General features: G+C 41.6%; 2 protein-coding genes across 3 annotated transcripts; one reads left to right on the top strand and one right to left on the bottom strand.

Moving 5' to 3' along the window:
- The first annotated feature begins 8,023 nt into the window (after positions 1–8,023).
- On the top strand, positions 8,024–150,328 carry ADAMTS12 (ADAM metallopeptidase with thrombospondin type 1 motif 12). The gene is made up of 24 exons (XM_064735531.1): positions 8,024–8,153; positions 12,825–13,186; positions 60,975–61,149; positions 82,938–83,134; positions 85,013–85,096; positions 86,713–86,837; positions 88,020–88,169; positions 90,713–90,856; positions 91,536–91,680; positions 96,458–96,550; positions 96,793–96,938; positions 97,783–97,952; positions 107,655–107,788; positions 114,738–114,858; positions 117,561–117,805; positions 119,109–119,250; positions 126,314–126,440; positions 133,034–133,244; positions 135,328–136,476; positions 141,037–141,189; positions 143,662–143,835; positions 145,391–145,537; positions 147,304–147,457; positions 150,123–150,328. Exons 1-24 carry the CDS (start codon positions 8,024–8,026, stop codon positions 150,326–150,328), a joined length of 4,884 nt encoding a protein of 1,627 aa, XP_064591601.1.
- A 31,668-nt stretch (positions 150,329–181,996) lies between these two features.
- TARS1 (threonyl-tRNA synthetase 1) lies at positions 181,997–209,493 on the bottom strand. Of its 2 annotated transcripts, none has more exons than XM_064735127.1 (19): positions 208,924–209,493; positions 196,347–196,427; positions 195,383–195,573; positions 194,222–194,345; positions 193,057–193,178; positions 192,717–192,834; positions 191,933–191,997; positions 191,773–191,851; positions 191,052–191,198; positions 190,072–190,170; positions 189,206–189,372; positions 188,543–188,705; positions 188,317–188,454; positions 187,556–187,633; positions 185,660–185,760; positions 185,445–185,549; positions 184,712–184,784; positions 183,878–183,992; positions 181,997–183,245 (listed from the first exon to the last, which is right to left on the bottom strand). In XM_064735127.1, exons 1-19 carry the CDS (start codon positions 209,377–209,379, stop codon positions 183,097–183,099), a joined length of 2,571 nt encoding a protein of 856 aa, XP_064591197.1. In that variant the 5' UTR covers positions 209,380–209,493; the 3' UTR covers positions 181,997–183,096. The 2 variants fall into 2 exon arrangements, with proteins under 2 accessions (XP_064591197.1, XP_064591196.1); XM_064735126.1 differs by lacking the exon at positions 208,924–209,493 and adding an exon at positions 196,651–196,764.
- Between the last annotated feature and the right edge of the window lie 40,956 nt (positions 209,494–250,449).

The following is a 250,449-nucleotide window of genomic DNA, read 5'->3' as shown; positions in this document are numbered from 1 at the left end:
GAGACGGCGTCTCTCCCTCATTTTAAAGTGAAGGCGCGGACAAGGCAGCTGTAAATGCCGGCTGTCCATGGCTGCAGCGCTCGGGGGAAGGCGAGAGCAGCAGCCGCCGCTCCCCGAGGCAGAGGGAAGGATCCCGCCCGCAGGGGGCCCCCCTGTCCTGCGCGGGGCCCGAACATCGCTTCCCCACCAAGTCTGCTGCAAAAACAGACAGCAAGCGATGGGAACAGGAACCCAGCCTTTCCTTCTTCTGTTCCGCTTCTAAATAAATCAAGATAACGGCGCATTTTTAAAAACAAATAGATTCTGAATATACCTAAGTAAAGCACTGTGAATCAGCCATCCGGGGGAGATTTATGGAACATTTAACAATTATATTATTTTTGCATTGATTTATCTCACAGAACTTCCTGCAAAGACATAGTCGTGTGTGCTATTTGTTATCAGCAGTCCACTCGTCACTTTGATTTGTATCTGCAGGGACCCTGTAAAAGTATCAGCCAGATGATGGTATGGGAGTGTTAAAGGGGAACAAGAGTAATTAAAAGTTTTAGACACCATTCATATTGCTTAGAGTGAGGGTGCAATTTACTGGAACTAGCAATGCAAAGCTCTGGAAAGGTTTAGTCTGCAGATTACTTGGTATAATAAATAGCTTGGTACCAGAATGACCAAAAAAAAAAAAAAAAAAAAAAGGAAGAATTGACTGACCACATCAGGCCTCAAAAAATGGACCCCTGACATGGTTTCCTGGTTTCCTGGTTTAAGGGTTTAAACAATGGTTTCCTGTCATGGTTTAACCCCAGCCAGCAGTCAAGCCCTGTGCAGTCACTCATTCACTCCCCCACCAGCAAAATTGGGCAGAGAACTGGAAGGGTAAAAGCTGGAAAACTCGAGGGTTGGGATGAAGACAGTTTAATAGAGAAAGCAGAAGCCACACAGGCAAGCAGAACAAAACAAGGAGTTAATTCATCACTTCCCATGGGCAGGCAGGAGTTCAGCCATCTCCAGGAGAGCAGTGCCCACCACATCTAGGTGTCACTTGGGAAGACAAATGTCATCATGCCCAGCATGCCCCCCTTCCCTCCTCTTCCTTCCCCTTTCTACCCTGAAGGTGATGTCCCATGGTCTGGAATGTGCCTTTGGTCAGTCGGGGTCACCTTTCCTGGCTGTGTCTGCTCCCACTCTCCCGAGCACCCCCAGCCAGCGTGGCAGGGGAGAAGCAGAAGAGGCTTTGGCTCTGTGTGAGCTCTGCTCAGCAGCAACTGAAACATCTCTGTGTTAGCATCACTGGGCTCAGCACAAAGCCAAAACGCAGCCACGCATCAGCAACTTCAAGGAAAATTAACTTCAACCCAACCAAATCCAGCAAATCTTCTCAATTTTTCCAAATTATGGATTTTCCCCCTGGGTTTTCATACCTCTTAATCACTGATTAGGGTGGCATCTGGGTGGCATTTTCAATACAGAGCATTAAGTTGCATCTCGCAGCCTGCTGAATGGCAGCAGTCTTCCTAATTCTTTCAACCAGAGGAAATCATCCTTGCAGTGAAATTCAACAACCCCATTAGTCCCATCAGCGTTGCAGTCAACTGTACAACAGCACATGCAGAAGACAAAGCCACCGATCCCTTAAAACCAGCAGAAGAACCATCATATAAACAAGCAATGTGAAAATGCTGAGTTTCAGCCAGACCTGCAGAGGTTCTGTAAATAGAGCAGAGGGTGAGGTTCCTCCCAGCCCACAGCAGCAATGACTGCCTTAGCACTAGAGTCAGCACTTATCCAAAACCAAGATTAATAAAACATTTGAAATAAGCAAGTTCTTGTTCAATTTTCCCTCTCCACTTAGCCCTGCTACTATTATAGCCCCCGAGGAAAAAACAATCTGTAATCGAGCCACGCAGAGACTTGATAAATTATTAGTGAGGTTGATAGTGCAGAAGTTGACTTTTTCTAGATTGAATTCTATCATATTCTCATCACATTGCTATCTTCACACCCAATTTTAAATATGTCTCTGGAAAAATCACAGCAAACATGTCTTGCATAGAATAATTTCTTCTACCATTTCTTCTGTTTGGCACATCTTGCTGATATATTGCTGAGACTGAACAGTCATAATGATCCAGAAAGGGCAAGAGGAGGAAAATAATGTCCAGCCTTATATTGCTTTTTCTGTTACTCACCCAGAGAAAGCAATGGAGTGTGAAGTTGGGTACCTCCTGGGAACACTGGTAGTGGATTTTGAACTCAGGTCTGCAAGTGTGAAATGACTGTCCAAGGTTTCTGCTCATGTTTGGACCCTCAGAAAAATTCCTTTTTAGTTTTGGGTGGGTTTTTTTGGTCATTTTTCATTTCAGAGATGTTTTAGAGGCAGGTAAGGGAACTTGCAATACCTACATGAATAATAAAAGAAATATTTGCTGAATTATTTATTTAACACACTGCCAGAACACTGCCATAGCTGAAAAAATGTTAAAGAAAGCCATCAGCTACTTTCAAAAAGTATTGCAAAACTCATCAGATACAATCACAAGCATTATGGTTCTGAAAGACATTGTTGTCTGTTTGCTCCCTCTTCATTGCACCCATGCTGCCAAAGCTGTGCTGCTAACATGCACCTTTCCAGAGCCTTCTTTTTATCCAAGTGTCAGTGTAATTGGTATTACTTACTCAAATTTCTGAAAAGTCTAGGAAGGCAGAGGCTTCCATGATGCACTCTGGCAATAATGGTGTAAAAATGGCTGATTTGTGTATTTTGTCCATCTCAAACAAATCAGGCAGAGGCGCTTTTTTTTCATATATATAGTACTATGCCAATATAATCCACAGGGCTGAGATTGCTAGTTTGCCTGCAGGCAGCATCAATCAGTACAGTAGACTTAAAAAGCTGTCACTTGCTCAGACCACCAACAGAAACTGCCCACTGGTTTTGACTATATTGTGTCAGTGTCCTGCAGGTGTTTCTCAAATAGCATTAAAATATGTTTTAGTTAAATATGCCAAAAAAACATTTGCTGAAATGGTAATTTTCCTACAATTTACCTCAAAGAATTCCTATACAGAATTCCTATTCCTTCATACACAAACAAAAGATTTGTTATAATTACAACAGTGACTGAACCAGCTGTATGATCCTCTGAAATATTTTGGCAAGGGAGATGGTGTTCTGTTTTCAATATGAAAGGCATTTTTGTAGCTAAGAGCAGATTTTTAAAATATTGAATGTATCACTAAATACAGAAACATGGGACTATTTCTCAGGGTATTTTTGTAGCAGGAAGAGATTTTAAATTTATTTTTTTGTATTTGACACACTGAAGCAAAAATTAATAGTAATAGTAATAGTAAAGCTCTAGAACAGATTTATTCAAAAGATTTACTAGTTTGTGTGAGGCTTAAATGAGCTTTACATTATTTAAATGATGCGTTCTTGCAACTGAATTCTGTTTTATGAATAATTCTTTTTATGGCATCCTCTCTCAAACAAAATTCTGGATCAGGAGAAGGAAACTAGAAAACAGGAAAGGGATATTTCATGTTTGGTTAGTTTTTCAGTTCTAATTTCTGGAACTGATATGGCCTCCTCTTGATTTTTTATGAGCTCAGGGCTACAATCTCATCCTTCTCACCAAATCCAGACAGTAAGTGTTAACAGTTTCAGTCCCAGTTTCAACTGGGTTTACAACTTTACCTTCTCCATCCTGAGAGTGAACTTGGTGTGACTTGATGTGTGTCCACCACGGGAATATTTTCATGGCAATTCTTCTCTTAAAAGTCTAGTAGGAAATGGATACAGGCTTTCATTACAAAATCTCAGATAACACAATGATCATACCACAATTCATGAACCACAGAAATATCCTCCAGAAAGTATTATTTGGACACAGAAACAGGTTTTAGCAAAAACAGAACAAAACAAAATACCTCCAAAAATACCCCCGAACCAAACAAATAACCTTCCAAAATCCTTGATTATGTTCATCATCCTCATAATTTACTTTCTAGATAGACTACTGAGAATGTATTTTTTGGGCACCAACTTAAAAAGATAATTCAAAGTGACCTTTGATAATTCAAAAAGTTGCTCCAGAAACATGCTTTTATTTAGTTAATATGCATAGTATGACAAATGAGCTTATAAATTCACATGGTGCAAGCATGAAATTATAATCTTGTGAATTAACTCACTAGTCATAAAAACCAATCCATGTTTGAAGACTGACTAGAAATCTCAGTGTGAGCACACAAAAAAATTTCAAGTTAAAGAATCACTGACTACTTAGAGTTTGCTTCATTCTCTTACGTAAATCTGCCCACAGACATACCAGAAGTGGAATGTCAGCAAATACATTTTTATTTGCAAGAGTAACTTATGAAGTTCCAAAAATCTGTAAGATTATAATGAAATGGAAGCCGAGAGATTCAATAGTGTCTCTGGCTCAGTTACCAATAGTTAGCTGTTTTAAGAGGCTGCACCTCTAATGAGAAACAGGGAATAAGACTAAAGATAAAAAAAAAAAAAAGTACTCACAAACTTCTTTATAAATCTGGCAGAAAAAGAATACATCAACAGTGGGAATTATCCAGCAAACTCCACAGGGTCCTTGGTATTCAGAGTCATTCTCTTTCAGTTCATCTTCCTGCCAATAGTCATAGTATCACAGAATCACAGCAAAGTCTAAGCCCACCACATCATGTGTGATCCATGTTTTTACCAATTCGAGTGCAAGCAAGCTGTTAAGCTGCCAGGATAGCTAACAGTCAGGTCTGGACAGTGTTTCACCTTGGATGTGACAGGCAAGGATCTGTTATACTCCAGAGGTATCATCTCCTCTCCCTGTTGACTGCAGGAGCAGAGCAAGTGTGTACTATACAATTTTGTATCTTTAAATTTTGAGTAGGAGACTCTTATTCCCAGTAAAGCAAAATATCCTTCTGTGTCTGTCTTCACATGGACTTCATTTAACAGCAACTCTCCTATTCCAAATCATATAATTTGTGTTTTAGCTCTTCACTGCTCAGAACCTCTGCTTTTCTGGCTCTCTGGAAACATCTCTACATACATGCAAATTGCAATGCATAAATTTATTTTATGGCTGTCCTGGAAGTCTACTTAAATTTAAAAGAGTCCAGTATTGTTTCTGGTTTCTCAGTCCAGGATTGACTGTGTCTCTTGATTATGACCTTTCAATAAATGTACAGGCTCTTCTGAGTGGAGCTGCACCTACTGAACTGCAACAGCTTTGTTGCCACAAGAACACAGCTGATGTGGTCATTTATTCTTTTTATAACTGTGGTTGAGTCAGCAAAAACAACCTGCTTTCTTTCAAAAAAACTTCCAAAACCTCAGGTTATGCCTCTTTGGAACAGGAAAACCACTGGGAAGACACAGTGCCATAAATTCTGTTCCCTTAAAATGGCCTCAGTATGTACTCACATCAGGAGAGTGCTTTCTACTTGTGCCATTGCTTCACATCCTGACTGTTTTTAGCTGGGATACATGTAGTTTTCTCCTTAATAGCTGGTAGAATGCTGTGTTTTGGACGCTGTGTCAGCTACAGCCACAGCATCCCTGAAGCAGGAACCCTACTGTCCCCCAGGGTATTCTCTGACACTACACCCAGTGAATCATTTTTTCTGTGTATGTGCATGCTGGCATAAAGCCCAGGGAGTTATGGATGTCTCAGACCAGATTCCCACAGCTCTTTCTCCACTCTCTACGACTTTTCGATCTACAAATTTTTGTCATTAAAAAAAAAATCAAATCAAAACTCATTCCCACAAACTCTCTTGAGTTCCTAAAGCTTTTAGTTCTCCACCACTTCCAGGGCTGGGGAGAATTACAGGCAACAGGAATTAAGTTTTCCTGCTGAGGAAGAAACCAGGATTGAATCCTGCAGGTAATTCCCATCAGATTCACCTAGCAGGGAACACCTAGCTAAGAGATGACTGAAATGGAAGCAAATAGTTAAATGTCTCTCACAGAAGGGTTATTTTTCTGATGGCCTTCAAGAAGTATGTTAAACCAGTACTTTGCAAACATACGCCCATCCCTTGAACTGTCATATCTTCTTTCCACTGCTCCTATCCTGTTCTCCTCATTTTGCAGTATTTTTCCTTTTTTATTTTATTTGGCGGAGATACTTCCTTATTTGCCAACTGAATTATTTTAAAATATTAATGTCAAACTGGGTGGCTATTTCTATGCAACAACTGTCAAGTGTTTTTAGATGTTAGATATTATATATATAATATCAATTTCAGGTCACACTTAGCTTTAAATTAATTTCAGGGAAGTACTGCTAAAGACCTAAGCAGACTATACCAGTCTCACAAAATAGCCTCATGCCCACTGTGTGACTAGACTAAGACTCTTAATGGCAAGAACACCAGAAAACTTGTCACTGTAACAGATAAGATAATATCATTTGTGTGCAGAATATATGGACAAAAATATTGAAAAAAATACCTCACAATTAACAAATCTTCTCTTGGCAAGTACTGTTGGATAAAATAATCCACGTTGAATATCAAATATTCCTTTTGCATGAATATCAAATAATCCACGTTGAATATCAAATATTCCTTTTGCATGGTCGGTGTCCTTCCACTATCTAGAAGAGAGCACATGATGAGCTAAATCAATTATCACTCTTATAAATATGTCTGTTTCCAGAGTTACCTGTCTGAGTCCTGAGGGAAGCCACATTTTTTTGCTGATTTAGAAAACCTTGGAGCTTTAACTCTTTTTTTGCTTTTCTGTGCTCTGGAGTTCACAGTTCTTACAGCTAAAGCAGTTGAACTGTGGCAGCCATTCATCTTGGGAAAATTGAGCAGAGAAACAAGGATAATTAAGCACAGATTGCAATGAAAGTATACAAGAAGTCCGTGGTGGAGCCAGCTTTAAGCAGGAGGCTGCCAAAGCAGATGAGGACTCCAGCCCAGGTCTCAAGCACGGGACAGCACTGAAGTGTGCACTCACCTGTAGATCCTTGGCCTGGCAGTGACCATAGCAGATGCTCGATGAGGAGACTTGCCAGAGAGTACATGGCATGCACTTGAAAATGTAGATGCCAAGGTTATTTAGGAACTTTCTGTTCGTAGGGAGGACATTCAGAAGTAACCCCTATGTCCCAGCACCCTGCTAAACACAGAATGGTCTCGGCACCCTGAGGAGTCTTAACCTGCATCAGGGGCGGTTTAGGCTGGACATTAGGAAGAATTTTTTCACAAGGAAGGATGATTAGACTTTGGCATGAACCGCCCAGGGAGGCGGTGAAGTCGGCATCCGTGGAGGTGTTTAAGAAGGCACTGGATGTGGGTCTTGCTACCATGCTCTGGTTGGCATTTTGACATTCAGGCACAGGCTGGACTCAATGATCGCAGACGTCTTTTCCAACCTGGCACACTCTGTGATTCTGTCAGGCAGCCTGAACACCGGGCTCTGGCTGCTGGGCCCTGAGGGGCCACGGGCTATGGGATGCTTCAGCCGGGGAAACCCCCTATCCCCTCCCGCCGCATCAGGGAGCGGTGGACAACGGGACAAACTCCCGCCTGCCTCCAACACCTTCTCCTGTGGCGAGGGAACCTCTGCCAGGGCCTGTGCGGGGCTGCGAGGCGCCCTGCCCCGGCCCCTCGGCGGAGACACCGGCGTGACCCAGCGAGGGGATGCTGCGTTGTGCGGGCGGCCCTCCCCGAGGGCTGCCGGGCGAAACGTCCCACTCCGGCCGCGGTGAGGGCGGAGTGGGGCGGCGGTCCCTGTTGGCGGCCTCGCCTCTCCTCCCTCCCCGCCGGCCCGGCCCGGTTCGTCCCGCCGCGTTAACCCCGGCGGCTCCGAGGCGGGGGCTCCCGGGAGCTGCTCCCTCCCCACAGCCCTCCTTCCTCCGCCGGCAGAAACCAGACACCGGGAGGGCCCGCGCAGCCCTTGTGCGGAGCGGCGCTTGTGTCCGGCGGCGCCGGGAGCGGCCCGGCCATGCCGCGGCCCCGATAGGCGCCCCGCTCGCAGCTGCCCGCCCGCACCATGCCATGTGTGCCGCGGAGCCGGGCCGCACGCGTGCTCTCCCTCTGGCTCCTCGTCCTCCACGCCCAAGCGCCCTGCCTGGGCAGGGCCCCGCCGGCCGGCAGCTCCCCGTTCCCCGACGGCGGGCAAGGTCAGTGGCGGCGGGCGGGACGGGACGGGACGGGACGCGCCGGGGAGCGGGTGCCGCCGAGGGTGCGGTGCCGGCCGGAGCAGCGCAGCGGCTCCGGGGCGCTGCTCGGGCGGGAGGGGCGGCAGCCGGGCCGTGTCGGCCCCCGGAGCTGCCCGGGCAGCGCTGCCGGGAGCGGCTCCGCACGGGGGCACAGCGCTCTGGCTGCGCCTTCTGCGGCTCCCGGGCAGAGTTTGGCTGTAGAGAGATGAAGATATTGCTAAACTCTGCCTGTTGCAGATCTTCCCCGTTCACAGGCGGCTCTGTAAATGCCGCGATCGTTCTGTGCTACTAAACCGAAGAAGTTTACTGTCCGGATTGTTTATTTATTTTAAGCAAGCGATCGCTTCTGTACCAAAGCAGCAGGCGTTGTAGAAGGATTGGTCTTATCAGGGTTCAGCACCCGCTGTGAGTTTCTCACATTTAGTGAGGATGGTAAATTACAAATCAGACTTCACCCGCGGGAGGAGTTTCTTTGAGGCTGCCCTCACAGTTGGGTTATTTGTCCTCTTTTGGAGTGGGGAGTGCAAGGAAATTTAATTTTTATTTTAGTTTTTGCTTGCTTAAGGAAAATCATGGCTCCCAAGGGAGAAAAATTTTGAGTAGTTGGAAGACTCTGCCTGGCAGTAGAAGATCCAAAAGTATATGAAGAAATTTTGCTTCCTGCAATCAACAGCTGTGGTGCTTTCAAAAGAGCTCGATCACAAAAGAGAAAATCTTCTGTATCTGTCAGAGAGTGTGGAAAGGTGTTTAAATAAAGTGCCTGAAAAGTATTTCAAAAAGGTGCCTGAAAAGTGAATTTTCAAGTATCCTGAAGTTGGTTCCTGTTGGATTCATTGAAAGTGGATGCTATGATTACATCCCTGTGACTGTACATGGGACAGAATAGGGATGGTTGTGTTAGCATGTAGCGGCTGTTTAAGTGTTGGGCATATGGAAATTAATGTAGAAGTAATTTAAATTTCTAGGTATGGAAAACAGTGTTTTCCAAGAATTTGCAAATATCATTGAGTAAAGGGGCAGTTAAAAATGTGGCTAATTTTTTACACAGGAAGGTTTCTTGCAGTGTGAAGTGTGGACTGAAATTTGTATGTGGTAGAGCAGAAGTGTTCTCCCCTCTCTACATCCATAAGTGTGGTGGATGGGACATTGGGATGACCTTGCGGAGTGCTGAAGGCCTGCTCTCTGCTGTAGGGCTTTGGATGGAGCTTGCTGTGTTTCCTGGGTGTGATACTTCCTCACAAGATGAGCCCACACTATTTCCTGTCCCAGGGAATGGTTTGAAAACAAGCCAGAGGGTCTGAGGGGCACATGTACACAAACTACAAAGATGGAGATGAAACAATGGCAAATGATGGTGTGTCACATTTTAAAGGAATTTTGTCAGGGAACATGTTATGTATTTAAAGTAAATTGTGGTTTTCCTGTCATGTGTGACAGATCATGTATGTTTTTATCCTAGTTTAATCACTTTGTGTACAGCCATTCTTAATAAGGCAATTCTCTGCCATGTGTGGTGAATTTGAATCCACAGAGGAGCAGAACACACAGGAGTGGTTTTGAATATTATCAGATGTTTTCACTGATGTGGAATTTGAAAGGTCTGCAGAGAAGACTTCTCTGACAACTTAAAGAGTGCTTGGGCTCCTCAAAATGAGTGTGAAGGGCCTGAACACTGCCTGTCCTGTGTGCCCAAAGGCCTGAGCAGACACTGGTTGCAGAGCAAAGTTGTGACTCAAGTGTGTGCTGCTCATTGCCAGGTTTCGGTCTCATTCACAGCACCAACACAAGCCAGCATGCCCAGGCTGTAGTTCTGGAAAGACAAAACATCCTCTGGAGCTACACAGCCACCTTTCCTGGCCTGTAAGTCCTGAGCAGTCTCCACACGACAGGTGGGAAAGGACTCCCCTGGAGTGGAGAGAATGCTGGATGTCCAAGGGGGATGCTGTGACATGCCAGTGCCACGGCTTGTCAGTGGCATTTGTTCTCTCCATTTATGTTAGCTGCTGCAAAATTTTATGGAAACTTGTGGTGTTTTAATAGGAATTCCCGTTACTATGTGAAACTAGAGGTATTCGGTGTTGAGGGATGCAGCCCTTAATTCCGAGCAGTCTGTGTTGCATGAATTTTGTTCTTTCCTAGAAGGGCAGAAAGGGATCACCAAAATTATACTTCTTGTCTGTTTTACACTCTTCTCCAGGCAGAAACTCTGCTGTCTTAGGCTTAGTGTGGAGCTCAGTAAATTTTTCTGTTGTAGTTAGGACTGAATTTTACCCAGTCTAGGCAAAACTGTACTGATAGTGATTACTTGCAGAAATATCATTACCCTCATCGTGTTAGACTTTTGTGTTGTAATCTTATTCCCTCTGGTCTTTTGAAGGCTTTTTAATAATTCATTTCTGCAGTTGTATTACAGTACATTATTATTGCAGCATAATTCTCCTCTCCTCTTGTAATTAAACAAGTATTTCTCTCCTCTTGTAATTAAACAAGTATTTAATGTGTGTATGGAAGAAGTTCGGTATCTCTGCTTTGATAATCCAATGCTTCTGCCTTATTTTGCATCTTACTGGTGCTGATGGCCTACTTTTTTTTAACCTCTGTACACTAAGTGATACTGTAGTGATGAAATAAAAAACTTCCTTGCATAGTTTTAGATCCAGAACCAGAAGTCTTTGGTGTTGCATAGAGTTCAGCAGTTAAGCCACAACAAATTAGGTTCAAGACATCAGGCAGAGGCAAATGGTACAGTGACAGCAAATGAGTGAGTTTTCCTTCAGGCAATGGATTTGATTATTTAATGAGTTGTGCTGAAAACCATAGAAATGGGGGCCTGGTCTTGCAGCATTCTCTGTTAGTCTGACTTTGCTCTCCATATGGAAGTCCCATGTCTAGGAAGTCCCATATCCCAATATGTTATGTGAGACATCTGGGAAGTCTCACACTTTAGCCTCTGCAGATCTTATCTCTTCTACCTGCCTTTTTTTTTCTTTTTTGCTTCCCTGTAGAGTGTGAGGAGGCTTGGGTTAGCTTCAGCTGCTGAATTATCAGGCATCCAGCACTTTTTGTGCTGTCCACAGGCTGTGCAAACTGCAGGCGTGAAGGTGTGCACTGAGTTTCCGGTGTCTCAGTCCCCTCAGTGGACAAGGGCAGATGTCTCTGAGAATCTGTGGTAGGCATTATTGTCCACGTTGTCAGGACCTGGCTCTGTGAAGGCCCAAAACCCCACTGCTGTGGCTTGTCCTGCAAAGGCTCCAAGTCACTGCAGGCTTGTATACAAAGAAATCTGTTGTGTAAGAGAATAAGTTTGCTTCTGAAGTAGAGGTGCTGCTGAAACTAGGCCAGATTTCTGATGTAGTTCTATATGTGCTGGGAGGCCAGGGACTTTGTGTGTTTTGTTTTGCTTTCCTTTCAATTGGAAGTCTTTCAGTGCATTTGTCTCAGGGGTCCTTGGCCTGAGGAAGCTCAGGCAGCCACGTCTTAAACTGCAGCTAATGAGGGCAGCTGAGATGTGCTCCTTCCAGAAGGGGATGAATCCAGACAGCTGCCTGCTTAGGCAGGATTTTTCCTCTGTGACTTTGAAGGTATAGGCAATGGAGGGAGAAGTGCTTCTAAAAGGATTGTCTAACTAGACCTAGCCTGGAAGCAGCTGGAACAGGCTAATTGCTTTGTTAAGCAGCTTAGTTAATGAATGGGGTGTAGTCACTTTATGTGTGAGTGGCTGGGACTTTGGGAATGAAGAGCGACTCTGGGTAAAGAGGAACTGGATTAATGCGTGTCATCATAACTTCTTTTTAATTAAATGTGTTCAGACTGTGATTTCTTGGGTAGAATTCAAGTATCCCAGCAGATCTGGCCCTTAGGGTATGAATTCTTATGGATTGTGTTTTACGTGGATTTGTGTTATTTGCATGGGGCTTTTGCGTTTCACATTAATTTAAAAAAATAAAATTGGGTACAGCTGGTGTTTCTTCTGTATCTTCTTGTGTATACATCCCTTGTTGTACAGGGGACAACAATGTCAATAATGCTCTCTTTCCCTGCTAGATTCTGAAAAATGATAAGATTTCCAATCTTACCCTGCTTGGAACACCTTATACAACAGAGCACGATTACTTCATTCTCTTCAAACCCTTCTTTGAAATTCTGAAGCTGCAGCTGCAGCAGCTGCTAAAGCTGATGCTACTGAGATGCTGTTACTACAGATAATGAATTTGTGTTCTCTCCACCTTTATGTCTTTGCAAGGCTCTCTGTCCAATTTCAGATGGTCGGTTTTTTGGATGTGTGAAGATCACACTCCTTGATCAGAGTATCATGTCCTGGAGACCTAGGTCATGAAGGGTTCCCAGCCCTAGTGGGACTGGGAGAGGGGGGTGTGCATGACAGTCAGTCTTTTATATGAATGGCGACTAATGTTTGAAAAGAAGAATGTTTAACTTCTAAACTGAGGGTTACAATGGGAGAATAGAAAGCCCAAACGAGGAATGTATTCCATAGTAGTCTGTGCACTGCCTGTCTGTAGGGTGTTGTGGTGAATTGCTCTCACTTCTGATTTTTCCTTTAAATTATGTGAGATCTGAACAAGCTAGTACTCACTCTAGTTTTGTTTCTTTTTTTCCCCCCCTTTCTCTCAGAGCAATTTGTGAAGACAGTGCCAGAATACCACGTGGTCCATCCAGCAAGAGTAGATGCAAGTGGGCATTTTCTTTCTTTTAATCTACAACCTCCCATCTCAAGTCTGAGGAAGAAGAGACATCTTAGAAAAAGTGAAAATGTGGTATATTACAAAATTAATCACAAGGAGAAAGATCTGTTTTTTAACTTGACTATCCACACGGGATTTCTTTCCCATAACTATGTAGTAGAAAGGAGACGTGGCAACCACACCAGGGCGAAGATTTCAGCTCCCTCAGGAGTTCCTTGCCACTTCCTTGGCACAGCGTGGCAGCCTGGCTCTGGCAGTGGGACAGCAGCCATCAGCACTTGCAGTGGCCTGGTAAGTGGTGTGATCTTTACTGGGGTTTTGGGCTATTTCTGGTGTCATTAGAGCTGAGCTGGTATGAATATGTCTGCTGAAAAACTGGGTGAGCCAGTCTGATACCTTGCTCACTCAGAAAGGATGTTTAATTCTATGGATGTTGTTTGGGTTTTTGAAGAATCAGAAAGTCAGAAGGTGATGCTGAGGCCCCTTGGCATTTACTTTTAGCTAGATTTCTTTTTTAATTGGTGATCTGGACTGAAGGTTTCTGTCAGGCATACAGCTTGAAGCCATCCAAATATCGAGTCATTGCTTTGATTCCATTAGTAGTTGGATTGCCTTACCAATGCATCCAAATATGAGCTGCTGTTCTGTAATCTTTTAAAACGAATGTAGCTCAAGTACACTGAAACTGCTCTGTGAATCACACCCTTGCATGGTAGGTTGGGAAAACACAGTTGTTTCCTAATGAACTGCACTGCAGCTTCAGATGTAAATGATAGGTTAGATGCAACCTTAGCCAGAGCTCTGAATTCAAGTGTTAACCATTGCCAGGCACCTCATGTCAAAGAACACCCCTAAGGCTGGAGCTTGAAGTCGAACATTTCTCAGTATCCTGTGGTTCACACTGAGACAAGGAGATGGAAACCTTTTCTTTTCCATGCTTTGTGTTTTTTAATCACAGCCATAGCTTCGGTTTCTGTTTGTGCTAGAGCATGAGGCTGAGAATGCCTTTCTGGAGGGGAAGAAGGAACAAGCTGCCTGAGTGTGAAGGGGATGTAGCGAGGTGTGTGAAGTGGCACGTGTGATGTGTGAGAGGCAGAACCCAAAGGGTTTGTGGAGTGTGCAGGCAGAGGCGATGGTGAAAGGTGTGCAGCGTGCACGTGCTCTCCTGCCTTGACTCCACATGCCTGGAGTGGCAAATGACAATGTCTGAGAGCCCCCGAAGCAGGGGACTGATCCCTTCTGGCCAGCACACCTCAAATCTGCAGCAGGCTGGGGATTGATGCTTCATTTCTGAGCCTGAATGCCAGGGTGGGTGAAGTGTGAAGTGTAACCTTTCCCTGCTGACCTTCCAGTACCAAAGTGTGTTCCTTGCTGTTGAGCTGTGTGAACCATTCAGAAACTATGGAAAGTCTTCTGGCAGTGTGTAAGAAGCAACATGAAGACAGTGCTGGTATATATGAAACAGGAAATTCTGGAGTTTTTGGAGGTGCTGATAACACATTTGGCATGTTTCCTGGAGAATCAAACATGTGCTTGAGGGAAGAAGTTTCAGTCCCACAGGTATGAAGATTCATGGATTTTATTTTCTAAGTTACATTTCCAGTGGGGACCAACTTATCAAAATTTCTCCAAAACATATTTTGGTCATACAGGGTCAGTAAATAAAAGGAGGTATGATGATACAAGTAGTTCTTTTGGTTGTTTTGTTTTGTGCTTTAACAGAATGTCTTTGTTATTTTTCAGTAGGATTAGAGCTTGAAAATGAGGTGCTAGATCTTCATTGTATCTTTGGAAGTATTTAGTCTGCAACAAGAACTAAGAAAAATGCAATTGGCATTTTAAATTTGGCTTGGTAAAATCTTTTAAAGTTATCCTTTCATTTGTGTTATAAACTTTTTGACTTTTATTTTCACTTGGAGCTTTTGAAAAAACATTTGTATTAGAAAAATCACTGTTGAGGTTTTCTGTTCCCATCCTGCCCCAGAATGAAACTTTGAAAATACATAATCACAAATTAATTCAGGTTGAATAAATTAATTTTGCCTCTGGAAAAAAACATGGTGGTTTTGATGTGATGATTTTTGTAGTCCAGAAGTTGCTGCTCTGAAGAGGTTGCAGTAAGAGTTGGGTCTGTATCTTGATTCTCCTGTGTGCCACAAACTGGGGAAAGGGGATTGAGCTTGCCTTTCCCCTGAAAGCTTTCCAAAAGATCAAGTGTCATATGAAAACATCTATTGATGAATAATTTTGTCAGCTATAAGAAATGAAATCTCATTTTCATAATAAAAGCCAAACATTTCTGAAACTTTTTTTTGTTTGTGGTTTGTCTCCACATTTCAGAGTTCTAGTGTTGATCTGTTTTCATCCTGGTGATCCTCAATGTTTTGCTCTTCAGCATCAGGTCTATTTGTGTCTTTTTTTCTTTCTGGGATGAGTTGTGTTTGTCTATTGAAAATAATTTTTTCCATTTACTCTTATGAAGGAGGGGAGTAGAATGAAGTAGAACTGAGGATAAATGAACACATGAAATTAGAGAAATTTGCTTCAGATACTAAAGTATCTGAGGAGATTAACAGATGATGGCATGAGGAGAAATGAATAGCTTGTTTGCTGTTGTAAAACTGTGCTGATGTGCTCAAGCCTCATAACCCCAGAGCTGGTGAAAACCAGTATCTTAGCTTTCAAATACTGGGAGCAGGAATGTTAGTGATGCTCCTTCCCTGGCGCTGTTTGGTCTTGACACTTCAGGTTCATCATCAAATTAAAGCCTACCGTGCTTTTGTTGCTGAGGCATTTTTTAATAAGCTCAGCGAAGCACCAATTTACTGTGGTAATGAATGACAGAAAACTCTGTGATCCCTAAACGTCAATTTTTTTGCTTTAGTCGTTGGAGCTGGTAAAAAAAATACAACTGGAATTTACTGATTTGATTAAATAAATATGTTTTATGGAATATCCTCTTGGTTGTCATTTTTAATGTCAAATGTTGCATTATTATTTTGTATTCTGCCCTAGTGAATTTCTTAGAATATGTCCACCCCAATTTTACAAACAGTGGCCTGAACTAGAGCAAAATAAAATCCTAAAGATGCCTCTGGGAGAGTGTTCTAGAGTGTTCCTAGTTCTAGTCCTCTTTGTGGAATAGCTTCGTCTCATTTTGAGTCTGTTTGGTTTGTATTGGACAGTTTCTTGATTTCCAGGACAATAGTGGTGTATAAGAACCAAAAAGATGTGTGCTGTAGGTTTGTGTTGGTCATAAAAATCACTCACAAAGTGCACTGAAAATAGAAAATCTGGAAATGTATTTTCATCTCCCTTTCATTTTCACTTTGAAATGTATTCCTACTTCCCTTGGCATTACACAGGCATTGCTGATGTATTTTTTAATGTTCACAGAATGGTTTGCAAAGGAAATAACAGAGTGATAGATATAAGAGATGAGAACGGGTGGCACAGTCATTGTGTGACATTGTTCTTTTTTTTAAAAAAATAACTGTGTCTCTGTTTTCAGAAGTATATATGGGAAAAAAAGATTCATAAAGGAATTTGATCCGGTTTGGGCAAGGAAATACAGAGGATAATTATCAAGAGATCTGGACGGAATAAGATGTAATTTCCAAATACATTTTTTTCTTACACCTTGTGAAATCTTAGTTTCCCTTCCATGCTAAATAGATCATGACCTTCTTAGCAGGTTGAAGAACATGATGCTGTAATCTCTCTCTCTTCCTCTATAGGTCAGTTGCTTAGTGAAGTCTTTTGCACTTCTGAGCCATTTTGAATAATGCATGTGTTAACATGGGCAGAGTGAGACAGACCTCGCTGTTTATTTTGGGTCACACTTGGATGAGGGAATCCCTGTGGGGGAGTCACTACTCGAACACAAGAAACATCAAACTGTGGCACTTGGCAGGGGAGCAGACATGAAATCACTTAGATACAGGAAAATTTCCAAGATGAAGTAAAGGGAGGAATTTATTTATTTTTATATCTTTGAGTGAAAATGATGTTTGGATTGGCTGTCTTGGCAGTCTATTTAGGGCACTCTTCTAATAATGCTATGAATTTTCCCAGTGCCTTTCCACAGAAGGCTACAATGAACTTTCCCAATACTAATTTCTTAATTGCCAGTTGTGTGCTAGTGCTGAGAACCCCTTGTGTCGGAGCTTGTCCTCTCAGTAGGGCTGGGGGCGAGCAGAGCCCAGTGAGGTTGAATGAATACCCTGGGTTTGTATGCACCGAGTCCTACAGAGCTGGGAAGTGGGTTTTCCTCTGGTAATCCATCCTCTTCATTAGGAACAAGGCCCTCTTTTATCCATCAGTAACACAGACATTGTTTATAGTATTTTTAGATGACAGAGCATCATTAAGGCTTTGTTTCCTTGACACTTGTTTACAGAGCAGAGCTGTCAATCTGCAGTTGCTTCGAGGGATGCATTTGTCTTCGAAGGCATAAGCATGGAAAAGGGAGGAGAGTGGAACGACATTAGCATGGAAATCTGTGCACCTGTATCTGGCAAGGTCCTGGCCATACAGGGCCTGTGGGCAGATCCTGCTTTGTCTGTCTCCAGCTAGTCTGAGGGCTGCCTCTGTCCTGGTGGACATCACTGTTTTTAAAAAGTGCTGGGTGCCTTTGAAAAGATTTTGAAATGTTTCCCCCACCTCCATTCTCTCTGTGCTGGGCCACAGTCAGGGCAGACTTTTGTGGACCTTAAATTGGTGGCTGTATGACTGTTCGTGTAGCAGCTGGTAGGAGATGCTCCAAGTGGGACCTCTCTGGGCACATCTTTGTCTATCCTGACACCAGTGACAAGCTTGTCACTGAAGTGGAATGGTGGCTGAATTCTGCTGGAATGTAACCATTCTCTGTTGCAGGAAATCACCGTTGAGTGAAGCCCAGAATGAGCTCTGGTACCCATCCAGTTCCACCTGTCTTCTCTGTGTAGCTTTATCTTTTGCAGACTTGCATCAGTTTTGGGGAATTCAGCGTGATCTCTGTTCTGCATGCCCATAAGCTTTTCTAGGTAATGTGAGATGCTGTTTTTCTGTTGACCCACATGTTGCTGTCTTATGATCTGTCTCAAGTTGAACAGTTCTGTGCAGGTATCGTAAAAGTGTTTTAGTGATAATGGGCTCTGTGACAGATAGTGGTCTAATACTGCTGTTTAGTCTGTCCTCTCCTGTAGATACAGAAAACAGCCTTTAACATGTTGGACTTGGTGATTTCCTTAGATGAGGTTTGAGAGTAAAATCATCTTTAAAACAGTTTTATAATATTTGTTCTAAAGTAATGGAAGAATAAAATGTCTTACTAAGCTTATAATACATACTTTTATCTGCTTCTGTATCTCCCAGCATTTGAGCTTGTTTGATTACTGACCATTTGTTTGCTAATCTGTTGTTAAAGGTAGTTACCAGGGTTTAGCAAAGCTAAAGTACTACACAATTCACTCCTATAGCCCAGAAAAATATCCGTGTCTTTTTATTCACTTGTCATACACATGCAGCTAGTAGAGTTGTTCCTCTTCCAATGGAAGTGTATTTTGATTATTAAAAGTGGCAAGATATGTGGCAGTGAGAAGACTGTTACGGAAAGGGGGCATGTAACGTTTTCCTCACTTAAACTTTTGACCACCTGAAATTGGATTCAGTGCTCGTCCCTGACCTGTGACTGGGCAGCCCCAGAACACATTTGGGCATGTGTGCTGTTTAGGTGGCTGTTTTAATTTTATGAGTTGAATTGGAATGTATTCCTGTAGTGGTTCCTGAGATATATTAATTTCATTCTGTGAACGTGGCTTCTGGGATACAAAACCAGAAGTTCTTCAGGGTCTCCTGCTCTTCTCTCATCTCTCCTTCCTTCCTCTGAGACAGTCTCTTGTCTTTCCCCTGAGGGATGGTACTGGGTGGGTCCTGCTTGTGTTTGGAATTATGGCCACGTCTGCCTCTCTGACGGTGGTATCTCCTTACTCTGGTGTCAGTGGCATCTCCACTGCATCCTCCTTTGGTTTGTCTGGCAAAGGATGATCTGGTGGAACCAAAATGTAGGAATATGGTGTTTGGAGAGAGGCAAGAATGAAGTCAAGCTGCCTGCATTTTCCTTGGGGATGGGAATTGCTCCATGGAGCTTCCACAGTCTGATTACTGCAATCTGACTTGTTCTGATAATCCTAAAGAAGGAAAGAGCTGCCAACTAACCCAGTTGTGTAGTTGCTGTACATCTCTTCTCACATGCAGTAGTATGGAAAATACTGTAAGTAGAAAAATATGCACTGAAAGTAAATTGCAGTTTTTGCTGTGCATCTGTTCTTTGTCGTGCTTGGTTTGCCTTGTTTCTCCATTATAGTAATAAATATCTGGGTATTGTCCTTGACTGACTAGTGTTATGGTTGTGTTGCACAGTTTTGTTTTCCTTTTTGAAGATGATCCAAAGGCAGGGTGTGTGGTGGTCAGTGGGGGTCTACCCCCATCCCCCAATGGATTAATCCTGCAAACTTTCATTAGTATTTGCTGCAGTACTTTAACATCCATCCCTTTCTTTGTGTTTAAGCTTCAACTACCCATCTGCCAGCTCCCTTCCCCCAGTCTTTTGTCTGCAAAAATACTCTTAATTGACAGGTCAAATGAATCTCATCAGTGATCTCAATACATGAGAATCTGGCTGTGTCTGTGGCTCCTGCTTTTGGCCTTGTCACCTCTAACCAATATGAAGTTGTTAGACCAGAAGCTGGGTCTGACCGGAGTTTTTATAACATTGTGTTTCATTTCAGTGGAAGAGTCATTGATGGGGTAAGTTAAAAAAAAGGATTAGTCTTTGTGAGCTGGTTTTGATGGAGTACTCAGATTTAGAATGCTCCTTCAAGATAATGGTTTTTTGAGAATATGAAAGGATGACTCTTATAAGGTAGTTTTAATGAATCCTAATCTCTTGTTTAAATATATATCTATATATTTGCTAATTATATAGGAATAATGTTCATGTGCAGAGCTGTCAATCATCTTTCCAGTTTCCATGAGTCTTTGTAACCAATCTACTATGTTATGATTTCATTACTTTGGTGTCTTTTTATAAAATGTTTATGTTTACTGAGTGAAATGTGTGAGATTCTGACTTCAGGTTCAGGATGCAGAAGTGAAAAATATGCGTAACATCTATTTTGCTTTGATTCTTAATAATGTAAGGTTTGTAAAATGGGCTGCTGTTTATTTCTTTTAGTAGCTTCTATTCTCTTTGGATTTTTTTGTCCCATTCTCTGAAGTAAAAGAGGAGGCATCAAAGCCATTAAGTTCTTAAGAATTTTGCAGGTAAAGGTGGGAACTTTTGATCAGTGAAATGGTGCGTGTGCACACTCAGCTTGGCCATTGGCTCAGCACGGCTCTATGTTGTTACTGAGTGAGGTGCAGTGCTGCCCATGTCCCTGCTGATGGTGAGGAGCACTGAGGGCTCAGGAGAGATTGGAGGAAATTGCTTGGACTGGGAGAAGGGAGCACATGTGAGAAGCAAACCTGTGGGGGACCAAGGCTTTGATAGTTCTGCTGTTCATATAACTTTTTCTTCTTTATTTCGTTTTCACAATGGCCTCTTCAATTCTCTTTGTCTGTCAGAGAGGAACAGCTGCAGTCTCTGCACAGGGTCAGCATCAGAACTTGGTTATATTTGCACAAACATCAGACACACACACACATGCAAATACATATAGCCCTGTCACTGCAGAGCAGCTGCACTGCAGCTAAAGCTATTGGGTTCAGATCTCTTTGGTGTGCTGAGAAGGCTTCTGTCCTGCTGTATGTATTTCTTGTTACCAAACTGTGGCCAAAAAATTTGTTGTGTTTGTTTTTTTTTCCCAAAAATCTAGTGCTTAACAATGGACTTGCCCAACTAATTTCTTAATTGCAACAAAATTCTAGTATTTAGTGATTTAGTCTAGGGTATTTAGTTGCTTTATATCCACACTGGCTCCAGGTGTGCTCTGGAGAAGGACAAGCATTAAAAATTAGTAAGTAGTCGTGAAAAAGCTTATGGTCTTGCTTAAACAGTGTCTGTGTTTTAACTCATTCATGGTGTGTTCCAGTTCTCATGGCAAACAGTAGATCCCTAATAAACTGCTTGTGGATGCATGGAAAGCCCAAGAGTAGATCTAAGATAATTCTGGTTAGGGCTCACAGTAAAGGAAAATGCAGACACAGCCTTGGGTTTTGAGACTCCTTTTTGCAAATTTCATTCCTCCCTCCTACCCCCTTTTGAAATGTATATATTTGAAACAAAGGCAGTTTTAAATGATCAGTCCAAACTTGAATATCTGCTAACTTTTATGCAGTGTTAATTCTGTCTGTTTCCTTATCTAGAACAGTCATTGACCAAATCTGGTCAAAACCATAAAAATGGAGACTGTGGATAGGGTCAGTGTCTGTTTTATCCAGCATCCTCTGTCCAGCAATGACTAAGTAAATATCCGGATATGAGTAAGAGCATGGCAGTTGGCCATCTCTCATTTGGTCATCCTTGCTTCTGTTTTCAACTCAGATCAAATTTTTGGAGGAAAACCTATTGATGTATTAGTATTGCACATATTATCTGGGCACTGCTTTACTCATTGTTAGAAATATAAATCTTTACATATGAATTCTAATACTTAAAAAATTATTTAGATGCATCTTCCTTTGTTTTCCACTATCTTTTTCAATCAGTTTCATTTGATGCTTCCTGGAGTTGTTGTCATGGAGGACACAGTGAACAGTGAAACACTGAGCTTAGTGTTTGAGATTATTTACTCAGTGACATAGTGTATTCCTAATTAATTTTTTGTTTCTTGGTAATTCCAGACACTTGACAGCTTTGTTGGACAGTTGTTAAGATTAGTTTGTTTTATAGTTCTAGTTTTTTTCCTGATGAAAACAGTAGCTCAGGTTCTTTCTGCGCAGTAGCAGGTAGCTCAGAGTCCATATGCTGCTTTTTCCCCTTCACTGTACAGTGCTGTATCAGTTTTCATTCATCTATTAAACATTTTTTTTCTTTCTAGTCCAGCTGCTCACTCTCAGGAGTTTTCTGACATTCATTGGTTGTCCTTTGTGCTTACTTTAATAACTTCTAGAGCTTTCTAATATACTTTATAACAGATTGTAAACTAATTTTTAATCCAGATGTCAAGACAAGGAAATTGGTTGAAGGAGAAAAGCCATAGCTGAGAAGCTTCATTATTAATAAAAAACCCACTAAAACCATTAAGTTGCTTTTCCAAATGAACTAATATAAAATTGCTGAATTGCTAACTGTGAGATCTAATATATCATTTCAGTTGGCTTTGTAGAAGGTAGACAGTGAAGTATCTTGAATGGCAGGGGAGTAAATGGGTAAAATGAGCAAGTGGTGGAGAAGAACTCCAGCAAAATGATGAGAAAGTAGCCTTTAACCCAAGACATCCCAAACTGGAAGTTTTCCAGAACATCTGGAGCTCAGTGATTGTGTTCTTGCAGCCTTTCCATAAAAATCTGCTTGTGCCTACTGATAAAGGCTCCTGAGTTGGAAGGATCTTTGTTTTAATCCATTCTGGCCATTGCTGTGTTCTTATGGCGCAGGGTTTACAGCAGGGGTTCACCAAGCCAGAGTATTTTTGCCATATCTGTATTTTATTACAGGTGCCTTCTCTTGAAAGTTGTGTGTGGAGGGGAAAGCAAGAATTGGTTGTTGTTGCTGCCATGAGGCATCAGAAATTATTTAAAATGCAGGTTCTTTCTGGCTTTACTTTCTCTATGGAGTCTGGATGTCCTTTTTTTTAATCTTCCTCAGTAGATTTTAATGTTTATTAGACTGTTTTTGCCATGGCTATATACAACACCAAAATGTTTGAACTGCATTGCCTGCATATTTTACAACAGCTGTTGTCTTTTTCTGAATAACTTGTAATCAAAAAAGAGAAACTGTATTTCTTATTACATCACGTCAGTTCAGAGTGGCTGAGTACTTGCTGAGATTTTTAATGTATCTTTATGTAATGTTGTTAAGTCACAGCTGGTGGCAGATGCTTGTCAAAAAACAACAGGTGTGTTATAATCCTTTTTTCATCAAAATGCTCAGCACAAGCTACTGCTGCTTCTTGGAAGCAGGACCCCAGTCTCAGCTATCAGAAAAAAGGGGATAAATTAGAAAAGTACCGGTTTTCTCCTTACACAGAGAACTGCATGTTTCTTATTTTATTGCTAGCTAAGCTACAGAGACAGCATGCCACTTGTTTATCTAATTAAGTGTTCTCTTTCAAATCAGGAAATGGATTTCACTTGGCTTTGGAAAAGAGATCAAAAGTCTGAGAGTAGCAGCAGTTCAGGAGAGAAATGCCAAGGAGTTTTATGAAGCTGAATGACCATTACTGCACCTGTGAAAGCAATCCAGCTCTAAGGAGGGAATGAAACAGGAGAGTGTAAATCAGCTACAACTAATCACAAAGCCCCTGCCTGCAGTAGCAATCACTGTCTTCCAGGAAATTGGTAGCTGTCTATTCAACGAATATAGATTTTAATATTAGTATTTTTTAAGATAAAATAGAAATAGCATTAAATTCATTAAATGTCATGCTAGATCATCAGCTACAGTTATTTACCCAGGTGAGGTTTTAGGATATTAAATTTAGTTTGCACCAGTATTCTGAATTGCTTTAGAAAGGAGTGTTATCTCCAGCCCAGTTGTGTTATCTTTCTGGCCATTTTCTCATCATTAGGACACATCATCTTCTGGCAAGGCAGCAGAGCAGCTTTTTGGCATAGTCTCTTCATGTTATGGCTGTTAATGTTGCTTTATATGGTACTATTTCTAGTTAAGTTGATTATCATAACACTTCTCAAGAAATGTGTTCTGTAAAGGACTGAATGACAACGAGATATTTTAAAATATAAACAAACCAAGTTTGTTTATGTCAAACTTCTTTATGGAGACTGAGCTAGCTGAACTGAGTTGCATTTTTTCATCTTTTACAAATGTTTTGTGTTTCCCCATTACCAAGAACTTATTTTCTTTGAACTATAAAGTCCTATGTAAAAATGAATTGAAAGCCATTATTCATCCAGAGAGTCCAGTGTGAAGACTCAAGATGCAGAACGTAGAGATGAAGTGATATACAAAGTCTGTAAGTGGATAAATGCTGTGCGAATTAGAAGCTCAGATGAGAAGAAAACATTAGGCATAATAGCTCAGCTTCTCACAGTGGATGGATTTCTGTGAAATGTAGGAATTCGTGAACTGTCCATCTACCACTGGCATACGTAGCCCTCACACAGGCTATTTTTGTGTACAAGTCAGGAGATCAGAATTATCTAAATCAAAAATAAAGCAAAACCAAAAACTCAAAGCAGAAAACCTCCACTAACTCAACCCCTCTCCCTAAACCCTTATGCTTCAACCAGGTTTCTTAGGACCTTTCTTTATCATTTTTTAACCTGATTACAGGATAAGGTCTCTTCAGGAGTTTGCCCTGAACATGGCAGTGGATGGACCTGTTTATCTGTATAGAATCTGCAGCAATGCCGCAGAGAATGGACCAGTATTCTTCACTGTAGAATTAAATCAGGTCACTAATTTATACTTGCATGGTACATCTACCACTGGCGAAGTGCCACTGTGGCATTGCTGACTGGAGTCCTGTGGGGCATTTGGGAGCTGCCCATCATCCTCCCCACCCACCTGGCTGCATCCCAGTAACTGGGCTAATGACATCTGGCACGGTGGGTGTGTGTTTATTTGTGTGTAGCATCTACTCTTGCGTATTTGGGACAAGTCGAGGGTGCTGATAGCTCTGCGTTTTGGAGCACTGTGTCACTTGGGGTGACACATTGCAGTTTCATGGTATTATTAGTATTATTTCGTGAAAAAAGACTGTTCATGTAGTCCTTTAAGTCTCTGTTCTGGGGCTGCTTTTATTTAAAATTCTAGTCATGAGACTAGAATCAGCTTTGCTCAGGATGCAGATCTAGAAAGTATCATCAGCATAGAGAATCACCAGGATATTGTGTCATTTACCAGAAGATGGTAGATGTGAAGTTGAAGAAGGGAAAATTCAAGTGTCATAGTGTGGAGTCTAGAGTCACAGACTTAGCAATTAATAGACATTTCTAGCTTGAAAGCTCATCTGGTATAAGTGTGAGGCAAAGAATTGAATGTATTTGCTTTATACTTTGTGAATTTTTTGGAGGGTAAGTTGTTAGTAGAAGCATGTTACCTTGGAGGGAAAAAAAAGGAAAAAAGATCCTGGGTTTGAGCAGAGATTAAAAAAATGCAGGAAAATGTGACTAAAGGTTCACTCAGGATACACCAGGCATTTCTCATCTCCCTTTGAAAAAGGGTAAGAATCTGTGAGATGTACCACACCTTATTTTACTTTTCCCCAGATGTTTGCTTTCAGCAGTTTTGAGAAATAGGATGGGGGTAAGAGATGTTGGTCTGAGACCATCATTTTCCTCTTATGTGAGATTTAGCTTTTGTGAGGTAGAACTGGCAGCTGGATTTGTGGATTTATGGTTTCCCTTCTTGTCTTGTTTCTAGCTGCCCAAGTTCTGTTTTGAACACCGGGACAACAGTAATTTGTCAGGATTCACAGTCTCTTCTTGAAACAAGCAGACTGATATCCATGGGAAGACCTGGAAAACCAAAAAAACATAAATAAAGTTTTAAATTGTAGCATAAGAGATGAGGTAACAGTGGGAGATGATTTAGGCATACTGGCACTATATGAAGGTGAGATTTCAGGAAGTCAAGACATCCTCTTTCAGCACTTCTCTGAAATCTGGTTGATGAACATCTTGTGTCCTTCATGAGTAGTCTCTGTTCACTTCCACCTTATCTTTCTTTTAAGGATAAAAAGACTAAAATGAAGATAATACTCCAGGGCGCAATGTATCTGTATTTGTATAAGTCTACATAATGTGATTGATGTAAATAATAAAACCAACACTTTTCCCAAATATAGCCCTCCGATTACCCAAAGGTTTCCGAACCAAGTGAGACACCTAAATATGAGCTAAATTAACACACTTAAACACAGGAAGGCAGGGGAGACAGGAAGTAAAGGAGAGACAGAACTTTAAGACAAGGGAAAAAAAAAAAGAAAAAGGGTGTTGTTCATGCAATTGATTGCTGAGTAAAGATCTTGGCAACCATAAAGTTCTGTTGTCTGGGAACTGTTATGCATGGAAGCTGAGGCAGCGCGGAGTGAGTGCATGCAGAGGAGAGTGAGCATGGCAATATTCCTGCAGGGCTTGCAACAAGGCGTGTTTTGCTGTGGTGTAACTCAGCCTTGCAGCCAGGGGATCTGGCACATGCTGTTGGTGGCACAAAAAGTTGTTCTGGGCAAAAAGCACATTTGTAATGAGTTTGTTTCAGGGTGTTCCATCTGCTTTCCTATCTGAGGCATTTCTGCCCCTTAGTATTAATTGTTTCTCTACTAATCACCACAGATATACAGCAAGAGAAAAATGAACTGGATCCTGAAAACAGGGTTTGCATGAGGACTGTACTCTGTATGTGATCCACTATCATCCTTTTATCCTCAGAGTTTTGCCCAGCCTCTTTCCTTTGGGACAGCCAAGGAAAGGTTACTAGATGGTTTAGCTCAGAAAGGCAGGGGAGTGCATCTCAGTACATTGGTATGAGAAATGTGTGGTGCCCACAACAGCAAGTACTTTGGCACTTGGTCCAGTGAAAGGAAGGAGACAAGTATGAGGTGCAAGCAGGGCTTAGGATGTTTTTAGAACATCTTTCTTTGTCCCATTCTGAGACTAACCTACAGATGCAAATACATTTCACACCTGTCCACTGTAAACAGGGAGCCCTGGGGAGCCGTGATTGTATCACATCTCTTGGCTTTCATTTAAGTCTTCATTTAAGAAGAATCTGTAAGCAGACCAGTGAGGGTTGCTGCATCATTCAGGCAGGATGCACTAAAGAACATGAGTCCATGATAATTCTTTTTACCAATATGTAACAAGAAAATAATATCTCTTAAATCTTTCCTTTTGCTTTGGTCCTGCTATAGTTGCTGTGGTATTTTGTATCCATTAGAGGGTATGCTGTCTGAAGCAAGTTAACATTTCTGTCTTCGCATAACCTTCTCTTAAGACCCCTTCATATAACCTTGTCTTAAGACCCCTTTTGTCCCTTCATGGCTGACACACTGATGCTGTGTTGCTCTGTGAGTACAGCTTCCAAGTTCTCAGGTTCTCAGGTTCACTTCTCACTCTGCCCTGTGTGGTATGGCTCAGCCCTCTCTCTTCTGTTCTTCCCTTGCTCTGGCTTTTGTTGTTCCCTCTGACCCGGCTTGCAGGTGTGGCCACTACTTGCATGACCTCTCTAGTCCAAAAACAAGGACAGCGTTGGATTTGGAGGTAGTCTGGGCACTCCTTTCCCCTTCCAGTGTCATCCTTTTATTCTCTTCAGCAAGGTGCTGTGGCGCCTTTGGGCAGTACCAGAAATATTTGACGGCAGGAGAAGGCTGCTAGACAGCAGAGGTCCCATACACTGAGGGAGTGTGGGGATGATGGGGTACAAGCCAGTCTAAATACAGCCTCTGACTCCTGCAATTAGATAGGCTCCAATTACTGCTTTCTGTCTTTTGTTGGTGTCTCCTGGGGTCGTATCCTCGCTTGTCAGCAGGAGTTGGGGAAAGCTGGGAGCGGCTGGAGGTGCTGCCCAGAGTGCCCTGGAGCTCACTAACTCTTTGTCCAAAAGGCTTAATAGTACTACAGTTTCTAAGACTATCATGTATCTTTTTGGTGTGGGTTTCATTACGGATTCAAATTCATTGCTTTCTCTTGCTGAAGGAAGATAATGTATCCTACATTGGTTTGTTACATGATCACAGTGCACGGAATTGCAGAGAGAGAAGCCTGGGCATTCTGTACTTGTATCATGAATTCTCCAATGTAAGAGCCAGATTAACTCTTTAGAGAATTATTTTCTGAGCAGTTTGCCAGAGCTGGAAAGGCTTTAGGAGGTCATCTTTCACTTTAAGAAGTTCGTGAGCAAGTATGTGAGGCAGCAGACTATTTACTTTCTGGCTTGGATTCTTTTCTGCATAGACTTGCACTGGTTTTAGTCAGACAGCAGACATGGTGCTTACTCTGTAGTCTCTGCTCTTTTTTAAATTTCTGAAAGGCTAATGTGTGCTCCAGCAACAATATTAAAAACAGAGAGGTGAACTTGATGCGAACAATAAGAAATTATAATTGTTGGAAGTTCTATTGTCTGCATAGGCATTGGATAACATCACAGAAAATACACCTTAGTACTTCCAAATCTGTCTAGTATGGAGGCTGAGGCAGTGACCAGCTCTTCTGTTTTACCCTAATGCTGAAGAATGAAATGTGCTGCCTGTCTTCTGCAGCAGTGTAAACTCAATGCCTGACTTGTGACACAGTTCTGTGTGTTGTGTTATGTGTTGCCAGAGCAAAGGTTACCCAGAGGGACATTTTCATTCTGTGCAGTTGGAAAAAAGAAAGTAGTTCCAGGTTGTAATGTGTGCTGGTTTTTACTCATCAGTTGTGCCAGATTTTTGGCTAGAACTGCTCCCACTGGAGATGAGGTGTGAGGACAGGGCTAGGGTGGGAGGAGTGATGGTTAGCGCTGGGCAGCAGGGTGAGTCGGTGTGCTGGGTGCCCATGAGGGACCCGTGGGTGCTGCTGGACACCCTGCTGTGTTTTCTTGGCTGCCTCTGTGGGCAGTCTGACGGGTTCCTTCCATGAACCGGCCAGCTGGCTCCTCTGCCCAGCCAGCTGAGTGGCTTCTTGCCCAACCCACTTGTGAAATACAAATTAAAGGCAGTAGTGAAATGCAGAGGATTTGGTTTTGAACATGAATTTATTGTAAAAGGTCTAATAATATAGCAGCAGTTTGGCATAGTATCTCATGGGGCTTTTGGAGTATGAGAAAGAGGGGATTTTGTTATAAGCAAAACATTTTTTGAGCCATAAAAATGATAAGCTGATTTGCAAAAGTTGGTCACAGCTAAGGGCCAAGTTCTGCTCTTGTTGCATAGCCAAGAAAAGGGCAAATACCAGTGTGATGTTGAATGTTTTTGTATACTCTGAGAATTTTAGATCTTTGAGTATGTTGATGCAGATTTCCTTGCATATAATGAAGCAAGAATGTAGTGCTTTTATATAATGTTGCCATTTTTGCAGGATTATTAGGCAACACGACGGTAACACAAGAGTGGCATGTATAATCTGTTTTACTGAAGAATATAATGTCAGCCATCTTCAGTGCAGCTCAAGTTACTTGTATGGTTTTGTCAAGAACTGTGTGTAGAACTACTGTTGATATCTAGAGGGCTTTATTAAATATAGTTCAGTATCATTTGAAAAAGGAGCTGTTGCATAGTAGAAGATTTGAAGTGAACTGCTTGTCTCTAACTACTAGTGGTAGAAGTAAGGATACAGGAAAGGTTTCAGATCTGTGAGGCAAATGCTGGAATTGTGTCTGATAAACTTTGTAAGGAACTAGAAGAGACAGGCATGAGAGGCAAAGGATGGAAAGGAGCAGACAGTTTGGGAACAGCATCTTTGTCTGTGGGCAGTAGTGAGGGATGCAGGTTACCAGTGAAGGGGATGCTTGTGAGAGCTGGAAGTCTGCTTGCTGCAGTTCAGACTGTCTTGTGTTCCTGTGTCTCATGAGGTGTAAACAGCTGTGGAAAATGGAAGTCTGACATGAGAATGCAAGACCAGCACATTCCCATTTCTGTACTTTTGTTATCGGAACAGTTTGCACACATTGACACTGGTTGGGGCTTTTTTTGTTTGTTTGTTTGTTTACTTGGGGGTTTTGTGTTTTTTGGTGGGCTTTTTTTGGTTTGTTTTTTTTTCTTTGTTTTGTTTTGGTTTTTGTTTGTTTTGGTTTGGTTTTTTATTAATCTAATATTTTAATTTTAAAGTAGAAAACAATCTCATTGTATACAGAAAACTACAGCAGGCTGCAGATAATACTTACTGAAATAACAAGCTCTAAGAAAGAGAGGAGGCAGTGGGGAAGAATCTCCTGGGAATATAATCACAGTTGATTTTCAAGCAGTTGTATTTTTTATGTTGTTCCTGCTCGCATGGTAATGCTTTCAAACTCACTGGGAAAAATAGAAAGTTCATGTCCTTAGGACAAGACGGACTTGAGCCTGGTTTAAAATTCATAGGATATTCTTTGCTGCCACACATCTCTTCCTTCTCCTTTTACTCTGTCCTAAAAAAACCTTGTGTGTGTCACTGTGGAAACACACATCAGAGAGTGTGTGTTGAATTGAAGAGCTGATAATGGGGACAGGTTTAGATAGTTCAGATAATTGATTTTCAGGAGCTGTGTGTGCCTTTCGAAGAAAGTTAACTGCTGCATTGGATTTGCCGGAGAAGCAAGCAGTGGCAGTAATTGTGCCAGAGGGAAAAGTGTTTTTCTGAGAAAACATGAGTCTGGTCATGTGAGCAAATCAACGCTGACAGATGAAGGAATAACAGGGTGGCAATAAGTATATTTTGAGTAAATTAAGCTCTAACTGTACAGACAAGAAGACCATGGAGAAAAATACAAAATACTGTGTGGTAGGTAGATAACAATGTGCAGTTTTGAAGTGAACACCTCTTCTTGTAATTTGTTGTGGCATCTCTGTTGAAAGAGAGCAATTCTAGTCTGGTACCTGCTTTCTAGCAAAGCTCTTCTCACCTCTTTTCTGTGCTGGGAAAAGCCTGGATGTTGGTGAAAACAGAGTAAATGTATTGCTTAGGCAAAGCAGTGGTGGCTTTGCCATCAGAAGAGATGTAAAGTAGCACTTGCAACAGGAGATGGTGGTGCCAGGAGAGATTCCCAGATGCGCTGTGCATCTCCCGGGGTTCTGTTAACCCTTTTGGCTGCAGGTGTACATTAAGGACAGTTTTCAGCTATCCTAAGGTCAAACGAAGACTCTCAGAGTTTCTGCTTTGCAGACAAGAGCCTTGTTTCCGGAAGCACAATTTCTCTTTTGTGTGAATTTTTGTAGAAATTGGACTGTTTCCTGGAGGTCAGGTTACAAATGGCAGTGGTGGTTGTGTGTCTTATCACCTGTCTTCCTGAGAAAGATGTGCTGCTGCAGTGTTTGTACTGTCTACAGATGGGACCAGGAGCATTTTTACGTTGTCTTTCAGACCTTTTTCCGAATGCTCAGTGCTAGAAGGGACAAAATTGATAGCACCAGAGAGTTTTGGTGGAAATGTACCTGCTTGGTAATGGCTCCTCTTTTCTAATTGTAACTTCAGCTCTCTCAGTTATCAGGTTTTGAGTCAGAGGAATGAGCATAGCATTGATTTTTTTTTTTTTTAACATTCTTCATAAATATGTGTGAAGACAAATGCCTTAGAAAACCTAAATGTGTCATAAACATATGCTTTCTGGTCAAACTTGCAATCTAATTAGGAAATGTGATTAGAAAATATAAAAAATGTAATCTCATTAGATAGAATCTGTTGGCTTTGGCCATACTTCCTGCTGTTAATTCTTTACCAGTCTGGTTAGTATCAGCTGTCCGTCCTTCTTTCCCTTCCTGCCCACCCTGAATCATGTCAAGCTGACATGACTGTGATGTTCTGTGATGTGCTGTGTGCCTGCAGTACATACTGTACAGGCACTGACTCTTCTGAGTTCTTGGAAAAAATTTCTCTCATTTCAAAATTTGTTGAACACCTTAAGCTCCCAGGCGTTCTTGACCTTTCCCTTTACAGCTCTTGGATACAAGTTATAAAAATTTGCTGGCCCTAGAAGTGTAAAGGGACTAAGCTTTGCTCTTTAACACTTTCTTTAGATATTTTAAAAGTAGGTGTAGTATGACTACATTGCAGGACTGTCTTCCCATATACAAAACAATAGCACTTAGGTTAACAATTCTGGTTTGTTTTGTTTTGTTTTCTTCTCTGTGTCAACAGTTCAGTGATTTCAATTTAAAACCAGAGGTAGTATTTGTCATTTGTTATTCCCAACAGGTGTTTTATATTTGTATTTCACTTCCTGTGTAATCAGTGTCTGAGGGGTAGAAAGGGTGTAGACAAGGTAGATGGCTACAACAGTTGAGCTTTTTTAATTCTTCTTCTCTGCTGACCTAGGTATCTGTTCATTTAACCTGGGGACACTTCTGGGAAAATTTGTAAATACCAGTCCTTTGTTTCTGAGCCAGGTAGCATGGCTTGTTCATGGTGTCAGTGGATGTAGGTGGGTTCTGTTTGTTAAGGTGAGATTGCAGTTAAAATAACAGAGCAGCATATGGGCAGCTTTTCAGCTAATTTTGTTTAAACTTTGACTGGACTTGAAAAAAGCTTTAGTGGACAAATGGAAAACTACAGCTTAGATTTACCAAGTTTTGATTGCAATTTGAGCAGCACTGAAAGAGTTAGACTCTTTTTAAAATAGTGCTTTTGCAAGTGTTGTTCAGAGCAAATGAAGTTTTTCACATTGTGCCATCTGTAGACGCTTGATCCTTTAAAATATCTAATAAAAAAGCTGAAGAAATGGAGACCTGCACATCTGTCTTCCTGAAGGTTTTATTGCATCAGTTTCTTCTTTTCAAGGATATTTTATTTTGTTGCTGTGTGACTGTATCATGTTTTAGGATGACTTTGTTTTTGGCTTTTCACTTTTAGTTTCAAAAACCAGTGTGAGATTGAAGTACAAAATAGATAAACCATATGAATACCAAACATTACCAAAATTTTTGTTTTTCAGGAAAGGCAGAAACACTCTAGTAATGGCATTATGGCTTATGTGTCAAATTCTCCCCTGTTGATGTTGTTCACTCTCTTGGGTCTTTTATAAGTTTTGCTTCATTGTGCAGGCTTGTAAATCTCAATTATACTAATGGGTGTCATGCTTTCACATTATAGGAAAGAAGTGCCAAATACAGCCCCCAGCGGGATGCCCTCATCCAGCAACTAACTCTTACACTATGGAGCCTTTCTCTTAGCTATCAAAAACATTTAACACTGGGGAAAAGAACATTAATACAGCTCGTATTTGAGTCCAGGGACAATGATCTGGAAAGCTGTTTGCCTTTGTGTCTGGCAGGCTGCTGCGTATTGAAACGAGAGGTAAAACAGTTGTCATAGGAAGGGAAGTAAGTGGCATTTGCAGGGTTGATGGTCAGTTAATTATTGCTGAAAAATACATAGCAACTTGCTCCTGCTCTTTTTAGAGATGGTATTTGATATGCTACTCATTTACTGAAATGTCTTGTAAAATAATTCTTTGCTGTGAATTAGAAGGCCAAACATTTGTGCTCCCCTGTTTCTGAGAAACCGGTTCTCAGAAGGGCATGAAGCATAGGTTGACACCATGATGTGGCATTTTAATGAGTCCTGATGTCCTGTCTCTATTTTGAAAGAAATCGAGTCACAGATGTTAACTGTGCTTTCCTGAGGAGGATGGGTAACTCTGGTTGTTTCCCTGCTGCTGGTTTGCTTGCAGCATTTGGGATAGAGGCTGAACCGAACCATATACATTCAGAGAGATGTATGGGCCAGTTTTAGGGAGTCTTGGTGCTTTAAACCAGTGCTCTTAGAAGAGGATTCATAAGGGTTTATTTCAGGCACATTTGTGGGTTTGTTTTAGATGCTTTACCCAGAGGATGGTGAGGTGGGAGCCTGTTTGCATGGGATGGAGGTCCAGCCTGCTGAGGGCCAGAGTCATCCTTTTGAAGGCCTCTAAAAGTGTCCTTCAGCAGCTGAGCTCTGAAATGAGGTTATTAGTGCTTCACAGCCTTGAAAAGGCCTTTTCTAGCACAGGTCATATTTATTTTTCATTAATAATTTCCATAGGTATTTCAAGCACATCAAATTATGTTGAGGGAATCTATGATCTTACCTCTGACTTAAGCAGGGGTTAAGTCTGCACATTCAGAAAAGAATGAAGTTACTACAGCCAGGATTTTTGCATTGGCCAGTCTGGTTTTACTGCAGGTTTATGCCACACCTAGAGGCTCCTAAAAGTATACTCTGAAATCTAAACCTTTGACTAATTTAATGAGATATTTGTCTAGTCAAGGCTCCATAATTTAACATTGTCTCTCGAAAAAATGGTGTAATTTTGCCCTTTTCTGTCTGTTTCCCTTTACTTTCTCCATTCCAGCCAAAACAAATTATCTTGACAAATATTTGACCTCACTGAGTATGCTTGAGACCATAGCAGAGCTGATGGGGTTTTTGACTCTGGGGTGCAATAAACAGATTGACACCAGAGAGATTAATGTTCTGGCTCTTAGCATTCCTTGAAAGTCTCTGCTGCAGGTAATGCAGCAGTTAGGATTTCTTAGAATTTAAAAACATGTGCAAGCAAGACAGTAGAATATTTAATATGGTGGAGTAATGATTTCATATTACAAACTTGTAACTCAGAGGGAGAACCATCTGGTTAAAAATAAGTGCATTTTTCTCATTTCAAGTATAGCCTCGGGGTTGTTTTTCTCTCATTTTATTTCATACAGCTTTTGATTTGGTTGAGAAACTAGTTAATGATGTGTGGCAATCGAAGTCATCAATAGCTAACAACAAAAATGAGAGTTAATTTTAGAATACTCTTTTCTCTCACTCCTCTCTGTTATCCAGTAAAATGCGAAATGAACATGTTATTCCTTATCTTAAGTTAAATTATTAGAAACAGACAATGTGGTTTTTAGTTGGAATTTTGGGGGGGGTTGATCTTTCCATCAATGTCTCCTACAGATGTTTAGTATGTATGGTGTGGAGATATCCACAGATGCAAGAATAGAAGGATGTCAAATAAATAGAAGTGTGACTTCCTGCTCTGTTTATAAATGCTTTTATATTTTAGAAACTGCTTTTATGGTGTGATTTTTTTAAATAGAGAGTGAACTGTCTCTAAATGTGTAGTAGAAAACACTGGGTTTCATAACTGAGGGCCAGTTGTTACTCTTGATGTAACAGATGTAAGTCAGCTGTGTTCAGGAATTATTTCTTCTGCGGTAGCTGTAGTGAAGGGAGCAGACTCTAGTGATATTCCAAGAGTGAATGGAGCACTGGATAGAGGTGAGAGGCAGTAGGGCTGTTCAGCTGCTGCTCAGAGGGACAAGAGGGCTTGGTGGCTTTGTGTGAAGTGTGGGGTGGTTGAAGGACAATATCACAGAGCTTGTGTGGCAGCTCACCTCGTGTGCACTTTGTGAAAGTCAAGGTGCATGAGCAGGGGTTGGGTGAGCTCCGGTACCAGGAGGGCCAGCTCCAGCAAACTGCACCTCCTGACAGCAGCCCAGACTTGGACAAGGTGAATTCAACACCAGCTGTTGTGCTTTACCCCATGGCTGCCCTGTGCTGTGCTGTAGATAAATACAGGCCTTGCTATGAGTCTTAAATGAGAGGGAGCTTATTGAAATCTAAAAATATATTAAATAGCCAAGTATCCAGGTTTATTCTTATCGACAGCTGCTAAGTTACCATCTGATGACACTGGTTGCTTGAGTCCTATCACTTAACTGAACTTTAGAGATGGTGTGGAACTTTAGTTCTGACTTGAATAAGCATTTCTGTTCAAAAACTTAATAAAGTCCAGAGTTTTCTCTCTGTGTTTTTGCCTGCTTTGCAGCTCTGGTGTGTGAAAGTAATAAATGAAATTGAAATGGCTTTTTTTCCGCTCTGGGCGATAAGATTTTTCAGACCTGGTGGTACATAGGAATGTCTTTGAAATAATAACTCATATTTTTAGAGAAAGTGGAGGGATATGCGTGACTGACACAGATGGCTTTCTTTCGTATCATCTTCAAAGAAGCTCTTCTTTATTATTTTTGTTGTGGTCAAATAAGAGGTAAAACTTAATCTAGAGAAATCCTAGTCTCCCAAGCATTTTTATGGACTCATAGTTGTTGGTTTTGGTTTTTCCCCCTGGTCACAATCCCCTTATTGTATGTGCTGAACTTTGGAAAACTGGTGAAGCCTCTTTAGCTGGCATGGGGAGGGTATGTATAAGAAGAGTGGATTTTCCAGCTGAAGCATGCTTGAAATTCATTACAGCCTTCTTTTTTTCCCTTTTTTTAAAAGCCTGTCAGATCTAAGTTTCCAAATATATTCTCCTTGCAGAGTTGCAGGAGCATGGAGTGTCCCTGGAGTTGTCAGTGATTGCATTTCCCTTCCATTGGTGTGGCAGCTCCAATCTCAGTCACTCCTCCTTTCTTCTGTGAAAGCAGTATCTGAAAAATGCATATGGTGGTTGGTACCTGGTCACCCTGTGTTTGATGCACTCTTATTCTGTATAATACCTCTGTAATTCTGTTGTATGATGAACTTGTGACAAGTGACTAATAAAGAATTTTCGACAGGAGTCACTTCTGTGCATTGATAGCGCTGCATTAGTGACAGAGGTAAGGAATTTTATTTCAAAGGTGTCTGTAATGCTCAGTGAAATGGATATTAGTAGTTTGGTAGGTTCAAGACATTACCTACTTTTCAAAGTGGTTTTGCAAACAGGTTTTGCCAGAACCTGTTGCATTCTAGCAAAAGTTACTACAATATGTGTTTTCTCTCAGTCCTGCTGAAGGGAAAAGAGGGAGACCAGATGGATGAAGATAAGATCCTGAATCCTATTCAGTTACTAAGGCAGCTATGTAAAATTCTGCCACAGTCCCATAAAAGGACTCAGGTTTTATGGATGTGTCTTACCCTGACAGCTCCTGCACACCAACATCTCACCTGCAGCTTGGTTGCAGACATTGATTCTAGTGAGGGCAAGGCAGGGTTAATTGCAGTCATGGTGATGGTTTTGGGAAATAACATTTATCTTTTGTGTTGCAACCTACATGGGAGAATACGGTGTTCAGTAAATAGGTGAGCCACATTAAGGCTGTTCTTAGGAGGTTTTCCTTTTTCCCTGGCACATCCAGAAAACACAGGACTTACTTTAGCCTTCGATCTCTACTATCTGTAATTGAATGCTTAAATCTGTGGTGTGTCTGCCTAAACAGGTGACTAAATTGATTCCATGTGAAGTATTCAAACCCACTGAGCTGAGAGGAGGACTTCTTTATGTAGCTCTTTTCTGACACAGACCACATGGATCTTAATGTTTTCTTTATTCATTTGCTTTTCAAAGGAAGATCTCCAAGCTTTCAGAATGTAAACATCCCAGAGACAGAGAACTGAGCCTTCAACTCCAGCTTTTATCTGAATGTCCAGCATCAGCAGCTGTACAGATGTGATCAGATTGGGAAATGAGACTATTTTTCTGGTTTTGACTGTAGTTTTCTTTAGACTGTGTGGTGCCCAACCCTTAAATATGCAGTTTTTGGGGAACCAGAGCAGGGAAATGATCAGGAAAGTTTTGCTCTTTATTTTATCTGAACATAGCTCAGTTCCTGTTCTTTTTAGGTAAAGATACCCATTCTCTCTATGGAAATGAAGAGGGATGCATAGCCATTTAAAAAACCCAGCCCCAACCCCTACAAAGAAAATAAAACCAAAATGCACAATAAAAAAATCCCTGACCAAAAGTAGCTGGTGCTGTGCATGCTGAGGAGAAGCAGTGTGAGACAGTACAGTAATAAAACTAAAATGGATGATGTGCAGCTTCTTGTATTTTTTCTTAATGCTTTAATTACCCAGCATGCTAGACCTGAGAAAGATTTGTGATGTTCATAAATGGCAGAGATGGGTCAAAATGCCACTTGGAAAACAAGCACCTTACAATCCTAGCTGGTGTGGCTTTTACTGAAAATATGTCCAGGCTGTACTGGACTGAAATTTATATTTTCCTTTCCTCTGGTTAAGATTGAGAAGAAATCTCCACTGATGCAAAATGTAACCATTTCTTCTTTAGAAGGACCACTAGAAATGAGTAATGGCTCTTATTTCCAGTGGCCTTTGCAACTTCATTGTTGCTGTAGGTGCAAGGTGGCAATTCTGTGCAGAACCGTGTTCCTGCTGCTTCACTGTATTTAAATGAGTGAACTAGATGTGGTTTATCCTTCTAAGCTTGTATGTTTCTTTGCCAAAGGCAAATTTTCATAGAAGGCAGTTTCTCTAGGATTTTTCCACAACCATGTGCAGCTAAAATGTGATTAGGCTGTTTCTGAAGGATATTACCACAATTGTTTTTTCCAATCTTTTAGCTGGAATGCATTTGCATCTGACTCATCCCAAATGTCAGCAGCTAGAGAGAACTGGTTTGAGTTTAGAATTCTGCATCTGAGGCCTGAAGATACTCAGATATTCTCTTTCTGTCACTAAGGTCACCTCATCCATCATTGCTGTGTGTTCTGTAAATATCTTCTTTGGTGAGGTTGAGAAGTGCTGTCCTTCTCACAGGTGGTAAATTTTTGCTAAAGGGTCCCTCACAGGCACTTATTGGAGCTCCTGAGAGAGAAGTTTCCTGGGAGAAAGGTTTCTAGGACCAAGGTTTGTTTCTAGGACCAACCATCTGCTGGGTGTGGTTGGGTGGTAGAGTCTGCGCACTGAAAAAGTGTGCACAAAGAAAAAATGTGGGATATGACATGAGCAATACAACAGTGGGTGAGTCTGTTTCTTTTTGATCAGCTTTTGCTTGCTGAAAACTCTTGCTGGACTCCCCTGGTTCTGATTGTGTCAAAGTAAACTGAGTTAAAGAACTGTAGGTTAATCTGGTGAGAGGGACTGCTGCATTTCCTGCTATAGGAGAAATTTTATCGAAAGCTAGAAAAATTTTCCTCAGGTTCCAGGGATAGGATGCTGATTGTATGCAAAATAAATCAAGAGGAAAACTGATCCAAAATGGCAACAAAAAAGGATTATTGTATCCAGAAGTTTTTTTGAGATGATGAATGCCTAGTTATGTCTGAATGTTCATTCAGAGTAAAAAGCTCAGTCTCTAGGAAGCAGACTCAGTGTCCTTCATCCTTTTGTGCTTTCAGAAAGAAGATTTTGCTGATTTCATGTGTTTATGAGTAGCAGGTACTGGAAAGCTGTATGTATGGGTTTTTTTATAATTCTGTAATTCTGTGACTGAGAATTAGAACAGTTGTGTTAAAGCAGTGTTCTTGGTGAGTTGTTTTTGTTTTGCTTTGTTTTCTTTCTGATTTTGGTTCTTTTTTTTTTTTAATAGATGCCATTCCATGTCACGTGGTAATCCATTCTGCTGTATGCACTTTATTATTGATGGAAGATGCTTTGGAGCAGTAAGCATAGTGTACTTTTCAAATATATCACTTCTGCAAAAGATGGCAATGTGTGGGAAGAGTGCACAGCAAATTAAAAAAAGAAAAAGGTTTTATTGAAGAAATCCACCTAAACAGCTTTAAGGTTGAGAAATGCCTCCTGCAGTGCTTTTGTTACAAGTAGTATTGAATCAAGGGTGCATGTGGTATGAGATCTTTCAAAAACTTGTTCATAAATGCTTTCTGTATTGATTTCTTTCAAGTGTTCACAATGACACTCAATTGTTGCTAATTCAACATTTTCTCATTGCTTACTGTGTTTTGTTTGATGAGAACATGTTTGGGTTTTTAGTTTTGGTTTCTTTTTTTCTTCTTTTGGAAACAAACTTGGGTAGTTCTTTTGAGTTTTTCTGTACTCTGAAGTGTGACAGACAAAAATTCATGAATTTTTCTCAAAGTTAAGTTGGCTAATGTTGTAGTACTATCCCGTTTTATATACCAGCTGAATACAGAGTGATGAAAATCAGATGTGCTCACTGCTTTAAAACATTTTGTTATAAAGTATCAGAGAGTTCATTTATTGTTTCTCTGACAACATAAAATCACAAGTTTGTGGATGTTCAGTTCCTATCAGTTTCCATTGCAGTTTTGATGTAAAAACAAACAACCAAAAAATTGATATGTTATCAGGGCTTGCTTATGAGTTTTATGTTAGTGATGTGCCCATGAATTCTGTATTGATGTTTAAAGAAATGTTAGTTAAATACTTGCACAGGGCTTGAGAAACTGTTGATTGTATTGGGGAAAAATGGAGTTACTGCAAAAACTAAAGTGGAATGTGCCCCTGCTTTTTTTCTGTTCATTTTATTACTATGCTGATGAGGAGAATTTTATTCAGAAATAGCCTATAAGCACAGTGCAGTGGTCCAAAATCTGAAACTCAATGCCATATTAGGTATAGCTGCAATAAGCTGCAACTTTGTTGGAATGATTACACAGGGAGACTGGAATTTGGAACATGAACAGGGTTATTAGCACAAAAACGCCATTCTGGTGTTATTTAGTGTTTAATTGTTTGGACAAACTACACTTCATATTAATGGAGTTTCTAGCACTCCCCTAGTATCTTGCATCACCAGCTTGTGAAGTTGTTGCACTGGCAAAGCAAAACAGACAAAATTTGGACTAAAAAAATAATGCTTTTCTCAGCTGAAAACTTATAACTTTGACTAATGGAATCAGTGGAGTAATGGAGAAGAATTTAAGAAATGCCCTGAGAAGTCTGTTGTATGCAACTGGTAGTGAAGACCTTGTCACTAAGCCTGTGTACAGTTTTACCCATATTGCTGTTTTAAAACCAGTTAGAATTTTTAAATAGCCAGGAAGGATCCCATTTGTCTAATCAGCTTCTTCTCCAGGAGCAGACAAAAATTCCAGGCAGACATGGGTTGTGTGGGACACTGCATAAATTCCAGTTTAGCTGCTGTTTGCAGTTACTGGAAGGCTGGTAGGGAGCCTTAGCAAGGAGAGAGGGAAGAGGGTTTGAAAGGGATAAATAAACATTAGGTTCTGGCTGCGTTTGCAACTGTCTAGGAAAGGATTCTGCAGGACAATAAGGACCTGCAAGGAAGGCTTTGAGGAGATGTGTTTAGCTCAGTAGTATTTCTGTAGCACTGCAGAAGCCAGTGCATGACAGAGGAACGATTTTAATCTATGCTGCACCACATAGTACGTAACAGCTTTATTGACATTATATTTTGGAGGAAGAAGGTGTTTGTGTTTTCCACTGACATAAAACTAAGGATTGCCTCCCCTTTTTAATGCAATTGTCCTGCACCCAGTTGACAAGACCTCTTTCAACCTTGCTCCAAGCACAGGCTATGCTTGCACTGGAAAGCACTGGCAGAGTTCTCTGTGACTGAATTCCCCTTCATCCATGCACATCTTTGAGGAAGGTCAGTTTTCATAAAGGTTTTGTATTCTTCTTGGTATCTGAGATAACACTGTTGGGAAACAAAAGCAGACAACTCTCAGATTCCATGTTTCAGTCCTCCAGCAATCTCAGGCAGATGAAAGATTCGTACAGACTCTGGCTGTGCTTTCACGGACTTGCACATCTCTTTAATTAAGAATCTAGCTTTAAGAAGCTGAGTGGTCTGAAGGGGTAGTGTTTCCCAACTTTATCTGCTTTATGGAGTTCCAAACCTTATGCTTTGAGAATTGACATAGTATATGTAGCACTATGTGCTCTGAACTGTACCAAGAGGACACATTTAAGAAGCACCATCTATATGAATTAGTAAAAATAATACAGATTAAATGACAGCTTTTTGGGGTTAAGATCTTTTAGTGTTTATGCAGTGTAATTTTTACAAACTTCTTTGTAATGTTTTTATTTCATTATAGCTACAATTTGCTGATGAAAATGAGCACTGTTATTCAGCTGTATTGGAATGAGATGAAAGAATGTCTTACAGGACTGCTTTGTGAGGTGTAGGAGTAAACACAGTACAGGGAGGTAGTAGTCTTTGGGTAGTGTTATTCACAGCAGCAAAAATTTACACAGAGGCATAAGAACCACACAGAGGGTGAACTGTCTGATCCAGTATTTTATTCACTAGTATTGCCACTGTTACTTCAATATTATGAAATCGTCATTGTTGTAATCTTCGCTGCAGTGTTGTTCTTGCCTCTCTGCTGGGGCTCTTCTCCATTCTCTGCATCACAGTCCTTCCTGTCTTCTCAGGGGCTCCTCTTGGGCTCTCAACCCACCCCCTGTTTATTTCAGTTACCTTCACGAGCTACAGCTGCTGCCCAACTAAGGACCCTGCAGCTGCAGCTCGTTTGGAGCAACTCAGCCCCACACAGGTCTTACAATACAACATATATTCAGGCCCCCACATTGACACACACAGGTCTTACAATACAACATATATTCAGGCCCCCACATTGACACACACAGGTCTTACAATACAACATATATTCAGGCCCCCACATTTCCCCCACATACCTTCTCTAGTCCCAGCTCTCGGCTGTCCAGGGGATTCCATACCTTCTCTAGTCCCAGCTCTCTGGCTGCCACAGCTCTCGGCTGTCCAGGGGATTCCATACCTTCTCTCAATGTTTGGTTATGTGTTCTTCCTCACACCAGTTGTTGTAATCTTCGCTGCAGTGTTGTTCTTGCCTCTCTGCTGGGGCTCTTCTCCATTCTCTGCAGCACAGTCCTTCCTGTCTTCTCAGGGGCTCCTCTTGAGCTCTCGACCCACCCCCTATTTATCTCAGTTGCCTTCACGAGCTACAGCTGTTGCCCAACTAAGGACCCCGCAGCTGCAGCTCGCTTGGAGTAACTCGGACCCACACAGATCCCACAATACAACATATATTCAGGCCCCCACATTTCCCCCCTTTTCTTTTAACAATTATACAATTACAATACACATACAGTCCCTTTTGCTACTTCTACAAACACTGCTGTGGATGCTATTATAGATGTGCTAAAATATAGCCAAAAAGACATGGATGCAGCTGTTGAACTGGTGAAGAGAGAGGTATGGTGTTGTAATCTTCGCTGCAGTGTTGTTCTTGTCTCTCCGCTGGGGCTCTTCTCCATTCTCTGCATCACAGTCCTTCCTGTCTTCTCAGGGGCTCCTCTTGGGCTCTCGACCCACCCCTGTTTATTTCAGTTACCTTCACGAGCTACAGCTGCTGCCCAACTAAGGACCCTGCAGCTGCAGCTCGTTTGGAGCAACTCAGACCCACACAGGTCTTACAATACAACATATATTCAGGCCCCCACACGTCATCAAAAGGAAATAAGTGAAAATAATAAATTCATAAAACCTACATTAAAAGCAAAAAAGATCAGAAAGCTGCATGGAAAAAAAATCCACAAAGACATTCATTTACATAAATTAATGAGAATATTTAGATATGTGTTTCTCAATGAAATACTTATATTTTGCATCCAGTGCCTTTCATTTGCAGTAACTCCTCATTCATCAAACGAATGTTTCATTAGTTTGATGAATGTGGAGTTAGTGCAAATGATCATAATTTATAAATGGAGTTAGTGCAAATGATCATATTCCAGAATCTCAATCCATTCCTCGTGTGATGATTAGGATATCTCCATACAGTAGAGAATATTCTCAGTATTACTTGTAGGGCTGCAATATTATGTACATGTGCCAAATTTTATGTAAGCTAAATGTTGTGCCCCAGGTGCGTGAATTTCACACCAATACAGGCTTGGCAGCACTCAGGTTTTACAGCTGAGTAGAGGTGGTGTTCAACACTGTGAACTGTGGCAGAAAGAAAGGTGCAGTGGAACACAAATTACTGCAATGGTATCCCAGGTCACTGTAAATGAGATGTATTGGATGGAGTGTGACTCTGTCCCCTTCTCAGCTTGTCCAGACCTACAGGATCAGTGAAGAGGACACTTGGAGAGCACTTCTTTGTGTGCAGACACTGCAGGGACAGGGAGGGAATCCAAAGGGATAAAACTGACAATGAAAAGCCTCTCTAAAAGCAGTCAATATGTGGACTCTTTGCTAATGCAGGACATCGGTTTACATGATTAAAGTAATAGTTTCCTTGGTAGTTCTGTAATAATCTGTCAGGTAGCCACAAAATTTTTAGATGTTCCTTGGTTCTGCTGTAGAGTATCTTCTGAGTTACTTAAGAACTGCTGCTGAGGACTCTGCAGTCACCTTGCTGCATAACGTGGGCTGTGATGGTTGTTGGTAAGGATGAGAGTTTGACAAGACAGTCACACAGATATGGATGCTTAGCAGAAAGATTTTTAAATGTAGAGTCTGATGAAGGAATAGAGATGGAAGCAAGTTTTGATATAGAAGAAAGGAATTGCTGAGCCAGTCTTATTGGATAACCAAGGAGGCAAAGGGTGTGTTAGTTAGAAGGGGTTTTTATGACTTAGAGCAAAGCATAAACCCACATCAAACAAGAAGATGTTTCTACCAACCAGAAAGACAGCACAGGCAAACAAGTCAGCGAAGTTGCAAGTAGAAAAAAGGTCTCAGAATTCTCCACTGCAAGAAAGCTGAAAAACAACTTCTAGCTTAAACTGTAATGTACTAACTTTTAGTGATTGGAGAATAGTAATATGAATATGGTAATTATAGTAGTTATGATAGGCTATAGGTAATAGTTAAGATACAGATTGGTTCTCCTGTATTAAGATGCTAAGCAAAGAAAAGTATATAATGCAATGTAACCAAAACCAAAGGGTCTCCACGCCTGCCTGCACTGCCTGCAGCTGGAGCTGACAGTTGTAGGCACAGGCTCTGTCACCCACAACCCTGGACTGCTGTAACCTCTTGGATGGAATAAACTGCATTTTGGAGAGCCACCTGGAGTCCTGCATCCCTCATTTAGGCTCTTGCAGATGGTGGCATGAGTTCTTTTCCTTTCACAACCAGTAATCTTTCTTCCATTTCAGACTTAGACTTCTGGCTCGTGTCTCAGCTTGGGATCACTGACCCTCAGAGTGTAGCCTTGAGTCCATTCTCCAGAGTCCAGTTCCCACTAATGGGAATTTACTCAACAAGATTTACAGTGAACTCCCTCAATTTACTGTATAGCATAGTTTAGAAAAAAATCAGAGTGTAAACAGGGTCATTATTGCACAATGACTCCTTAATGTGGTCAGGATTTGAACTGATGGCGAGCTGTAGCCGGGGAATATATTTCCTTCTCCTGCTGTAGTGCTACACATAAAGACTCTTCATGGTGTTCTTGAGCTCCTTTTTGTTTTACGTCACTGCTAGAAGCTTGGTAATATGGCATAAGAAAAACTGATATATTTCAACTCTGTCTGTTATTCATTATCACATGTATTGCATCAGAATTGCAAAACAGAAGTCAGACTTGCATAAGTCAGAATAAAAAAGGGACTTCCAGTATTGCATTCTGTGTGTTGCAGATTAAAAGAAATTAGTGTCTTTACCTCAGACAGAGAGCAGGTGCTTCTGATCATGATGGTGACAAAGGTTTTATCAGTGAAGAATAGGGATAGGCAAACATGACTAGTCAGTGCCACAGGATTAGAGCTCTTTAATTGAACTGCCCATAGGCAGTCATTGTCTGGGGAGGAAAGCTGTTTCTTTCTAGCTCAAGAAGAAAACACAGTCCATTCTTCAACCTTCGTGACGTAGTACTCCCCATAGTTTCTTCAAGCAAGTGGGTTTTGGTGCATTGAACTACCAGGAAAGATTTTGAAACTTTTTATCCTCCTGATATTGACTGAATCCATTATTAAAAAGAACAAAAAAAAATTCATCTTGCAGGAACTTTCTCTATCAAGTCAAATTCTGTCTGGAGTAATCACTGGGTCTTGGTCTGTCTCTTAAATCACATTCTCAAACTTTGAAAGTTTGAGAACATTCCACTTGTGAGGCTCAGTAGTCTCTCAAAAGATCAGAAGAAGACCTTTTTTTCAAAATATCTTCCTGACAAAACATTCTGCTGTCCTCCAGTGCCACACAGTTACATGGAAACCATGGGCTTGTCTGTTCCCTGCAGGTTACAATACCCTCACTGGGTTTTCTTTGAGAAACCAGCAGCAGAACTTCACATGAACTCAAGGGCTTTGTGTAGTAGCTCTTTTTGCTCCCCAGCCCTCTCTGTGGGCTTGACCATTCACATCCCTCCCAGGCTCTGAATTTTCAAAGATGCTTTGGTGTCCCAGTGGGGAAAGGGCTGAGTTCTGCTAAGCCTGCCGTATCATTTAGCAACATTCAGTGTTAGAAGGAAAAAGTAAGTGTGGATGAAGGAAGAAAGGAAGACTTTAAGGTTATTTCTTGCACCAACATGACCTAAACATTGCCTTTTCAGAAAGCTGGGAAGTTTCTGGCTTATGTCCATCTTGACTCACCATTTACCACCCCACAGCAATTCAGTCTGGAATCCTGCATAGAGCACTGACCTCAGAAGCATTTGGGAAGTACACCAGAGATACAAGGATGCCCAGAATATCTGCTTGAGCAGAAAAACAGAGCCTCCATCATGAAGTCCCTCCCACCAGAGTCCAGATCCCCACCAGAGTCCAGATCCCCACCATAGTCCAGATCCCCACCATTGACACTTGTCATGAGGTGACATGCCTGAACAGTACCTTTAATCACCCTGATGCATACAACTCCTCTTCTGTGAAGGCTTTCAGAATTTCATCACATCGGGCAATGAGCCCTCAGAATCAGTCCTTGTCCTTCCAAAATATATTATTGAGGTTTAGCTCAGCAGGTGGTTTTAGGTAGTTCTTGGATGGCAGACTCAGAGAGGTAGAATTTTGCTGCAGCAATCTTTCAAGTGAGATGAGCAGAGGCACAAACTTTGTTACTTGGTTCCTTTATGGCCCATGAAAACAAAATATGATGGCAATACCACTGACTTCTCCAACATTTTGACTTGGTTAGTTGTGTCCAAATGGACAACTGAGACATCCAGTACAGGTGAAAGGGCTGTCAGAAGAATAACTACACCATGGGGCAGTCTCAAGAGTACTCACCTGGACACGGAATGAAAATACTGCGGGATATTTTTCAACAGGGTCTTTGAACATAATAAAGTTTTCTGTGTGCTCCTCCAAATATTGTAAAACAATGTTTTTCTTTGGTGGTGAATTACAAAAAGTGCCATTTATTAAATGGGTGTACTTTTGAAATCCCAGATGTTGGTAGAGGGATGCTGTGGTCTAAGTGGATATGTCTGTACTTGGATAGAAATCTATTAGGAATTAATCCAAAAGTACTTCTTATGTGCATTTCACTATTCCCCTTGCAGATTATTTTTCTGTCTGGGCTTTTCTATTTGAAATCAGTCTGTAGGCTTTCCTATTACAAGTCCCCTTGGAAGCCCTCTTGTGATGAAACCCTTACTCTTTTGCTCCTTGCAGAGATGTCTTGTGTTAAATTTCCAAGGAAAGAGTGTGTTTCATTTGCAGCATAGGGATTGTGAAACGTTTCTGGGAATATGATAGTATGTTTGAAAAGTAGTAGATGTTGCAAAATAAGGATGAGAAGGTTTACCCCAGACTTTGTTACAGTTTCGGAGGAAATGAATAGATTGCTGTAGGAGGGCTGGAAGTGGGTGGCCTGGATCAGTGAATCTGTGGAAGTACGGGCACACAAACTTTAATACACAGACAGTTGTCTCATTTATAGACAGGCTTTCTGATGTGCTTCTGATTCCTCTGTATATTGTGTATCTGTATATGTTTAACAGATCCTGGACTCTGGCAAGCATTTGAAAAAAAAAAAGAAAAAAAGAAAAGGCTTAATTGGTGGCCAGTCTTAGAGATCAATAGAATGCATGTTTTTATAATGAACTGTGCCTTGGCTACCACACAGAGAGTTTGATGGGTTCCTCAAGTGGTAAAATGTGGCCCATAACATCTTGTAGCTTTGGCTGTAACATGGATTTTTTTTGTTTCTGAGACTCACAGGGAGGTCTGTAAGCCCACATATGCAACCCATTGTGGCAAATGAATGTACATGTTATTGTTTATTGGATTGTTTTTCAAGACATATCTCTATAGGGAGCCTGAACAATAAAATAAACCTTCCTCATGTGGGGTATTACTCATTTTTACTGTTATTGTTATAAAGAGTAATAATTCACATGGCAGTAGTGCTGTGAATTATTATTAGTGCTGTGTGTCTGAGTCACAGGCCTTGTGGTAGGTTCTGCATAAATATCACCAAAAACTGCTGTGAGACTGTGAGTGTGGAATAAAAGGCAGCAGGATGAGTCCAGGCTGGAAAGGGATGTGTTTTTTTGGAAGATGTTATGTTAGACATACATTTTGATGTTCTAACTTTTCCTCTCAGCAAAAGGAATGAAGTTTTCTGTTTGATTCTGAGAGTTTGTTGAGCCTTTCAGTTCAGAAACTCAGCTTGCAACTGCTGGCAATTCTGTGAGTGGCCCTAAAATGTGCAGATGGTGTGTGTCACCTAGGAAGCAGTGTTTGCTACTGGATATTAATGCCACTAATATTAGTGTTAGAATATATTGTTTGTTGGCTGTTAGTCCTACAGGTAATTTGGAGTTGTGGGTTTCACTCTATTGTCCAAAACTCCATGTGGATTCCTTATGTAGAAGAATCTGTACTAGTGGATCAGTAATACTGGCTGATACTCTCTATCTGTCTCTTTTTCGTATACAGGCACACTTGCAAGCAGGAGTATGGTATTTCTAAAAGATCTGTGGCAGTAGAAGAAAATAATTTCTCTACATTTTGTGAAGGGCTAGTATATATATGTATTTTTTCAACAAATGTTCCATCTGAAGGACTGCAAATTTGGCTCAACTGGCTTATTTGTGTTTATGCATTATCAGTAATATGAGACAAAGGTCAGAAGGTTTGTTGCAAATTGAGGATTGATTGTGCTGAGTTCTTTTCTCAGTTCTAGTGTAGCTGTAGAGCACAGTTTCTCAAATCTTCTGTAATTGTAGGGATCCTACTGAGATGCCTGTTGTACTTCTAGTGCTTTGTGTGTTCATGATTTTAATCTCTGTGTGTATGTGTAATTGTATCTTTTGCTTATTCCTCGTTTGCTTGCTTTCTCTGCTACACATTGCTGTGGCTGAGAGCTGAACATGGTTTCAAATGCTGGAGCTAAGAGCTGATCTTTCACTCCTGCAGCTGTGTTACAGTCTTCCTGAATTAGCAGGATTATTGTTTAAGGACGTCAGACAATCAAATCCCAGCAGCTTCCCTGGAGCCACAGAAGGTAAAGGCTGAGACTTGAACTATGGAAAAAACCACGAGAAAAGACTGAAAACTAAGGAGACTGAAAATAAAAGCATCTTACCTTTATATATAATTTTTCTAATGCTTCTCAGTGAAAGGTAATCTAAGACTGTGCTGAATTAATGGGATCACATTGTGTGAGGAAGCCAAACATGGGGTTTTGGACAGTTAGGGCAGTGAGTGCACAGGGGAGTTGAGAGCCAAAGGAGGAGGGATCTGAGCAGTGTCTGGGCAGGCATAGCAGGAGAGTGGCTGCTGGGCAGCAGCACTGGGCAGAGCTGTTGAAACTGTGAAAAGATTTGTGTGAGTCTTGATGTTTTGAAGAAAAATAGGCAGAATCCAGAGATCTCTGTCCCAACAACTGGTTTTGGCTGTGGAAGGACAAAAGAAAGTGTGACCTGGTCTTGGATTAGGTCATGTAGCTATTGGAAAACAGCCAGCAGCACTAGGGAAAGGAACCTCCCAAAAGGGGATTTTCAACAGCCAGTTGCACTAAACTAGCCCCTTAATTCTTGTTTTCTCTGGCAGAATCTGTCTTGGAAGTCTTCTCATATCTAATTTGAGTTTGGGACCTGTAAGTGCTGCTATGTTCTGAGTACTGATCATAGAGTATGGTCAAGCATACTTTAAAGTGACAGTAGAAGGGACAGGAACAGTGCATGTGTTTTCATCTGAGCCTTCAGGGGATTATTCATTGCCTTTGGAATCCACATGTGGTTTGTTGTGTGATGTAGGCTGTCAGGTCCATTCCTGCTGCAAATAAATCAATGAGGTGGAGAGCCACAGATGTATTTGTTTATTTTCTGGTTTTCATTGTCATAGAGGAGAAATAAAAAAGGCTGACAGAGAAACTTGAGAAAATCTTGCCTGAATTGTTTTGGAGAGGAACACACACACACACACACACACACACACACACACACACACACACACATACACACACATGCATGCAGAGGGGGAAAAAAGGCAAAATAAAAGCAAAAAAAAAAAGCACCTTTCCCTTCCCTTGTGCAAAAACCTTGTTTTTCAATTATAGCATTTCCATTACTGATGATTCACTGGAATTGTCAGGATCTGGCATCATCCTGTAGAAAAAACCTCATTTGAGAATGTGTCTTTCAAAAGGTCACAGTCTCATGTCTCAGTTGAAAAGATTTCTGCAGTAAAATTCTGGTATTTACCTGTGCAACTCCAGCCAATAATGAGAGCAGAATGAATTGCTTATTGTATGTACTGCTTGTCTAAGTTTGAGAGAGGAAGATTGTGAAATATTGATGATTCAGTCCAGAATTCCTTCATAAATTTGTTTGTAAACAGTTCTTTGGTTACACAAAAGCCTGTTAGAGGTTTATGAGTCAATTACACCTCTCTTTTAAAGAACTCTTAAGTCCAGTGAAGTTCTGTCAGGACTGCTTATGTACAATTATTTAGTATCTTCTATTTCTTCCAATTGTTACCAAGTTTTTTAATTTTTAGTATTCCTAGATTAGTAAGAGTCATTCTGAATAGTAGCTGAAGATGCTTAGTATATTTTTTGTTTATTTAAACTTCTTTAGTAAAACATTTGATTTTGCAGAACCATGAGCATGTCTTGAGGAACATGTATCATTTGCAGACAACATCTCCCTTATCTGTACAAAAAGTATTTTCTTATTCTTTTGCATGTTTCCCTGCATATCACTGTATCAGTGTCATGTAAAAAATATTGAAAGTCCTAAGGGAAAAAACAGCTGAATTCTTAGAAAAGCTGAACATCTGTGCCCTTTTTTTAAGTTAAAAGGGTTCATGGTTTCTGAATTCCTGGGAGGTACATTATGAGGATTTCAAAACATGCCAGTTTTAGAGAGAAAACTTTAACACCCTGTGAACAAAAGAAGACAGTGGAACTTTAACAGAAAGAAAATGAGTCCTTTTATTATTATAGCAAAATACTTTTCCTCACCTGCTTGGTTCCAAAGAATGTTTTACTGCAATTTTTTCTCCAGATAAATAGCTCAATTCTTATCTATTTTGGCCTTTTTTTTGGTGCTATGGCATACTGCATTCAAACCTAAAAGGCTGACTGCTGCTTTTAAGACAAAATGAAATGCTTTTATTGCAAGAAGTGTTGTATTTCCAAAACAGGAAAACTAATCGCTTTGCAGATAAAGAATGATTTTTATGTAAGGTCTAATTTTTGTCTGTTTGAAATAAAACTAGTAATTTTTTCAACCGTCAAAACCTGTTTTTTTACAGAAATAGTTTACAAAGAAAAAACCCACACATTTCCACACATATCAAAACAGTGTGAAACGAAAATCTTAAATTAATAAGTTTTTGACTGAAATCGTATCCTTTGAAGTCATGGGTGAGTTGTACAACTAAGACATTTTTTTTTTGCAGGCAGACAAAAGTGTATTTTCCAGGAATGGTTTGTGCAATGGAGACTTCTTTTAGAAGTGGTTGCTGCTTGCCTGAGGATCTGAGCCCTGTGGCAGCACAAGGTCAGCCCCAGAAGCCCAGCCTGCCCCAAAGTTAGTCTGGGACAAGAAGGGTTAGTCTGACGTGACAGAGGTGTGCACAGGTTCTGCACTGACATCCCTGAGGGGTATCTGAGGCTGATGTTACAGCTTCAAGGAAATAGAAACCTGGAGCATGAAAGGTACAATAGGGACAAGCCCTTGGGACTGCAGGAAGAATGAAGAAGCACTCAACCAAGAAAGGCTCTTTTCCTATTGAAAAAGGTCCTGCAAAGACTGCATCTGAGCAGCAGATGGAGATTTCCTTCTTGGTGGAGGATTTTAATTTTCCCGACCCTTGGCTTTGTTGAGTATGAGTGACTGACTTTCAGAAGGAAATCATGATCAATAGCAGATTCCTGGCAAGAGGAGTAAGAGAAGGATGGAAAGTAGGAATATCTCCTTGATGTGCAGTCTGTTTCTGAGCTGCAGTTGGTATTTTTGTGTTCAAAAATGAGGGACTAATCTTCCCTACATAAATTTATGCAGCCATTTCTGGTACCTCTCTAAAACATTTCTGATTTCCAGTTTTTTATGGCATCTAGGAGGACTTGAGCAAAGCATTTGTTACTGTGCCACATGACGTCCTTGTTTCTAAACTGGAGAGACATGTTTGGGCCAGAACCCAACTGTTTCCAAGGCTGCACCCATAGCCCTGTGGGCAGCAGGGCAGGGAGGGGATTCTGCCCCTCTGCTCTGCTCTGCTGAGACCCACCTGGAGCACTGCATCCAGCCCTGGGCTCCCAGCACAGCAGGGATGTGAACCTCCTCCGACTTGGGTGAAAAAATGTTTTGTTTTCTTCCAGCTTGTTTTAAAGCTCCCTACCTTTTTTTACTAGGGCAAAGAGGTAGGAACTGCCCAGACCATCTGTGCCCCATGTTGTCTGTTTTCCAGCCTTTTTAGGTGCTTATTACAACGGCCTTTCTCTGGAAAGTGTTGAACTTGTTGATTTGCTACAAGCTTCAGAAGCACTTTAAAGTATCCATCACCTCAGACACTTCTGAGATTTCATCAGATCACTCTCCCAGCAGAAGAGTCCTGGAAATCACCTGAGCTTTTATGCTAGTCTTTGTCTAAGTAGTTTACTAGTTACTGGGTTTTTTGTGTCAGATTTGACTTGTTTTTTATTATGTTCTGCCAAGGAGTATTTGTTTGTCTTGCGGGCTTTTGCTTTTACTGGAGCGGGCTTTTTGCACAACTTGTATTTCACAGTATAGGTCATCTCTCTGCAGCTCTGAGATAGAAGTTAATTTCCTGCCTGTGAGCTTTAGTGTCTCGTGTGCCCAGGTAAATCTGATGATATATCAGTGTGCACACTGTACCTCTGATATTAGTGGGAATGGATTTCAGTCAGAATTCAGACTTCAAGGAGGGTTTTACATCACATTCGGAGCTAACTCTTTTAAAAGCTTTGTGCTTTTAAATGGACCTGAAGCCGGTGCTGAATCAGAACAGCCTCCACCTTTCTTATGTATGAGAGGGAGCTGGGATTCATAGATTTGTAAAATAATTTGTGGTGGTGTGTGCCAGATGCAGTCATGAAAGCACATCACTCTCCCTTCTCAGGCTGCCAGAAATAGCCAGGAAAGTCAAGTGATTTGTGTGTGCTTTGCCCCAGGCCAGAAGGAGTTCAGCCCATCTGTGGTGATTGCCAGTTACCATCATGCTGCTTCCCAGAGTGACACGTGCTGAGCATGAGCTGTGTGCTAGAGACTGCACTTTGTCCTGCAAGTACTGGCTCTCAGTTTGAATCTTGTTTTTGTTGTTTCATTTGATTTCTTTTCCCCTCTCCTTCCGCATCCCAGTTCCTGCTTTCAGTCCCTTTTTAAACAGAGACTAGTTTGTGGTGCAGAGTAACCTTTTTGGTGTAACATGTCACTCACCACAGCTGCCCTCAGCTGGGACTGAACTTTCCTGTTTTGTAAGGTATTTGGTTTTGATAAGCTCCCTCCCCCTTCCTTCCTCCCCAGGGACAGCACAACAAGCTGCAGCTTGAGCATGGCTCGCAGGCTGTCACAAGGCTGTGCAGAGCAAATGGAGCAGCTGCTTGCACCACACCCTGGATACAAGGGCAGTGTGTTTCAAGCTGCAGTTGTTGAGCAGAATCCATGACTCCTCATGGATTCATTAGAGTATTCTTCCATGACACTGTGCAGCTCCTTTGGTACTGGGAAGTCACCTTCTGGAATGGCACTGGAAACATGGGTGTTAAGTAAAGAAGAGGCTGAGGGCGTCAGTACAGGCTGCCTTTAAGGGCACTGTGAAATGACACTGATGTTAACTGATGGAATCACCCTTCCATGGTATGGTGAAGTTCATTCTTAAGTCCTGTTTGTGCTGTGAAGCTTCATGATTTTGGAAAAAAAAGAGGCAGAATCCTTTTCTTTCAACACACCTATGATGACAAACGCAGACCTAAAATATCCTGTCTCCTTCTGATACCACTTCTTGGTTTTGGGCTGAACAGAGTGAAGAGAGGAGAAGAGCATCAACAGGTGGCTCAGTCTGATGTTTCCTCACAGACTTAATTTTCATTAAGCAAAATAATTTTTGTTGAGAGGAAGAAGTTTGGCTGTGACCTTCCCTTGCTCTGCTCTTGAGAGGAGTAAGGTTCCTGACAGACTTTCATCCCCTGGAAAATGGGATAATTGTGCTTTCTTCCATCGAACTGCACACGTTGTGGCAGCTGTCATCATTTGTATCTCTGCTTTCTGGCTGTTGACTGGGGGTCCTGTAGGTCAGAGTAATACAAACAATACTTGTCAATAGAAACAAAGCCACTTGTCATTTGATCAAATGTTTGCATTTAGTTATTCTCTAATAAAGTTTGAACTCTGCAAAATTAACATCGTCATGCTCACTGGCTTGAAATTAGTTTTAGAGTATAAGTGAGCAGGAAGCCAAAACAACCGTGGTGCTTTCTGTCCCTGTGATTAGAGATCATGTCTGCTTTGCGAATCCTCTTGCCTGTCTTTTCATTCTTAACAGAAACCACTGTTTAGGCATGGAACTGTTTAACAATCTGGTGTAAAATCTTCACTCTTTGACATTAGATAGGTTTTAAGTCATCAGACGTAACCTGTTTTGCAAACTGTGAAAATGTGCTGGATTCCAAATCAAAGCTTTAAAACTTCTCATTCAAAGTGCCAGCGGAGATTTCAAATGCTGAGAAGTACAAACTGTTTTTACATAGTTAATTTACATTTTCATGAACAGCAGTTTTAATATCAACAAGATAAAAATCCCCAGTTAGTACCATGTAAGCCCCCTGGATACAGTGCTTTCTGAACAAATTTGATTAGAAAAATTAGAATGAGATATTCCAAGAGTATTTTCCATGAAGAAAACAGCTGTTGCTCTTTCTTACTCTCCCAGATTTTCTTTGGAGGGATTGGGCAAACTCTTTGTTTTGTCTCAGAACAGTAACACTTGCCTCAGTTGTTTTTTGATCCCAAATGAAGTAAAAACTTGATAATCTCACCCTCTTGGGACTGAAGTCAAAGGAAGCCTCTTGCTCTTGAAAAAGCAGCGGGGGTTTTTATCACTTTCTTCCCCACTAGTTACCATAAAACTTCCAATATAAAAACAGGGGAGGAGGGGAAAGGGCAAAGCATAAATATAGGGAATAGTAAAAAACTCATAAAAGGTATGTTATTGTTCACTAAAGAGCATCCTTCAAGCTGGATAGCAAAGCTGATTGATTTTAAAATTTATATTTAGCTTGCTATTATATTCACCCTGAGATAGAGCTTGAGACTTTATTACTTTTTCATAGTCCTTGCTTGATGCAGTGCTAGTGTGACCTAGCTGACTTTTGCAGGAGGAAACTCATCTGGGCATATTTAATTCTCAAGGTAACATCTTCAGCTGACGTAGCTTGCTGTGTGGCTCAGAGCTCAGGCAAGGCGCCGTGCACCCAGGCTGTGCTGGTGGGATGTCACCTCAGAGCCTTTGGACAGAACAGGCAGCCCAAAGAGCTGTGACCTTGCTCCGAGACCCAGGGCACTCTGCAGCAGCTGGGCAACAAGGAAATACTGACAGAAGGAGCCTGAGATCTTCAGAGTGCTCTGGGCTTCAGGCAGTCCTTGGCAGTCTGTCTCAGCTGCAGTGTGAAAATCACACTGGTAAATAGAAGAGGGGTTGAAACTGTGATTGAGTTAATGAATTTTAATCAACTGTACCATGCCATCTACCTGCTGCATGCTCAGCGTGTGGCAAACACACCTTGTTTCAGCTTACTAGAACCAGCGCTGAGTGCTGTGTAAAGTTTATTAAATACTTTATTTGCTCTATTTCAAGACCATAAAAATGTCCAGTTGCTAGTACTCTAGTGGGCAAAAAAGTTTTACCCTGTTGGAATTTAATGATGTGTCTGAGCTTTAAGTGCAGCAAAGAAGGACAGTTTTGGCTTGTGTGGATCCAATGGGATGTATTTCAAAAAGTATAAAGTGAGAATGTGGAAAGGAGCTGGACAATATGAAGTGACTGCTGCTGGGCACAGTTAGAGATGTAGGAGCTTCATGTTCTTCATGAACTGCTGGATTTCAGAGCTGCAGAGATGCTACCTAACGAGGCTCAAAGAAATTTAATGGCCAGGCAATTATCATCATTTGTGGATCTTCTGTAATGAGAAAAGAAGATGGGATATTTCTACGATGCAAATATAGCTGCAGCAACAGGGTATGCACAAGTAAATAGGAATAAGATACCTGGACTCTTTATTCTTAAGGGAAATCACAAAATAGAAGAAGTAGTATATGTTTAGGATAGACAGTAAAGATGCTGGTGGAGGATGCCATGACCTGAGTGAAGCATGAACAAGACATCTTGTCTTTTAAAATTACATGCTCCAAGTTGTATATTTTCAAGTGAGCACGCTGCAGTCTCTACAGAAGATTAATTTCACAAAGAATTTCCTTCAGTAGAAATAAATGTACCTAGGCTGTTTTAGATTCTGTGTGAGATGCAAAGCTTAGAGTGAGTTCAAGGTCCATAGAAGTGACACCTGATTCAGAATTATTTAATGAACTGTATCTGTGTCATAGCAGAGGGGCAAATGAATGCATATTTTGGATTGTTTGCTTCTCTTACATGTCCTTATAAAAGTGAGGGGCTTTAATGTCTTAGGACTTATTCTAGATAACCTTCATCCAGAAGGAGTGAATAGAAAAAATGAAGTTGAGTGTAGTCACCATTAAGCTGGTGCTATAAGCCAGAGGATTGATTCTCTGCCAGGTCTCTCTGAGTGATTGTGCATCTTAAGTAATTTTATGGTAGCTGATAGACGTGGCCCTAGAGACTTGTCTTCTCTCCTTGGCTGAGGATATCCTCCCAGCCAGAAAGACCCTTCTCTCTGAAGTATCCAGAACTGATGGATCCCTTAGGAACCTGGGAACTGGAGGATGTCAGACAATCCTTCCTCTCCAGATTCCTTATTTCCTTCCACAAAAGCCCATCTTACTGTAAATTTGGCTATTTTTCCCCCTTACCATCTGTGTCTGAACTTTCTGAGCTCACATTGTCCAGGGCGTAACTCTGGACCTCTGACCAGTTTTCTGTCAGTTCCTAAAATATTATAGCAAGTGTGACAAAAGTATGTAAAATCTCATGGAATTATAGTATTCTGTTCTTTCACTTACTTTGTCACAAAAAATAAGCAGTTTTTATTTCAAACCAAAGCTATGTTGAACCACAAGGCTATGTTTCAATACTACACTTTCTTCACTAAATTGTGCTAAAAGCATAGATTTTTTTCTGTAGAAGTGTGTTAGAGTTAGAGTGGGTGGTGTTCATAAAAATCTTTCATCAAATTACTCAGTACCTAAAAACCCCAATCTCTTTCTGTTCTGAGCGACATCATGGCAAGTGGTTTTTTCTAGCTGTGTCTGAGGATTAGTGAAAAATCTCATCTGGATGCTAGGTTTTTCTTTTGGCTGAAATAGGAACAGATGAGAAATTCAAAAAGAAAGATCCCTGGGAAAAAAAAAAGGGACATACAGAAAGGAACTAAGTGATTAGCTAAAATAAATTTAGCGTGTGTAATGTTAACAGATCATTTACTTTACCAGTTCTGTTTAGATTATTTGCAGCTGTAGTTCTATGATAATGCATGTTTCATATGCCACAATTTTTTCTTTAATTCTTGTATTCAAACCTAGTTTCTCTTACCATGTATTACAGTTATAATAAGCACCTGGAGCAAAGTACCTAAAGGTAAAACTCAAATCTTGTCCTCTTCTTTCATGTTGCTTCTAAAACTTGCTGTATTTTCAGGTTCTGTCGCTGTCCTGTTGTCAAAATTCTTGTTTGACTTGTTGTCAGAAATATTGTTTAATTTCATGGAGTTACTCACTGTTCTCACTACAGATGCAATTTTTTTAAGCATTATTGTCAACATATGGTTATTGTAACTTTAGACTACAGATTGTTGTTTTTTCCCTTCCCTTTTTCTCCTAACAAACACCCACTAATTCTAGGCCCTCCTGTCTGGTGTAGTATTGCAATTTCATAACCATAGCCAAGAGTAAAGCTGCTCTTTCCCTTCCCATAGGACTTAACTTCAGATTCCCACATGGAACTGATTGAAAAAAAATGCCAGAAAATGTGTTTTGACAAACTTCTGAGCTTTTGACTGAAAGAAATATGTGAAAATGATGTGCTTTCCACTGGAAAATGCAGATTCTACTGAAAATCAAAACATTTTGAAACATGGTTGAAAACTTTTAAGTCAGAGGTGTTCCAGGATCATCAGTGTCGTTTTGGCAAGTGACATGCAATGTAGGAGACGTGATATGTTCATGGAGCTGTTTGTGTCAAAATAATGAGGCACATGAGTTAAAAATCCCATGAAGTGATGTAGCAGCACTACAATACAGTATGGTAAACATTTGCAGCCACAGCATGTCAGAATCTGAGGGCAAAGAGTGAGATTTGGAAGAGGGGAGAACAACAGTCCATAAAAAAATACTGTGGTAGATCTGTAGATTTTTCACCTGTAGGCTTTGAGGGAAACAAACACCCCCCAAACAAACACACACATGCACACACACACGCACCCCAACCCTATTTTCTGACCATGTCTGTTGCTGTGTTACTTGGTAGCTTTACATAAGAAAGTTCAAATGAGGAAAGCTTCTCTGCAGTAATTTTTTTTCCTGTGGTGATAACTAAACCCTTTCATTAATGTAAATATGAATGGCTGTTTTCTAATGAGGCTTTCATAACTGCCCTCCTTTGTGTGTTCTGAGGCTGTGTGAAGGCACTCAAAAGCAGGTGAAGCTCAAAAAAAGCTTATATTGTATTTACATAGCTTGAAATCTGATGGACTTTAAATGAAAAATTCTTGCTGTTATATTTGTGAGTCAGAAAAGAACAGCTATGAAGAGCAAAACTAAAGATGTATTTAATCAGCAAAGGGAATTTTGCCAGTCCTCAGTGCTTTGAAGTAAGTTTAATGCAAAGATTGGTCTTTTTTGTTCTTTGGTCTCAGTTAGTCTCAGCATTTAATTTATTGGTGGACAGCCTGTGCAGAGTGAAAGTGCAAATGCAGAGCAAAAGTTCAGTAAGTGCTGGAAGTCTCTGGAAGCTTTTGGAAAGCCTCTGTGTGCTGGAAATGGACTTTTACAGTCCTATTCATATAATGAAGTTTTGCTTTTTTCCCTGCGCCATACAACTTGGATAGACAGCTGAATTTTAACATGCAGGCATTGATGGAGGAGCTTGAACTTACCACTGATAGGCTTATTCCACCTTTTATAGGACTGTCTGGCCTTTCTTGTTGCAGATAGACATTGACACAATAATCCGGCAACTATTGCCATTTGCTTTCAAAAATCTGGGTCTGCAAATGAAGGTGGCTAGTTCTTCTTCATCCCAACTGGCTTAAAACCCCACCAAATTAATCAAATAATCCAGACAGATATCCAGAGAAGATTGAACCCTATGGAATGAAAAGGAATGGGCAAGGATTTGTGAAGGTGCACTGATTCCCTGAGCAGCATGGGGAAAGCCACATCACAGATCTCCTGGTATGACCACTGTAGATGCATTCTTGCTGCATGGATTCACTCTTGCCTGAAAGTTTTATCTAGTGTGAATGTGGATGCTTCTGTGTCTGGCTCTGGTCCTGTGCCTTGATTTATGATTTAAAAAGAAACATAAGCATTTTTTGGTACGTTGTTTAATAATCAGAAGTCTCAATCTCTTTTTTCTTAAAAATGAAACAAAACCCATGCAGGCAGTAGCTGAAATCCCAGATGAACAAACACATGTGACTATGAGTCCTGAACCGTTGATGCTTTAGGGGTATAAACGCACCTTCACACCAAGACCAACCTCTGGCTTTAAATCTTTGACTTCCATTGGAAAGAAAGAGTTTCTGCTCTTCAGAGCTACTGGGTAAACTGTGAAATGACAGTCACAGTTATTTATTTGCACAAGTTTGCTGTGGGATGTACTGGCCCTGTGGCAATATGTGTGGAGGCAGAAGGTATTTTACTGAGCTGCCCCTTGTCTCCTTGTATGTAGAGCCCATGGTTATTTTATAGTTTTATAAGAGTGCTTTTCTTCCATTCATATGATTTCTTTCATATCCTTAATCTCATACTGGCTTTCCCAACCATCCAGAGAAACTCTAAGGCTTTGGAATATTTAAAAAGATTTGAAAATTTGTCTGCCATTCTGTGTTTGAATACAGAAGCTACAGGAACAGACTGTTACTGCATTTTTTCCCTCTTCCAGAATAGGCTAAGAGGGGTCCACTGACCACAGCAAGAAAGTGAAGAGGAAACCCAGCCAAGACTGGAATTCCCCAGCCTCCTGTCCCATCCCCAGTGTGGTTTGGGTTGTCAGTAGATCCTTTGCTTTTAGATTCAATATTGCTCCATATATCTTGACATGGAAGGGCAGGACAGTGGTTTTGCAGTGTTTGCAGTCCCTGCCAAAACGTTGAGACACGATGGGCCAAGGCCATGCCTGGTTGGAAGTGAGTCCTGGATCATGGCAGAGTGAGGTGTGAAAGGATCCTGTGTGCTCCAGATGGGTATCAAGGGCGCTGTAGCTTAGGCAAAGCAGGGAGCTGATACAAAAGTTTCAGCCTGTGAAATGTTGCAGCCTTTTTAACTGATCTCCTGGATGTTCTTAATGGCTTGATAATTCATGAAAAACTTCTTATTGCTTCCATTGTAGTGTTGGCCTGGGGGCCTGTGAGGGTTTATGGTGTGAGGCAAAGTTGGGCCACACAGTCCAGCCCATCTGATGGGTTGGGTAATTGATTGTGGGACTGCAGCTGGGAACAGAATTTCAATCTGCACTTATGAAACAGCTTCTATTCCAGTCTTGATCTCTGGGGAATGGATGCAAAACACCAGAAGATGCAGCTCTTCCTTGTGCATCATGTTTGTCAAATCAGCTTTTGACCTTTTACTGGCTTTGTAAAAATATGAGAGTCTTTGACTCAGTTTCAGGTTATTAGGAAGGAGATATTTTTTTCTGTTTCACTTTGGACTGTAATGACTGTGAGGTATTAAACAGCCTAGATGTAGGCAGCAGAATAAATACTAAAAACCTGTTGTGTTCTTATTTCTCCAGTGTAAATGACTGGCTTGTGAGGAAAGCTTGGGGTTGGTGGTATGAACGGTATATTTATTTTTGTCTTCTAGTATTGAACAGAAGAGATTAACTCTTTTGTGCTTATTTTCAGACTGGATATTTCCATCTGCCCCATGGGGATTACTTCATTGAGCCCATTAAAAAGCATCCACAGAAGGAGGGAACATCCCATCCCCATATTATCTATGGTGCAAATAACCTTCCAAACGCTTTAAGGAGAAGACGGGCCATCCCAATGGAAAAGGAACGAACATGTGGACTGAATGGTACTAATTTTTCTGCATTTCAGCCTATTTGCTTTCTGAATCTTTTTAAGCAGCTATTTTCCAGTGGTGTGTGCCTTTCCTTCTGCCAGGCTTTTTAAAATTCTGTTAGAAAAGATTATGCAAAATGAGAGCATCTCAATCAAAACACCACGGGAGCCACCCATCTGTGTTCCATTCTGAAAAGTTAAATCCTCCTTATGACTGCTGGGATATGTTTTTCACACCACTGATCCTTTCTACCCATCAATTTTTCTCCAACCAGAACTGTTCAGTGGGTTTGAAACCTGAATTCTTGAGGAGCTTTGGGATAAAAAGATTTGCAGTCAGCATTTATTTTAATAAAGTGTTCTCACTCCATGCCAAGTTCTGTCTTCAACATAAAGTAACTCCTGTCTGGTCCATGGTTTAAATTTAGGATTTCTAGATTTTCTGTGATTGTTAGCAGATTATTTAAAGAGTATTATTTAGCTATTCTGAAAGTGAAGTACAGGGCATCAAGAGCAGGATTTTTTTAGTGGAAGTAAAAATAGCTTGAATATTGGTGCAGTAATACTCAGGATCATGTCTTTTATGGAGACAAACCAGTACACTATGCTGGAAGGGAAGTCTAGAGAGTTGTTGGCATCTCATAATTACAGAATTAGTTCCCTTATTTAGTTAAATAATTTCCTTTATTATTTCACACCAAGAATATACAGATTTTAGCTTTCCGATGTTTGAGGCCTTGGATCTGAGTCTGCACCAGACTTAAGAAAGGCATAGTATTGGTAGGGATGAATCAGTAATTACTTACATGACCTAAGGCCCAAGGTATGTACAAACAGAGCTGCAGAATACACAGGAATGTGTTTCTGTCTTTCACAGGTCAGTGGTTCAAGAGAAGTTGGTTCCTTTCCAGGAATGGAAAATGAAAGGAGGAATGTAGGAATTTTTAATCCCCAATCATGACTGCTGGTGAAGTTTTACTGCTGAGTAATATGGATTGGTGAATAAAAGAAGCAAAGAACAGCTTGACCCCCCTGTATTTCTGGTCATAGACCTGAAGTGCACTTCTTGCTTGCTGGCCCAAGGTAGTGCAAAATGGTAATGGGGAAAAAGTGAGAAATCTGATGAGGGAGTTACTCAGTCTTCTGTGATAGTGGGAAGGTAAAGGGGAAGCCATAAGAATTAATATGAATGCTGCTCCATTTTATTATTCATCAAGTGAAAATATGTCTACTTAATAGAAAATAACCCTGGATTTGAAAAAACCAGGAGTGTCTAAAGGTAATGTTTATATTGGTATCAATTTCAAATAGCTCCCTGAAATTTAATTCCTTCTGATGACTGCTGGGCTAGACAAGAGAAATTAGTTTAGATTTGCCTGTGAAGAATGAGGAAGTTGTTCTTGCCTACTGTCTTCCAGGTTTCTTTTATGGATGAAATAACATATGGATGAAATAACATCTGCATGCAGTAATTAAAAGTGTGGAGAGGACATAGGAGATCCTTGGGAACATGTTGTTTGCTTGCTTTGTGTGATCTGCTTATTTTCTTTCTACCGCTCACATTTGCCTCTTGTATCTTTCTTTAAAGTCATGCAGAATGAGACAGAAAAAGACTGGCTGTACCTGGACACTGTAAAAAAGAGAATAACTTCTCTAATTACTTAGATTAGCTAAGTCTGCTCTAATAGACTTATCAATTTAAACTCTCTATCTGATGTTACTCTTTCCAAAGTGACAAAATTATTTCTGATGTTAGTATGTTCTTTATATTGCACCCAAACAGAGATGGTGCCTTATGAACTAACAAAGTAGTCAGCTGTAAATTATGTTTCTTTTTTTCAAGTCAGCCCTTGGAGGTAATATCTGCTTTTAACCAAACCAAAATCTTGGCTGTCATAAAAGTTAAAGAATCAATGTGAAGAAATGTATGGGGGTAAAACCATTTCCATCATTACATTTTTCCCCTTTGTTCGACAGCATATAACAATCGTAGAATCCTCAAAATGCCTTACCATTTAAGCTGTGTATTATGTATCCTGGGCTGCACCCAGAGCCCTGTGGGCAGCAGGGCAGGGAGGGGATTCTGCCCCTCTGCTCTGCTCTGCTCTGCTCTGCTGAGACCCACCTGGAGCACTGCATCCAGCCCTGGGCTCCCAGCACAGGAACCACAGGGACCTGCTGCAGCCAGCACAGAGGACAGGCACCAAGATGGTCAGAGGACTGGAGCATTTTTCACCCTGGAGAAAAAAAGGCTTTGGAGTGAACTAATTGTGGCCTTCCAGTACCAGAAGTGAGCCTGCAAGGATGGAGAGAGACTTTTTACAAGGGCTTGGAGTGAAAGGAAAGGGGGAAATGGCTTTAAACTGCGAGTAGATTTAGATAAGATATTAGCAAAAAATTCTCTGTCTTGAGGGTGGTGAAGCTCTGGAACAAGTTGCCCAGAGAAGTTGTGAATGCCCCATCTCTGGTAGTGTTCAGGGCCAGGCTGGATGGATCTCTGGTCTAGTGGAAGATATCCCTGCCCATGGCAGGGAGTTGAAACTAGGTGATCTTTCAGGTTCCTTCCAAACCAAGCCATTCTGTGTTTTGTTATCTCATTTCTGAGTAGCCAGCTTTTCAACAGGGATAGAAGAAAGAAAGAATTCAGTGTCATCTTCTGTTGATACTGTGCATTGCCAGAGCAGTTGCTCTTGTTAGAAGTTAAATACAGAAGAAAAAGGGAAAGTGTTACAATTCTTGCTTTCTGTGCCAAATGTATTCACTACTTAGGCTTTAGTGAATACCTTGTGCATAAATAAATTTTAAAGGTAGTAAGTTTACTCTGCCACCTTTTCAGGATTTCATGTACTTCATCCTTTTGAGCTTGGTACCAGAAATCTTGTACACCTATGTGACATCACAGATAGCTTAGAGTAATGCCTTTTGGGATCCCTTCAAGGCAAAGCATTTTCAATTTGCTGTTCACAGTTAATTATAAAAACTAATTCTGTTTTATAGGTTAATTTCCATTTTGTGTTTTCAACTCTCAGCAACTGCTGAGCTGGGGCTTAGCTGAAGAAGAGTTGCCTATTGTATGTCTTACCAAATATTTTAATCTTGTGGGCTGAGACTCATCATGAAAGTGTCTGCATTTGTTCATTTGAGCTCTGAGTTTGTTAGGCTTTTTAAAATTAAACTAAGATACTTGAGTTATTTCTGTGACTTACACTTGGTGTATGTTCAGGTTAAAGTTAGTGATGATTTTTTCTTGAAGAAGTTGAATCACCTCGATGCTTACGAGTCAGTGCACAGAGTTGAGTGGTGATAATAGAAATCTTTTAGTCAGAAACTAATCTGCCTGTCAGGCAAGGACTATAAGGGCTAGTTGTACAGACAAAATCAAAGTTAAGGAATTACTGCAGGGGGGAATAGGTAGAGGATGCTAATCCTCTGTGCAGTCTTTTTCCAGGTTTGTTTTTTTTTTCTTTAATGCAAGATCTGTGTCTCTTGGAAGAAGCATTGTGCAACAGCAACTTTTATAAGTTTTACTGTGGCAACAACTGCATGAATATCAAGGGTTCAGCTTGTCTTGCCTACACATGCAATAATGTTTTAGAATCACTGACTTTCCTGTAGTCTTGCAATGATTACATTAATTATGTTGTAATTGGTATTGTCTTTAACAGTTTCAGATACTTGGAGAAAAATCAACACAGTAAATTACATAAATTAAAACTTATGTTTGTTTTGCACACTTTCATTGCTGCTCAGGCAAATGCCAGCTGACTCAGTCATTAGCTGCATGCAGAACTGAGTTACTAATACTGAAAGCAGCATAACAATACTGGACTCTGCTAGCACCTGTCTCACTGCACTATTTGAAATACATGTGAGAAGTGGCAGAAAAGATAAATGAGAACTGTCCCTGTGCCTTATAGAAAACCTCTCTAATCCTTTGTGCCCATAGGAGAGAAAACTGAGGATCTGGGAGTTTGTTTTATTCTTCTAAATAGGTATTTTAAAAGCTTGACAGTGCTCTGAGATATAATTTAAGGAAAGAGGAATTTTCCTACCTTCTGTAGAAAAAGAAGTGGCCTCCTATTTCTTCTGCTTGTTTTCATTGCTACCAGAAGGGGACTGGTGCAAACAGAGGGAATTCTTTTCCTTGGGCTGGAGAGAAGGACAGGTTGCTGTTGTTCAGAGGGTGAGGGCAGTTAAGTTTATTCAGATTGCAGCCTGGTGATTGCTGCAGAGGGCTGTGAAATGTAGCTAAGGAGTGAAAGGTTTAAGGTATTGAAAAAGATCTTTGAGAATGTTTAATTGGACTTTTAGGTGTAGAAAAAAATGGTTATATATTTTACCATCATTTTAGCATTGAAGTATTTGATCAGTCTGAAGCTAGGGTTAATTTGGGTTTGACATGGGCCTCCACTCCTTGTCTGCAGAGAAGTTACAAATCTTGAAACTTTTTTTTTTTGCATTTAGAGCAATTTTGCTCCAAAATTGTAATTGTGATGTGATAACGCTGGGGTGAAAGAGAGGACAGAAGAGGCTGGCTGCTGTGTGCAATGATGAGGAGGGGAGAGGGAGTTAAAGGAGCAGAACAACATTGTGCAAAACTGTTTTTTTAACAGTTTTCCCATCATCACTCAAAATTTAAGTATTTTGAGTGCTAATGGCATAATTAATTTAACAGAAATCTAAATGCCATTAAGCTCTTTCAGACAATTACTACCTGTTCTACTTCCTTTGACTGCAGAACTTTATTAAATTATGGTCTTGCTTTTTGACGATTAACTTGATACTGTCAAAGGCTTCTCTTCAGTTTTTATGCTTGCAAAGTGTACAGTATGAACTAGTAATACTGACTTTTGATCCTGAAATCCTTTATTTAATCCTTGAAAGAAGGAGGGGGGGAAAACCCAGGGCAATATTTTATTCTCAAGCAATAATCTATCTTCTGTTGTTTTAGAAGGATATTATGGGCAATGTAAGCAGTTTTGCTTGAACTCCTGGTTGTAAGCTCAGAACTCCTGGTAGAGGTTCTGTACCTTCTGTCTGCTTCTAAAGAAAGTTGCTGATATTTTCCCAGTATTTGATTATCCTGTATTTAATCACATCAGTTATAATTCAGCTTAATTAGCTCGGTTTCTCCAGGACACGAAGGCAATTATTCATAGGATGGTAAGTTGGCACATAGAAATTTAATAACTGAGGTTAATTCAGCCGTAGGGAAGAACACCTTTCTCCCTGCATGGCTCTTCCTACAACTGGCTCTTCTAAGCTGTTTATGAGATGCTTATCATGAAAAAAAGAGCAAATAGGGACATTCAGTCAGAATGACCTCCATTTTAAAGCAGGTACAACCTAGCAAGCAGCTTGCAGAAGAACACAGAGTATCCCCTCATCTCTGAAACAGTTTGCACTGAACTGAAAAAAGTGAGTGCCACCTTGTGTGGACAGCAATATTAAGCATTTCAGAGACGGGGACCTGGGAAATAAAGACATGAAATTGGCTTATCACAGCAATCAGTGTGACAATTGCTGCTAATGGGTATCAGAACACTTCCCCCCTTCCTCCCCAGACAACCTCATGGAATGGAACCAAAAGATTCTAACGTTCTTTTGGTTTTCAGGAATACATGGGAGAAGGTTTTTTTAGTTGCTGTCAGTACAGGTAGAGAAAAAAAGGAATAAAATATTGTATTTTCTGCCATTTTTCCTCTCCAGTTAAATGAATGAGGAGTCAAAACTAGAGGTTTACCCAAGTGGATCGAAGTTTTTGCTGAGCAAGGGCCTGAGATGGCTCAATGCTGGCAGTACTGGCACCTGCTTTCCCTGTCCCTGATTGTTTTCTCATTTTCTTCTCTTTTCTGATGGATTTTTATTTCCAGTATTTCACTTGCTCCTGTTAACTGAAGCAAAGTGAATTCCCTAAGTGCTTGTGTTATGCAGGAGGTGGGGAACAAAAATCTGGCAAGGCAGGATTGTTGTTATAAGGTCATAATTATTACTTGTCACCACTATGCATGCTACCTCTCTCAAAGACTAAATAAATTTTAAAGTTCTATGACAAGCCATTTTTGAAAAATAATATGAATCTAACCTGTGAGGAGGGAGAAGTTTTCTTCGTTGTGATTCACCTGTCTTTCTGTTCAGTCACTGTGCCCCTGGAAAGAAAGCTTGCTTACTGTATTTGCTTTCCTGTAGTTTTAAGGGTAGTCTGTGCTCTCTTCCATGTCTTCATTGAAAGTTTCCTTAACTGCTCATTAGATTGAGGAGTCTCAGTCTGCATCCAGACTAACTTAATTCAGCATGTCTAACAGAGTACTGTCTTAGAGGAATATATTGGGCTCTTGCTCTGTACCTGTAGCTTTCCTTATCAAACTGTGTGTGATGCTATTGCACTTCTTGAGTTTAGCAATTGATTTGGTAAACAAATGCCTTGGGAATATAAATGTTGAATTGCTGCAGTATTGATTCGGAGAGCAATAGTACACTTTAAACTGTTACATATCACATCCATCCCTTTCACTGTAGAATAACAGTGACCCTGAATAGTTGTAAACTGCATTTTCAGAGGTGAAATAGAAAAGTCAGAAAGCCAAGCTGCATTTGGTTTTGTTTCCTGCTGCGTTTCTGATGCAGGAATTTGAAAATTTGGTCAGAACACTTCATCCATTAACAGAGTAGTATTTGCAGAGGTGTTCAGCCTTCAGTCTGGTTAGAGCCAGATTTCTCGGTCATGCTAAGCTCCCAGTGACCCTTCTAATAAAAAACTACAATTACCTTATTATTTCTGAGCAGATTACATATTTCCAGTTCTTAGAAGTGGTGGACTCATTCTGAGGGGCTGATGAACTGATATTGGCTCAGTGTTCAGAATTACTTTCTCTGGAGTCGTATATCCTTGATGAGCCTCCTGTTGCAGATGACCTACTTTAAACAGGTGTCTGAGTTCAGTTTTTCTGCATGAAACACTATGTCCTTGCTTGTGGCTGTGTCCTCTACTTCTTGTGTCCCTGACCTTGGATCCATTTTGTGTGCTTGGGGAGACCTTTGGAGCAATTGTACTTCAAAGGCATTCATAATATTCTTCTAAGCATAGGTTTTAGCTTTATGGTCAGTTGGGAATGAGAGGAACTGCATAACTTGGGAGGTTATTTTTTTTCTATCCACTGCTACTTCAGTTAGCCTGTAAGCTGCCTTCTTTTTAGGGATAAGTGAGTCCCCATTTGCATTTATCACACACCATGCACAATTGCTTGGGCTGCCCCTGTGGTATTTATATACTGTCCTGAAATAAACTGTATGTAAATAACAAGCTGGAGAGATGCTGTTCACTGAAAGGACATGTAGATTGCACACTTTTTTTTTCTAATAAATGGAATTATCCCAAAGAATTCATCTTTATGCAAAAAAAGATGGACAGGAGATTGCTGTGCTAAAAGGTCTAGAAAATGTTTTTAGTTGCTGCCCTTAAATACTGCACTTGTTTGAAGATTTTGTGGAACTATTTTCTTGCATGTCCAGATTTCTCTGTGAAAGACCATAGGAGAAAATAGTGATTTTTTTCCTCTCACAGTCTCATTTAGACTTATCACTTCCCTTGCAAATACTCAACCTAAACTTACTTCAGCAAACGGCATGTAATGTGTCTTAGCTGAAAAAGGATAGGTGTTCCTTTGCTCTTTAAACAGCAGTGATGAGGTGTTTGTACACATAAATTAGACTCCTACAGAAAGTCTCTTCAAAACTGTTCTAATCAGTTTCAAGAAACCAGAAGTAATCTTTTTGCAAAATAAAAAGTCCTAAGTTTTTATGTCCTTTATTATTCTTTTTTGTAAAAAATTCTTGGTCTAATACTTGGCTCCTTTGCAGAGCAGCTTTTGAGTTGAAACTGCAGAGAGAGATATTTTCATATTTTAAATACTTTTAAAACACAATTAAAACACAATGTCAACCTGTCTCCCTAATTTCTGCCAAAGTTGAAATTAGCTGCAAGTTTCTTGCCTGCCCAATCTTTAAAACAAGCTGAATCAAGATCCTTCCTCTCTGATCTGCACTGTTGTTGGTTGAGCCCCCAGTCTGGCTTCCTTTCAGCTCTCTGGAGGTTTTGGATTTGAATCAAATTCTTCTTTCAAATACTGTGGTTTCAACAAGGGATCATCCCTGTCATTTTCTGTATGATTTGCTTGACGTATTTTCCTGATGTTCTCCAGCTAAAACACTCACTGAACCAGTCTCTGCTTCGTGGCATTTTCTTTTCAGCATCCCAGCTGCATCCATTGCCCATGATGAGATGCTTCTGTCAGTCAGGTCTTCCTCAGAGTAACTGGAAAATGATGGGAGAGTTAAAATTTCATCTGTCAGGATGGTCCCAGCAAAGAAGGGCAGTAAAAGAAGGGAGTTTCTTGCAAAGCCTGGACTGGTAACATTGATAGGCAGCTGGAAGTTGTCCAAGCAGAGATAACCTTTATATTGGGGAATTAATTACTAAACAACCTCTTCCTCAGTTTAGGGTTGTAACTTGGTTTTGTTCATAATTATCTATTTTTTGTATATTTTTGTCTCCTTAAGCTATAATTATTCATACTGTTTAATGGTGAATGTGAACTGGATGTTTCTTTCAGCTAACCTGCATTTTTCCCTCTTTCTGGTCCAATGCATTTACATACCTTTATCATTTTAAGGCTTCCTGGTGAGAATAGAAGTCAGGGAATTTTTGCAAATAAAAACTGAAATTGTCATTAAAAAAAAAAAACTCCAGAGGCTCAGTGTGTTGGCAGGGCTTTGTTTAATTCTCTTTCCATAGGAGTAAAAATTTCAAAGTTCAAACCCAGTTCTCAGCAAGCACTTTCAAACTCCTTGGCATTTAAGTGTGGAAGCGCCCAATGCTCCTGTCTGTGAAGGATTCTGGCATAGTTTTCTGTAAGTAATGAACACAGGGAGTTCAGTTAATTAAAGCTGGTGTTACTGGTGAGCCTCCAGTCCATGCATGACAGAAATGCCAATAAATTAATGGGCTTATGACATCCAGCAGGTTATAGTGCCTCTGACAATCAGTCTCTAATAGGAAACTGGAATAAAAAGAAAAAGTCACCCTTAAAACTCTGGCTAAAATTGGAAACATCCTTTAGCCCTGCAGTGGTATTCACAAAGAGCTGAGTGAACACAGCTCACCTGAAGCTGGTGTTACCCCAGCAGGGTAGCTCATGCAAGCAGGTGGCAGGAGTTGTTACCCTCTCACCTCAGAGGTGCTGTTGGCTGCCTCCCCTGAGATGATGAGATTTATGCTGTTCCTCCCCTTGCTCCTTTTAGGAGTTTACAGATGCCACTGTCAGCTCTCCTCAGCTGCGGGATCCAGTCTGTCCCTGCTCAATGTCTGTTGTCTGTGTACAGGTGCCTCTTCAGGGGCTCAGTCAGACAAATGAAATCTTTTGCCAGCTTGGAACAGGAGAACCTCAACAGTCATCTCTCAAAATGTTGTGAATCTGGAAAATGTTGTTATCAGGACTTGCTTCTAAGGATAGAAAATGTTAACAGCAGTGTGTGCCTAAGATTTTCAAGATGTTAGCATAATTCATTTTGGTGACTGACCAACCCCTTCCCTTCTTCAGGGGGGATGTTCTCATCTGCAGGAGCTGTGCTTTAAGTGCTGATGTTTGTAGCAGAGGCACAGCAGGGTTGGGGCTGAGCCTGAGCCTTTGAAGGCTGTATTGCTTAGTAACATCATCTGATAGTTAAGACATTTGGCCTCGGCCAGGGACAAGGAGGCCCCTCAAAATGCTTTTTTCTTTGAGCACACTGGTGTGATTGGTATTTTAAAGGCAGTGGAGAAATGGAATGGAAAAAACAACAGCTGGTCCAGAGAAAGGCCAAATGAACTCTGTTGTGTAAGCCCAGGGATAAGAAGGTTATAGCATAAGCAGTGTTATAAGAGTGATATCATATCAAACCTTGAAAGAGTATAATTTTGTTTCAGGATTAGTTTTAGATTGGCTTTCTCTGATTTTTCTTAGTAATCTAATCCAAAACCAAACTAATTAAAAGCCATTGTATAACTACCACTTCGAAGACTACTCTGTTCATCTTTCTATAACTGTTTTTCTCCACATCACAGACATTAAGCTTTAGTTTAGTTGGGGTACTTTTCACTTCTTGAACTGTGGTTTGAACATTTAAAACTGAGATGTCAAGTTTCAGGAATTATGGGTGAACTATAGTAGCTATTGTTGATGAAAAATAAACTTTGGTGCAGGGAAAGTTTATTTGATGAGGTGCTTTCTTGAGAACGTGGCCTCTGTGTCTGCAGCATACCTCAAGCATGAAGGTCTTCAGATAGGTGCAAAAAGACTGGGAGATGGAGAAAATGGAGCTCAGAATTTCACTAAGTTGATACCTGTTAGTCAGTGCTCTCCCTTTTCCCATCTTCCTTTCAAATTTCATCTCATGTGAGGGTGCCAAGAGGACTGAACGGACTACAGTATTTTATGGAAATGTTTATTTATTTTGGATGTTTCTAAGGATGGCTGATGAGGCAAGGAATAGGATCCAGGCATTCTCTCCAGCCTTCACCCTTGTTTATACATATTGACTCATGCTCATCTTGCTCCTCACAGCCCTTTCATAATGAAAATAAGTCATGGTAGCTTTGAGTGATGTCTGGGAAAAGTGCTGTTTTCTTCATAATTTCAGAAAAGCAAGGGGGAAAGAGCAGTTGAAATTTAAGTCTTGTAAATGTGATATTACAAGTCAAGCCTAAGGGCTTATGCAGTCCATTAGAACAGCTAATTAGTTCTGTTATAAAACAAATGGCATTACCTATTTGCTTGCTCTGTTAGTTCTGGTAAATGATTTCTGAGTGTTACTATCAATTGGCATCTTTAGAGTGATTTGTAGTTTTTAAGGTTTTTAGGTAGTAAAACTCAGTGGTAGCAGATGAAGTGGTTAGAGATACTTCTCTTTCAGGCTTGGCTCTTGCTACAGAAATTGATTTGGTACTGCCCTATTTCTAAGATCCTGAGGTGAGAGCAGGATGGTGACAGAGTGGACGGGGTGAAGCAGACGTAGCTGTCAGATAAAATGTGTTTGCCAGACCCTGTTGGATTACCCTTTGCATTGGAAGCACAGCTCTGCTTTATTTGCTCTCTAATCACACTTTGTGGATCTGCAGAACTTTCTGAGCTTGCAGTTAGCAACCAGCTTGCTGCTTTGCACGAAGAGAACAAAGGGGAGAGCTGAGCATCCTGTGTGTAGAGAGGGTTGCAGTGGGGGTGCAAAAGCTGCTGGGGAACACAGCTGAGATGGCTCTGGCAATATGGGAGTCTCAGAAAAGGCTATTTTTCTTTGATTCTCACATGGAACTGGCACCATGGCCTGAATTCTGTTGTGTTTCAGCCTGTCTGCTGGGCCATGTCCATTGTGCTGCAACAGATTCCATAAACTTAGCCTTAGTGAATTAATGAGCAGGTACAGTTTGTAGAATGGGATCACTGGAGAAATCCTGACAATGTCAATAACACATAAAATGGCTGATGTAAGTACCAAATCTCATCTTCGCTTCACTAAAAGCGGACACCTGTTTTTCCCATGAGTTTCAGAGCATTTGTAGAACACTTATTACTGTCTTGCTTTCTAGCTTTTAGAATCACTCTCAAGTCCTTTTAGTGCACACTACTTATTAACTGTGAAAAAAATATTTTTGAGAAAAAAATGTGAAAAGGAATGTGTTTATACCAATAAGCTAAATAAAATGTTGAAATGCAGCACTAAAATAAAATCTGGCAATTTGTAAAGGGACCATAATGGACCTTCTGCGCTTGGATGACTGAAATAGTTTTGTTTAAAAGTTATGGGTAGTGCTGCAAATGCTTTATATTTGGTTTTAGAGTACATTTCTTCCACCTTCTTGTCCCTCTGTGTGTTTTGCTAACAAATTGTATGATATATTTTCTTTAATGTACTACAGGTGCTTCTACAGCTGACATAGAGAATACCTTCAGGTTAGTTCTGAAAAAAGCAGGCATCTGTCTTCCTACTTAATAGACTTTAGATAAGATGCTGGTAAAATGGGGGAAGTTTAATCTAGATTATTTTTTCAACATTCTCCTGCCCTTTTGTGTTATAAGTCAGAATTTCAGGGCAGATAACTGACAATTTTTAACCTATTGATTGTAAGCCCAGGAAATTCTCATTACAAGTGCTCAGTGAAATAACCACATGTTTATTTTACTGGATGCCTTGTTAATTTATGTAAGAAAATGCATCCTCATACATACATAAATATTTAGTCAGTGAGGTCAGATTATTTCTTAGTCAGTCAAATCTGCAAGTACAAAGACAAACTTCTATCTGGAACCATTTTTTAAAGAAAAAAATAATTTTATCTGCTTTATGCTTAGACTTGAAATGATATATTTCTATCTAGGGCTTCATAACTGGACTACCATGTTACAACTGGAGAACTCTCTCAAATCCGTGTGTTTTATTCTGAATTATTGACTTATTTTTACATCTGAGGAAGTTAGAGTAGATAAATCTGTCTTGAAATCTGGCCTATGTTTTTGTGATGGAGTTCCAAAAAGTAATGGGGTAATAGTGGGGATAATTTCAACTAGGCTCCTCAATTCCTTTGCATGTGCATATTCAGTAACCTCTCTGTTAACATCTTGAAAGAGATTGTTTGTAATATGTCACAGTCAAAGCCGTACTTTTTGAAGGCTGGACTCAAAACTTGTATTTCTTATAAATGTGAGTGTATTTGACTAACTGAATGATAAAATACACAATCCAATACTAATCCAATGCCAGAATATGTAGCAGAAACCTGACACTGTAAACATATAAAATAGCTGCAAAATCAGGCAGTTTATATGGTGAACATAAAGACATGATGTTTAATAACTTTGCCTGAGAAACTGTATTTAAAAGATACCTGTGGTATACTCTACAATGTGTATTCTGGTTCACCATGTAACTTCTTTATATGTAAGGCAAGTGCTGAGCTGGCATTTGTTCTCATTGTGGAACACTGTGGATATTCATGTTCATCACTGTTCCCACACAATGAGATCATGTTTGTGCTAATCACTGAAATACTCCAGTGTTCTTTGGCATGGCAGCCAAGTAGCATACAGCTCTCTTTGTGAGTACATCAAATTTTCTCTGTCTCTCGCTCAGAGCGGCCAGATCCTGACTGCTGAGAGGAGTGGCTGGGCTGTGCCTCTGCCATGGACATTCACTCTATCACAGCAGGTCTGACAGGCACAGCTATCTGCTTGCTGGTTTTGACTCTTAGAGCTGTTTGGAGTTTCCTGGGGGATGAGCTGAACAGCACTTTCCATGCTGTCTTTGGCCCAGAATGAGTCTGAGCACAGTGGAGGTGTCAGGGCAGAGAGTGCTGACATCTGAAAGAGGGTTGGCCTGAGAATGGCGTGAGGGGCTCAGATGCCTGGACTCCTGGGGGTCACAGCTGAGCTGGAACCTGGCTGAGTATTCAGTGAGGGGTATTGTTTGGTGTTTTGGGAAAGGAAGAGGTGCGCTTAAGGAAGGAGGTGCACAAGAATGCTGTAAGATCAGGACAAGGAGCAGCTTAGTCGTGGGATGATGTGAAATAGCTTTAGTTCATCAGCCATTCCTTTCACACATAGTTTCTCACCAAACTGCTGAGATTCAGCTTTTGTGCGGGTGAAGCTGTGAGCTGGAGCAGTATCTCAGAGTGCAGGGAGGCTGCATCCTCTTCTGGGACCACTCAGCAGCCTGGTAATCACAGGAGTGGTAGCATCGCCCAGCTGTGCTGTGCTGCCTCTGTGTGTTTGCCTCTGACTTCCTTCCTATCCCTCCTGGAGAGGAGGCAGGAGCAGCTGGTCCCAGCTGGCTCTGCACTCATCATTTGCAAGCACAGAGTAGCTGATTCTGCTTTATTAACTTGAAGAGAAATGATGAGCCAGTGAGGAGTTCCTGTGGTGCACAGGTTGGGTCTTGGGGGCCTAGAGGAGGCCCTTAAACCCACTTAAATTTGGGATTCTGCATGGGGTAGCATAAGCAGGCAAAACAGTGCTGGGGGTATGTTAAAATCTGATTTGTGAGAGATGTTTCTGCCTGAATTAAGGTGCAAACAAGACCATATGCTAAAGTTAACAGTCTGGATCTTATTTAACAATTAATGTGAGGTAGAGAAATAGAGAGAAGTAGAAGGGTTGAAGGAGGGTGAGATCAAGCAGAAGATAGTCAGCACCTGTGGAGTGAGCGCCATCCCCTTGGTCCTTCTTCACCTGGTGTCCTGGAGTACCACTTTCATACAGCCCAAGTTCCAGGGAGCCACAGGATGGTCACAGATGGTGTTCCCACAACTTGGGGTGATAAGTGGATGAGCAGGTGTTTCCTTTTCCACCATTTGCCACAGGAGGAATTTTTGTCCGGATGTGTTAACCACAGTGTGCTAACCAGATCCTGCCACCAGGCCTGGAATAGCACCTTCCAAATTCCTCTCTTCTGTGCTTAACTCAAGTTCTCACTGTGGTGATTTATCTTATGGCAAGTTCCATCTGTGGCCTTGACAGTGTTTGAAACAGGCACCTGTACTCCTTAAGCCCTTTAAACATACTGGTTTTGGCATGATGAGGGTATTACAGGGAGCATTTTGCAAAGGGTGCCTGTGTGGAGGAAGACCTTCCTCGGTGGTTGCTGAAAGCCAGTATGGGCCCCTTGCTGTATGGAGCAGCATTCTGTCCTCTCCAAGGAGGGGCAGTGACATACTGAGGTCTTTGCAGAGGGCTGTTCTTAGATTCTGTGAGCTAAACAAGAAAGCACATGTGAGCAGAAGCCTCTTGTTTTTCTGCATGGGGAAACCCAAGTGCTCCCCTTCAGTTCTGCATCAGCTTATTTACCAGGGGGTAAAATCTCAGGAAAGCCTGGCTGAGGATGGGCCAGTGGGGAAGAAAGCACATTACAGTTCAGAGCAGAGAATTATGCTGTCATAGCTGTCTCCTTTGCTACTCTTCAGCTTCTGATTCTGTTGGGAACAGAACAAAATGATTCTTCATATTAGGATTTGATAGGTATCAGTGCTGTAGGGACTTTGTTGTCTGATAAAAATGCAGCTGCCAATTTCTGAAGTAAAAGGAAATGCACAAGCTTACTTAGAATCCATGAATCAAATGTGATTATTCTCAGTTACTCTTTCATGAGGAGATGACTGCTAATGCTTATTGGGCTTAGATTCAATTGGTCTGGTGAACTTTCCTATGAATGCTATAAGAGGCTCAAGTTGCTTTTGTACAAGAGAAATTACTCTCCCCAGCCTCTGTGGCACAGCACCCAGCCTGCTGCTATACTCACAAACTTACTAAAGCCATTAGGTGGAGGCCCCTTTGAGCTGCCTCCGGTCCTTTTAGAGGCTGGTTGAAATCTTCACAGCTTGAAAACCACATTCTCTGTTGTGTGAGCCACTTTTAAAGAGCAAACCTTCCATGTAAAGCATTCACAGTGCTCAAATCCTTGGAATTACAATCTTTAGTAGTCTCTTCTTGTTCTTTGCTTCTTCCAGCATAATTGTTGGAGATTTTTTTCTGGCACCTTTCCTTGCCTTGGTGCCCTGTCCTCCATTCCTGTGGCCTTGCCAGCTGTTGGAGTTTGGCATTAGGGCAGCCTGCAATGAGTGCCTTTGTGAAAGGGATTTTCACAAAGTGATCTTACAGAACTATTGGGCACTCCAGAGACCTATGCTGCCAATTTCTGAATCCTGCTGGTTCGTAACACTCTTCCTATCCATGAAACCCCATAAAATATGTACCCTTTGAATGTTTCAGCATTTTCTTTCACTGCTGAGTTCTATAATGCCAGCACAAACTTACCTGGAGCATACAAGCTAAGGGACCAGAGTCACAGAATCTTTTAGGTTGGGAGAGACCTCTAAGATCATTGAGTCCAACTGTTATTCCAAGTCCACCAGTAAACCACGTCCCCTACGTGCCACATCTACATGTTTTTAAATACCTCTGGGAATTCTGACTCCACAGCTGCCCTGGGCTTCTTCCAGTGCTTGGCATGCCTTTTGGAGAACTTGTTCCTAATACAAAACCTGAACTTCTGCTTGCTCAGCTTGAGGCCATTTCTTCTCATCCTGTCCCTAGTTTCTTAGGAACTTCTCCCTATCTTCTCCTGACCACTTCCCACCTGGCCACACACTCCTGTCAGGGAGTTGTAAAGAGTGATGAGCCTTCTTTTCTCCAGAATAAACACCTTCAGCTTCCTCAGCTGCTCCTTATCAGATTTGTGTTCCAGAGCCTTCCCCAGCCCCATTACCCTTCTCTGGAAACTCTCCAGCATGTCCCCGTCTTTGTGGTAATGAATAAGACATTGTAGCCTTTTACCCTTGTTCTTGGTCCTGACTGCAGCTGGTTGGTGACCTCTGATTGCCAGCATGTAACCAGTTTGGGGTTTTTTTCATTATTATATGAATTAAATTTATGGAACACAAATTTTTGGAACAAAGATATGGAACAGAAATTCTTGGAGTCTGGTTCAAGAGCTCCTGGATACTATTTGGAAAACCAAACTGAAAATCAGATAAACACAATGCAGAGACAACTACTTTAAGACATCACTCCAGGATTTTCTGCATAAATTTTCTGTGAATGAATTTTTAGAGAGACTTAAAAAGAGAAAAATTATTTATAAGGCCTGTATGTTTTAATTCTAATTTTCATCATAATGGTACCCCAAAACTACATTTCTCTATTATTTTTAGGTTAGCAGTTCTTAAGTTATTTGGCAAGAGACATTAATACATAGATATAATTCATTGGGAGTTTGTAATCTGCAAATTTGTTTCACAGTGAGTGTATTTTGTTTTAGATGATACTTATTTTTCTTTAAAATTTAATAGAATTGTGCTGCAAGTTAAATTGTATTGAGATGCCATTTTACCAAGAGCTGGATTAATTCATGGAAATGTCACTTCTAATCCATTTCATTAATGTTTTCACTAAAATAAGAGGCACCAGACACTAAAGTTGCCAAATGAATGAACATGGAAAGTTCAAATTACATGGAGTAATGTACTCCTAGGAAAACATCTGACACAGCTGTAATTTTTAATTGTCCCTTATTGTCTTGGGTTTAATTCCTAAGTAAAAAAAATAAGAACATTCAGTCAGAAGGACAATCATTGATGCAGAGCATTGGCAACTTCAGGCATATGTCTCCCACGATATTGCTCTCCGTGTACCTCCTGATGCCCAGTGCATCTATCATTCCATCTGTACAGCCTGAGTGCTAATGAGCAGCAGACACTCAGCAGCAGTATCTGACTGAGTGCATCAGTCAAGACAGGTCCAGTTTAGCTTCCTTCTACTCCAGAGTGGTGTGACTTCACTGTTTGATATGCCATGTTTTTGACAGCAGGAATGTCAAAGTTAAACAAACCTTGCTGAGTTGTAAGCTTGCTTTCTCTGTGCTTGTTTTTGCTGGGACCTGGGGGTTGTCAGCATGGGCTTGTAAGTGATTAAGAAGTTGTAATAGTTTCCTGTGTGAACACTTCTTCACACTCAGAAAGCATTTGTGTCTTAGCTTGGCCTGTTTTAGAAATGCTTGTAAAAACACCTGGTTTGATTATCTCTTCAGTTTTAAATTCACACGCTCGCTTCCATTTTTACACCAATTTTCCCATTATGGCATGTGAGTCCTTACTCTCACATTGTCATCATCCAGACTTAGTTTTGTCTGTTTATAAGCAGATCCTGTGTGTAGAAAACTGTGTTGTTTATTTCAGGAGGGAACAGGGAAGAGGATTGCTCGCTGAATTTGATTTGTAAGCAATCAGTAAGTTCTCGCCAGTAGTAATAAGTAGTAGCTAGTAGTAGTAAGTAGATCAGCTGTGAAAGTTGCTCACTTTCTTATGAGTGAGGGAGAGTATTGCTTGTGCAGTGACTGTGCTTCAACACAGTTTATTGACCTCTTGAAAAACTCACCCCTAAAGGATATCATTTTGTTAATAGTTAAACTAACGGCATGTCTTAGAACAAAGTGAAGGGTTTTGGAAGAGTGTAAGGGTTTGGAAGAGTCATATGTAGCAAGTTATGAACAGTGTGGAATTTATTTGTCTAGCATCATTCACACCTCCTATCTGGGGCTGTAGTATTTTGACTGTGAACAGTATAAGAGTGGCAAAAATGACAGAGCTCTTGTGCAAAGGGAAGGGAGCTGAGAGTAGAAAGTGAAGACACAAATCATTTTGTGTGACAGTCTCCACTTGGAGAGTTCTCCTCTTCAACTCAGTAATCCTCCTCTTCTGGGAACTTCCAGACATTTTCCCCTTGCTTCTGCAAAGCCCTGAGTACCTCCAAAGGCGTTGAAGGCTGGCGATGTGTAGTTAGCACCTGGAGGTCCCCTTGTGCTGCACTGTACGCTGCACTCTTCCTTGAGCAGCACCAGCAGCAAACAAAGTGGGAAAAAGCTTGTTTTATGGAAATCTCACATAATGCCTTTAAGTGAGGTGAGTCATGTTTGCTCTTTTAGGGAGTTTGGAGTGGTAGAAGACAAGCAGACATTAACTGCTTAACAATCAAGCTCATTTTGAATGGGTGAGTTATTCTAAGTCAAGAAGAACTTTGGTGGAGGTTTTTAAAGTGAGATCATCTAATAGTTAACGATTAGAAAGGTCCTTTCTTACAGAGGACTGGCAAAGAATGTTATCACCTGATGAAAAATTAAATTGATTTGTTAGAGGGTAGAGCTTTTTTTCACATACACAAACCATGCAGCTTTAAACTGTCCTGAAAAAGCTTGTGCAATACTGCTTTTTTTCTTATATGGGTGAATCTTACAGATAACTCAAAGTCTTTCCTAGTAGCTGAAAGTTAAGGGCCTTTTATGTTGTCGTTAGTCAAGTAGGATTTGTAGGGTAGTTTCAAGGGATGTTTTTATTTTCACTAAAAATAATTTGGAATTCGATCTTAAAACCCAACTATTTTGCTGAAGTTTATCAGCCATTTCTATCTAGAAGCTGATGAAATGTTGTAATCTGCACCATTGCCTCTAATTATGCAGTCAAATATCTGGATATCACATATCCATGTTAGGACATGGTATGTTACTTGTTGGGCTGAATCAGTTTTTCTAATGAAAGCTTCATATCTGTAAAATTATCTCCCACAACAGCTAGAAACTTCTGAGTGTTGCTGCTTGAATTTCATGTAGTTTGTTACCTGAATCTCTTACCAGCCTTGTTCTTGTTTAGTCTTAGACTGTCCTGGCTACTCTCTCAGCACTACATTCCTTTTCTGTTCCTAAGGACTCCAGCACTATTCCTATCTGTGTTATACCTCTTCTTCAGAAATCCATGGAAACCCTCAGGGTAGGAGTACCCCCTTTCTCCCTTCTGTTTCTTGTGGAATGAGCTGTGCTCAGGTGTTATGATGGAAAAGAGGTTTTCCCCAGTCAGCACTGTTCCTAGTGTCAGGCCATTCCTTGCTTCTTGGATAGTCCTGAACTGGTGGACTCCCAGTCAAGACTTCCATGCCTGGACCACAGGGTACCTGTGATTTCTCAGGAAATCTGAAATCACTTGTAACACTTTTCTCATTGAAGGTAAAGTCATTTAACTTCACAGCTGGATGGTTAAAAGAGACAGTCAAAATTTGGAGAGACATAAAAGCAGAACTAGAACTGTCCTTTGTAGCTGCCTGTATTTTAGTGTGGCTCAAGATGTTGTCCTCTCTGCTTTGTCTAACTAAAAAAGCTGCCAGGAGACATCATACAGTGGGGATCCATCCTTAGATGTCATCTCCCCAGGTGACACTACCTGCACAGGAGGTTGTCCATCACTGAGGAGAGTTCTTTCTGCAGAATCCTCTGGCTATCTGGCATTCATTTTCACCTCTTCTCAGATTTTCATACAATACAGAGCCTCATTCTTAACCAGGACTCCAAACATTTCCCTGAGGGCTGTTCACCACTGCAGTGTCTATGACTTTAAACATTCTTACCTCCATTGCTATCAGCTGCCCAGACAATTAACAATACTTTTTGCTAGCTGTAAACAGAAAACCTGACAGCTGGCCTGAAGTTTTATTTGGCCATAAACAAAGCACTTAACCAGCAGTTTGAACGGAGTTTTTTGTTCGGATAGCTGTGGGGAAGGTTTTTCTCAGCACAAAACCCTTAAAAATGTAGATAATGAGAACTGTGCTCCATAGAAATAAGAATGCTGAAAAATGTGCAAATGTGCAAGGGAGGTTAATGAATACCAGCTCATAAATAGCCCCTCATTGGGAGATGATTGCTGTAACTGAACAGAGATTGAGAGAGACAGCTGGAGTGGTGCTGCAGTGGGGGTTAGCGGGGTTAGGGTGCAGGTTACAGCAGTGATAGCTCACTGCTGTCGTGTACAGGACACTTGAGCACGGTGGCTCAGTTCTAAATGTGGTCGGTGTTATTTTGTTTATTAATGTGGCATATTTCAATTGCGCACATTATGTGTTATCAGGATTGAGGCTTCTTGCAGGCTTACGTCAGAGAACACTTTTCTGAAAACCTGAATATATAAACCATCTTTTACACCAAGAGATACACACATCCGGTGGTGCCACATTTTGTTAGGTACACAAGATGCCATGATTGTTCTGTCTGTGCTTGGATCTGAAGGGCAAACAGCTCGTTCATGACAAAGGTGTAGCTGGTGTGAAGGGACCCAGCTGCCAGGTCATCCGTTCTTCAAGGGCAGAGTGTCTGGATAGCTGCTCCTCAGCACTGGGAACTGGACGTGGAGGTTATGTTGGATAACTGTCCCCTGCCCCACAGTCATGGAGGTGATGCTGGAAAGGCTGTAAGCACTTGGAACTGCCCTTCTGGCCTGTGGATGTGCCCCATCTGGAAACAGGACATCTTCTTTCATGAGTGAGATGACAAGGGACTGCTACAATACATGTAACATAAACAAGTGCTCCTGATCCTTTGTAGGACTCAGGAAATCCCACCACTGTAGTAGCATTTCTCAGGGGCATGGGTTGGAAAAATGCCAGCAGTTGCTGTAAAACTGGCATCTCATTTGGTTTTTAGGCCCTGCATTATTTTAAGTTGCTGGTATTTCCCTGGTAACATGGACAGCTGGCATTTAAAGCTAGAGTGAGTGGAGAGGCATTAGCCCCACTGAACACAGTGCAAGGTTGCTAGCAACCCTACAGAGCAGAGACTTCTTCCTGAAAAGCATTAGATGCACAGATCCCAAAATTACAGTGGAAGCAGTGTCTGTCCTGTCATTGGGCAGGATGGCAGCAGGCAGGGATGCCGTGGCTGCCCTGCTGGTATTTAGATGACACCTGCTGGTCAAATGTCCCCACTTGTCACGGATATTCTCCATGCACAGAACAAGGCATTCTTGGATGTGCCAAGAATGTATTGGACTTAATGTGCCATCCTAATGGAAAAATGAGCTCCTGTGAAGAAAGCATATCCCTTATCTTAAACTATCAGCTGGTGTCTTTGGAGAGGTTAGATCTAAACCACAGGAGAGAAACTCCTTGAAAAGGCAATCCCCAATTCAATTTTTTTTTAGCTTGGCTCTGTCTCACAATGTTAATCCCTTGTGTTTGAGTGGAGTGACTTTTTGGTGCGTGTTTAATCCATCTCAGGAAATTCAAAATGTCACTGGGCAGCGCCCTTGGTAGTCTGGTGTGCCTTTGGAGTTGCCTCTGCAGTAGGTCAGGTGGGTGGCAGCCAGAAAAATCACTTCCAGCTAATATCATGCTGAAAGTTTTACAGCCATACAGTTCAATCTTGAAAATGTTTTCAAGACAGAATTGCTTTTTGCTCTTCCAGATACCCACAGCTTTTTCAAACAGCAGCAGCATCGGAGGGAGAGATGGGAACAAAACCACGCAGCTGCCAGGAGGGTTTCCCGGCGCTCTGTCAGCAAGGAGCGATGGGTGGAGACACTTGTGGTGGCAGACAGCAAAATGGTTGAATATCATGGGAGTGACCATGTGGAGTCATATATCCTCACCATAATGAATATGGTATGTGCAATGTTTTGGGGTTTGTGGGTAGGCGAATGAAGCAAACCTGAATTTGATTATGCTGCTGATCTTCTAACAGGTCTGCAGTGTTGCTCATGGAGAAAAGTGTAGTATCATTAATATATATGAATTGAAACTCTGTATTTTTAAGTATTTTTTTAGTTTGTATTTTGTGTAGGGACAATTTTTCTCTTGATTTATGTGAGATAAGTCTCATAGCTGTAAATGCTAGCACTAGCTTTCTTTTCACTGAAATTCTGTCCCCCTTGGAACCTATTTCTCAGTGATTTCAGATTTTTGACAATGGCAGAGAGAAATTCTACAGGTTTTAAGGAGATAAATTCTTTCACATATTTGTGGATGAGAAAGGTACACAGGGAGCCTGCTGGAAATTGTAGTGACTTTGCAAACCATTTTAGCTTTTTTTAAACCAGCTTGTTACTGTTTTGGTCATAAATCCAAACAGCAACATATGAACTATTATGAAGGAAGTTAACTGTCCCAGTTGAAGCCAATACAGCTTTTTTTCCAGATAAATATCCTTCTTGGAGTACAAAGTTCACATTGGAATAAAGAAAAGTTGAACTTCAGATGCTTTCCTTTGTGGCAGGTTTCCAAGTAAAAGTGGTCCTGGGAAAAGCCATAACATCTGCCCATAGATATGCCCTCTGTTATTAATACCTGTTATCGATATTATGTGTATCATGGTAGATATTGAGCTTGAAAGTACATTGAGGATGTGTTCTGTCTGGTTATCATGGAAATGTGCAATATTTGTGGAGGTAATCAGAGTATAATTCTAGCCATGGTGACTGATCTGTCCTGTGAGTTTATGCAGTATGTTCCCAGCTGTGCCCCAAGTTGCTGCTGAGGCAATGAGCCTGAATAAACAGGTGCAAAGGTTGTTCGAGCACGTGAGGTTTTGTCCACACAGGGAAAAGTGCCTGGAATAAAACCCAGTCATTATCAGGTTCAGGAACAAACAAGACTCGACAGTCTGACCTTAGATATTAGGGTTATTTAGAATGTTTCAATTTTCAGTAGAGTACCTTGAAAAAGATCCATATCCAAATCAGACCTCTGTAAACACAATTTCTACTTCATTTTGGTATTTCTCCTTTAGTGATCTTCTCCATAACGGTTTTGACCCAAAGACATTCCATTTTGTTCATCCGTATTTCCTGTGATAGATGGCATAGGTCACACATAGATATGTATAGATACATTGTGATTATCTTCTGCTCTGATTCCTTTTCCTCCTGCCTAATTCAACATTTTGATGATGTTTATAACAATTGGGTCACATTTTTGCAGAGTTCGGTTCTTGTTGCTTTTTATGTGGAGTCTTTTTTGAATGGAGTTGTTATCTTTGCTTTTGTACTTGTCATCCTTTTCTGTACTCTGAGAACACAAGAGTAGCCATTATTCAAATAATTTCTCTTTGCCTAGTACTGACTAAATATGCTTTTTTGTGAGAGGATCCTGTTTATTTAAAACAGGACAATTTGATATGCTGGTTTATTTGCACCCTTAATGTACCTTTCCGTCAGTGTTGTATGACTGTAGATGTTGTGTTCCTTTCTGCTAGTATTTTTTATGAACTCAGAGATTTTTGAATCTTTTTTTATCTTGTTTGGGCTTTTGCTCTTTAGCTTAGTAGCTTTAGCCAAAGGCTGTATCATCATTCAGTAGGCCAAGTTAGCCTTTGCAGTAGTTGTCATATTTTTGGATTTCAGTAAACTTTCAATGATTTGAGAATTTAAAAAGCAAACCAATCCCCAAATCAACAGTATGCTAGAAGTAAATGTATTTTCTCTCTGAAGTTGTGTTCTACTGTAGAGGAATCAGTTAATCTCATGTCTCCTGGCTCTGGCACAGGTCACAGGGTTGTTCCATGATCCAAGCATTGGCAATGCAATTCACATTGTGCTGGTGCGGCTCATCCTCTTTGAGGAGGTGGAGGTAAGGTTTTTATTTACCTCAAAATATCTCTTGCAAAACTTCTGCATTCAATGCATTGAGCTGTAATTATATTTGCTTAAAATAATGTTTTAAATTTACCCTGTTAAAACCTACAACATGTCCGGTTTTAGGAGAAATGGTGCCCTGGATAGCAAAGTATTTTAACTGATGACTTCGGGTATTTCTGCATAAAATTGCATAGGAAACTGTAATTATAACAATCAGGTTAAGAATGGGGAAATGAAATCTCCCAAGTGTCAGAAGAACATGGGATGCCAAAGAAGACTACATAAGAAACAGAAGCTACACATCAACATTCAGGATTTAATTACCTAGCATTGCCTAAAATGTACTATGAAGTGTAGTGCTATGTTATTTGCAGATCTCTGAAGAGGTAAATGTCTTATTGTGCAGTTCAAACACATATTTTTCTTTTTTAAATCTCTTGAAACGAAGAAAAATGAGAACAAAGTAGACATTTGTTGCTGTAACTAGCTGTATATTGATAGTTTCCAATGTGTCTGTCTCACAAATATGTTACTCTATGCTTGAATACATGCTGATTGTCTTGATTTTATGGTTATTTTTTAAATGCAATGCACAATAGAGCTAACTCTGACCAGAGGTACACCTTAAAGGGATTTTCTCAGTGGCTTAGAATTTATAACACAAGCCAGATGGTCCCAGTGCTATTAAAGGCAATAAACCGAACCTCATGGCTGTGTCCTCAGAAATATTTGTTGGGATAGAGTCTGTCCTTATAGCTCTCAGCATAGATGGGACAAAAACTTGACGTTCCACCTAAACAGGACAATCAGGACCTGAGATCCATGATGACCTTCAATTAACTGCATTTGCTAAACTTCTGTGGCTGTTTGGATAAAAAATGTGGATTCCTGTTGAGGAATGACAATGTTGGGTTTTGGTTCCCCAGAAATTACTGTCTGATAACACTTAATCCCATACTTTGATGCTTGTTAAAAACAAAGCAAACTGAGGCAAGATAAAGTGAATGTCCAAGACCAGAAATCAGAAAATTCAATTTTGGATTAATTAATTTTCCATACTTTTTAATTAAGGTTTTCAGTAATTTGCATGTAAACCGTATAATGAAAAGTTGAGGAAGAAACTTCTATGACTGCATTGTTTCTCTTTGGAATTGAGAAATATTGTGAAATGAATAGTCTGTTTGAAGCATAATTGTTGTCTGAATATGACAGTGTTCACATAACATTGAGTGACAAATTTGATCACAAAGTCCCACAATAAGTAATCTTCACCTCCTCTTCAGAGGAAAATTTGATTTCAAGAGAATATAAAATGTTTGAAAGTTTCAGTTCTATGTTGGATCTTATGAAGCTCATTTATCAAAATGTATGTAGAGTTCTGCATTCTGTAATTTTTCCTTTAGCTGCACCAATTACAGGAATGTCATCATTTTAACTTAATATTCAATGTTAGATAAATAGATGTCATTGCTCCTAATGATGGCTCTAACTTCAGGCAAAAGCATATCAATTACATCTAGATTACCCATCATCACAGCTGACTTCAGTGAAGTGTTAGTGCAGTGCAGTGTGGTCTTTACGGTAATATATTCCTTCATTTCCCATTAGCAAGGCCTGAAGATAGTGCACCATGCTGATAAGACATTAGCCAGCTTCTGCAAGTGGCAGAAGAGTGTCAATCCCAAGAGTGATGTCAACCCCACACACCATGATGTGGCTGTGCTTCTTACCAGGTATGACAGTAGTGACTGGCTGCAGTTCAGTTGCATTTCTTTGGTAATGATATTTCCTTTATAGGCTCCAGCCATCACTTAGTTCATCCTGCACAGAGCTCAGAAACATGATCGAAATGTTGGTGATGCCACATGTGCATACAGGTTAGAAGAGATGCATCTTAGTCACAAAACAGAGATTTGTGGGTCCCAAGAGGTGAACAATTTCCACAGCTCGGGTCATTTTCCCCCCTTGATCCTATTTCATTTTGTGCTCAGTGACTGCTCTATTCTCCTTTGGCACAATATATCATAACAAGATAGCACGCAGATGAACAACTCCTGAAGAAATGTGCAGGTGCAGCTCTGAAAGGACAGGTATTATTCAAAGAGGCTGCCATTCATTTTTAAACTTTAAAACATATGAGTTTTAAATACCTCCATATTTAAGGAGACACAAAATAATTTTTATTGTCTGAGCACAGGAGGAACAGAAAACTTGAAAGTGAGGTTATCTGAGGTTATGCAGGAAGTTTATGTCATAGCATGAAATGAGACCTCTCCAGGTCAGTAAAAATTTATATAGAAAAGATTGAGTCTGTGGTCTAAAAAAACCAGCCCTTGGCTAAACTCTATCAGGCAAAAAAAACCAACCTAAAACACCCCTCAAGTGGCTCAGTAAAAAAGAGTCACAGAATCTTAGGTTGGAAGAGAACTCCAAGATCATCAAGTGATCAAGTGCACCCTTTGACCATTCCCCACCTTCTCAACCTTTTCTCAGTCAAAAATCTTAAAATAAGAATGTGAGATGAAGTCTCTCAATGATGTGAGATTTCACTGTCCAAATGTAAAGCACTCAGACAGCTCACTTGAATGAGGCTGAGCTGTGGTGGCTTTAGTAAACTGTGCTTTAAAATGCTGCCAGACATGGAGGTTCTAAAACTTTGGTTTATGGGAGTTGGTAATGAGTGTATGTGTCTAGGCACTACAGCTACAAAAATACTGGCTGCAAATTATAACAGTATAATATAGTAGTAGAAAAAGTGCATGTTGTTCCATACATGTTTGTAAAAGACTTACCACTGTGATTTACTCAAGATGAAAATTAGCACATTATAAGATGGAAGCTTGCTACCCAGTGTCAGTGACGCTCCACAGGTGGTTTTAAGCTCTTTAAATGGTGCATCTCTTCTGTGATTCTAGAAAGGACATTTGTGCTGGCATGAACCGTCCCTGTGAAACCTTAGGCTTGTCCCACCTGTCAGGCATGTGTCAGCCTCACCGGAGCTGCAACATCAATGAGGACTCTGGCCTCCCCTTGGCTTTCACTATCGCTCATGAGCTTGGACACAGGTACAGTTGACAGGGAAGGGGGAACCTGTCTGAGTCAAATTTGTTATTTGCATGTTAATACTCAAATTGTGAGGCAGAAACGAAACAAAAAGTGAGTTAATGTCTCTATTATTAAAATCAAAATTTATTTCAAAGCAGGAAAAAAATTCATAAGCCTTTGATGTGTGTTTTACATATACAACTATTCATCAGAATGAAATAGCATCACTCAATCGTGCTAACTTTTCCAAACACATGCTAGATTTCTATGCAATTACATTAGATAATCTCCAGATTATCTAAAAAAACATTTACAGAGAGATAAAAAAACATTATCCAAAAAACGTTTACAGAAAACAAACCTGTCTCACTATGTCAAGGTGTTTCGGTAGTGCAGATTAGCTAGAAAACATATTTAACTGCTATAGAAAAACTATTATGTATTAATCTTATCATATATTTAATATTTGTTATATCCTTTTTTTTTTAATGAACCAGTAAAGTCTTTTAGGGTATTTCTTAGTAAGTGGTATTTTCTATATAATAATGCTATTGTGGGTACACTTAGACTAAGATAAATAAAGTTCCTGGATATTTCATTTTAGATATTTTTTTTTTTTAACGATTGGGTATTTCTGTTTGAACTAAATTTCTTAGAATTTTATATTTTTGGAGGTGTTTTGATTGGTTAGATGGTTTATTAATTCACTTGAAAAAACCCTGATTTTTAAAATTGTTTTGACATAGCTGTTTTCCTCAGGGCAGAGCATTATCTCATGGACACTCTGGTTTGACTGTAATGCCTGCACTTTTCAACTGGACTCTGTTGCTTGGCTAAGTCACATGTTCATTGCTTTATCTACAATGACTTTAATTTCACTGTGCACCAGCCACCAATCAGGATGGAGTCTCTGTTTCCTTATAGGATATAATAATGATGATGATGATGATGATGATGATGGTAATGACCATGTTGACCATTAATTGGCCACCATTTATTCAACCTCACCACTGTCAGAAAGGAAATTGAATAAATAAATAATTATGAAATCACTCCAGTTGTGTCTGAGTGCTGTGGGTTTGTCTCTTGGTCCCCATAGCCTGTTGCTGGCAGGAACTGTTTTCACTCACACTAATGATCTGAGGAGACTCATTCCCCACAGCCTGATCCATCTGTGACCTTCTCCTTGTGTATCCTGGCTGGCTGGTGGCTCTGTCCTTTGGGGGCTGTGGGGCTCAGTACTGCTGTGCTTGCCCTTGCAGGAGTGGTGCAGGGCCTTTCCTTAAGGACTGGCTCCATAAGGGATGTTGAATACTGCAGGGTTTGTTGTCACCCTGTTGACCTCAAGCCAGGCTAGAGTGCACACGTTGAGAAGTTCAGGTATGGACAAGTTTGTAAGAACAGATGAGCAACAAATAAGAAGACAGACATGCTCCCATACCTTGGATGAATGCCAAAAGTCAGCTCTTCCCCACACTGTCTGTCTAGATGTTTGCGGCCTTAGGATTCAACAGACCCTGTTTGTGGAAAAGAGCCTGGCAGAAAGGGGAGATCTGTGCATTTGTGCTTCTGAATCATAACTGGAATTGGTTCTGACTGAAATTAGCTCCGCTTTCAGAACTTTTGAGTCATGATATGATTATATTTTTGAGAAACATGGTCTTAAGTATTTTGAACACACTTTATCTGATTCATGACTGAATCATGACCTGAGAAAGTTCTCACTGCTTTCTGGACTTACACACTCCAGATGTTAACAATGTAGGTGTCAACATCTTCATATATCAATATCTATGTATGTTATTATTTATATTGTGCAATAATGCTCACTCTGAGGTGGTGAAGGGGCATGTGTGTTTACTCAGTTGAATACCATCCAAACTTTTGTGTTCATGACTTCTCCAAGCTCTTGAATAAAAGAATTTCTCAGCAAGTCAGAGATGCTGGAGAGAACCTGCTGTGGAGATCCGCTTACATAGATTGGGCAAATTAAATGGGATGGAGGAATTGAGGTTGGAGAAAAATTCACTGAACATTCAATAATTTTGTAGACAGTGTCTCTGGTGCAGTCTGTCAAAAGTTTTAGAAATGAAAAAAGCAGTAGAGATATTATTATGAGAGAGTCTAAGACAGAATGTAACAAAGCCTCATCTTAGTTAAGGTGGTGCAAGTTTGGGTTCAAGAGTTAGGGAGCAGTCTTAGCTCTAACAGCTGTTACCTAACTTTTAGGTTTAAACTTTAATTTCTGCCCTAGCTGTGCACTAGTATTTGGACTCCCTTAAAAGTACAGAAGTATAGTCTGTGACAGCATGTTCTTTATTTTGTGCAGGGCAGTATTGTTGTGCATAGCAGACATGTTTGAAAGCCTGTAGGGGTGCAGATTTTTCATAGATTTTGGGTTGTATGTTCTGTGTGTACATTTTCTTTTAGCAAACAGGTAGCTACATCTCTGCAGGGGAGGAAGCAACGTAAGTGTCTTTTTAAGCACAGAGTGGAACCTCTAGGTAGGTGTTGTGGTACAGCCAGTCAGCTGGAATGACTAGATGTTGTTTTTTACCTCCAGTTTTGGAATCCAGCATGATGGAAAGGAGAATGACTGTGAGCCTGCTGGAAAACGCCCGTACATCATGTCCCGACAGCTGCAGTACGATCCCACTCCCCTCACCTGGTCCCAGTGCAGCAAGGAGTACATCACACGGTTCCTAGAGTGAGTGGTCAGGTTGCAGCATTTGCCTAAATTGAACACAACTGTGCTGGAGTTCAAAGTATATATTGTATTATTGCATTGATTATTTTAGGATGTCTTAGTGTGCTTGAGTTATTTTCCATGGGGGACATACCACTGTCCTGTTGCTCACTTATTTGGGAAAAGCTCAGTGTAGTCTTTTACTCTGGAAGTGAACTCAAGTCCTGTCGTATTGGCTCGGGTTTGGTGCAATCTGCAGCTTTTTGCAGTTACCAGGAGAAGGAAGCCTTTCCATCAAGGGCCCTGACAGAGCACCATGGACTTTGCCTTTGGCCACAGTGCCATGTGTTTGGCTTCACTGACTTGTTCAAATCTGTTCCATTCTTTTTAAGACCAGCTTAATGTGGTGCAGCTTTAACCGCAGAGTACAGGGTTCTCTGAAGCCACTCTGCAAACCATACTGAGCTCATGGTGTTTCCTCTTTGACAAGCTGTATTTTGCCATTTTAAAACCGTCTCTTGCTAGACAGAGTAACTACTTTGTTTGCAGCATTTCAGCCTAACTTGGCTGGAATCTGGAAGTATTATTTACATGGGCCAATCAAAATTACCCCTAAGAAATATATACTAAAAGTCTGTATAGAAACATCAAAAAACTGTGGTGGTAGGGAGTTTTTTAATATGGAATTTTTGTCTTTTAGTCGTGGGTGGGGATTCTGTCTGGATGACATCCCCCAAAAAGAAGTTCTAAAGTCCCCAATCATTGCTCCTGGAGTAATTTATGATGTGCACCACCAATGCCAGCTTCAGTATGGTTCCAATGCTACATTCTGTGAAGATATGGATGTAAGTGCTGAATGTTTTTTCTTCATTTTCCTAGTAAGAATTCAAAATTCTTGAGCTGCATGGAAGTGTATTCAGTGCACCTCATTTACAAATGCAGTGTGTTTAGAGTCTCATAGGCTAGTGCAGTGCAGGCATTGCCTAACACACTTAATTCTGCATATTCTGGAAATGAGTTGTTAAACTGTTTGCATTGTATTTCACAAAATATTTGCTGTATCTCAGCCATATCTATGGTTAAGTGCCTGTCCTCCTTCTGCAGTGGAGTCGTTTTGGTTTTAAACTTGTAATACTAATTCTAAGGTAAATTGTTAATCCAACTTAAGTCCAATTTTAAAATATTCTTCAACCTTGTGGCTTTCAATTGATCTAATAATTCTGGGAACAAATCTTCAGTTCCAGGAAGAGTTTTCTGAAGAAATTAGGGTTCTGTTCTCTTCCCATACATCCTGATTTTCATACTCTTTATGATCTAAAAAACAAAAGAATATTTCAGTCCCTGTGGAAAATACTTACTTTGAAAACCAATATTTTTGCATGGAGCATTAGATATTTATGCAGAAGTGTATAATTCATGGAGTGCCCTGAGGTCTGTCTCACAGCACAGCAAAGCAGTATTGTGAGCAGATGCAAGGGAGAAGTGCAGTCACAGCAACCCTCACAAGATTGTGGAGCCCTGCAGAGTAACAGGTTGTATTAGCTAAAATACAGTGGTATGGTATTTTACTTGAATAATGGTACTAGAATAATGTTCAGAGGTCTTTGGGTCTTCACATTGTCGAGGTTATCGTGGGTGCTGTGAATTCAAAGAGACAGGGCAGTTGCTGGTTGTAGTGAAGCTGATTTTTGCATGAGTACATCAGTCTGGAAGGCAAGGGGCTCAGAGTGCTAAAGTCCATGCTGAAAGCTTTCTGGCCAAAGATGTTTTGAGCAAAAACAGCAGCAGCAACAGCAGCAGCTCCCACACCTTTTTTCTTCTTCCTTCTTCTTTCTCACCCCAATACAAGGGATTTTTTTCATAAATGATCCAATCAGCTAAAAGCATGATTCTAAAACATTTTTCTTACACCAGTCTGAGCTTAATTCTAATGTGTGAAAGTGGTGTGAGTTCTTACCCAAAATCTATGTACATGATTTTATCTATTTACGCAAAACATACTACCTGTTTCCTTACCCAAAAACTACGTATATAATTTCACCTATTTACATGAGTAGTTCTATCTGTTCTATCTAGAAACAAACGCAATGTTCTGCTATGTTTTTGTTATGCCTGGACCTAAGTTAAACTAGGCTTTAGGGTCTTTTACTAGCTAACACAGTCTCTTAAGGCACTTGAAATATATTTTTACTTACTTAAAATTAAAACTTACACTTCTGTTTCATGTCTGTGTGGCTTAATATATTTCAGCTTCTCTAGGGATTCTAATTCAAACCTTGCATTTCTTTTTTCTTTGAGGGACTCAGAGAGGTTTCTATTTCCTGCACTCCAGCACATCATATTTATACATAGAACAGCTCAGCAGCGATGTTCCCAAGTGCCAGCCTAGCTAAATGATCACTAATTTTCCTGTGTTTTGAGCAGCAATGTTGAATAAATGCTGGAGACAGCACCCAGCCTACTGGCCCTGTCAAACACAGATGTGTTCTGGCTGTTGGCAGTGCTGGTATGAACACAGCTCTGGACTGGGCACTGCTGATGTTGACTGTTTATTCCATTCAGATAATTGTGTGTATCTCCATCTACCCTTCTCTTAGAGAAATTATTTCTGATTAATCTTTTCAACCTTAATAGATAACATGATTACCAGTGTTGAACTACAACTGCTGAATCTGAAGAAGGTACTGAAAGATTGCTTTCATTACCTGCTGTTACAGTTTCCTTAGTTACTGTAATTTGTCTGTTGGTACAGATAGAAAATTAGGATGTAATTTTGCAGTACTGGCCCAGTCTGTCTCTCCTTGAATTTGAACCTAATAGGCCTTTACATTCGCATCTCCTGATTAACCAATTTTACAGCTGGACATATGTCAGAAAATTAATTGGTATCCTCTCGTTTTGCATTTTACTGAAAGGTCTCTATTTTGCTGGTAGTTGCACTGGCAGGAGATGGAATTGGGAACAGTAGGGTCAACCTGGGATGTTGAATCATCAGTCTTTTTGTCATTTTGTCTAAGAGGTCTGACTCTTTTTTGCCTTTCCTCTATTTACTTGGCCTTGCTCACAGACAAGCTGCTTTTGTTTTGTACATTTTAATGTCTGACTGAATTTGATCCACAAATCCTTTTTGAGAGAACAATATGCATTTAGCTGAAGACGCCCTAGAGTTCACTTAGAAAAAGCTAGTATTTATAATTCATATAGTGGTTTTCATGAAGCACTTTGGCAGCAAAACTGTCCTGTGAAGTATACAAGTATTGTCCCTCTAATAAGGCAAAGAAAAGCAAAATATGTATTAGATGGAGGAATTTTCCCAGTCATAGCTAGACCCATAGCTTTCTGTAGAACAGCCTGTAAGATATCAGAATACTCATCTTAATCCCTTTTTCTCTAAAAATGCCATTGGCTTCCATGAAACAGAGGGCTTTTTTTGGATTCAACTTTCTTCAAGGCACAGACCCTATTTTCATAGATTGGGTGGAAAGTGTATATCATACTGCTGATGAGGAGAAAACTTATTTGCTTTGCAGTGAGCCCATAGCAGAGTCATGAATTTCTGTGTGTTCCCTCCAAAGGCACGCAGTACATAGTGCATCCTCTCATATTGTTCTTTTTCATATTGTAGTGCATCTCTTCTGCTGTTGTTTCAGTATTCTTAGAGGCAAAAAACAGTTATGGGGTATGGAGATACATATGGAAAAATCCTTGCAAAGCTAAAGAATTCCCTTTGTGAATTCTTGACTTTGAAATCCAATAATAAAAGTAACTGCCAATGAAAAGCTGTGTTTCTCTGTGCCAGTTTCTCTGATATTGTCTGAGGATGGTGCAAGAGTACACTTTATATATTAAAACCACAAAATACACTTTATACACTAAAACCACAAAATATATTCCATGTACAAGAGTTTAAATAAAGGATGGCTCTGATAATGAGAGAAAATTCATCAGCCAGAACACTTGGGTAGCTCTGCCTTAAGAACCTGACAATGATGGCTTCACAAGGCCTTCATAAGGAATGCTACCCTTGAGGTATAAACAGAGAACTGCAAAACAAAGTTTGTTCTGTGTACATCGCCCAGAAACAGTGAACCAAGATGCCCAAGTGATCCAGGCATTGTATTCCAGCTGGAGGGCTGGAGCGCTTTGAGACGTTCCATGCCATCAGCTTTTTTCTGGTGTTCTTGTTGACAAATCAAGGTAAACGCACAATGGAGGAAGTAAATGAAAGTGAACTCTCTCAAAGCTTGTGCCCAAGCTTAGCCATTTTAAACAGAAGCAGGTCAGAAATGGGCAGCCAAACTCTGCATTTCCCACTTGGATGAACATTGCTGCTAGCTCATTGGGGCTGCATTTTTGGAAGCGTGCAGTTTATATGTTAACTTCTACATCTGGAATGTGGCCTCCCCATCCCAGTGGGAGCTGCTAGTGGGATCCTTCTTATCAACTCTTTTCTGTGATGGCATTTGGAGCCATCCCTTCTTCACAGATTGATGCTGCCAGTTGTGTTCCCTTTTCCAGAACTGGACTATGACATCCAAACAGCCTGAGTCAAAACCTGGGCTTTTGCATCTGTTGTTCCTGTTGGCAGCATGCATTCTCTCTGAGAGCCCTGCTTTCTCTGCCTTGGAAGTGGTGTTTAATGCAAAGCCCTGATTAGTCAGGAGTTCCAAGCATGCAGGGTTCCTGCATGTCAAACAAAGGAAAGCTGGTGTGCATGTGAACTGAAGAGGGAGAAATGGCCTCCAGCTCTGTGCTCCCTTTCTGGAGAATAGTTCTGGCTGAGGGAAGTGGGTTTGGTAAAAGGTAGCTGGAATGTTTCTTGCCCTGCTTTCTTTGTTGCCTCTCAGGAGTTTCTGTTTGTTCTGTGGAGCCACTGCACACGGAGCAGCATCTGGAATGCTGTGTTTTATTGGCAACCTACTGCATTAAACTGGCACCAGTTTCTGAGTTACTTAAAATGCAAACATTCACTAACCAGAGCCTTTACTCTTCCCAGCCCACTATGCTTTTTTCTCTGCCAACTAGCTGGCTGCATTTTTTTTCTGATCATTTCCTTGCCATCTGCCAAGCTGATGTTTTAAGAAGCCTGATCACTTTTTCCTCATGTAGTTTTGGGACCTCCATTAATATTGTTGGAGACATGCTGTTGGTTGTATTTGCCTGCCTGGCTCCTCTAACCTTTGATTTCACTGTATGTTTCCAGGCAGACAGCAATGCAGAATTGAAGATGGTATTGGTTAGTACTCGTCAAATGAAAATTTTTCAATTTTCTGTTCACCTTATCTGCAAACAGCAGTGACCAAAGTTTGTTAAGCCATTGTGTTTTTCTAGGAGCTGAGCAGCCAATTAGGAGAATATTTGAAGTCACATAGTGCAGAGAATTCACTTGATAGTATTTACAATATTTTTTAATTTTTCAAATAGTCCCTTTTTGCACAGTAATGAGTAGCTAAATTTGGACCCTTGGTAGTTCCTATCTTGTGAAAAACTCGTACCCCTCTGGAAATACAACCCTTACAAGACTTTTTAAGTGGCTGTAAAAAACTCTGGGAAGCTTTTGAAAATCTTGGCCATAGGAGTTCTGCCCTGCCTCAGACTGCTGCAGTTTTCTTCCTTTTTCAGAACCTTTGCCAGACCCTCTGGTGTTCAGTGAAAGGCTCCTGCCGCTCCAAACTGGATGCAGCTGCGGATGGCACTCGGTGTGGAGAAAACAAGGTGACTGTGAGCCACATTCTTTGCAAGCTGTGCTGCCTGCCAAAGTGCAGAGACGAGCTATAAGTAGCTTTGTTATTGCTGACTGTGAAGGAGGGTCATCCTGTGACATCTCCATTTACATTTCCATTAAGTGTTCAACTCTTATGAGCTGAAATAAAAAATAATTCACAGAAACTAAAAAAATTCTTGTTTTCCCTGTGATAATGATCTGAAGCTCTCTGTGCTTTCTTTTCTCCCCTCAGTGGTGCTTCTCTGGTGAGTGCATTACAGTGGGGAAGACTCCTGAAGCAGTCCATGGCGAGTGGGGCGTTTGGTCATCCTGGTCCCATTGCACAAGGACATGTGGGGCAGGAGTTCAAAGTGCAGAGAGGCTGTGTGATAATCCAGAGTAAGCTGAGTGCACTATCTTTCCCTATTTTTTAAGATTTTTGAGGTTCTTATGACATTGGAAACTTGAAACTCTCTTGTATGAGACTGTTATCAGCATGTGCCACATCAAGACACCACAGATACTGACACCTCTCTTCCCAGCTAGGCATACCTGTGTGAAATTCAGCTGGCTCATCTTTTACAGTCATCTTGTTTTTTATTTCTTACCCTCCACAGAGCTTATTTCAATGCAAAATGAATTTAAAAAAACATACTTAACATTTAGGCTTTGCAGAAATAGTGTAAATATTGCTTTATTAATACTGCAATGAGTAAATAAATGTTGTCAAACACCAGGTGAGAACAGTTTCTAGCAATCTGATCCTGAGGACTCACCTTTCGTGTTTTCTTCTAGTCATCAGCTTTGTTTGAGCTTCATACACATGAGTTGTCAGGTACGGAACATGAAAGGCAGAATTCCCCACTACATATCTGAGTTCATGAAGACTCCACATCTCATTTTCACAAGTCACTAATGCCAGGAATAATTTGTCTTTTCAGAGAGAGCTGTCAAGTGCACTGCAAAGTGTGGGATTCAAAGCAGTCCATTTGATAGGTTAATTTGCTGTGAGCTCAGCCAGGTATTGCCAAGCACTTTTTTGGGATACAGGAGTTGTTTAAATCTCTGTGCTTCATACTGATATGTTTGAGTACTCAAACATGTGATGTGAACAGTATCTCTACCCTGTCAAGGATTCAGACTCACCTTGTTGTGCTAATGGAGCCTGAAAGATGTTTTTGGTTTAAAACTTTTTTTTTTTTTACCCATGGTCTCATGTCCCAGTCTCATGTTCCTTTTCTAGACCCCAGTTTGGAGGAGACTACTGCACTGGAGAGAGGAAGCGCTATCGCATGTGTAACATCAGCCCCTGCCACAAGGACTTGCCAACCTTCCGTCAGATGCAGTGCAGTGAGTTTGATACAGTTCCCTACCAGAATGAATTCTACCACTGGGTTCCCGTTTATAACACAGGTATGAAGCTACACAATTTGGCTACACAATTTTTTAATGTCTTGTATAAAAAGTCAAAGTTACATGCATATGAGAAATGTCTATGAGGGTGAGACGTCACTGAATTATAAGTTTGCTAATGAATTAGAGAGAAAAATCTGGTGTGCTCCCGTATGCTGGTGTGCCTTTTGTGTGAACAAAAATGCAGTGGTTCTTCTCTACACTTGGGTGTTTTTACAGAGCTCTGGTGATAATGGCTGTCATTGTAACTAGTTCTGTTCCTGAAAAGATATTGCACTAAGAAAAGCTGTTGAAGTTATGTCTGTGCTATTTGTTTAGAATAGATCTAATCCATCTTTTCCAGTGTCAACCACAGAACAAGTAGAGTAGTGTGGTGTAGAGCTGCATCCTTGGGCCTGCAGGCATCACTGCACCAGAGGTCTTCCACTGCACATATGATTTTACTCCTTCCAAACTGTGAAAGGTAGCTGTACTTGACATTACAGTGAAGAAGTAATATCTGAACTATATTCAGTATCATACTGCCCTGTGTTGTAGAGGCGGAGTCAATGGCTTTGCTTTATAACTTGCTTTGGAACAGCTAGTTATTAAATACAAGGGAAATCATTGTTTGTATGTAGTTTGATTCTTGGGTTGTGCATAAATGTAAGGTGTAGATTATCCAATAGAATCACAAAATTTTTAGTGTTGAAAATAATATCTGGAGACCATCCAGTCCAACCCCCTGGCCAAGGCAGGGTCACCTGGAGCAGGTGGCACAGGAACACATCCAGGTGGGTTTGAATGTCTCCAGAGAGGGAAAGTCCACCTAATCCTTGGGCAGCTGTTCCAATGCTCTCCCATCCTCTATGTAAAAAAGTTCTTCCATGTGTTGAGGTAGCATTTCCTGTGTTCTAGTTTATGGCCATTGCTCTTTGTCCTGTCACTGGGCACCACTGAAAGGAGTCTGGCACCATCCTCTTCGTACTGCCTTTGAGATATTTATATGCATTGGTGAGACCCATTCTCAGTCTGCTCTTCTCCAGACTAAGCAAGCCCAGCCTGCAGAGTCTGTCCTCACAACAGAGATGCTCCAGTCCTTTAATCATCTTTGTGGCCTCTGCTGGACCCTCTCCAGCAGCTCCTTGCTTTTCGTGTACTGAGGAGCCCAGAACTGCCAGACTCTTTCCAATGGATCCCAGGAGCCCATGGGCCCTCCTGGCTGCCAGGGAGCCCTGCTGGCTCATGGGCAACCTTTCACCCACCAAAACTCCCAGGTCCTTCTCAGCAGAGCTGCTCTCCAGCAGATCAGACCCCAGTCTGTGCTTGGGGTTATTCCTCCCCAGCAGGATCCTGCACTGGCTCTTTTTGAACCCCACTGAGCTTCTCCCTGCCCAACTCTCCCCTCTATCAAGGTTTTGTTGAATGGCAGCACAGCCTTCAGGTGGATCAGCCACTCCCCACAGTTCCACAGCAGTAGCAAACTTGTTAGCAATGTGGTTTTCAATGAAAAAATAAGACAGACAGGATAGGGAAGATCAGGATTAAACCTCCAGTTTCACTTGCCAGTAGTATTTTTCAGCATGTTAATTGTTTTTTCAGTTACTGGAAGTTCTGAATTGATTTCCTAAATTTCAGCTACTGTTTCCATTTCATGTAATAAATACACCATTGAAGATGAACCTAGAGCAGGCAGACTTCCAGTAAAATTTCTGATGAAAGAAAACATGGTTGATGGAGATTTTTTGGAAGAAATCCCAGTAAGTCCATGACAAATGCTAACAGCCTAATGTTGAGACTAAAACCAAGCTCAAAAAACATTTTCTGCAGTCACCTGTCATTGAAATTAAGACCTCTATTACTCAGGGTGTGCTAGTGCAGGGTACAGCGTTCATTCTGTTCGTGTCCTTTCTGTGACACTGCAACAGAGCAGGTAGTTCTGAATGTGCATTTCTTACAGAAGGTCTGTTTCTAAAGGAAATTGAACATCATGAGTCAAATGCCTACTGCACACGGGAAGGCAGGGCTGTGCTCTGTCCGTGCTGTATTTCAAATAGAACAGTTCAGAACTGTACAGACAAACCAGCTCTATTTAAAATGCTGTGCTACTGAGCCTGATATATTTCATCTGGAAAATAATTTGCAAAATCCTTCAGATTTCAAGCCACAGATATTTTTTTCTGTGGCTTGAAAACTTCTTGACTGTTTTCACCCATTTTCTCAGCAGCCAGAATTTCAGCATAGATTTCCATGTCTTTCCCATTACCTTGGAGGCCCTTAATGTTTTCCCATTCCACCAGCAACATTTAAAGTGTTTTCTTGCTGCTAAACTCTTAAAGTAAAACTGGCTTCCTCAGACAAAAAGGCTCTCCTGGTAACACTCAAGTAAGTAGGGAGCTGCCCAAATTTGTGCTGATCTTTCATCTGACATCGTTGTATGGCTGAGGGTAGGTGGCTCTTGTGGGCACACTGCTTCCAGTGTTGTCCAGCCAGAATTACCTGAAATACATCTGAGAGTTTTCCTCCCATCTCACTTTCAAATATTTTTTCACCTTCTATCAGTGGCTAAAGAAGTCCTGGGCAAAATACCTGCAAATAAGGTCATGAAACAGTGCTGTCTCTGAGAGACACAGGAGTTTGGGCCTTCCTTGAATGTGTGTGTCCAAACAAACCAAGACTTTAAACAACAGCAAACCAACAGGCTTTTTAAACCCCAAATGAACTGATGCTTCAGGTCTCTGGAGACTTTACTCACAATGTTCTAATATGTACACCAACCTTTGTCAATTCCCTTACTTACTTCTTAACTTGTGGAATCCGATTTCAAGGATTTTTCACAGCATTGTTACTATGTCGTCCGGCTGCCAAGAAGGCTTTGACTTTTATTGTGGGTTAATCCTGCCTGGACACCAGATGTCCACCAAAGCCACCCTGTTGCTCCTTTCTTCAGCTGGATAGGGGAGAGAGAATGTAACAGAAGGCTTGTGAGTCGAGATAAGGGCTGGGATAGATCACTCACTGATTACCATTGTGCGCAGATAGGACTTGGGGAAATGCGTTTAATTTATTAGAAACTAAATCAGAGTAGAATAGTCATGGGAGACAGCGTTCCTTGAACCTCTCCAACATGAGTCCTCTGCAGTTCTTGAGCTGCTCCAGCGTGGATCCTTTCCACAGGCTGTAGTCCTTCAGGAATGGCTGTTCCAACACGGATCCCTCATCTATGGGTTCTGCCAGGAGCCTGCTCCAGTGAGGGGCTCCCTGCACAGGCCACAGCTCCTGCCAGGAGCCTGCTCCAGTGAGGGGCTCCCTGCACAGGCCACAGCTCCTGCCAGGAACCTGCTCCAGTGAGGGGCTCTCTGCACAGGCCACAGCTCCTGCCAGGAGCCTGCTCCAGTGAGGGGCTCCCTGCACAGGCCACAGCTCCTGCCAGGAGCCTGCTCCAGTGAGGGGCTCCCTGCACAGGCCACAGCTCCTGCCAGGAGCCGGCTCCAGCACGGGCTTCCCATGGGTTCCCAGCCTCCTTCAGGCACACCCAGCTGCTCTGCTGTGGCTCCTCCAGGGGCTGCAGGGGAATCTCTGCTCCCCCCTGGGCCTGCAGGGGCACAGCTGCCTCACCCAGGGCTGCACCAGGGGCAGCAGGGGAATCTCTGCTCTGGGGCCTGGAGCAGCTCCTGCCCCTCCTCCTTCACTGACCTGTGTCTGCAGAGCTGTTCCTCTCTTCCAGCTGCAGTTGTGCAGATTTTTTTCCACCTTTTTAAATACATTATGCCAGAGGTGCTGACACTGTCGCTGGTGGTTTGGTCTTTACTGGCAGCAGGTCCATCTTGGATCTGTCTGATGTGGGCTCTGTCAGTCATGGGGGAAGCTTCTAGCAGCTTCTCACAGAGCTACTGTGACAGCTACAGCTGGTTTGAAGCTGCACAGATAAGATTGGCCATAACAGAAACTAATTTGGCTAGCTTAGTTCATTAAAAAGTAGAAGTGTGGGAAATGGATTTGTCCATTACCAAGTCCCTAGATAAGACAATGATAAGTAGGATTTGGACTCAAACAGGGACCCCTGCCAGTGCCAATCCTGAATGCAGACGTATCTTTGGCCAGTGAGCTGGGCAGTGTTGGAACCTCGACCAGTTGGTTGTTCAATCACGGGAATTTTGAACCCCCTATAAAAGGGAGTGTCCATCAATGAGCTTTGTCTGTTGTTGCATGACCTTCAGTTTGTTCAGTTTTGTGCCTGTCTCCAAAAATGTGACCAAATGTGGTGACCTCTGATGTGACACAACAGCTTCTGCTACCCCTGTAGCCCTCCTGCTACCAAAGCCTGGCCATGCAAACCCAGTACAGCTCCTCTTTTAGTGTCAGGCATTTTGGATGCTCTCATGCTGCACTTGGGAAATAAAGGGGAAAGAAAGCATAATTAAGCTTTCCCAAGCCCTGAGAGTACATACATTTTTTATGTACAAGTGTCTAGCTGAGGAAAAAGATTCCTGAGCCAGACATTCTGTGACATTTTATACATTTTCTGTTCCTTCATCCCACTGGAAAAAAAGCAGTAAATTTTCTGGATGGTCACAATTTCCTCTCCTGGCTTTAATTTCATAGCTTGCATAAGGCAGTTATAGCAAATGTCATGTACCTAAAGAGACTTTTCTTGTGTGTAAATTGTAACTTGTTGTGTAAATTGCAACTTCACAAGATAACAAAGACATTTTTGAATAGCTTGTGATTTAATAAAACAACCAGCTTTAACAAGCAGTCTCACAGAAAAGCAGTAAGTCACATCTTGCTGTTTCCTAGCCGGTGTTTTGAGGTTTCAGTTGAGAATTTTCTGGTTCAAATGACTTTATGCCTGTGGGGGAACTTGCATAGTCCTGTTATGGAATTGCTCTGGACCTCAGAAACCCATGTGCTCAAGCTGGAGCATCAGAGTACCCCTGGGAATCTTAAAATTATGGAGACCTCCAAGCTCAGGGATGATAAACTATCTAGCAGGCTGAGCAGGATATTTTATGAATTTTTCTCATGACCCAGGCCCCTATTTTGACACTTTGGGCAGACTTCTGTACTACTTCTCTTTCCATCTGACTGACCCCATGTTTATTTATTTCATACCATTTGACAAATTCCACTGATATGAGTCTGATAGCATCTAAGGGTTTAGCTTCCATCTATAAGTCCTACATTAAATAATATAATTACCTTTATTTTCTGTATCAGTGCCAGGATTGTTTAGTCAGTCATTAGCTCAGATAAGGGTTGTGTTAAAAATGTTTTCAATTTCGTATTCCTACCAAAATATTTCTGTTTATCAAATAAGATATGTTCTGATACAGTCACAAGGGCTGAGCTAACAGGATGAAATGTCCCTGTTTCAAAATAAAACTTGGTTTGGAGTTCCAGGCTTGGTTAAAGTGATAAGTAGCTTCACCTCAGCTTTTTTCCCCATTTTGTCTGTTTGGCAAAATTCTAATTCTCTTTGTTTGGGATTTCCTCAGTCAATTCTGAGTTCTCACAGAGATGAGGGATTGAGAGAAGAGGCTCACCTCTTTTCTTCCTTGTGAAGTTGGGAAAGATACTGAAGCCTTATCTTCTTCTGACAGGCACGTTAATCACATCCTTCTTAGTCAGGTTAAGCTGGATCCCTCCTGCATGTGAACTCATGGGAATCAGCTGTAAGGTAAACAAATTTAAATTGGGAAGGAAATATGTTCCTTTCTACTTATCTTCATGTTGTTCTGTTTACACTTGATGAATCTGAACTTTTTAATAATATACAGAGGGGAAAAATATCACACACCCAGATTTCAGGACTTTTACTCAACTTTGCTGATTTGCTTCTTCTTATTGATTACAGATAAGTCATAAGGGAGCTCTGTGACTTGGGATTCAATTTCATCTTCTATATATTAGGGAATTGATAATTTCTCTGGTCAAGTCAGCAGCAGGTGCAAGATGTGGACACCACATAAAAAAACAGGTTGTAATTTTTCCGGCCAGCTGGTTGTTGATGGCACTTCTGCTAAGATCTTATGTCCTGCTAGGAGCAAGGCACTGGCAGAGGGATGCAGCCAGACTAAAGAAGGTTGACAGGAGAGCCACATTGAAGTCAGGAGGTCACTGAGAGGGACTTTTTACAAGGATTAGTAGGGATAGGACATAGGGGAATGGCTTTAAACTGACAGAGGGCAGGTTTAGATTAGATATAAGGAAGAAAAATCTTTACAGAGAGGGTGGTGAGGCACAAGTTGCCCAGAGAAGCAATGGCTGCCCCATCCTTGGTAGTTTCCAACACCAGGTTTGGACAGGACTTTGAGCTCTGTGGTGTAATGGAAGATGTCACTGCCCATGGCAGGGCAGTTGGATGATCCTTAAGACTTCTTCCAGTCCAAAAGATTCTATGATTCTGTGATTTGAAGAACACAGATTGAGCAAAGCAAGTTTTGCTCTAGAAAGGAAAACTAGGAGCGAGTTAAATGCCAGCTACTCGGTGGAACATTGAAGGAATGTTTAGCTTGTGTACCCCTGAGTTGGTGGAAGCACGTGGTCATTACTGAGTGCTCACAGATTGGATCTAGTATTTCATGCATATGCTGGGTTGCAGGAATTTATGTATATTTTGGCCTAAAAGTTACAAGGATTACAGACTTTTTGTTAAAATCTTATCATGATTTAATCGAATTTGCTGAAGTAGCTGAACCAGCTGCTTTAATGAGTTCCTTCTGAACAACAAGGGCTCCTATTCATCTGAGTTAAATCTTTTTAGATTTTTGGGTCTGAAATAAGAAAAAAGACTGAACTCAATGCAATTCTACCATTTCAGGAAACATATTTTTTTCCCTGGTGTGTGAGTTTGCTATCTGCTCAGTGTTTAAAATATTAGGTAACTGTTCTATGAAAAAAGTATTAAAATATTGTTTTGGAGGTCATTGGCTGATTCTGATGCAGTTTATTTACAACCCTATAAAAACAGAGCCAAGATCCCTGAGCTCAGCCATAATAAATAATAATGATTGGTATATAAATACATAATTTTAGATAGTGAATACCAAAAACAGTGCCAGTATAATTTCCTCAGTGGTAGCCTAACCAGCCTTTCTGCAGATGAAAAATGAAATAAATAGCAGAGTTTTAGGTGAAGAAGTAAATACCCTATAATTTCCAGAGGGTCTTCATAAAATACATATAGAATGAAAAACAGTAAAAATTTGTGGGTTAGGTCTAATTTTACATCAGTTAGCACAATCAGGAAAAACAGGAAAGCTTTCATACTTAGAAAGCATTTGCAAGTATGAAAATTTGTGTGGTTTTTTTTCTTTTTTTTTTTTCATTTTATTTTGACCTAGTAAGGGAGTTATTTTTCTTTAGAAACTGATTCTGAGTTATAGATTTACAGCATCATAATTATGGCAGGAGTATGTCAGCACTGTCTGCTTCTTGTTTGGTGATTTCTGGAATGAGATTGCTTGTTTTGTCAACACACAGCGATGAAAAGGTACAGATACCAAACTTCTGTTTGACATTTTTCATTAGGAACAATGCAAAAGCTGAAATGGCTTTCTGTAAAATCTATCTGAGCAGGTAACAGAGTACCTGGAATTGTAGGATTCTCCTTGTCATAAACATATTGTGCTTTGTGTAGAAAAGTGCTACACTGAGAAAGTAGGCAAGGTGAAGCAAAATTTAGAGTACTAAAGTAATCACTTTAATCACACTGCCATAAAAGGAATTCTGCAGACAGAATTAAAATCACTTGTATTGTTTACCATGACAGGTCTTATCAAGGCAGCTGGTGGGTGTTATGGCTGGCAGCTTTCAGAGCGGGGCTAAGGGTTGGTGAGGGTTACAACCTTTATGTTCTTGCCTGAAGAACTTTTTTAGCTCCACCTCCACTGATATTCTTGAACACAATTCACATCAGCTGGAATTCCACCAGTTGTGTAACCATGGTCCATGTGTGTGCTCTGGGTCTCACCACTGTGGCACTTGGTGAAGTTTTTGTTTGAGAAGCCAGAAGCTCACATTGGTGACAGACCTGAGATGCCACTTTAGCTCTGCTGACAAGAGGGGGAAAAAAGCCTTCATTAAGGTTTTCAATTTCCTTTACTGTTCTGGTTTTGGGGGTTTTTTAAATTTGTTTTTTGTTCCCAGTTCTGCAGTGTTTCTGTTTACACAAGTGAGATTCACAGTACCAAAGCTCAGGCTTTGTGGGATTCAGTTCTTAATCTGGAAGAACTTTGAGGGGAAGAGTTGCAGTCACCTTTGTGCACTGTGTGGTGTTGTGTATGTTGGTAATGAGAGCAAATTTTCCTCCTTCAAAAGGATTAATCCTTTTGTTGGAAATTAATTAGTTTATTTGCATTATTGGAAGATTGCATTTCTCTCATACCAAACATTTCTTCAAACACAGTCCTTTCCATGGCACAAACAAAGGCAGCAAAGGAGGAAAAGATAAAAATAAATCCATCAACCAGGATGTGGAATGCTTATAGTTACCCTGCACCCCTCTGAGACCAAGGCAGCAGCTTCTGTCAACTCTGTCAGGCACAGGATAAAACTCACTCAGCATTAGCACCTCTGCAGCACAAAGTTTTAAAATTATTAAATAATGGTGCCTTGAAGTCACTGCTGACTGGTGGGTTTAAGGCCCACTGCTTTTCTCAGCAAAGCTTTTCAGGTTGCTGAGCATGAATAAGTTGCTTTAATGCTGGATGAGACTGGGGTCTTTGAATAGACCAAAACCTGAAGACAAGTCTTGTGTTGGTGTCCTTCATTAATAAGGTAGTGGATGATTTTTAATTCAGGCAGATAGTTCTGGTTCTGCTGCAGAGTTTTCAGAGAGCGTTACAAAGCCAGGGATTATGTCAGTCCTTGCTTTGACCCTAATTTCAGCTCTAACTCGTCTTTCATGCACACAATCTATTTATCAGACTTGTGTCCTTTGTCTCTCTGATGTCTCAGCTTTAAGATTTCCCATTCACAAAGGCCAGTGTCTGTGAGGCAGGGAGGTTGGTGTTTGGCTCTTCTTGCTCCGTAGATGTAATAGATTAAGGCCCTGATCAATCACAGAAAATCTTGTTTCAGATGCTACTTGTTGCTCTTGATACAGCTTTTCTCTTCCCTGTTGCTTCTGTGGGACATCTGTCTGAAAACAGCCTGAGTCTGTCAGACTTGCAATATCATCCCTATTTCATAAGTTGTCACGCAGGAAAAAAAAAGTTTGAAATTATTTATTAAGTGCCAACAGGTAGATGAAAATGATGAATGACATGTAAGATCAGAAGCAGCCAGCTGACTGCTCTCTGAGAGAGGCTGACAGCAGTGATGGAAAGTTTAAATTACCTCTGAAATTACTCAGTAACCAGCTGATGGAAAACTTTCCTGTCAGTCTCCTTGCTGATCCCACCCCTTCTCTAGTGGCAGCTAGATTTGCTGGTTTCCCATCCCTTTCTCCATCACAGCTGGTGGCCTCATTGCAGCCTCACTCAGCAGTGACAGAGAGCGCATATAGGTGTGAGGGGACCAGCCTGCAGCTGCTTCCCACAAATCCTCAAGTGCTGTTTATCAGGCCTGTGTCACCCTGATTCTGCTCAATTCTTCCAGTTCTGCCAGTTCTGGCAGATGGCAGGGAAAGTGAGCAAATGTCTCAGCAAAGACCCTGTGCACTGCACTTCAGTGTCCTGCTGGCATGTTGTCTGAGTGAGTGTTCTGTTTTCCTTTCAGCAAACCCCTGTGAGCTCCACTGCCGCCCAGTAGATGGCCATTTTTCAGAGAAGATGCTTGATGCAGTCACTGATGGCACTCCTTGCTTTGAGGGAAGGCACAGCCGAGATATCTGTATTAATGGCATGTGTAAGGTATTGGGTATGTTTGCATGTTTCTTTCTCTTCAATTTAATTTTATGAGAAAATGCTTAACCTTTTTTTTTTTTGTAGGATCAAGGCCAAATACTCAATTCCATCACATTTTTATAAAAAGTTTATAGTAAAAGCTTTCCATGTATACATAAGAGTAATTTCCACCCTTTTTTAAAAGTCTGTTTGACCGACTGCTGATTACTTTTGGTGCCTTTTAAATCCTCAGGTTTTTTCCCACTATTTTAAAACAAAAATTCAAGAAAAGCTGGTTTTGATTAGAAGTTTTCACAAAGTGTAGCTTTAGGGTTGTAACTGGTGTCACCACTGTCCGTGGGGCTTTTTATGAAAATGTGGTTTAACTATACACGTTCAGCTGTTCTGAGCTGACTGTGCAGCTGAGGGCAGTAAAAATTATTTTGGTTTACAATGTTGAATTGAATAATGTTCTACGGTGAGATAATGGGCAGACACAGTGTATATGGCTCAATAATATTGTGCATTGAAGAATAAGTATAATGATGGCTGCCTATTCTTTGTGTTGGTAGCAGATTTCCAGGATGATGTGTGTGTCTGTATGGCATTTGAAGGAGTGTTCTATAAATTCTGTAGCCCCCACAATCTTAGCATTGCTTTTAGTCACTTTCTTATAAATAAAATAATTGCTTTTCTTGTAGAGGATATATTTACATCTGTGGTTTATTTCTTCAGACTGGGGGTTTGTTCTGTACCTCCTTGAAGCCTAATAGCTTTTTTGCTTTTAGCATCTTTGGAAGCAAGAATGTGGCTTGTGGAAACTGCATTTGCTTATCTGGTATGAGAGTTGTATGCCCCAAGCCACTTAATTGTATAAAAATGCAGCTGGAAGGGACTTCAAGAAGTTGTGTATTTCATCCCTTTAAAAATTATATTACTTTTTTGACATTTTTCACATTCTTTTCTTAAAGATTTCTAGTGATGGAAAATTCACATTTTTAATAGATGTTGGTACACCCTCTTTTTAAACTTCTTATTTTGTTAGAATGACAGTGCATCAGAGACCAGTAATAAAAGATGTGTTTTAAGCTTTCCTTGCAATGCTTGCATTTATGAAAGGTTACCAAGACCTTGATCAAGCTCACAGTGAAGAGATGCTGCTTCACTTTGCTGAGGGCCAGAAGGGGCCCTTGAACTATGATGGCTTTGAATGGTTCAAGCCAGAATGAATAAAATCTTTAGCATATTGAAACATATAGTAGATATTGCATACCATAGCAGTGCTTTTGACCTTCACTTGGGAGAGACCAGTTACCAAACTCAGAAAGGCTGTCCTTGTGAAACATTCATTCTCTGATTTCCAGCCCAGTTGGACTGGGGTCACTGTGGTTAATTTTAGTTTCCATATGTTTTCTGTATTGAAACCTTGCCTGTGGCAGTTCAGATTTATACCTGTTTTAGAGATAGCAAGACTCAATTAATCCAAACTGGGAGATCAGAGGTGAAAGAGAAGCTAATCTAACTGCAGTTTGTAGAGCCCAGATACTCTTCAGTATTAACAATTCTGTGGACCCAAAATGTCTCTGAGAAATTCCCTCCAAGGTGCTATATCAGCGTTGCACATGGTGACTGCTGCTTCACATCTTGTGGCAAACAGATTCATTTGGAGTCAGGATCACAGAATGAACAATACAGCCATGCAAAATGAGACCAAATGATGAATAGGTAACACAAATAGCTCACAGTATTGAAGGGTAGGATGCTTTCATCTGAAATAGGTACCCGGCACAAAACCTGAGGAGAAGCTTTTTCCTATATCTTCATCTAATTTGCTGGTGTTTGATTCCAGCTAGCTAAACACAATAGATACATTACAGGTCCTGAAGAATAAATCTGGAAATGGGTTTAGTATAATTAGTCTGGCACATCATTGTTGCAGTTTGATTGCAACATGTTGCTAATTATGTGGAAAAGACATTCACAAGTGTTAAAGCACTATTCTGGTTTTCAGAATTGTATCTCACAAGAGCACTTCACATTTGTCCTGAGTACTAAAATAACACTTCACTTTGGTCTGAAATTGAGAAAAATATTAAATTAATAAGATATTAGATCCACTGTCTAAATTGCTCACATGTGATTGGCATGTGGAGTAGCTATTTTTTATCAAGTGAGTTCAGAGTTTTCCTACTGAGTATGTCAAAACAAGATAGATAGATCCAAAAAATAATTTCATCTTCTAAACTAATCTGATTTTAGTCTGATTTTGCAGTTTGTCATGAATTTGTTCAGAGCTATCAGAGAAACTAGTCTTTCTTTAATGGCTAAATGTGGATTGAGGTGCTTCATTTTAGCCATGAGAGGTGTACTGGGTCCTTTCCTAGCTGGCTTGACAAAGCCACAATGTGCATCTTCAAGGGAGAAGTAAGTACAGACAGACTAATGATTCACTTGGTCCTTTTAATTTATCCTGTATCTCCTAATTTTTTGGGAGTGCTGCCCATGCATCAGTGCTGAAGGAAGGGTTACAGGGGGAGGTGTTGTTTGCATGGTATTCCTTTAGAACTTGTGGAATCAAAGACAAGTTAAAATTGTTAACTCGTTTTCAGGCCTGGCCTATAAAGTAGCTGGGTCCTTTCTCAACGCTGACCTTACACAGAAGAAAAGTTCTGTCAGGAGATCTGATAAGATCTGTCAATAATTTAATCTCAAATCATCAAGCTATTCTATGACTATTTTATCTTTTACTGTATGCCTTAGCACTCATTTTTCAATTGTCGTTTTCCCCCTTTTATTTGAGATCTTTAAAGCACATAGCCTATATTCCTGTGCTTAAATTATACATCACAACTGTATTAATTCTCACAACTCTTATTTCTTATGAGGTGAGTCAGTTGTTCCCCCAGTGTTAATGAGTGAAGATACTGCCACCAGAGTATGGTTGTTTAGCACTGATAATGGGGATTTTTGATTAGGTACAAGCCATCAAATCCTCTAAAAGTGAAGGCTTACATGTTCTTTGCACTGGAGTGTGCAGATGCTGAGGGTGGAGCATCTGGAAACATCTCTGATGTTTCTAACAGTCATTCATCTCCTGCACAGAATTTCAATAGGCCTAAGTGACCTTCAGTCATGCAAATCTGTGGTAATTCACAGTTGTGATTGTGAGAGACTGACATTGTACTGGGGAATTACACAGCTGTGTAGCAGGGAAGGAACCATTATTTTCTCTTTCTGAAAAGCAGATTACACAGCTTGAATTTTTATGCAGCAACTACACCACTTCAAACTACAGTTCACCTTTCTCCTCCCACTGCTGGTCCAACGTGACATTTGATTCAGACCCATATAGGTAAATTACAAGATAAATTACTGACATCAGGACACATTTCTCTCTCTTCAAGGCAATGTCATGGCCAACATGAAGTAAACATGACTTCTTTATTTGAAGACTTAGTAGGGGAGACAAGAGGAGGGAAGACCTTAAAGTTCAGTGTAGCATTCACATGATGGATATTCAAGCAGTGCCCTTCAAGGCCATACCCTTCAGTGACAGCAAGGACTTTTTGTATCTGCCCCCCACTGCCAATCTGACACAAAAGCCTCGCCCTCTGGAAATGGAAAAAGGCCAATATCTCTGGCTGTTTTCCCTTTAGTCACCGAGCAGCAGGAAATAAATTGTTTCTCCTTCCTGTAATTCAGCTGGGCAGTTCAGGTCATTGCATCTGCCTCTGCACTGTGTGCTGTGACCAGAAACAAAGCTGATCTCAGATGCATTAGAAAGGGCTCTTGGTGAGTGGGACAATGGCAAAGGGCTGCAGGGAGGGATGCTAAGCTGTGATGCCCATGCCATGGCACACAGTGGTTCCTGTAACACAGCATGGTTCACAGGCAAAGGGTGCACAAGGACAGATGTGGGTAAAAAAAATCAGAGCCTAATTGCTGCTGATATTCTTTCCTGCTTTATAACCTGCATTGGTCTCCAGAACCCCTCTAGCAACTGCCTGTCAGAAATTCATCATGGAGTCACAGCATGCTTCAGGTTGGAATGGATCTCAAATATCATCTAGTTCTGGACTGCAAGTGCCCATTAATGGGTCATATTGATCTTCTGGAAAGTTTGAGGCGTGTTTAGAAAATGCATCCACAAGAGTAAGAAGAATGAGGAAAGCAAGTAAAAAGAAGAATGACACATCTTGAAATTATTCTAATGGATGGCAAAAATTATGCGGTATTCACTGGAGTAATAAAGGAAAACATGGTCTGGAAATTAAAGTGTCTGGAGCAAATGAATGCTGTTTATTCTGAGACATGAGAACATTGCTTTGTGATGGTTTTTAATGGCTTTGTAAGATGAGACCCTGCTGTTATATGTGAAGGTCATGGCAGCACCAGCAGCACCCCAGGGCTGAGGAATAAAGCAAAGGCTTTATTTATTTATTATAGCAGAATAAATTGTCTGCCCTGCCTCATTCTTGAGTATTCCAAAACCCCAAGAATGCATAGGAATGTTGCATGTATAGGTAAGGCTCATGTCTGATCAGATACAAACTGTTTCATATATCAGAAGAACACTGAAATACAAACTTCTGCTGCTGTTACTGGAAGGGACAAAGGGATTCCCTTCACATCACAGTAATGCCATATTTTCATGCCATAGATCTGTTGGCAAAGGAAATGGTCAAATGGGAAAGGTGTGAGCTGATGGAGTACAGCCCATGCAGAAGCACAGATTTGCCAATCCCAAAGGCAGGGAAGGGATGATGCTGTGTTGCTGCCATCTCAGTTAGAGCCAGGGCTGCAGCTGTTCTAATCAGAACTCATTAGTTAAACCCTTGGGGGTTTTACACCCCACAGTACTTGGAAGGGAAATCTGTTCAGTGATGTTCATTTCAAAGTATCTGATTGACAGTGTGAAATAGATAAATTAATTCTGTGTGCAGGCTCTCAAACAGGAATGCACAGTAAATAAAGGACAGAAACCTTTTCCAAAACATGAATTTTCTACCAGAAAATGATAATTTGGCAAAAATATACAATTTGAAGACAAGTAATTTTTGGAGAAGTTCAAAATGCAAGCTCCCAGCAGTCATTAATCATGTTTTCTAATGGGAAAGCACAAAGCGCCAGAGTTCCATCTTCAGACTTTCCCCACTTTTCTGTTCAAGGATATATGTGCATAGTATAGAAAATAAACTTCAAATTTAATGACTCTCTAGAGTGTCATATTATTTCTTCGGTCTAATAATGAGCCAGATAAGTATGACTTCCCTGTTTGCAGATGATTAACAGATGTACTAATAGTACAGTAGATGTACTGTGGAATGCATCACTGAGAAAACAGCAGCACTTCAGCCTCTCTAAATTATCAGGAAGTGTTAAAGATAAACTGGTGAAGAGACAGATCTGAGCTCCTGGAAAGATAAAGAAACATCCTGTTTGTGTAGCAGTGGCGTCTGTGTATTCTGAATAATAGATTAAATCCACCCCTGGTCAAATAGCTGCATACTTGGAGGCAAAAAGTTAGTCACCTTGCTAACATATCGTTATCTCTGTAACCTTCTGTACTGCTCATAAGTGTGATCCTTGGTGCCAGGATCTGTGTGTGTGCAAGACATTACAAATATTTCATTTTTTGAAAGTGGCCTTTGCTGAAAGGAGGGAGAAGCCAAGGCTGCTGCAGAACCTTTGACATGGTGTGACTTTTTGGAGCTGGTGTGAAAGGTGCTGGATATGAATTGGCAGTAAGTGGTGGATACATCTCTATTTTGGAGCCTTCTTTTAAGTGATACAGTTTGGCACCATCTGTAGTTTGAGGCCTTTCCTTGCTTCCGTTTCTCACAGTTTCTCTAATTGTTCATTAAATTCATTGGCATTTAGACAAATGTTCAGGTATTTCTTAAGCTGAAAATGATAAAAAAGCACTAGGGGATGCAAGAGCCTGTATACCTAGGTTAGTCTAATAGAAGGATTTTCCTGTCAGAATCCTGCAGAAATATACAGGAGCTGATGTGCTGAAGGTGAAATAAGATCAACGTCAAAAGAGGTTCATATATCAGATTTTCATATATCAAGACGGTGTTAGACAGGTTGACAGGTATAGCACCTGAAAGCTTATTTTGAGAAAAATCAGTTGAGAAAAACTATCTTGGAGTGACTTTATGATACTGTATTCCCTATCTCAAACCAAGACAAAACCTTGACACACAACCAGGCTTCTGGCTATTCATCTCTATCACAGGCCTCCAGGTATCTTAGATGCTATTAAACACGAAGTGTTGGACTTAATTCTGTGTTCTGCAATCCTGCCTGTTTTTGAAGAGGGGCAGGAAAAAAAATCCCGAAACCAAGTGCAAATTATGTTGAAATTTAAAGACATCAGAGTACAGAATTTTTGGGTTGGGCAAGGAAGTTTTTTCCTGACTCAGGATGAATACGTTTTAATCTGACTTTCTTCCTATAGCAAGTATAAACTGGAAAATTAGTTTTTACTAGAACTTAACCCACTTGACCCAGTGTATCTGGACCCATGCCCCTGTGCTGGCAAGCTGGAGAGTCACTGATGTAAAGCTTCATGCTTACTGAAGAGTTTTTCTTTGCCAGGGGGGTTGACTGTAGCAGAGGTTCTTTGCTGTGAGATGGCCACAAAAAGCTGGCAGAGATTTCAGTTCTGTTTCTGCATTGCATTCCCAGGAACCTGTGGATGGCTCTATGACATAAGGAAGCAGACACAAATCCTAGATACAGTGGCCAGTCCCAGATAATGAAGCCGTTTGTGTGGCACATTTGTGTCTCAAGTGACTGGTCACTACTCTATGTTTTGTGACATGGTGTTGGTTTGTTTTTCACCTTGGTGTAATACACCATAGAGGATATATATTATACTATATCCCGGCTCAGAAGCACAGTGGTAGATGAGCTCTGAGTAGTTCATTGTGGAGGCTGCATTTATTCTGATGCTGTTTTTTCCTTCTAGGCTGTTGGCTGTGATTATGAGATAAATTCCAACGCAACAGAAGACCAATGTGGAGTTTGCCTGGGAGATGGCTCTGCTTGTCGTACAGTGAAGATGATGTTTAATCAAAGCGAAGGATTTGGTAATTTGGATTCCTCCTTTAAATTCTTCCCTTGCTGAAGTCATTTCTCTACGTAAAAATGATTGAAAGTGCTTCTTGTTGAAAACTGAGGGATCATCTGCAGGGGAAATTGTAACTGGGTGTTACCATGTCAATCAGTGAATCAGTGTTATCATGGTATCAGTGAATCATGCTTCTGCCAGAAAAAAATGCATGCTCTGTGCATAGTCAGATCGGATCATCGTTTGATCTGCAATGCTGTGCTAATGGCCTGAGTAAAACTATTATTTTCTCACTGAAGTTGGAAAGGAAAAACAAGTTCTTCAGTCTTTGTACAGCTCTGCATGCAGCAAAGGTTTCATTAATTTGTTCGTGTCTGTTTTGGGAGCATATGGTTTTAATTTTAATTAAAAAGGGAAGGATTAATAGCATCTGAGGGTTGCCAGTTCACAGGTGTGCAGAAGCACCCACAATAAGGTTGCTCCAGGATTTAATGAGCCCAGTGTAGGTAAGACAGCTGACAATTTGATTGTTATTGAATCTTGGATCTCTAGATCCTTATCTAATGAAACCACATAACCAGGAACAATTCCATAATGTTCATCCACAGAATTTTAAAACAAAAATTTATCATGTTGTGTGACAAGCTCAAAAGCTTGCTGCTGATTAGCTTTCCTTTCAAAATCAGATAATGTTTATTGGGAATCAGCAAGAGGCTCTGGGAAGTCAGGAAGTAATTTAGCTGGTGGGGAGGGTCAGGGAGAAGGCAGAAGATGATATACTGAATGAATGGTAGCTTCCCTTACCAGACAGTTGCAATATTTTGAAATATTTTAAAACCTTTAAAATAAGGTTTATGAGCAGCAGCAGGTGATTCGGACAAAAATAACTATGCAAAATCTTGAAAGGATATGCAAGTTTTTGTGTTTCAATAGAATACAAATTGCCTTACAGTTTTTATGCTTTGCGTTTTGAACAAATGTTATTCTAATTAAATAGAAAAAAAAAACTCAACCAACTCAACCCTACTGTAAAAGGACACCAACATTTCAAAGCCAAGCTGCCAGGATGTGACATAATTAAGACTTTCCATGCTGTGTTTATTTTTCCTGGTTGTAAGTATGCCTTCTGATCAAGCCTTTAGTTACATAATCACACGCTATGTTTGTAACATGTCTTCTCTCCACTGAATGAATAGAACTTTTTGGAGAATCATTAGACTTGGCTACTTACAACAGACCTAGACCACTGATTTCCTGAATAATAGAAGTGAGCTTCCAGATTTTCTTACTTCATTCACTTAAAAAAAACTGATTCATTTAGAAAAAAATGTTTCAGTTTCCACAGTCAGTCAAGAAGACTTGCAGAAGGTTACATTCAGAAAATGTTCCTTCTTTAACATCAATCATTGGAAATCCATATATATGGTTATATAGTATCAATCTAATTAGGAAAGACCTGAAGTAGACAGATTCTGTTTTGCACCACAAGCAGCATAGGATATTTTAACCACTATTTATTACACCACAAAAGAGCTGCAAAGAAAATCTGATGTTAAAGACTCTTGGGCACTTACTTACAGCTCCAGGTTGTTGTACAACACATAAATAGTTCTGGTGGGAGAAGAACATTGATACTGAAGATTGCTTAGCATGCCCAGTGTGCTTTATCTCACTCATGTGAGTGAGTAATCAAAGGTGAAAAGCTCATTTCACAAGAAAGGTGAACAGGATGTGACTCTCAGAATTTAATTCATGACCTCAGAAAGGTGTGATGAGAACTGGGAAATTCGTGTTCCAGTCTTGAAGTAAATCAGCACAAAATGCAGCTCACGCTCCCAGTGCACCAGCTTGTAACAGTGTTATCCATCCAATTTCTAGAGCTCAGCTAGGGGCAATAACAAGAAAGCTACCTGTGTTCATGTTCAAGTATCTATGTGAACTTCCTATTTTTACAATTTAGTAGCAACAACAATAGCAGCTTCCTGCAAGGTGAGAAGCTCAAAATCTGACATCACATATTGCCTGTGATGTGAACAGAATTCTGTAATAGATGCTTTGGGTCATTCTTAACACACAAACCAAAAATCCCTGAACAAATAACTATCCATGAAGAGCCCTTGAACTTTGTTATGAAGATCGGTAGTTTACAAAAAAGTGCTGAATTTATAGTAGTAATTTGAGGCATTTGAATAACATTAGTTTGTTATTCTGGTTGTTGCAGGGCAAACAGTCGCAGAGAATTTAAATGCCTTAAGAGAAGGTACATGGAATTCTGTGCACACCTGTACATTGTGTACAGATGAAAATGTTCTTTGCAAATTGAAAAAACCTTTCCCAACAAAGGCTGTTAACTTGCAGGAACTCCCTGGCATTTCTCCAGATTACAGTATGTCAGAGCCCTCGAGCATAGTTATGGAAATGCTGATGCTCATAGTTATGGAAATGTTGATGCTCAAATAGATTTCCCCTGGCACAGCTCTGAAAGTCATTCACCTCCACATCCCTTCTAAATGCCACTGGCATTGCCTAAACACTATTCCTCAATTGATTCTAGAAACCCTGACTTAGAAAGTCACACTATTAACAAACTGAAATACAAGCTCTGTGACAGCACATTTGTGTATTTTTTCAAGCAAAGCTGTTGTTTTAATCATCTTACAAATAAGTAAAATGCAGTGACATTCCTGTTGTTCACCTCCGTTAATTTTGCTTGTCTCTTAGGATATGTTGATATTGGGCTAATTCCGAAAGGTGCAAGGGGAATCAAAGTCATGGAAGTTACAGAATCAGGAAATTTCCTTGCTATGCGAAGCAAAGACCCAGAAAAATACTACCTGAATGGAGGCTTTATCATCCAGTGGAATGGTGAATACAAAGTGGCAGGCACAATATTCCAGTATGACAGAACAGGGGATCTAGAAAATCTGACTGCTCCAGGACCCACCAATGAATCAATATGGATTCAGGTAAAGAGGAAATCAGGAGCAGAACCTGCTAACTTGCATGGCAGCAGAATGTGCTGGGGCCCTGGAGCTGGGTCTGGGAAAATGTGTATATTGGTATATAAAACACTAGTCATGTGCTGTCTTGAAAAAAAAAAAAACAAACAGTTGAGGTGTTTTGGAGAGAAATAAGCACTTTGCTTTTGGCGGTTGTTCATCCTGCCTAAGAACTCAAATCCTGCATGGCACTCCAATATTTGTTAAAGGCTGATAGAATCCTCTGCTGCCACTAGTTGATCAGTCCTCTGCCCAAACTTTCTTGGACCAGCTCATGGCTGCGATGTGAACCAGATCCAGATGAAAAATAAGTTGTCACAAAAAAGGAGCTGATGTGAGGCTGTGAACAGTGAGAGCTAGGGGCAGCTGACAGCAGTGACAGCTTACACAGAGCAAGAAAACATACAGCATTATATAGATGGGTTAGTAGCTTGTGGTAAGTGAAACTGACCCATTTAACATCCACAGAAGCTGATTTGTTTCTTTCATGTTGCTTTATGGATTCTGACTTATACATAACCAGTTTCTGTCAGTTCTGAGAAAATAGTTTGGAATTGGCCTTTTGATCTTCGGAAGTGTCTCTCATGGCTTGTTTGCATGTGTCCACCATGCAGTCAAAAGAAGTATTAGAGGTGTGATGGGAGACCAGTTTCACACTTTGAATGTCTGGTGAGAAGACAAAACTAGTGAGTGCTCAGACTTCACTTTTAGTAGAATTGGGAAGAAGAATAAAAGTTTGTGGCTGAAGTTTTTTTTCCCCTTAATGATGTTTACTTTCTCCCTCTCAGGTAAATTTCTTGAGTACCCCTTCTCAGCTGGAAATTTTTCTTCTTAATTCAGAAACAATGAAAAATAATGTTAAAGCAGTGTCTGAATAGCATCTGTAATTTTCTGACTCAGAGGTTGTTTTGTAACAGCTATTTCAGCAGGTAGTAAAATTATAACTGATAATGGGGATAGGCAATAGCTCTTAATCAGCAGCATAGGGATGCTTTGGATGGACTTCACATTATCTTTTCTTATAGTCAGAATACCAATTATGGTGATCCGTTTATTCTCACCTGTATTTGCAGAAATGTATGGTAAACAGCTGTGTCTTTGAAAAATTCATGTATGCCATGGTTGACAAAGAAGTGGAAATTTTGCACGTCTGCTTCTCTAAACTGGTAGCAGACTTTATGGGCAGCTTTAATTATTCCAGTTTCACACTTTGAAAGCTCTTGACCAGTAGATTATTAATTAAACCACTAATAAACACCACTCTCTCCAGCTGCTTTTTCAAGAAACTAACCCTGGAATCGAGTATGAATACACTGTACGCAAAGAAGAGAGTAATGAGAATGAGATTGGAGAGCCAGAGTATTTTTGGCAATATGGAGAGTGGACAGCCTGCAGTGTTACCTGTGGAAGAGGTAATTCCTCACTTCCCTTTTCTCTTACTGTTTTCCTTCATTACAGATGTAATCCTCAAAGAGGTAATGTTCTTTAAATCTGCATTTGGTGGGAAATCACATCACATGGTTACAAACATAATATGAGGAATGACTTGTTTACTTTAAATGAGGCAGAGCACTGGAACAGGCTGCCCAGAGAGGCTGTGGAGTCTCCTTTTCTGGAGATATTGAAAATCTGCCGGGTTGTGCTCCTGTGCAGCTTGCTCCAGGAGACCTTGCTGTAGTGGGGGGGTGGGACTATTTGATCTCCAGAGGTCCCTTCCAGCCCCAGCCATTCTGTGATTCTGTGAATAGTGTGTTTTGACTTCTAAATAAAAAAATTTAAACTTGCATAAGTAATTATGTTTCTAAAACACCTGCCCTGAAATTCTCAGCTTCTGTGAACCAAAATAAGAAGGTACAATTTTCTTTCCACCATAATTTTTTGTCAATACTGCTCACCATAGCCTTTTTTTCCAGCAGTACAAATTTATGACCTACTATTGTTTCCCTATTAAGAGTTTTCTATATAATAACTACAAAAAATATTCTTCCTTTCTGTCCTGCCTTGACAAGTAATAACTCTTTTTTGTCCATTGTTCAATAGTTACTTAATTGCAATTAGTCTTGAGAACTTCCATGTCTGCCCAGTTTGGCAATAGCTGGAGTAGCACTGCAGTTATACTGTAGTGCTGTGCAGCACATTAAACCAGACAAACACAACGATGACTGTGAAGTAGGATTTAACAACAGGTCTGAAAGTCGTGGCTTCTGGTAACTCACACAAAATGCCGCCAGAAGAACTTCCTCTGAAGTAGCTAACATCAATGAGATAAAGTTAATATTTATAGTAAACCAACAATAAGGACAAAGAGGCCAAATCTTTACATTAGTAATTTTTTAAATCCATCTATTGTGTGAATAATTTTGAAAATGTTGTATATGAAGAGAAGTCTGAACTTGGGGGTTAGGAATTGTAGCCTTCTGTCTGAATTAACTCTTGATTTTTACAGGACAGTAAAAGAATTCTGGAGATACAACTGTAGCATTGTTCTTTGACCATCCTGTACAGTGTGAAAGGAGTAGATCAGTGTTACAAGCAGACCAATAATATGAGAAATACCTTTTCTAATGCTAGAGTATTGTTAATGGCTTTTGGTAATTACTGCTTTTTCAACTGCTTTGTGGAAGAAAAGAAAAAGGACAAACAAATGTTATAACAAACCCAGCTGTGATTCTAAAAGCAGTGATGATTGCAGGAGTAACATTTTTGAATCTCTTCTGTCAGGGAAGACACTAAAACAATGTGTTTTTAGTGGTTTGGACAAAAGGCATTTTATGACCTAATTTTATAAGATTAAAAGAAGAAGTTTTAGAAGCCTAGTGTAAAATATCCCATCCCAATAACATCCACATGTTATTTTAAAAATATTTATATATATATAATCAACATATTATGGAGATATGTGTTCATTTGTATATATGTATGCTTGATTAGATAGACGCTGTGATTTGTTTTCTGTAGTTTTTTTTTGAGAAGAGTCTCTCAGCACAAAACTTGATGTGCTTTCTGGTGGAGAGACACCCACCATTTTCTTTAAATAGGTGCACAAAACAAGTGGTTTTGCTTAATTGTGTTCTGTAAGTGTTATTTCTGATACCTGCGTAGTTCTGAGTCATATTTAATGTAAAAATTGTTGTGATAAAAAGGGGAGAGGAGGCGAATGTGTTAGTAGACTGTTACACTGTTTTGAGGTTCTTTTTACATTAGCTGCAGTTTTCCCAGAACTGTTTCTAGGTAAATTGTAGCCCCATGTACTCTCTTCTGGCTAGTTAACTGTGATGTGGCTTTTATTTCTGCTACGTGGGTTACTTAGATAGATAACTGTGGTATGTAAAGTTTTTTTCAGTTCTTATCTACTAATTGACTTCCTCTGTTAGCTGCATTTTTGCTCTTAGTAAAAGCTTAGTAAAAGCTCTTTTTTGAGCTTACTGCCTTTGTATAAGTAGAAATCATGTGTTTCAGACAAGATTACGGACTTGGTGACATCAGTTGGAGGGGAACCAGGAGGTGCATCCCAGTTCATGAAGGGCACAGACACTTCACCAGTTCTCTGCATTCCTTCATGGACAGAAGAAAAGAAATGAATAAATGTGTAGTCCTCTTTCCTCTGAGATACAGATGTCTAGAGAAGTAATTGGACAGGTGTACAGAAGGATGTAGTTTGCTGATGCAGTGATGCAGTCAGGGTATTGTCTCTCACTCCCTGCTCATTAAAACAGAGAAATCTTGGCACAGAGCTCCGATGCATCACTTGGAGTGGGGAAATCTGATATGCCAATCTGCCTGCAGCTCTCTGCAGGTGCATGTTTTATTTGGTTGTGCTCTGGGCCATGGGGATGTGGACCAGCATCACGGTTCATAGCACCGCTAAGGCTGGAAAACACGTGCAAGATCAGGGAGTCCCAAGCCTTGACCAAACACCACCTCATCAACCAAACCATGGCCCCAAGTGCCATATCCAGTTGTTTCTGGAACACTCCCAGGGATGGTGACTCCACCACTTCCTGGGCACCCTGTTCTGGTAGGGTTTGACTGCCTTTTCAGTGAAGAAATTCTCCCTGATGTCCAACTGACTTCCATAAAATTGCCTTCTGACTTCCACAAAACCTCCTTCTGGCTGTGAACAATGCGATCGATTTCATGTGGATGTTCACTCTGTTTAGATTCAGAACTTATTGCTGTTGGCACTAACACACTTGTACCAAATCACTGACATTTGAAGTGTTCTGAGGAGTTTATGAGATAAAAGTGCACTGAAGTGCACATCATCTTCTGCTATGGGTGTGCTGCAGGACAAGTCTTATTGAAGATAAGCCTACAGAGAGATAAATAAGAAAAGCTGTATTTATTTAACCTAACGTAAGTAGTAAATAGCTTTTAAGGATTATTGCAATTACCATTTTTGAAAACAATTAACCAATATTTTTAGGGTAAAAAGGAGGACCGAGAAAGATGAACTGCTGAATTAACTTTTACAGCCACAGCCAATGGGAGCAATTGATTCTTACCTAGACTTCTGTTCTCTTGGCAAACCTGGACCTGCCAAAGGTCCAGCACAGGTCCTTTCATCACCACTGGCCAAAAACACAGCAATAAATCCAAGGCTACTTCAGCCTTTGGTGGCCACAGAAATCAGGACAATACAATCAAATGCTTTCTGCAGCCAAGAAAGAAAATTTGCATTAGGAAATAAGAAGTTGGGCTGAAGGCTGCAGGGACTGATGCAGTGGAAAAACAAAATATTCAAATCTTCTCATGGCTTCTTTCATTTCCTTTGTATGCACCCACCTATTGTAGTGTCCAAGGTGGCTCTGGCCAGTCTACGGTAACACCACTGAACAGGAAAAAAAGTACTCAGAAAAATCAAGGTTTTTTGTGGCAAATATACCTAATCTTTCATGCAGGGAAAAGGAGAACACACTGCAATACCTGATACGCATTTCCAGTGTAGAAAATAGATTAGTTACATTGCAATCCAGTTCATGGCAAACAAGCACCAAAGGGGATACTTTGTAGTAAAAGTCATAACCCTTTCTCTGTCCTCAGTGCAGGACAGGTTGAATCTCTTCCTGCCATTTGCTTTATGCTGAAAGGAATTGCTTTGCAGTCAGAATGTGTGCACACTGGTGTCCTGCAATCTGCTACACCCTCTGGACAAGAGCTGTCCCACCAGAGCCTGCTCTCAAGACAGCAGGTAGAGCCTGTAAGCTTTTTTACATGCAGATTAATTTAAATGTGTCACTGAGGTTCTTTTCAGGACCAACTACCTATTATTCCTTGTTTAAATAATCACGGAATGGGTTATATTGGAATTCAAAGTGTAAGTACTTCCTCCTTGTCTAAAGGCTTTGGTCTTGTTTCTTAGAACCAGCTTTGAGTGGCATTAAATGTAACAAAAAGCATAGCACAGCACAGCTGCAACTAAAGGAGAATATTATCCAATATCAAAACTTTGTTTCTCTATACTACAGATAGTATGGGTAATTGGCAGATTTTCAAAGCTCTGCTAAAAGACTTAACCCTAAGATTCTTTTTGGGGTTAACTGTTATGTGCCCTCTAAATCCTTTACAACTTTTATAAAGGCCGCTCTACAATATTATTTCCAAATATTCCTAAGCTTTCAGTGTTGGTTTTAGAATGCAAAGGTCACTGTTTCCATTGACTGTTGTGTGTCTCAGTTTTATAGCACTGCAAATGTAAAGACTGGCACTTGTATTCTGTGCATAACTTGTGCATGCACAGAATATAATTTGCTCATTCAAATACAAAGTGCAGAGTATCTAAGTGCACAGCTCAGATGATTACATGTTCAAATGAGCTCTAAAGTCAAATATGCATGTTTCTCATACACTTTTTATTTACTTGCTTATGATCCTTCATTTCTGTTGTTTACAGCCCAAACTGAGGGCTCTGTGGCAAAAAGATTTCTAATCACTCTTTCAAAAGCCTTTCACACCCAGATGACTTTGAACTGGTACCTTTCTTTGCAAACCAAGTGAGAAATCAAGGTATGCGAGGGTCAGCCTCACATCTAAAGAGTCCTGCATTAGGCATGAAGTGTCACAGGGAAAAAGAAGGAATCTCTGAGCAGATTTAGTGAAATGAAGATTATTGTGTGATCTGATGATCATCTTTCTTAGTTTCTCCTAACTTTCCCAGAAATACTTGCAAGGTTTTTTTCACTGACCTGAGATAATACACATCAGGTGAACTAATCAGCATTGAGTTCAGAAAGAAATAAAAGTGGTGAATGGAGGGAAACAGGTCCCTCTCAAAGCTCTTTAGAAAAAATTTTAGGTTTCAAACTTTACTGAGGTTTCAGTATATTTAGAATTTTTAATCTGTGGCTTAGATAGGACATTACCCTCATAACTTGTACAACTGTAAATACTTGCTGGGGCAGGGTCAGTAGTGACTAGTTGTCTTCTTCTGCAGTGTTTTCTAGTTCAACTTGCTCAAACAGATAAAACCATTTAATTATGTCATAGCATGTAAACCTACATCTATGTGTGTGTGTGTTGCTATATGCATATAGGATTCCTTTCAGCTCTGGAATTGAACTGCCAGAGATTTTGAAACTACAGTGGGAGTTCATGTAACTTTCATAAAGAGGTTGTTTATTAGAATAAACTAGTTCATTGATGTCAGCTGGTCCTTTTATGAGAATGTACAGCTTCAAAGCAAAACTTTTGCAAAGGTTTATAGGGGCTTTAAAATTAATTGCAGCAGCTGAAATGACACTAAAAATTTATCAAACCAAAAGGTTTATTGTTGTTTGTGTTTGGAACAGCAGCATACCATGATTTTGAAAGTAACAGAAACATTTCTGCCAACTGGTTTGCTTACAGCTAGCAGAAAGGTTGCTGAATTTTCTAGTCACATTTATACCAGGGCATAAAAGAGAGCACTGCTCCCTGAGAGTCCTGTGCTGAGACAAAAGGCTTGCTCCTGTTTGAAGTCACCTATGAATAAGAGATCACCAGGTCCGGGCTTACTGCAGTCTTGCAGCTGCACCATGGACCCTTGAATGCCTCAGTCCCTTTATCTTCCCTTGCAGCTGACACTAATCACTGTTCTAGAAGATCAGCCTTCATATCTGACTGGGGCACAATCAGTCATCAAATCTTGTGCTGTAGTCAGTAATTGTTTTATATGTCTCAGTCAGAAGCCTTAAAGTAATCAAAAAACGAAAGCATTTCCTCACATACCTGATGTTCTCAAGTGTTAAAAAATAGGGATGTAGGTTTCCTTTGGTTTCTATGAAGTTATCCAAACAGGCATGCAAAACTCTCTTCTGTGTTCTTGAGCTAGAGCAGGATTAATGATTAGATTTGTTGATCCTACAGGGCTTTTCCAACCTTAACATTTTTATGATGCTATGAATATACAGAGGAATATATTACTATTTCTCAATTACTTTCTATGGATTGCTGTTTTTATCTTCCACGTAGTTTCCCATACTAGTTATTAGGAGGCCTGAGGAATGGAAAAGCTTGTTTCCTAAACATACTGCTAAATAGCCCAACACTTTTCCTTGATGCCATGATAACAGGGCTGTTAGGCCCTGTGCATCCCAGGAGGAAGATAAAAGTTCTAGAGATGCAGAGATCTGCAGTGTGTATTAATTGATATGAAAATGAATAGCACAGTTAATGGGAGTTAAAAAATTATTTTTCAGTCTTTTTAGTCCTTAAGATTTGTGTGGACTATTTCAATGCCTCTATATCAGTCTCACTGCAGTCTTTCAAACTGTAATGTTGCAGTACTTTTGTTTACATTGGGTTGCCTCAAATTATTGCAGAACTATGGGGAAAGCAGGCTCCTAGAAACTGGATTTCTTTAGATTCATATTAGGTTATTGTAGTATCTTGGTTCATGTTTCTTTCTGTTAAATGAATGGAGTTTTGTATAAATGGAAATGTTTGGAAATAACCCAAATGGTTTGTGTGAATTGTTTTTGTGTGTCTCTTCATAATTGTTCTTTGCCTCTTGTGCTGAGTGTTGTGTATTATTTACTTAGAAAATAGAAGATATTTTTCATCATTGATTTCAAAATGTGCACCAAAACTTCTTAAAAGTTGAATTCATGTTAAGAGTCACAGGATTATTCTGTGGCTCTGGTTTGTGTTCTGCTTAAACAGCCTTCCCAATGAACAGAGAAAAGGTCAGCAAACCCAAGCTTGCTGTGAATAGCCTGATGCTGCTGTGGTTCCTCTTGTCTGTGGGTAACTGGAGAACCCTTCAAAGCCATTTAAACCTGCTCGAGGGCCTGCAGGAGCCCTTTCTGAGGCCAGCAAAGCCATCAAGGAAAGTGCTTTCTAATCTGTCACTTGAGCTCTGATCCCATCCAAGAGAGCTCTGCTTGACCTTTCCAGCTTGGCTGAAGGGTGTACGTAGCCGGGGATTCCTGCACTCCATCCCCAGCCCAGGATGACTGCTCCTTTCTCTCTCTCTCTGTGTGTGTGTGTCTCTGGCAGGCCTGCGGCGGCAGATCGCGCGCTGCGTGCGGAGGGCGAGCGGAGCCGTCAAAAACTCCTTCTGTGACCCAGCCATGCAGCCCAAGGGGCGGCACAAGAAGTGCCACGAGCAGGACTGCCCGCCCAGGTAACAGCTTGTGGGGCTCTGGGGGTGGGAACAGCATCCTTGCTCAAAGGGAGCTGCTCCTATGCCAGGCTGGCATGGCATCCGGGCCTTCCATGGTGCCATGGTGAGGGCTGCCACGCCTTACTGAGCAAGGTGCCAGAAACTATATAGTAAACAAATCAGAAGTGAGCCATCCTGAGAGGTTTCTAAGTCAAGTTACTGAGCAGTCAGTGCTGGCAGAGATTGTTCTCTCATGTATTTAGATACTATTTTCGTTCAGTTTGGGTACCGGTGTGCCTGAAGACCATATAGGTTTTTATTTTAAAACTGTGTTCTTGCCTTAGCTCAAGTGAGCTAAGAAGAATTAATACATTAGTAATTAGTGTATTCCAGAAACAACTAGCAGAGCCTTTAGATGTTGTTTCTCAGTATTTGAGAATACACCTTTGTCCTTTTTATGAGAGGTGATGAGTGGAAATGCTTACTTCTAAAACTAATTTTTGTACTTTCTTTGTAACACAGTACTTGGCATTTTTTATTATGTTCCTTCTTATTTATAACTTTGAGTGAAGTGCAGTTCTCTTAATTCCGTGATCCCATGGGAATAATTCTTTCCTTTCTCATAACATTGTCTTAATTTACATTCATCTCTGGTTTTTCTGTGCTACCATTTTAGCATTTAGTAGGGTAAGGAAGACTAAACATTCCAAGTGGCTGCAGAACTGTGGGCTTGTACAACAGGCACAGATTTGCTGAAAGAGATCAATACTGATTTTTGTTTTGTGCTTTTGGTACTTTGGTTTGTCTTCTGTTGTCTTTGGAAGTTGTTTATCATGCTGTTCACAAAGGTACACCAGTCTTTCCCTAGAAATTCTAGTTCAATCAGAATCAAATTGAAGCAATGAATCCTTGGGGTTCATGGTGTTGCATTTGCCGCCAGTGAATTTCATGAAACTTTGATGTTAAAAGTTCTGTGTATTTGTTTGTTTTATTAGTTATTTCCAAGTACCTTCATAGAAGTATGTGATGCTTCTGTGGGATTTACGTCTTAGTGCTTGCAGCATGGTGTACCAGCTGCATTTCATAATTCTTTGTAGATTGGCAGGAAATCAACTGAAACTAGACCAAACTTTTTGTTATTTGACTAGTTAAGAGCTGGGGCTACCCATACACACTGAGGTGTTTTTTCATGGCACACATAAACTGTACTATCAATTAAAAAATTCCCAGTTAACTCAATTTATGCCATTTGTTCTAAGTGACAACATTATTCAGACCTGCTCTTGAAAGTCAGAGAGGGGAATTTGTCCCTTGTTGAGCAGACTACACAATGTCATACATAAACCAAACTCTTCTGCAGACCAGGCAGAAAAGCTCTTGTGTGCTGGCAGCCTGTGATGCTTCCTCAGCTCATTCTGTGCTGCAGGGGAAACCAGAAGTCATCCTTCTGACCAAAATCACAACTAAGTGCAATGCAGGAAAACCACATGTATTTAATTCTAGAGTCATGTTGCATATTTATTTTTCTCTTAGTAACACAAAAGTGACTGTAGGAACTTGACCAAGGGACTGAGTCCCTGTGCTGGCTCTCAGCAGGGCCTACATGCTTAAGGAGGAATAAGTCAAACATAAATCAGATTTCTTTGTAATGGTCTTCCGGCTTCCAACTGGTTTTAATTCAAGGCATTTCCAGAGGATTTCTTAGCTTGTCTAATCAGTAACCTCCAATGAACCTCACTCATCCAGCCTCGGAAAACTTCTCTTATATACAACTTCCTCTATTATATACCATGTCCTCCTGAATGCTGGAGGCAGGTGAGACTGTCCCACATGGCATTATGTGGGATAACTGAGAGTCCAGTGGAGCTGCTGAGGACAAAGTGTTCCCTAGAGAGGTGGCTAATTTCTGTGCCAGAGGTGAGGACAGTTCTGTTAAACACAACCCTGTAGAAGACCTTTGTTTAGTGCTGCAGCCACAGAACTGAAATCGTTGGATGACCTTGAACTTCTCAGCAATGAACCAGGTGCTTTAGAGTAGGTTCTATCAAAAAAATGATGGCTGTTCCCTACTAAATCACACTGATGAAAAACATGCTACTAGACCACTTAATAAGAAATCAATAATTTATCAAACAGAAGCTATGGACAAAGAATAAAATGGTTGTGGCTCTCACAAAACAGATCTTACCTCCTTAATCCATTTCAGGAAGTTGTAAACTGTTTAAATTGCAGATTTAAAATTACATATTTAAATTACTTCTGAGAAGTCTAAGCCTTAACATTCTTGCTTGTCACCTGATTTTCTCTGTATTTATTTTATGCTTATTATTACACTTACTGTTACACTTTCTCCTAAAATAATTCAGAGGAAAATGAAAGAAACATTAAAAATATCACAATACATGTACGCCCTGCTTTGATTCAGAACAAAATAAAGGTGGCTGGACAGCTGAGAGTTAAAATGTCATGCAGCCACTCATGTACTGCTTCAGTGATATTGCTTAGGTGAGTGCATTGAGACTGCAGTACAAATGCTTGCTTTTTTCCAGGTCATGCTATGGAGTATGGTTTCCAGTTGAATGTTTCTTTGGTATGCAGGTGTTTAGTCCCATACCTGTTAATGTTAAAATCAATGGATACTACTTGAAAAAGAGTAGGATTTTAACTACTTAGAGCATTGTGAATAAAATTTTGCTTCCCCCTGTAAAGAAAATTGTCTGGAGCCTTTTTAACTTGACTACCCACTTCAACAGAGTAACCCTAAATAGATTATTTTAAAAGTTCTTGGAATCTGCTACTTGTTATCTGTAGTTATTGCATTGTCCTGCTTCCAGACTGCTTAGTACACTTCCAATAGCATAATAAGAATGAGAAATCTGTTTTCTATTCCAATGCACAGAGTGAGAATCCATGCACCATTGGTATTTACTGTGCCTGATGCTGGACAAATACATAAAGAAGCCAACAGTCTCTCTTTAGGAGTGACATGCCAAGATGGGAATGAGGGAGCTTTAGCCCCATAGCCTCAAAATTCCATGCTATTGCTTTTTCAACAGGAATCACACATCATTCACCACACATCTTCTCTGTATAGCTGAGGACTATGTCATAGGCTTTTGGGCTCTGCCTAATTTTTTACAAGCCTTAGAAACCCAGTTTGTGAGGAGAAGATAAGTCTCATTTAAGGCACCTGAATGCCATCTGAAAGAATGAGATTTTCTTCCTATCTCTGTCCCAGGCTTGGTTGCAGAAGAGCTGAACACTCACACCTGCAGCTCAAAACTACCTGAAGTTATTTTTTCACCAGACAGGCTGCTCTCTGTTCTGACAGTCTGAGGAAGATCAGTGCTCATTTATTGCAAATTAATTACCTAAATTGTGCATTTTGCTTGTTTGTTTGCTACCACAATCTTTCCATGCCATGCCTGCCTATGGAGATAAGACAGTAATTTCACTTTGCAGGGATCTGTTGATGAATTAATACTTAAGAACCACTCAGTTGCTGTAGCAGTAAATGCCAGAGGTAGAATCAGAAACCAGAGGCAGGAACAAGTATTGGGTGCTGACTCCCATGAGGCTTTAGTGTCGACCAGCTTGTCCCAGTCTCTCTCCAGAGTCTTTAGCTTGGCTGGGAGATCCAACATCTTGGCCATTTCCTCTCAGAAGCTGCATATTTAGAGATCGGATTGCTGTGTTAATTCTGGATGTGTGTTTGGTAGTCACGTCCAGTTTTGGTTATGCCTCTGCACTGTGGGGACACAGCAAAAGCTCCAAGATAAGCAGAGCTTGGCAAAGCAGTCACTCAAGTGTTACTCTCTTCTCTGTGGTCCAGAGCCTGCTCTGGGGCATCCTGTACCAGAACAGTAAAAAGGATGTTGACAGTTTTGCCATCCTTGCTTTGCCTTTGTTCCCCTTTGGCTGAGATGCCACAGTTCAGGTCCTCAAGCAGAAACCACAAAGAGACAGGAGCACAGGTGATTCCATGTCAGGTTTCTGACTCTTGGATAATTAGGCATATGCATGAAAAAGGATATGAAAGGATGAAAATAGAAAAATGCAACATCAAAAATTCCAGTTAGTGTTAAGAGCAAATTTCCAGTTAGAGCAAGTTTTTTTGAAGTTACCTGCACTGAGTGAGGAAGAAGACTACAGAAAAAATTACCTGGCTGACTGTAGTTTTATTTTGATCATGAAGATGGAATAGAATAAAACCTTAATTCTGGGATTTTCTAACTGTGGAGCACCTGACTTTTTTGACTACTTCCACTACTTTCAAAAGTGTTTTGTGTGCGACCGTTGATCACACACTGTTACTGCTGCTCAAGGTAGGTTCTGTGGTAAGCTCTGATAATTTATTGCCTAGAGATTGGTATTTCAATGCACCAATTGCTAAACCCTCAGTCAGAGCCATTTAAAAATGCTGAGGGGGAAGAGGTGTCAGTACCTCGAAATATGTAATCTGGTCCCATTAAAATTAATAGAGCAATTCACATATTTATGTTCCATTTGTGCGGAAATGTCAGCAATTTACAAGATTATAGAAGAGATAAAATTGTAAAGAAGATGCAAGAGATGATAGCAACCCTGAAATGGCTTGATTCAGGTGGTGATAATTTACTCCTTTTTTTTATTACTGTGTTCAGCTGAGGTGTACTTGCTTTTTATTTACTTGTTAGAGTTCCTTTGTTGTTTGCAGACCTGGAAGAACAAGAAACAATCTAAAGGAAGGCAAGAGGAGGAGAAAGATATTTTGCGGTATTTTGTAGTTTGATTTGGAAAGATTAGTTTATTTGGAAATATATTTGTGGATTTTTTTTTAATCTGGTCCAGAGACTTCACCACTGGGTTGTGGTGGCAGTGGACTGCATTCTGGAGCAAAGCAGTCAGTGCACTTTGGGGTAACTTAAAAGGAAATGCTGTATGGATATATTACTAAACAGGAAGAAGATGGGTGTAGATACCGCAGAGAGGATCAGATGGCTGCACAAATAAGCTGTGTTGCCACTTCATGGCTCTGAGTCTTGGTTGTTTATTCTTTAGTTACTAGGAAGGTGTACCGGTGCCTTCCACATCAGTGGCAGCTGACATGCAGTGGAAGTGAAAATGAATTAAGGAACTTGGAAACTGCAATAGGGAAGGGAGAGGGATTATCAGCATAGAGAGAGAGAGACAAAGCATAAAAACTGTCATGAATAAATCTGAATGCTGAACTTTGATGTATTTATCAGAACAGGTTTATTTTGTCTCTAAGTTCATGGACATTATAAGGGGAAAAATAAAACCAAAACAAACAAACCAAAACCAGTAGAATACTGTTGGTTGTAAGCCAAAACCAATTTTTTCTGCCTTTTTTAATAGAAAGGTGTTTTCAAAATATATTGCTACTTTGTTTTCACTGTAAGGCTTTGTTGTGACCTCCTTGAAAACTCTGGAGCAAGCAATGTTGTTTAGGAGCTTTTGTGGCTTAGAGTTTAGAGCTGGGCCAGATTTTTCAAGCAGCAGCTTGAAGTTGTATTCTTGCTTAGGGCATGCTTAACTGAAGGAAAAAAGCTTTTCTTGGTTTGATGTTTTTTCCTTCTTTTTTTTCAACTATAAAGATAAATCTTCAGGTAAATGTCACAGTTGATGCCAGGGCTTCTCAAACTGTAGAAACCTGGAAATTTTTGCTCTCCTTTCGTATCACAGAAGGCAGATATGCTGATGCACAATCTGCTCTGGATGAGAAATCTGCATGAGAAAAAATAGTTGGATGGTGCTGGAGAAATGCTGAGGTAAACCAAATGTAAAGGGAGCAGTTCTTGTAGGTAAGGTGTTTTGCACTGGAAAACACATAACATGTTATAGAGGAAAGTTACCCTCGCTTTGGTGGAAAATTACATACCATAGTATGAAAGACTTTAATCATGACAGAGACACATAAGGGACTCCTTTCTACTTTGTTGAGGAGTTAAGTACAGGAAAGTGCAGCCTAATGCAGGCCTGTACACCATGCCCAGAGGGACAGTGCTGCAGGACACTGATCCCATGCAGCACAGCATTGGCTAACCTGGTTTTGGGGCTCTGTGCCTCCCTGCTTCCCCTAATGGGAAGAGGCCTTGTGGAGGGAGGTAACCCTTGGAGAACCATTTTGAGTATTTGTGCAGTACTGGCTGCTTAGACTGGGTAAAGGGACCTTTTCCACCTCTGTGCTGTCATTACAGACTCCCCAGTGATTCTCATTTGTTAACTCTTCTGTACTGACGTAGCAATAAACAGACAAACCATAGGATAGAGTAAATAGATTACTTGCTTACGTAGATTTCCTAGCAGTTCCTAAGATTTGGATTTGAAGGACTACCTACTCAGTAGATTTTTACACTTTATTGAAGCATGAGGCTTATTCCCCACTTCTCTCTGGAAATCCTGCCTAATTCTGTCTTCTCTGTTTCACTGACTGGGTGGTACTAGAGCACAGGGTGGGTGGGAGAGCTTGAGTGATCTGAACCTTATGTGAATAGCTTCTATCTGAGCCCAGATTTTAAATTACTGTTTCTTTTTCTTGCAGTCTCTGACCTTTTCCTTGATGTGCTTGTGGTGGGTTGTTTTCTGATGTTTCTCACCCTGCTGGTTTTCAGGTGGTGGGCAGGGGAGTGGCAGAAGTGTTCGACCACATGTGGCCCAACAGGGCAGAAGAAGAGAACTGTACTTTGCATCCAGACAGTGGGATCTGATGAGCAAGCACTGGATGTCACAGAGTGCCAGCACCTGCTTAAACCAAAGACCCATCTGTCATGCAACAGAGATATCTTGTGCCCATCTGACTGGACAGTGAGCAACTGGACTGAGGTAAATTCATGTTAGCTGAAACACTGAACTTTTTCTCAAAATTACCTATTATATTCAGCAAAAAGGACCAGTGACCTGCTGTTTTGCCTTTTACACTTTTTTTCTAGAATACTTTTCTGTACTTTAATATGTTCACAAATCCTTTGTACATAAAAAAACCTCCAGCCCAGCTTCCTAAAGACTTTGGGCAGTGTTGCATGTTAACTTGCTGAGCTTTTGGGACTGTGGAATGTGGTGTGCTCAGTGCTAGACTCTGTGTGAGAGCAGTGGCTGCTGTGGGCCAGACTAGGGGGATGACTACTGTCATCTCTGTAGGTCAGCACAGCATTTTTAAATTCTTTACATTCATATCTCTTGCATCCAAAACTCTGCCTTTTTTGCCATAGCTCTGGAAACATATGGGAATTGTTCAGAGCTGCACCCGGAGACGTTCGGGTCGGACATTGGGAAGCATTTCTCTTCTGGGAGGGTGGTCAAACCCTGGAACAGGCTGCCCAGGGAGGTGTTCAATGTCCCCAGACTGTCAGTGCTTAAGAGAGCATTGGGACAATGCCCTTAGCAGCATGCTTTGACTTTTGGTCAGACATGAGGTGCTCAGGCAATTGGAGTAGGGGTTGAGGGTTGAGGGTGTCTTCCAGCTGTAAATACTGTCTTCCCTTCTTTTTTGAAAACTCCACTCTCATCTTTCTCCTTCATCTTTTTTTTTTTTTCATTAGACTCACTGCTATGAGAACAGTCACATACTGAACTAAAAAAATCTTGTGACTCTATTGGATTGGGTTTATGCTGCTCACAAACCACCATCACAAAATATTGAGATTTTTTGTTAATTGAGTAACCCCCATGTTTTAAATACCTGTGAAAAAATAGATTGAGCTTGCATGACTAGCAGTGCATTTATATAGGAATGGCACATTGCTTGTGCTCACGTGCAGTTGGATTTTATTTACAACTTACTGATAAAAATGCATTTTTATGTCTGCAGAAACTGGAGAGAGAGTGCAGGTATTTCACCTGCACAAAGGACAGGAGCTGATGAACCTGTTTACTGTGAGGCTACACTGGTTGCTTTCCTGCTCCTGTTGCTGCAGAGCATTGGGATGCAATATTATTTTATAGCTGTGAACAACAGAGTGCTCCAGCAATGCAAAGTCACTGGTGTTTCTACTGCCCTGTGACCCAGACTAGCTCCAAAATGAGTTAAATGTGTCAGGGACAATAAAGTCCGGGACTAAGGAGAGTTTGTCACTTCATGTTGAGCACCTGGTCAGGCTTCCTTGATTCATAGGAAGAATTCTTCCAGTAGGTTTTTTTGTAACATCTTCACTCCTACTCAACCAGTCATCCAGCCTTAGCATCTCCAACCAGAGAAGTGTGATTTTATAAAATCCGTAGTTGAGGCACAGCTGCTGAAGGCATGGCTGTGCCTTTGGGCCTAAGGATGAAAAACATCACAGAAAAGAAGAACATCACTCCTTTTCTGCATCTCCTTAGCTCCCAGCACTCTTTGTACACAGCAGTGCTCTCATTTAAATAGAAGCCAGGTTGGCTAATTACCTTCTGTAGTCTCTAACTGAGGACAGACATGCTAGTAGCTCTGGCAGCAGTTCATGGCTGTACTAAGACTGAATGAAAAATCCATTTCATAAAGTCAGCAAGGGTCTGTGAGCTGCATGGATCACCACAGCAGGTTTGTGGCACTGTGAACAGCACTGAGCCAGTCAGGTGTGGGTTCAGGTCCAGGTTTTTAGTCTGTTTTTTTATAAATCTGGTGGAAAAGGTATTGACTAAATGACTTTGTGAGTTAATGAAGAAATCAAATTCTACAATATTAATTTAATATTTTGTCTTTATCATGTAGTCTTTTGTCACTACTATTTCCCCAAGATGACATTTACTGTTGAAAAATTTGGAAAGAACTCCATGATAGCAGAACATCACTGGAATGAAAGGCTTGTTCTCCAGGAAAAGCTTTGTAATTCATTATTTGTCATGATGCTTCTTCATTATAAACAAATGCCATCTGATACTTCTGTGCAGGGAGATTACATTAACAGGTACATTAATTCTGTTTCATTTGCAGTGCACAGTCACTTGTGGTGGTGGAGTAAGGACTCGTAATGTCACTTGTGCCAAAAATAATGATGAGCCTTGTGACAGTTCCAAGAGACCAAACTCTAAGGCCCTGTGTGGTCTTCAGCAATGCCCTTCTGCTGGAAGATTTCTGATTCCCCCACAGGCACCCAGAAGGGGCAAGATCATAATCAGAAAAACAACTGCTGATCCTGAACGGAGTCTTCCTCGGAGAATACCCAGGCCAAACCCCAAGTTCCATACAACAACAAAAATGCCCAAGCATGAAAGTGTAACTCCCTTTTTGCCTACATCCTCTGGTTTGGTCAATGTCTCAGGAAAAGAGGGAGCACCCAACAGGACATTACAGAGTAATTTTGCTGAATCAGGTGATGTTTACAATTACCCAGTTGTTTCTGCTGAAAATAGCTCATATCAAAATAGTACTTCATGGCCTTTTCATAACAGCTTAAGTACTGAAATTATAAGGCGTGCTGAAAACACCTCTAAAAGTGAGCCAGTTTCTACTGCAGAGGGTGAGATGCAAAAAAGTGAGGACACTCCTGTTTCCTCTTTTGCCAGTAATCCAGAAATAACTTCCAGCTATGATTACTTAACTGAGGAATCTGACAACACTGATGGGCCACTTGGAGTCAGCAAGAAAGCAGTTGTTCTCTTTTACAGCACAGAGCTCAGTCCTGACATCAGGACCAGAAGCACAACCTTGGACACTGCCTCTCCTGTCTCTCAGAATGAGAGTGTGACTTCTCAGAGCCCACCAGCATCTCCTCACCAAGACCTTTCTGTGCTCAGTCCTGTCAGCAGAGCTGCACAAGGGCTGCCATTTCCAACAGCAGCAAACTATGTCAGTCTGCAAGTTGATGTTCCTGTGGTGGAGGTAACAACCCCACAAGCACTGGTTACAGAAATGCCCACAGAGCTTGGGCATGCACCGAGATACCAGGCTGACAGCAGAGAAGAAATAAAGCTGCCTGACACTGTAACCACTAGCACACAATCCTCAGCTCCCAAGCATGCTCTGAACAACCAAAGTGCAGCATCTGAGGGTGTTTTAGTGAATGCCACAGACAACAGCCACATAATAACATCCAACAGTTTGCCTAGTGATGCCTACTGGAGAGTAGGCAACTGGAGTGAGGTAAGTTATTTTTTGCTAGTAAGAAGTGGAGAGTGTGAACAGCTGTGTTTCAGACACAAGGAAATGGAGTTTCTTAGTTTGTCACAATTTTCTGAAATCAGTATCATATATGTAAAATACCACAAAAAAAGGTGGTAACTTGGGATATCTAAGATTAGGTTGCTTACAGAGAATGAATATAGCCATCACAGAGCCTGGCCATAATTTACCAACTTTTATTTAATACCGTTCCCACTGTAAAGTTTTATTTTTATGTCAGCAGAGTTCCTTATATGCTAAAGGATTTTATATTCTTGAAGTCATGATACCTAAAGTGAGAGATGTTGGTGTCTGAACTAATCATCTCATTTTTTGATGGCCTTTTTTACCAAACTAGAGAGGGTCAGATCTGGAAGCCTCCTAGTGGTGATCTGCCTCTGTGTCTCAGTGCTGATGGAGAATGCTGTCCAGGGTCTGTTTCTGTGTACCTGTTTGCTCTTGGATCTGCTGAGAATGATTCACAATCATAGAAATGCAGAAATTCAGGGCCAAAAAGGATAGCATGAGGTTACTAAATGCATCTCATGTCAGTGGAGGCATATCTAGAACCCCTGAGATGCAGATGTTGGATGCAGACAGTGGGTAGGACCCCTTCTCTGTCCTCAGTGCACCAGCTCTTGTTCAGGACATGTACTCCTGATGGCAGCTTGAGCTTTCATCTTGTGCCTTCCTGTGGCCAGGTGAGAATGGCCTTAGCTTCCCTTGTTCTAGTGGGACAGGTGAAGAATTCCCTCCTGCCCATATCCCTATAAGAGAAAACCTGCTTTTAGATCTGCTTGAGTGCAAGACCCTACAAGAGAAGATCAAGGGAATGGTTGTGGCCACAAGCCCCCACAGCCTGAGCAAAGGCCTGTCATGCTGAGATGCTCCTGTCCCACTCATTCATCATCCACCTTGAAATATGTTCCTTATAGATAGCAAACATCTTCCTTACTGAAAATGAGGATTCTCTTATATGCATTCTCTTCTTTTATATGCAGACTATGGAGGAAAATTGTCTTCTTAATAACTCTTTTGGGGTCTGACATCTAAATTCTTTCGAGATTTTCCTTGTGCTTTTTAAATAACTGGGGACTTTGTTTTTCTTGTCTGATCTTGCTTCAGTTTCATGACATATTTTATGTCAGTGATGTTCATTGTGGTCCCAGTGGACACATGGCATACAAAATCAACTAATTATTCACATTTTATGTATTACCCTCTTTGTGAATGCAGAAATGAGATTTGTCTTGTTTTGTAACCATCTTACTTTGATGTATTCAATTTGTGGTCCATTGTAAATGCTTGACCCCTACTACAGTATTTCTAGATCAGCAGAAGTTCTCAATTACATTTGGGAGCTGTGTGTGTGTGTGTATGTGTGTGTGTGTGTGAATATAGATGTGTGTGTATGTGTGTGTGTTTGTGTATGCATGAAGAGTTTTCCCTAAATGTAGTATTTTGTATCTATTTTTTTATTTCAGGCTACTGCTTTCTTACAGTTTTTATTGTGGTGAGGTGTCACTGAATTCAGATTTCAACATTCCTGCCTACTCTCCCAGCTTGTCATCATCTTCAAATGCCTTAAATGAATGTTGTCTTTCCTCATTCAGTAGTTAATGAAAATGCTGAAGAGAGCCTGGCTTTGGAGCCCTGTAGAACCATATTTGAAAAGTCTGTCCATTTTGACATTGAGCCACTAAGAACCAATTTATTACAGTTTTTCAGTTAGTTGTAATTATTTCACCTAAACTGTATTTATATTTGCTAAAAGAACGCCTTGCAGGATCATGTAAAAATGCATTACAGCAGCCAGCTCCTTATTTCATTAAGCCATGTTAGCCTGTCAGAAAAGGTTATTAGACTCACTTGAATTATTTCTTCTAGATGAGTCCATATGGGCTTTTCTTTTGCTTTATCATCTTTGTTCGTATTTACCAGTTTGATCTTGATTGTTTAATAATTTGGTTTTTATCTTCTTGTGAAGTGTGTTTGGATGAAGCATTCCATTAGACCACAGATAGGACTTTTTATTTTCCTAGAGATAAATTGGAAGATATTCTTATCTAGTCCTCTGGGACATTTCTGATCTATTATAAGAATTGATTCTCAACAGTTCAAAGATTATTGAATAAACACTTGAATGAATGTAGAGAAAAGGTTAATACATTTGCTTTCACAGAACTGATAAAATCAATTTGAAGATACTTAATGAATATAACTTTGTTATTCTTTAATAATTTAGTGGTATTTTGCTACTCTCATTCAAGCTGTTGTTTTTTGTTAAAATAAATTTTATGGGAAGTGTGGCACATTGAACTTCCAATTTTTCAGATTTGAAGAAGTGATGAAAAAGAGAATTTATGGAGTCTCCATCTTTGGAGATATTCTGAAGCCATCTGGACATGGTTCTGGGAAATTGCCTCTAGGTGGCCTTACCTTAGCAAAGCTCCTTTCCAATTTCAACCATTCCATGGTTCTGTTAATAAAGTCAGCTATTCTCTTTCACATTAAATAAAAGTTATCTATTTCACATACACACCTTGAGTCTGACATTTACAGAACCTTTTCTTTTTGTTCATTGCTTTTAATTAATTTTCAGTCTAAAGTTTTCTGACTTTATTTTTGCTCTTTCTGTTTGTCCATCCTTAGTAAAACTTTGAATCTGTTTCTAGATGACATCTCTGCAAGGCATTGGTATTTCAAGACTGCACCTACCCTGACAAATACTGTGCTGTGCTCTTTCTCTTTTAGTAGCTGTAAATATTTTGATATTACTAGTGTCCACACTAGTAAATAAATAGTGCCAAGAGCAGTGATAGTCACTGAAGTGGAGAAGTGCGACAAGAGGGCTGGCACTTTTCCCCTCAAGGGAGAGCATAAATTTGAGTAGGGCAGAACGGTGCCCATTCCCAACAGTGCTTGTCTGTAAATTTTACTTCTTTCCTACTACTTTCCTGGGCCATTCTGGGCTGTCACTTTTCCCTTTCTAAGAGCTTTCTGGGTAGCAAAGATATTCCATTACCAGCAGATCATCTCATTCTAGTATTGGTCATCTCATTCTTCTCTTGGTCATGTCAAGTCACCTGCACTTTCTCCCTCTGTGACTGACATCTGCTGTGCCAAGGGGAAATTTTGGTTCCCAAATGACAAAAGGAAAAGCAGTATGTCTTCAGAAACTTATTTAGCATCAAACAACAACTAGGAAACCTCAGGCTTTATTCTGAAACCCTTTGAAGAATCATGCCTTTCACTCTTGACCCTGTGCTGTACACAACGGGGTTTGAAAGAATCCTGCTGTTTCACCTTCCTCACACAAGACCATAAGTCTTCCTCAGTGTGATCTGCCCAACATCATCTGTGGAGCCACCTTTGCTCTTCTCACTGTGTGCTCAGAAAGGGCTTTAGTCAAAGACTTCAGCATCCCTGGTGTTGTCAGGCTGGTGTAGCAAAGCTGGGGAAGGCATCAGGCCATCAGAAAGCAAGGCAGGGGCAGTCTGTCGTCTCAGTCAGAAAAATTGCCTTGGGTAGAGGTGTCACTAGGCAGAACAGAGCAGTGGTGTGCAGTTTCCTTTAACAGGACCTTTGTGGCCACTTGGACACACATCCCAGGAGTCACCATGAGATCACACATCTCCAGTGTTGATTTTTTTTCCTGCCTTAGCTTCAGCTAAACTTTCCCTATTTTTCCAAGGACACTTATTCAGTGTTCTATGTTTAACTTTCCCACTGCCACACAGGGAGTTCAAGCCACATAATAGCTTTTGCTTTCTTCATCATTTTGATGACTTAATCCAGGATTATTTATGCTGTTGCTCATGCCAGCTACAGGCTGCTTAGTGTGTGTTGAATTTGGCTCTACATGTATAGCTCACTGACCCACCCTTTCTAAGGCAGAAAAAAGTAAATGGTTTCAACCCCTCCTGCTTCAGAATAAAATGACAGTGTTTGGGGTTTTTTGTGAGGAGTGTGCTCTCTTGGGATATGGACTGGAATAGTCAATATTCTCTTTCCTGAGACACAGAAATCCTCCCAGATGTTGAAAACACTCAGCCACTTCCTGAAATAATGATTTAGAGAAACATTTTCCTGTACAGTTTTCCTAAGATTCCTAATATTTATTTAAGATTTTCAGCATCATAAATTCAATTAGCTGACTCTCTCATCAGCAGTATTAGGGGTAGAGAGGGAACATGCTGAAGATTGGATGTAATTGCATTTTACTGTGGATCCCCAGAGATAACAGAAGAAAACAGTGGAACAGCTGGTACAGATTTAGAATGTCTCAGTGAGCAGGAGTTTGCCAAAGAAAAGAAGTGCATCGTATAAATCAGGACTGGTATTGTCCTAAGAAACCAAAAAAAGCCCTCCTTCAGAATATTAAGTAAAATTTGGGTGAATTTCAAATCTTTTTTGGATGTCTCTGATAACATTTATCATCTACAACAGCTCTAGATATTTATATTTAGGTTCAAGGATTGTTTCCACAATAATGTTCTAATGTTGAGTTTGCCCCTGGGCTTTCCTCTTGCCCTCGTGCAGTGCTCTACGACCTGTGGAATGGGGGCTTTCTGGAGACATGTGGAGTGCAGCAGCAGGAACACATCTCACTGCCAGGACATGAAAAAGCCTGATCCTGCAAGGAGGTGTTATCTCCGTCCATGTGCTAGCTGGAAAACAGGAAATTGGAGCAAGGTAACTTCACTCAGGGCTGTGTATGAACAGTATGCTTGCAGATTTCAGTTGGTATGAAACTTTAAATATTTCATTTTTAAAACAATTATTTGCTCAGTGAATGCATACATGATTCTCAGTTGACCATTCAGCACTAATTCACTAATTTCCTGACCGAGTTATATCTGGAAACACATCTGCTGTGAATTTTGTTCTTCCTGTGGTGGGTTGTGCTCATTAACTCTGGCATCTAGAGCCAAAGCAGGATTCACTGCTCCTGTTCTTTGGAGCTGACAGGGCAAAGCTGTACACAGTTGCTTGTGACATCGTTTTAATCTCTGCCTCCAGGGACATATCCTAATTTTAAGAAGCAGTGGGAATTTGGGAAAGAGAGTTGTTGTGTTCCTACTCACCCTTGTCAGCATGTAATTTACGTGGTCTGTTCCCCATTCATGTACCTTTTAAGTCTGGTCTGTGCAGGATTCTGTTTGGCCCTAGTTTTGTACCCATGGCTTGTTCAAGGTACAGAAGAGTGTCCAGGGTGCTAAGTGGAACCCAAAGAATTGTGCTTGAGCCCCATTTTGATATTTTAAGCTGTGTGAAGAGCACCTGGAAGGACTTAGGTGACTTCTAGAAGCTTATTACATTTTGTCTTCATGCAGTCTTAAAACTGAGTTTCAAACCACAGGTTATTTTTCAAGACTAAAAAGAGATAAACTACAAAATTTTGTTTTAAATATTGTTGATTTAATAAGGAAAACGATAGGTGTCTCAAACTTAGGCAGTATAGATCATTTCTGTGGACAATGTTGTTGCCATTGGGCTAGAGGGCAGATTGATACAAATAAAAGGTTATAGTTACAAAGCCTGTGTTATTATTGAGCTCTTAGACATAAAATTGATTTGTACAGGAATTACATGCCTCTTTAGAAAGTTCAGGAAAGGCCAAGGCTTTACATAACTACATTTAAACCTCTGAAATTAATTTTAAGAGATACATAGACATCCTGCCCTCTCAGCTACAGTAGGGCAATTTCACCTTCACTTTTTCTTCATAAATGTCATTGCTCTTGCAACTAGTGAATGATGGCCATGTCACAAAAAATAGCTAGCAATCAGGTTTAATGATAAAATATAACAGGAAGCAATTTTTTAAAAATGTCAGACCAGTTATGAAACAAGTTTGTGACCAGGGGCTTCTCCTATCAGATTTTTGTTGCCCTCCATTTTTTCCATCAAGTGAACTATACAAACCTAATTAAAGTTTCATATATTAAAAAAGGTTAAATTTTGTTTGCTTTGCAAGTGGCAATTGTTTTTTGTTACTCATTTCAAATATTTTGAAGATGTGTTGTCACAGCAAGACGTCTGGGTTCCCTGCTAGTGCAGTAGAGCCTTTTCTGTTTTCTACTCTCATTTAATTTTTCCCCTCCCCTGAAAGAAGAGTGCTTCAGACTAAATCTTGGAGTCTGTGTTTAATGCCAGATGTATTTTGCATATATCTTGAGACTATTGTACTCAGTTTCTTACAGAGCCACTTCTGTTTCTATTCAGAGAGACAGAAACCTGTCCTGTGGACAAGAGTAAGGATTCCCTTTCCATCCATTCTCCATCTCCTAGGGGAAGTATTACATTCAGGTTCCTTGCTCAACTAAAGGATGCTTATTTATGCAAAGGAAAACATCATCAGTTTCTATTTCATCATAGTGGTAAAGGTGAAAGGTGATCTAAGAAGCTTTCAGTGGTGCAGTTGGAATTGGCTTTAATTCTGCTTGAAGACAAAACATGTATTTTTCCTTATCCCTGGGGTAGGAAATTCAGTTCTTCATCAAGAGCAGGAAAGGTCCTGAATTTTGGTGCCTGAAGACAGGACCTGGTGATGCTGCATGAAGTTTGGAAAAAGCTCTGGCTAGCAAAGGGAGACTGGAAGGGTTCACATAGCTCCTCAGCAGAGCTATAAGCTGGGCAGTGATTTCACAGGCTGTGGGTGAGGCCCAAAGTGCCTCTCTCCTCCCTCCCACCTTCTCAAACTGAGGCTGCTCTTGGGGTATGAACTGTCCTGGTGCCATGGAGGTGCAAGGATACTGAGGGTGGGAGCTGCTACTCACTCCCTTCTCTCTTTGAAGCAGCTAAGGAACTGCTGCTGACAATATCCCTACATACAGAATCCATTTTTTGTATTTACTGTGCTAGGACTCTTTCACTATGGCATTTTTGGAAACAGCTGGCATGATTTCCCAATTAAATATGTATCCATAATATTAATGGCCATGGCAGTGTAGCAGGGGATTTGCTTACATGGCATGTTGTGGGCTGCTGTGAGGAAAGCCACAGCATTTAAGCCTCAGGACAGGTTGGTGTTACAGTAACCTGGAAATTCCTTCTGTTCAGGATGCTCACAGCTCAGGCTGTCCTGCTCTGTGCCTGGGGAAGGCACAGCCGCTCAGCAGGGCTCACCATGTGGAGATGTGCCCCTCTCTGTTTTGTGTGCAGTGCTCTGTGAACTGCAGCGGAGGCTTCAAGACCCGAGATGTTCACTGCATTGATGTTGGGGAAAAGCGGCTGCTCAGGCCTTTCCACTGCCAGTTACTCGGCTATAAACCACAGCTCAGCACTAGCTGTAACACAGAACCTTGCTTGCAATGGCATGTGGAGCCCTGGAGTGAGGTACTGTTCCTTAAGAGAAGCTTTGTGAGTCAGCAGTCTGCTTTCAGGTAACAGCGGCTGTTGGATCCCGTGCTGTCAGGTAAAACTGTGCTCCAAGACATGCAGCTGGTGAGTTCTTGTGCATGGCTACAGAAAAAATTAGCACAGGTGTTCATTATGCTTCACCAAATCATTCTTACAGCTGGAGCTTTAAATTACCATGTCCTGAAGGGGAGAAGCAGATGGCCTGGAAGAAAATTTGTTGTAGCTATCCTATTGGACCAGTAAATGTGGTTCATTTAGATGAATCCTTTTTGCTGCTGTTTTAATCTTGTGTTCTCATATGGCAAGTTTAGAATGTTCTTTACACTTTTGGACTGAAATTTTATGGAGCAAAGGCTTAGACCAGACATAAGATAAATCTGACTTTTGGTTCCCTTTGTAATGCAGATCTGTGCCAACCAACTCAGAGGCAGCCAGGCAAATATTTATGTCAGCTAAAGCATGTGGCCTGATTATATTTTAGAATTTAACCCCACTGAAAGCAGCTCTGGAGAACATGTGTGATGATATTTGATGATATTGTGGACCTAATGCATTGGAATTTTAAGGGAGGTGATCACATTTTATTTACATTGCACTAACAAATCACACCTGGAGGAGACCAGGGTGTGCTGTCAGAGCAGTCAGCACAGGGAGAAAAATAAAAATATCTGAATGATTGCAATTGCTTGCCACTTAAAATACTTTATAAAAACACTAGTCCAACGCTGGAAGTTGCCCTGATACTAAATACACTGGGTAGAAATGGATTGAAAGGGTTCGTTTATCAGACGTCACATACATTGTTCTGTCCATAGGGGTGCAGTTCCTTGTAGGACAGTAACAATGCATTATTCAAAGTATATTTGATACCTTATTTCATTTCAGAGTATAAAATACTTCGTGTATTTCAAGCAGACTTTTTGAAAAAATAGTAAAAAAATTGGTGAATAACTAATTCTAGAATTACTTATGACACAAGAATGTTTAAAAAATAACCTGAGTCTCTATCTTTGCATGACACTTTTACTGCCAAAGAGTTCAGTTGTTGTATGGATTGAATTTTAATGTTCCAAACCACCTCATAAGAAATGAGATGCTGCATCTTATGAATGTGTTGTGTCTTCCGTCAGTGTTACAGATTAATCCTGCTGACACGACTTCTACTCTAATTCTTGTTAGAGATGCTACCGGTGTTGGTGATGTTGATGGGCAGTTCTGTGTTGCCCGTTCTGTGTAGCCACTTCTACTCTGCCCTTTAGTCCTTCCAGCAGTGTGTGCCAGGAGCAGCTTTTCCCCATGTAGCAGCTTCTTTTCCTTCCAGGCACATGGAATAAGTGCTTCAGTGCAGAGCTTTTCTTCATGTCTGCACTTTAGGACTTGATGTGCTGCAAGCCTCTACATCTTTCTAAACCCATGGGCCTGTGACCATGAGTCCTTGTTTTCTGTGGCCCCACATGTTCTAAATGAACCTTTGTGGTCTGTTTGTGGTTTCTCATGCTGTCCCACCCCTGGTGTGCCCCTCTCTCGGCAGTGTTCGAGGTCGTGTGGTGGTGGCCGGCAGCAGCGGCGCGTGTCCTGCCCTCGGGAGGGGCACTGTGACTGGAACAGGAGACCTGATCCCATGGCACCGTGTAACAGCCAGCCTTGCACTCAGTGGGTGCACCAGGCCTGGAGCCCGGTAGGATTCAGTTTATTTCTGGGCTTTTTTTGTCATGAGCTGGCCATAATTGGTCATGTTATCCACTTGTCTCTGAACCCCAGCACCTGTGGCAAGTACAGTTCCTTATGCACAACTGAAGCTGCAAGAGGAGAACTTCTGAAAACATTACTGAACATTTGATAGCCAGCTTATGTCCATTCCTTCAGGTGACAGATAATGTAGCTTCTGGTTTTTGTTGCTGTATTAGAAGTCATTGGAAGTCTGCCATCTTTTATCACGTCTAAGAACAAAGGAGTTTTACCATTAACATTCTTCCTCTGCACATTTGAAATATTCCACTGTTAGAGGCTATTGGAGGGGATCGAGTGATCCTCAAAACAGCTTTGGGGAATATTGTACTTGCCCACACAAAGAGAAATTCTGAATTTTGACCAACAGCCTCCTACATAGTACCTGGCAATCTTATTGAAAAATATGAGGTGTACCTTTGGGGAACCTTCCACTATCTGCTATACACATTTATCTATTGCTATACATATTTATCTATAAAGAAACTAGTATATCTAATAAACCTTTCCCTGCAGTTTCCTTAATAAACATTGCATGCATTACAAGAACTCCTCACAGCATAATGAAATATTGAAGGAATGCTAAAAGAAGGAGCCACAGATCAGGAAACATTGGAGTCTCATTTAACACAGAAAATTCAGTGAGTTGGTTTTGACGCAAAGCTATTAGATGGGATGTGATTATAATGTACTGTAGAGTCAGTGTAACACTTAAATATAGAAGTGAAGCACATAAAATAAGTAACAGAATACCAAATGTTATAGCAACTATTTTACTTATTTATTAATTCCATATTGATGTATTCATTATTAATTTTACTTCATAAAAATATTTTAAACATCAATATAAAGTAGTTGCGAGAACGCCTAAGATCTTTCAGTCTACCTCATGCCAGTACTATTGTGCTTCATGTACAGAGATACACATTAGAAAGGGGATAATTTGCAGAAAAATTACAGAGGTTCCACTCCTGTCTTCATCTCTTGTGCTTCATTAGCTGACATTCTCTATCTTCTGAATTCTTTATCTCATTTATCTGCTGTCACTATTTATCTGTAGAGAAAAAAACAAACAACTAATTGGCATTCTCAGATGCTCTGGGAAGTCACAAGAATTAAGTACATTTACAGAATTATAAAGGAAGATATTTTAAAAGTGTTTGGGTTTTATGGCCTTCTGTGTGCAGTCAGAACAAGCAGCTGGCTTTTCTTTTGTGGATAAAGAAAGGGTAACCTCTGTTTAAAAGCCAGGAAAGAAACAAAACCTTGTTGGACTTTTTTTTAAAATCTTAGTTTGGTCATTTATAGACCTAACATTGCAGTTGGTTATTCGTGTTTAACTTATATAGTCAGAAAACACAGGAAGCAAAAACTGTCCTAATTTTTGTGAATTTGGTTTAAGTCTCTTCTATTGTAGGACTGGCGTTGCAAGTCATCCCTTTCCTCTGTAGAAAACAGTCCTTTCCCACTGTTTACACATTCCAAGATGCTGTATTTATACCATTTACCCTCTGCTGTATTCTGCCAAATCTGGCCAAAATGCACCACGGAGGTATCTGGATGGAGCATACAGTACACAGATTACTGGAGTGGCATTGCTTCTGGGTCACAAGGCAGTTTTAGCTTTCTGTCACATTACAGAAATGGCTCAAATATTGCCATATTGCAAAATTTCCATGTAAAAAAAATTTATGTATGTTAAAATTACTCTTTCAGTGTGCTGTTTCTTGTGGAGGGGGCATTCAGCAAAGAACTGTGAAATGCATGAATACAGAAACTAATGAAACTGAAGATGATAGTATGTGTCTGGATAAAGCCAAGCCCACAAAATACCAGAAGTGCAATCTGCAAGAGTGCAGGAAAAATACAGGTAGAGTAATACACATGCATGAAAAATTTTTCTCCATTTCTGCTGAGATTCTGCAAAAACTGAGATCTATCAGCTATCAGCTTCTTTTGAGTAGCATGGGCTCAGTAATTACAGGTCACCCTGGCCTGCCACTGCTCAGTTGCTCTGTTGGCAGAACCACACTGTTGTCTCTTCCAGCACTTCTGGCCTTGTGTTGCCATGATGGGGAGCATGCATGCCTCATTTATGACACAACTAAATTAGTAGGTCTGATTGTATTGGCCTGTTTTAGGTAACTCAGGATGCAGGGAGGACTGTGGAAGGACACACATTAAGTCCAAACAGTTTCCATTTCTTAAGATAGATCACTCCACGGAAGCTGTAAATTCTGGATTGGGAGTGCAAGCAAGCAAATTCTTACATACACTGTAAAAAAACACTTGTAAAGAAACCAGTGTCCCATAGGACGAGACTGGCCGAAATCAATTGGTGAAGAGAAGTGCTCTTGTGAGTCAGGGTGTCCTGTACCTCTGTCCTTCAAAGGCCCAGGAGCCCAGCTATGTAAATTGTTAATAGCCCAAAAAAAGAGGCATCAGGGGAAGGAGGAAGCTTGCAGAAGGAATAATATTTTTATGAGCAGTGTGTGTACTGCTGCATCCAGGAGGTACCCTCAGATAAACAGCAACATCCCACAGCTCTTCTAGAAAAACTTTCAAAAACCTTTTGGAGCATGATCTTCCCCGTTAGTCAGTGCTAAGGGTCCAATTTGACAGTGAGACAATGGTTTGAATCTGGAGGGCAGTGTGGATCTGACATGCTCTTGAGAGTGATGCATCACTCCTGCTGCTGTTCAAAGAATTTTAGCACATGTTTTGCCCTGGGGTGGATTGGTCTGCTTATTTCCTGTCCCTCTCATGTTCTGAGAGAAAAACTCAGATAAATACTGCCTACACACATTAGTAAGAGTAACTTCTGTGACTAAAAGTTCAAGTGGCCTGTAAAACATAATAAATGCCCTACTGAGTAAGCACTGGTCCATGCAGCCCACCCTTACGTCTCCAACAATGGCATTAGAAAATGCAGCTTAGCAGGAATGCAGCAGGTTGGAGCTTTCCTGAGATTCATTTCCATGACAGTCCTCCAGCATTTCCAACTGACCTATATTAGGAATATCAAAAGTTCTCCATGTCGTGCCTTTTTATTTAAACTTTCATTAATATGTTGCAACTCTTTTTGGTGCTGTGGTCTGCTTCCACCCTCTCCTGTGGCAAGAAGTTCAAAAAATCATGGAATTGTCAAGGCTGGAAAAGACCCTCAAGACTATCCAGTCCAACCATCCACCCAGCTATGCCGCTGTAACCCCTGAGCCACTCAAACACATCACCCAGATCCAGATGCCTCTTGAACATCTCCAGGAATGGTGACTCCACCACCTCCCTGAGCAGCCTGTTCAATGCCTGACCATCCCAACAGTGAAAAAATGTTTTCTAAAGTTAATCTGAGCCTCCCCTGTCTCAGCTTGAGGCTGTTTCCTCTTGTTCTCTCACTGTGGGTGTGGCAAGATAGGCTGACCCCCACGTCACTGCAGCCTCCTCTCAGGTGGCTGTACAGGCCTGCAGTCCCCTGGGTCATCCTTCTGACCCTCCCAGAGATGGGAATTACATTTGCTGACTTCCAGTCAGGAACTTCTCCAGTTAGCCAGGACTGCTGGTAGGAGATGGAGAGTGGTTTGGCAAGTTCTCTCACCAGTTTCCTCTTCACTCTGGGGTAGGTCCCATCTGGGCCCATAGACTTGTGAGTGTCTTAATTGGCAAAGCATGTCCCTAACCATCTCCTCCTGGGTTATGGAAGCTTCTTTCTGCTTCCCATCCCTAATTTCCAGCTCTGAGGGCTGGATATCCCGAGGACAGCCATTCTAGAGGTTCACAGCCTGGTGTGAAAAAAAAAAAAAAAAAAACTGCTTTGATCTGTTTTAAATTACCTTTATACAAGTTTTCTTTGAGTTTCCCCCATTGCAGTGTTGAGGGATTTGCTGGAGAACAACCTTGCTAATATATCATCTTCCTTGTTTTGCACACTTTGCCTTCTCACAGCTGAGGACCTCCAGTTTCTAATATCTGGCTAAATCTGGCCCAGCTCAGTCCCTCAGAGCTACCACAGACCCATCACCACGGTGGTGCAGGCAGCAGCAGTCCCTGCCATGTTCTGATGCTGCAGGAATCAAGGCATAGCCAAGCTGAACATGCAGCTGCATGTGCATTGTCTGCACTCTCCTGCCTGCCCTGGCTGGCTGTCCAGCACCCTGCCAGCCCATCATGCTCATCTTAGAGGCAGTTAGTTACAAGAATGCAAAAGTACCAAATTCAAATCATTGTTGCCAGGCTTTCTCTGACAGTCCTTATCAGCAGAAAAGTCAAAGTGGAAAACATAGATCAGCTGTGTCTGCCACAAAAGTAAAATCTCAGTGAACAGTCATATTTCCAAAACAGAAGGTCATGTGTTCACTAAAAGATCCTAGAATTTCAGTGGGAGGTCAAGCTGACCCTTAATACAAGGGAAGAGAAAGCCACCATGAATAACACCCTTAACAGACATGACCATCTGGCATAGAGCAGTTCAAAATTCTAGAAATACGGGGAGTGTGTCAGCAAAATGCAGCTAATTCTTGTCATCTTCTTCATTACAGGGCTGCCCTGCAGCAAAGACCAGCTGTCAGTTCACTTCTGCCAGAGGCTGAGAGGCATTGGCAAGTGCCTGCTGCCATCAATACAGACTCAGTGCTGCTTCACCTGTAGTCAGCCCCGAATTCGGAGCAAAGCAAGACATGGAGATCAGCACGGCTTCAAACAACAAAATTACACTAAATCTAGAAGTAAACCACCTCAAAACTAAGAAAACAACAATCAGGCAGCTTGGCACTAGCTGTTTTATTCTTGTTTCCTTGAATAGAGCTTCTGTTTACAAGTTTTACCTTCCTTATTTTTTTCTGAACCATCCACCATAAATGGAAATCTGTGATTAAAACTGGGAAAGCACATCACCTAGGGTTATCAGTCATAATTTACTGCTTCCATTTTTTCTCTGTAATAGTCCAAAGTTTATAATGTAATTTTCAGTGTATCAGCAGCTAGTACTACTTAGGCATGCATAGACACTAGAAACAGGCTTGCAAGAATTTTCTGTTTTTTTTGTAATGAATGTTTAACTTGTTCTTCCATCTCTTTTCCAAAACCCACTTGAGACACCAGCACTGCTTACTCAAGAGTGCTTAGTGAAGGTGGCCCTTGGAGCAGCAGACACATACCTGTGCCATGGGCCAGTTCTCTTTATGCTCTCTTCCCTTTCGTTTTAGGAATCAAGGTGAAGTGGCAATGTTTCTCTAAATTCATTGCTCACTTAATAGACTTAAAAGCAGAGTTTTGTAATATCTGATTATGATAGGCAGGATGAATTCAAACTTGTTTTTTCAGGAGAAAAAAAATCTTTGCTTAGTACTTGACTGAACCTCTAAAGGATACCTCAGCCATAATCTGTTCTTGACAGTTGTCTTCTGCTACAATGTCTTGCTGTAACCTGAGAAGCCCATAAAATGTGGGATGTTAAGTTCTCAGATATTTTTTAAGCAGCATTTCTTGGTACCACAAAAGCTAAGACATCTGCATCCACCACCTTAACAGTCATAGAATAGTTTGTATTGGAAAAGATCTTTAAGATCAACAATTCCAGTGCTGCCAAGTCCATCACTAAACCACACCCCTAAGTGCCATATCTATATGGTTTTTTACACATTTAGGGGAAAATCAAGCAACGTCTTTTAGACAGTTTTATACATTCCATCTGATAGAATAATTTCAGTGTAAAGAAAAATTTGGTTTTGCCGATCTTTTGCTAGATAGGCAGTAACATTCTTATGTATCATCTGTAGTTCCTCTTCATTTAAAATTAACTGTCCAAGGCCATATGAAATTGGATAAGGCAACCAGCTCAATGCTATTGCCAGTCTCTATAGCTGCAGGTATTCAGACACAAATGATACATGTCAGCATCACATGAAAAGCTGTCAGGAAATTGGTGGAGCATAAAGTTTGTACCAGCTTGTTCTGCAGCAAAAATTTAACCTCAGAACTTACCCTTTGGAAGAGGTAGTGTTCTCTCTCTCTTGACTTCTCACTTCCACCAGTTTTATGTGAGTGATCGACTCCATTTAGTTCAAGAGTGTTACAGCTGCTGAACAGAGGAGCCAGGAACTTTCACTGTAATGGTTTCCAGACTTTACAGCATAATGAATAAAGGAGTCACACAGTGAGAAAGCAAAAGACTTCTAAGCTGATATAGGTAAGGACAATTGGAAGTTGAGTCTTTTGCATTTAAAAAGTCAAATCTTTCTCTTCTTTGACACATTAAAGGAAATAGCAGTGAGCTGGCCCAGCTAAACAGTTTTGCTAATTTCATGTTAACTTACGTGATGGAATTCAGCTTTACGGAGTTAAAACTTTCCTGCAGCTTCAAATGGAGCATGCAGGCATTTCAACAGGAAATTGCCGTACTACATTTTGAAATCAATTTTACACCATCAGCATAAAGGCCAGCTAGCAACTGGAAACTGTGTAATTCACACAGATGTTCAGTGGCAGAGCTATCGTGCCATCCAGTATTTCCTGGTAGAGCATAAGCCCACGTTCACAGGAGCACTCTACCACCTCACTCACAGGACTTTTCCCACAGTGTAAATGCATAATCACAGTGGAGCTGAGGGCTCCTGGGGCAGCAGCCTGAGGCACAGAGTAGTGTCTGCAAACCTCAGGCCCCGGGCATGAGGGCACCCCTAGTCAAGTAGCAAATCTGTTTTGCTAGTGAAAAAAATGCCAAAACAAACTTCAGGGAACCAAGACCGAACCTTTTAAACAAAGCTGGGCATTTTGAAAAGAGTTGGACAAGAGTGGATATTTAGATTCCTTTGGAATTCAGTAGGATTTAGACACCTTGGTTCTTTTGGCTTTTTTGAAAATCTTCAGATTTGCACCCTACTTACCTTACAATTTCAGATTTTGTAGTACAGGGAAATGCACATTTTATGCAGTATATGGTGAGACACATAGTCCCAAATCCAAGTGTCACTGTGGTTACAGAACTGTGACTAGCAGTAGCTTTTTTTCTAGACAGACTTTATGAAAGTTAATAGATGTATTTCAGCCTGGCTTTAATGTATTAACCTAGTGATGGCCACAAGTCAGATTTCAAAGGTTTGTGTCCTTTGGCTAAGGACTTACTTCTTCACTTGAAGTCTCTGGGAGTTCAAAATATGCAGCATGGTTAGATTTATTAACCTCTGTGATGGCAATATAACCCCAGTTTTAGGTGCTGATAAAACAAAATCCACTGTTAAAAGTGTGGTGCTAGGGTAACAGACATGGGGATGACTTGCAATGGTGCATGTGTGTGCATGCACACACTCTTACATTAATGTATGTCTGTGGTGTTGCTGGCCAATGCCAGACATGATGCTTTTTAAGTTTCACAGTTTGCTTCTCTCCTCCTGGGGACCCTTTGAGCAACAGAAACCTGGGCAGTTCTTACTCCTCTGGACACAGAAGTGTTGAATCATGCAGGAGCAGAGGTGTTGTCCTGATCCAGGAAGGATTTGGGCAGGCTTGGGCTGTGGATGTACAGCAGTTCTCTGACAGCCTGGCCGGGTGGGCAGTGCAGCTCCTCACATTCCCAAAAACATTCTGTAGGATTTGGGCAGGACAAAGCTCCGGGTCAGATTACTCTGTGCACAGAGGTACCTGCACAACATTTTACCCACAGAGGTCAGCAGAAGGAAGCCACCGGGAATTTGGCTTAATGAGAAAGGAGCTGACTGAGTGCATGTGGTGCAGGTTGGAGGAAAATGCCTACAGGAGTTGTCCTTCTCAGTGCTTCTTAGGGCTACTGTGGAGTTAAACCATTTCTGCCTCCATGGTTTTCTTCAGGGAGCTGTTATTTCCTTTGAAACGAATTAAAAGTGAATAAATTATATTATGGATATTAGTCAGAATAATCATTCTACCCAGGGAAACGCAGTCATTACTGTTTCTCAGCTTAAAACTTTAAGAAAAATACTGTGACAGCATGAAGTGTTTAACAGAGCAGTGCCACTGCTATTATGACACAACTGTTCTTAAGTAAAGGTGGATTTATGATCTGAACCCAGATGGTCATTAGTCTCAAAACTGAATTGAATACTAACTGCAGAGGTGTTTTATCATTATATTATTGTATTAGCCTGAGACACACATCAGCTTCAACAGAGTGCTCAGGAAAAAATGTGTATTTGTCACATTCACAGCTTGTTCTAACATTTCAAGGTTTAAAAAGCAAACTATGATGTCATATTTGTTTCAAGCTTCAATAAATGGCATTGCATATATTTGATGTCTCTGGTATTTTGTGTTTCCAGTGCAAGATTTGTATAATGGAATTTCCAGGAAAAAACTAAAACTTTAAAAATATATTTTATATGTCAGAGGTCCCATCACTGAGTTGTTTTGGTGCTTGATACTCCAGCATAAAAAAGATCATTACAATGGGTGAGAGGAAAAAAGTAGAAGAATACGGTGATAAGTAAAAATATACACTAAAAGGATTCATTACTTCCTATGAAATATAGGAAATCTTACCACTTCTAGTGGTTAAGCAGATATGTCTTAATTTTTTGGCAGCAGGTGAGAGTGTCTGTTGTGTCTATTGAGGAGTTGTATATAATATTACCATGTCCTGTCCCCCCACCCTGAATCTCCTCAACACTCGAGTTTTGCCAGTCCTGCTGCTGCCCATGCCCAGAAGCTTGGTCAGACCAGCCCTGATCCTTGATGTGCTGCCCAGGAGCAGAGTTGGGCTCGGGCAGAGAGCGCCCTCAGCTCTCACTCTGTCCCCAAACCCCACCCCAGGCCTCCCTGCGTGGGCCCAGCCTCACAACAACACCCTGTGGAAGTCGCAGGATTTGCTCCTCCTTGCTTTGGGGCCTGCAGCCCCCAGGGGCAGCGCCCTGCACGGGGTGAGCTGATCTGAGGAGGGATGGAAGCTCCCTCTGCCTTCCCAGGTCCCCTTTTGTGTTCTGGAGGAGCCAGGGCTCAGCACAGCCTGGTGAGCAGATCCCGTGGGAGGCCCACAGCCCGCCTTGGCTCGGCCCAGCAGCACTGTCACACAGGAATGTGGGGCTTTAGGGAAGTACCTGCCTTTTGCCCAGGCCTCTGGCAGCAGGGAGTGGCTTTATTGAGGTGGCCAGCACCCCAAACCCACCCTCATTTGTGAGTTCATTAACAATGGCTGATTTGCTCTATTATAAAATGGATTATTTATTTAATAGACACAAAGCTAACAGACATAAGAATTAAACCAAACTAATACTACACAGGAATAAGGACAAAAAGAGACTACTAGAAGGTAAATACAGAGTGAGGTTAACCTATCGATGTTACAGCTAGTGAAGAAATAATATAACTTAGGATTCAATGTATCTTACCACCCCATTGTTGGTGGAGCAAATATCAAGATCCTTTCCCTCAATCCCCAGGGAAGGAACCATGTGTCCAAACTCTGTGGAGAGGTCTCTCACACTTTCAGAGTGTGTGTGTAGAGGCCTTCTACCTCTGTGATAACTTGTGTGTCATTCATAGTTTATAGAACAGGGTCTCTTAGTCAAGAATATTTCTTTTATCTCTTCCCACATTGGGTCTCCATACTAAGATGTCGATTCTTAGCTGAGGCCTGAGCCCTTTAGATGCCAGATGCCCCTTGCTGAGCCTTTCAGGCCAGGTCATCTCTTTATGCCCCAAATCTCTGGTGAGGGGACATCCTGCCACCAAAGGAACTGCGTGTTGGCTGCCCACATCAGCTCAAAATTAAACCAGCATGGTGACAGGATGAGGTAAGAGAAGGGGATTTCGGGTGGGGTGCTCCAGACAGAGGTACTTGATGCAGCAGAACTGATAGTTTAATTTTGTAGATATAGAAATACAATACATTGCAGACTTAAGAGGGAGAAATTTCAGCCTTGCTGAATGTCCTGTCCTTGTATTCAGAGGATATTCAATTCCTGTCCTTGTATTCATGTATTCTTGTCTTCCCTGGAGAACAGGAGTTGGTGCCAGACATCTCTTGGATTGGCTGATCTGACTGTGTTTCAGAATGGTGATTAACAAGGAACACGGTATATTGCTGCTGCCCAGGACAGCAGCCTCCCTAGCTCACCTGGGATGTGTCAGCCAAGGAGTACAAGTTTCTCCTACAGATGCAGTAAGAATGAAGTAAGAATGAAAACAGCAGTAAAATTGAAAAATAGAGCAGGGAATGAAAAGTAACCACAAGACCCTCAGAGAGGACACCCACAGTCTGTAAGCTCTGTCAGGGTTTTTAAAGGATTCTCTGGAAACCAAGGAGCTGCTAAATAACCTGGGCATCACTTGATGCCAACTTGGTATCACAAACTAATAAAATATCAAGGTTCTTGAAGGCTTCTTTTAATTTACTGTTAGCATTATGAGTCATCAAGTTATCATTTGCTAGATAAAAGTTAAAGATTTGGGACAGAGAAAAATATTTTCCTGGTGGGATTGGATGTTTTGGAAGGCAGTCTTTTGCTATATCTCTGGAGTTACCTCTATCTCTGCCATATTCAAAGCAGGTGACATGGTCTGGATTCAGTGATTCAGTGTCTTTGAGTGGGACCTGAGATATCAGAGAATGAATTGTAGAATCCCAGAATGGTTTGGGTTGGAAGAAACCTTAAAGATGATCTAGTTTCAACACTCAGCTATGGCCAGGGACACCTTCCACTGGACTGGGTTGCTCTAAGCCCCAACCAGTCGGGCCTTGAACACTGCCAGGGATGGGGCAGCCACAGCTTCTCTGGGCAGCCTGTGCCAGGGCCTTACCATCCTCACAGGGGAGAATTTCTTCCTAATATCTAATCTAAACCTACCTTTTATCAGTTTGGATCCATTCCCCATTGTCTCGTCACATACTTTTACAAATCATCTCTTTCCATTGTTCTTGTCAGCTCCCTTCAGGTACTGGAAGGCCGCGATTAGGTCACCCCTAATCCTTTTCTTTTCCAGGCTGAACAATCCTGATTGTCTCAGCTTTTCCTCATAGCAGAGGTGCTCTATCACTCTAATAATCTTGGTGGCTCCTCTGTGCTGGCTGCAGCAGGTCCCTGTGGTTCCTGTGCTGGGAGCCCAGGGCTGGATGCAGTGCTCCAGGTGGGTCTCAGCAGAGCAGAGCAGAGGGGCAGAATCCCCTCCCTGCCCTGCTGCCCACGGGGCTCTGGGTGCAGCCCAGGACACGTTTGGCTCTCTGGGCTGGGAGTGCCATGGCTGGGCCATGTGCAGCCTCTCACCCCCCAGTCTGGGCAGAGGGCACTGCAGTTTGCTCTGGGGCTGGTGATAAGGAAAGCTCCCACTTGCCACACTGGCATGGTTGAGTGATGGCAAATGTGGCTTTAATGGGAAACTGCCATAAGGAAAACTCCAGGGTGAGGGAAGCTGATCAATGAACTATCAGAGAGGGAATGTTTTATTGCAACCCCATCAGGACTCACTGTGAACAGAAATGCAGTGAACCTTCAAGCTCCCCACATGCTTATTTATACAGATGGCAGTCATGGAGATACTGTGTTTCCTGTTTATTCTCCTATATCTGTTATTTGTTTCATACAATAGCTGAACTAAAGAAGCTTGACATTTAATTACCACTGTGTTCACTTGGAAGTATATTTCCTTGTTGCTTGGCTCTGGAAGTAAAAATATTGTCAGGTTATAATAAATGGGAACATGAATCAGACTCATAACAAACAGTGCTGGCCGATAAAATCACTGTCCTGTGCTGCAGAGCCTGTCTGAAGGCTAATGAATGGTGGTCTTTGGCAAGTTCTTTTCTATGTGACGCTGTCACTCGTCCCAGCCCTTGTGGTAGTCATTGCAAGTCACTGGAGTGTCACATGCACTGCAAGACAAGTGAGATTTTTTTTGTCCCCTAGCAGCTGTGGGTGTAGAAGTGACTGATTTCACTCATCTGATGAGATGTTCAGCCTGGCTGGTCTCAGCTTCACAGCCCTGTAAAGTCAGAGTTTTGCTGTACATCTAAGGTGAGGGGAGGCCATGAGCACGCACAGGCTCCAGCATGAGGCAGGAGTTTGCTCTCAGCAGACACCCCTGCTGTCAGCAAGTGCTCCCTGTGTGCCCCCTGGCAGCTCCCTGTTGCTCCTGGGTCATTCATTTCTGTTCATGCCTCTCTTCCAAGTTTGTGTTCAGGCAAGGAAGCAATGGCAATGCTGCAGCTGCCAGATCCTGCTGTAGTTAATGGGAGCAAGAGCATGCTGTGGTAATTATTGTTGTTACATGATCAGCAAACTTCAGATTCTGGCTGAGGCTTCCTGCTGGCCCCCTCTGCCCTCGCACAGGGTGGTCTGGCTGAGCAGGGCACCCCCTTTACGTGGGGGCCCTGCTGGGAGCAGGCAGTGCTGGCTGGTGTCAGGGTGCTGGGGCTCTGGATCTGCTGCTGCTGTGCCTTCCCAACACCCACTCAGGCTCAGCACCAGCCTGCTTGACCTGCAGTCACCCTCCAAAGCGGAAATGTGTGTTTCATGCCTTGTTGGGCTCATGGTATCCCAGAGAGTAGTGAGATGGGGAGCACAAAAACCTTCTCTACCAAGCTCAACAAATTGTTTGAGCAACCCATATCTCAGGGTTCACTGACTGATGTTGTAACAATCCACTGAGAAGGTAAGAAGTGCCACTAATACATTGGAAACTTTGTTCAGGGAGCTTTTATTCTGGTGCTGTGATTGACATGGCCATGACCTTTATTGGGTCTGAAACTGCAGAAAGGTAACCAAAACTGGAGTTGGAATTTTCCATCCAGTACAGTCCCCCTTACCCTGGGTAAAGAATATGTCTGTATAAATGGGAAGTAGCTATGGGAACAAACTGTGCTAGAACGTTTAGTTTCTGAAAAGTAGAGTACTGTAGTGTTTGAAACCTTTCTTGCATTAATTCAGGTTTCATGAGTAACCATGAACAATGTCAAAACTGATAGTTCCAATATTTCTGAAATTAAATGTTCTTTTTGAGAGTGTTGGTCAGTGCTCTTCACAGGACAGAAACATTGGGGTAGTTTGCCCACCAGCTGCCACATCCTTGGAGTTCACATTTGGATGAGTGAGTGCTTTCATTGCAGTTCTGTGCAGATCCTGCCTTTCCTCTTGACAGAATTTTCCAGGATAGAGTGACAATTATGACAGCACAAACAGCTGTCAGGACAAATAATGTCAGGACATAGACCATAGATAATCTTTTTGGGATTTTTGTTTAAATATATAATCAATCCACTGAGGAAGAAACTGTTATTCAGAAAAGCTATTTATTTTCTGGTGGCCAGATATGTTGTGCTGGTTTCATACAGGAAATCTGCTGGGCTCAGAGCTGAAAGCTGTTGGTTTCCCTGGATGCATTTTAGTGGCCAACAGCTGTGAGAAGCCTGTGCTGAATTGGCTTCACAGTTACCAAGAGTCCCCAGACAGATTTAAAGAGTCTGACTGACTCCCACTGTTTGTGCACACACACATGGGGCTCTTAGGTGCTTGAGCCTGAAGAACTTTCATAGCAAAAGCAATAAAATAAATCTCTGAAGGGAGAACATTGTGTGTCCTCTATTACAGCCCATGACACCTGTCCCTCCTGAATGAGAGCTGCCTGCTGAGATGAAAATATGCACTACATGGAGTGCCAAACCCACTGTAGATTAGAGCTGCAAGGGCAACAGGTTTCTTCTCTTTCATTATCTTTATTTATTCAGAGAATGACTGTAAATATTTAGCCCTAGATTAGTGAATTAAGGTTGCTGGTAAGAAGACTGTTGTGTCCTTAACAGTACTTGTTCTGGTTAAAGGAAATTATGTTCTTAGTTTGAGCTGCGTGGAGGTTGTGTCCTGGTGAAAGCAGCACATATTGCATGCTTGTGAGCTGGGCTGCTCAGGTCATGTGTTTAATTTAGGGAGAGAGATGGATTTGGTCTGTTAGATGGATATGCAAGTGGTTGGATAGAAATATGCAGAGGGTGGAGCTCAACACCTTTGAGTCCCAAAGGACATCAGTGACAAGTGGGACACACAGAGGTCTGCACTGGGACCAGTGTTATATATTCATTAATGACATACACAAAGGGATCGGGTGCACCCTCACCAAGTTTGCAGATGACACCAAGCTGAGGTGTTTGACACACCTGAAGGACAGGATGCCATCCAGAGGGACCCAGACAAGCTGGAGGAGTGGCCCATGGGAACACCATGGGGTTTAACAAGGCCAAGTGCTGGTGCTGCCCCTGGGCTGGGACAGCCCCTGGTACCAGCACAGGCTGGGCAGGAGCAGCCCCAGAGCAGCCGTGCCCAGAAGGGCTTGGGGGTGCTGTGGGTGAGAGGCTGCACATGGCCCAGCCATGGCACTCCCAGCCCAGAGAGCCAAACGTGTCCTGGGCTGCACCCAGAGCCCCGTGGGCAGCAGGGCAGGGAGGGGATTCTGCCCCTCTGCTCTGCTCTGCTGAGACCCACCTGGAGCACTGCATCCAGCCCTGGGCTCCCAGCACAGGAACCACAGGGACCGGCTGGAGCCAGCACAGAGGAGGGGACACCAAGGTGATCAGAGGGATGGAGCACCTGTCTAAGCCACACTGGATGGGACTCTGAGTAACCTGGTCTAGTGGAAGTGTCCCTGCCCATGGCAGGGGGTTGAAACAAAATTATTAACTTTCTTCCAACCCAAATCATTCTGTGACTGACTCTGCCCATTCCATGATTGATTTTTCAAGCTTTCTGCTTTTTGCTAGCTGCCATTTTTGTACCTTCTTCTTCCAAACTCAGGACTGTGTTCTTTCTTTTCAGGCCAGGAATAGGTGCAACTTCCATTAGAAATCTATTTCACCGAGGGGTGCTTGCAAACTTTGGTCAAGTCACCTCTCTCTTCTGTTAAATGAGATAAATATACCAGGTTTCTTTAGGCTTATTCCCTGCACTTAATTTCTCTGCTCTCCTTGAATGCTTGAAAATGTAATTTTGAAGTGCAGATGCACAAACTTGCAAATCTGAATTTGTCACTGCACACAACATTGGTATTCTGTTACTTTTTCAGCCTCAAATTTTAGTTATTACACCTTTTCCATTACACTATAAACACAAGGTCAGATGGTAGTTTGTGATTACTATGATGCTATTTTGCAGTGTCATGAACTTCAGCATAGAGCCCCCCCTTATATATGACCTCTCATCTTTCCTTTTCCCTTTCCTTTCTCTATGAAAGCATATTTTTAAGTTCCACTGAATTCAGCAAGTGACCCAGTTCACCCTATCTAACCAATCTTCCTCATTTACTGTCTTGCCAATTTTTGTCTCATCTGGAAATATTCCCAGCATTGATTTTCTGTTTTCTTCCAGATCACTAATAAAGATATTTAATGGCAGAAATAGGTTTCTACAGAAGTAAAAGGTTTTGATTGACATTTCCCCTTTATTTTTATTATGAATTCTGAAGGTGTTTGTGTTTGACATAGTGGTCTTTTTTGCAATCAAAATATCTCATGGGACAAATCAAAAATTTTCACTGATGTCTTTTGCCTTATCTAGCCCAGCTTGTCTGCGGGAGAGGAGCTGTATGAGGACTCTGGTTGTACTAGGTTGGAGAATCAAGCTAGCATAAGCCACAGCCCTAACCTTTGTCTTACTGAAACTTCAGCCTCAAGGCACACTCAGAACATGCTCAACATCAGCTTTGAAATGTCTTTGATGTCAGATTTCTGTTAGCATAACCACCGAGACATCTTTGGGTCAGATGGGTGGCTGCCATCTTAAATATCCAAAATGGGAAGGAAATAAAATAAAAGATTCCTACAGATCTATTGCAGGACATGCTTCTGTGCTGCCTTTTGGCACCTCTAGCTGTGCATTTGAAATCATAGGAATTTTGAAACCTCAAGCAGCTGCTGTTCCATCCAGCTACAGAGTGGGTCAGGACAGCAAGACTCCTGGAATTTGCTACAGCAGAGAAAGTACCTGGCTTCTCTTCACAGTGATGGCTGATGTGCTGACTGTAAAGCTTCAGCCTACAAATGTTCTTGGGACATCCCCTGGACTGACATTCCCTGCCAGGATCTTGCAGGTCCAGTGTTTGCAGCTGGATGAGGCCTGGCTATGAAAACGGGGCCTTGTGATGTGATGGGTCCTGGCTTTGAAGGTTTTCCTGAGCCAACACTTCTGTGTGCCTGGGGGTTGGATCTGCAGAGGAAACTGCAGCAGAAGATGGGGTGCTCCAGGCTCGTGTTGGAAAAGATTCATTCCAACCTCGCCGTGCTGCCTTGGAGCAAATATTAATCCAGGGCCTTCCTGCTCCTCCCCAGGGACTATGCGCTGGCCATGGCTCCTACAGAATAAAACAAATTAAGGTAGGAAGGGAAACTGTCAAGGGAGCTGCCTGTCCTTATTACTGCAGTAATTGAACAAATAATGCCAAATATCTGTGTAGCTGAAGCCAGGAACAGAGCTGCTTTTGATCCAGGGAGATTATTCTAGCTCAGAAACAGCTTAGAAGGGGAAGTATTTTGTTTGATTTGCAGCTACTTTGGTGCAAAAAGAAACCAACATGGAGTTCTGGGAAATAGTGAGGGGTTCCAGGTGAGACAGATCTTGTTGTGAATCCAGGTGCTCTCTGGATCTGCTTGCCTGTGTTGTGCTGGGCAGTGATCCCTCCAGGTGGACCCCAAAAGCCCAGCCACAGGCCTATGGCCAGGCAAAATGGCCATGGAAAGCTCCAAAGCAGTGGTTGCCACTGGTGACTGATGAAATGAAGTCGAAACAAGAGCAGTTTTCATAAGAGAAGGATTTTCACTGTCTCAGTGAAGGACTTGCCACTTTCCCCTTGTGCCACTGCTGTATGAACTTGTGAATAAGGAATGATTTGCCTCTGAAGTGACCACTTTGGGAACACTTACCTTTGATAATCTAGGCTCTGAGCCATTTTATGACTAAAAATGCCTCTTTCTCTACAAAATAATATATTTTTTCAAATGTCAGTGGGACCGAGTAAAATAACAGCTGAACTCAGAATGTCTAGACAGTTCAAAACTAGCTGTTCAGGAGCTTTTCAATGAGTAAAAAGATACTTCACTGAAGATATTTTCAACTATGAGAAGATCAGAATTCACTTTAAAAGCGTGTGTATTATAGAATGAGTGATATCTTATTAGATTAAAAAAATAGTATCATAGATATAATTTTCCTTCCATAGGAAAAAAATGTGGCCAACTTGAAGTTCTCACTGAAATGTTGATAAGCAATTAAAACTTTGACCTGTGTCCATTTTTTTGACCCTGTGTGCAGCCCCAGAAACTGCAGAGAAATAACACTTAGCATGCTTGTGAAATTATATTGTTAACTCCAATATCCTGTCTAATTTCCTTTCTGTGCCTACATTTCCCTGCCATAAATACTGGAGAGGTACTGTGTGGTAAGTGGTGAGCTGTGCTATCATCTACTATTCCTCTTTGCTGTTGAATATCTTCTGTATGCTACATGGAACTGGATGTTATTTATTAACACATGCATTTCAAACCATGATTCATATGAAACTGCTATCTGTGACATCTGAAGATAGCCGTAAAATGAAGTGCTGAACATGATTTCTACCTCAAGTCCTAAGTCATGCTCCTTTGAAGAACAAGCTGAATAAAACTGCTATTCATAAGATTTTCAGCAGTGAGGTTCTTGCCCTTTCCCCATTTTTTAAATGAGAAATGAACTTAAATTTGCTTTACAACACTTTTTTTCTTGAAATTCCATCTATGTTCACACACAAAAAAAAAAAACAGCTTTGCAAACCTTTGGATAATTTTGAATGAAATTTCAGGTGTTGAGCTAAATATACCTTGGATGAAATTTGCATGACTGTGAGTTCCCAAGTTGAAAACTTCTGATAACAGTACAGGGTTTTTTTCTGAACAAGTGTCTGCATGTTTATCCTTCCCAGTCTCCAGCTCAGCTCCTGTGGCCACCTGCTGCTGATTCTATTTCCATCATACCTGAAACAGCATGTGAGATTTCTTCCTCACAGACTTCCTTCATCATCTTTGTGACCCTTGAAGCGCTCCTCTCAGTACACCTGTGTTATTTCTGCTGGGGGTCCCCCACGCTGTGCAGCATCCCAGACGTGTCTCACTGGGCTGAGCAGAGGGGCAGGAGCCCCTCCCTGGCCTGCAGGGTTCCCAACCCTGGAGATGTTCGGTGTCCTGCCCAGTGCAGCCCAGGATGCTGCTGGGCTGTGCTGCACGGGCCCTTTGCTGGCTCATGTCCACCTTGTCCCCAGCTCCTTCTCTGCTTTCCAGTGAACTGGTGTCCAGGTTTAGAGCAAATTTGGGGAAGAATCCCCCCAAAGGAGCTCCGGTGGGAAAAGCAGATCCAATCGGCCCCTCCCCCCAACTGGTCCGGGAGGAAAGAAAAATACCTCCTTGGAGAAAGGTGGAAAAAAACCCCCTGTTTATTAAACAATAAGACCAAAACAGTATCAAAACAATGAGACCCCTTGCCACTCTAAAAGAGATGACAAACTGAGAAAAACCCCGGGTTCAAGCAGCAGCTCACTCAGTCTCTGATCAGTCTCTCAGTGCTGGAATTGTCGCAGGCCAGGCCTGGCCTGGTGGGCCACAGCTGCAGCTGCCGGTGCTCTCCTGGGTGTTCAGTCCAGAGCAGTTCCAAGAGGTCCAAAGAAAAGGGAAAAAACAGTCCAGGGAACTTCTTTGCCTCAGCTAGCTAACACTAACTAAAAAGCAAAAGAAGAGCTCTCTGTCCCGCTGTCTGTCCGCAGACAACACAGTCAGGAGCAGGAATGTGGAGGAGTGCAGTGTCTGAAAAACAAAACTGCGCGCTTCTTCTCTCTCCCCCTTCACTCTCTGTAACACTCTTAAAGGTACAAAACTTATTATTATTCAACATAAACAGAATGAGACGATTGGGGATAAAAGCATCATATAGTCAACCCAGGACATTCCACCCCTTATCCCCATATCGTCTGCTTACTACTAAAACTAATATAAATTCTAACTCTACAAGTACATACATGATACATCCATTATACAACTATACACAGACAATGGTAATAACATTCAGGAAACAGTGATATTTATACAGGTTTTATCCAACAATCAGGTCTCCCTGAGGTACACATTGTGTTCTTCCACCTTTTTGCATTATCCACCATGTGCAACCTGGTCCCTGAGCAAAGACAACCCCACGAATGGGTTTGTCTGTACTCGAGGCAGAATTGATCCACACAGTCTTCCCTAACAAACCTCTGACATGTACCACTGGGACTTTGTCTCCATCTACTCTCTGCAAAGGCTCAGATTGGGCAGGGCCGACTCGGTTAGCAGAGCCTCGGGTGTTAACTAACCAGGTGGCCTTTGCCAGATGCTGATCCCAGTTCTTGAAAGATCCCCCACCTAATGCTTTCAATGTGGTTTTTAACAGTCCATTGTACCTCTCCACTTTGCCTGCAGCTGGTGCATGGTAGGGGATATGGTACACCCACTCAATGCCATGTTCCCTAGCCCAGGTGTTGACAAGGCTGTTCTTGAAATGAGTCCCATTGTCTGACTCAATCCTCTCAGGGGTGCCATGTCTCCACAGAACTTGCTTTTCCAGGCCCAGGATGGTGTTCCGGGCTGTAGCATGAGGCACAGGGTAGGTTTCCAGCCATCCAGTGGTGGCCTCCACCATGGTCAGCACGTAGCGCTTGCCCTGGCGTGTCTGGGGCAGTGTGATGTAGTCAATCTGCCAGGCCTCCCCATACTTGTACTTGGACCACCGCCCACCGTACCAGAGGGGCTTCAGTCGCTTGGCCTGCTTGATGGCGGCACACGTCTCACAGTCATGGATAACCTGAGAGATACTGTCCATGGTTAGATCCACCCCTCGGTCTCGTGCCCACTTATAGGTGGCATCTCTGCCCTGGTGGCCTGAGGCATCATGGGCCCACCGAGCTAAGAATAACTCTCCTTTATGTTCCCAATCTAGGTCTATTTTGGACACCCCTATCTTTGCGGCTTGGTCTACCTGATCATTGTTTTGGTGTCTCCTCATTAGCTCTACTCTTGGGTACATGGGCATCTACATGGCGGACCTTCACAGGCAGCTTCCCTACCCTGGTAGCAATGTCTTTCCACTCTTCAGCAGCCCAAATTGGCTTTCCTCTACGTTGCCAGTTAGCCTTTTTCCACCTCTCCAGCCATCCCCACAGAGCATTGGCTACCATCCATGAATCAGTATAAAGGTAGAGCTTTGGCCACTTCTCTCTCTCAGCAATGTCCAGGGCCAGTTGAACAGCTTTGAGTTCAGCAAGTTGGCTTGATCCACCTTCTCCTTCAGTGGCCTCTGCCACCTGCCGTGTGGGGCTCCATACAGCTGCTTTCCACTTCCGGTTCATTCCCACAATGCGGCACGACCCATCAGTAAAGAGAGCGTATTGTGTATCTTCTGCTGGCAGTTGGTTGTATGGTGGAGCTTCTTCAGCTCGTGTCTCTTCTTGTTCCCCTTCATCAGAGAGACCAAAGTTTTCACCTTCGGGCCAATTTGTAATGACCTCCAAAATCCCAGGGCGATTCAGTTTACCTATATGGGCGCGCTGAGTGATGAGAGCAATCCACTTGCTCCATGTAGCACTGGTGGCATGGTGAGTGGAAGGAACCTTGCCTTTGAACATCCACCCCAGCACGGGTAGTCGGGGTGCCAGGAGGAGTTGTGCTTCAGTGCCTATTACCTCCGAAGCAGCCTGGACTCCTTCATAGGCAGCCAGGATTTCTTTCTCTGTTGGAGTATAGTTGGCTTCAGACCCTCTGTAGCTTCGACTCCAAAATCCCAGTGGTCGACCCCGAGTCTCCTCAGGCACCTTCTGCCAAAGGCTCCAGGACAAGCCATGGTTCCCGGCTGCAGAGTAGAGCACATTCTTCACCTCTGGTCCTGTCCTGACTGGGCCAAGGGCTACTGCATGAGCAATCTCCTGCTTGATCTGTGCAAAGGCTTGTTGCTGCTCTGGGCCCCAGTGGAAGGTGTTCTTCTTACGGGTGACCAGGTAGAGAGGGCTCACGATCTGACTGTATTCGGGAATATGCATCCTCCAAAAACCTATGGCGCCTAGGAAAGCTTGTGTCTCTTTCTTATTGGTGGGTGGAGACATTGCTGTGATCTTGTTGATGACATCGGTGGGAATCTGACGCCGTCCGTCTTGCCACTTCACTCCCAGAAACTGGATCTCTTGAGCAGGTCCCTTGACTTTGTTCTTCTTGATGGCGAAGCCAGCTTTTAGGAGAATCTGGATAATTTTCTCCCCTTTCTCGAACACCTCTGCTGCTGTCTTCCCCCACACAATGATGTCATCAATATATTGCAAATGTTCTGGAGCCTCACCCTTTTCCAGTGCAGCCTGGATCAGTCCATGGCAGATGGTGGGGCTGTGCTTCCACCCCTGGGGCAATCGGTTCCAGGTGTACTGCACGCCTCTCCAGGTGAAAGCAAACTGAGGCCTGCATTCTGCTGCCAGAGGAATGGAGAAAAATGCATTGGCTATGTCTATAGTGGCGTACCACCTTGCTGCCTTGGACTCCAGCTCGTACTGGAGTTCCAGCATGTCCGGCACAGCAGCACTCAGGGGTGGGGTCACTTCATTCAATGCACGATAGTCCACAGTCAATCTCCATTCTCCTTCAGATTTTCGCACAGGCCAGATGGGGCTGTTGAAGGGTGAGTGGGTCTTGCTGACCACCCCTTGGCTCTCCAGCTCTCGGATCATCTTATGGATGGGGATCACAGCATCTCGATTCGTTCGGTACTGTCGGCGGTGCACTGTTGAGGTGGCAATTGGCACTCGTTGCTCTTCCACCTTCAGGAGACCTACTGCAGATGGGCTGTCTGACAGTCCAGGCAAGCTGTTCAACTGCTTGACACCCTCTGTCTCTACAGCAGCTATTCCAAATGCCCATCTGAGTCCCTTTGGGTCTTTGAAATACCCACTTCGAAGGTAGTCTATGCCCAAAATACATGGGGCCTCTGGGCCAGTCACAATAGAGTGTTTCTTCCACTCATTTCCAGTCAGGCTCACCTCAGCTTCTACCAGAGTAAAATCCTGTGATCCCCCTGTCACACCAGCAATAGAAACAGACTCTGTCCCCACATGTCTTGATGGGATTAATGTGCATTGTGCACCAGTGTCAACCAAAGCTTTGTATTCTTGTGGTTCATATGTGCCAGGCCAACGAATCCACACAGTCCAAAAAACACGGTTTTCCCCAGCCTCTACCTGGCTAGAGGCAGGGCCCCTCTAAGCCTGGTTATCCTTCTTTCCCTGGGCATATGTCTTGGAGGTTCCTTCAAGGGGATCAAAAATATTGTCATTATCATCATATGTGACAGTTCGGTTACTGGCCACTGGAGCTGCTTCCCTTTTGGAACTTCCTCTCTGAATCTTCAGTTGTCTCACCCGTTGTGCCAGAGCAGAGGTAGGTTGTCTATGCCATCTCCTCATGTCTTCTCCACAATCACGCAAATAGAACCACAGCTCAGCTCGTGGGATGTACCTTCTCTCGCCGTCTGGGGAACGTCTGCGTTGGGTACCAGAACCTCTGATCTGTACCGCCGAGATTTGGAGAAAGCTCTCTTTAATCTCCTCCCTCAGTTTCTTGTGACCCTCCTCTATCTTGTCCTCTAATTTTTGAAGACGTGTTTCCACCGCTGCGCTTCTGGCATGTGTTGGGCCATGTACAGCATCTGCATATGCTCGGAGCTTCCTTGCCATGTCAAGCACAGTCTCACCCCTCTCATCCCTCTTCATGATGGCTAAGGCAGAGGCATATTCTTGTGGCCCGAGTCGTACGAGTTTTCGCCACATCACAGACGTGCATGGTACTAAGTCTGGGTTCCTAGTTGTTACATCATCTGAGAAGATAATCTCTGCCACGGCCATTTCTCTCAGGCGTTGGATCCCTTGCTCTATTGTCTTCCACTGAGTCTGCTGCATATAGAGATCGTCTGCACACAGGTATCTTTCTGCTACACTTCTTAGGACCCGTTCCCAGAGGCTGTGAGAGTTAGCCCCCCTCATCATTCCTTGGTCTATGACAGTATCCTGTGACAGGGATCCCAAATGCCTGGCTTCAGTGCCATCCAAAATTGTAGCCTCGCCTGCAGCATCCCAGAGACGGACCAGCCAACTAATTATGGATTCATCAGACCTTCGAGTGTAGTCCTTCCTTAGGCCACGAAGGTCCTTCAGGGAATAAGACTCAATATTTGCGTCTGATCTTGCACCTGCTGCTTTGACTCCTGATTTTACGTCAGGAGGCATTGAGGTTCCTTCTCCTGTATCACCACCATCATCATCATCATCATCCACTGGTCGATCAGTTTTTTCCGTGCGTTTCCCACTTCTAGTACTGGTAGCAACAGCCATGGGTTTAGATGCTGGCTTAGGCTCACTGTCTGGTCTAGCTGCTGGCTCTGAGCCTGGGCTGTTGGCTACAGCTTGAGTGACTGGGATAGCTGATTTATCTCCCTGCCCCCCTGCCTCTGTCTGCTGCCCGACAGTATCTAACAAAGTGCGATAAGCATAGGCCAGGGCCCAGCTTATTGCAATTAGCCTTTTCTCCTTAGAATCGTCATGGCACTTCTCCTTTAGGTATTTCCCCACCTCTGCTGCGTTCTGAATTTGTTCCCGTGGGAAATCCCAGTCTACAGGATCAGAAAATTCCTTCAGGGTTTGGCCTATATTTTCCCATTCTCCACCCCACTCAGGATTTTTCACGCCTGCATCTGCTTCTGGATCAGGGGTCTCACCAGCTCCTCTGGATATCTCAGCCCTCATTCTAGAGAAGCTGCAGACCATATAGAGGAAACTTACCAAATTAAATACCAGAAAGATGGTCTCTTTAACATTCAGGGGAAACTGAACATTCTCAAAAAGTGACATAACCGATCCAAAGGAGAAGAGGGAAAGGGAAGGCTGGAAAGTCTCATTCTTAGCTCCTCCTCTAACAGACTGAGTGTAGTTACTAATAAATTCCCAAAACATACCACTGGAATTGGGATGCAGGGTAGGATGAAGAAACCATAAACCATACATGCTGTAAACAGAGGTCAGTATCTTTTTGAACGCTTTATAAATCATTATCACCAAGGCCAGCACAACAGCTATTCCAATCCGTACCCCTCTACCGTAAAAATTACTTGTTAAGGACAATAATCCTAATGACCAGAAAGGTATTGAAACCTCAAAAAGGTCTAGAGCCCAGAGCCATACAGAGGCGTTCTCAACCAGAGACATCAGGGGTTCAAGCAGCATAGCTACTAACTGCTTTAACAACCACAGACACACAATTAATAGGGCTTTTTTCCACATTTTCCAGCCGCGCGTTGGGCGCCAATCGATGTATTTGTCCAGGTTTAGAGCAAATTTGGGGAAGAATCCCCCCAAAGGAGCTCCGGTGGGAAAAGCAGATCCAATCGGCCCCTCCCCCCAACTGGTCCGGGAGGAAAGAAAAATACCTCCTTGGAGAAAGGTGGAAAAAAACCCCCTGTTTATTAAACAATAAGACCAAAACAGTATCAAAACAATGAGACCCCTTGCCACTCTAAAAGAGATGACAAACTGAGAAAAACAGGGTTCAAGCAGCAGCTCACTCAGTCTCTGATCAGTCTCTCAGTGCTGGAATTGTCGCAGGCCAGGCCCGGCCTGGTGGGCCACAGCTGCAGCTGCCGGTGCTCTCCTGGGTGTTCAGTCCAGAGCAGTTCCAAGAGGTCCAAAGAAAAGGGAAAAAACAGTCCAGGGAACTTCTTTGCCTCAGCTAGCTAACACTAACTAAAAAGCAAAAGAAGAGCTCTCTGTCCCGCTGTCTGTCCGCAGACAACACAGTCAGGAGCAGGAATGTGGAGGAGTGCAGTGTCTGAAAAACAAAACTGCGCGCTTCTTCTCTCTCCCCCTTCACTCTCTGTAACACTCTTAAAGGTACAAAACTTATTATTATTCAACATAAACAGAATGAGACGATTGGGGATAAAAGCATCATATAGTCAACCCAGGACAACTGGGCTCCAGCCTGTGCTGGTGCAGAGAGTGCAGGAGTTTGCATTTCCCTGTGCCCAGCTGCCTGGGGCTCCTGTCAGCCCATTTCTTGAGCCCACTGAGACCCTTTGAGTGGTGGCACAACCCCCTGGTGTGGAGCCACTCCTCACAGGGTGAACATGCTGTCCCATCATCCACATCTCTGATGAAGATGCTGAACAGACCTGGCCCCATATGAGCCTCAGGCACATCACCAGCCACTGCCCTTTGCCCTTTCAGCCCTGTTAGTTCAGACACCTCATACCCACTTACCCAGTCCCTGCTACACCCATTTTTCAATAATGTGCTACAGAAGACAGCAGCAAAAGCCCTGCTAAAGCTGAGACAGACAGCAGGTGGGTATTCAGGTGGGTGATTCAAAACATTTATTTACTTAACTGATGGCATCTCCTCAGACAGCCTAGAACAGGTAAAGATGCATTCACAAGAATCTCATTGCTGACAGCCCCCACAGCTGCAGCTCAAAAGCAAAAGATTGTCAAAAGTAAGAATGGACCATGAACATACCCAGCAAGTTCAGCCCTTTTCAGAGCGTGAAACAAATAATGTCATGTCATAATTCAGTCCTCAGTCTTATTCTGCATTTACTGATAATGTCATGTCATAATTCAGTCCTCAGTCTTCTCATTCTGATTTGCTGAAGGGTAACTGAGAGCCAAATGATTTTGGCACCTGGAATGGAGAGAAAAGCAGCCTGTCTTGCACTGAGTCATGTCTGAGGATGAAAATTATTGGACTGCAGTTCTTTAATGAGATTGATATTTATTAAATTCCTGTGTGCTGCTATTGCACCCCATAATCCTTGCTGAGGGTGGTGATGCTGCCTCCCTGCCCAGCACCTCCCCTCCACCAGCTCTTCCCTTCTCCCGAGAAGCAATGATTCCTGCCAAAGATAAATGCTTCTTTTTATAGTGCTGCAGAAATCCAACAATAATAAAGAGCTGTGGAGAGAAAAATCTCTCCACCTCCACCATGAAGACTGAAAACCATTTGAAGGAGGAAGGGAAAAAGTAAATTTCTAAATTTTTTCCTTTTCAAGAGGATTGTATGGATCTTTCTACACACTCCAGAACTGTGTAGAAACATCTTCATTGCTCACCTGACTTCTGAAGGAAAAGAAAAAGAAAAGGAAAAAGAAAAAGAAAAGGAAAAAGAAAAAGAAAAGGAAAAGGAAAAGAAAGAAAAAGAAAAAGAAAAAGAAAAAGAAAAAAAAGAAAAAGAAAAAGAAAAAGAAAAAAAAAAAGAAAAAGAAAAAGAAAAGAAAAGAAAAAAAGGAAAGAAAAAAAGAAAGGAAGGGAAGGAAGGAAGGGAAGGAAGGAAGGGAAGGGAAGGGAAGGGAAGGGAAGGGAAGGGAAGGGAAGGGAAGGGAAGGGAAGGGAAGGGAAGAGGGAAGGGAAGGGAAGGGAAGGAAGGGAAGGGAAGGGAAGGGAAGGGAAGGGAAGGGAAGGGAAGGGAAGGGAAGGGAAGGGAAGGGAAGGGAAGGGAAGGGAAGGGAAGGGAAGGGAAGGGAAGGGAAGGGAAGGGAAGGGAAGGGAAGGGAAGGGAAGGGAAGGGAAGGGAAGGGAAGGGAAGGGAAGGGAAGGGAAGGAAGGGAAGGGAAGGGAAGGGAAGGGAAGGGAAGGGAAGGGAAGGGAAGGGAAGGGAAGGGAAGGGAAGGGAAGGGGAAAAGTGATGCTGCATCCAAAGCACCATGCACAGCAGGCTGAGTGAATTGGGGCTAGGAAAGAAAAGGCTGTGGGGTGACCCAGTTGTGTCCTTAGAGTAGCTAAAGAAAACCTACAAGATCAATGGAGAGAGACTTTTACAAGAGTCTGGAGGAATAGAACAAAGAAGATAGAGGGTAGATTTGGATTAGATATTAGGGATATTAGGAAGAAAATCTTTGCTGGGAGGGTGGTAAGGCACTGGAACTGGCTGCTCAGAGAAGCTGTGGATTCCCCAACCCTGGAGATGTTCAATGCCAGGCTGGATGTTGCTCTGAGCAGCCTCATCTGATGAAATGTGTCGCTGCCCATGACAGTGTGACCTTTAAAGTCCCTTCCAGCCCAAGCCATTCTATAATTCTTTGATAAATCACTGGGAAGAGGGATTGAGCCCTTGTGAATGGCTCAGACAGATCTTCCAACCAACAAAATTGGTGCCTAAACAGCGCAGAATATTATGTGCAGTAATAATGCCAAAAAGGCTGCAAACCCTCAGCTTACCTCATTTCCCTCTAGAACTGTGCTTGGTCAAGAAGTGTGATGGAAAGTGCCTGCTTGGCAGGTGTGCCAGGGGTGAAGGCCCTGCTGATGGACAGTGGGGGGAAAGTAACAAGGGAGTTAGATTTTTTTTCCCCAGACTTTATTATCCATTACGGTTTCTGAAGTTAGCTGTCTCCTGAAGATCTGGACACCTTCTATTGATCAAAACAGTGTAAGGGCACTGTTATTTTGAGCACTAAATCAATAATGAGCCTGACATACCATAAGTGAGGGTAGACCAGAGAAGGACAGACTGATTGATTGATTTTTCCATTTGCAGCTTCTGAAGCTCTCTGGGCTCCCAGGGCTCCTCTCCACAAATGGTGGGCAGCTGTTGGGCCAAACCAGCACCTGTAGTATGGGGGAAAAAGGTGTCAAAAAGTTGAGACGCCAGTGGTGCCATTGAAAAAGGGGAGTCTGTGTCTCAAGACAAAAATAAAACTTTGCAGTGACTTGGAGAAGGGCTGCAATTTAAACAGCAGAGAAGCTCCATCATTTTCAAAATGAAAAGAAGTTTTGAACATGTCTCTCTTCTCTTTCTGTGGCTGGTAGTGGGATCCACTTGCCACTCTGATGTGAAAAACAGAGTCAGGGCGTACTGGCAGCTGGGGAAAGTGTGTGTTGCAAGAAACAGCAATCCCAGTGTCAGACAGACTCTGCACCTCTGCACACACACACAGGCAGGGCTGCTCCTTCTAACAAAAGGCATCTCATAAAAAATGCTGCTTGGCTTGGCTTGGCTTGGCTTGGCTTGGCTTGGCTTGGCTTGGCTTGGCAGAGCAGACAGAAGAGCTGCAGTGTGGTGAGCAGAGCCCTGTTTGCCAAGCCAGAAGCTCTTCCAGGGCTGGGCAGGGTGACAGGGATTAAGTCAGTGCAGGGCTGTGCACTCCTGGTGCCCCCACATAATTAGATCACCATCACTTCAGAGCAGAGCCTGCTTCTGTACAGCTTTGAACAATGAGGTTTTGATCTTGTTGGGGTTCCTTGGCACCACATTAATACTATTTCATTAAACTTATTATAAGATTTACTGCCACATCAGCAGGACATTTCTTAAGAAGGCTTGGCCCTGTGATGAAGGGACAGAGCTGAGGATGGGAAATCGAAACTTTAACCTGGTTTTCTGTTATAATTTTGAGCTGGACATTTATTCCTTCAGCTGGCATAAATCTCTGGCTTGCACAGGTCAGCTGTCAGTGAACGAGGATTTTCAGAAATTCTCCTGAGATTGCTCTGGAACTGTGGTGATGTATTTTGTCTCCGTGATAGAGATAATTGAATTAAGTTCATATAATCATGTTCAAAAGGTGGCTACATAATAAAAGAAATATAAATAACAGCCCATAACCAAATGGTGTTGTCACAAGGGCTTGGAGCTGAGAAGGACCTGGCTGTGCAGCTGTGCTGGGGAAGAAAAAGGAGTTGCAGAGAGGCCCCACCTGGCACCTCGTGACACAAATGAGAGCAGAGGTGTCACTGCCCCTGTTTTGGTTTGGCACATGCAGCTCAGCTTGTACTGCCACCTCCTCTGTTATCTACAAAGCCACCTGTGCTAGGAGAGAGGGGAGAGCATACATGCAGCACCCTGTGGGCCTGGCACAGGGGTCTGTGCTTCCCCAGCAGCCCCCAGTACAGCAAGCCCACCAACCCTGCTCTGAGCAGCTGAGATGGATTAACTGGGGGTGTGTGCTACCTGCACCCAGCTCAGCCTCCTGCTGAGGCTCTGCTCCATAACCAAGCAGTATCTGGAGGCCAGCAGATTCTTCAGCACAGAGGGAGGGGAAAAGAGAGTTTTGGCCTTGGAGATATAATTCCTGACATATCCTTTTTGGTTGCAGAGGTCATGCTGTTGTGGAGGAGGTTCTCCACTAGCCGGGAAATCTGGGTAAAAGCTGAAAAGGAAAACTGATTTTCAGCAGTTGCTCACTCAGCTCTGAGTTGGGGTATTGGAACAGCCTTCCTGGGCTGTCCTCACTTGCATCTTGGTTGTTTCAGGTATAATTCCTGCAGCAGTGTGACAAAGCCCTTTTGTGAAAGGGAAAGTGAAGAGGAAAGCAAACCATGCAAACAGATGAGAGCTTGGCTTTGCCTCTGCCTGGAGTCTTGCCTTGTGCTGGCTGCAAAGTGGCACAGAAATTTAAACAGGCAGGTAACAACTCTGCTTCTCCATTCCAGGTCTGAGTTTAAAAGCTCTCCCTTGTTTGCTGTACCTAGCTGTCTCCTTCTTTTCTTGTCCTTCTCTCACTCAATTCCTTCATCCTTTTCCTTCTCTCACTTCAGCTCAAGCCCAAATTGCCTCCTGTCTGCTGTTCAGGAAAGCTGAATTGTGCTTGTTGCAGTTTCCCAGTAGTGGCAGTGCTTTATCCTGGTTACAGCAAAGCTGGACAAGAATGCTGTCAGTGTTCTGACCTCCAGCAGTTCTTCACTTACTGTGATGAGACATGCTGAAAATGAAATATGAAATGCATACTGATACCTCTCTCCATTCAAAGTTTTATGGGTAGCACTATTCCTTAGCAAAACAATGCTTGCTTTTTTTCAATGACCAGAAACACCAAAAAATGCTATTTTGTTATCTTAACTCATGTGCAGACCGATGTCACAAACTGGAGCTGCTACTTTCTTCCCTTCAATTGGAAACGCTGATAATCAGAGTGACAGCTTGCCATATAGTCCCCCTACGTTATCTCCCATACTTAAAGATGATTGAAATTATTTTATCCGTGATTTATGATACTGGTTCTGATGAGTTTGTTAATTACAAGATAAGAGACTATCCTGTAAGCAGAGCACTGCTTTGCAAAGCATGTTGTTGGGAACAAAAAGCCATACACCAAAGTATTGCACTCTGTGCTTTGCCAGATCTGCACGGAGCATCTTAAAAATGCAGGATTTAGCTGCTGAGAGTTCAAGATTTATTAAAACAGAAATAGAAAACCTCTACCTTATATGCTGGTGGTGAGAAGAGAGCATCTCCTTCCTAAAAAAAGTATAAATGTGTTTGAAATCCCCAGCAGGAGTTCCAGATCTGTTTGGCAGCACAGGCCCTGTTTTGTCTGTTTCCTTACTGTCTTCACTTTTCTCATGTCTTTTTCTATACAGGAGATACCCTGAACTCTCAATATCCTCTTCTTTGGATATTGGGGATTTGGGTTTGAACCCCTTCAGGCAGAGGAGGGAACTGAATGAGGGAATGGCACATCTAGGACAGGGACTCAGATGTGCCATTGGTGTGACAAGCAGCAAGTTTCAAGATTAGTAAAAGGCAGTTCCCCTACAATTTAGGTATTTCAGGGCCAGGCTGGAGCTGGTTGCAGAATTCCCTCCTCTAAATACAGGATGACACAAGTTAATGCATCTTGTGAGGAAATGGAGATTTGTTGTTTGATGGTCATTTCTAGTCAGAGCCTGAAAGTCTTATTCTGTGGAACAAGTCTGACACTGAAAACAACCAAAACTAACTTGTCATTGGAAAGTACAGCCCAAACATTCTGAAATAATTCTGATTTCCACCCTGTGAACAATCTCAGAAAAATCTCTGGAAGGAAAAGATTCAAATAGCTCCACCTGTTGATGCTGAGGAGTTAGTCAGAAAGGAGAAACTTGATAAAATATATGTACAGTCAGTTCAGGGATTATCTGTTCAAAGACATAAAATGATTTAAAAATCCTAAGAAATATTTCTCCTAAATAAACTCTGTATTTAATCTCTTTGTGCTATTATTATGATCTGAAGGTGTTTAGACTCCACTCTTCTGACAACACCTGTCTTGATGTGAGGAGCAGAACTCAGAATACTTATGTGTGATCTCATTTCCCATAGCTAAATGGTGTGTTTATGAAGAAATGTCGTTGTATGATATTAAATCTCAGCTGACAATGGCTTCTTAGAAAGGTATGCTTAGCAATTCAACACAGTTTGACATTTCAGTGAGTGCACCAACAAAAGGTGCCTTTCCAAAAAACCAAATTCATTCAAAGCTGTTCCAGTGTGCAGCCTGACATCCTTGCAGATACTCAGGCAATAGAGATTTCACGTCCTTATGTGCCTGTACCCCAGTAAAGGAAAAACACAGAGAAATTTTCATTTTATTGTCAATGTGCTTTAGACAGGTTACAGTCTGTCCCCGAAGCATGCAATTGGAAAACCACACATCAAACATGATTAGATTGTCATTCTGCATCTAAGCTCCTGCAGGGTATTAAGTTAACCTGTGCTGATGTGGCCATTACACACTCAGTGTACAAGGGTAAGTTCTGAATATTTCAAAAATGAAGAGTCACGCTTCAGGAATGCAATAAAAACAATCAAAGTCTGGTTTAAAAGCCTGCTTCGTCTTGTGATGGGTAGCAAAAGCTGTTCTAAGTGTCAGCCCCGAACTCTTCTAATCTAGTGAGATAAATCTTTCACAGGGTGGGATGTTCTGACTCCAAGGAGCTTAATTGTACTTTACATCTGGATGCCAACAGGGAGAGCACAGCATGTCTTAGCTCTGTACTTTGTTGTCTCATCTCTGCTTCCTTCCAGTTTCTCCTTGTCTTGTGTGGATCTCAGAGAGGCAATTCTAAGGCTCTGGGGAAAGACAAGGCTGTCTCATGATGCATCTCTGTCATGATTAACTGGCATATAGATAGATAGATAGATGGATAGATAGATAGATAGATAGATAGATAGATAGATAGATAGATAGATAGATAGATAATTTGTTTTTTGTTTATGTTTTGAGGTTTTTTGGGGTCCTTTTCACGGTGTTTCCTTGTTTTTTAAATTATAATTTCTTTCCTTTTGGGATGCTGAAAATTTTAGGTTTGGTCAGTGGTATTTTTCCCAGTTTTCACAGCTACCGTCTGGGCAACATAGAGCAGGGGTTTTTTGTTCACAGAAGAGCTTTGTGATCCAGTTTGAAGGATGCCATTTTCAGAAGGATACAGATACCTGATGTATTGAAACTAAAAATGTAGCCCAGATGATTTACCCTTGATGTCTGAGAACACTACAAAATGTCCCTGGCTGTTCCAGTTTATCTCAGCTCATGTTCTTGCAGTGATTTATCAGAAGCTGTTAATGCATGCCTTGCTCCAGAGGCTACATGAAAAAAATTAAACAAAAAACTTTTGCTGGAAGTCCAAAAGTGTCTCATTCTGTGTGAGCATGCTCGGTCACAGTGGTTAACAAGGCACCAGCCACATCCAGACAACTTTGAAAGAATATTCCTGTCCAAGGCAGATAGAAAGCACTAGTGTGTAGAAAGGCTGAATGATTTTGTCAATTCTCTTTGGGCACCAATCACTAAATTCTGTCTTTTTAAAAAATAAGTGTAGCCTTTAGTAATTCTCAATTTCATCACATCACTTCATCATTGTCAGATTTGAGGGCCAATTGCTTAGATTTTTGCCAGAGATGACTGTGCAATTCAGAAATAATGGAGAAGGCAATAAGGAAATTACACAGGACAGGAGCTAAAGGCCTCAAATGAGTTTTCAAAGACCACTTAATCTTGGTCTAGTCTTACAATGAAAAAGTCACTTAGTGAAACAGTTCTCTTTTATCAAGGAGCATATATGGACTGGGTTTGGATGCAGTCAGGAAAAATGTAGTCAGGCAAGACAGACTGAGTAAAGGTGCCTACAGCAATAGTTTATCTCACAGCTGGGTTCTCCTCCTCTGCTTCTACAGGAATTGATATTTGACTGAATCTCAATACTGCAACTGCATCAGACTGATCCAGTGGTGTAGTGGAGTAAGTATTATCATCCCAAGATAGGACAGTGAGCACCTTGCTGGAATTACCCTTTGTAGTAGCAGCATCCAGGTGGCTCTGCTCCAGAGGAAACTTTTTCAGGAAGTTTGCAGTACTGAGGAGCTACACAGAACACTGAATCCTGGCACAATGTTTCCTGACAGATACAGAAATTATTGCCATACATTATTTGTATATAGTTGGATGATCTGTCAATAAGGTATCTTCCTTCCCTGCCATTCCATGTGCCTTCTCACTTTTTGTGTTTCAGCAAAGCTTTCGATACTGTCTCTCACAGGGTCCATCTGGACAAAATGTCCAGCTGTCACCAGTGGAGTTCCACAGGGCTCCATCCTCTGCCCTAGGTTATTCAACATCTTTATAAATGATTTGGAAACAGGACTGGAACGGATGCTAGGCAAGTTCACAGATGACACAAAACTGGGAGGAGCTGTTGACTCCCTTGAGGGCAGAGAGGCCCCGGACAAATGAGAGCACTGGGCAATCACCAACTGCATGAAGCTCAGCAAGGGGAAGGGCTGGCTCTGCGCCTGGGCCAGGACAGCCCTGGGTGAGCAGACAGACTGGGCAAGGAGGTGCTGGAGAGCAGAGCCATGGAAAGGGACCTGGGGCTCCTGGTCAATGGTGAGCTGAACAGGAGCCAGCAGTGCCCTGGCAGCCAGGAGGGCCAGCCCTGTCCTGGGACATCAGGCACAGCATCACCAGCTGGGCAAGGGAGGGGATTGTCCTGCTCTGCTCTGCTCTGCTCTGCTCTGGGGCGGCCTCACCTTGAGTGCTGGGACAGCTTTGGGTGCCACAGTGTAAGAAAGACGTGAAACCATTAGAGAGTGTCCAAAGGAGGGCAGTGAGGGTGGTGAAGGGTCTGGATAGAAAGCCAAACAAGGAGTGGCCAAGGCCACTCGCTTTGTTCAGTCTGGACACCAGTAGACTGAGGGGAGACCTCACTGCAGCTACAGCTCCCTCATGAGGGGAAGAGGAGGGGCAGGCACTGATCTCTGCTCTGTGGTGACAGTGACAGGAGCTGAGGGAATGGCCTGAAGTTGTGTCAGGAGAGGTTTAGGCTGGATATTAGGAAAGGAGTCTTCATCCAAAGGGTGGCTACACACTGCAACAGGCTCCCCAGAGAAGTGGTCACAGCAGCAGCCTGAGAGAGCTCAAGAAGCATTTGGCAATGCCCTCAGGTGTGCTTTCTGGGGATGGTCCTGTGGAAGGCCAGGAGCTGAACTTCTTGGATTGTTGTGGGTCCCTTTCAACTCAGTTTATTCAGTGATTCTGTCAAACTAAATTTGCTGTGAACTAAAGCCGAGTTGGAGACATACCTTACCAAATACTCCACAGGAAACACCCATGAAAACTTTCCTAGGGATACACAGAGTGAAAAGCAAATCGCAAATTACTTGAACATCTCTTACCTAATGCTGGCAATCAGAGCAGGCTCTGCCAAACTGGAGGTGGGTTCCAGCCTTCTCCTGGAATGAATTATTTAAGAGCTTCTTTCCTGCTTGACAATTGATGGTGCCACCATCAATCTATGACAGCCAAGCTGCATTGTCCTGCCTTAGGAGACACACACAGTACTTTGGGGGGAGCTTATGCTACCAAGGATGGTAAGCAGTGACCAAAGCCACTGTTCAGAGGAATTCTGGTTGAACCAAGGGAGGGAATGTGCTGCTTGTGCCAGGCCAGTGCTATATAGATGAAGCAGTGCACTTGTAACCAAGAAATAGCAGTATGTTCATCAATGTAAAACAGTGATCTATTGAAGCTTGATTGTAAATGCAACAGTGAATCTTGTGATTCAGTGTCAAGGTACACTTGATTTTCACTGCATAAAGAACAGGATCAGGCAAAACTGTTGTAGGGAGACCCTACTGCCATTGAGTCATGAGGTTCAGGGAGAAGTCCCAGGCATTCAACATTCCTTTCTGAGGGAAGTCTAGGTGCAGCTAGATTCAGGCTTAGTCCCAGACTCAGTCAACAGCTGTCTAAAAGATTACATGTGCACAATCCATCTTTTTTACCACTTAGTCAGTATTTCAAAGTTTAGCATGCTGTTAATCACTTGCTGAGAACTGGTTGTGGCAAGGATTCTCCCAGCCTCAAGGATTACCCATGAGCAGGGTCCTTGCTCAAGGAGACATGCTGGCACTGCCACAAAGGAGAGCCCATCAGGCCCTCAGCTGTCACTATCTATGGAATAAGACAACTGACTCACAGTAATATTTGCATACCAGATGCTTCTTGGGCTGGCACATGCTAGGAAGATTTATGACCCTAACTCCTGGGGTGCTGTGTGCAGCCAGAGGGAGCCATCAGAGCACTGCTGAAGGCTGTGCTTGGGCAGGGAAAGGGCTGGGGAGCACAGCTTCAGAGCCAGCTTTCTTTCTGTGCACAGCCACAGCTGAACTGCGCTGACCTGATCTGGAGGCACCCCAGTCCTGTCAGCACCCTGCAGGGCTCTGTGCTGTGCTGAACCCTGCCTTGGGCTGTGTTTCCAGAAATGTGTGCACACAGTACATACCCATTGCTCTGCTGGTATTTAAGGGCACAATCTCAGCAAATGAGGTTGCTGTAGAGGGACAGCCTCTCCAAAACTGACACCTGCTGTGCCATAAAAAGCTGCTTTACAGCTCCAGCTTCTCACTACACAACCTGGGCAGTCTGGTGTGCCCAGGGATCCCCACAAAAGGAAAGGAGAGCTCTCTGCAAATCAACAAATACTCCAGTGGAAAGGCAATATGAAGCACAATTTCTAGAGAGAAACAGAGCTAGTGGCTCCTTTACTCTGGGCCACTGGTACCTACACTGGGTTTGCTTCACCAGTTGATGAAGTCCTGCTGTCCCAGGGGTAGGTGACATCTGCTTCCACTGCAGTGACAGCCACTTCTCAGCAAAGAAGAGCAAGTGCAAAATACCGAAAATAACAACCCTTACAAAAGTTACTCTGAAAGCAGCAAGGCAGGGAAAAATCAATTTCCCCCTCTTCCCCCCACAGCAGTTAGATGGAACCTTTAATCGCCATGAATGAAAGCAGGATGAAATAGATTTTGCAGAAAATTGCTGGGGTTAGAGTCTGCTGAGTCTGAATTCACTAAGGGTTCAAATACTGATTAGATGTGACCACCACCCCGAGTAAAATAGGTGAGAAAATGCAGGATGAAATGCTTCTGACCAGACAGTAATGGAAATGGCAAGATATGGAGGCCTTCAAAAGGTGAGCGAGCTCAAACCTGTCTTCAGACTTGTCTGATCTTTGCTTAGGCTGTAGCAATAGCTTTTTTTTCTTTTTAAATTAAGTTTCATTTACCAACCACCTTTTGAAACTGTTCAAGTTAGTTAAGATTAATAAAATAAAAAAGATGCAAAAAAAACCTCAGACCAAGATTTTATTTTTTGTCAGTGACAGACATTTGCCTCTTGTTAGCCAGATGTAGAGGAAAACCCCAACCCAAACCCAGAATCAACAGATGAGAGCCCTCAGCAGTAAGATAGGAAGAGCTGCTAATTAAGTGATACCTTGGACTAGAGGCTTGGGAAGGAAGCCTGGATGGGACTGTACCTATTAAAGTGAAAAGCAGCATTTGTCTTAAAGAAATAATCACTACCTTAGTACATTCTTGTTTGTGTGTGAGAGATGCTCCTACTGCAACGACAGCTCAGAGATATGAACAGAAACACCCTTTATTCCTAGTACTACCTGCTGCTTTGGCCTTCCTGTGCCCTGCGCTTTCCGGACAGTGTTATCCCCTTTCTAGAGCTCTGAGGCCCTTACCTGCAGAGCCAGCACATTTCAGAGACTGCCTTTGGAAAGGGGCACAGCAGGCTCTGGTTAGCAGCCCTGTGCTCTGTGGCACAGCCCCACGGTGGAGTGAGGAATGCCTGACTTCAGGGGCTGAGACACTGCCAGAGGTAATAACCACTATGGAAGCAGGAGCCTCTGTTCATGTCCCCATTCCTGGGACTGGCAGCTCTGGAGAGCCAATACATTCACAGCTGGTACTTTTTCTCATGGTACTTTGACCATGAGACAGGATGGAGACACTCATGGAGACGCTCCAGAAGCTGCTGCTGCAGCACATGGTTACTATGTGGGTTCTTAAGCCTGAGGTCTATTGTTAAACTGACATGAAAAATATGTTATCAAAATGTATGTTATTCTTAACAGGGCAGATAGAATGCCAGAAATACCCCTGATTAATGTTTCAATCTTCCCTTGCAGTCACAGAAAGTAATTTCATCTTGCTTCATATGTCAGTGGTTAAAAGCCAGGCAACTTTACTTCAATGTTTTCGAAAAACTTGATTTTTTTTATACAAAAAGAGGCATTTTTGACTAAAGAAAGATCCCCATTAAAATGAGCAAGAGGTCCAAATGTGAAATATACTACAAATCTGGCTCAGAACAAAAACTCTGGTTAACTAAATTAGGAAAACTACAAATTCTTTATATGCCAGGTAGAGCAGATGGTGTTAAAATTCTTCTTCAGCTTGTCTGGAACGAGAGGATTTCAGCTGGAGCAGCCTCTCCACAGTGTCTGCAATGGTTCTTTCCCCATGCACCTTGTTGTCACGGGTGCGGATGTTCACAGTTCCACTTGCCTTCTCCTTTTCACCAACAACTACAAACAACCAAGAGGCAAAAGAATTAAGTGATTCTTCACCATTCTTTCAATTACTTGGAGGGTAGAGTTTCTCTGTCAAAGGCTCCTTCTACTCTTAATGGATCCCAGATGGCTTTAAGCCCAATGCTAGATCCCCAGTTTACACAACAGCACTAACATGCTGCTTCAAATCATGTACTTCAGGATGAGTTTCTAATTTTTCCTGCATCACTCTCTCTGAAAGAGGCTTCTCTTATGCACGCATGCCTAGTTCAGAAGTGTACCATGGCTGAATGCAATGGAAACATAATTCTTTTGCTGAAGTAGAAGCAAGAGCATAAATTATTGGGAGGAGGGAAAATTACTTAAAATCTGACTGATAAAGGACAAGAGACTTCCCATCTATCCCCATACTGCCGACCAGAAGACAGCAAAAAGTACCAATAATGCCTTGGGTCACAGTGATCTTCCTTCAGGGACAGCTATCCAAACCAGGAATGCCTATGATGTCAGCAGGAGAGGTTCTCTGCAGGGGAAACTCTCAGGAACAAACTGACCTGAAACCCTGATTACAGCTCTCTGCCTTGCTCACAAAATGATCAAACCCTGTAACAAAAGGGTCAGCCAGTACAAGGTAACTAATACATTACCCAGAATAAAATTATACTGAGCAAGCTGAGCATTTCTGATCTTCTTGTTCAGTGTGCACCCAGGATCTACATCAACATCTGCCATAAATCCAGCATCATGGAAGTGCTGCCTGACCTGAGGAAAAAATATCAGAATTGTCACTATTGGATATTCATGACCATGAACTATTCATGACTTGTAGATTTAAACCATTTCAGATTATCTGAACCCTAAAACAAAGGCACTGTCATGGGTTCAGACTTCTGAGATGAGTCCACTTCAAGAAATTAAAATACATCAGCTATCATGCAACTATACACAAAATAAATAAGTAAGCAGTGATGTGAACATCCAATGTTTGGGCTGAGTAGTAAGTTTGACACTGTAAAAGGCAACAGGATAATGGAGCTTACTGATTAGAAGAGATTTAAAAAAAATTTGCAAACTATTTTATTTGTATATAACGTGCTAGAAAGAACTGCAGGCAGAGGTGTGCTGGATGCTAAATCTGCAAAGACTCATCTTCATCTTTCTTACTGCTCTGCAAGAGGCACATGGCCATGGGGGACTAGAACCTGATGGGTAAGACAGATCTGAGCAAGAAAAAAACTAAGTTTTCTAAAAATAAAATTCTCACAAAGATCAACAGTTATTATTCACATATCCAAAATTTAACTCTTTAAGAGATCTACAACTTCAGCAGCTAATTGACACTGTGATATAAAAAATGACTCAACGTAATATGCCAAGACTTGGAATACGCCTCTGAAATAAATACTATTAATCATTAAGAACTAAGTATTTCAGATCAGTACAATATACTGAAATCAGAGCCCTGAAACCATATACATCACCTTTTGAGCATACTCATCACATGCTGGTCCCACTGGTACCACCATTACTTGCTGTGGGGACAGCCAGAGTGGCCTTCAATAAACAAACAAAACAAAAGTTTATATAGCTTTCATTGTTTTTTTCAGTATAAAAAATACTATTTACAGAGAAGAATAAAATCTACACAAGAGACTCTTAAAGCCAGCTGCACAGATTGGATTCAGAGGTGATGAGAGCCCTATATTCACTACAATTATTTCCCCAAAAGAACTGAGTGTCTAAAAGGATTGCAGCGTGGGCACGAGCACTCACTGACTGGAAAATTGCTGTTGTGTTTTATGACAGATAACAAAGCCTAACAGATTGAGCTCATTACTAACTAAGCACAGGAAAACCTTTACTTTTGAGTCTTGTCATAATCAAAGGGGTCATTCCTACTGGATATTAAGATAGGTGAAGCAGATCACCCACATAAATGACTCTTTACAAGATGGTCCTGCTGCAAAAGCAGCTGGAATGTACATGCTGTGGGCAGACCAGCTCTATGCTGCACCTGCAGAATCTACCATATCTTGAATAATTTCACATCTAAGGAAGGTGGTTCAGAAGAAATTGCCCTGTGGTATTCCTAGGCATGTTGCCCTAGCAAGCAAGTGGAACAAACAGACCCTCTTAACTCTCCAGTACTTGGGGCAAATTTCTCTGCTACGTGAAGAGTTTGTTTGAGCTGGAATAATAACTTTTCAGCCTTACCATTTGCCTCCATAGTTCTCAGTTAGAATGGCAATCATTCTCTCCACAGATCCCAAGATAGCCCGGTGAATGATAACTGGTCTTGTCTTGTCATTGCCATCATGGCTGTAAAGAAATGCTTTTGTAAGGCTTTTTGTCTTGATGCAACTTTATCCCTGTAAGTGTCACTGAAGTTAGATTATAGAGAAACCAAAGCCACCAGCCTTTGTGCTTACCTGACAAAGGTGAGGTTAAATCTTACTGGCAACTGGAAGTCGAGCTGAATTGTAGCACATTGGTGGTAGCGGCCAATGGCATCCTTAATCTGAATATCAATCTGAAAAATAAAAAGGCATAAACTTTTATAGTTAAGAGATAACCACTTCCCCCTGAAAGCAAATTCATTGTTTTGAGATGGAAAGTTTCACTCAATGCAGAGAAATTCTATGCATTGAGTGAAACTTTAAGCTTCACTTAATGCTCAATGAAAGCTGAAGTAAAACTATGCTGCTTAAACTCAAAGTTTAAGCAGCATAGTTTTACTTCAGCTCTCATTAGGCTTTAAATGATTTGCAGGTTCTGATGCAAAAAATGTTAAGAGCTAAAACAGGGTGAGTAACTAGAGAGATAATATATCAGATGGAAACTACATTTAATGTCTCAGACAGTTTGTGAGTTTGAAAGTCTGGAACTTTCAAAGGCGTTTTCACTGAGTACAGCAGAACATAAATGCATAACTGAACATGTCTCCCCACAAATGAGACTTCTTCAGCCTCAAAGTGGCAAATTTGCACTTCTTTATTATACAGTATTTGAGGACTTTGCAGCTTGTGTTACAAATTCAGGGTATGAACAAGAGACAAGAATCTGTTAAATAGTCCACTTACCAGCAGGAGCTCCTATCAATCAGTGACACTTGTTCTGACCTACGAGTTAAACCTGTTCTTTCTTTTCTATCTAACACTTAAATTCTGAGTACACTTATGATACAACTTAGAGAAGACTTACAGAAAAGAGTAGACTATAGTGTCCTGACATTATTTATTTATTACATTGCTCACTTACTCATTGTTTTACCAGTGTATATCAGGCTATATATTAAGGCAGTATGCTTTATTTTAATTTGTGTAATAAACAAACAGATCAATATTTTAACAACTCAAGATCTAAATGTCTTTCAATTTTGCATCTAGAATTCAATTTATCAGAATTCAGCTAGTCATCAAAGAGCTTCTAATCAAAATACATTATTTACAACCTAATTTAATTTCAAATCCAGAGTGTATAAAGAGCAAGCGTAAGATTTATTTATGTTAACAAAAGTTCCTGTATATTTGTCTTCCTTCAGTCAAATACAGAAATTAATAAATATGAGCTGCTGTAACACATTTTACCTAAAACATGACACAAAACAAAAGTGATTCAACTGGCATACAAATACAGAAATCAGAACCACCTTACTAGATGAGAACACAAATATAAATGTAGCGTAGGCATATTGGGGAAAGATTTTAAAGCTATTTCATAATACTCTGTGTCCTTAGAAGCAAGGATAACAATGAAGTTTCTAAAAAGCCCTATTTAATCTGTCTATACTGAGGAGACTGTTCTCAAGAAACTCAACAAATTCACATCACTGCATGGGGATTTTTAAACTAACAAAAACCACCAGTAACTCAATGCAACTTCAAAACTGTGCAGTTCAGGGAATAAAAATTTGTTTAACCAGAAAGTTTACTTTAGATTTTCTCCTGACTCAGGATTCACTCACTGCTGAAAGGATTATTTGCAATGCAGAAGCTGCTCTGCTAAAACAGGTCATATAGTGCCACCTTGTGTTTATGTCACCCACCTGTCAGCTGTTTAAGCAGCCAATAAATAGTTTATTCATGTTTAATTAACTAAATGAGTGTTAAAGCCATTAAAACTATGTGAAAACCAGAATCATAGAAGATTATTTCTCTCTCAAGTATGTTAGAATTCATGTATCTGGAAAACCAGCGAATTTCAGTCAGACAGCATCTTAAAATGGGCTAACATAAAAAAATATTCCTTCTTCCTCATCCCAGCCTTTTGCCTTACCCAAACAGAATTAAAAATGAAATCCAGGGAGGGGTTAGCAACATACTAACCTTAGGTCCATAGAAAGCTCCATCACCAGGGTTTAACTCCCATTTCTCACCAAAGGCATTGAGGCTGTTTTCAAGTTGCTGGAGATAAAGGACACACACACTCAGCGTTTCTTCACACATTACAGTTTCAGGTCAGCCTGCTACTACAAATAGGTGACCCTACCAAATTCTCACTACTTCTCAGTAACTGCCAAAACACTTCTATTTTCTGAAAAAGGGAAGTTTTGGAAGAGCACCAGCAAAAAAAAAAAAAAAAAAAAAAAATCTGAATTTAAACACACAAAATCAATGTACTCATTTTGGATGAGGCCAAACAAGCATTAGCTAAGGTATAAGAACTTTTATACTAAATTCAAAGTCTGTAGGTAATGTAGAGATGAAATCTGCCCTGGTACACCAAACGTCTATTCCTGCCCTATCTTCTCCCCAGTACTGCACCTGCAGTTGCAAACCCCATCCCTTTCAGCCTCACTTTTGGGAGATGGCTCTAAGTTTTATTACAGGGGCTGCCAGAACTGATTCTCTTCCTCCTTTTTTAATTATCAAAAAAAGACAAGGAGAAAGAGTTCATTTGATGCTTACATGGAGACTGTCTCTGTACTGAGACCAAACTATTTACAGCAGGCAGAGGGAACTGAAGGCAATTATCAAAGTTATTTTTCTCATGCTCAGCCCAGCTTCATTCTACCTTCCAGAAGGCAGTAAGCTCTTACAGAAGACGCAGCTTTACATCAGAGAAAAGAATAAGACTACTGTTTTACCTTTTCAGCTTGATTCCACACTTCAATATCTCCCAGGTACTTCTCAGGACGGGTGGAGAGATTGAGTTTAAACGAAAATCCAAAGACATCATACACGGTACGCAAGAACTCCAGACAGCTCTTTATCTCATCTTCAATCTTGATGATAACAGAAATCATGTCTCAAACATGGAAATTTCAGTTTGCCCGATTTTACTACCCAGTTTCACTCAGCAATAGCCCCCACCTGCTCCATAGCACAGAAGATGTGAGCGTCGTCCTGCTGGAACCGGCGTACTCGGGTGAGTCCCGTGAGAGCTCCCGACAGCTCGTTGCGATGCAGGACACCAAAATCTGCCAACCGCAACGGCAGCTCGCGCCACGACCTCGGGCGATGGTCAAACATAAGGCTGAAGGAAAAGTTCATTACTTGAAGCTCATTCAGAACCAAAATTCAGCAAAGAACAGTCAGGGAGAAGCAGCCAGTGATGAAGCACATGCCTGTAAGGCCATTGGTGTAATCTGGACAGAGACATCAGTCTTATCTAGATTTGTCAGGGAAACAATCTCCTGCAATAGCTGGTAGGCCTTCCCCTCTTCACAGAAAGGAGATAAAACAGCTCCTAAAACTGAGCTTTAAAAGCTGAATGCCTAAACTGCCACAACACTGACAATGCCCCAGTAATGATGGATCACTCTAATGATGGTAAAATGACATGAGATTTCTCAGTGTCTCAAGTGAAGAGAGCATGTACACAGCAAGACATATAATTACATCATTCCTGACAGAATGAATAACTGAAAGTAGCCATCCTTATCATTACACAGGCAAAGGAAGCAGAGTGGGTTTCACTTGGGTTTTTTTTTAATCAGTACAATCTCCGGTAAACTGAATTTGCTATGTATTTACCAGTGTCCTGGACAGTTCATAGGCTTCAGAGCAAAGATTTCTTTCTCCACTTCAAAGGAAAACATATTGTCACTGTAATGCTGCCAGTGCCCTGAAGTCATCCACAGTTTGCTGTTGAAAACATTGGGAGTGACAACCTCCTGGAATCCACGTTTTCGATACTCACTCTGAAACAGGCACAGTATATAAAATAACTAATAAAGAAAACAAAGCTAAGTACAGGCTTCAATCTGCAGCCAAAAAAAAAAAAAGTGATGCCATATGAAAGTCCCATGTCTTAGGAAGGGAATGGAGGAAGAAAGACTCAACTTGAAGCTGGACATGCCAGGAAACATTCCTTCCACCATCCTTTCCCCAAACAATTTCTCTAGCAGAAAGTAAGCAAGAAAAACAAGTTTCCTCCCTGCAAGCAATGCAGCAGTCTCTAATTACTCCATGACCCTAGATATATTTCACTGCAGCCCAAATATACAGTAATTACACAGACTGCAAATCTTAGAGCAGGAAGATCAGAATTCTTTTCTTACATATATTTTCAAAACAAATAGGTCTTGAAGGTCAAATTAAGTATGTTTTTTAAAACAAATCAATATGCATCAATGGAACAGCAGTAGTATAAGCTTGGCTCTACTATTAGATGTCAAAGAATTCCTTTGACAAAGCACCTTTATCACAGCTTTAACTGCAGGTATAAAGTACTGATAAAACATAACTTCACAGAGATTGTGACAAGACCAATTCAAAGAACCAAGCTTACCTTTGTTCCATGGCTTACACAACTAAAAGACAACTTGAAGTGAAGGGCTATTAATACAGTTAAAAATCATGCAATTTCTCTTACAAGATTTCCAAAAGATATTACTTACCCGTATAAATTCAATTAATGTGTTATAAATGTAAGCTCCTTTTGGCAAGAAAAAACAACTACCAGGGCTGAGCTCATGGAAGAAAAACAGTTCTTGGTCCTGCAGGAAAATAACACTTTAATAACTTAGTATTTGCACCCTACCTTTTTAACTTAACATTCACAAATGGATTGCTACTGACTGGTCATCACTAACAAGAGTTTCAAAAAGAAAAACATGGGAAAAAAAGCAATATCCAAAACACCACCAGATGCATTTTCACTAGTATTTTTATGTCTGTCAGCCAGACATAAAAACACTACAGGGGGAAGAAATTTTCAGTTTCGTCTTTCACCATTACTGATGTGCCAAAACTTTACGCTTAACCCCCAACTGTGCCCTCACAGTTCCCTCTGCATGTTTACCTGTCAATGTTTAGTTCTGCTTCTGCAGCTCTCTAATTATCTGCACATAAACTGAATGCGTGAACTACAGCTGGTTAATGTTGTTACAAACTGCACACACCTGAGATCTGCATCTTTTGTCATAACGCACTTGCAGCAGACATTTTAACCCTGTTCAGAATTATCAGTTAACTGACAGAGGTTCCAAAAACCAGCCGGACAAAAAACACAGCTGTATTTGGGAAATTCTGAAATCATGCAGAAGGAAAGAACTGCGTGAACAGGCTGCAGCAAATTGTGTAGGAATGAGCAGTGCCTGCAGACTAGAGCATTCATGGGTTGCAGACTCAAGTCTTTATATTCCGTTCTGATCAATGTGCGCAATAAGGATGCCATTGTATTGAAAGAATATAGAAGTTATTTATTTTAGGATTTGATGCTCCTGAGAAAAGCAGGTGACTTCATAGCCCAACTGAAAATAAAATTGTGTCACGCCTTGGTTGTGGCAGCAAGTATAGGCTGTCTTCAAGATGTTTCAATTAAGGGCTCATATCCACACAGTGCTTTTGGAATACATTACTAGAAAAGCTGTCTCACCCGCCCAATTTTTCTGTGATCTCTGCTTTTTGCCTCCTCCTGGAACTTCTCCCACTCCTTCAGCATTTTTGTATCTGGGAATGAAATTCCATAGATCCTCTGGAGGGATTCCATATCGGCCTTGCCTTCCCAATAGGTAGAAGAATTCTGAATGCAAAAAGAAATTAAACATTGAAGAAAAGGGGAAGCCTCCACATTTCACTACTTCTGCCTGCTATGAAAAGGCATACAACTATTAATAAATGATTACTGTGTAACAACTAAGTCATGAGGAGATTTTTAATGTGAAATTTAGAGCACTGATCGGAAAAATCCTTAAAGGTAAACACAGTAAGTACAAATGGTTTCAGGCTCTTGTCTTTTTTTAAAGCCCATCTGCTTTGTAGCCATCCTATTCCAACTGTTTATTCACAAATAGCTATAATCATCAGCCAAGCAGAAACTATAAATTCTAATTGATACAGTTCAGCCGAACTTTAAACCAAATTCACACTCTTGTACTGGAAGTGCAGGCCCTGGACACCTAGTTGGGCTTCACACCATGCAAATATCATTCTAGCATACCATTACCCTTTCACAATCTGTAAACCAAGTTTTTGGCCAGGTTACCCAGTAACCTGGAATTCCTTAGCCAGGAATGTACTGTGAAACTAAGCCTAAAGGCAGCAATGCATCTGAAGTGTTGCAGTGAACACATTTGTGTAGGACTTCCAGCACTTACCTTATGAATTTTTATGGTCTTTATCTTGCCAGTATGTCTGACATGAGGCCCTCTGCATAAATCTATCAGGGGACCACACCTAAGAAAAGGAAAACATTTATTTGGTATATTTAATCCTAAAACCATAAACCTAGTAATACTACAATCCATGCATAATTACCTGTATACTGTAGTAGTTGGGGTATTGACCTTCTCATTCAGGATGCGACACTTGAATTTATTATACTGAGAAGAAAAACAACACACATACTTGTTAATTCATTAACAAGTTCCAAAAAGAGAAGTGGACAACAATTTAAACTATTTGCAAACTTGATGCTGTGCTGCATCAGGCCTGTAAAAGAGACAGGATAGTGGAGCAACGTGCCTAGAGAGCAGGGTGTGCAATCTCTGTCCTTGCACCCGGACACCTATGGAAGAACCTTCCAACCTGAATGATGCTATGATTCTCCTGACGTCCTAACAGTGAAAACTCATTAATGCCTACCTCAGGAATGCCAAAAAATTATCTGCAGCTAGATACGAGAGAGAAAGGATCAGGTTTTAGTGCTGCTTGCACTCTTTTAGAAGTCCTTCTTCTAAAATAATGTTCTATAAAGCTTTCTGAATGCAGCAACATATGCAGTCACAATATCACCACAGACAAGGTAACACAACAACTGCATACATAATATGCTGCAAATTTACATTTCTGGGAAGTAAATAAAGAATGGGGCTTCACAGAATTTAGTTAAATCACCCTGGGGAAGTTTTAGAAAATTCTCACAGTTTTAGAAAAACAGAATGCCTACTTCCAAGAACCTAAAAATTACTTTCTTTTTCTTTTCTAATTTTTTTTGTTAAGTATCAAAAATGAGTTTCTAAGAACATATCACCTTGTAACACATGCCCTGAAATTACAAATACTTGCATGAGGCTAGAAACAACCTTCAGTAACAGCCCACCTTAAACATTTCAAGCAGTGTTTCCTTCTTAACTTCCAGTCTTTCAAAGGCTTGTTTTTCCTTCATTATCTTCTTGCATAATGTTTCCAAAGCAGAGAAGTCATTACTTGATACACCCCTAAAATAAACATACACAGAGAAGTGAGTAATTTTTGCTTTCATTTGCAATTTGTCATCCTGGTGCAATGCACCAGCCTGTGGTTGGGGACATCCTGCAAAAAAACCAAAGCCATCTGCAGCAATACATATGATTTTGTTCTAGGAACAAGCACATAGCAGAAATTTTGCTGTGACTGCCACCCAACCCCAGCTCCTAAACAAAGAAAAATACAAAACCTACCCTTCCTCAAGAAACATGTCGTAATAAAATCCATTTTCTATTGGTGGGCCATAGCACAAACAACCACCATAGATTCGCTCCATAGCTTCACCCATTATGTGAGCACTTGAGTGCCAGTAGACCTAACAGAAGTAAAAAAAGAAGGGATCAGTTTTGAATACACACGATGCATTTCCAACTGTTCCATTTAAAACCTTTTCTGAAATGCTTGCTTTCAAGGATACTTGAGGCACATCCCAAGTTAGAGCAGTGCGCAGAACAAGTGACCTGCCAGCACCACTCGCATCCTCAGCATCAATGTTTCCAAAAAGTAGCATTTCCACCGGAAAACTTACATTCTGGTAGCAAACAATTCTTACTTTCAACTGTTGCTAACGTGATTTAATTATTCTCAAGAAGTGAAGACACCAATTCAGAAACCTTTTTTTCTATGAACTTTAATCAATCAGATCTGCATACTGACCAAAAGATGTGCTTTCAACATAAGGCTGTGGTTCTAATCCAGCAATCTTATGCATAAGAAATCCTGCACACTCCATCCTGTAGAACACCTGAGATTTTGACAAAACCAAATCTTTTAAGAGTTAGCCTGCCCCTAACTGCAGACTCTAACAGCACAAACTGAAATAATAAGCTGTCATTTAGCCAGTAGGAAAACCCTAGGTTTGAATGTAAAACTTCTGTGATGAATTTCACTGACAGCTTCTTGTACCAACTGATTTTTTTCTAAAGAACCTAATCACAAGTTTACTGGCTGTACACATTTATGTGACTGAGTAGCCAGAATAAAAAAAGCAGATACCTTTGCATACACAAACACAAAGAGCAGTCTGTTCTATACTTTTATGATACTACATAGAAAGCATTTTTGTTCCCAAAATCAGTGCTGAAGATGTCAGTTCAAAAGACCTACTTCACACTAACATGAAGGCTGAAAATATAAATTTTTAACAAGAACTACAGCAACTGCAAGGAGACTTGGCTACAAGTATGCAGCAGAATGTAAATTACTTGTAGTACCACAACTCCTCAGTAAGGAGCTATGAGGAAATGTAGATATACCTGTTTTCTCCATCTTCTGAACACAGTAAATATTTAAATAACTGCAAGAGGCTGAGTTAAATGTAAACCTGAAACAAAAAATGCTTTGGCAAAAGATACTCACTGCTTGAGCCTCTTCATCCTCAAACTTCAGCAGCTCCAAGGAACAATCCTCCTCCAAAGGACGGTCTAGATCCCAAACCACCTTGTTCACTTTGGCAATAACCGTGTTGTCAGCTAATCCCTGACTACAGAACAAACACAGAAGTACAATTATAAGAAAGTACATTGTACTTTGAAATCACCAAGTAGAAGTTTCCCAGATTTGCCCACCAGTTTGAATGAGACTTTACAGTGCTCAGAGTGGATATAACGTCATAAATAAATTCTAAATAAATGACTATTTTAGCCAGTCCTGAACATTCATGAAAAATCCTACTTATATTTTAGGGATATGGGAAGAAAACTCTACTATATACTTAACCTTCATACATATTTGACTTAGAGGCAGCATCCTCCAAGTACAAACCTGACTTCACAATCCTATTGCAATATAAGAGCAAACTACTCTCTTAAAGCTATCAAACACAATTTTTGACATAGCAGCTTTACTGTTTGTATCAACTAGCCAAAATACTCGTTTCATGATCCCAAATCACAGAAGCAAAGGAGGTTCCAATGACTTGGCACCTTATTATGGACAGGGGAAAAAACAATTTAAAAAGGGGCATTTCACCTTTAGGAATCACCCAATCTTTGCAATGTTAACTGTCAGGGTGTGCACTGTGTACAATTCGAAAATACTCCACAGCAGTTATGTGTAACCTGGAGATATGCAACGCTCTTTTTAATAGATATCTCCCATGCAAATTAAAGTGAAGAATACTCATACTGTTAAATTTCTCTGTAATCAATTGAAACATCACTCAGCAGTCATCTTCGTTGGATCAATGCAAACAGGTTTGCAGTGCTAACATTCCACTTGGTAATTTAATAGCAAATCAGTTCTTAATGTAACAGCAGTACTTGGATGGAAAAATACACTACTAAAATGTGTCTAAAATACCACAGTTTTATTCTTATTTAATGTCAGAAACTTCATCTTTATAAGGCAAAAGAAAACTGCACTCCAAAACTAAAACCCTGCTAGTTGCCTTCAGTTCATTGCATACAAGATGCTTCAAAAAGACTTGAGATAAATTACAAAGAAATTAATTATAATTACTCATCCCCTTAAACTCAGTGTCTGAAACTGACTGTGTAGATTCACAGAACAGAAGCATACCTAATTCCACACGCAATTTGATAAGGAGTAGTCTTCCAAGATTCAGCATCAACCTGCTTGCCATCAGGTAACGTAACTTTAATGGGTTTACTGTCATTTGCAGCTCTTTCTGCAAGGAGTGCATCATGTTCAGCCTTAAGTTTATTGTACATCTCCAAACGCTCATTGATAAAGGCAGGCCAGGGATTCAGCTGTATATAATAAAGACAAAGGAAATTTATTAATCTGATAGCACATCATGTCAACAATGGCAACACAACAGCTATACTTTTCATAAGCAACTATGTCGTGACAGCTGTGCGCTACATGTAACAAGTAATCACCATTATTTCAGATTATATAGTATTAATTATGTCATAATACCATATGGCTTCAGCTTAATGAAATCTGTACCACTGTACACCTGTTCAATAAACCACATGTTTCCAAATAACCACACCATCTGATAAACTACACATGGGCAAAAGTCAATTAGGAGAAAAACCGTAAGTTCAACGTAAAGCAAGACTTTCCTATTAGGTGAACAAGCTGAGGGAGCACTCTAGCCCGGGCCACCTGGACAGGAACACAGTGTGTTCCTGTCCTCAGTTTACCACGTGTCCTGACGTCAGGCCCGTCCGCCGGGCACAGCCACGCACTCGGCTCACACCGGGCTGCCCGCGGGCCCACAGCGAGCTCTGCTTACCCACCACGAAGACAAGAGCACCTTAAGCAGGCTTTCTCCACCTCGGCGACCTGCTGCCTGCTTCCCGCTGCAAAAAGGAACTGGGAAAAGCATAACCCAACCCAGCTATGGGAATCTGAGCTCTTCTCCTATTACACCAACGCAACTTAAAAAGCCAACAACGGCACTGCAAGGCACACAAAACACCCCAGAAGGACAAACTATAGCAATGACAGCAGCACACGGCGCAGCAACGAGGACTCCGCATCCTCCCACCCCCGCGGCCCAGGGGCTGCTCACCTCCGACCGCCCTCCATCGCCAGCCCCTTCCTTCATCTTCTTCTTCCCGCAGTCTGCCTTCTTCTCTTCCCCAGCGTCCACCTGCGGAAGGCAAGCACCGTTTAGTCATGCCCCGGCAGTCACTCACACCTTAGGCGCTTTAAGTCCCCCCTGATCTCCTCGTCCCGCAAAGCCCGCGTGCCCCCAGGTCCCTGCTCCTTTTCCTTGGGGCACACCCCACCGCCCCCCGGAGCGGGGGAAAGCCTGGGGAAGAGGCCCAGCTCCCCCGCCGGCCCGCGTTGCTGAGCCCCGGCGCGGAGCCCACCTGGCTGTCAGCGCCCGCCATGGCCGCGGAGCCGCCCGGGAAGGGGCGGGCACGGCACGGCCAGGCGCAGGCGCCGCTCGGCCCGCGGCTGATGCAACCGGGGGCGGCCGTGCCGGCCCAGCCCCAGCGGGAGCGGGGCGATGGAGCCGAGCGGGGCGGCGGGGCTGTCCGGGGCCGCCCTGGGGTGGTGCGAGCGAAGGCGGCCCGTCATGGGGTGCGGCGGCTGGACGCGGCCCATGCTCTGTCCGCGCCCGTGAGGGCTGCGAGGGCGGCCCGGCGCTCGCACAACCGCGCTCTGCTCGCTGTCGCGGGAAGAATCACAGAATCGATTAAGTTGGAAAAGATCCTCGAGATCAGCGAGTCCGACCTGTGACCGAACGCCACGTTCGCTAAGTTGTAGACCACGGCGCTGAGTGCCATTTCCAGTCTTTGCTTGAACTCCTCCAGGGACGGTGACTCCACCACCCCCGGGCAGCTCGTTCCAGTGTCGAATCAACCTGTCTGTGGAGAAATTCCTCCTAATGTCCAGCCTAAACCTTCCATGGCGCAGCTGAAGACGGTCCTCTTGTTCTGTCAGTTGTTGCCTGGAAGAAGAGGTGGATTCCCACCCTGCTACACTCAGGGAGTTGTAGGGTGCGATCAGGTCTCCCCGAGCTCCAAACACCCCCAGCTCCCTCAGCTGCTCCTCGTCACACTTGTGCTCCAGACCCTTCCTCAGCTCCTTGACCTTTCTCTGGACTCACTCCAGAACACAGGGATACCTGGCTACCATTCCCCCTGATGCAGATGTTCTGTCAATGATGGATCAGTGATTGCGAGTACTCTTTAAAATAAAATAAAAATCGGGTTGACCGCTGTCTGATTTCCCAGGGGAGGAGGAAAAAAATGTAGAAGAGATTCAGGGGTGGTTGTGTCGGACTTGAACCGCCGCAGGAGCACCTGCAGCTGTCCCAAGGGAAGCCGGTGGCTTCCCAGCTCAGTGGCTCGTAATCTACAGACACCTCTAAGAAAAATATGTGATATTCAGGCTTGACTTTTACTCTGCAACCATCTTTCCCTCCTCTCCTGATGTTTTTCTCTAATAATGACATTTTCATTTAGGAAAGCTACTGTCTTGCAGCACAATCTCCTGGTGGCTGTGTACTCCCAGAGTGGCCAGTCCCAAGGCCTTACATGTGTTTGGTAACCTTAGGCATACCGGTATACCAGTGAACTCATCCAGTTTAAGCAAGATGTTCATTGCAAGATTTCATATTTTCAGGAAATCCTGGCATGACATCCTTACTTTGAAGAGAGTAAATCACAGGTCAGATCTTGCCTTGGACTTCTGCTGCCCGCAGAGGACTCAAAACTACCATTCTGCCTCCTGAAATAGCTGCCTTCTCTTCATCTGCAGCAGTAATTGGAGAGTTTAGAGTGTCCAAAGTGCTCCCAGATGGATATCAGGGTACCTTGTCCTCCATGGACTTAATTGCTATGAGCCAAAGGCTCAGGGAAAAAAAGGATGTTTTATACAGCTTTCAAATATGTAGTTATGTAGCGGTGAAGGATGGTTGAGAGAATGTCATCGGGCTATTTCACCACAAATGTAGGACCTTAAAAATTAATGCAAATATTTTAATCTATTTGTTAAAATATGAAAATGGGAAGGTGTACTAAATAAGAACTTAAAGACAGAATCAGGCCTAGATCTGGATAGTTCATTTGCGGTCTGAAAGTAAAGTATGAGCAGCATAAATACTGGCAAAAACATTTATTAAACAGCTAAATTTAATAATCTATGTAGGTTCTTTTGTAGAAATACAATGTTTAGTAATACAAAGGGCATTTATTTTATAATACTAATCTTTATATTTGCAAGTCTCCTAAAATCTCTTTTGGGTGGACAAATTATAAGTGGCTATGTGACAGAACATTGCAAAACTTACAGATAAATTATGTAAGGCCAAAATGGAAAAAAACCGTATACTGATGCTGTTCAAGAGAGAAAACAATTAAGTATTTCAAAAGCAATTGGAAAACTGTAGGACTTTCTCTTGTGCCAGAAGATGGCAGCAGAGAAACACAGAAAACTCAGCTGATCTGCTGAGACTCAAATTCCGCTCTGCTCTTGGCTTTAGGAGGTAGGTTTTATGGCAAAAAGCACAAAATTAAGTGAATGCTTCACTGACTTTGCTCTTAAAAAGTGTAATTAATGATGTGCGACTAAATTCAGCCATGCTCTAATAGTGTAAATTGATTTCAGTGTGCTATAATGATTATCAGCAATGAATAGATGTTTCTGTTTCATGAGAAAGTTGTTGGGAAAAATGTGGTCAGAAATTTCTAGTGGAATTGCAGGGTTACTTGGCTTATATTTCATTTAGGAAAACTAAAGATCAAAATGCAAGTAAAAATTTAGAGCAACGAATGTAACACATTTACACCATTTACTTGCACCAGCTGCTCGAAGGAAGCCATCTGATTTGTAATGTAGCACTCACTAGGCTTTCTGTAAAATGTCTGGGTTTGTTCATATTTGTGTACATTAAATCAAATCTATTCACTGTAGAGTATTTTGTAATTTCACAAACTCTGAATTATTTTGAAAATAAAATTGTATGAATGCCATCCATTTATGTTGAGGATTCAAAATATATAATTTGAATTCCAGGCCTAGTGGATTTTCATAAGCCCACTTCAAGCAAAGTGTTCTTATCTCAAAATTAAGAAAACATACAAATATGAGAATCTCAGGTTTAAGAATCTAAATACTCTTGTGAAGTTTTCTCTAGTATTAATTTACTCTGGGCTAATGCAACAAAGCAGTTAACTTTTTAGAATTCTAGTACAACTGTCTTAGAAATGTATATTTAGAAATTGAAAAATGTGTGAAGGTAAATAAAAAAATTAATTTGACATTAAATTTAAATATTGTGAAAGTAACTGAAGCCCTGATTCAAACTGGAACATGCTAGGAAAATGAAATCTAAGCCATGACTTTTGATTTTACTTCAACTTCTGGTGACTTATTAAAATACTAATGTTTTTAGGACAGGAAGAAAAATAACTGGTATTTCACACAAAAAAGGAGACCATTTTGGTTTGTTTCTATGTCCATGGTGGCTTTGTGGACAGACACTATCGTTTGTAGCCTGGTAAACTTCATGCACCAAGAGGTTTGCCCAAATGCTGGGCTTATTTCTGCTTTTTCCAGGAGAGACACGCGCTCATGCATGCTAGGGAGAAAATCCTCACTAACAGCAGAAATGCCAGACCTTTTGTAAACTGAAAACACACAGAGGCACAGAGACAGCCTCATCCCACCTCTGTCCTCCAGGATGCAGTTCCTCTCCACTTTCCCCTCTTACCCCCTTCACACCTGCAGCCGTGCAGATAATACATTCAAATTACTCAGAGACAGTTTGTTCTCTATGGCCAGGCAGGTTTTTTGAGAAGAGCACAATAAGGGTGTTTTTGGTAAAATGTAGGAGGCAACCAGTTTGATTTCTCATAGTTACAGGTGCTGAGACCAGAGGTTACACATTCCAGGTGAAACTTCAGGGTTCACTCCATGACATCAGATGGGCATCAGACTTCTACTAGGAATTCTTGGGCCTTTTAAAGGAGGGAGATGCTGGGTGATTTTCTCTTCCCTCCCTCCCTGGCTTTTTCTCCCTTCAATGAAACAAGATTTGGTTTTCTGCTTCTTCATAACAAACATACCAATTTTAACTCGTGTTTCATTTACCCTGCATCTCAATTTTGCCCCTAGTTAACTTGGGTAAATATTTTAGCATTTAGCACGTATAGTTGAGCCAGCAATATTTTGTCTCACATCATAAAAAGTAGTAGGTGTGCATGCATCCAAACAAACTCAGCTCTTTCCTGTGTTCTTTTTGTAGAGCTCAGACATGTCATTTTGGAGGGTGTATTGTTAATCCATTATTAGTTGATATATCTAGGATTAAGATACTTTCCCAAATTCCTGCCTTTAGTATGAACTTCCCCTGCTTCACAGTGTAACAGCAGATTCCCTCTACTCTATGATTCTATTTTCCAGTAGGATTTGCACTTAAAAATCTTGTTGTTTTCATTTATAACTTTTCTTTTGGATACTGCTCTCAGAAAAAGATGTGCTGTCTGCAGATGTGACTCCCACTCTGGTCCCCACTCTGTCTTATGTGTGGGCTGTGAGATGAGGATATATATTATATATTATATATTATATATTATATATTATATATTATATATTATATATTATATATTATATATTATATATTATATATTATATATTATATATTATATATTATATATTATATATAGCATTATTCATTTTAGTGTGCATTTCAGAATTCAAAGTCTGAAAATGTGGGGTTTGACAGATATGTTTGTAATAATGGAATTCCCTTTTTTTCTTACAGATATCACAGATAATTTTCCCCTCAGAATAACATTTTATTTTTCTGTAATGGCAGATCATGGATATATTTATGTAGTACCTATACAATTAGAAGATAAATTTTATAATTTCTAAAATTTAATAAATAATTAGCACCAAAAAAACCCCCAACAAACAACCCAAAAATCGCACACCAAAAAACCCTTTCTGACACTCTTACCAGAAAAAACACTGATTTTCACATTACTGAGATTGAGGTGTTTCTCCATGTTCTTTGTGGGCAAAGTCCTCCATGCCATGGCAAGACATGGCACATGGAGCAATTTTGTACATAATGCCATTAGAAGCAGGAAATGCTATTTCCAATAATTTCCTGGGTACAATCCATAACCTTTGATTTTCCAGACTCAGTTTCTTACTGCAGACAATATCTGTCGTACTCCATAGCACTAGGAATTATCTCCAGATACCGAGGTGTGAAAAATGCTTGGATTATCTTCTGCTGAGGCTCCATCTCACAGTTTTGGGAGGAAATTGCAGACAACATAGGGAAGTCAGATATTGCATTCTAGGATTTTTTTTCTCTTTGACCATATTTTTCATTGCAGTAATGACCTAGCTTCACACATTTCCAGAAAAACTTATTTTATTTGAAAAGTCTGTTCTTGGTTTCTCTTTTTAGCTATGACTCAAATGTTCTGGTGATGTTCTCATTAACATCCCTTTTTAGTGATGTTTCATGGACACAATCCAGTAACATTGCTTCAAATAAAGGAACACATGAAAGCTGATGAAAAGAGGTACATCATAACTGTGAATTTTGTCAGACCTCTTGTGACAAGTTATATAAAAGCTTTTTTCTTTGTGTCCTTTTCACTTGGAAGTATTTGGAACATTACTAAAAATAATACTAAGTTGGAAAATTATTTCAAAGTTTTATAACTACAGGGATAGAGGGCAGAAGGGACTCCATCCTTACTTGCTGGTCAGAGGAAAAAGATATTCCAAGGGGACATACAAAGTTTAAATTACTCACAGTTCACCTAGAAGAATAGGATGGGATGTCTTGGCAATTGCATGGAACAGAAAAATCAGCTCATCACTATGTTTGAAACATCTGCTCCATACGGAAGGACCACAACTTATCTTTTCAGTCTTTTCTTTCCTTGACTAAGCAAATTTATTATTTTAATGTGTTTCGGGAAATGTGCTTCCAGATGGTTCTTTCCTTCTCAGTCTGTGATTTTCTCAAAACAATGGTGCTTAAAACAAGCACAGTATTCCTGTAGGGCAGAGAGAACTACGGACCTGACATAGAGCACTTTATTTGATACGACAGCTCAGTATTGCTCACTTTCCTTCAGTTGGTGGCTTTTTAGGATGAGCAGCTCCATTCCATACTGTGTCCTGTTCTTCTGTACAATTCCTTGAACTGAAGAGCACTGGGCAGCAGCAAATTGTTTCTTTGATTTCAAACTACCTCTCCAGTTCATTGGTCATAGATTTTTAACATGTACTCTTTCCTCCCTCATTAACAGCTAATGACTTTCTGGGCAAGAACCAAACACAGGGTAAAATCAGCTGGTTCTAACCAGCTTGAAATATCCTCTAGTTTAGCACAGTTTCATTTAATCATGGAAGTGTTCAGTAATTAATGCAGCCTACATTAAATATTTTGTTTCAATAAATTCACCTAGCTGCATTTGTCATTGCTCTCATGTCTCCCTGATGTCTCTCCATTAGTTTGGCATGATTCTGGCTCTGTCTTCTTGTGATTCTGCCTTACAAGGAAAGCACTGCATCATTCATTGAACACAGCCCATGTTGCTACATAAATCTCTCCTTTCACAAACATCATAGGTTCAATCACTCCTGTAAACAATGACATGGTTTAATAGTGACACCAAGGGTTAACCACAAGAGAAAGAAATACAGTAAAAGATACGTGTTTTCTACATTTATTTGTGTTTTGTATCATCTGAGCCTAATATGCCATCTCAGGAGCAGCTGCCGTGGGACAAGAAATTTGTTATTGCAGCTCACCTGGAGCTGTTTTCTTCACCAGAGATTATTGCAGCTCACCTGGAGCTGTTTCCTCCACCAGAGATTATCACCCCTTCCAGCCTTTTGGCATTTCTTCATATGGATCTGCTTCCTAGCCGAGTTTTAGTGACCTAGTTTAGCAGAAACACCTTTTACACTCAAATCAGGCTGACAGAATGAGGGTAAATAGCAATTACACACGCACTTGTCCTGACATATCTGGAAGGGCAGTAAAGTCTGGCAGCAGAAACCAGCCAGAAAGCCCCATTTTTCACATCAACTATTGCCAGTATGGGCATGACCTTAAGTCTTTTTCTTTGCCTTTTTTTTTACTCATGGCAGTCCTATTGATTGTGGCAGTTGTACACAATAACCCAATAGTCCTGCTTCAGCTACAAATTACTTTGGGGTCTTGCTCTTCTCTGCCCTATGTTGGACCAGCTCCCAGCTGCCTTTGAGAAAATTAAATTGACCAAACACATCTGCCTAAAAAGATCTGTCTGGTGTTAAAAGAAGAACAGTACAAGAATTAAGGTTGAAGGCAAAAAGAATTAAACCCCAATATTTTCTGTCCTTTTTTTAATGTGAAAAATGTTGGGAAAACTTAAGAGGAAAAAGGAAGTGAAGAATTGCTTACTTCTTCAGAAAGATGTCTAACTCCTGGTAACATTTCCACCACTGCATACATTTGCTCTTTCTGTCTGCTTTGGCAGCAAAAGACATGAGGAAATTTTTTTTTTCACAAACACAAGGGATGCTTATGTCCTTTTGACCTTAGTCTACAAGTGTACATACAGGAGAATGAATTAAATATTTTCAAGCAGGTTTTCTGTGTGTGTGTGTGTGATAAAAACACTTATGCTGTCAGAAAGAGCAAAATATAAAACTAAAGAAAGAACAAGCAGCTTCTTAAGAAATACATGGCAAACTGCACATAAAGAATATTTCTTTATATTTCTGTAATCACTTTCCAGAGGTCTCTGTTATCAGTGTGCAAATAGAAGCCACACTTCCAAAAGGCCTTTTTCTCTCTCTGCACAGAACATGAGGACACTTCCATTTCCTCCTGCTTGGCTTCTGTCAGAAGTGATCACTGCTCACTTCCTGCCTTTTAGCAGGAACTAGAACCTGTGAAGTACTGTTTGCTTTGAGCCCTTATACATCTTGCTATGATTAAATTACATTAACTGATGTGTGAAATGGCCAGTTTGCAATTAATTGTAAGGTCTCCTTTTTTTATTTGCTTTGTTGTGTCTCTTTATTGACTGTTGGCATCCCACTCTGCTCTGCACTTTGTCTTCCTCCATCAACTCATCTGTTTCTGGAGCTTTTGTCCTCACTCAGTAATCTTATTTGTTCCCATTTCTATGATGTGATGACAAATGACAACTGCGTATTACACCAAGTCCATACATTAATTTTTTAAACCACATTAGTGCTTTAATAAACTGGAAATTACAGAACTCATAAAACACACGTTTATTTAATGTAATTTATTATAGTTTATTAATATAATTTATTTAAGTAAATATTTTAAATATTTTTGTATCAGCTCAGTGGAATAAGACCTGCCAATAGTATTAAAAATGTTTTTTCTATGCATTCCCATTAACTAACATGCAAGAGAAAAGACATACAGAGATCTCAGTACTAATTTCCACTAAGCAGTTCCTGTCTCTCATCTCTGACATTTTGCTGCTCTTGTTTCAGATCTCTTGACATGTGGAAATGAAAATAAAAGTGAAAATCACAGGAGCAACTTGGATCCAAGCCAATTTAGTTTAGTTAGATCCTTCTAATTTAGTTTAGTTGGCAAAAAAAGTCTGTTCTATACCCAGACATTACCTATATCCAGATATTGCCTCTAAATACAGAAACTGGTTGCCTGAAAAAAGTGAATATTTTCTAACATAGTCCAGTCAGAAGAGGAAAGTGAGTTCAGCAGAGAGGCAGTATGACTCAAGGTAGTGTATAAGGTTACACTGTTAAACAGAATGCAATAGTTGCATTTTTAATATTACTATCCTGACTACAAGTACTTGCAAAAGAGGTAACGTAAGTAGACTTTTTTAAAGTGAAAATAATCACAAAAACATCTTTCTTAGAAATTGAAGTTATCTGGAGGGTTGTGATGTCAACTTCTCACCATTATGTTAATGCATAGGCTTCAGTGGAAACACAAGTGTTCTATAAAACACTAATGAATAATGCAACTAGTCTTTGCTGTGTATAAAGCTGCATTTTGCCCACATTGCATGTTGCATTTTGCCGATGTTTCATGTTGTCTGGAGTGGCAGGCAGCAGAAAAGAAGTATTGTTCCTCGTTAAACATTCATGACAAGAAATTTAACCTTTATTATTTCTGGAAAAGAACAGAGTGGGAGCCAGTCTTTTGCATCCTAGCATCTCAATTCTTAAAATAAAAATGACATTTACCTGCCTGCCTTTTCTTTCTGCTGTGAAGTGGAATATGTTCAGATGGCAACAGTAACAAAGTGTTATTACTATGCATTTGTGTGTGTGTGTGTATATATATATATATATATATATATATATATATATATATATCTGTACATATGTACATCTATGTTTTATGTGCATTTTTGTGACCTTGTGGCTCTTATAGCTCCACAGAAGTTGGTGTCACAAGGAAAAAATAAATTCACATTACCATGTTGTTTTTTTACATAACAGACGTATATAAAGGTAAGGTCACAGAACACAAAAAGAGACACAAGATACATCATGATTTAGAAATTCTTTAGGTGCATTCCAAAAGAGTATAGATTCCTTAAAATAAGAAGATAATAGACCTTGCAAAACAGGGAAGGAGTTTGCAAGTCTCAGTGCCTGGGTATATTTGCAGTATAGGCGATGCTAAAGCATTTCATCTTTTCAGCCTGTAGGTGGGACTGTGTTTTCAGCGAACCCATCCGTGAAAAAAATTCTGAATTGGCATCAGGCAGCTCAGACTGCTGCTAATGCTAGCTGGAGCGAGTCAAGTGATTCTTGACTTATGTTTGAGTTATTTCTGGGGAGAAAATAGCTTGTGTCCGAAATTACTTTAGTCCTTAATGGGCTATTCTGAAATCTCTCTTCTCACTGCAGTCTTTGGGCACTCTGCCTGCTACAAATCTGCAACTGCAGGATTTGTTCCTATTAAAAAGCATTTATGTAGCAGAAAAAAATAATGTCTGTGGAGAAATGTTGAATTTATAGCCATGGAAAATACTGTAAGTGAACTGATGAAGGTGTAGTAAGTGACATTTTGAATTGGGATTAATAAGTAAATTCTCATATATAATTTCTTGGCTCAGAAAAGTAAAAGTCCATCACAGGCTGGGATTCTTTTTTACAAAAACACTTAGGGCAAAGAGGAACAAAAATGTTTATAGCATTCTAGGCCCACAGAGACACTGACTCCCATAACACTGAATGCAATTACTCAGGTAAGCAAGAGCCACATACTGTGGGCCAAATATTTTCATGAAAATACTGAAATTGGACTCTGATGCTACTACTGCTACACAGTACTGGCTAGATGCCTTTTGTTTCTTGATTTTCCTCATGCTGGCCCTGCTTCTCCCACTCTGATTCATTCCCAGCAATACTCTACCTCACAAGGAGCAGCCCGTGTAAAGGGGCAGCAGCCCTGTGATTTATGGGGTTACTATCTCTTCTATTGTGTTTACACAGCTTATGCTCAAATATGATGGCTAGGAGAGTATGGAGCTCACATGTAAAAGGTCTTTTTCATGTAAAATGTAAAAGATATTCTGCTGGGGGAAGAAGGAAATCAAGAGAGATCCGACCAGATTTTGGTGCTGTAAACACATCTGTTGGGTCACCATAAAGCAATGACTACAAAGGTCAGCATTTCAAAATGTGTCTTAAGAAAATGTTTTTGCAAGCTTTGTGGTAAAGATGGCTGGTGTGTTGTATATTGTAACATTCTGCTTAATCTCCTCTATGTTATATGGAGTCATTTACAACAAAAAATGCCTGACATAACTTACAGCACAGGAACACACAAAACCAGCTTCTCCAGGGTGGATGTTTATGTAATCTTCAAGAACACTCTGAAGTTTGATTCAGTAATCAAATAAAACTACGAGAGGCACATTTCTCAGAGACACTACCCATCTTTGAATTTCTGAGCTTCTTTATTTTACCGAGCCTTGTTAGATAAATGTTGATGATTATTTCTGTACATCATGTTATCTGCTGTTTTCATTCCACTTCTCCGTTGTAATTGCACAAGCGCTTTGAGCTCGCTTTATTTAATTGAGGCATCTTAAAGGTGAGCAGATGGTCACCACAGGAGTGCAGGTTTCCCATTCACAGCCTGCACAGCAAAGGCAGCAACAAAAGTTAAGTTTACACATACTGCCCTGACAACGACCTCTGTGCTGAACTAAACAAACCCCTTCTGTAAAGCCAGGAGCAGTTCTCTCCCCTTTCAAACACAAACCTGGCACTCTCTAGCAACTGTAAAACATCAAAATGTACAGCCCTGCTCTGGCTTTCAGGATGGATGCTGGTACAGGGCACACAGAGCTCCACAGAATACCATCCTTTAGGCTGTTGCAGTCAAAAAGCATCAGGTGCTCCAAAGCCTCTTTCACAAAACATCTTGCACATTTCACATCACTTTATTTCAGAAAAGGCTAACAAAAACTGAAACATAGCAGTTTTAAGCCAGTAAGTAGAACTCAATGGGGATGCTCCTAGGACTAGGCAGTATTGTCACAGTAATTCCAAAAGTTCTCTTATTCCCAGTAAAATAATCTCAGACCTCTCCTTCCCTGACGTTAACCTATGTTGCTTGGGTCATTAAACTGTCTCTCTCCACACAGTGGGAAATGGCAAAACCCGGCATCCAGACCTCCCCCCTTCTAGGCACGGGGGGCTCAGAAAGATCCCAAAGGGGCACAGGCAGGGGCCACAGATCCACTGTCAACTTCCCCGTAGGCTTTTGGTGTGCACGGGCACCTTTCCGGGCGAGGAGATGGGAGCAGGGCAGCCCCGCTTGTGCCCTGCCGAGCATCCCCTGGTGCTGATGCTGCAACCCCTCCTTCCCCAGATCCCCCAGCCCTGCCGAGCGCCGAGCCCCTGAGCCCTCGGGGTGCCTCAAAAGCCTTCCTCAAGCAGTAAAGGACGGCTTAAGCGGTCTGTAACAACCCCCAAAGAATATTTAAGAAAAAAATGGAAGCGCAATGGGCTCCTTTACTCCCCCGCGGGGGGACTCGCTGGGCAAGGCAGGGCAGGGGCCGGGCAGGAAGGCAGGCGAACACACACACGAGTGTTGGATGCGTGCGATAAGGGCACCCCCCGCGCGGCCGCGGAGGTGTGCGGGGCGGGGGGGCCGCAGGGAGGAGCGGCCGGGCCGGCTCCTCCCTGCGCACAAACCCGGCCGCGCCGCGCCCGCCGTGCGGAGAGAGACGCTGCTGCTGCTCCCGCGCTACTTAAGCGGGGAGCCCGGCAGCCCCGCGGGGGCATCGTGGTCATAGTCATAGTCGTCCGTCTATAAGAGAACGAGAAAAGCAGAGCCGAGATGCTCCGTCCGTGACCCGCCAGCGGGGTGGGGAGGGGCAGGTTGTGAATCCGCCAAACACCTGAGAAATAAAGCACGACCGAACAATTTCGAGGCGGGCGGGGAAGGGGGGGGGCGAAAAGTTTGCCGGAGCTCGGGCGTCTGCGGGGGGGCGGGCGCGATGCCGCCCTGGCTGCTCGGCAGCCTCTGCTGCGTGCTGGCGGCGCGGGCGGCGCTGGGCGGCGGCTCCTGGGGCGAGAAGGAGGAGGAGAAGCTGATCCGGGTGCTGGTGCTGCTGCCGCGGGACGACGCCTACCTCTTCTCGCTGGGGCGGGTGCGGCCGGCCATCGAGTACGCGGTGCGGAGCCTGCGGGAGAGCGGCGCGGGGCTGCCGCCCGGCTACGCCTTCCAGCTCACCTACGAGGACTCGGCGTGCGGCAACCGCGCCCTGTTCAGCCTGGTGGACATGGTGGCTCTGCAGCGCCGCCGCCCCGACCTGCTGCTGGGGCCGGTGTGCGAGTACGCGGCGGCGCCGGTGGCGCGGCTGGCCGCGCACTGGGACGTGCCGATGCTGTCGGCGGGCGCGCTGGCCGCCGGCTTCGGCGCCAAGGGCGGCGAGTACTCGCACCTCACCCGCGTCGCGCCCGCCTACGCCAAGATGGGAGAGATGCTGCTGGCCCTTTTCCGCCACCACCAGTGGAACCGGGCCACGCTGCTCTACAGCGACAGCAACCCCGAGCGCAGTTGCTACTTCGCCATGGAGGGCGTCCATGTGGTCTTCCAGGAGGAGGCTTTCCACATGGCCGTGCACAGCTTCGACGAGACCAGCCGGCACCTCGACATCGACGACGTGGTGCGCGCCCTCCAGACGGGCGAGAGGGGTGAGTGGCGGCGGAGCGCCCCGCAGGGCTCCTCCCGGCGTTCGGTGGCGGCTGGGGCGGTGGGAATGCCGCGGAGGGAACGACCTGCAGGAGGGGAAGAGTCACGGCTCGACCCGCCCGTGGGGAAACCGCTGCGGTGCTGCGACGGCAGCCCGGGGCCAGGCATCCTCCGACGGACGGGAACAGCAGCCCGGAGTGAAAACTCTGCCCTCAGAGGTAGAGTTTTGCCTCCCGGCGGCGTAAAGCGCGGTTTGCCCTAGGGGACCACCTTAGGAGGGCTTTGTGGCACGGTGAGAAATCAGCTTTCTGCTGGCGGTCTGGTTTACCCAACATTATCCACGTCGGCAGAGCAGCAAATCTGTTGCTTGCTCTCTCAGATTTCTTGCAGTGACACTAAGTTCAGGGGCTAAACGAAGATGTTTTCCTCTCACCCCGCTGTGCCTGGCAGAGGGAGACCTTTTCACGACTTCTGCCATTGGGAGCCCCGTCAAGTACTTCATAAATAATAGATGCATTATGGGGAAATGGCAATTTCAGGGGATGTGTGCATGCGAAACACCTGAGTGCATGCTGTGATATTGTCACCAACAGTTAGCAAGAGACCGTGGAGATAAATGGCTTGTAAAACATCTGGGACAGTCATGTCTGGGCTGGATGAACTGACTTTGCATCATGGAGCAGCAAAGCAAAGTGCTTTGGAATGTGCAGTTTTGTGGTTAGATGTGCTTTTAAGTGAGATATTGCCTAGCAATGGGTGGATATATGGGTTTATCAGAAACACTTTTCCTGTTAGAGGGTTTTGACAGCCACAGGCTTCCCCAGTAAGTAATGCAAAAAGAAAATATGTATTCCAGGAGTGAACTGGAGGGTGAAGTTAAAGTCTTTAGGTATTTTCCAAGAAAGCCGTGGATGTACAAAGCCCTTTGTACAATTCTTACATATCTTGCTGCAGAGTGTTAAAATAGCATCACAATTGGACAGATAAAGATCATGCTGTGTGTGGCTGGCAGAACTGGTATTACGGTGCTGTAGGCTGTGGATGGAGGAGCCTTGCACTGCTGATGTTGTGCTGCTGTGAAATCATTAACGTGCAGGAGTGTGTGAGATAACTGAGCTCCACCAGTACAGGGCTTTTAATTCCCTGTTCACTGAAGCAGGTGCTTTAAATAGAGCTTTCCTTTTGAGTATCATTTGGGAAAATGTAATGAATGGAGAGAAATAAATGTGTCAGTGCTGGAGGAAACCACAGTGTGGGGAAAGATGCTTGTCAAGTGTGTGTGTGTGGCTTTCCTGACGCTGAGAGCATTACAGCATGCTTACAGCAGGAAAAGACAAGTGTTCACCCCAACCCCACTGTTCACACCATGCTGACAGTCAGGGAAGAGGGCTTGCTTTCAGCCTGGTCTGAAATGCTGTGCTGAGCAGAGACATTTGATTTTTCACAATTCTTGCAACTTGCAAAGGGCTGAACAGAAGCAGCCCTCTTCTTTCTGCCCATTGTGCCCTGTGGGGTCCCTCCTTCCGTCTCACCTCTTTATTTGTTCTCTGACTCCTGCCACTCAGGTGGGGCTCTCCAGCTTCCACTTGTGCCTTTCTGATCCTAAAGACTGGCTGCAGGACTCACCTGGCAGATTCCTTTAGCCCTGCTCCTCATGGCATCTTTCAGGTTGCCACAATATTTTAAGAGTTCTGTGCCATGTGGAGGGTGCACCAGATGAGGTCTGAAGATCAGTCAAAGCCTTTATTTGTTCTGGGTACTCACTGGAGATCCCCCCAGCAGGACAGCAGGACTTGTGGGCAGCAGCACACTGTCCAGAGTACTTTCTAGAAGTATTTTTGCTTGGTTGGTTTCCAGTTTTTAATGGCTCCTGTGTCACTCACACCTGCTGTGGCACTGTCCTTGGCTCTAAGTCCTCACCTTCTCTAGCTTTCAAAGGCTGCTGCTGTTTGGGGTCCCACCTGATTGGTCAGCCTTCACTGAACTCCCTGACTGGGAGTGGGCTTTTGAGCAGATACAGGATTCTTGGGAGTGGGCTTTTGAACAGATACAGGATTCTTGCTCGAATCTGTCCCAGAGCTGGGACAGAATCTGCCCCACAGGTGTCCTGTGGGCAGCAGGACAGAGGCTGGCCCTGGGGGTGAGGCTGTTGCTGGCTGGGGGTTTGCACTGGCCTCTCAGATGCCTGGGAGGAAGAGACACACTCAGCCACTCACCCCACGTAGCAGGGACTGCCTGTTCAGTCCCTGCAGCCTTGTGCAATGACTGAAGTCTTGGAGCCACAAAAATAATGATGAAAGTATTATAAGTTTAGTGCTTGTCTACAATTTGTTTGATTAGTAGTTCAGCCTTCCTTACAGCTCAGGTAAGCCCACTGCAGAGTTCATGTTGTAGGCTCAGTTTTACTGAAAGGTTCACAAATGCAGGCTTGTGCTTAATCTATAAGCACGTAGTCGAAGGGATGTGTGTAGCAAAGGGAACACTTATTCCTTTAAACTGGAATGAAACTCTAAAGTATTTTCAGGATGAGTCAATAATCCTAGTCATTAAATTCAGCATTTTAGTATTAGAATCACTGTGGTCTGTATGTATTGTGGTGGAGGGAGGATATTTTGTATGGCTTTGCACATACATGTTTGTACGTATACAATGGTGAGGTACAGGTGCAGATTAAACACATAATTTACATTTTTGGAAGATTGTGAGAAACATACCCATAGCTTATTTGCTTCAGAATCTTGAAATATGTAATCTTTGCTTTCCTGCTGGGTTAGAAACCCCTTCCAAACAGTTAATATTACTTCCCTTACATTCCTTTAGAGGCTTACAAAATACGATTTAATGTATGTTAAAGTAGTTCACCACACACTCTCTTTCTTTTATTCCTTTTTCTCAATGTCTTTTATTGGTGTTGTGGGAATCCCTTTGATTCCATCTACAGATTACAGTTTTATGATAGAAGTGAATTACAAAGGCAGAGTCAAGGAAGAATTGGGAGGGCAGCAAGGAAACATTTCAAAAGGAAATCTCTCACCTATACTGAAATTAAGAACAGTGAGACAAATTCATTCCTGATGTGCATCTGGAAAATATTTGGTCCAAATTTTATTGCAAGAATTTTTTTTTCTTGTTCGTTTTCCTTCATGCTAATATACTTCACAATGATCATGAAATATGTCTTGCTCTGTTGCTCTGGAAATTATTATATTACTCTGCCATCATCAGTAGGACAGAGCTATGCATGGTATAATTCTCCTGAAGTGTGGGGTTTTACTGAATATGACTCACCCCAGCAGCACATCTGGAGGTTTATGCCTGTGGTGGCATCCAACCAGAAAGGCGATGGGAGAAGATTCATTGTGTGCGAAAAGATTTGGCCTGTTTGGCGTTTTCATTTCTTATAATAGAAAACACTTCCACCCAGAAGAGCCCAATGTGGTTTTGATTCATTTTTATTCTTGGGTTGAAAATATTTGCGTACATTATTGCAGCTTTTGAGTCCTGCCATGCGTGACGGCGTTCTTGGAAACGTGCGTGCAGTTGGTTTTGAATCACCCTTCTGACAGGATCTCTTATGTCTCTGCTTTAGGATACACTCCTGAAGCACACTCTGATAAAACACTTTGCTCCTCCCTCTGATATCAGGATCTTCATACCTGTAGTCTTGTAAACCATGTAAAAGCTTGTAGTGTTACTTACTCGGTGTGGGAGTTTTCTCCCCGATGTTGAAGACCTCACCTGTTGGGATTCTCCTTTGCTTTTGCAGGAGGAAGAAATAGCAAGGGCAGTAGTCCCCCTTCCCAGCAGATGTGGGAAGACACCTGGCAACCACAATCACCACAGTGAGGGCCACGGTTCCCTCACAGGGGCACACCTGTGGGCTTGTGGATCTCATCGTAGCAGCAGAGCCTCTGCTTAGCTACGCACCCATGATAAATGGGGCTCTGCGGTGTTTGTACCCACCTTTAATCTTCATGCTTATAAAATGGTGCTTGGTTTTTCCATTTATTAACGTTAGGCATCCCATCAGAGGTGGTTGCCTAGGCTTATTGCATGGTCTCTGGAGAGGAAGTAGTGTTCTGGAAAGACTCATACCACTGTCCCTGCTGCACAGGTGCTGCTCTCCCTGAAGTGCAGAGGCAGCAAAATCTAGGTCAGGTACCTAAATATTAGGTAGCTGAGGTGTAGGCAAGTTCAGTCTACATCAAACTGTTCAATGGAATGGAAATAAAATGGAAAGTCATGGTATTTCCATCTTCATCTTATGTCTGCTTAGAAATAACAACAGAAGCTTGTGATTGTAGTCTAGTCTACAAATACATGTAGGTAAAGGAATTTGGAGCCAGAACTCACAACATTCTGCAGGGGTAAAAACCCAGATCACACAGAGGATCTATTTAATGATCTTCACAGGAGACAAGGGAAGAGGAAGCCTTTCTGTGTTCACTACCTGTCTTGTCAGCTCTTTAGGAAATCAGCTTTGTTTGCAATCCCTGTTTTCATGTTTGTTGCAAAACTGTGAGGACAGCTGGGGTCAGTGTCTCTGGCAGCATTCTTGCTTCACATGCTGTTCTCTGAAGTTCTTGAGCTGCTTCTTATCTATATTTCTCATTTTTTTCCCAGTTGTAATCATGTGTGCCAGCGGTGACACTATCAGGAACATCATGTTGGCTGCTCATCGGCAAGGAATGACCAATGGGGACTATGCTTTCTTCAATATTGAACTCTTCAACAGCTCATCATATGGTAATGTTTTTCTTGCCCAAGTGTGTTGCAAAGTCTTTTGTAAGCGTGGTAGTATTTTTAGATTTGTTAGCCTCAAAACACGCAGCACTGAGTCCCAGAAAACGCCACTGTCTCTCCCTGTTGTTGCAGTTATCTTCCACTTGGCCCATAGTGCTGCAGGAAATAAAACAGACCTGGTGGCTATAGTTGCTGCTGGGTGGGTAACAAGATGCCAAATATGCTACAGGGATTACTTTTGGGGAAGTAGCACCAGGCAGAGACATTGGTTGTGATGTGGGTACCCCATTCTGCAGCTCAGGTCTGGGTAACTTTCACCATCCCCAGCCTTGAGACTGCCAGCTCTCAGGGCAGGGGCATTCCTGGCAGCCTGGTGACCTGTGGGCTGAGTAGGGGGCTGGAAGGAGTAATTAGCAACAGCCACCATTGTGGGCAGCTGCAAAATTTGGGCCTCCACAAATCACCTCTGTGTTGGGACACTTACACATCTAATTTATTTATCTTTTGATCACAGACTCTGTCTGCAAAAATATTCAGCCATGCTGTGTTAAAGGGAAAGCTCTGGATGGGACACAGGCAGTCCAAATTTTCTAAAGCAGAATGAATAAAAGTGGCTGTTTAGACCCATAAGTAAAACTAAAATATGATTTCAAAAAGCAAATTAAATGTATTTTCTTTTTAAAATATACCTAATATACCTGTATGCCAAAATATAATTATAACTGCATGTTACACCAGTGCATGGCAGGGACTATACCTGCTCTCAGCTGGTGCAGCTGTCTCACCTAAATTCAAAGTATTATTGGAGCTATGTGTCTGCTGAGATCAAACATCAGGTGGCTAAAGCTAGGACAGGTTTTGTTGAAGTATAATGTGGCTCTTGAAAGGAGCAGATTCTTCTGCAGATGTAGAGAAAATAATTTCCTCTGCACAGACTGCTTTAACTAATCCGCTACAATAACAAATTAATTTCAAGTTAAAAACCAAATGGAAGCTGAGAAAAAAGGCAAAGTGTGGGGGTTTTCTTTCTTAAAGCTGCAAAGGCTGACCAACAGAAACAACTCAATTTAAAAAAGGATGATTTTTTAAAATTAATCTGTTAACTGGAAGTTCTTTTGCATGAGCTTTCTGTTACTCATCTACTACCTCTGAGATTATTTCACACTAAAGAGCGCTGTGTGACACACTGTATAATGAAGGTATGTAACTGTACAAATTCAGGGATCTAGATATGTACAGAAGTACAGATTCTGCTACATGCATCAAGATTAGCTAAAGAATGCCAAATTTTGCCAGGTAAGAGGTAAATCACTCAGATATCTAAAACATGAAGTTGTTGATCGAGATCAAAGCCAATGTGGGAGCCTCATTACCACCCTCCTTTGCATCACAGGTAGTCCAGTCTTCTTGAAGCTTTTCTGAGGGATGAAAAATGTCTGGCTTCTGATGTAGTGTAGTTAGAATGTGGCATTTCCTGACATTTGTTTTAAACCAATTTTCTGCTTGTGGATGTGTTTCCCATGTAGTGGGAAATGATTGTGCATCAGAAGTTGACTTTTGCACAGATGGTCATTGCATGTGAAGAGCAAACACAAGAGAAATGTAGAGAAGTTCTCCCAAAAATCCTTGTTCCCAGTGCCTGGAGATAGTAGGTTTTGTATTTCATAAAACCTAAGGGTGGGTGAGATTGGGCAATTGGCACTGTCTCTGTGTTCAGATGACTTTATTGCAGTTCGTTGTTGCCCTCTGTTCTGAATATTTCTAATTTTTCAGCAGACCAGGCTTATTAAATGCCAAGACTGCAATAGTTGTACACAAGTATAGTAACAAGATGACCTCCCACAAAATACTCCGTGAAGGAATTTAAATATGTAAATTATTCTAGGAACGCTGTTATGCAAGTGAACCTTCCCAGTCCCAGTGTTGGGATTTAAAGAAGGAACACCTCTAGTGTCCAGGACAGAAAGTTACATTCTACTAGCTCTACCATTTTTTTTTAAATATTATTTTATGTCTGTAATCTCATGCTTTTTAGCTATGTCCACTTGCAAATGCAAAGCTGTGGCTAAGCCCTCTGTGCTGTAGTCTCTGATGCACTCCTTGAATGCAGCACCTCCAAAATGCAGGTGCCCAGCTGGGGCAGAAGCTGTTCAGCTTTGAGGCATCTGCAAGGCTTGTACTCTCTTTTGGGAAGGTAGCAAGATGTGCTTGCTTACAGCTGCCAGATGTGCATTTCCTTCTCTTTGGAAGCAGTGAAGAGGTCAGGTGCAGGCACTGCAGGGGAGAGTGGCCAAACCAGGCAGTGGGATGTGAGTTGCTGTCCAGTCTCTCCACTGGGTGTGATGAATATGGTTCTGTGTGAGTTATTTTGACCTTGTATTGGGAAATAAATCCCTCAAGCAAGGCATGTGTATCTAGAGCTCCTTCCTAAAAAAAAATTAAATCACTTTAAAAAATACCCAAAGTTCCTGCTGTGTCTAAAGATTACAGTCCTATGTGGTGATGGGCTGTGGTAAATAAGGCTTAACTAGGGTGGACAAGAGATGTAGGAAAGGTGCTCCTGTGTCTCCTGCCTTGTGCCGGCACTGACAGGAGCAGTCCTGGACCCAAAAACTGCAGGAGAAAGGGTCTATCCCCAGAGAAGTGCAGGGCCTCCAGTCCTTCCCTTGTGCTCCCTTAGGAAGCAGAGCAAATCTCCAGTTAAGTCTCAGCAGCAGTGCTGGGAGGACAAAAAGCAAGCTGTGTTTACCTTCGTCATGTCCAAGAGTTTGTTCCTGCAGCTGTGTGATGCAGCTGGGAAGCACCGTGGGATTTTTACCTGTACTCCATCTCCCTTATCATCCCTACAACTTGCTTCTCCTTGTCCAATGACAATATGGTCCTCAACACAAGCAAAATAACCACATCCTCTCTGATTTCAGGTTCCTGTGCGCCTCCAGGTCACCTTGGGAATTTAGCATTAGTTTTGTCTTGGCTCATTTAGCCGTAATGAGGTTTGTTGCTGTTGTTCAAAAAATAAAGGCTGTCTAGCTTTTAATTACTTGTAAACATTTAAAGGCTCACTGCTTAGGTTCCCTCTAGCCTTTTTTAGTTATCATTAACATCAAATAGCACAAAACCTGCTCCAGAACAACATGAATCTTTCCACTGACCTCCAGAGGCTTTGGATCAGGATCTCAGGGCCTGCTAAGGCCAGGGTATGTTTGTAAGAAGGACTTCTTTCCTAATAAACAACCAATCTGCTATCCTGCTTTTTAAAAATGTGGTTTCTTTACTGGTGGTCTGAGTTAAATTGTTCCCTTGCTGTGACACAAAACACGTGTAAATACAGCGTAGGCGCAGGATTCCATTTTATTTCTATGTATTGGTTTCCCATTAAAAGCAGGGCTGCTCTGGCAGCCATGGCACACATGGTTTTGTCCTTGACCACAGTGGGAGAGCTGCACCATCTGCCTCCCATTCGGGGTGATGATCATGCCCTTGGCTTTGCTGGTGCCTTTCTGACTGTCCAAGAGGAGTGACGTGTAACAAAAACTTTGTGCGTGAATCCTCTCTCACTTCTTCTCACTTAAATCTCTCTGCATTTGGGATCTGGCATTTGTGTTTGGCTCCAAGATGCCATCTCACACTTAGGATTTATTCCACTCTTAAAATAAGCAAAAACAGCATGGGAGTGATGTTGTCCTTTGGTGTGCACATTCACTTCTTAGTTATTCCTTGCACATCTTGAGGAAGGGTCTGTTCTCCTGTGTACTTTACCATCTCTCCAATGATCCGAAAAGGATGGAAAAAGGAATCGCATAATGGTACCTAGTTTGGAAATATGCTTGTTTCCCTCTTTAGGAAATGGCTCTTGGAGAAGAGGAGACAAGCATGATCTTGAAGCCAAGAAAGCATACTCATACCTCCAAACTGTCACTCTGCTGAGGACTGTGAAACCTGAGTTTGAGAAGTTTTCCCTGGAGGTGAAAAGTTCTGTTCAGAAGCAAGGTCTTCATGAAGATGACTATGTAAGTACTTGATGACAGTCTTCAGATCATAGCATCTTGAAAAACATGGTCCTAATCAAAGCAGAAGTGGCAGAGAGACCTTACCAGGACAGAATCACCTGGGCTCAGTTGCAAAAGTGTGCTGTTGCACATATAATTTTTTTTTTGGTGGATAATGCAAATTACAAGGATAGGCTTGGTCTAGGTGCACTATATCTGCACCAGCATCCACGACCAATTGTCCTGTGCTCATCTCTTAGTTCATCAGCAGAAAGGTTGGGCAAGGGCAGGTGTCTCTCACTCTACCCCTAATAAGTCTTAACAGGCAAAGAAATAGAGCCTTCTTTTTTGTTTCCTCCCAATAATTAAATTTTTTTTTAGAATCCAGTCTCAGAAAGTTACACTATCTGTATTGCATACAATGAAGTCATTCCTGATGAGAATGGGTGAGAAAAGTGGTATTATTTCTCAAAAAAGAATGTTTAAGTAGTTGCTGTTTTTATTTTGAACTGTCTAGAATATCAACGGTCCTTAAAGCAAGTTGCTTTAAGCCTTGGGGAACGCCAGTGTCTTCCAGAGGTGGACCTGGGAAACTATGCCTTTTTTTAACCTCTCAAAATGTAGGAGGAAAGCACCTTTGAAAATTGCTTTTGAGCTAGTGCTGAGCTAATGCTAAACTAGTTCATTAGGCATTTTCATAGAAAAGTCATCTGTGGAAGCAAAAATGTTTAGGATGTACCTGCAGGGATTTCTGCATGCTGATACAAGTACTTCCCAGACAGTCAGCCTTCTCCATGGGGCAGTGTCAGCTTTCCAAATACTCTTATAAAGAAAAGTGGTCAGTCCTTAGCTGCAGGAAATGAGAGCCTGAAACTCAAGAAAGCAACACAAACCCTTCATTTTCTAGCTTTCACTTAGGCTTCCATCTCATCCCTTTGCTTTAATCATTGTGTCCATCTTTAGTTCATCATCTTGTCCTTGAATGTTATGTTAGAGAATGAATAACCTTTCCTGCAGTTTATTGTATAACTTTGGCTACCTTTAGAAGATTTGTGCTTCTTGGAACTTTAATGTATTTCATTTCAATATTTTACCTAAAATGTTGAATTTGAATCAGAACAGTGGTTTATATTATTCCTGTGATACTTTCAAAAACTAGACTTTTTTGTTGGCATGTTTTGTCTTGGGTTAGTAGAGAAAAAAACCCTCGCCTCACAGTTTCAAGGTGATGCTCTGAAGAACCTGCTAAATGAGTTCTGAAGAAGGCCATGAGACTTTAATTTGTGTTGTTGCTCCCTTTTCTCTCCATGTGTCCTTTTGCAGATTTCACTTAGCAAACTATGTCCTTTGAAAACCTGCTATGTGCCTTTGGTTATGGTTGGTGAGAAATGGGATTTCAAATACTTTACATCCATTCATCTGCAGTGTTGTGGTTTTGTTTTAGTCTGGGCAGTGTGATATCTCCCCAAATAAGAAAAACCCTGAACTGCTGAGAGCTCAGGCTGCTGTCTGTGGGCAGTTTGGAGGCGGGCAAAAGAACGCTTTTCTCTTCTTTGGCACGGGGACCCACTGCAAACCCTGGGCAGTGTTGATTGGGGCTGCATAGTTACAAGCCCTGTTCTGGGCATTTATTCTGTCAACCAGAACTGGATCTAGGGGAGAGCAAATTCACCTCTGGCAGCATCTCTCTGGGGGAGATTTTGCAGGCTGCTGTGTTTGCTGGGGACGCTCCCTCAGCTGCACACGCACTGCCAAAGTCCCCTGTTGTCATTCCTCACTGCATGGCTCCTGTGTGTGCTGTCACTGCTCCTGGCTGTGCTGGGCCAGCAATGGGGGCTGGCTCCCCACCACCTCATCCTTGATCACCTTCTGCCTCTCCCTATGTCCCATTTCCAGCTGTGATCCAGGGTCCTTCACCTTGTTCCAAGCATTCCTTCACAAAAACCTTGAGCCTTTGCTAGGGCCAGGCAAGCTGCATAGGCCTCCTCCTGCTGCTGCTGCTTCCCCTACTCCTCTTCCTGTTCTTCCTCTCCCATTTGGCTTTCTTCTTGCTTCCCTGTCTGTTCTTGATGGGACACAGAGAGCATCTTGTGATCTGTGTACACCTACCACAGGATCCTGCCATCTGAAACATCAGCCCTTGGCTCACAGGCAGCCTCCAAGTAGAGGCCTCTGGCATCTGCAGCTCCCTGAGAGGAGATACAGGTCATGGCTATGGCTGAAGGAGGTTTGGTTCCAAATGCAAGTATCCTGCTATTAGATGGATGCTTAAATAAAATAGACCTCAGCAGAGCCTCCTCTACCTGCGTTTTCACAGCCTTCTAACAATGGTAAAATAAAATGTCTCTAAGAGAGTTAGTTTCTGGGTGAGTATAGCAAAAAAACCTCATAGTTGTGTTCCTTCATTAACAGTGTGTGAACTTTAACTTTCTGGGTTGCTCTGCATCATTTATGATGAATTATACATTTCCCCACTTTAGACAGTGGAAAAGACATGCATCATATTCCCTTAACTGATTGTCCTGCTGCCCTATTCAGAGGAGAAACATTTTGGGGCAGCTTTCAGGATTAAGAAAGAAAAAGCATTCTGAAATGTGGGGAAAAACAAAAAAGCTAGACTGAAGGCCAGTTCCTTCCCCTCTGAAAAATTTCTGGGTAGTGGGCACCCATTAAGTGTGCTTTCTTTGTCAACATGGGAAAAAAGTGTCCTGGGTATGCATTAGGCAAAGCTGTGTCCTCCAAGGGAAGGTTGGGAAGGAAAAGTCCTTGAGCTGAGTGGGTGGGAAGCGACAGAGATGAATGTTGCTCTGCTGGATTCTGCTCCTGAAAACAAAAACTATGTAGAAAGATAATCAATAGTACAGCCCATCTCAAGTCATATCCACGGGTGTTGAAATATAGTCCTCATTCTTTTCTGCAAGCTGTGTCCCAAGAGGAGATGCTTGGGGAGGTTTGGATTTGAAGCATTCACTGTGTCTGCTTTTCTGTGTGGATTTTTCCAATGTCATGGGAAAATGGGGCCCCAGGCCTATGGTCTAAATTATCTCACAGTGACCCTAACTCAAACAAAAATCATTAGTGCTGCCATTTTGTCCTGGCCTCTTGCCAGCACTAATCCTAAAGGCATTATTATCTACCAAAAAAGAATATAGTAAAAATGGAAAATAAGCAGATGACAGAAGGAAAGATAAGGGAGACAGAAAGGGCAAAGTCCTAAAGCAGCAGCTGTCTCACTGCCAGATGCAGAACACATATGGCCCTTGGAGGAGTAAGGTCAAAGAGTGTTGGCTGTCTTCATCTCCAGCTGTGAGATGACACAGAAAAGAGAAAAACGTGTTTTGGGTACGTCTTTCCCAGCTCAGAAGTTTCTAGGGTTTCTGCATGAGTGTTATGCTCTGGAAAGGGGGAAGGTGGGAGAACCCATGCCTTATGAGGGAGCAGGAAAGTGTGGAAAAAACAACACTCCAAGAATCTTTCTTGTGAAGAAAGAAACTTCCTTAGTCACCTTTTAATTAGGCAGCATTGAAAGCAAGAGTGGCAGAGAGGTTCTGAGAAAGCATCTTGGAGATATTTGGGTTGCACAGCATGGGGCAATGGTGGTGTTCCCTGTCTGCAGTGTCCCACTGCAGCAGCCCCTGAATCTATTAGGAAATATTGTTAGTTTGCTTGTTCACCAGTCTGAGTTTGAAAGCAGTTACTGTTATGTTAATATAACCCAAAGAACTGTGGGCTGAATCAATAAATCTGCTCAGCCATCATTCAGCATTCAAGTGTCTCATGTTTTTTGAAGAAACATCCTGTAGTTTTGTAGAAAGTCTGACCATTTTATTCTGTGCCTACCTGAAGATCAGCTTCTCTGATAAGATAAGAAAAAAAGGAGGAAAATTTTCAAAAATCCAATCAAATTGGGGTTTCAAGCATGCAGTAGAATTGCTTTGATGCTTTTATAACAAATGGTGGCAGTTTTCTTTCTTTTGTAATGTTAATGCCTTAACGAGACATTAACTGCAGGGAGTCCTGTTCTCTATAAACCAACTAACATCCTTGGTTTAATTGCAAAATACAGGGCAAGATCTGCTTGCAGACCTATAGCCTAGTTGAGGCAGACAGCAGTGGGAATTGCATGCAATTACTTGAAGGAAGAATTTAAAACTGTCTCTAAAGGGGTGTGTGAATAATTCCCAACACATACTGTAGTTAAAAATGTTTATGAATAAACAGTGTTCCAGTTGAAATATATGCATAAGCCATTTTTATTAAATAATACTGAACACTTAATGAATTGGTGGTAGGGTGCAGTTTGGAAGTTCTTAATGCACCTTCTGTTCCTGACTCAGGCCTAGGATTCAATAAATGCTTTTTTTATGTCCAACCCAGTATTCTGAGCTCAGATGAGTTTACAGCCAGGAATATTTGCTCTTCTGAGGTTACAGACCACCCATGGCTTGTTTTTTCTTCTCATTTAAAAGCTGAAAATGCAACTAATTAAACAAATATTTCTGCTGTGTTAACTACATGACAGCATTGTTCACAAGGTGGATGCATGGGTTTATTTCCTACCCACAGCCTTTTTCACCCTGAAAATGAGCACTGGGAGAAGGGAACTGGAGCCTGATTTGCCAGTAAAGTTACCTCCATGAAAGAATGAGCTGTGTGGATTAATTAGATCAGCAAGATGTTACTCCCTAATAGAAAGGGGAGCTCTGTTTTATTTAACATTTTCAGCCCTCCGAAAGGAGAAAAGGTGCACTCTAGAGCAACATTTTTAGGTCCAACAGTTAACTACAAAAGCTTCATGGGAGGTAGCTGTGCTCGTAAAATTTATCATCTCATCCATAACATCCATGCCAGACCCTTCCCTGTGTGTATTCCTTACGTCAGCCTTTTAATTAGGATTGCACACCAGCTAAGATAAGGCTGGGAGAAGTGAGCAATTCAGTCTTGTAGCTATGATGCTGAAAATGTAACTTATTCAGCAATGTGCTTCTCACTTGTCTTTTCCAGGCACAGGCAGGCGAGATTAATGCCAGGCAGTCTTTTGTGTCTTCTGACTGCATAAGGATGGGAGAGAGTTTCGAGGAGATTTAAGGGGGGGGGGGGTGAAAAAGAACCCCCAAACCCTGCCAGGGAATAATTTGTTCAAATGAATGGTTCTATTCAGCTGCTGGAGTGCTTTGCTAATTGTGTTCGAAAGAATAAAAGCAAACCACAAGCTGCTTTCAGCAGCCGGAAAAAATGGTTTCACATGCCAGCTTATTAACAAGATGAATTCTATTAGTAAAACATATTTAGGATTTTCATGGCCAACCCTTCACCCCTTGGCATTAATGAGAGTGTCTTTATTTTCTGTAGGAAAATAGGAGTGCTGACCTGCGGACTGCTAAATTTGGTGAATACAGCAGACACTTTTACACTTTTTTTCCCCTGAAGTTAATGCTTTCTCAGTGTATGAAAGAGCAGTGTCATCCACGTCAGGGTATTAGGCAAAACTACAGTGTAATAGAAAGTTATTTGCCAGTAACAGATGTCATAAAAAACAGTAAAAAAAAGAAATTATTCTTCTCTCTTCCAGTGGATTTGTTTAGTTTTTCTAGCCTATCTAAGCATATTTTTGAAGCTGTCTTAAACCATCGGAGGAGATAGTGTAAAACTGTGTATCTAGAAATAGCAACATCTGAACTTTTTTGTAATGTGAAAGTTTAGAGTTGGTCTTCATGGTTATGTTGTATATTTTCTATAGCCACATGTTTTTAACTTGAATTTCACTGATATTCACATTCCACTTTACTAAACAGGCACTCAGAAATTTATGGGTAAGGCGCTCTTTGAAGTACTTGCTAGAAATATTCTTTATTTTTCACTAATAAAGTGTGAAAAATATGTCCTCCTGCAAAATTCAAAGGCTGTTTCTGGTTTTAGTGCTTCTCTATGCTGTTTGCATTGCAAGCAAACCAAAAACTGATTTGTCCCATTAAGGTATTGTTTTAATGTAATTTTGAAAGGTGTTTGACATTGGTGTAGAATGATCTTCAGGCTGGGCTCTGAGATGTTTGAATGAAGGAAAAGGTGGCGATCTCATTTTATATAAAATGTCACGTGAAAAATGAAATACCTTTGCCTAACAGACTTTTTAGCAGTCACCTTTTTTTTTTTCTGTGAGTCTTATTCTCTGGGTATCTCATGAAAATATCACTGAATTGGGAGTTTCCTTATTTACTGAAAGACTATTCAGCTCAACGAGGCATGAAGAGGAGGTTTGGGTGAGTCTGTCCCACATCAGGATGGTGTTGCAGCCGGCAGCAGGGTCCTGGCAGGCAGCTGGGAGCTGTTTTGCTCTTGCTGGGTGGCTGGTGTGATGCTCCAGCCTCAGCAGCTTGGGTGCTGTGGAGGGTTCACCTCACCTGTGCTGGTACCTTCACACTCTGGTTGCACAGATGGGGTTTAGAGTCCTGTGTTTGATTTCTGTCTGGGCCTAGCAGTTTAACCAGAAGGTTTGATGATGAGGGTGGCCGGAGGTGTGGGGAAGGAGCCATGCTTTGTTTCTTTTAGAGATGTAAAGGAAGAACAATTATTCAAGGCAAGAAAAGTGAATTCCTTTTTTGAGAACACCAGGGCAGAGGTGTTGCTGTCTCCAGACTGAGGTGGGCCAGGAAAGTTTTCTTGCACTGATCTGGGGCATTGGTATGGTGTAGGTGATCCTGAATGACATCAGGGCAGGGTCTAACTTTGTGATATTCACAAGTGACAAGTCTTCTAAGAAACCAGTGTAAGTGGCAATCATTAACACCTCAAGTCTGAGATCTGCTGCCTTGTCAGCACAGTCATTTCCTATGGCTGAGTGCTTGAGGTTAAGGTGAATCTAGCTCTGGGAAAGGCTCATTCTCCAGAGGGAAAAATATCTTTTAACAGAAGGGCAGGCCAGTCCCGTGGGGGAGTCAGGTCACCCTGGTGTGTGAATGTTGGCAGAACCAAGACAGGCAGCAGGGCTTGGATGTGCTCCACTCGGTTGGGCTGTAAGAAAAGGCCAGTGTACAGTGTGCCAGCTCTGATTTTTTTTATTATTTTTTTCCAGGGGATATTTAGCAATTTTGCTGATGCAGAGGGGGTAATGTAGTCATCCTGTGAGAATGGGCTGTGTGAATAGAGGCAGTGGTGTTCTCATGCATGCAAGGAAGCATAGGAACCTGCAGGAGGATGCCCAAAACTTTTCTTTCCTCTTTAGCAGATACGTTTTTCATTAGGAAGAGAAGTCAGGGACAAAAATGAGAAGATCAAGCTCATTCTACAAAGGATGAATATATCAAAGCATATTGAGAAGACAAGGAGTGCCTCTGTCCCAGAGCAAATGGATAAGAGAGGCACGAGAAGGGGCATGGGCAATGGGAGGAGGGTAGGTGAGGACACCTTTTGCTCTGTGGCTGGGAACAAGGTGACATTCACTGAGCAGGACGCTGACATTTGATGGGAAATGCATGTGTACAATGCATCCAGTGGCCCATCAGCCTGCAGACTGCAAAATACTTTAGAGAAGAAAACCAAGGAGGATCTCAGGGATCAGACAGTCAATATGGATGCAAGGAGCTACAAGAGTGAGTTTTTAGTTTCTTGGAGTGGCTGCAAATCCTCATATTTAGAGGTATTAACTACCATGCTGCTGCTGAAGAGTGGGAGGAAGGTTCCAGCTGCATACCTGAAACACATACTCCTGCTGACAGGTACACACAAATATCTGCTGAGATAGCTGCTGTGCCCCTCCTGTGCTAATGGGATCCTCACAGGGATGCCAGCAAAGGGGTGGTTAATCAGCCAGCTGAACACCTTTCATCAGATATTCACTATCTGAAAGAAAATAACAAAACCAAATAGTTAAATTTTAAATTATTTGGAATGGAAGCATGACTAATAGCAGCCTGAGGGTTTGCATTAGTTCCATGCCATTAAAGTTTACAAGTTCATATGCCCATTTAGCCTGGTATTTAATAAAAGGATCATTTGTCATGGCAACCACAGCCTCAGGTGGGCTCTCTTAGCAAATAATTTACTCCCAGCCCAGAGGTCCCCCAGGTTTTGGCAGGTCCTACCTTTCCCCAGCACCTGGATTTCAGTTCCAGGAGTGCCTCTGCCTCAGGATGCCCTGCAGACAGGGCAGGGGAAAGGTGCAATTCAGATTCTCTGGAAGCAGAGATTGGACCTGAAGTTCTCTTGTGAGAACTCAGTAACAGGAGGCCCAGGGCTTTTAGATGAAAGGAGCAGGGAATTTAAAAGGACTAGTGCCCTGTGAGGATTTGTGAAGGCCTTACTGCAAGTCCATGCAGTGGAAAGTTGTCTGCTTGTGTGAGAATAAGGGGGTCACATCATCCCTCATTCTCCACCTCCTCTGCTGGCAAGGGTGAGGATGCTGTTCTTATGGATCCTGGTTTTGTGTGCCTAATTTTTGCCTGGTACTGAATAAAGATCTTAGCTTACTAATCCCAGCTCCAAGCATACTTTTGAGCTAAGCACCACTTTTGGCTGTGTCTAAATCACTTGTGTTCATCCAGCCCCTAAGACTGTAAAGCAAATGCTCTGCTGGGTAATCTTTCTGCTGCAAAGGTCCTTTTCATCAGATGTGTTTTTTACCCCATCCAAGATTTTACCAGCCCACCAGCTAGTATGGCGTGTGTAAATTCAGTTTGAATATGTGAGTTGTCTCCAAAGTGATTCCTCTGAGTTTTGCATGAGGACTGATGTGACCTTGAGAGCTTTTAATACAAAAAATAAAATATGTCTGTAATTTTTGTGGTTTGGTGATAATTTTAGTAATCCAGAACTCAAAACAATTGCATGTTGCACAAGGATAAACATTTAACAAAAAAAGTCCTTCCTGTTTGTCCTATCTCTGGATTAATTTAAACCAATTTAACTTACTTTAGAAAGTGGAACTGATTTTTTCAGATGAGTGACCGTCACCCTGAAAACTGAGATGTTCCTGCTTGTAAAACATTCTTGCCTGCTGACATAAAAAACTTAATATCTAATGAAAGGATGGGGGTGGTGGTTTTTTTGCTGCAAAGTGTTTATCTGCAATTAAAATGTTCCAACTTAAATGCCAACTTAAAATGTTAGTATTCGTTACAACTGTGTAACAGATTAGCAGACTACCAATGGGGATTCTTAGAAAAATCTATTTAAAACAAGCATATTTTAGTTTCTGTATGTCTGTGTGTTTCCAGCTGAGAAGAATAATTTCTGTAGTATCTCTTGTGTTTCACCACTATGACTAGATGTGTAATTTCTGGAGATAGTTTTGGAACTCATCATGTGAATGGCCACATAGTTTGTTAGAAGGCAGGAAATCCTAAAAAAGTAGGAAGGTTAATTTTATAAATGACAGCGGCACCGTCTATGGTTAAATCTGTTCAGTATTCAGGCAGTCACAGTACAGTGCTATGTGCTAGAGATCCTTTGCATTAGCTGTTTATCTGATGTTAGAGATGCAGTATAAACATGGGATATTTCACCTTAGCTGCAGGAGCACAGAAATGTGTTCTGTGATTCTATCCTTTTCCTTGATGTATAACCTGGGGCCCTTTGGAGCTAAATTATTAAGGTAATAGTATTTGTGTAAATCATACATAGAGGAGAAATTCCTCTAAAATGATTGTTCTGTAGGTAGGTGAGTTCTGGTACAAAACAGTTCTGCTCCTTAGATACATCAGCTGCACCCTTTAAGGGCAAGATTAGGAGGGGATGCAGGAGCCAAAACCGCAGAGGGGTAAAGTGGCTGGGAGCAGTTTGCAAAAGGCATCAGTGCACACAATGGACAGAGCCAGAAATAAATCCCACATGGGTTTCCAGGGGGCAGATCTGGTCTGGAGGAGCATCCTGTTCCTGGAGCAGGGCAGTTCTCAGCTCAGCCTGCCCCTGTTTGGCCATGTCTGGGGAGGGTCTGAGTCCCCAGTGCTGTGGGATGCAGCTGCAGCCCCTTGGTGTGACCTGACTGTCTGCTTAGCTGACAGTTCCTCTTTCTGTGTTCAGTGGAAGGAGCTCATTTTGGCTGTAGCTCGCAATCTCTGCCCAGCCTGTTAGCAGCAAGCACTGGGGGTTTACAGCCATTTTTTAGATAACCATAGGAGGGTGTTGCAAGCAGTAAACAGAGAATGGGCAGCTTTTGCAGGCAGTGGGGTGGAAGGTTTTCTCCACACCTTTGTATCTCAGTTGCCACTGTAGCCTGATGTGTTTTAGCTGATATTTCACAGTGCAGCTGCCCTGTAGTCTGGGACTGAATAGATTTTTGCTCCAGTTCACCACTGACACAGTAGAGCAACTTGTGGCTGCCCCAGCCAGATGATTGTGGGTAAATCTATTAGTTATTCAGGAATGGGACATTAAAAAAAACAAGAAGAAAGCTTGAAGAATGAGATGAGATGAGATGAGATACAATAGCAAAGAAGATGGCTTTGTGGTTAGTTTTCTTTCCATAGCAAGAAAATTACTTTCAGTGACAAATACCCTTAACTCCCTGGATTTGGATGCCTTTTTTAAGTAAATCACAGATACTCCTGTAAATTGTTAATTTACTTTTATTTTTTTCTTGTTAATTTATTTTATTTCAGCAGACCTTTTCTTGGAACAAAGGGCTGGCTTCTGGTCCACAATTGGCTTTAAAGTGGATTGGAGTTTGTCCCTAGAGGTACTTCAGTCCTGTTGAAATAAGCATTCCTCTTATTCCAACAGGACTGAACAAAGGCAGCAGTGGTTTGCCTGGAGTGCACATCAGCTCGTGTACCAGCTGAACAGTGCAGGCAGGCAGAGGCATGGTCTCACCCTCAAAGAAATGAGCTTAATTGCAGCACAGCATCTTTGTGTCCAAATCAAACAGGAGGTGCAGAAAAAAGCAGGGGTCTCAATGCACATCTCATCTCTCAAATGGTGCATGCAGGCTCTTCCATGGTGGAGGTGGGTGATGAGCTGCAAGGCAATGCTTGTGCCCAGGACTCTCTAAACCTGGGCTTCAGTTGCAAATTCCTCATGCCAGGGACACATTGCTTGGTGTGCAGAGTGCTTGGATGGGGCACACACTCCATCTCCTCTGCTCTCAGCATCACTGCTGCTCCAGGGAATGCTAAATTATTAAGGTGAATAGTATGTGTCAAGGAGATGAACACAAGCAGCCAGCCTTGTTGGAAGAAGCCTCCTTTAAGGGAAGTGAGGTCTTGTTTGACTGCAGTGCTGAATTTTTAAGCTGTAAATTTAGAGTGGAGTATAATCCTCAGCCTGCAGAATCCCACTAATCAAGCCCTGGCGTCGTGTTCTTGAGGAAGTGCCCATTTATGTTTTTATAGAGACTGGATATCAGTGAATAGAGTGTGAGTGTCTCTTTGGCTACAGCTGTGTTGCCCAGAATTTGGTATAATGCCATATATTTCTTTTTTGGTTTTAAATTAAATATTGTGGAAATGGCTTTCACAGAAGAAAGCATGTATTTCTATTTTTTTTTCCTTTTTCTTGCTGTTTGTTTGAAGCATTATGGTCCAGTAGGGGTGCAGTATGGTTGCCCAAGCAAACAGCCTGTATTTTTAGTCTTAGGCATCTAAACGTACAGATTTGATTAACTGTCTTTTAGCTGTATTTTCCTTTCCAGTTCCTGCTTTTTTTCCCCAGGCGTGCATCCCTGTCTGCAGGCCCCCAGGATATGCTGTCTATGACAGCTGACTAGTGGTGTACCCCGTGGCTTTGCATTTGGTGTGCTTGGGAGTCCTTGAGATCCCAGTCCCAGTGCATGTCAGCATTGCTCAGCTGTTATCCATAGATGTTATTCAGGAGCTCCGTGAGTTTCTGTTGCATAATCAAATGAAGAAATCCTGTGAGGATCTGAGATGGGTGGTGGGTTAGTGAAAACTTGGATAATCTGTTGGGGCGGTAGCATTCAGAATGATTTGTGGTAGTGTTATGGCAGTAGGACTAATACATTACTGCAAAGCTGGAGCTAGACATGAGCTGGAACCACACATGGTTTGGAATGCACTTCACCTTTCCTCAGGAAATGATCAGGTGTAAGAATATTCTTCCCACAGCTTCACATTCTCAATTTACATGTCAGTTCCACCCAGAGTTCCTCACTGGGATTACCTGAACTAGAAGTCTAACACAAAATCAACGTGTAATAATGATATTTTATCTTTAAAAAAAATTAAACATGAATCATTTCTATATTTTGATCATCTGTTGTATGGGAATCATGAGCACCTTGTTCTGGATTTGTGCTGCTCAGAGCAAGGTCGTGGCAACTCATCAAAGATCTGCTGAAGGCCCCTGACCATCTCAGGACTGTAAATAAGTACTTAAAACAGCATGGGCTGTGGCAGAGTCCTGAATGGGAATATACAGCATCAACAAATGGCATTGAAGAAAGAAATCTCTGCTGTAGACTTAAGTGAATAGTGCTGGATAGTGAGTCAGCAGAAGACAACCGAAGATATGTTTTAAGAATGCACGTGAGAGAAGTTGGTTATGTCAGGGCTTCTTAGAAAAGCTGGAAAAGAAGGGACCACAATTATAATTGGCTTGGTGAAAGAGGATTAAAAGGGGAGAACTGACAGTTAAATTGCAGCTGCTTAGAAAAATACTTCTCTTGAGATACGTTGTAACAGTGTGAGAAGTAGGAGCATTACATCAGCTACTTAACTTGGTAAGATTTTTGCAAAATATTTGGGTTCAGCCCTCTGCAGTTCCCTAGGGTCCTTGCTGATTGGAGCTGAAACCACGGTTTGACAACTGGAATGTCACTATGGATGTACTGGAAAGTAGATGCAGAGACCAAGTGTGGGAGATGTTGTTTGCCTTTTCAATAGAAAAAAAGTAAAAAAGTGATGATGCTGATGGTCCCCACCAAGCATGGAAGTGGTACGAATTGCTGTAATTGCAGTGATTCAGAGCTGGGCAGCTCCAGATGGAAGAGAATAATCTTATTTTAGAGTCAGTAGGCAGGATATGGAAAATTATGGGCCCTGCATAGCTGTATCTTGGCTGTCTTCCACATCGGTAGTGTTTTGCATTGCTGTGTATGCTGTTAACACCTTGGTATATATGAACAGTGTGGTCACAATATAGCTGCTTGGGGAACTATAACTTCAAACTGGGTAAAATTTATGCATGTGATTTCCTCTGAGAGGGGTTGTTGGGTTTTGGTTGCTTTCCTTTTTCTGATAGAAGATGATTAATTAGAGTAGAAAGGCAGGAAGGTGAAAGGGGTATATGTCTTATTCACCTATGCATACAGTTGGCATACTTGCTTTTTAGATGTATGGCATTAAAACAGGACGTGAAAGTAATACAGAAGATAGCTCATATTTGTACTGCAGCCTCCAAAGGTGTTCAGCAAACCTTGCAGCTCCTCTGCTGCCAGTGGCATTGCTGCCACATTAAGGGGACAGCAACATTTCAGTAGGTCTGACATGCAAATTGTGGTCACAGCATTTGGAGCTCTGCTCTCACCTGTAATTAAAAGGCAGTTTAAATGAAAATGGAAAAGACTACAATAAAAAGACTCTGCTTTGTATTAGAGCTCAACTAAAAGAATTTTTAATTACACATAAGATTAGTGGGCCTTTAATAGATTTTATACCGTGTTCAGTTTTTATCCTGCAGGTGTCTTAGGTTGAACTAACACATTATTAATTACCATGGACACCATCAAGCACCCTGTGAAGACATGTTCACAGTTACTGTCATTCCTATTGAAAGTATTCCTGGAATATAAACTTTTTAGTCTAGCCCTTTTTAATGCTTTTCCTGAAGGAAAGAGCAAGCCCTTCAAAAATTTTTGCAGCTGTTACTTCACATTTTAATATTCCTCTGTCCTACACGTCATGCAGCCTGTGGTCTGTGTGGAATTGTGGCAACTTACAAATGATTGAACAAGATGATATGCAGGAAAACCCTATTCCCTTCATGGAATCCTGTATCACCTTTCAAGAACTGCTGCTTAAATGTGTTCCTTGGTTAATGTGAAAAGTCTCAGGTGTGGCCAGCATATGGTTTGGCTGGGAAGTGTAAGTGCAATCCCATCTGCAAACAGTAATTACAATTCTTTCAGAAGATTTTGAATGGCATAAATTACCCATAGTTTCAACTTCCTTGACAACATGAGGTAAAACGCTGGGGTTTGTGTGTGAGCAACTGAGCAGTGGCATAAATGACTTTCTGACAATTTTTAATGTGATTTTTCATGTAATGTAAGGGGTTTTGGCCAAGTGGAGCTTTGGCAAGACACTGTGGCAGTGACTTTCCAAACTGCCAAGTGAGTTTTGACAGGGCTTATCTGGCAAATCTGCAGTGTCTACAGAAGGGTTTTCAGGCTGGTGGCATGAGTGGATTTCAGGTTGAGCAAATTAGCTGACAGAATGGATTCTGAAGGTTGCTGTGTTACACTGAGAGGTCTCTGCCATGGACAAAAGAGTGACAAATAGCTTTCCTTGAAACAAATGCCAGCCACAAACTGTAAATCAGCCAGCAGGGAGGTATAGCTACTGGAGAGTCTAATTTCTCTCCTGAGAGAAAGAATGTCACATTAAGAAAGCTGAAGTTTGATCTTCCACAGGCCACTTGGACTCTAATGTTGGCACACGAAGCAGTTGTCGAGCTTTGTGGTTTCTTGGTTTTGTTGGGTTTTTTAAAATTCTGAAAAGTCAAAGCCCCTGCTGGCAAAGCCTGTCCTAGTATGCACTCTGTCCATCAGCTCTTTTTATTCCACCAAAAGCCTGACTTCCACCTCTTCTTTCAGGCTTTTTCTTTAGCTCAGAATTACTGCAGCTGCCCTTTAGTCAGTGGCTGTCAGGGTGAGCTGAGCTGTTTTGCCCCTCCTGTAGCACCATGGGCTGTGATGAATGCGATGCATTCAGCTGCAGCACAGGTTGGAGTTACTGAAACTCCACTTTTAAATGTCAGAGAAATGTAAACTTTTATATTATCAGTAAATAATTCTGAAATTGACCTTACCGTTGGCAGCTGCTTTAAGAGTGAAGGAATGTCTTGGATGTAATTACTCTATCAGGGTTTGATTAGTTCAGCTTAGCCAATCCACTATGTAATACTTCTTATCTGTGGAACTGCTATTTAGTTAACTGGCCACATGTTTTGTCTTGTAACTTTTTTAACCTTCAGCTAAACCTGTGAGAGTTAGAGTAGCACTTCATTTACTGGCATTTTAAGTTGTTTAGATACACTGAAGTGGAAGATAAGCTAGCTGTTACTTCTGTCCGGGGGAGTATTTGTGGAGGTGAGTGGTTCACTGGACGTGGTAGTAAGAGACCCCATAATAAGAGACACCTTTCCTAGGATGTCAGGAGATTTTTTATTGTAGTGAAACTCTGAGTGAATGGGAACATCTTTCTTGCAGCTGAAAAGGTAATTCATTCTGAATTACTGTGCATTTAGTGAGTACATTGCACTGCTGAAATGTTCATTGCTGCCTACAGAAGAGGTATACCTGTGCTGCTCTGGTGATTCTGCATCAGCTTCTGCTGATGGGTCTCAATCTGAACTCCACTGCTGAAATAATTACTGCTTCACCACTGAAGCGTGTCAGGCTCCTGAGAGCAAATTGTCATGCTTATGCAGCACTCGGGTGTTAACTGTTTATGCAACACACAGACCAAAAACTGTAGGCTGCCTACAAAGGTTCATTGGCAGCAATCTTCTTTTGTGTTAGGGTTATAAAGCAGGGTTGGGGTTATTAGGGTTATTTCATTTGTTTCATGGAACTTACTGAAAAAACTATAAAGGACAGGAAAAGGTTCTCCTGGCAGCTCCAGAGAACACATTACTGGAGATGGTAAGTAGTTTTCTCCATTGCTCGTTTGCTAGTGGAGAGAAGCTTGGCTGAACAAGGGCCAGAAGTGGAAGTGGTAATCATAAAACAAGCAAATCCACCAGTTGTGCTCTCCAAAAAAAATCATGAGAGAGCATACTTCCCAGTCCTGAGAGGTGCTAGGTCCCCTGTGCAAAGGGTGGGAGTTGTGCTTGCTGCTTTGGGATGAGGGTGCTCAGCACTTAACAGAATCCCACATGGTCAAGTGCAGAATTTGTGCCTCTGGGCATGGGAACTGGGATCTGCAAATTTCACCCCTATCTGCAGAGCTATTCAGACACAACATTATGAATGTCCAGAATAGCAGATAATGGTTAACTGTTTTTAAAAATGGGTCAGAAGTTCCCCTTGTTCCCCTGAGGTTTTTTTGAGATACATTCCTTTCTATTCCAGCAACTGAGAAAGTAACTCTCTAAATTAGTCACTTTGGCTAATTTAGTAGATTCTCTCTAGTCAATCAGTTACCTAGGAAAGAAAAATTTTGTTATGTGTCAATTGCCATTGGTTTTTTTTTCTTCTTTTTTTTTAGGCGAACATGTTTGTGGAAGGATTCCATGATGCTATCCTTCTTTATGCTCTAGCTTTGCGGGAAGTCCTGAAAATCGGTTTCAGTAAGAAAGATGGGGAAAAAATTGTTCAACAAACACGGAACAGAACATATGAAGGTAAGAGTTAATATGGAATTCCAGCTTTCAGAGTAAAAAAACTTCAGGTCTTTGTTCTGTGCAAAGTAAGAACTCATGCCTATTACACTCCTAGGAGAGAGGAAAGCAAACGTAGGAAACCATGTGCATCTCACATATCTCACCAGTCTGTATTTTTTTTGCATCAACTGTTGAGGTCTTGACTCAGTTTAAAAAACTCTTAACAATTTAATGACCCTCACTGATGTTGTAGAGAAATACCAATAATTTTCTCAGGCTCCTTTTTTGTTTTCGAAAAGATTGCTGCTCGCTTTGCTCATGTTCATCTATTAGCTCTCAGATTGCCTCATTTTTTCCATTTCACTTTTTTATCTTGAAAGCCTGGGAATGGATAGAAGCAAGCAGGTGCCAGGGTTGGGGTTATTTTGTGTTTCTCAATGGGATTCCTTTGGGCCCTAGAAGGTTTCCCCAGCCTCCTTTCAGGAGCTGTGTGTGTTGTCTCAGAGGCAGCAGCTGAACACCACCGTGTTCTGCACTGCAGCTGGCACTTGTGTGTCACCTTGCTGATGCAAAGCAATGCAGATGCTTTTGCCAGGTAAGAATTGTAAAAAAGAAACTGAAGGTTATTGTTTTCGTCTGTCATCTCTTTAAAATATTTCCATCCATCTCACGTGATAGTCCAATCATTTGATGTAGGACTGGCAAGATTTCCTGTGGAAATGCTGGAGAGAAGGAAACATTTCCCCTAGATAAAAAGTGAATGATTCATCTGAATGTGTAAGAAAAACCCCAGTGGCCAGGTTCTCAGCTCTAAGAACACATCGGACATTGTGTAAGAAGGCAAGAAGGACAGCAGCTCCAAACCAATTTTCTGTTCTCAAATTGTGGTGTGAACATGAGGAAAAAGAATACTCAGGACAGCTTAAGGGAACACTTAAGCACTTTAAAGCAAGGGGTTGTGACCATGGTCACAGGGGTTTTCAGGTGAAGGAAGAGACGAGAATGTTGACTCCATGTTCAGAAGGCTTGATTTATTATTTTATGATATATAGTGCACTATAACTATACTAAAAAGAAATAGAAGGAAAAGGTTTCCTCAGAAGCTAGCTAAGCTAAGAATAGAAAAGAATGAATGAATAACAAAGATCTGTGTCTCGAACAGAGTCCAAGCTATCTGGTCTGTGGCAAGATGGCCCAATCACAGACAAAACCTGATGCATTCCACAGCAGCAGATAACCATTGTTTTCATCTTGTTTCTGAGGCCCCAGCTTCTCAGAAGGGAGGAAAATCTCAAGAAAAGATTTTTCACAAAAGATGTCTGCGACAAGGGGTTGCTTTAAATTATGCTGGTTGCAATCATCCCATAAGCTGCCCTGTGCCATCTGTAGGCTGTTGGTGTCCGCTATATCTCTTCATATCTGTGGCTCCCCAAAACACTCTGCTTTAAAAGGGAGGCAATCTGGTGTCTAAGGATTGGCCTCTCTGTCTGTTTGTGCTGTGCATGAGCAGATGCCCCAGCACAGCCTGTGTTTGCCCCTGTGCTCCAGGAAAGCACCAAATGGTGTGCCCATGCCTCCTTTTCAGTGCCACGTGCTTCCCCTGGGCTGCATGGTTGGTTCTCACACCTTGCTTGTGAAACCTGGCAGGAGGAAGCAATGTTCTCTTCCCCCATTTGTGAAAACCAGGTTGTTTTTGGTGGCTGACCTGTTCCACCTATTCTGAAAATGTAGCCAAGTTGGGCAACAGCTGAGGGTGCAGTTGGTCAAAATTCTTGTAAGCCATATGCCTTTTCCTCCCTGTGGCAGTACTTTGCTGGACATAAAACTGATGTTGAAAGAAGCCTTTAACTCAGTGTCTTGCAATCCAGTCCCTTAAGGAAGATCACGTCCCTTTATTTTGCTTGTGAGCCCCTCATTGCAGTGGATGCAGCATCACAGAGTGTGGTTCATGCACACCCATCAAGTTCTGCTGCAGGACTGAAGCTTTGTAATTCCCTTTGACTTTGGCAGGCCTTGATAATGAGAACTCCAGTTTCACTAATGACAATTTAACTTCTGACATGTAGATATCTGATTGTCTTGGCACCTCATTTTACTGACTGCTCTGATTTATCAGGACTCCCAACAGAATGTAGATGCTGCTTCCTGCAGAATTCCATCTGCCTGCCACAGCTGCATGGACATTATGGGCTTAGAAAAGGATAAGGCTGAGGTGATCAAAGGATTTCTCAGTGATTGGGCTGTTAAAGACAGCATCTGGGCATAAGGGCACATCTGGTGGACAGTATTTGCTATTCATTGGCATTTTCTCTGAAAAAGCAGCAAAATTTTTTGTCTAACATAAAAAAACAGAAAGAAAGTTGAGATAAAATCATTCCACCTTCATGCAAATGCAATTCTTCATTAAGGTAGTTTCAAAATTTCCTATGTCTGTTTCTTAAGGAAATCACAGGAAATGGCAACTTTTAAAATTCGTATTTCTGATTCAGATGAAAAATTGAAAAATAAATCTTTTCTGACTGAAAAAAAAATCCCATAGGAACTCCATGTTTCAATTTTAGTACCTCTTCATAAAAACAGTTATGGTTTTCTTAGAGCACAAAAGTGTCTGCTCTGATTAGTACCTCCAGAATCCAAATTGATGTGGAAACAGGGACATCACAGTTCTTCAGAGTGGCTCTTCTTTCAGTGTCTCACAGCCAAGTGCTTTTTACACCCATTTCATTTCCCTGCAGTAATTGAATTGACAATTGGTTACTGTGTGGTTGTAATGAAATAGGTGCTTGACAATAATTTTGATTATTACTACATATTTTGAAAACCACAGCAAGCCGAAATGTTCCTGGCATCACTAAATCTGAACAGATACAGAATAAATGGAGGTGTGTTAAGTCTGTTGCACACTCACTGTCACTAGGCATGTTGGGGGAAATTGATACTCTGAATATCTGACCTCTCTTTTCTGACTGACTGTCACTGAGAGCCTGAATCTCCCTGGCTTTGTGCCTGGTCCAGGCATATGTTTGGTGTAACATGGATGTACAGTGATGCCTGCTTGCCTTGCATGGCTGTAATTGGCTGTGTTTGGTGTCAGGCAGTGGAGGATCACCTTCGAGAGTACCTGAGATGAAAAAGTGTATCAGCAGTCTTAAGATGTCTTCACCATAGTTAATTAGTATTGTTTGATGGATTTTAAGAATCTGTTTTGACTTACACCTTGTAAATTTGAAGCCAAGCTTTTTGTACACAGGGAGGTTTTAAAAGAGGTTTAGATTGAATCCAAGGATGTGTTCATTTCCCATGACAGATCAAAGAAGTTGCCCCAGTGAGGCTGTGGAGTTTTTTGCTCTCCAAAATCCTTGGAGATTTTGGACAGCAGATAAAACCTTGAGTGTCTCCTGGGTGACTCTGCTCTGAGCTGGAGGTTGGGCTCAAGATCTCCAAAGCCCCTTCAAACTTGACATATCCTATGAATCAATGAGTTCCAGTTTCCCCAAAGTTTTCTAGAAATTGTAAAACAGGGAAGTGGAATGGGGCTCTAAGAGCATAATACATTCAGTTTGGTTTATACAGTTAATCTTAAGTAGATGAATGCAGGGCTTAATGCATATGTGGTGCACATGGTGCCCCTTGTCCATGCCATCTCCAGTATCCCATTTTGTGGAATCAGCATTGGACTGGTTATATGGGTGCAGCAGCCCCTTCAGCCTGTGGGATCTACGTCTCTGCCTCTGTGTCCTCTGCAGCATGTGAGCTGGACTCTCTTCAATGAGGCATCATCAGATATTTCAGGATTAGGCTCTCTGTAAATAATTCATGTTAAATGTATTTGTGTTTTAGTCTTGCATGCTCGTTTTTGGATTAGATTTTTCTCACGTATTCTCCAGTTTCACACGTTTAATATTTAAAAAAGAGAAATGTTAAGAATTCAGGAATGCAGACACTGAGATGAAATTACAATTTCTTCTGGAATGCCATCAAAAATGCAGGGAGACTGATGAGATTTCCTGTCATATCGGTCTGTAAAAACCTGTCCAGTGTTTTCATGTTTTGCTTGGAAAGGCTCAGTATTTTAACTAATTAATCTTCTGATTCCTCACATGCCATTCTTTAGGCATTGCCGGGCAGGTGTCCATTGATGCCAATGGAGACAGATATGGGGATTTCTCTGTGATTGGAATGACAGACCCGGAGGCAGGCACACAGGAGGTAAGGAAACAAACACGACTGCAGTTGGCCACTGATGAATTAGTAATTCAGTGTAAAGTAACGTGATATCGTCTATTTACTTGGTGGCTTAATCTTATCAACTTAAAGACCAGATCCTTTCTGTAAAATAGCAATCTTGAAGTAGTTATAACAAGTTTTTTAAACTTTCTTCTTTTCTTTAGCAATAGAACTTCACATGATGCTAGTCTTTAACTAAAGAGTGAATTCTCACAAGCTGGCTAAGCATTGCTGATTTTGAATATGATAAATTATTGTTTAAAAATGAGCAAGACTTTTTATTTATTGTTGGGAAGAAAGATTAATCTTACAGCAACAGTGATGCACAAGTTGTATTAACACAGCAAGTACAGGTATTTAAATCTTATGCTGTAGTCAGCCACAAGCAGGAGTGCAGACCTTTCCTGGCCTTGTTGGTCAGGCAGACATTCCTGAGTGCCTTCTTTTCAGTGTTTAAGAAACATTTTAATCAGATGGCTCCATATATTCCAAATAGGTTATTCCACTGGATGTAGAAGGATTGGAAGAGATGGAGTGTGAAAAAGTCTGTGAGGAGCAGCAGCAGCTGCACACAGAGTAGCACGTCCGGGCTGAGTTCATTAATACGTGCACTGCCCTAAGTCCACCTGCAGTGCATGCATTTGTTAGTTGCAAAATCAGCATCAGCCTCAGCTTTGCTGGTCTCACTGATTTCAACAAGCTCAAATAAAAAGTAGCAATATCTGAGCTGGACTTTTCATTGTGTGGTTTTGAGTCCAGTGAAGTTACAATGTTGTTGGTACTGCAGCAGAGAAAAATTCAATTAACCCCTTTGAAAGTCTGAAGATGTCCTGTGTGTTGTAATGTGTAAAAGTGATAGAAAAACAACAGCAGAACAGCAGTCAACTGCAGACACTCCCAGGGGCACTAGGAGTACAAAATAGTTGGGATAACTTTGGTGTGAGCAATCTGTGTTTCTTCTGTTTGTTCAGCCCAGTAGCTTTTTATCTCATTTATCAATTTAATTTCCCTCTCTTACCGTTCCCTCCGTTGCTCTTTCACTTGCAGTTTAAACTACTTTTTTATTTTTAATGCTCCATTTATTCTTTTAACTTATTGTGGAATTTCCCTCTGCTTTATTAGGTACATAAATATACGTGCAATTAACATTTTACACGTGATTACTTACTACTTTTGTCTGCCATATAATTTCTACCTTTGTGCCTCTCTATAAAAACATGGTTTCTTTGATAACTTGCTCTGTTCATCTGAATGATTTTTTTTCTGTGTACAAGAATGTTTCTCAGCTGAACTGTGACAGACGGATGGGTGTTTGGGCAGAGCTGTTTCCCAGGTCTATTCACAGAGTTTAAAGCTAGAAGAAAACCTGGATTTCCTAGTTTGACCTCTGGTATATTAGACACAGGCAGGATTCTTAACCTTTATGGAGCCCTCTAGTTTACACGTGACTAAAGCTCATGCTGGCACAGGCATTTATTTTTTGTTTGGAGATACTGAAAGGACAGAGACTGCCTTGCTGGTGTCCTCAAAATTTCTTCCACAGATCAACCACTCCTGCACTTCAAAAATCTATATCCTACTTCTGAACTGAATCCATGTGGTTCCTGCTTATAGCTTTTTGTTCTCAAACCATTCTGCTTATTTTCTTATTTAGTAAGTTGTGCTAGTAGAGGACTCACTCACTCCTGCTTGAATTAAACAATCTCCTAATAAATAATATAATGCCTGTGAATGGTCTCTAATTTTTTCCAGTTTACTGCATTTGCCTATATTTTTGGAGACATGTTGAACACATTCATTCTACAAAGGATTTATATCCCAGTTTCAACTGCAAGAGAAATAAATATCTGTATTTAGTGGAAAATATACCTTTGTGTATTTAGGCAGAGCAAACATTCTTTAAAGTCATTGGCTTAAAAATGAAATTCAGATGAAAGATTTGAAGAGGCTAACTATGAATTCTAAACCTAGTGTATTAATTAATTAACCTAGTGTATTTATTAATTAATCTGTGTTTTATCTGTGGGAAGACAAATAGATCTATTGATGTGCTTCTGCTATTACTTCTGACCACTTCAGTGACACAGTATATGGTCCTGCTGCTGTACATAGGTCTTTTTAGACATATTGCTGCAGTAGATTCCACATAGGTGACCTTGAAACTGCTGAAGACAGGATTGAAATTCTGAGGTGCTTTTCTGAATTGATATGAAAAAATCCAGCCTCTCACCCACCAGCATCCCCAAGTCCTCCTGGACAGGGCTGCTCTGGGTCTGTTCATGCCCAGTCAGGACTCATGTCCAGCTTAAGCTGGGTGACTATCCTGAGCATTCAACTCACTGTGGAGAAAATTAATAAATGCCCATGGAGAGAAGGACAAATATTCAGAAGGTTAAAAAGCTTGTACAAACTGGATTTATATAGAAGAGAAGCCTGAGGGCAGAATCAGATAAGAGCCTGTGAATATGTAAAGCAGCGTTTCAAAAAGGAAGGGTTCCTATGACCACTGACAGCTTGGTAACAAGTGATGGATAACTACAAAAAAAGAATTTTATGTTACATACTAGGGAAAACAACTGACAGTAGGGCTAGCTAAATTCCACAGTAATTGGTGCAGAAATTGTCAAGTCTCCATCTTTGAAGGCTTTAATTGACAGATTAGATAAACATCTGTCAGGAATGCTTCTGTTCAGCTGATTCTGCCCTAGGGCAGGTCATGCACTGCATAACCTCCCAGAGACCCCCTCAGCCCTCCTCTCTGACATTCAGCGTCATGCCACAGCAGCGAGTGAGTGATGCTTCTCTCCTGTTTGCTTTGCTTCTCTAAGTTGATAGGAAAATCTTGTCATCCCTTTCTTGTTTTGCACAGGTGATCGGGGACTACTTTGGGAAGGAGGGGCGGTTTGAAATTCGCCCGAATGTGAAATACCCGTGGAGCCACAGCAGGCTGCGCCTCGACGAAAGCCGCGTTTCAGAGCACACGAACAACACACCGTGCAAATCATGTAAGTTCAGTGACTTAATGCCTCTGCACCAGCTCCAAAAAGGAGAATCCATGAGTTGCTGCAACATATTGGGGCACATTAAATTGTTCAGCACAGTTTTCCAGCTGAGACATGGTGACTGGCTCTCTCTCTCTCTCTCCCCACTGCTTGGGAGGTGAAGGTCTGACAGCCGTGGGTAGTACATGGTCTGAATCACTTCCCTGAATTTAAATGTAACAGTAATCATGCACAGGCCAGAGCCCTGGAGGCTTTAGGTCTTTGCAGGAGCCTTTTAGTCAGAAAGAGGGATGTAACTGAAACCCCAGTATGGAATAATCATGCTGATAAATTAGCAGCTGTGCTGGTGGGAGCAGCATTCTCCCAGCGCAGAATGATTTTCAGCCTTGTGAGAAGGCACTGTGAGGGCTCAGTAGGCTGAGCAGGAGTGAAGACAATTGAATGGGGTGACATCTGCGAATTCAGAGGGCTGAGACTACCCTCCAAAGGGCAGGTGTCCATTCTTTCCAGCACACTTGAATCACAGACCATGTTGTAGTGCATAGGACACTGCAGGGAGATTGGGGCAGGAGGATGCTGGTGCCTCAGTGACAAAAGGTGCCCTTAACTTTTCACAGGAGGCAAATTGCTAGTCCTGCAGTGAAAAGGTAACTCCAGCCTGATAATTCTTGAACCCTTGAAAAACTGGTGTGAACGCTTCAGACCACCTGCTTCAGTGTGGCGTAGCTATGTGCCTTCTTCCTTTTGTACAGACAGAATCCCCTCAAAGGGTCAGGGATGAAGGAAAAGGAGGGAGCAGTTTGATTTCCTTCTCTGTTCCTTTCCACAAACCCAGGTGGGAATGGAAGCGGGAGTAGACTACATGCACACAAAATGCCATTGTTCTTCAGGATCCCTGCTCTTCCCAGGGACAGTCCCTGTTTGGGCTCCCCTTCAGCCACTGTGTCCCTGTTCTGCCTCTGTTGAGATTTGAAGCAAGTCAAAAGTCATATAGCTTTAACTTGAAACAACATATCTTCAAAAAATCAGAAAAAAATTGAGGAATTGTTGGATAATCATAGTCATTTTAGTAAACCTGGGTGATAGAGGGTTATGATTCTAATCCAGGTAAGATGAGCTTGTTTCTGTTACAGTGACTCAAGGCATATTCAGTGCTGATTCCCATGATGTGCATCACGGCAACCATGGTCAGTGTTGTGATTCAAACCAAGCTGTCCAGGCCAGTTACCTAACAATATTTCCTTGTGTCACATCTCCAGAATTGTGCCTTCATCTGACACTGATCTGGGGGCTTTTTCAGCCCCAAGGAAAGCAAGGACAAAAAGTAAACATGCAGACTGGAACAGGTTCCCATAGAGTCCTGAGCTCTGAAAGGCTTTAGTTATTGTCAAATGTTTGTCACTAATTTCCAAATTGTGTGTATTTTCCAATACATGAATGCAGATGGTTCTCAATATGAACCCTGATTGTTTATTTTTCCCCTTTTCAAGCAGGTGGTCTAGGAGAATCAGCAGTTACAGGAATAGTTGTGGGCGCCTTGCTTGGAGCAGGATTGCTAATGGCTTTTTACTTCTTCAGGTTAGTCCAATTCATTGAAAGTTCTGTAAACTTTTTATTTGTCATCCAAACTACCCAGCTCCTGGCAGAACACCTTTGGTGGGAGACAGGGAGGCACCATAATAGTGTGGGGTAACATTTTCACCAGAGACACTGAACACACTTTGATTGTCCCTTTGTGTTTATCCAAATAATTTTATTGAGTTGGGTCTTCATCCTGTAGCTACTCACATCCCTAAGTAATGTCACTCATGGAAGTAATTCCAGCGAGTTCCAGACATTCACAGTTGCTTTAGTAAAGTGCCCTGGCCTTGAAAGCTGCCTTTGTTTGCTGCTCCTTGCCAGCACAGTTGTGCAGGCTGTGATCTGCAAGAGATTTATATCATTTGCCTGGTATTGAGTGGAATTGTACTCCAGAACAGAAAGAGATTTCTGTTTTGGTGTAAGAGAGCATTTGGATTCCAAAGCTGTGCATTTAACTTAATAAGCTGAGGTCAGTGCAGGGTGATCAGTGTTTTATTCGTGTTTGAGTAAAATAATTCTTACACTGCTAGTCAGCAAATGTAAAGTCTTGATAATTGATCCTATACTGATGGAATAAATTAGTTATACATGTTCAGCACCTTATGTATGCAGTAATTTATACTCCTGCTATGGAAAATTCAGATAGGAGAGTAGAATTAACCTCTGCATACAAGAATCAAATAATTCTGTCCATTAAAAAACAACTGTTTATAAAAAATGCTAACAAAATAAAACAGGCAAAGCCTGTTTCAATTCACCAGGACACTTTCAGGGTTTCAAAGAACCAAGCTTATTCATCAGGTGCTTAGAACTGAAATTTTGCAGGGTGATTTTATTCTTGCATGTGTTCAGTGCTTATATAGCATGGTTTTTCATTTGAGATACAATTAAGTTGGCTTGGACTGAATAAAGACTATCTTTAAAAGAAAAAGGGAATAAAAATCTGGCTTCATATTGTATGTCATCAGAGGTTCTTGCATCTTGTGTAGATTCTCAAAGAGAGATGTCAGTTGTTAGGTGTGGCTTGTAGCATTGCTGATATTGGGAAGGAATTGGTTTGTAAGGAAAAGAAATAAAACAACAAATATCCCGGTCTGGTATAAAGCTATGCAAAGTATCACTGTAAGAACAGAACTCCTTGTCATCTGGAGTGACACAAAGATTTGGATTGGAAATCCATGTGAGCAAAGGTGGGTGTCTGTAGAAGTAGATGTAATACACCTGAGCTCAACACCCAGGCTTTTTATGTACGCTCAGAGGGGAGAAATGAGCACTTTTCTTCTCTGCAGTTCGTGTCATCTTCATCTAAAACTAAACCAGGTCTCTTAGTGCTTGTTTCTCTGTTTACTGAAGAAAGCTACAGGTGCTGTCAGATGGATCTATATGGTGGAGATGTCTGAAGACCTGTGGGTGAATTTCAGTCTGGAGATCTGATTGCAATTGCTCAAAGCAGGAGCAGGGACAACCTCCTTATTCCACCATTAGAATAAATATTTGAAACCTAACAAGTCAGGGTGTGCGGGTCAGATTTTCAGAAAATGTAGGTTTAGCGTTGGTGTGCCTGAAGTAATTTGTACTTGCAGCTTCTGTAGCTTTTAAACTGTAAATATACCCTTCTGATTACCTTTCATTTGGATCTGTAATTGTCACAAATGAGTAAACAAATACAGTTTTGAGTGTGCATGCAAAAAGTTAAAAGGTTTGGGTAGTAGTACTGACATGTAACTGTGACCAGATTTTAACTTAAACACCTGTATATCTAAAATCTGGACCTGTCCTCGTGCAAGAGCTACTACTGTGCATGCTCTGAGCCATGTAAGGGTCTGACTTGAAAATACATAAAGAAATTGAACAACACAGGTTTTTCAAGTTATTTTGAAGCTTACAGATGCAGACACAAGTATTGAGGGAGTATTTTCAGAACTTTTAGATTGTCACTTTCTATTCAGCCATGTTGCTTGAATGAAAACCTTGGTGTTGTGAAAATCTTTCTTCCTCTGCTGCATACCTAGCTGTGACTCCTGCTCTCTGTGGTGGTGGAACATGGCTTTCCTTGGCATACAAGGTTTTTGCCATGCATCTCCTCCAGCAGTACAAGCATGTGGGGTTGGACTAAATGCCCTTCTGAAAAATTTGTCCTGAAACAGAGCAGAAGCCTAAAAGTATAAAATGTAAATGTCCATCATCTGATTTTTGGGGGGAGATTTGGGTAATAAAGGGGAAGCTAAAAGGCAGTCAGAGGGTTTGTTTGACGTACAAAGCATAGCAGAATTCTTCAAAAGGCCTTAGAGGAAGACACACAGGAAGAGTTGTGTCGGATACATGAGCATTTGTGTTTATTTCTTATCTGTCTTCTACATCCCTCTTCTTAATTCATCATGTTACCTCCTCTGACATTACAAACATCATAGTTTTCTCAGAGGGAAATGGGAAGATTAGTTAGTTAATACATAGTTTCAGTGAGAAAGGCAGCTGAATAGTCAGAGCTGTTGTTTGAACTCTGCAGAAAGTTCCCTCCCACCCAGCATACTGAAAAGAAAATTGGCTTTGATCAATATAAAGCAGTGAAGTAACACAGTTCACATGACACTTCACAAAAACTCCTAATCACTTAGATCAGAAATTTTCAAAGAAGCAAATGTCCATGCCTTAGTGCTTTGAGACTGCCATATAGAAATTAACAGGCATTCTTGAGCCTGGGTAAAATGTTCTGAGGCAAACTACTTTAATCTTTGACCAGGGTTTCACATTCTGCCACGTTTCATTTTTCAAATGGCACCCAGCTGTCCCCTACAGGCATTCTTCATAAGGGATGTCTGTTAGCCTGTAGCTGGAGAAAGATTTCTCATTCTGTTCCTCTCCTTTCATGCAGAAAGAAATACAGAATAACTATTGAGAGACGAACTCAACAGGAGGACTGTAACATGGGGAAACATCGGCAGTTACGTGAAGACTCCATTAGATCTCATTTTTCTGCTGCATAAAGAAGAAGATGAAAAAGAATCCCATTCTTCCTAGGGAAAAGAAAGAATTAGAGAAAAGGACACAACCAAAGACATCAGTGTAAAAAGAAATGGCTCTTGAAGAACTCACTCTTTAAGCAGTAATTTTGTCTTAATTTCTTTCAGAAACTCAGGAATGATTTACTAATCACGTTATGCCGCACGGCCTTTCATCTCATGAGAAAAGAAAATTATGCAGTTTGATGTTATAGGATGTACTTAATATGTGAAGACAGTATTTCCTAAGGCATATATTAAGGCTAGAAGATCTTGGTTTAGTTGATGGGGAATGCCTCGTTTTGTTCCCTTTTTTTTTTTTTTTTAGCTTCTACCACCTCCTTCCATATTTGCATCTCACCCATGAGTATCAAATATGGTTTCAGGAGCACAGGTGCTGGTTGCTGTCAAAAGGAAAAAAGGGATTGGTTTTGGGCTATGTTCCTGCATCACTGAATCGCTGACATTGATAACAGGGGATATGAAAGTTGGTGTACGGGCCTTAGTTCTGGGAGAGAACTGGCACTTGGTTCTAATTAATTCCTCTGAGAAAGTCAGGCAGGTGGAAACACACAAACCATTCTTTCCCTGTTTGTGTGGCGCCACAGCCCACAGCACTGTTTCTCCCTCCTAGCTGGTGGGACTTAGGAAAAACTCCAGTGAAGGATGAGGAGTTTCACACACGTGAAACAGTGACAGAGAAGACAATCAGGTCTCTGGAGAGGACTGGTTAATTCCTCAGTCTTTTGTGTGCTTTGCCACACTCTTTTCTGTCCACTGCCATGACTATTCAGAAGGGCAGATGTAGTCCATGTCAAGCCTGCTCCTGTTCCTAGTGAAGAAAATGGCAAAATCCCATTAACTTCAGTGAGCACAGGACTGCATCCATAACTGTAAATACGAAAGTGTTTGTATAGCTGATGCAATTCAAAAGGGGATTTTTTTGTGTGTGTATAAAAATGACATTCCATGCAACCATTTTATTTTTTAGGATATTTTTAATCTTGTATTTTTCTATTAAAGTATCTATTTTTGCTTTGGTAGGTTTAAAAATTAAGGAAGAGGATGTTTTGAAGACATATTTTGTATGATAGGAGTAACATGCAGGGAAAGTCAACAGCTGTAAATACATTTTTGAACCAGTACTTAGGGGAGGAGAAATTACTTTGTGGATGGTAATGGATTTTTTTGCCCAACTTTTTTCTCCAGTCATGTGCAACATTCAAATAGTTACTTAAACAACAAAAATGCAGTTATTGAATTGTCTATGTGATTATCACCCTGATGCTGTAAATAATGCATTTTTCACATGTTAAAGAGTCCTGTAGAAGTCACTGAGATTTAACTATTCATGTGTGTACAATTAAGCACCCAGGAATACCTTCAGGAATCATGTGTTAAAACCCTATTTGAGGCTGACTTTAATCCTGCTGCCATCAGTATACCCTGGAAATTTTGCCATTTATTTTACCAGGAGCAAAACTGAATCTGTGTTGAATTAGTTACTGACAGGTTATTCTATAGTAGACAAAGGAGAGCTTTGCACTTTGTAGTCAACAAATGGAAATGAACCATGCTTGCTGCAAATGCAGTGAAGAAGATCCATAAAAGTATTGTCAGTGGGGAAACAGAGCTATGACTATGATTCTAAGAGTCCATTAAATATTTTGGTTTATTCTGTTCTGATTTCATAAACAGAGCTTTCTGATCTCAGCAGTTCTAGCCAGACTTGAAAGCTAATCTCAAAACTGTCTCTGAAGCCTGATTTCTACAAAACTTCTAGGCCCTGAAAGTCAGTTGGCCAGACTTCCAACTCTGAGAAACCACTTTGGGATACATGGGAGTGAAGAGCAGAAACTCACCATGTCTGCTTTCTGCTGCCTTTTATTTGTTGTTGGACATGTTTTTTTCCCTTACATTTCAATTTATTCTTAGCATATGGAGGGCTCATCACCTGTCTTTGTGATATACTGTCCTATGTCCCAGGCAGCCAGAGGGCAAAGCTTCCTGACTGTCAGGGCAGCTCCACTACAGGAAATTGATTTCCAGCATCCTATTTCCCAGTCTGGGCCTGTGTGACCTCTACAAATGTGCTTTAGCCAAAGCAGCACCAGTCTGGACACTTTTCTGAAGTATTCTCCTTATTTCATGGGCACCAGAAGTAGGCTAGAGCAGCATTCATACTGAAATGGACTTGGGGAGGAAAAAAGACTTCCTGATTAGTTTCTGGATTTTTTTTTCTCCCCATGCAGTTGAGTTTGTCTAGCCCCTGGGCATGCTTAAAGTTTGGGATTTTTTAAAGATATTTTTTTCTACTTCTGGTTTTGCAAATAGGCCTTTCTTTTACCCATTTGACTACTGTGCCTCAGAAAAAAAGGCAAGGAAAATTTTAAATGTGTAGAGAAGAGGGTATAATTTGAAACATAAGCTCTTTTGGAAATTATTTTTCTTGTACTTGTCTTGCAGTATGAACTAGTACTCAAACAGGTAGGGTTGGAATCAAGACAGCTGTGTAGATGTGCATTTTTCCTGTGCCATGCACAGTTAAGTCACACCAGAAGATGGGAGATTTGGCTGGGACAATAAATTCTCATGACAGTTTATTTATTATGTCATTTTATGATGCCTATAAAGAAGTATAGTAAGGTCACTTTTTAAAAGAATATTAATTCTAATGCTTTAAAACCTTTCTGTAGGGTTTTAAATCATGACCTCAGGAGGTGTTCCTGTGAGATGTCTGTTGGTGGGTGCTGAGCTGGCTTAGCCCAAACTGTGCATCCCGGCACTTTCCAAGAAAGGTGAACCTTCTTTTGCACCTTGGAGCATTTTAGATCAACGGGCTTTAGTGTTTTCAAATTGATGCACACAAATGTATGTGTTTTTCCCATGGAAGTGTGGAGATCATTTAAGACATTTCACATAAGTAGATTCCTTCATAGCATAAATAAACTTGCTCTTCTTTGCTGCCTTTCACAGGCCTCTTGCTAATAGTCCCCAAGTCTTCCATGGAGCAGAGATCAGAAGCTGCCTTGAGTTTAGATTATTCAGCAGAGAGATTCTTTGCTGGCTAATGCACTTTTCCTTTCTGGTTCATCTGCATTAGCTCAATGCCACAATGTTTAGGCTCCGAACTCTGTAAGGGAATGTCTAATCAAAATAATAATAATTGATCCTCAAAAGAGGTTTCAAAACCTACATTTTTGGCTTCAACAAATTGCCCGTATTACAAACATACATCTGTGTTACAGAGAAGCACAAGGAGACTCTTGACTCAGCTCAGCACTCAGAACACACTTAAAATATGCTCAACTTCAGCTTCTAAGTGCTTTGCTCACTTGGGACCAAAGGCTATGATCCTGGCTGTGGCTGAACCAGAGGGAGATTTGCCATGTGCTTGAATTTAAGAAAGGCTGGCTTTGTAGGTGATATTTATTGTTAATTCTTACAGTTGTGCCTGTTAAATTGAAATTTAACTAGTGGCTTCATACTCTGTTGTTAAAATTTGATAAATTCTGCTAATTTTGTATTTATTAAAATTACTGAACAGTGGTCAGCTTAATATCTGGTTCACTTCAGAATCCTCTTCCTGAGGGTTCTACGGACAGTTTTCCTGCCTTTTTACCCTCATAACTTCAACACCCAGGCTTCTACTGCAAGTGACAAAGATGAAGAAGAACTTTCAAGAGTATCTGTTATTTAGTTTCCTGAAACCCACAGCTTCAGAGTCAGATATCTAGGTGCTTTGTCCTGGGCCACTGGTAGTTCTGAAATGTTTGTTTATGGACAGTTTGTGTGTTCTGAGTTGTCTGCGACTACTACCCACACCAGTTACTGCTCTAGTGTGCTTCACTGAAGACCACACCTAGCTGAGCTCTGAAAATGTTCAGTCTTTGCTAAAACTTGTGATTGAGTGTGATTGAGAGCACTT

This window comes from Zonotrichia leucophrys, chromosome Z (assembly GCF_028769735.1).
Source record: "Zonotrichia leucophrys gambelii isolate GWCS_2022_RI chromosome Z, RI_Zleu_2.0, whole genome shotgun sequence".
In the NCBI taxonomy this organism is placed as follows: Eukaryota; Metazoa; Chordata; class Aves; order Passeriformes; family Passerellidae; genus Zonotrichia; species Zonotrichia leucophrys.
The sequence above is the reverse complement of the archived record's forward strand: the minus strand, read 5'-3'. Positions and strand labels throughout refer to the sequence as shown.

Coding starts and splice junctions, on each gene's coding strand:
- ADAMTS12 (XM_064735531.1), top strand. CDS start 8,024: ATGCCATGTGTGCCGCGGAGCCGGGCCGCACGCGTGCTCTCCCTCTGG. Junction 88,170..90,712: donor GCTCATGAGCTTGGACACAG/GTACAGTTGACA, acceptor TTTTACCTCCAG/TTTTGGAATCCAGCATGATG. Junction 91,681..96,457: donor CATTCTGTGAAGATATGGAT/GTAAGTGCTGAA, acceptor TTCCTTTTTCAG/AACCTTTGCCAGACCCTCTG.
- TARS1 (XM_064735127.1), bottom strand. CDS start 209,379: ATGGACGCCCTCCATGGCGAAGTAGCAACTGCGCTCGGGGTTGCTGTC. Junction 196,428..208,923: donor ACCCGCCCCAGCGAGAAGAG/GTAGGCGTCGTC, acceptor TGCCTTCCGCAG/GTGGACGCTGGGGAAGAGAA. Junction 195,574..196,346: donor GCGATGGAGGGCGGTCGGAG/GTGAGCAGCCCC, acceptor TATTATATACAG/CTGAATCCCTGGCCTGCCTT.